The sequence below is a fragment of the Ranitomeya variabilis genome, chromosome 1, assembly GCF_051348905.1.
Source record: "Ranitomeya variabilis isolate aRanVar5 chromosome 1, aRanVar5.hap1, whole genome shotgun sequence".
Lineage (NCBI taxonomy): Eukaryota > Metazoa > Chordata > Amphibia > Anura > Dendrobatidae > Ranitomeya > Ranitomeya variabilis.
This window is the reverse complement of record NC_135232.1, coordinates 554009389-554297746: the sequence shown is the minus strand read 5'-3', so window position 1 is coordinate 554297746 and position 288358 is coordinate 554009389. Positions and strand designations below refer to the sequence as shown.

Sequence of the window (288358 nt, the reverse complement as noted above, 5' to 3'; positions counted from 1 at the left end):
TACTCCTCCACTGACCACAATGCTGCCTGCCTGTGTATCCATGTAACCGATTTAAAACTGCCATGCCTGCCTATTGTTTGTTATTTTAGGCCTTTGTTAGCCTGTCTGCCGCCCCTACTTTCAATACTCCTCCACTGACCACAATGCTGCCTGCCTGTGTATCCATGTAACCGATTTAAAACTGCCATGCCTGCCTATTGTTTGTTATTTAAGGCCTTTGATAGCCTGTCTGCGGCCACTACTTGCAATACTCCTCCACTGACCACAATGCTGCCTGCCTGTGTATCCATGTAATCGATTTAAAACTGCCATGCCTGCCTATTGTTTGTTATTTTAGGCCTTTGTTAGCCTGTCTGCGGCCCCTACTTTCAATACTCCTCCACTGACCACAATGCTGCCTGGAGTGCCTGCCTGTGTATCCATGTAACCGATTTAAAACTGCCATGCCTGCCTATTGTTTGTTATTTTAGGCCTTTGTTAGCCTGCCTGCGGCCCCTACTTTCAATACTCCTCCACTGACCACAGTGCTGCCTGGAGTCCCTGCCTGTGTATCCATGTAACGATTTAAAACTGCCATGCCTGCCTATTGTTTGTTATTTTAGGCCTTTGATAGCCTGTCTGCGGCCCCTACTTGCAATACTCCTCCACTGACCACAATGCTGCCTGCCTGTGTATCCATGTAACCGATTTAAAACTGCCATGCCTGCCTATTGTTTGTTATTTTAGGCCTTTGATAGCCTGTCTGCGGCCCCTACTTGCAATACTCCTCCACTGACCACAATGCTGCCTGCCTGTGTATCCATGTAACCGATTTAAAACTGCCATGCCTGCCTATTGTTTGTTATTTAAGGCCTTTGATAGCCTGTCTGTGGCCCCTACTTGCAATACTCCTCCACTGACCACAATGCTGCCTGCCTGTGTATCCATGTAACCGATTTAAAACTGCCATGCCTGCCTATTGTTTGTTATTTTAGGCCTTTGTTAGCCTGTCTGCCGCCCCTACTTTCAATACTCCTCCACTGACCACAATGCTGCCTGCCTGTGTATCCATGTAACCGATTTAAAACTGCCATGCCTGCCTATTGTTTGTCATTTAAGGCCTTTGAAAGCCTGTCTGCGGCCACTACTTGCAATACTCCTCCACTGACCACAATGCTGCCTGCCTGTGTATCCATGTAACCGATTTAAAACTGCCATGCCTGCCTATTGTTTGTTATTTTAGGCCTTTGTTAGCCTGTCTGCGGTCCCTACTTTCAATACTCCTCCACTGACCACAATGCTGCCTGGAGTGCCTGCCTGTGTATCCATGTAACCGATTTAAAACTGCCATGCCTGCCTATTGTTTGTTATTTTAGGCCTTTGTTAGCCTGCCTGCGGCCCCTACTTTCAATACTCCTCCACTGACCACAATGCTGCCTGGAGTCCCTGCCTGTGTATCCATGTAACGATTTAAAACTGCCATGCCTGCCTATTGTTTGTTATTTGGGGCCTTTGATAGCCTGTCTGCGGCCCCTACCTGCAATACTCCTCCACTGACCACAATGCTGCCTGCCTGTGTATCCATGTAACCGATTTAAAACTGCCATGCCTGCCTATTGTTTGTTATTTAAGGCCTTTGATAGCCTGTCTGTGGCCCCTACTTGCAATACTCCTCCACTGACCACAATGCTGCCTGACTGTGTATCCATGTAACCGATTTAAAACTGCCATGCCTGCCTATTGTTTGTTATTTAAGGACTTTGATAGCCTGTCTGCGGCCCCTACTTGCAATACTCCTCCACTGACCACAATGCTGCCTGCCTGTGTATCCATGTAACCGATTTAAAACTGCCATGCCTGCCTATTATTTGTTATTTTAGGCCTTTGATAGCCTGTCTGCGGCCCCTACTTGCAATACTCCTCCACTGACCACAATGCTGCCTGCCTGTGTATCCATGTAACCGATTTAAAACTGCCATGCCTGCCTATTATTTGTTATTTTAGGCCTTTGATAGCCTGTCTGCGGCCCCTACTTGCAATACTCCTCCACTGACCACAATGCTGCCTGGAGTGCCTGCCTGTGTATCCATGTAACCGATTTAAAACTGCCATGCCTGCCTATTGTTTGTTATTTAAGGCCTTTGATAGCCTGTCTGCGGCCCCTACTTGCAATACTCCTCCACTGACCACAATGCTGCCTGCCTGTGTATCCATGTAACCGATTTAAAACTGCCATGCCTGCCTATTGTTTGTTATTTTAGGCCTTTGATAGCCTGTCTGCGGCCCCTACTTGCAATACTCCTCCACTGACCACAATGCTGCCTGGAGTGCCTGCCTGTGTATCCATGTAACCGATTTAAAACTGCCATGCCTGCCTATTGTTTGTTATTTAAGGCCTTTGATAGCCTGTCTGCGGCCCCTACTTGCAATACTCCTCCACTGACCACAATGCTGCCTGCCTGTGTATCCATGTAACCGATTTAAAACTGCCATGCCTGCCTATTGTTTGTTATTTAAGGCCTTTGATAGCCTGTCTGCGGCCCCTACTTGCAATACTCCTCCACTGACCACAATGCTGCCTGCCTGTGTATCCATGTAACCGATTTAAAACTGCCATGCCTGCCTATTGTTTGTTATTTTAGGCCTTTGTTAGCCTGTCTGCGGTCCCTACTTTCAATACTCCTCCACTGACCACAATGCTGCCTGCCTGTGTATCCATGTAACCGATTTAAAACTGCCATGCCTGCCTATTGTTTGTTATTTTAGGCCTTTGATAGCCTGTCTGCGGCCTCTACCTCAATACTCCTCCACTGACCACAATGCTGCCTGCCTGTGTATCCATGTAACCGATTTAAAACTGCCATGCCTGCCTATTGTTTGTTATTTTAGGCCTTTGATAGCCTGTCTGCGGCCCCTACTTTCAATACTCCTCCACTGACCACAAAGCTGCCTGCCTGTGTATCCATGTAACCAATTTAAAACTGCCATGACTGCCTATTGTTTGTTATTTTAGGCCTTTGATAGCCTGTCTGCGGCCCCTACTTGCAATACTCCTCCACTGACCACAATGCTGCCTGCCTGTGTATCCATGTAACCGATTTAAAACTGCCATGCCTGCCTATTGTTTGTTATTTTAGGCCTTTGTTAGCCTGTCTGCGGCCCCTACTTTCAATACTCCTCCACTGACCACAATGCTGCCTGGAGTCCCTGCCTGTGTGTCCATGTAACCGATTTAAAACTGCCATGCCTGCCTATTGTTTGTTATTTTAGGCCTTTGATAGCCTGTCTGCGGCCCCTACTTTCAATACTCTCCACTGACCACAATGCTGCCTGGAGTGCCTCCCTGTGTATCCATGTAACCGATTTAAAACTGCCATGCCTGCCTATTGTTTGTTATTTTAGGCCTTTGTTAGCCTGTCTGCGGCCCCTACTTTCAATACTCCTCCACTGACCACAATGCTTGCTGGAGTGCCTGCCTGTGTATCCATGTAACCGATTTAAAACTGCCATGCCTGCCTATTGTTTGTTATTTTAGGCCTTTGATAGCCTGCCTGCGGCCCCTACTTGCAATACTCCTCCACTGACCACAATGCTGCCTGCCTGTGTATCCATGTAACCGATTTAAAACTGCCATGCCTGCCTATTGTTTGTTATTTTAGGCCTTTGATAGCCTGTCTGCGGCCCCTACTTGCAATACTCCTCCACTGACCACAATGCTGCCTGCCTGTGTATCCATGTAACCGATTTAAAACTGCCATGCCTGCCTATTGTTTGTTATTTAAGGCCTTTGATAGCCTGTCTGTGGCCCCTACTTGCAATACTCCTCCACTGACCACAATGCTGCCTGCCTGTGTATCCATGTAACCGATTTAAAACTGCCATGCCTGCCTATTGTTTGTTATTTTAGGCCTTTGTTAGCCTGTCTGCATCCCCTACTTTCAATACTCCTCCACTGACCACAATGCTGCCTGCCTGTGTATCCATGTAACCGATTTAAAACTGCCATGCCTGCCTATTGTTTGTTATTTAAGGCCTTTGATAGCCTGTCTGCGGCCACTACTTGCAATACTCCTCCACTGACCACAATGCTGCCTGCCTGTGTATCCATGTAACCGATTTAAAACTGCCATGCCTGCCTATTGTTTGTTATTTTAGGCCTTTGTTAGCCTGTCTGCGGCCCCTACTTTCAATACTCCTCCACTGACCACAATGCTGCCTGGAGTGCCTGCCTGTGTATCCATGTAACCGATTTAAAACTGCCATGCCTGCCTATTGTTTGTTATTTTAGGCCTTTGTTAGCCTGCCTGCGGCCCCTACTTTCAATACTCCTCCACTGACCACAATGCTGCCTGGAGTCCCTGCCTGTGTATCCATGTAACGATTTAAAACTGCCATGCCTGCCTATTGTTTGTTATTTGGGGCCTTTGATAGCCTGTCTGCGGCCCCTACCTGCAATACTCCTCCACTGACCACAATGCTGCCTGCCTGTGTATCCATGTAACCGATTTAAAACTGCCATGCCTGCCTATTGTTTGTTATTTAAGGCCTTTGATAGCCTGTCTGTGGCCCCTACTTGCAATACTCCTCCACTGACCACAATGCTGCCTGACTGTGTATCCATGTAACCGATTTAAAACTGCCATGCCTGCCTATTGTTTGTTATTTAAGGACTTTGATAGCCTGTCTGCGGCCCCTACTTGCAATACTCCTCCACTGACCACAATGCTGCCTGCCTGTGTATCCATGTAACCGATTTAAAACTGCCATGCCTGCCTATTATTTGTTATTTTAGGCCTTTGATAGCCTGTCTGCGGCCCCTACTTGCAATACTCCTCCACTGACCACAATGCTGCCTGCCTGTGTATCCATGTAACCGATTTAAAACTGCCATGCCTGCCTATTATTTGTTATTTTAGGCCTTTGATAGCCTGTCTGCGGCCCCTACTTGCAATACTCCTCCACTGACCACAATGCTGCCTGCCTGTGTATCCATGTAACCGATTTAAAACTGCCATGCCTGCCTATTGTTTGTTATTTTAGGCCTTTGATAGCCTGTCTGCGGCCCCTACTTGCAATACTCCTCCACTGACCACAATGCTGCCTGCCTGTGTATCCATGTAACCGATTTAAAACTGCCATGCCTGCCTATTGTTTGTTATTTTAGGCCTTTGTTAGCCTGTCTGCGGTCCCTACTTTCAATACTCCTCCACTGACCACAATGCTGCCTGCCTGTGTATCCATGTAACCGATTTAAAACTGCCATGCCTGCCTATTGTTTGTTATTTTAGGCCTTTGATAGCCTGTCTGCGGCCTCTACCTCAATACTCCTCCACTGACCACAATGCTGCCTGCCTGTGTATCCATGTAACCGATTTAAAACTGCCATGCCTGCCTATTGTTTGTTATTTTAGGCCTTTGATAGCCTGTCTGCGGCCCCTACTTTCAATACTCCTCCACTGACCACAAAGCTGCCTGCCTGTGTATCCATGTAACCAATTTAAAACTGCCATGACTGCCTATTGTTTGTTATTTTAGGCCTTTGATAGCCTGTCTGCGGCCCCTACTTGCAATACTCCTCCACTGACCACAATGCTGCCTGCCTGTGTATCCATGTAACCGATTTAAAACTGCCATGCCTGCCTATTGTTTGTTATTTTAGGCCTTTGTTAGCCTGTCTGCGGCCCCTACTTTCAATACTCCTCCACTGACCACAATGCTGCCTGGAGTCCCTGCCTGTGTGTCCATGTAACCGATTTAAAACTGCCATGCCTGCCTATTGTTTGTTATTTTAGGCCTTTGATAGCCTGTCTGCGGCCCCTACTTGCAATACTTCTCCACTGACCACAATGCTGCCTGCCTGTGTATCCATGTAACCGATTTAAAACTGCCATGCCTGCCTATTGTTTGTTATTTTAGGCCTTTGATAGCCTGTCTGTGGCCCCAACTTGCAATACTCCTCCACTGACCACAATGCTGCCTGCCTGTGTATCCATGTAACCGATTTAAAACTGCCATGCCTGCCTATTGTTTGTTATTTTAGGCCTTTATTAGCCTGTCTGCCGCCCCTACTTTCAATACTCCTCCACTGACCACAATGATGCCTGCCTGTGTATCCATGTAACCGATTTAAAACTGCCATGCCTGCCTATTGTTTGTTATTTAAGGCCTTTGATAGCCTGTCTGCGGCCACTACTTGCAATACTCCTCCACTGACCACAATGCTGCCTGCCTGTGTATCCATGTAACCGATTTAAAACTGCCATGCCTGCCTATTGTTTGTTATTTTAGGCCTTTGATAGCCTGTCTGCGGCCTCTACCTGCAATACTCCTCCACTGACCACAATGCTGCCTGCCTGTGTATCCATGTAACCGATTTAAAACTGCCATGCCTGCCTATTGTTTGTTATTTTAGGCCTTTGATAGCCTGTCTGCGGCCCCTACTTGCAATACACCTCCACTGACCACAATGCTGCCTGCCTGTGTATCCATGTAACCGATTTAAAACTGCCATGCCTGCCTATTGTTTGTTATTTAAGGCCTTTGATAGCCTGTCTGTGGCCCCTACTTGCAATACTCCTCCACTGACCACAATGCTGCCTGCCTGTGTATCCATGTAACCGATTTAAAACTGCCATGCCTGCCTATTGTTTGTTATTTTAGGCCTTTGTTAGCCTGACTGCGGCCCCTACTTTCAATACTCCTCCACTGACCACAATGCTGCCTGCCTGTGTATCCATGTAACCGATTTAAAACTGCCATGCCTGCCTATTGTTTGTTATTTTTGGCCTTTGTTAGCCTGTCTGCGGACCCTACTTTCAATACTCTCCACTGACCACAATGCTGCCTGGAGTGCCTCCCTGTGTATCCATGTAACCGATTTAAAACTGCCATGCCTGCCTATTGTTTGTTATTTTAGGCCTTTGTTAGCCTGTCTGCGGCCCCTACTTTCAATACTCCTCCACTGACCACAATGCTTGCTGGAGTGCCTGCCTGTGTATCCATGTAACCGATTTAAAACTGCCATGCCTGCCTATTGTTTGTTATTTTAGGCCTTTGATAGCCTGCCTGCGGCCCCTACTTGCAATACTCCTCCACTGACCACAATGCTGCCTGCCTGTGTATCCATGTAACCGATTTAAAACTGCCATGCCTGCCTATTGTTTGTTATTTTAGGCCTTTGATAGCCTGTCTGCGGCCCCTACTTGCAATACTCCTCCACTGACCACAATGCTGCCTGCCTGTGTATCCATGTAACCGATTTAAAACTGCCATGCCTGCCTATTGTTTGTTATTTAAGGCCTTTGATAGCCTGTCTGTGGCCCCTACTTGCAATACTCCTCCACTGACCACAATGCTGCCTGCCTGTGTATCCATGTAACCGATTTAAAACTGCCATGCCTGCCTATTGTTTGTTATTTTAGGCCTTTGTTAGCCTGTCTGCCGCCCCTACTTTCAATACTCCTCCACTGACCACAATGCTGCCTGCCTGTGTATCCATGTAACCGATTTAAAACTGCCATGCCTGCCTATTGTTTGTTATTTAAGGCCTTTGATAGCCTGTCTGCGGCCACTACTTGCAATACTCCTCCACTGACCACAATGCTGCCTGCCTGTGTATCCATGTAACCGATTTAAAACTGCCATGCCTGCCTATTGTTTGTTATTTTAGGCCTTTGTTAGCCTGTCTGCGGCCCCTAATTTCAATACTCCTCCACTGACCACAATGCTGCCTGGAGTGCCTGCCTGTGTATCCATGTAACCGATTTAAAACTGCCATGCCTGCCTATTGTTTGTTATTTTAGGCCTTTGTTAGCCTGCCTGCGGCCCCTACTTTCAATACTCCTCCACTGACCACAATGCTGCCTGGAGTCCCTGCCTGTGTATCCATGTAACGATTTAAAACTGCCATGCCTGCCTATTGTTTGTTATTTGGGGCCTTTGATAGCCTGTCTGTGGCCCCTACTTGCAATACTCCTCCACTGACCACAATGCTGCCTGCCTGTGTATCCATGTAACCGATTTAAAACTGCCATGCCTGCCTATTGTTTGTTATTTAAGGCCTTTGATAGCCTGTCTGTGGCCCCTACTTGCAATACTCCTCCACTGACCACAATGCTGCCTGACTGTGTATCCATGTAACCGATTTAAAACTGCCATGCCTGCCTATTGTTTGTTATTTAAGGACTTTGATAGCCTGTCTGCGGCCCCTACTTGCAATACTCCTCCACTGACCACAATGCTGCCTGCCTGTGTATCCATGTAACCGATTTAAAACTGCCATGCCTGCCTATTGTTTGTTATTTTAGGCCTTTGATAGCCTGTCTGCGGCCCCTACTTGCAATACTCCTCCACTGACCACAATGCTGCCTGGAGTGCCTGCCTGTGTATCCATGTAACCGATTTAAAACTGCCATGCCTGCCTATTGTTTGTTATTTAAGGCCTTTGATAGCCTGTCTGCGGCCCCTACTTGCAATACTCCTCCACTGACCACAATGCTGCCTGCCTAGGTATCCATGTAACCGATTTAAAACTGCCATGCCTGCCTATTGTTTGTTATTTTAGGCCTTTGATAGCCTGTCTGCGGCCCCTACTTGCAATACTCCTCCACTGACCACAATGCTGCCTGGAGTGCCTGCCTGTGTATCCATGTAACCGATTTAAAACTGCCATGCCTGCCTATTGTTTGTTATTTAAGGCCTTTGATAGCCTGTCTGCGGCCCCTACTTGCAATACTCCTCCACTGACCACAATGCTGCCTGCCTGTGTATCCATGTAACCGATTTAAAACTGCCATGCCTGCCTATTGTTTGTTATTTAAGGCCTTTGATAGCCTGTCTGCGGCCCCTACTTGCAATACTCCTCCACTGACCACAATGCTGCCTGCCTGTGTATCCATGTAACCGATTTAAAACTGCCATGTCTGCCTATTGTTTGTTATTTTAGGCCTTTGATAGCCTGTCTGCGGCCCCTACTTGCAATACTCCTCCACTGACCACAATGCTGCCTGCCTGTGTATCCATGTAACCGATTTAAAACTGCCATGCCTGCCTATTGTTTGTTATTTTAGGCCTTTGTTAGCCTGTCTGCGGTCCCTACTTTCAATACTCCTCCACTGACCACAATGCTGCCTGCCTGTGTATCCATGTAACCGATTTAAAACTGCCATGCCTGCCTATTGTTTGTTATTTTAGGCCTTTGATAGCCTGTCTGCGGCCTCTACCTCAATACTCCTCCACTGACCACAATGCTGCCTGCCTGTGTATCCATGTAACCGATTTAAAACTGCCATGCCTGCCTATTGTTTGTTATTTTAGGCCTTTGATAGCCTGTCTGCGGCCCCTACTTTCAATACTCCTCCACTGACCACAAAGCTGCCTGCCTGTGTATCCATGTAACCAATTTAAAACTGCCATGACTGCCTATTGTTTGTTATTTTAGGCCTTTGATAGCCTGTCTGCGGCCCCTACTTGCAATACTCCTCCACTGACCACAATGCTGCCTGCCTGTGTATCCATGTAACCGATTTAAAACTGCCATGCCTGCCTATTGTTTGTTATTTTAGGCCTTTGTTAGCCTGTCTGCGGCCCCTACTTTCAATACTCCTCCACTGACCACAATGCTGCCTGGAGTCCCTGCCTGTGTGTCCATGTAACCGATTTAAAACTGCCATGCCTGCCTATTGTTTGTTATTTAAGGCCTTTGATAGCCTGTCTGCGGCCCCTACTTGCAATACTCCTCCACTGACCACAATGCTGCCTGCCTGTGTATCCATGTAACCGATTTAAAACTGCCATGCCTGCCTATTGTTTGTTATTTTAGGCCTTTGATAGCCTGTCTGCGGCCCCTACTTGCAATACTCCTCCACTGACCACAATGCTGCCTGCCTGTGTATCCATGTAACCGATTTAAAACTGCCATGTCTGCCTATTGTTTGTTATTTTAGGCCTTTGATAGCCTGTCTGCGGCCCCTACTTGCAATACTCCTCCACTGACCACAATGCTGCCTGCCTGTGTATCCATGTAACCGATTTAAAACTGCCATGCCTGCCTATTGTTTGTTATTTTAGGCCTTTGTTAGCCTGTCTGCGGTCCCTACTTTCAATACTCCTCCACTGACCACAATGCTGCCTGCCTGTGTATCCATGTAACCGATTTAAAACTGCCATGCCTGCCTATTGTTTGTTATTTTAGGCCTTTGATAGCCTGTCTGCGGCCTCTACCTCAATACTCCTCCACTGACCACAATGCTGCCTGCCTGTGTATCCATGTAACCGATTTAAAACTGCCATGCCTGCCTATTGTTTGTTATTTTAGGCCTTTGATAGCCTGTCTGCGGCCCCTACTTTCAATACTCCTCCACTGACCACAAAGCTGCCTGCCTGTGTATCCATGTAACCAATTTAAAACTGCCATGACTGCCTATTGTTTGTTATTTTAGGCCTTTGATAGCCTGTCTGCGGCCCCTACTTGCAATACTCCTCCACTGACCACAATGCTGCCTGCCTGTGTATCCATGTAACCGATTTAAAACTGCCATGCCTGCCTATTGTTTGTTATTTTAGGCCTTTGTTAGCCTGTCTGCGGCCCCTACTTTCAATACTCCTCCACTGACCACAATGCTGCCTGGAGTCCCTGCCTGTGTGTCCATGTAACCGATTTAAAACTGCCATGCCTGCCTATTGTTTGTTATTTTAGGCCTTTGATAGCCTGTCTGCGGCCCCTACTTGCAATACTCCTCCACTGACCACAATGCTGCCTGCCTGTGTATCCATGTAACCGATTTAAAACTGCCATGCCTGCCTATTGTTTGTTATTTAAGGCCTTTGATAGCCTGTCTGTGGCCCCTACTTGCAATACTCCTCCACTGACCACAATGCTGCCTGACTGTGTATCCATGTAACCGATTTAAAACTGCCATGCCTGCCTATTGTTTGTTATTTAAGGACTTTGATAGCCTGTCTGCGGCCCCTACTTGCAATACTCCTCCACTGACCACAATGCTGCCTGCCTGTGTATCCATGTAACCGATTTAAAACTGCCATGCCTGCCTATTGTTTGTTATTTTAGGCCTTTGATAGCCTGTCTGCGGCCCCTACTTGCAATACTCCTCCACTGACCACAATGCTGCCTGGAGTGCCTGCCTGTGTATCCATGTAACCGATTTAAAACTGCCATGCCTGCCTATTGTTTGTTATTTAAGGCCTTTGATAGCCTGTCTGCGGCCCCTACTTGCAATACTCCTCCACTGACCACAATGCTGCCTGCCTAGGTATCCATGTAACCGATTTAAAACTGCCATGCCTGCCTATTGTTTGTTATTTTAGGCCTTTGATAGCCTGTCTGCGGCCCCTACTTGCAATACTCCTCCACTGACCACAATGCTGCCTGGAGTGCCTGCCTGTGTATCCATGTAACCGATTTAAAACTGCCATGCCTGCCTATTGTTTGTTATTTAAGGCCTTTGATAGCCTGTCTGCGGCCCCTACTTGCAATACTCCTCCACTGACCACAATGCTGCCTGCCTGTGTATCCATGTAACCGATTTAAAACTGCCATGCCTGCCTATTGTTTGTTATTTAAGGCCTTTGATAGCCTGTCTGCGGCCCCTACTTGCAATACTCCTCCACTGACCACAATGCTGCCTGCCTGTGTATCCATGTAACCGATTTAAAACTGCCATGTCTGCCTATTGTTTGTTATTTTAGGCCTTTGATAGCCTGTCTGCGGCCCCTACTTGCAATACTCCTCCACTGACCACAATGCTGCCTGCCTGTGTATCCATGTAACCGATTTAAAACTGCCATGCCTGCCTATTGTTTGTTATTTTAGGCCTTTGTTAGCCTGTCTGCGGTCCCTACTTTCAATACTCCTCCACTGACCACAATGCTGCCTGCCTGTGTATCCATGTAACCGATTTAAAACTGCCATGCCTGCCTATTGTTTGTTATTTTAGGCCTTTGATAGCCTGTCTGCGGCCTCTACCTCAATACTCCTCCACTGACCACAATGCTGCCTGCCTGTGTATCCATGTAACCGATTTAAAACTGCCATGCCTGCCTATTGTTTGTTATTTTAGGCCTTTGATAGCCTGTCTGCGGCCCCTACTTTCAATACTCCTCCACTGACCACAAAGCTGCCTGCCTGTGTATCCATGTAACCAATTTAAAACTGCCATGACTGCCTATTGTTTGTTATTTTAGGCCTTTGATAGCCTGTCTGCGGCCCCTACTTGCAATACTCCTCCACTGACCACAATGCTGCCTGCCTGTGTATCCATGTAACCGATTTAAAACTGCCATGCCTGCCTATTGTTTGTTATTTTAGGCCTTTGTTAGCCTGTCTGCGGCCCCTACTTTCAATACTCCTCCACTGACCACAATGCTGCCTGGAGTCCCTGCCTGTGTGTCCATGTAACCGATTTAAAACTGCCATGCCTGCCTATTGTTTGTTATTTTAGGCCTTTGATAGCCTGTCTGCGGCCCCTACTTGCAATACTCCTCCACTGACCACAATGCTGCCTGCCTGTGTATCCATGTAACCGATTTAAAACTGCCATGCCTGCCTATTGTTTGTTATTTTAGGCCTTTGATAGCCTGTCTGCGGCCCCTACTTGCAATACTCCTCCACTGACCACAATGCTGCCTGCCTGTGTATCCATGTAACCGATTTAAAACTGCCATGTCTGCCTATTGTTTGTTATTTTAGGCCTTTGATAGCCTGTCTGCGGCCCCTACTTGCAATACTCCTCCACTGACCACAATGCTGCCTGCCTGTGTATCCATGTAACCGATTTAAAACTGCCATGCCTGCCTATTGTTTGTTATTTTAGGCCTTTGTTAGCCTGTCTGCGGTCCCTACTTTCAATACTCCTCCACTGACCACAATGCTGCCTGCCTGTGTATCCATGTAACCGATTTAAAACTGCCATGCCTGCCTATTGTTTGTTATTTTAGGCCTTTGATAGCCTGTCTGCGGCCTCTACCTCAATACTCCTCCACTGACCACAATGCTGCCTGCCTGTGTATCCATGTAACCGATTTAAAACTGCCATGCCTGCCTATTGTTTGTTATTTTAGGCCTTTGATAGCCTGTCTGCGGCCCCTACTTTCAATACTCCTCCACTGACCACAAAGCTGCCTGCCTGTGTATCCATGTAACCAATTTAAAACTGCCATGACTGCCTATTGTTTGTTATTTTAGGCCTTTGATAGCCTGTCTGCGGCCCCTACTTGCAATACTCCTCCACTGACCACAATGCTGCCTGCCTGTGTATCCATGTAACCGATTTAAAACTGCCATGCCTGCCTATTGTTTGTTATTTTAGGCCTTTGTTAGCCTGTCTGCGGCCCCTACTTTCAATACTCCTCCACTGACCACAATGCTGCCTGGAGTCCCTGCCTGTGTGTCCATGTAACCGATTTAAAACTGCCATGCCTGCCTATTGTTTGTTATTTTAGGCCTTTGATAGCCTGTCTGCGGCCCCTACTTGCAATACTCCTCCACTGACCACAATGCTGCCTGCCTGTGTATCCATGTAACCGATTTAAAACTGCCATGCCTGCCTATTGTTTGTTATTTTAGGCCTTTGATAGCCTGTCTGTGGCCCCAACTTGCAATACTCCTCCACTGACCACAATGCTGCCTGCCTGTGTATCCATGTAGCCGATTTAAAACTGCCATGCCTGCCTATTGTTTGTTATTTTAGGCCTTTATTAGCCTGTCTGCCGCCCCTACTTTCAATACTCCTCCACTGACCACAATGATGCCTGCCTGTGTATCCATGTAACCGATTTAAAACTGCCATGCCTGCCTATTGTTTGTTATTTAAGGCCTTTGATAGCCTGTCTGCGGCCACTACTTGCAATACTCCTCCACTGACCACAATGCTGCCTGCCTGTGTATCCATGTAACCGATTTAAAACTGCCATGCCTGCCTATTGTTTGTTATTTTAGGCCTTTGATAGCCTGTCTGCGGCCTCTACCTGCAATACTCCTCCACTGACCACAATGCTGCCTGCCTGTGTATCCATGTAACCGATTTAAAACTGCCATGCCTGCCTATTGTTTGTTATTTTAGGCCTTTGATAGCCTGTCTGCGGCCCCTACTTGCAATACACCTCCACTGACCACAATGCTGCCTGCCTGTGTATCCATGTAACCGATTTAAAACTGCCATGCCTGCCTATTGTTTGTTATTTAAGGCCTTTGATAGCCTGTCTGTGGCCCCTACTTGCAATACTCCTCCACTGACCACAATGCTGCCTGCCTGTGTATCCATGTAACCGATTTAAAACTGCCATGCCTGCCTATTGTTTGTTATTTTAGGCCTTTGTTAGCCTGTCTGCGGCCCCTACTTTCAATACTCCTCCACTGACCACAATGCTGCCTGCCTGTGTATCCATGTAACCGATTTAAAACTGCCATGCCTGCCTATTGTTTGTTATTTTTGGCCTTTGTTAGCCTGTCTGCGGACCCTACTTTCAATACTCTCCACTGACCACAATGCTGCCTGGAGTGCCTCCCTGTGTATCCATGTAACCGATTTAAAACTGCCATGCCTGCCTATTGTTTGTTATTTTAGGCCTTTGTTAGCCTGTCTGCGGCCCCTACTTTCAATACTCCTCCACTGACCACAATGCTTGCTGGAGTGCCTGCCTGTGTATCCATGTAACCGATTTAAAACTGCCATGCCTGCCTATTGTTTGTTATTTTAGGCCTTTGATAGCCTGCCTGCGGCCCCTACTTGCAATACTCCTCCACTGACCACAATGCTGCCTGCCTGTGTATCCATGTAACCGATTTAAAACTGCCATGCCTGCCTATTGTTTGTTATTTAAGGCCTTTGATAGCCTGTCTGTGGCCCCTACTTGCAATACTCCTCCACTGACCACAATGCTGCCGGCCTGTGTATCCATGTAACCGATTTAAAACTGCCATGCCTGCCTATTGTTTGTTATTTTAGGCCTTTGTTAGCCTGTCTGCCGCCCCTACTTTCAATACTCCTCCACTGACCACAATGCTGCCTACCTGTGTATCCATGTAACCGATTTAAAACTGCCATGCCTGCCTATTGTTTGTTATTTAAGGCCTTTGATAGCCTGCCTGCGGCCACTACTTGCAATACTCCTCCACTGACCACAATGCTGCCTGCCTGTGTATCCATGTAACGGATTTAAAACTGCCATGCCTGCCTATTGTTTGTTATTTTAGGCCTTTGTTAGCCTGTCTGCGGCCCCTACTTTCAATCCTCCTCCACTGACCACAATGCTGCCTGGAGTGCCTGCCTGTGTATCCATGTAACCGATTTAAAACTGCCATGCCTGCCTATTGTTTGTTATTTTAGGCCTTTGTTAGCCTGCCTGCAGCCCCTACTTTCAATACTCCTCCACTGACCACAATGCTGCCTGGAGTCCCTGCCTGTGTATCCATGTAACGATTTAAAACTGCCATGCCTGCCTATTGTTTGTTATTTTAGGCCTTTGATAGCCTGTCTGCGGCCCCTACCTGCAATACTCCTCCACTGACCACAATGCTGCCTGCCTGTGTATCCATGTAACCGATTTAAAACTGCCATGCCTGCCTATTGTTTGTTATTTTAGGCCTTTGATAGCCTGTCTGCGGCCCCTACTTGCAATACACCTCCACTGACCACAATGCTGCCTGCCTGTGTATCCATGTAACCAATTGAAAACTGCCATGCCTGCCTATTGTTTGTTATTTAAGGCCTTTGATAGCCTGTCTGTGGCCCCTACTTGCAATTCTCCTCCACTGACCACAATCCTGCATGCCTGTGTATCCATGTAACCGATTTAAAACTGCCATGCCTTCCTATTGTTTGTTATTTTAGGCCTTTGTTAGCCTGTTTGCGGCCCCTACTTTCAATACTCCTCCACTGACCACAATGCTGCCTGCCTGTGAATCCATGTAACCGATTTAAAACTGCCATGCCTGCCTATTGTTTGTTATTTTAGGCCTTTGATAGCCTGTCTGCGGCCCCTACCTGCAATACTCCTCCACTGACCACAATGCTGCCTGCCTGTGTATCCATGTAACCGATTTAAAACTGCCATGCCTGCCTATTATTTGTTATTTTAGGCCTTTGATAGCCTGTCTGCGGCCCCTACTTGCAATACTCCTCCACTGACCACAATGCTGCCTGGAGTGCCTGCCTGTGTATCCATGTAACCGATTTAAAACTGCCATGCCTGCCTATTGTTTGTTATTTAAGGCCTTTGATAGCCTGTCTGCGGCCCCTACTTGCAATACTCCTCCACTGACCACAATGCTGCCTGCCTGTGTATCCATGTAACCGATTTAAAACTGCCATGCCTGCCTATTGTTTGTTATTTAAGGCCTTTGATAGCCTGTCTGCGGCCCCTACTTTCAATACTCCTCCACTGACCACAATGCTGCCTGGAGTGCCTCCCTGTGTATCCATGTAACCGATTTAAAACTGCCATGCCTGCCTATTGTTTGTTATTTTAGGCCTTTGTTAGCCTGTCTGCGGCCCCTACTTTCAATACTCCTCCACTGACCACAATGCTGCCTGGAGTGCCTGCCTGTGTATCCATGTAACCGAATTAAAACTGCCATGCCTGCCTATTGTTTGTTATTTTAGGCCTTTGATAGCCTGCCTGCGGCCCCTACTTGCAATACTCCTCCACTGACCACAATGCTGCATGCCTGTGTATCCATGCAACCGATTTAAAACTGCCATGCCTGCCTATTGTTTGTTATTTTAGGCCTTTGTTAGCCTGTCTGCGGCCCCTACTTTCAATACTCCTCCACTGACCACAATGCTGCCTGCCTGTGTATCCATGTAACCGATTTAAAACTGACATGCCTGCCTATTGTTTGTTATTTAAGGACTTTGATAGCCTGTCTGCGGCCCCTACTTGCAATACTCCTCCACTGACCACAATGCTGCATGCCTGTGTATCCATGCAACCGATTTAAAACTGCCATGCCTGCCTATTGTTTGTTATTTTAGGCCTTTGTTAGCCTGTCTGCGGCCCCTACTTTCAATACTCCTCCACTGACCACAATGCTGCCTGCCTGTGTATCCATGTAACCGATTTAAAACTGACATGCCTGCCTATTGTTTGTTATTTAAGGACTTTGATAGCCTGTCTGCGGCCCCTACTTGCAATACTCCTCCACTGACCACAATGCTGCCTGCCTGTGTATCCATGTAACCGATTTAAAACTGCCATGCCTGCCTATTGTTTGTTATTTTTGGCCTTTGTTAGCCTGTCTGCGGCCCCTACTTTCAATACTCCTCCACTGACCACAATGCTGCCTGGAGTGCCTCCCTGTGTATCCATGTAACCGATTTAAAACTGCCATGCCTGCCTATTGTTTGTTATTTTAGGCCTTTGTTAGCCTGTCTGCGGCCCCTACTTTCAATACTCCTCCACTGACCACAATGCTGCCTGGAGTGCCTGCCTGTGTATCCATGTAACCGAATTAAAACTGCCATGCCTGCCTATTGTTTGTTATTTTAGGCCTTTGATAGCCTGTCTGCGGCCCCTACTTGCAATACTCCTCCACTGACCACAATGCTGCCTGCCTGTGTATCCATGTAACCGATTTAAAACTGCCATGCCTGCCTATTGTTTGTTATTTAAGGCCTTTGATAGCCTGTCTGCGGCCCCTACTTGCAATACTCCTCCACTGACCACAATGCTGCCTGCCTGTGTATCCATGTAACCGATTTAAAACTGCCATGTCTGCCTATTGTTTGTTATTTTAGGCCTTTGATAGCCTGTCTGCGGCCCCTACTTGCAATACTCCTCCACTGACCACAATGCTGCCTGCCTGTGTATCCATGTAACCGATTTAAAACTGCCATGCCTGCCTATTGTTTGTTATTTTAGGCCTTTGTTAGCCTGTCTGCGGTCCCTACTTTCAATACTCCTCCACTGACCACAATGCTGCCTGCCTGTGTATCCATGTAACCGATTTAAAACTGCCATGCCTGCCTATTGTTTGTTATTTTAGGCCTTTGATAGCCTGTCTGCGGCCCCTACTTGCAATACACCTCCACTGACCACAATGCTGCCTGCCTGTGTATCCATGTAACCAATTTAAAACTGCCATGCCTGCCTATTGTTTGTTATTTAAGGCCTTTGATAGCCTGTCTGTGGCCCCTACTTGCAATTCTCCTCCACTGACCACAATCCTGCATGCCTGTGTATCCATGTAACCGATTTAAAACTGCCATGCCTTCCTATTGTTTGTTATTTTAGGCCTTTGTTAGCCTGTCTGCGGCCCCTACTTTCAATACTCCTCCACTGACCACAATGCTGCCTGCCTGTGTATCCATGTAACCGATTTAAAACTGCCATGCCTGCCTATTGTTTGTTATTTAAGGACTTTGATAGCCTGTCTGCGGCCCCTACTTGCAATACTCCTCCACTGACCAGAATGCTGCCTGCCTGTGTATCCATGTAACCGATTTAAAACTGCCATGCCTGCCTATTGTTTGTTATTTTTGGCCTTTGTTAGCCTGTCTGCGGCCCCTACTTTCAATACTCCTCCACTGACCACAATGCTGCCTCCCTGTGTATCCATGTAACCGATTTAAAACTGCCATGCCTGCCTATTGTTTGTTATTTTAGGCCTTTGATAGCCTGTCTGCGGCCCCTACCTGCAATACTCCTCCACTGACCACAATGCTGCCTGCCTGTGTATCCATGTAACCGATTTAAAACTGCCATGCCTGCCTATTATTTGTTATTTTAGGCCTTTGATAGCCTGTCTGCGGCCCCTACTTGCAATACTCCTCCACTGACCACAATGCTGCCTGGAGTGCCTGCCTGTGTATCCATGTAACCGATTTAAAACTGCCATGCCTGCCTATTGTTTGTTATTTAAGGCCTTTGATAGCCTGTCTGCGGCCCCTACTTGCAATACTCCTCCACTGACCACAATGCTGCCTGCCTGTGTATCCATGTAACCGATTTAAAACTGCCATGCCTGCCTATTGTTTGTTATTTAAGGCCTTTGATAGCCTGTCTGCGGCCCCTACTTGCAATTCTCCTCCACTGACCACAATGCTGCCTGCCTGTGTATCCATGTAACCGATTTAAAACTGCCATGTCTGCCTATTGTTTGTTATTTTAGGCCTTTGATAGCCTGTCTGCGGCCCCTACTTGCAATACTCCTCCACTGACCACAATGCTGCCTGCCTGTGTATCCATGTAACCGATTTAAAACTGCCATGCCTGCCTATTGTTTGTTATTTTGGGCCTTTGATAGCCTGTCTGCGGCCTCTACCTCAATACTCCTCCACTGACCACAATGCTGCCTGCCTGTGTATCCATGTAACCGATTTAAAACTGCCATGCCTGCCTATTGTTTGTTATTTTAGGCCTTTGATAGCCTGTCTGCGGCCCCTACTTTCAATACTCCTCCACTGACCACAATGCTGCCTGCCTGTGTATCCATGTAACCGATTTAAAACTGCCATGACTGCCTATTGTTTGTTATTTAAGGCCTTTGATAGCCTGCCTGCGGCCCCTACTTGCAATACTCCTCCACTGACCACAATGCTGCATGCCTGTGTATCCATGCAACCGATTTAAAACTGCCATGCCTGCCTATTGTTTGTTATTTTAGGCCTTTGTTAGCCTGTCTGCGGCCCCTACTTTCAATACTCCTCCACTGACCACAATGCTGCCTGCCTGTGTATCCATGTAACCGATTTAAAACTGACATGCCTGCCTATTGTTTGTTATTTAAGGACTTTGATAGCCTGTCTGCGGCCCCTACTTGCAATACTCCTCCACTGACCACAATGCTGCCTGCCTGTGTATCCATGTAACCGATTTAAAACTGCCATGCCTGCCTATTGTTTGTTATTTTTGGCCTTTGTTAGCCTGTCTGCGGCCCCTACTTTCAATACTCCTCCACTGACCACAATGCTGCCTGGAGTGCCTCCCTGTGTATCCATGTAACCGATTTAAAACTGCCATGCCTGCCTATTGTTTGTTATTTTAGGCCTTTGTTAGCCTGTCTGCGGCCCCTACTTTCAATACTCCTCCACTGACCACAATGCTGCCTGGAGTGCCTGCCTGTGTATCCATGTAACCGAATTAAAACTGCCATGCCTGCCTATTGTTTGTTATTTTAGGCCTTTGATAGCCTGTCTGCGGCCCCTACTTGCAATACTCCTCCACTGACCACAATGCTGCCTGCCTGTGTATCCATGTAACCGATTTAAAACTGCCATGCCTGCCTATTGTTTGTTATTTAAGGCCTTTGATAGCCTGTCTGCGGCCCCTACTTGCAATACTCCTCCACTGACCACAATGCTGCCTGCCTGTGTATCCATGTAACCGATTTAAAACTGCCATGTCTGCCTATTGTTTGTTATTTTAGGCCTTTGATAGCCTGTCTGCGGCCCCTACTTGCAATACTCCTCCACTGACCACAATGCTGCCTGCCTGTGTATCCATGTAACCGATTTAAAACTGCCATGCCTGCCTATTGTTTGTTATTTTAGGCCTTTGTTAGCCTGTCTGCGGTCCCTACTTTCAATACTCCTCCACTGACCACAATGCTGCCTGCCTGTGTATCCATGTAACCGATTTAAAACTGCCATGCCTGCCTATTGTTTGTTATTTTAGGCCTTTGATAGCCTGTCTGCGGCCCCTACTTGCAATACACCTCCACTGACCACAATGCTGCCTGCCTGTGTATCCATGTAACCAATTTAAAACTGCCATGCCTGCCTATTATTTGTTATTTAAGGCCTTTGATAGCCTGTCTGTGGCCCCTACTTGCAATTCTCCTCCACTGACCACAATCCTGCATGCCTGTGTATCCATGTAACCGATTTAAAACTGCCATGCCTTCCTATTGTTTGTTATTTTAGGCCTTTGTTAGCCTGTCTGCGGCCCCTACTTTCAATACTCCTCCACTGACCACAATGCTGCCTGCCTGTGTATCCATGTAACCGATTTAAAACTGCCATGCCTGCCTATTGTTTGTTATTTAAGGACTTTGATAGCCTGTCTGCGGCCCCTACTTGCAATACTCCTCCACTGACCAGAATGCTGCCTGCCTGTGTATCCATGTAACCGATTTAAAACTGCCATGCCTGCCTATTGTTTGTTATTTTTGGCCTTTGTTAGCCTGTCTGCGGCCCCTACTTTCAATACTCCTCCACTGACCACAATGCTGCCTCCCTGTGTATCCATGTAACCGATTTAAAACTGCCATGCCTGCCTATTGTTTGTTATTTTAGGCCTTTGATAGCCTGTCTGCGGCCCCTACCTGCAATACTCCTCCACTGACCACAATGCTGCCTGCCTGTGTATCCATGTAACCGATTTAAAACTGCCATGCCTGCCTATTATTTGTTATTTTAGGCCTTTGATAGCCTGTCTGCGGCCCCTACTTGCAATACTCCTCCACTGACCACAATGCTGCCTGGAGTGCCTGCCTGTGTATCCATGTAACCGATTTAAAACTGCCATGCCTGCCTATTGTTTGTTATTTAAGGCCTTTGATAGCCTGTCTGCGGCCCCTACTTGCAATACTCCTCCACTGACCACAATGCTGCCTGCCTGTGTATCCATGTAACCGATTTAAAACTGCCATGCCTGCCTATTGTTTGTTATTTAAGGCCTTTGATAGCCTGTCTGCGGCCCCTACTTGCAATTCTCCTCCACTGACCACAATGCTGCCTGCCTGTGTATCCATGTAACCGATTTAAAACTGCCATGTCTGCCTATTGTTTGTTATTTTAGGCCTTTGATAGCCTGTCTGCGGCCCCTACTTGCAATACTCCTCCACTGACCACAATGCTGCCTGCCTGTGTATCCATGTAACCGATTTAAAACTGCCATGCCTGCCTATTGTTTGTTATTTTGGGCCTTTGATAGCCTGTCTGCGGCCTCTACCTCAATACTCCTCCACTGACCACAATGCTGCCTGCCTGTGTATCCATGTAACCGATTTAAAACTGCCATGCCTGCCTATTGTTTGTTATTTTAGGCCTTTGATAGCCTGTCTGCGGCCCCTACTTTCAATACTCCTCCACTGACCACAATGCTGCCTGCCTGTGTATCCATGTAACCGATTTAAAACTGCCATGACTGCCTATTGTTTGTTATTTAAGGCCTTTGATAGCCTGCCTGCGGCCCCTACTTGCAATACTCCTCCACTGACCACAATGCTGCATGCCTGTGTATCCATGCAACCGATTTAAAACTGCCATGCCTGCCTATTGTTTGTTATTTTAGGCCTTTGTTAGCCTGTCTGCGGCCCCTACTTTCAATACTCCTCCACTGACCACAATGCTGCCTGCCTGTGTATCCATGTAACCGATTTAAAACTGACATGCCTGCCTATTGTTTGTTATTTAAGGACTTTGATAGCCTGTCTGCGGCCCCTACTTGCAATACTCCTCCACTGACCACAATGCTGCCTGCCTGTGTATCCATGTAACCGATTTAAAACTGCCATGCCTGCCTATTGTTTGTTATTTTTGGCCTTTGTTAGCCTGTCTGCGGCCCCTACTTTCAATACTCCTCCACTGACCACAATGCTGCCTGGAGTGCCTCCCTGTGTATCCATGTAACCGATTTAAAACTGCCATGCCTGCCTATTGTTTGTTATTTTAGGCCTTTGTTAGCCTGTCTGCGGCCCCTACTTTCAATACTCCTCCACTGACCACAATGCTGCCTGGAGTGCCTGCCTGTGTATCCATGTAACCGAATTAAAACTGCCATGCCTGCCTATTGTTTGTTATTTTAGGCCTTTGATAGCCTGTCTGCGGCCCCTACTTGCAATACTCCTCCACTGACCACAATGCTGCCTGCCTGTGTATCCATGTAACCGATTTAAAACTGCCATGCCTGCCTATTGTTTGTTATTTAAGGCCTTTGATAGCCTGTCTGCGGCCCCTACTTGCAATACTCCTCCACTGACCACAATGCTGCCTGCCTGTGTATCCATGTAACCGATTTAAAACTGCCATGTCTGCCTATTGTTTGTTATTTTAGGCCTTTGATAGCCTGTCTGCGGCCCCTACTTGCAATACTCCTCCACTGACCACAATGCTGCCTGCCTGTGTATCCATGTAACCGATTTAAAACTGCCATGCCTGCCTATTGTTTGTTATTTTAGGCCTTTGTTAGCCTGTCTGCGGTCCCTACTTTCAATACTCCTCCACTGACCACAATGCTGCCTGCCTGTGTATCCATGTAACCGATTTAAAACTGCCATGCCTGCCTATTGTTTGTTATTTTGGGCCTTTGATAGCCTGTCTGCGGCCTCTACCTCAATACTCCTCCACTGACCACAATGCTGCCTGCCTGTGTATCCATGTAACCGATTTAAAACTGCCATGCCTGCCTATTGTTTGTTATTTTAGGCCTTTGATAGCCTGTCTGCGGCCCCTACTTTCAATACTCCTCCACTGACCACAATGCTGCCTGCCTGTGTATCCATGTAACCGATTTAAAACTGCCATGACTGCCTATTGTTTGTTATTTAAGGCCTTTGATAGCCTGCCTGCGGCCCCTACTTGCAATACTCCTCCACTGACCACAATGCTGCATGCCTGTGTATCCATGCAACCGATTTAAAACTGCCATGCCTGCCTATTGTTTGTTATTTTAGGCCTTTGTTAGCCTGTCTGCGGCCCCTACTTTCAATACTCCTCCACTGACCACAATGCTGCCTGCCTGTGTATCCATGTAACCGATTTAAAACTGCCATGCCTGCCTATTGTTTGTTATTTAAGGACTTTGATAGCCTGTCTGCGGCCCCTACTTGCAATACTCCTCCACTGACCACAATGCTGCCTGCCTGTGTATCCATGTAACCGATTTAAAACTGCCATGCCTGCCTATTGTTTGTTATTTTTGGCCTTTGTTAGCCTGTCTGCGGCCCCTACTTTCAATACTCCTCCACTGACCACAATGCTGCCTGGAGTGCCTCCCTGTGTATCCATGTAACCGATTTAAAACTGCCATGCCTGCCTATTGTTTGTTATTTTAGGCCTTTGTTAGCCTGTCTGCGGCCCCTACTTTCAATACTCCTCCACTGACCACAATGCTGCCTGGAGTGCCTGCCTGTGTATCCATGTAACCGAATTAAAACTGCCATGCCTGCCTATTGTTTGTTATTTTAGGCCTTTGATAGCCTGTCTGCGGCCCCTACTTGCAATACTCCTCCACTGACCACAATGCTGCCTGCCTGTGTATCCATGTAACCGATTTAAAACTGCCATGCCTGCCTATTGTTTGTTCTTTTAGGCCTTTGATAGCCTGTCTGCGGCCCCTACTTGCAATACTCCTCCACTGACCACAATGCTGCCTGGAGTGCCTGCCTGTGTATCCATGTAACCGATTTAAAACTTCCATGCCTGACTATTGTTTGTTATTTTAGGCCTTTGTTAGCCTGTCTGCGGCCCCTACTTGCAATACTCCTCCACTGACCACAATGCTGCCTGCCTGTGTATCCATGTAACCGATTTAAAACTGCCATGCCTGCCTATTGTTTGTTATTTTAGGCCTTTGAGAGCCTGTCTGCGGCCCCTACTTGCAATACTCCTCCACTGACCACAATGCTGCCTGGAGTGCCTGCCTGTGTATCCATGTAACCGATTTAAAACTGCCATGCCTGCCTATTGTTTGTTATTTTAGGCCTTTGTTAGCCTGTCTGCGGCCCCTACTTTCAATACTCCTCCACTGACCACAATGCTGCCTGCCTGTGTATCCATGTAACCAATTTAAAACTGCCATGCCTGCCTATTGTTTGTTATTTAAGGCCTTTGATAGCCTGTCTGCGGCCCCTACTTGCAATACTCCTCCACTGACCACAATGCTGCCTGCCTGTGTATCCATGTAACCGATTTAAATCTGCCATGCCTGACTATTGTTTGTTATTTTAGGCCTTTGTTAGCCTGTCTGCAGCCCCTACTTGCAATACTCCTCCACTGACCACAATGCTGCCTGCCTGTGTATCCATGTAACCGATTTAAAACTGCCATGCCTGCCTATTGTTTGTTATTTTAGGCCTTTGATAGCCTGTCTGCGGCCCCTACTTGCAATACTCCTCCACTGACCACAATGCTGCCTGGAGTGCCTGCCTGTGTATCCATGTAACCGATTTAAAACTGCCATGCCTGCCTATTGTTTGTTATTTTAGGCCTTTGAAAGCCTGTCTGCGGCCCCTACCTGCAATACTCCTCCACTGACCACAATGCTGCCTGCCTGTGTATCCATGTAACCGATTTAAAACTGCCATGCCTGCCTATTGTTTGTTATTTTAGGCCTTTGATAGCCTGTCTGCGGCCCCTACTTGCAATACTCCTCCACTGACCACAATGCTGCCTGCCTGTGTATCCATGTAACCGATTTAAAACTGCCATGCCTGCCTATTGTTTGTTATTTAAGGCCTTTGATAGCCTGTCTGCGGCCCCTACTTGCAATACTCCTCCACTGACCACAATGCTGCCTGCCTGTGTATCCATGTAACCGATTTAAAACTGCCATGCCTGCCTATTGTTTGTTATTTTAGGCCTTTGATAGCCTGTCTGCGGCCCCTACTTTCAATACTCCTCCACTGACCACAATGCTGCCTGCCTGTGTATCCATGTAACCGATTTAAAACTGCCATGACTGCCTATTGTTTGTTATTTAAGGCCTTTGATAGCCTGTCTGCGGCCCCTACTTGCAATACTCCTCCACTGACCACAATGCTGCCTGCCTGTGTATCCATGTAACCGATTTAAAACTGCCATGCCTGCCTATTGTTTGTTATTTTGGGCCTTTGTTAGCCTGTCTGCGGCCCCTACTTTCAATACTCCTCCACTGACCACAATGCTGCCTGGAGTCCCTGCCTGTGTGTCCATGTAACCGATTTAAAACTGCCATGCCTGCCTATTGTTTGTTATTTTAGGCCTTTGATAGCCTGTCTGCGGCCCCTACTTGCAATACTCCTCCACTGACCACAATGCTGCCTGCCTGTGTATCCATGTAACCGATTTAAAACTGCCATGCCTGCCTATTGTTTGTTATTTTAGGCCTTTGATAGCCTGTCTGCGGCCCCTACTTGCAATACTCCTCCACTGACCACAATGCTGCCTGCCTGTGTATCCATGTAACCGATTTAAAACTGCCATGCCTGCCTATTGTTTGCTATTTAAGGCCTTTGATAGCCTGTCTGTGGCCCCTACTTGCAATACTCCTCCACTGACCACAATGCTGCCTGCCTGTGTATCCATGTAACCGATTTAAAACTGCCATGCCTGCCTATTGTATGTTATTTTAGGCCTTTGTTAGCCTGTCTGCCGCCCCTACTTTCAATACTCCTCCACTGACTACAATGCTGCCTGCCTGTGTATCCATGTAACCGATTTAAAACTGCCATGCCTGCCTATTGTTTGTTATTTAAGGCCTTTGATAGCCTGTCTGCGGCCACTACTTGCAATACTCCTCCACTGACCACAATGCTGCCTGCCTGTGTATCCATGTAACCGATTTAAAACTGCCATGCCTGCCTATTGTTTGTTATTTTAGGCCTTTGATAGCCTGTCTGCGGCCCCTACCTGCAATACTCCTCCACTGACCACAATGCTGCCTGCCTGTGTATCCATGTAACCGATTTAACCCCTTAACGACCGCCGATACGCCTTTTAACGGCGGCCGCTAAGGGTACTTAAACCACAGCGCCGTTAATTAACGGCGCTGTGGAAAAAGTGAATAGCGCCCCCCAGAGTCGGATTTTCTCTGGGGTCTCGGTTGCCGAGGGTAGCCGAGACCCCAGAGAACATGATTCGGGGGGTTTTTACCGACCCCCGAGTTGCGATCGCCGGTAATTAACCGTTTACCGGCGGTCGCAACAAAAAAAAAAAAAACGCGATTTGCCGTTTAATTTCTCTGTCCTCCGATGTGATCGCACATCGGAGGACAGAGAAATGTGGTCCCCGATGGCCCCCAATAGCCCCCCGATACTTACCTACCTCCCCCGGTGCTCCTCGTGTCTCCCCATGGGCGCCGCCATCTTTTTTCCGGGAAAAAATGGCGGGCGCACGCGCAGTGCGCCCGCCGCCCGGCACCCGGATGTTCTTTGGGGTCTCGGCTGCCGGGGGTAGCCGAGACCCCAAAGAACATGATCGGGGTCGATTTGCACCGACCCCTGCTTTGCGATCGCCGGTAATTAACAGTTTACCGGCGACCGCAAAAAAAAAAAAAAAAAAAAGCGATCAGTTATTTCTCTGTCCTCTGATGTGATCGCACATCAGAGGACAGAGAAATAGGGGGATTCGGGGACCCTAACATACTCACCCGGTGTCCCTGGGTCCTCTTCTGTCTTCTCCTGCCAGCCGGCTTTTTCATCATGGCGGGCGCATGCGCAGTGCGCCCGCCATCTGCTGCCATCTGCCGGCCGGCAGGAGAAGACAAGTTGGGGCTAAAATTAGGGTTAGGGTTAGGGTTAGGGTTAGAGTTAGGGTTAGGGTTAGAGTTAGGGTTAGGGTTGGGGCTAAATTTAGGGTTAGGGTTAGGGCTAGGGTTAGGGTTAGGCTACTTTCACACTAGCGTTTTTTGGCTTCCGTCGCAATGCGTCAATGGAGAAAAAACGCATCCTGCAAAAGTGCTTGCAGGATGCGTTTTTTCTCCATTGGCTTGCATTAGCGACGCATTGCGACGGATTGCCACATGTCGCATCCGTCGTGCGACGGATGCGTCGTGCTTCGGCGGACCGTCGACACAAAAAAAACTACATGTAACTTTTTTGTGCGACGTGTCCCACATATTTCAGTGCCACGTGCCACGTATTTAAGTGACACGTGCCACGTATCAAAGTGCCACGTGCCACATATTTCAGTGCCACGTATCAAAGTGCCACGTGCCACGTATCAAAGTGCCACGTGCCACGTATCAAAGTGCCACGTGCCACGTATCAAAGTGCCACGTGCCACATATTTCAGTGCCACGTATCAAAGTGCCACGTGCCACGTATCAAAGTGCCACGTGCCACGTATCAAAGTGCCACGTGCCACGTATCAAAGTGCCACGTGCCACATATTTCAGTGCCACGTGCCACGTGCCACGTATCAAAGTGCCATGTGCCACGTATCAAAGTGCCACGTGCCACGTATCAGAGTGCCACGTGCCACGTATCAAAGTGCCACGTGCCACATATTTCAGTGCCACGTATCAAAGTGCCACGTGCCACGTATCAAAGTGCCACGTGCCACATCTTTCAGTGCCACGTGCCACGTATTTAAGAGACACGTGCCACGTATCAAAGTGCCACGTGCCACATATTTCAGTGCCACGTGCCACGTATTTAAGTGACACGTGCCACGTATCAAAGTGCCACGTATCACGTATTTCAGTGCCACGTATTTAAGTGACACGTATCACGTATAAGTGCCACGTGTCACGTATTTAATTGCCACATATTTAAGTGCCACGTATCAAGATTTTCCATGGAGAACAGACACATCCAGAGATATGTCTGCTCTCCACGGCTGCAGCAACACACTGACAGGAGCCATAGTTCCTGTCGGTGTGTCACTGCGCATGCGCGAGCGAGTTTACCGGCGGTCATTGACCCCGGCACTCTCGCTTAACGGCAGTGCTGCGTGGGAAAGTTCAACGCAGCTGTACTGCTGTTAACCGAGACGCCGGAGTCATTGAACTCCGGAACAGTACGCGATACACTGCTAGGAGCTTCGCTCCTGGCAGTGTATCGCCGGAGAGCAGCCGATCGGCGTGGGACACTCGTTTTATGGATTCTGCGGACAGGGAGTATGAATTTGGTTTATTATTTTTGGATTTTTTCCTGGAGGATCGAGGGCTTCGCCTACAAGTGTGCTGTTGGTGAGTATATACTCTGTGTTATATGTTGTATGTACTGTGTGTCATGTATGTGTATTGTGTGTAGGTGTTTTGTGTAACTTTACAATTGTGCTAAGTCGCCGGACACAGGGACAACTCTCCCATCCTAATACCGGATGGGAGTAGTAGTCCCATACGGCGACTTAGCACAATGGTGGCACTAGCGTCGCATGGGGACACACACACGCACACACACGCACACACGCACACACACACACACAGAAGGACTCCATGCTGCTTCACTGGGGGGCGGGGGCTTCCCTCTTCCTGTCCGACGTCACGTCCGGTCCTGGGTGTCAACCCCTCCGTACAAAGACGCCGACACCCAGGACAAAGGCGCTGTGTGTGGAATGGTACTCCCTCCCTTCTGAGCTCTGCCGTGCGCCCAAACAGTGGTTTACCCCCACATATGGGGCATCAGCGTACTCGGGATAAATTGGACAACAACTTTTGGGGTCCAATTTCTCCTGTTACCCTTGTGAAAATAAAAACTTGGGGGCTAAAAATCTTTTTTGTTGGAAAAAAATATATTTTTTTATTTTCACTACTCTGCATTATAAATTTCTGTGAAGCACTTGAGCTTTCAAAGTTCTCACCACATATCTAGATAAGTTCCTTGGGGGGTCTATTTTCCAAAATGGGGTCACTTGTTGGGGGTTTCTACTGTTTAGGTACATTAGGGGTCTGCAAAGGCAACATAACGCCCGCAGACAATTCTATCAAAGTCTGCATTCCAAAATGGCACTCCTTCCCTTCCGAGCTCTGCCATGCGCCCAAACAGTGGTTTACCCCCACATATGGGGTACCAGCATACTCAGGACAAATTGGACAACAACTTTTGGGGTCCAATTTCTCTTGTTACCCTTGTGAAAATAAAAATTTGGGGGCTAAAAAAATCTTTTTTGTGGGAAAAAAAATATTTTTTATTTTCACTACTCTGCATTATAAACTTCTGTGAAGCACTTGGGCATTCAAAGTTCTCACCACATATCTAGATAAGTTCCTTGGGGGGTCTATTTTCCAAAATGGGGTCACTTGTTGGGGGTTTCTACTGTTTAGGTACATTAGGGGTCTGCAAAGGCAACATAACGCCCGCAGACAATTCTATCAAAGTCTGCATTCCAAAATGGCACTCCTTCCCTTCCGAGCTCTGCCATGCGCCCAAACAGTGGTTTACCCCCACATATGGGGTACCAGCATACTCAGGACAAATTGGACAACAACTTTTGGGGTCCAATTTCTCTTGTTACCCTTGTGAAAATAAAAATTTGGGGGCTAAAAAAATCTTTTTTGTGGGAAAAAAAATATTTTTTATTTTCACTACTCTGCATTATAAACTTCTGTGAAGCACTTGGGCATTCAAAGTTCTCACCACATATCTAGATAAGTTCCTTGGGGGGTCTATTTTCCAAAATGGGGTCACTTGTTGGGGGTTTCTACTGTTTAGGTACATTAGGGGTCTGCAAAGGCAACATAACGCCCGCAGACAATTCTATCAAAGTCTGCATTCCAAAATGGCACTCCTTCCCTTCCGAGCTCTGCCATGCGCCCAAACAGTGGTTTACCCCCACATATGGGGTACCAGCATACTCAGGACAAATTGGACAACAACTTTTGGGGTCCAATTTCTCTTGTTACCCTTGTGAAAATAAAAACTTGGGGGCTAAAAAATCTTTATTGTTAAAAAATATATATTTTTTATTTTCACGACTCTGCATTATAAACTTCTGTGATGCACTTGGGCATTCAAAGTTCTCACTACACATCTAGATAAGTTCCATGGGGGGTCTAGTTTCCAAAATGGGGTCACTTTTGGGGGGTTTCTGCTGTTTAGGCACATCAGGGGCTCTCCAAACGCGACATGGCGTCCGATCTCAATTCCAGTCAATTTTGCATTGAAAAGTCAAATGGCGCTCCTTTGCTTCCGAGCTCAGCCATGCGCCCAAACAGTGGTTTACCCCCACATATGGGGTGTCGGCGTACTCAAGACAAATTGTACAACAGCTTCTGGGGTCCATTTTCTCCTGTTACCCTTGGTAAAATAAAAATTTGGAGGCAAAAAGATCATTTTTGTAGAAAAAATGCGATTTTTTTATTTTCACGGCTCTACGTTATAAACTTCTGTGAAGCACCTGGGGGTTTAAAGTGCTCACCACACATCTAGATAAGTTCCTTAAGGGGTCTAGTTTCCAAAATGGTGTCATATGTGGGGGGTCTCTACTGTTTAGGCACATCAGCGGCTCTCCAAACGTGACATGGCGTCCGATCTCAATTCCAGCCAATTCTACATTGAAAAAGTAAAACGACACTCCTTCTCTTCCAAGCTCTGCGGTGCGCCCAAACAGTGGTTTACCCCCATATATGGGGTATCGACGTACTCAGGAGAAATTGCACAACAACTTTTGTGGTCTAATTTCTCCTGTTACCCTTGTGAAAATAAAAATTTGGGGGCAAAAAGATCATTTTTGTAGAAAAAATGAGATTTTTTATTTTCACGGCTCTACGTTATAAACTTCTGTGAAGCACTTGGGGGTTCAAAGTGCTCACCACACATCTAGATAAGTTCCTTGGGGGGTCTAGTTTCCAAAATGGTATCACTTGTGGGGGGTTTCCACTGTTTAGGCACATCAGGGACTCTCCAAACGCGACATGGCATCCGATCTCAATTCCAGCCAATTCTGCATTGAAAAAGTCAAACGGTGCTCCTTCACTTCCAAGCTCTGCGGTGCGCCCAAACAGTGGTTTACCTCCACATATGGGGTATCGACGTACTCAGGAGAAATTGCACAACAACTTTTGTGGTCTAATTTCTCCTGTTACCCTTGTGAAAATAAAAATTTGGGGGCAAAAAGATCATTTTTGTAGAAAAAATGAGATTTTTTATTTTCACGGCTCTACGTTATAAACTTCTGTGAAGCACTTGGGGGTTCAAAGTGCTCACCACACATCTAGATAAGTTCCTTGGGGGGTCTAGTTTCCAAAATGGTATCACTTGTGGGGGGTTTCCACTGTTTAGGCACATCAGGGACTCTCCAAACGCGACATGGCATCCGATCTCAATTCCAGCCAATTCTGCATTGAAAAAGTCAAACGGTGCTCCTTCACTTCCAAGCTCTGCGGTGCGCCCAAACAGTGGTTTACCTCCACATATGGGGTATCGACGTACTCAGGAGAAATTGCACAACAACTTTTGTGGTCTAATTTCTCCTGTTACCCTTGTGAAAATAAGAATTTGTGGGCGAAAAAATCATTTTTGTGAAAACAAATGCGATTTTTTATTTTCACGGCTCTACGTTATAAACTTCTGTGAAGCACTTGGGGGTTCAAAGTGCTCACCACACATCTAGATAAGTTCCTTGGGGGGTCTAGTTTCCAAAATGGTGTCACTTGTGGGGGGTTTCCACTGTTTAGGCACATTAGGGGCTCTCCAAACGCGACATGGCGTCCGATCTCAATTCCAGCCAATTCTGCATTGAAACAGTCAAACGGTGCTCCTTCACTTCCAAGCTCTGCGGTGCGCCCAAACAGTGGTTTACCTCCACATATGGGGTATCGGCGTACTCAGGAAAAATTGCACAACAAAATTTGTGGTTAAATTTCTGTTTTTACACTTGTGAAAATTAAAAAAAATGGTTCTGAAGTAAAATGTTTGCAAAAAAAAGTAAAATGTTAATTTTTTTCTTCCACATTGTTTTAGTTCCTGTGAAGTACGTAAAGGGTTAATAAACTTCTTGAATGTGGTTTTGAGCAGCTTGAGGGGTGCAGTTTTTAGAATGGTGTCACACTTGGTTATTTTCTATCATATAGACCCCTCAAAATCACTTCAAAGGTGATGTGGTCCCTAAAAAAAACATGGTGTTGTAAAAATGAGAAATTGCTGGTCAACTTTTAACCCTTATAACTCCCTAACAAAAAAAAAAATTGTTTCCAAAATTGTGCTGATGTAAAGTAGACATGTGAGAAATGTTATTTATTAACTATTTTTTGTGACATATCTCTCTGATTTAAGGGCATAAAAATACAAAGTTTGAAAATTGCAAAATTTTAAAAATTTTCGCCATATTTCCATTTTTTTCATAAATAATCGCAAGTAATATCGAAGAAATGTTACCACTAACTTGAAGTACAACATGTCACGAAAAAACAATCTCAGAATCAGCGGGATCCGATAAAGCGTTCCAGAGTTATAACCTCATAAAGTGACACTGGTCAGAATTGTAAAAATTGGCTCGGTCATTAAGTACCAAATTGGCTCTGTCACTAAGGGGTTAAAACTGCCATGCCTGCCTATTGTTTGTTATTTTAGGCCTTTGATAGCCTGTCTGCGGCCCCTACTTGCAATACACCTCCACTGACCACAATGCTGCCTGCCTGTGTATCCATGTAACCGATTTAAAACTGCCATGCCTGCCTATTGTTTGTTATTTAAGGCCTTTGATAGCCTGTCTGTGGCCCCTACTTGCAATACTCCTCCACTGACCACAATGCTGCCTGCCTGTGTATCCATGTAACCGATTTAAAACTGCCATGCCTGCCTATTGTTTGTTATTTTAGGCCTTTGTTAGCCTGTCTGCGGCCCCTACTTTCAATACTCCTCCACTGACCACAATGCTGCCTGCCTGTGTATCCATGTAACCGATTTAAAACTGCCATGCCTGTCTATTGTTTGTTATTTTTGGCCTTTGTTAGCCTGTCTGCGGCCCCTACTTTCAATACTCTCCACTGACCAAAATGCTGCCTGGAGTGCCTGCCTGTGTATCCATGTAACCGATTTAAAACTGCCATGCCTGCCTATTGTTTGTTATTTTAGGCCTTTGATAGCCTGTCTGCGGCCCCTACCTGCAATACTCCTCCACTGACCACAATGCTGCCTGCCTGTGTATCCATGTAACCGATTTAAAACTGCCATGCCTGCCTATTGTTTGTTATTTTAGGCCTTTGATAGCCTGTCTGCGGCCCCTACTTGCAATACTCCTCCACTGACCACAATGCTGCCTGCCTGTGTATCCATGTAACCGATTTAAAACTGCCATGCCTGCCTATTGTTTGTTATTTAAGGCCTTTGATAGCCTGTCTGCGGCCCCTACTTGCAATACTCCTCCACTGACCACAATGCTGCCTGACTGTGTATCCATGTAACCGATTTAAATCTGCCATGCCTGCCTATTGTTTGTTATTTTAGGCCTTTGATAGCCTGTCTGCGGCCCCTACTTGCAATACTCCTCCACTGACCACAATGCTGCCTGGAGTGCCTGCCTGTGTATCCATGTAACCGATTTAAAACTGCCATGCCTGCCTATTGTTTGTTATTTTAGGCCTTTGATAGCCTGTCTGCGGCCCCTACCTGCAATACTCCTCCACTGACCACAATGCTGCCTGCCTGTGTATCCATGTAACCGATTTAAAACTGCCATGCCTGCCTATTGTTTGTTATTTTAGGCCTTTGATAGCCTGTCTGCGGCCCCTACTTGCAATACTCCTCCACTGACCACAATGCTGCCTGCCTGTGTATCCATGTAACCGATTTAAAACTGCCATGCCTGCCTATTGTTTGTTATTTAAGGCCTTTGATAGCCTGTCTGCGGCCCCTACTTGCAATACTCCTCCACTGACCACAATGCTGCCTGCCTGTGTATCCATGTAACCGATTTAAAACTGCCATGTCTGCCTATTGTTTGTTATTTTAGGCCTTTGATAGCCTGTCTGCGGCCCGTACTTGCAATACTCCTCCACTGACCACAATGCTGCCTGCCTGTGTATCCATGTAACCGATTTAAAACTGCCATGCCTGCCTATTGTTTGTTATTTTAGGCCTTTGATAGCCTGCCTGCGGCCCCTACTTGCAATACTCCTCCACTGACCACAATGCTGCCTGCCTGTGTATCCATGTAACCGATTTAAAACTGCCATGCCTGCCTATTGTTTGTTATTTTAGGCCTTTGATAGCCTGTCTGCGGCCCCTACTTGCAATACTCCTCCACTGACCACAATGCTGCCTGCCTGTGTATCCATGTAACCAATTTAAAACTGCCATGCCTGCCTATTGTTTGTTATTTAAGGCCTTTGATAGCCTATCTGCCGCCCATACTTTCAATACTCCTCCACTGACCACAATGCTGCCTGCCTGTGTATCCATGTAACCGATTTAAAACTGCCATGCCTGCCTATTGTTTGTTATTTTAGGCCTTTGATAGCCTGTCTGCGGCCCCTACATGCAATACTCCTCCACTGACCACAATGCTGCCTGCCTGTGTATCCAAGTAACCGATTTAAAACTGCCATGCCTGCCTATTGTTTGTTATTTTAGGCCTTTGATAGCCTGTCTGCGGCCCCTACTTGCAATACACCTCCACTGACCACAATGCTGCCTGCCTTTGTATCCATGTAACCGATTTAAAACTGCCATGCCTGCCTATTGTTTGTTATTTAAGGCCTTTGATAGCCTGTCTGCCGCCCATACTTTCAATACTCCTCCACTGACCACAATGCTGCCTGCCTGTGTATCCATGTAACCGATTTAAAACTGCCATGCCTGCCTATTGTTTGTTATTTTAGGCCTTTGATAGCCTGTCTGCGGCCCCTACTTGCAATACTCCTCCACTGACCACAATGCTGCCTGCCTGTGTATCCATGTAACCAATTTAAAACTGCCATGCCTGCCTATTGTTTGTTATTTAAGGCCTTTGATAGCCTGTCTGCCGCCCATACTTTCAATACTCCTCCACTGACCACAATGCTGCCTGCCTGTGTATCCATGTAACCGATTTAAAACTGCCATGCCTGCCTATTGTTTGTTATTTTAGGCCTTTGATAGCCTGTCTGCGGCCCCTACTTGCAATACTCCTCCACTGACCACAATGCTGCCTGCCTGTGTATCCATGTAACCGATTTAAAACTGCCATGCCTGCCTATTGTTTGTTATTTAAGGCCTTTGATAGCCTGTCTGCGGCCCCTACTTGCAATACTCCTCCACTGACCACAATGCTGCCTGACTGTGTATCCATGTAACCGATTTAAATCTGCCATGCCTGCCTATTGTTTGTTATTTTAGGCCTTTGATAGCCTGTCTGCGGCCCCTACTTGCAATACTCCTCCACTGACCACAATGCTGCCTGGAGTGCCTGCCTGTGTATCCATGTAACCGATTTAAAACTGCCATGCCTGCCTATTGTTTGTTATTTTAGGCCTTTGATAGCCTGTCTGCGGCCCCTACCTGCAATACTCCTCCACTGACCACAATGCTGCCTGCCTGTGTATCCATGTAACCGATTTAAAACTGCCATGCCTGCCTATTGTTTGTTATTTTAGGCCTTTGATAGCCTGTCTGCGGCCCCTACTTGCAATACTCCTCCACTGACCACAATGCTGCCTGCCTGTGTATCCATGTAACCGATTTAAAACTGCCATGCCTGCCTATTGTTTGTTATTTAAGGCCTTTGATAGCCTGTCTGCGGCCCCTACTTGCAATACTCCTCCACTGACCACAATGCTGCCTGCCTGTGTATCCATGTAACCGATTTAAAACTGCCATGTCTGCCTATTGTTTGTTATTTTAGGCCTTTGATAGCCTGTCTGCGGCCCGTACTTGCAATACTCCTCCACTGACCACAATGCTGCCTGCCTGTGTATCCATGTAACCGATTTAAAACTGCCATGCCTGCCTATTGTTTGTTATTTTAGGCCTTTGATAGCCTGCCTGCGGCCCCTACTTGCAATACTCCTCCACTGACCACAATGCTGCCTGCCTGTGTATCCATGTAACCGATTTAAAACTGCCATGCCTGCCTATTGTTTGTTATTTTAGGCCTTTGATAGCCTGTCTGCGGCCCCTACTTGCAATACTCCTCCACTGACCACAATGCTGCCTGCCTGTGTATCCATGTAACCAATTTAAAACTGCCATGCCTGCCTATTGTTTGTTATTTAAGGCCTTTGATAGCCTGTCTGCCGCCCATACTTTCAATACTCCTCCACTGACCACAATGCTGCCTGCCTGTGTATCCATGTAACCGATTTAAAACTGCCATGCCTGCCTATTGTTTGTTATTTTAGGCCTTTGATAGCCTGTCTGCGGCCCCTACATGCAATACTCCTCCACTGACCACAATGCTGCCTGCCTGTGTATCCAAGTAACCGATTTAAAACTGCCATGCCTGCCTATTGTTTGTTATTTTAGGCCTTTGATAGCCTGTCTGCGGCCCCTACTTGCAATACACCTCCACTGACCACAATGCTGCCTGCCTTTGTATCCATGTAACCGATTTAAAACTGCCATGCCTGCCTATTGTTTGTTATTTAAGGCCTTTGATAGCCTGTCTGTGGCCCCTACTTGCAATACTCCTCCACTGACCACAATGCTGCCTGCCTGTGTATCCATGTAACCGATTTAAAACTGTCATGCCTGCCTATTGTTTGTTATTTTAGGCCTTTGTTAGCCTGTCTGCGGCCCCTACTTTCAATACTCCTCCACTGACCACAATGCTGCCTGCCTGTGTATCCATGTAACCGATTTAAAACTGCCATGCCTGCCTATTGTTTGTTATTTTTGGCCTTTGTTAGCCTGTCTGCGGCCCCTACTTTCAATACTCCTCCACTGACCACAATGCTTGCTGGAGTGCCTGCCTGTGTATCCATGTAACCGATTTAAAACTGCCATGCCTGCCTATTGTTTGTTATTTTAGGCCTTTGTTAGCCTGTCTGCGGCCCCTACTTTCAATACTCCTCCACTGACCACAATGCTTGCTGGAGTGCCTGCCTGTGTATCCATGTAACCGATTTAAAACTGCCATGCCTGCCTATTGTTTGTTATTTTAGGCCTTTGATAGCCTGTCTGCGGCCCCTACTTGCAATACTCCTCCACTGACCACAATGCTGCCTGCCTGTGTATCCATGTAACCGATTTAAAACTGCCATGCCTGCCTATTGTTTGTTATTTAAGGCCTTTGATAGCCTGTCTGTGGCCCCTACTTGCAATACTCCTCCACTGACCACAATGCTGCCTGCCTGTGTATCCATGTAACCGATTTAAAACTGCCATGCCTGCCTATTGTTTGTTATTTTAGGCCTTTGTTAGCCTGTCTGCCGCCCCTACTTTCAATACTCCTCCACTGACCACAATGCTGCCTGCCTGTGTATCCATGTAACCGATTTAAAACTGCCATGCCTGCCTATTGTTTGTTATTTAAGGCCTTTGATAGCCTGTCTGCGGCCACTACTTGCAATACTCCTCCACTGACCACAATGCTGCCTGCCTGTGTATCCATGTAACCGATTTAAAACTGCCATGCCTGCCTATTGTTTGTTATTTTAGGCCTTTGTTAGCCTGTCTGCGGCCCCTACTTTCAATCCTCCTCCACTGACCACAATGCTGCCTGGAGTGCCTGCCTGTGTATCCATGTAACCGATTTAAAACTGCCATGCCTGCCTATTGTTTGTTATTTTAGGCCTTTGTTAGCCTGCCTGCGGCCCCTACTTTCAATGCTCCTCCACTGACCACAATGCTGCCTGGAGTCCCTGCCTGTGTATCCATGTAACGATTTAAAACTGCCATGCCTGCCTATTGTTTGATATTTTAGGCCTTTGATAGCCTGTCTGCGGCCCCTACCTGCAATACTCCTCCACTGACCACAATGCTGCCTGCCTGTGTATCCATGTAACCGATTTAAAACTGCCATGCCTGCCTATTGTTTGTTATTTTAGGCCTTTGATAGCCTGTCTGTGGCCCCTACTTGCAATACTCCTCCACTGACCACAATGCTGCCTGCCTGTGTATCCATGTAACCAATTTAAAACTGCCATGCCTGCCTATTGTTTGTTATTTAAGGCCTTTGATAGCCTGTCTGTGGCCCCTACTTGCAATACTCCTCCACTGACCACAATGCTGCATGCCTGTGTATCCATGTAACCGATTTAAAACTGCCATGCCTGCCTATTGTTTGTTATTTTAGGCCTTTGTTAGCCTGTCTGCGGCCCCTACTTTCAATACTTCTCCACTGACCACAATGCTGCCTGCCTGTGTATCCATGTAACCGATTTAAAACTGCCATGCCTGCCTATTGTTTGTTATTTAAGGACTTTGATAGCCTGTCTGTGGCCCCTACTTGCAATACTCCTCCACTGACCACAATGCTGCCTGGAGTGCCTGCCTGTGTATCCATATAACCGATTTAAAACTGCCATGCCTGCCTATTGTTTGTTATTTTTGGCCTTTGTTAGCCTGTCTCCGGCCCCTACTTTCAATACTCCTCCACTGACCACAATGCTGCCTGGAGTGCCTCCCTGTGTATCCATGTAACCGATTTCAAACTGCCATGCCTGCCTATTGTTTGTTATTTTAGGCCTTTGTTAGCCTGTCTGCGGCCCCTACTTTCAATACTCCTCCACTGACCACAATGTTGCCTGGAGTGCCTGCCTGTGTATCCATGTAACCGAATTAAAACTGCCATGCCTGCCTATTGTTTGTTATTTTAGGCCTTTGATAGCCTGTCTGCGGCCCCTACTTGCAATACTCCTCCACTGACCACAATGCTGCCTGCCTGTGTATCCATGTAACCGATTTAAAACTGCCATGCCTGCCTATTGTTTGTTATTTTAGGCCTTTGATAGCCTGTCTGCGGCCCCTACTTGCAATACTCCTCCACTGACCACAATGCTGCCTGGAGTGCCTGCCTGTGTATCCATGTAACCGATTTAAAACTTCCATGCCTGACTATTGTTTGTTATTTTAGGCCTTTGTTAGCCTGTCTGCGGCCCCTACTTGCAATACTCCTCCACTGACCACAATGCTGCCTGCCTGTGTATCCATGTAACCGATTTAAAACTGCCATGCCTGCCTATTGTTTGTTATTTTAGGCCTTTGATAGCCTGTCTGCGGCCCCTACTTGCAATACTCCTCCACTGACCACAATGCTGCCTGGAGTGCCTGCCTGTGTATCCATGTAACCGATTTAAAACTGCCATGCCTGCCTATTGTTTGTTATTTTAGGCCTTTGTTAGCCTGTCTGCGGCCCCTACTTTCAATACTCCTCCACTGACCACAATGCTGCCTGCCTGTGTATCCATGTAACCAATTTAAAACTGCCATGCCTGCCTATTGTTTGTTATTTAAGGCCTTTGATAGCCTGTCTGCGGCCCCTACTTGCAATACTCCTCCACTGACCACAATGCTGCCTGCCTGTGTATCCATGTAACCGATTTAAATCTGCCATGCCTGACTATTGTTTGTTATTTTAGGCCTTTGTTAGCCTGTCTGCGGCCCCTACTTGCAATACTCCTCCACTGACCACAATGCTGCCTGCCTGTGTATCCATGTAACCGATTTAAAACTGCCATGCCTGCCTATTGTTTGTTATTTTAGGCCTTTGATAGCCTGTCTGCGGCCCCTACTTGCAATACTCCTCCACTGACCACAATGCTGCCTGGAGTGCCTGCCTGTGTATCCATGTAACCGATTTAAAACTGCCATGCCTGCCTATTGTTTGTTATTTTAGGTTTTTGATAGCCTGTCTGCGGCCCCTACCTGCAATACTCCTCCACTGACCACAATGCTGCCTGCCTGTGTATCCATGTAACCGATTTAAAACTGCCATGCCTGCCTATTGTTTGTTATTTTAGGCCTTTGATAGCCTGTCTGCGGCCCCTACTTGCAATACTCCTCCACTGACCACAATGCTGCCTGCCTGTGTATCCATGTAACCGTTTTAAAACTGCCATGCCTGCCTATTGTTTGTTATTTAAGGCCTTTGATAGCCTGTCTGCGGCCCCTACTTGCAATACTCCTCCACTGACCACAATGCTGCCTGCCTGTGTATCCATGTAACCGATTTAAAACTGCCATGTCTGCCTATTGTTTGTTATTTTAGGCCTTTGATAGCCTGTCTGCGGCCCGTACTTGCAATACTCCTCCACTGACCACAATGCTGCCTGCCTGTGTATCCATGTAACCGATTTAAAACTGCCATGCCTGCCTATTGTTTGTTATTTTAGGCCTTTGATAGCCTGTCTGCGGCCCTTACTTTCAATACTCCTCCACTGACCACAATGCTGCCTGCCTGTGTATCCATGTAACCGATTTAAAACTGCCATGACTGCCTATTGTTTGTTATTTAAGGCCTTTGATAGCCTGTCTGCGGCCCCTACTTGCAATACTCCTCCACTGACCACAATGCTGCCTGCCTGTGTATCCATGTAACCGATTTAAAACTGCCATGCCTGCCTATTGTTTGTTATTTTGGGCCTTTGTTAGCCTGTCTGCGGCCCCTACTTTCAATACTCCTCCACTGACCACAATGCTGCCTGGAGTCCCTGCCTGTGTGTCCATGTAACCGATTTAAAACTGCCATGCCTGCCTATTGTTTGTTATTTTAGGCCTTTGATAGCCTGTCTGCGGCCCCTACTTGCAATACTCCTCCACTGACCACAATGCTGCCTGCCTGTGTATCCATGTAACCGATTTAAAACTGCCATGCCTGCCTATTGTTTGTTATTTTAGGCCTTTGATAGCCTGTCTGCGGCCCCTACTTGCAATACTCCTCCACTGACCACAATGCTGCCTGCCTGTGTATCCATGTAACCGATTTAAAACTGCCATGCCTGCCTATTGTTTGTTATTTAAGGCCTTTGATAGCCTGTCTGTGGCCCCTACTTGCAATACTCCTCCACTGACCACAATGCTGCCTGCCTGTGTATCCATGTAACCGATTTAAAACTGCCATGCCTGCCTATTGTTTGTTATTTTAGGCCTTTGTTAGCCTGTCTGCCGCCCCTACTTTCAATACTCCTCCACTGACCACAATGCTGCCTGCCTGTGTATCCATGTAACCGATTTAAAACTGCCATGCCTGCCTATTGTTTGTTATTTAAGGCCTTTGATAGCCTGTCTGCGGCCACTACTTGCAATACTCCTCCACTGACCACAATGCTGCCTGCCTGTGTATCCATGTAACCGATTTAAAACTGCCATGCCTGCCTATTGTTTGTTATTTTGGGCCTTTGTTAGCCTGTCTGCGGCCCCTACTTTCAATACTCCTCCACTGACCACAATGCTGCCTGGAGTCCCTGCCTGTGTGTCCATGTAACCGATTTAAAACTGCCATGCCTGCCTATTGTTTGTTATTTTAGGCCTTTGATAGCCTGTCTGCGGCCCCTACTTGCAATACTCCTCCACTGACCACAATGCTGCCTGCCTGTGTATCCATGTAACCGATTTAAAACTGCCATGCCTGCCTATTGTTTGTTATTTTAGGCCTTTGATAGCCTGTCTGCGGCCCCTACTTGCAATACTCCTCCACTGACCACAATGCTGCCTGCCTGTGTATCCATGTAACCGATTTAAAACTGCCATGCCTGCCTATTGTTTGTTATTTTAGGCCTTTGATAGCCTGTCTGCGGCCCCTACTTGCAATACTCCTCCACTGACCACAATGCTGCCTGCCTGTGTATCCATGTAACCGATTTAAAACTGCCATGCCTGCCTATTGTTTGTTATTTTAGGCCTTTGTTAGCCTGTCTGCGGACCCTACTTTCAATACTCTCCACTGACCACAATGCTGCCTGGAGTGCCTCCCTGTGTATCCATGTAACCGATTTAAAACTGCCATGCCTGCCTATTGTTTGTTATTTTAGGCCTTTGTTAGCCTGTCTGCGGCCCCTACTTTCAATACTCCTCCACTGACCACAATGCTTGCTGGAGTGCCTGCCTGTGTATCCATGTAACCGATTTAAAACTGCCATGCCTGCCTATTGTTTGTTATTTTAGGCCTTTGATAGCCTGTCTGCGGCCCCTACTTGCAATACTCCTCCACTGACCACAATGCTGCCTGCCTGTGTATCCATGTAACCGATTTAAAACTGCCATGCCTGCCTATTGTTTGTTATTTAAGGCCTTTGATAGCCTGTCTGTGGCCCCTACTTGCAATACTCCTCCACTGACCACAATGCTGCCTGCCTGTGTATCCATGTAACCGATTTAAAACTGCCATGCCTGCCTATTGTTTGTTATTTTAGGCCTTTGTTAGCCTGTCTGCCGCCCCTACTTTCAATACTCCTCCACTGACCACAATGCTGCCTGCCTGTGTATCCATGTAACCGATTTAAAACTGCCATGCCTGCCTATTGTTTGTTATTTAAGGCCTTTGATAGCCTGTCTGCGGCCACTACTTGCAATACTCCTCCACTGACCACAATGCTGCCTGCCTGTGTATCCATGTAACCGATTTAAAACTGCCATGCCTGCCTATTGTTTGTTATTTTAGGCCTTTGTTAGCCTGTCTGCGGCCCCTACTTTCAATCCTCCTCCACTGACCACAATGCTGCCTGGAGTGCCTGCCTGTGTATCCATGTAACCGATTTAAAACTGCCATGCCTGCCTATTGTTTGTTATTTTAGGCCTTTGTTAGCCTGCCTGCGGCCCCTACTTTCAATGCTCCTCCACTGACCACAATGCTGCCTGGAGTCCCTGCCTGTGTATCCATGTAACGATTTAAAACTGCCATGCCTGCCTATTGTTTGATATTTTAGGCCTTTGATAGCCTGTCTGCGGCCCCTACCTGCAATACTCCTCCACTGACCACAATGCTGCCTGCCTGTGTATCCATGTAACCGATTTAAAACTGCCATGCCTGCCTATTGTTTGTTATTTTAGGCCTTTGATAGCCTGTCTGTGGCCCCTACTTGCAATACTCCTCCACTGACCACAATGCTGCCTGCCTGTGTATCCATGTAACCAATTTAAAACTGCCATGCCTGCCTATTGTTTGTTATTTAAGGCCTTTGATAGCCTGTCTGTGGCCCCTACTTGCAATACTCCTCCACTGACCACAATGCTGCATGCCTGTGTATCCATGTAACCGATTTAAAACTGCCATGCCTGCCTATTGTTTGTTATTTTAGGCCTTTGTTAGCCTGTCTGCGGCCCCTACTTTCAATACTCCTCCACTGACCACAATGCTGCCTGCCTGTGTATCCATGTAACCGATTTAAAACTGCCATGCCTGCCTATTGTTTGTTATTTAAGGACTTTGATAGCCTGTCTGCGGCCCCTACTTGCAATACTCCTCCACTGACCACAATGCTGCCTGCCTGTGTATCCATATAACCGATTTAAAACTGCCATGCCTGCCTATTGTTTGTTATTTTTGGCCTTTGTTAGCCTGTCTCCGGCCCCTACTTTCAATACTCCTCCACTGACCACAATGCTGCCTGGAGTGCCTCCCTGTGTATCCATGTAACCGATTTCAAACTGCCATGCCTGCCTATTGTTTGTTATTTTAGGCCTTTGTTAGCCTGTCTGCGGCCCCTACTTTCAATACTCCTCCACTGACCACAATGTTGCCTGGAGTGCCTGCCTGTGTATCCATGTAACCGAATTAAAACTGCCATGCCTGCCTATTGTTTGTTATTTTAGGCCTTTGATAGCCTGTCTGCGGCCCCTACTTGCAATACTCCTCCACTGACCACAATGCTGCCTGCCTGTGTATCCATGTAACCGATTTAAAACTGCCATGCCTGCCTATTGTTTGTTATTTTAGGCCTTTGATAGCCTGTCTGCGGCCCCTACTTGCAATACTCCTCCACTGACCACAATGCTGCCTGGAGTGCCTGCCTGTGTATCCATGTAACCGATTTAAAACTTCCATGCCTGACTATTGTTTGTTATTTTAGGCCTTTGTTAGCCTGTCTGCGGCCCCTACTTGCAATACTCCTCCACTGACCACAATGCTGCCTGCCTGTGTATCCATGTAACCGATTTAAAACTGCCATGCCTGCCTATTGTTTGTTATTTTAGGCCTTTGATAGCCTGTCTGCGGCCCCTACTTGCAATACTCCTCCACTGACCACAATGCTGCCTGGAGTGCCTGCCTGTGTATCCATGTAACCGATTTAAAACTGCCATGCCTGCCTATTGTTTGTTATTTTAGGCCTTTGTTAGCCTGTCTGCGGCCCCTACTTTCAATACTCCTCCACTGACCACAATGCTGCCTGCCTGTGTATCCATGTAACCAATTTAAAACTGCCATGCCTGCCTATTGTTTGTTATTTAAGGCCTTTGATAGCCTGTCTGCGGCCCCTACTTGCAATACTCCTCCACTGACCACAATGCTGCCTGCCTGTGTATCCATGTAACCGATTTAAATCTGCCATGCCTGACTATTGTTTGTTATTTTAGGCCTTTGTTAGCCTGTCTGCGGCCCCTACTTGCAATACTCCTCCACTGACCACAATGCTGCCTGCCTGTGTATCCATGTAACCGATTTAAAACTGCCATGCCTGCCTATTGTTTGTTATTTTAGGCCTTTGATAGCCTGTCTGCGGCCCCTACTTGCAATACTCCTCCACTGACCACAATGCTGCCTGGAGTGCCTGCCTGTGTATCCATGTAACCGATTTAAAACTGCCATGCCTGCCTATTGTTTGTTATTTTAGGTTTTTGATAGCCTGTCTGCGGCCCCTACCTGCAATACTCCTCCACTGACCACAATGCTGCCTGCCTGTGTATCCATGTAACCGATTTAAAACTGCCATGCCTGCCTATTGTTTGTTATTTTAGGCCTTTGATAGCCTGTCTGCGGCCCCTACTTGCAATACTCCTCCACTGACCACAATGCTGCCTGCCTGTGTATCCATGTAACCGTTTTAAAACTGCCATGCCTGCCTATTGTTTGTTATTTAAGGCCTTTGATAGCCTGTCTGCGGCCCCTACTTGCAATACTCCTCCACTGACCACAATGCTGCCTGCCTGTGTATCCATGTAACCGATTTAAAACTGCCATGTCTGCCTATTGTTTGTTATTTTAGGCCTTTGATAGCCTGTCTGCGGCCCGTACTTGCAATACTCCTCCACTGACCACAATGCTGCCTGCCTGTGTATCCATGTAACCGATTTAAAACTGCCATGCCTGCCTATTGTTTGTTATTTTAGGCCTTTGATAGCCTGTCTGCGGCCCTTACTTTCAATACTCCTCCACTGACCACAATGCTGCCTGCCTGTGTATCCATGTAACCGATTTAAAACTGCCATGACTGCCTATTGTTTGTTATTTAAGGCCTTTGATAGCCTGTCTGCGGCCCCTACTTGCAATACTCCTCCACTGACCACAATGCTGCCTGCCTGTGTATCCATGTAACCGATTTAAAACTGCCATGCCTGCCTATTGTTTGTTATTTTGGGCCTTTGTTAGCCTGTCTGCGGCCCCTACTTTCAATACTCCTCCACTGACCACAATGCTGCCTGGAGTCCCTGCCTGTGTGTCCATGTAACCGATTTAAAACTGCCATGCCTGCCTATTGTTTGTTATTTTAGGCCTTTGATAGCCTGTCTGCGGCCCCTACTTGCAATACTCCTCCACTGACCACAATGCTGCCTGCCTGTGTATCCATGTAACCGATTTAAAACTGCCATGCCTGCCTATTGTTTGTTATTTTAGGCCTTTGATAGCCTGTCTGCGGCCCCTACTTGCAATACTCCTCCACTGACCACAATGCTGCCTGCCTGTGTATCCATGTAACCGATTTAAAACTGCCATGCCTGCCTATTGTTTGTTATTTAAGGCCTTTGATAGCCTGTCTGTGGCCCCTACTTGCAATACTCCTCCACTGACCACAATGCTGCCTGCCTGTGTATCCATGTAACCGATTTAAAACTGCCATGCCTGCCTATTGTTTGTTATTTTAGGCCTTTGTTAGCCTGTCTGCCGCCCCTACTTTCAATACTCCTCCACTGACCACAATGCTGCCTGCCTGTGTATCCATGTAACCGATTTAAAACTGCCATGCCTGCCTATTGTTTGTTATTTAAGGCCTTTGATAGCCTGTCTGCGGCCACTACTTGCAATACTCCTCCACTGACCACAATGCTGCCTGCCTGTGTATCCATGTAACCGATTTAAAACTGCCATGCCTGCCTATTGTTTGTTATTTTGGGCCTTTGTTAGCCTGTCTGCGGCCCCTACTTTCAATACTCCTCCACTGACCACAATGCTGCCTGGAGTCCCTGCCTGTGTGTCCATGTAACCGATTTAAAACTGCCATGCCTGCCTATTGTTTGTTATTTTAGGCCTTTGATAGCCTGTCTGCGGCCCCTACTTGCAATACTCCTCCACTGACCACAATGCTGCCTGCCTGTGTATCCATGTAACCGATTTAAAACTGCCATGCCTGCCTATTGTTTGTTATTTTAGGCCTTTGATAGCCTGTCTGCGGCCCCTACTTGCAATACTCCTCCACTGACCACAATGCTGCCTGCCTGTGTATCCATGTAACCGATTTAAAACTGCCATGCCTGCCTATTGTTTGTTATTTTAGGCCTTTGATAGCCTGTCTGCGGCCCCTACTTGCAATACTCCTCCACTGACCACAATGCTGCCTGCCTGTGTATCCATGTAACCGATTTAAAACTGCCATGCCTGCCTATTGTTTGTTATTTTAGGCCTTTGTTAGCCTGTCTGCGGACCCTACTTTCAATACTCTCCACTGACCACAATGCTGCCTGGAGTGCCTCCCTGTGTATCCATGTAACCGATTTAAAACTGCCATGCCTGCCTATTGTTTGTTATTTTAGGCCTTTGTTAGCCTGTCTGCGGCCCCTACTTTCAATACTCCTCCACTGACCACAATGCTTGCTGGAGTGCCTGCCTGTGTATCCATGTAACCGATTTAAAACTGCCATGCCTGCCTATTGTTTGTTATTTTAGGCCTTTGATAGCCTGTCTGCGGCCCCTACTTGCAATACTCCTCCACTGACCACAATGCTGCCTGCCTGTGTATCCATGTAACCGATTTAAAACTGCCATGCCTGCCTATTGTTTGTTATTTAAGGCCTTTGATAGCCTGTCTGTGGCCCCTACTTGCAATACTCCTCCACTGACCACAATGCTGCCTGCCTGTGTATCCATGTAACCGATTTAAAACTGCCATGCCTGCCTATTGTTTGTTATTTTAGGCCTTTGTTAGCCTGTCTGCCGCCCCTACTTTCAATACTCCTCCACTGACCACAATGCTGCCTGCCTGTGTATCCATGTAACCGATTTAAAACTGCCATGCCTGCCTATTGTTTGTTATTTAAGGCCTTTGATAGCCTGTCTGCGGCCACTACTTGCAATACTCCTCCACTGACCACAATGCTGCCTGCCTGTGTATCCATGTAACCGATTTAAAACTGCCATGCCTGCCTATTGTTTGTTATTTTAGGCCTTTGTTAGCCTGTCTGCGGCCCCTACTTTCAATCCTCCTCCACTGACCACAATGCTGCCTGGAGTGCCTGCCTGTGTATCCATGTAACCGATTTAAAACTGCCATGCCTGCCTATTGTTTGTTATTTTAGGCCTTTGTTAGCCTGCCTGCGGCCCCTACTTTCAATGCTCCTCCACTGACCACAATGCTGCCTGGAGTCCCTGCCTGTGTATCCATGTAACGATTTAAAACTGCCATGCCTGCCTATTGTTTGATATTTTAGGCCTTTGATAGCCTGTCTGCGGCCCCTACCTGCAATACTCCTCCACTGACCACAATGCTGCCTGCCTGTGTATCCATGTAACCGATTTAAAACTGCCATGCCTGCCTATTGTTTGTTATTTTAGGCCTTTGATAGCCTGTCTGTGGCCCCTACTTGCAATACTCCTCCACTGACCACAATGCTGCCTGCCTGTGTATCCATGTAACCAATTTAAAACTGCCATGCCTGCCTATTGTTTGTTATTTAAGGCCTTTGATAGCCTGTCTGTGGCCCCTACTTGCAATACTCCTCCACTGACCACAATGCTGCATGCCTGTGTATCCATGTAACCGATTTAAAACTGCCATGCCTGCCTATTGTTTGTTATTTTAGGCCTTTGTTAGCCTGTCTGCGGCCCCTACTTTCAATACTCCTCCACTGACCACAATGCTGCCTGCCTGTGTATCCATGTAACCGATTTAAAACTGCCATGCCTGCCTATTGTTTGTTATTTAAGGACTTTGATAGCCTGTCTGCGGCCCCTACTTGCAATACTCCTCCACTGACCACAATGCTGCCTGCCTGTGTATCCATATAACCGATTTAAAACTGCCATGCCTGCCTATTGTTTGTTATTTTTGGCCTTTGTTAGCCTGTCTCCGGCCCCTACTTTCAATACTCCTCCACTGACCACAATGCTGCCTGGAGTGCCTCCCTGTGTATCCATGTAACCGATTTCAAACTGCCATGCCTGCCTATTGTTTGTTATTTTAGGCCTTTGTTAGCCTGTCTGCGGCCCCTACTTTCAATACTCCTCCACTGACCACAATGTTGCCTGGAGTGCCTGCCTGTGTATCCATGTAACCGAATTAAAACTGCCATGCCTGCCTATTGTTTGTTATTTTAGGCCTTTGATAGCCTGTCTGCGGCCCCTACTTGCAATACTCCTCCACTGACCACAATGCTGCCTGCCTGTGTATCCATGTAACCGATTTAAAACTGCCATGCCTGCCTATTGTTTGTTATTTTAGGCCTTTGATAGCCTGTCTGCGGCCCCTACTTGCAATACTCCTCCACTGACCACAATGCTGCCTGGAGTGCCTGCCTGTGTATCCATGTAACCGATTTAAAACTTCCATGCCTGACTATTGTTTGTTATTTTAGGCCTTTGTTAGCCTGTCTGCGGCCCCTACTTGCAATACTCCTCCACTGACCACAATGCTGCCTGCCTGTGTATCCATGTAACCGATTTAAAACTGCCATGCCTGCCTATTGTTTGTTATTTTAGGCCTTTGATAGCCTGTCTGCGGCCCCTACTTGCAATACTCCTCCACTGACCACAATGCTGCCTGGAGTGCCTGCCTGTGTATCCATGTAACCGATTTAAAACTGCCATGCCTGCCTATTGTTTGTTATTTTAGGCCTTTGTTAGCCTGTCTGCGGCCCCTACTTTCAATACTCCTCCACTGACCACAATGCTGCCTGCCTGTGTATCCATGTAACCAATTTAAAACTGCCATGCCTGCCTATTGTTTGTTATTTAAGGCCTTTGATAGCCTGTCTGCGGCCCCTACTTGCAATACTCCTCCACTGACCACAATGCTGCCTGCCTGTGTATCCATGTAACCGATTTAAATCTGCCATGCCTGACTATTGTTTGTTATTTTAGGCCTTTGTTAGCCTGTCTGCGGCCCCTACTTGCAATACTCCTCCACTGACCACAATGCTGCCTGCCTGTGTATCCATGTAACCGATTTAAAACTGCCATGCCTGCCTATTGTTTGTTATTTTAGGCCTTTGATAGCCTGTCTGCGGCCCCTACTTGCAATACTCCTCCACTGACCACAATGCTGCCTGGAGTGCCTGCCTGTGTATCCATGTAACCGATTTAAAACTGCCATGCCTGCCTATTGTTTGTTATTTTAGGTTTTTGATAGCCTGTCTGCGGCCCCTACCTGCAATACTCCTCCACTGACCACAATGCTGCCTGCCTGTGTATCCATGTAACCGATTTAAAACTGCCATGCCTGCCTATTGTTTGTTATTTTAGGCCTTTGATAGCCTGTCTGCGGCCCCTACTTGCAATACTCCTCCACTGACCACAATGCTGCCTGCCTGTGTATCCATGTAACCGTTTTAAAACTGCCATGCCTGCCTATTGTTTGTTATTTAAGGCCTTTGATAGCCTGTCTGCGGCCCCTACTTGCAATACTCCTCCACTGACCACAATGCTGCCTGCCTGTGTATCCATGTAACCGATTTAAAACTGCCATGTCTGCCTATTGTTTGTTATTTTAGGCCTTTGATAGCCTGTCTGCGGCCCGTACTTGCAATACTCCTCCACTGACCACAATGCTGCCTGCCTGTGTATCCATGTAACCGATTTAAAACTGCCATGCCTGCCTATTGTTTGTTATTTTAGGCCTTTGATAGCCTGTCTGCGGCCCTTACTTTCAATACTCCTCCACTGACCACAATGCTGCCTGCCTGTGTATCCATGTAACCGATTTAAAACTGCCATGACTGCCTATTGTTTGTTATTTAAGGCCTTTGATAGCCTGTCTGCGGCCCCTACTTGCAATACTCCTCCACTGACCACAATGCTGCCTGCCTGTGTATCCATGTAACCGATTTAAAACTGCCATGCCTGCCTATTGTTCGTTATTTTGGGCCTTTGTTAGCCTGTCTGCGGCCCCTACTTTCAATACTCCTCCACTGACCACAATGCTGCCTGGAGTCCCTGCCTGTGTGTCCATGTAACCGATTTAAAACTGCCATGCCTGCCTATTGTTTGTTATTTTAGGCCTTTGATAGCCTGTCTGCGGCCCCTACTTGCAATACTCCTCCACTGACCACAATGCTGCCTGCCTGTGTATCCATGTAACCGATTTAAAACTGCCATGCCTGCCTATTGTTTGTTATTTTAGGCCTTTGATAGCCTGTCTGCGGCCCCTACTTGCAATACTCCTCCACTGACCACAATGCTGCCTGCCTGTGTATCCATGTAACCGATTTAAAACTGCCATGCCTGCCTATTGTTTGTTATTTAAGGCCTTTGATAGCCTGTCTGTGGCCCCTACTTGCAATACTCCTCCACTGACCACAATGCTGCCTGCCTGTGTATCCATGTAACCGATTTAAAACTGCCATGCCTGCCTATTGTTTGTTATTTTAGGCCTTTGTTAGCCTGTCTGCCGCCCCTACTTTCAATACTCCTCCACTGACCACAATGCTGCCTGCCTGTGTATCCATGTAACCGATTTAAAACTGCCATGCCTGCCTATTGTTTGTTATTTAAGGCCTTTGATAGCCTGTCTGCGGCCACTACTTGCAATACTCCTCCACTGACCACAATGCTGCCTGCCTGTGTATCCATGTAACCGATTTAAAACTGCCATGCCTGCCTATTGTTTGTTATTTTGGGCCTTTGTTAGCCTGTCTGCGGCCCCTACTTTCAATACTCCTCCACTGACCACAATGCTGCCTGGAGTCCCTGCCTGTGTGTCCATGTAACCGATTTAAAACTGCCATGCCTGCCTATTGTTTGTTATTTTAGGCCTTTGATAGCCTGTCTGCGGCCCCTACTTGCAATACTCCTCCACTGACCACAATGCTGCCTGCCTGTGTATCCATGTAACCGATTTAAAACTGCCATGCCTGCCTATTGTTTGTTATTTTAGGCCTTTGATAGCCTGTCTGCGGCCCCTACTTGCAATACTCCTCCACTGACCACAATGCTGCCTGGAGTGCCTGCCTGTGTATCCATGTAACCGATTTAAAACTGCCATGCCTGCCTATTGTTTGTTATTTAAGGCCTTTGATAGCCTGTCTGTGGCCCCTACTTGCAATACTCCTCCACTGACCACAATGCTGCCTGCCTGTGTATCCATGTAACCGATTTAAAACTGCCATGCCTGCCTATTGTTTGTTATTTTAGGCCTTTGTTAGCCTGTCTGCCGCCCCTACTTTCAATACTCCTCCACTGACCACAATGCTGCCTGCCTGTGTATCCATGTAACCGATTTAAAACTGCCATGCCTGCCTATTGTTTGTTATTTAAGGCCTTTGATAGCCTGTCTGCGGCCACTACTTGCAATACTCCTCCACTGACCACAATGCTGCCTGCCTGTGTATCCATGTAACCGATTTAAAACTGCCATGCCTGCCTATTGTTTGTTATTTTAGGCCTTTGATAGCCTGTCTGCGGCCCCTACCTGCAATACTCCTCCACTGACCACAATGCTGCCTGCCTGTGTATCCATGTAACCGATTTAAAACTGCCATGCCTGCCTATTGTTTGTTATTTTAGGCCTTTGATAGCCTGTCTGCGGCCCCTACCTGCAATACTCCTCCACTGACCACAATGCTGCCTGCCTGTGTATCCATGTAACCGATTTAAAACTGCCATGCCTGCCTATTGTTTGTTATTTTAGGCCTTTGATAGCCTGTCTGCGGCCCCTACTTGCAATACACCTCCACTGACCACAATGCTGCCTGCCTGTGTATCCATGTAACCGATTTAAAACTGCCATGCCTGCCTATTGTTTGTTATTTTAGGCCTTTGATAGCCTGTCTGCGGCCCCTACTTGCAATACTCCTCCACTGACCACAATGCTGCCTGCCTGTGTATCCATGTAACCGATTTAAAACTGCCATGTCTGCCTATTGTTTGTTATTTTAGGCCTTTGATAGCTTGTCTGCGGCCCGTACTTGCAATACTCCTCCACTGACCACAATGCTGCCTGCCTGTGTATCCATGTAACCGATTTAAAACTGCCATGCCTGCCTATTGTTTGTTATTTTAGGCCTTTGATAGCCTGTCTGCGGCCCCTACTTTCAATACTCCTCCACTGACCACAATGCTGCTTGCCTGTGTATCCATGTAACCGATTTAAAACTGCCATGCCTGCCTATTGTTTGTTATTTAAGGCCTTTGATAGCCTGTCTGCGGCCACTACTTGCAATACTCCTCCACTGACCACAATGCTGCCTGCCTGTGTATCCATGTAACCGATTTAAAACTGCCATGCCTGCCTATTGTTTGTTATTTTAGGCCTTTGATAGCCTGTCTGCGGCCCCTACCTGCAATACTCCTCCACTGACCACAATGCTGCCTGCCTGTGTATCCATGTAACCGATTTAAAACTGCCATGCCTGCCTATTGTTTGTTATTTTAGGCCTTTGATAGCCTGTCTGCGGCCCGTACTTGCAATACTCCACCACTGACCACAATGCTGCCTGCCTGTGTATCCATGTAACCGATTTAAAACTGCCATGCCTGCCTATTGTTTGTTATTTTAGGCCTTTGATAGCCTGTCTGCGGCCCCTACTTTCAATACTCCTCCACTGACCACAATGCTGCTTGCCTGTGTATCCATGTAACCGATTTAAAACTGCCATGACTGCCTATTGTTTGTTATTTAAGGCCTTTGATAGCCTGTCTGCGGCCCCTACTTGCAATACTCCTCCACTGACCACAATTCTGCCTGGAGTCCCTACCTGTGTGTCCATGTAACCGATTTAAAACTGCCATGCCTGCCTATTGTTTGTTATTTTAGGCCTTTGTTAGCCTGTCTGCGGCCCCTACTTTCAATACTCCTCCACTGACCACAATGCTGCCTGCCTGTGTATCCATGTAACCGATTTAAAACTGCCATGCCTGCCTATTGTTTGTTATTTTTGGCCTTTGTTAGCCTGTCTGCGGCCCCTACTTTCAATACTCTCCACTGACCAAAATGCTGCCTGGAGTGCCTCCCTGTGTATCCATGTAACCGACTTAAAACTGCCATGCCTGCCTATTGTTTGTTATTTTAGGCCTTTGTTAGCCTGTCTGCGGCCCCTACTTTCAATACTCCTCCACTGACCACAATGCTTGCTGGAGTGCCTGCCTGTGTATCCATGTAACCGATTTAAAACTGCCATGCCTGCCTATTGTTTGTTATTTTAGGCCTTTGATAGCCTGTCTGCGGCCCCTACTTGCAATACTCCTCCACTGACCACAATGCTGCCTGCCTGTGTATCCATGTAACCGATTTAAAACTGCCATGCCTGCCTATTGTTTGTTATTTAAGGCCTTTGATAGCCTGTCTGTGGCCCCTACTTGCAATACTCCTCCACTGACCACAATGCTGCCTGCCTGTGTATCCATGTAACCGATATAAAACTGCCATGTCTGCCTATTGTTTGTTATTTTAGGCCTTTGTTAGCCTGTCTGCCGCCCCTACTTTCAATACTCCTCCACTGACCACAATGCTGCCTGCCTGTGTATCCATGTAACCGATTTAAAACTGCCATGCCTGCCTATTGTTTATTTAAGGCCTTTGATAGCCTGTCTGCGGCCCCTACTTGCAATACTCCTCCACTGACCACAATGCTGCCTGCCTGTGTATCCATGTAACCGATTTAAATCTGCCATGCCTGCCTATTGTTTGTTATTTTAGGCCTTTGATAGCCTGTCTGCGGCCCCTACTTGCAATACTCCTCCACTGACCACAATGCTGCCTGGAGTGCCTGCCTGTGTATCCATGTAACCAATTTAAAACTGCCATGCCTGCCTATTGTTTGTTATTTTAGGCCTTTGATAGCCTGTCTGCGGCCCCTACTTGCAATACTCCTCCACTGACCACAATGCTGCCTGCCTGTGTATCCATGTAACCGATTTAAAACTGCCATGCCTGCCTATTGTTTGTTATTTAAGGCCTTTGATAGCCTGTCTGCGGCCCCTACTTGCAATACTCCTCCACTGACCACAATGCTGCCTGCCTGTGTATCCATGTAACCGATTTAAAACTGCCATGTCTGCCTATTGTTTGTTATTTTAGGCCTTTGATAGCCTGTCTGCGGCCCGTACATGCAATACTCCTCCACTGACCACAATGCTGCCTGCCTGTGTATCCATGTAACTGATTTAAAACTGCCATGCCTGACTATTGTTTGTTATTTTAGGCCTTTGATAGCCTGTCTGCGGCCCCTACTTTCAATACTCCTCCACTGACCACAATGCTGCCTGCCTGTGTATCCATGTAACCGATTTAAAACTGCCATGACTGCCTATTGTTTGTTATTTAAGGCCTTTGATAGCCTTTCTGCGGCCCCTACTTGCAATACTCCTCCACTGACCACAATGCTGCCTGCCTGTGTATCCATGTAACCGATTTAAAACTGCCATGCCTGCCTATTGTTTGTTATTTTAGGCCTTTGTTAGCCTGTCTGTGGCCCCTACTTTCAATACTCCTCCACTGACCACAATGCTGCCTGGAGTCCCTGCCTGTGTGTCCATGTAACCGATTTAAAACTGCCATGACTGCCTATTGTTTGTTATTTAAGGCCTTTGATAGCCTGTCTGCGGCCCCTACTTGCAATACTCCTCCACTGACCACAATGCTGCCTGCCTGTGTATCCATGTAACCGATTTAAATCTGCCATGCCTGCCTATTGTTTGTTATTTTAGGCCTTTGATAGCCTGTCTGCGGCCCCTACTTGCAATACTCCTCCACTGACCACAATGCTGCCTGGAGTGCCTGCCTGTGTATCCATGTAACCAATTTAAAACTGCCATGCCTGCCTATTGTTTGTTATTTTAGGCCTTTGATAGCCTGTCTGCGGCCCCTACTTGCAATACTCCTCCACTGACCACAATGCTGCCTGCCTGTGTATCCATGTAACCGATTTAAAACTGCCATGCCTGCCTATTGTTTGTTATTTAAGGCCTTTGATAGCCTGTCTGCGGCCCCTACTTGCAATACTCCTCCACTGACCACAATGCTGCCTGCCTGTGTATCCATGTAACCGATTTAAAACTGCCATGTCTGCCTATTGTTTGTTATTTTAGGCCTTTGATAGCCTGTCTGCGGCCCGTACATGCAATACTCCTCCACTGACCACAATGCTGCCTGCCTGTGTATCCATGTAACTGATTTAAAACTGCCATGCCTGACTATTGTTTGTTATTTTAGGCCTTTGATAGCCTGTCTGCGGCCCCTACTTTCAATACTCCTCCACTGACCACAATGCTGCCTGCCTGTGTATCCATGTAACCGATTTAAAACTGCCATGACTGCCTATTGTTTGTTATTTAAGGCCTTTGATAGCCTGTCTGCGGCCCCTACTTGCAATACTCCTCCACTGACCACAATGCTGCCTGCCTGTGTATCCATGTAACCGATTTAAAACTGCCATGCCTGCCTATTGTTTGTTATTTTAGGCCTTTGTTAGCCTGTCTGTGGCCCCTACTTTCAATACTCCTCCACTGACCACAATGCTGCCTGGAGTCCCTGCCTGTGTGTCCATGTAACCGATTTAAAACTGCCATGACTGCCTATTGTTTGTTATTTAAGGCCTTTGATAGCCTGTCTGCGGCCCCTACTTGCAATACTCCTCCACTGACCACAATGCTGCCTGCCTGTGTATCCATGTAACCGATTTAAAACTGCCATGCCTGCCTATTGTTTGTTATTTTAGGCCTTTGATAGCCTGTCTGCGGCCCCTACCTGCAATACTCCTCCACTGACCACAATGCTGCCTGCCTGTGTATCCATGTAACCGATTTAAAACTGCCATGCCTGCCTATTGTTTGTTATTTTAGGCCTTTGATAGCCTGTCTGCGGCCCTTACTTTCAATACTCCTCCACTGACCACAATGCTGCCTGCCTGTGTATCCATGTAACCGATTTAAAACTGCCATGACTGCCTATTGTTTGTTATTTAAGGCCTTTGATAGCCTGTCTGCGGCCCCTACTTGCAATACTCCTCCACTGACCACAATGCTGCCTGCCTGTGTATCCATGTAACCGATTTAAAACTGCCATGCCTGCCTATTGTTTGTTATTTTGGGCCTTTGTTAGCCTGTCTGCGGCCCCTACTTTCAATACTCCTCCACTGACCACAATGCTGCCTGGAGTCCCTGCCTGTGTGTCCATGTAACCGATTTAAAACTGCCATGCCTGCCTATTGTTTGTTATTTTAGGCCTTTGATAGCCTGTCTGCGGCCCCTACTTGCAATACTCCTCCACTGACCACAATGCTGCCTGCCTGTGTATCCATGTAACCGATTTAAAACTGCCATGCCTGCCTATTGTTTGTTATTTTAGGCCTTTGATAGCCTGTCTGCGGCCCCTACTTGCAATACTCCTCCACTGACCACAATGCTGCCTGCCTGTGTATCCATGTAACCGATTTAAAACTGCCATGCCTGCCTATTGTTTGTTATTTAAGGCCTTTGATAGCCTGTCTGTGGCCCCTACTTGCAATACTCCTCCACTGACCACAATGCTGCCTGCCTGTGTATCCATGTAACCGATTTAAAACTGCCATGCCTGCCTATTGTTTGTTATTTTAGGCCTTTGTTAGCCTGTCTGCCGCCCCTACTTTCAATACTCCTCCACTGACCACAATGCTGCCTGCCTGTGTATCCATGTAACCGATTTAAAACTGCCATGCCTGCCTATTGTTTGTTATTTAAGGCCTTTGATAGCCTGTCTGCGGCCACTACTTGCAATACTCCTCCACTGACCACAATGCTGCCTGCCTGTGTATCCATGTAACCGATTTAAAACTGCCATGCCTGCCTATTGTTTGTTATTTTGGGCCTTTGTTAGCCTGTCTGCGGCCCCTACTTTCAATACTCCTCCACTGACCACAATGCTGCCTGGAGTCCCTGCCTGTGTGTCCATGTAACCGATTTAAAACTGCCATGCCTGCCTATTGTTTGTTATTTTAGGCCTTTGATAGCCTGTCTGCGGCCCCTACTTGCAATACTCCTCCACTGACCACAATGCTGCCTGCCTGTGTATCCATGTAACCGATTTAAAACTGCCATGCCTGCCTATTGTTTGTTATTTTAGGCCTTTGATAGCCTGTCTGCGGCCCCTACTTGCAATACTCCTCCACTGACCACAATGCTGCCTGGAGTGCCTGCCTGTGTATCCATGTAACCGATTTAAAACTGCCATGCCTGCCTATTGTTTGTTATTTAAGGCCTTTGATAGCCTGTCTGTGGCCCCTACTTGCAATACTCCTCCACTGACCACAATGCTGCCTGCCTGTGTATCCATGTAACCGATTTAAAACTGCCATGCCTGCCTATTGTTTGTTATTTTAGGCCTTTGTTAGCCTGTCTGCCGCCCCTACTTTCAATACTCCTCCACTGACCACAATGCTGCCTGCCTGTGTATCCATGTAACCGATTTAAAACTGCCATGCCTGCCTATTGTTTGTTATTTAAGGCCTTTGATAGCCTGTCTGCGGCCACTACTTGCAATACTCCTCCACTGACCACAATGCTGCCTGCCTGTGTATCCATGTAACCGATTTAAAACTGCCATGCCTGCCTATTGTTTGTTATTTTAGGCCTTTGATAGCCTGTCTGCGGCCCCTACCTGCAATACTCCTCCACTGACCACAATGCTGCCTGCCTGTGTATCCATGTAACCGATTTAAAACTGCCATGCCTGCCTATTGTTTGTTATTTTAGGCCTTTGATAGCCTGTCTGCGGCCCCTACCTGCAATACTCCTCCACTGACCACAATGCTGCCTGCCTGTGTATCCATGTAACCGATTTAAAACTGCCATGCCTGCCTATTGTTTGTTATTTTAGGCCTTTGATAGCCTGTCTGCGGCCCCTACTTGCAATACACCTCCACTGACCACAATGCTGCCTGCCTGTGTATCCATGTAACCGATTTAAAACTGCCATGCCTGCCTATTGTTTGTTATTTTAGGCCTTTGATAGCCTGTCTGCGGCCCCTACTTGCAATACTCCTCCACTGACCACAATGCTGCCTGCCTGTGTATCCATGTAACCGATTTAAAACTGCCATGTCTGCCTATTGTTTGTTATTTTAGGCCTTTGATAGCTTGTCTGCGGCCCGTACTTGCAATACTCCTCCACTGACCACAATGCTGCCTGCCTGTGTATCCATTTAACCGATTTAAAACTGCCATGCCTGCCTATTGTTTGTTATTTTAGGCCTTTGATAGCCTGTCTGCGGCCCCTACTTTCAATACTCCTCCACTGACCACAATGCTGCTTGCCTGTGTATCCATGTAACCGATTTAAAACTGCCATGCCTGCCTATTGTTTGTTATTTAAGGCCTTTGATAGCCTGTCTGCGGCCACTACTTGCAATACTCCTCCACTGACCACAATGCTGCCTGCCTGTGTATCCATGTAACCGATTTAAAACTGCCATGCCTGCCTATTGTTTGTTATTTTAGGCCTTTGATAGCCTGTCTGCGGCCCCTACCTGCAATACTCCTCCACTGACCACAATGCTGCCTGCCTGTGTATCCATGTAACCGATTTAAAACTGCCATGCCTGCCTATTGTTTGTTATTTTAGGCCTTTGATAGCCTGTCTGCGGCCCGTACTTGCAATACTCCACCACTGACCACAATGCTGCCTGCCTGTGTATCCATGTAACCGATTTAAAACTGCCATGCCTGCCTATTGTTTGTTATTTTAGGCCTTTGATAGCCTGTCTGCGGCCCCTACTTTCAATACTCCTCCACTGACCACAATGCTGCTTGCCTGTGTATCCATGTAACCGATTTAAAACTGCCATGACTGCCTATTGTTTGTTATTTAAGGCCTTTGATAGCCTGTCTGCGGCCCCTACTTGCAATACTCCTCCACTGACCACAATTCTGCCTGGAGTCCCTACCTGTGTGTCCATGTAACCGATTTAAAACTGCCATGCCTGCCTATTGTTTGTTATTTTAGGCCTTTGTTAGCCTGTCTGCGGCCCCTACTTTCAATACTCCTCCACTGACCACAATGCTGCCTGCCTGTGTATCCATGTAACCGATTTAAAACTGCCATGCCTGCCTATTGTTTGTTATTTTTGGCCTTTGTTAGCCTGTCTGCGGCCCCTACTTTCAATACTCTCCACTGACCAAAATGCTGCCTGGAGTGCCTCCCTGTGTATCCATGTAACCGACTTAAAACTGCCATGCCTGCCTATTGTTTGTTATTTTAGGCCTTTGTTAGCCTGTCTGCGGCCCCTACTTTCAATACTCCTCCACTGACCACAATGCTTGCTGGAGTGCCTGCCTGTGTATCCATGTAACCGATTTAAAACTGCCATGCCTGCCTATTGTTTGTTATTTTAGGCCTTTGATAGCCTGTCTGCGGCCCCTACTTGCAATACTCCTCCACTGACCACAATGCTGCCTGCCTGTGTATCCATGTAACCGATTTAAAACTGCCATGCCTGCCTATTGTTTGTTATTTAAGGCCTTTGATAGCCTGTCTGTGGCCCCTACTTGCAATACTCCTCCACTGACCACAATGCTGCCTGCCTGTGTATCCATGTAACCGATATAAAACTGCCATGTCTGCCTATTGTTTGTTATTTTAGGCCTTTGTTAGCCTGTCTGCCGCCCCTACTTTCAATACTCCTCCACTGACCACAATGCTGCCTGCCTGTGTATCCATGTAACCGATTTAAAACTGCCATGCCTGCCTATTGTTTATTTAAGGCCTTTGATAGCCTGTCTGCGGCCCCTACTTGCAATACTCCTCCACTGACCACAATGCTGCCTGCCTGTGTATCCATGTAACCGATTTAAATCTGCCATGCCTGCCTATTGTTTGTTATTTTAGGCCTTTGATAGCCTGTCTGCGGCCCCTACTTGCAATACTCCTCCACTGACCACAATGCTGCCTGGAGTGCCTGCCTGTGTATCCATGTAACCAATTTAAAACTGCCATGCCTGCCTATTGTTTGTTATTTTAGGCCTTTGATAGCCTGTCTGCGGCCCCTACTTGCAATACTCCTCCACTGACCACAATGCTGCCTGCCTGTGTATCCATGTAACCGATTTAAAACTGCCATGCCTGCCTATTGTTTGTTATTTAAGGCCTTTGATAGCCTGTCTGCGGCCCCTACTTGCAATACTCCTCCACTGACCACAATGCTGCCTGCCTGTGTATCCATGTAACCGATTTAAAACTGCCATGTCTGCCTATTGTTTGTTATTTTAGGCCTTTGAAAGCCTGTCTGCGGCCCGTACATGCAATACTCCTCCACTGACCACAATGCTGCCTGCCTGTGTATCCATGTAACTGATTTAAAACTGCCATGCCTGACTATTGTTTGTTATTTTAGGCCTTTGATAGCCTGTCTGCGGCTCCTACTTTCAATACTCCTCCACTGACCACAATGCTGCCTGCCTGTGTATCCATGTAACCGATTTAAAACTGCCATGACTGCCTATTGTTTGTTATTTAAGGCCTTTGATAGCCTGTCTGCGGCCCCTACTTGCAATACTCCTCCACTGACCACAATGCTGCCTGCCTGTGTATCCATGTAACCGATTTAAAACTGCCATGCCTGCCTATTGTTTGTTATTTTAGGCCTTTGTTAGCCTGTCTGTGGCCCCTACTTTCAATACTCCTCCACTGACCACAATGCTGCCTGGAGTCCCTGCCTGTGTGTCCATGTAACCGATTTAAAACTGCCATGACTGCCTATTGTTTGTTATTTAAGGCCTTTGATAGCCTGTCTGCGGCCCCTACTTGCAATACTCCTCCACTGACCACAATGCTGCCTGCCTGTGTATCCATGTAACCGATTTAAAACTGCCATGCCTGCCTATTGTTTGTTATTTTAGGCCTTTGATAGCCTGTCTGCGGCCCCTACTTGCAATACTCCTCCACTGACCACAATGCTGCCTGCCTGTGTATCCATGTAACCGATTTAAAACTGCCATGCCTGCCTATTGTTTGTTATTTAAGGCCTTTGATAGCCTGTCTGTGGCCCCTACTTGCAATACTCCTCCACTGACCACAATGCTGCCTGCCTGTGTATCCATGTAACCGATTTAAAACTGCCATGCCTGCCTATTGTTTGTTATTTTAGGCCTTTGTTAGCCTGTCTGCCGCCCCTACTTTCAATACTCCTCCACTGACCACAATGCTGCCTGCCTGTGTATCCATGTAACCGATTTAAAACTGCCATGCCTGCCTATTGTTTGTTATTTAAGGCCTTTGATAGCCTGTCTGCGGCCACTACTTGCAATACTCCTCCACTGACCACAATGCTGCCTGCCTGTGTATCCATGTAACCGATTTAAAACTGCCATGCCTGCCTATTGTTTGTTATTTTAGGCCTTTGTTAGCCTGTCTGCGGCCCCTACTTTCAATCCTCCTCCACTGACCACAATGCTGCCTGGAGTGCCTGCCTGTGTATCCATGTAACCGATTTAAAACTGCCATGCCTGCCTATTGTTTGTTATTTTAGGCCTTTGTTAGCCTGCCTGCGGCCCCTTCTTTCAATACTCCTCCACTGACCACAATGCTGCCTGGAGTCCCTGCCTGTGTATCCATGTAACGATTTAAAACTGCCATGCCTGCCTATTGTTTGTTATTTTAGGCCTTTGATAGCCTGTCTGCGGCCCCTACCTGCAATACTCCTCCACTGACCACAATGCTGCCTGCCTGTGTATCCATGTAACCGATTTAAAACTGCCATGCCTGCCTATTGTTTGTTATTTTAGGCCTTTGATAGCCTGTCTGTGGCCCCTACTTGCAATACTCCTCCACTGACCACAATGCTGCCTGCCTGTGTATCCATGTAACCAATTTAAAACTGCCATGCCTGCCTATTGTTTGTTATTTAAGGCCTTTGATAGCCTGTCTGTGGCCCCTACTTGCAATACTCCTCCACTGACCACAATGCTGCATGCCTGTGTATCCATGTAACCGATTTAAAACTGCCATGCCTGCCTATTGTTTGTTATTTTAGGCCTTTGTTAGCCTGTCTGCGGCCCCTACTTTCAATACTCCTCCACTGACCACAATGCTGCCTGCCTGTGTATCCATGTAACCGATTTAAAACTGCCATGCCTGCCTATTGTTTGTTATTTAAGGCCTTTGATAGCCTGTCTGCGGCCCCTACTTGCAATACTCCTCCACTGACCACAATGCTGCCTGCCTGTGTATCCATGTAACCGATTTAAAACTGCCATGTCTGCCTATTGTTTGTTATTTTAGGCCTTTGATAGCCTGTCTGCGGCCCGTACATGCAATACTCCTCCACTGACCACAATGCTGCCTGCCTGTGTATCCATGTAACTGATTTAAAACTGCCATGCCTGACTATTGTTTGTTATTTTAGGCCTTTGATAGCCTGTCTGCGGCCCCTACTTTCAATACTCCTCCACTGACCACAATGCTGCCTGCCTGTGTATCCATGTAACCGATTTAAAACTGCCATGACTGCCTATTGTTTGTTATTTAAGGCCTTTGATAGCCTGTCTGCGGCCCCTACTTGCAATACTCCTCCACTGACCACAATGCTGCCTGCCTGTGTATCCATGTAACCGATTTAAAACTGCCATGCCTGCCTATTGTTTGTTATTTTAGGCCTTTGTTAGCCTGTCTGTGGCCCCTACTTTCAATACTCCTCCACTGACCACAATGCTGCCTGGAGTCCCTGCCTGTGTGTCCATGTAACCGATTTAAAACTGCCATGACTGCCTATTGTTTGTTATTTAAGGCCTTTGATAGCCTGTCTGCGGCCCCTACTTGCAATACTCCTCCACTGACCACAATGCTGCCTGCCTGTGTATCCATGTAACCGATTTAAAACTGCCATGCCTGCCTATTGTTTGTTATTTTAGGCCTTTGATAGCCTGTCTGCGGCCCCTACTTGCAATACTCCTAAACTGACCACAATGCTGCCTGCCTGTGTATCCATGTAACCGATTTAAAACTGCCATGCCTGCCTATTGTTTGTTATTTAAGGCCTTTGATAGCCTGTCTGTGGCCCCTACTTGCAATACTCCTCCACTGACCACAATGCTGCCTGCCTGTGTATCCATGTAACCGATTTAAAACTGCCATGCCTGCCTATTGTTTGTTATTTTAGGCCTTTGTTAGCCTGTCTGCCGCCCCTACTTTCAATACTCCTCCACTGACCACAATGCTGCCTGCCTGTGTATCCATGTAACCGATTTAAAACTGCCATGCCTGCCTATTGTTTGTTATTTAAGGCCTTTGATAGCCTGTCTGCGGCCACTACTTGCAATACTCCTCCACTGACCACAATGCTGCCTGCCTGTGTATCCATGTAACCGATTTAAAACTGCCATGCCTGCCTATTGTTTGTTATTTTTGGCCTTTGTTAGCCTGTCTGCGGCCCCTACTTTCAATACTCTCCACTGACCAAAATGCTGCCTGGAGTGCCTCCCTGTGTATCCATGTAACCGACTTAAAACTGCCATGCCTGCCTATTGTTTGTTATTTTAGGCCTTTGTTAGCCTGTCTGCGGCCCCTACTTTCAATACTCCTCCACTGACCACAATGCTTGCTGGAGTGCCTGCCTGTGTATCCATGTAACCGATTTAAAACTGCCATGCCTGCCTATTGTTTGTTATTTTAGGCCTTTGATAGCCTGTCTGCGGCCCCTACTTGCAATACTCCTCCACTGACCACAATGCTGCCTGCCTGTGTATCCATGTAACCGATTTAAAACTGCCATGCCTGCCTATTGTTTGTTATTTAAGGCCTTTGATAGCCTGTCTGTGGCCCCTACTTGCAATACTCCTCCACTGACCACAATGCTGCCTGCCTGTGTATCCATGTAACCGATATAAAACTGCCATGTCTGCCTATTGTTTGTTATTTTAGGCCTTTGTTAGCCTGTCTGCCGCCCCTACTTTCAATACTCCTCCACTGACCACAATGCTGCCTGCCTGTGTATCCATGTAACCGATTTAAAACTGCCATGCCTGCCTATTGTTTATTTAAGGCCTTTGATAGCCTGTCTGCGGCCCCTACTTGCAATACTCCTCCACTGACCACAATGCTGCCTGCCTGTGTATCCATGTAACCGATTTAAATCTGCCATGCCTGCCTATTGTTTGTTATTTTAGGCCTTTGATAGCCTGTCTGCGGCCCCTACTTGCAATACTCCTCCACTGACCACAATGCTGCCTGGAGTGCCTGCCTGTGTATCCATGTAACCAATTTAAAACTGCCATGCCTGCCTATTGTTTGTTATTTTAGGCCTTTGATAGCCTGTCTGCGGCCCCTACTTGCAATACTCCTCCACTGACCACAATGCTGCCTGCCTGTGTATCCATGTAACCGATTTAAAACTGCCATGCCTGCCTATTGTTTGTTATTTAAGGCCTTTGATAGCCTGTCTGCGGCCCCTACTTGCAATACTCCTCCACTGACCACAATGCTGCCTGCCTGTGTATCCATGTAACCGATTTAAAACTGCCATGTCTGCCTATTGTTTGTTATTTTAGGCCTTTGATAGCCTGTCTGCGGCCCGTACATGCAATACTCCTCCACTGACCACAATGCTGCCTGCCTGTGTATCCATGTAACTGATTTAAAACTGCCATGCCTGACTATTGTTTGTTATTTTAGGCCTTTGATAGCCTGTCTGCGGCCCCTACTTTCAATACTCCTCCACTGACCACAATGCTGCCTGCCTGTGTATCCATGTAACCGATTTAAAACTGCCATGACTGCCTATTGTTTGTTATTTAAGGCCTTTGATAGCCTGTCTGCGGCCCCTACTTGCAATACTCCTCCACTGACCACAATGCTGCCTGCCTGTGTATCCATGTAACCGATTTAAAACTGCCATGCCTGCCTATTGTTTGTTATTTTAGGCCTTTGTTAGCCTGTCTGTGGCCCCTACTTTCAATACTCCTCCACTGACCACAATGCTGCCTGGAGTCCCTGCCTGTGTGTCCATGTAACCGATTTAAAACTGCCATGACTGCCTATTGTTTGTTATTTAAGGCCTTTGATAGCCTGTCTGCGGCCCCTACTTGCAATACTCCTCCACTGACCACAATGCTGCCTGCCTGTGTATCCATGTAACCGATTTAAAACTGCCATGCCTGCCTATTGTTTGTTATTTTAGGCCTTTGATAGCCTGTCTGCGGCCCCTACTTGCAATACTCCTCCACTGACCACAATGCTGCCTGCCTGTGTATCCATGTAACCGATTTAAAACTGCCATGCCTGCCTATTGTTTGTTATTTAAGGCCTTTGATAGCCTGTCTGTGGCCCCTACTTGCAATACTCCTCCACTGACCACAATGCTGCCTGCCTGTGTATCCATGTAACCGATTTAAAACTGCCATGCCTGCCTATTGTTTGTTATTTTAGGCCTTTGTTAGCCTGTCTGCCGCCCCTACTTTCAATACTCCTCCACTGACCACAATGCTGCCTGCCTGTGTATCCATGTAACCGATTTAAAACTGCCATGCCTGCCTATTGTTTGTTATTTAAGGCCTTTGATAGCCTGTCTGCGGCCACTACTTGCAATACTCCTCCACTGACCACAATGCTGCCTGCCTGTGTATCCATGTAACCGATTTAAAACTGCCATGCCTGCCTATTGTTTGTTATTTTAGGCCTTTGTTAGCCTGTCTGCGGCCCCTACTTTCAATCCTCCTCCACTGACCACAATGCTGCCTGGAGTCCCTGCCTGTGTATCCATGTAACGATTTAAAACTGCCATGCCTGCCTATTGTTTGTTATTTTAGGCCTTTGATAGCCTGTCTGCGGCCCCTACCTGCAATACTCCTCCACTGACCACAATGCTGCCTGCCTGTGTATCCATGTAACCGATTTAAAACTGCCATGCCTGCCTATTGTTTGTTATTTTAGGCCTTTGATAGCCTGTCTGTGGCCCCTACTTGCAATACTCCTCCACTGACCACAATGCTGCCTGCCTGTGTATCCATGTAACCAATTTAAAACTGCCATGCCTGCCTATTGTTTGTTATTTAAGGCCTTTGATAGCCTGTCTGTGGCCCCTACTTGCAATACTCCTCCACTGACCACAATGCTGCATGCCTGTGTATCCATGTAACCGATTTAAAACTGCCATGCCTGCCTATTGTTTGTTATTTTAGGCCTTTGTTAGCCTGTCTGCGGCCCCTACTTTCAATACTCCTCCACTGACCACAATGCTGCCTGCCTGTGTATCCATGTAACCGATTTAAAACTGCCATGCCTGCCTATTGTTTGTTATTTAAGGCCTTTGATAGCCTGTCTGCGGCCCCTACTTGCAATACTCCTCCACTGACCACAATGCTGCCTGCCTGTGTATCCATGTAACCGATTTAAAACTGCCATGTCTGCCTATTGTTTGTTATTTTAGGCCTTTGATAGCCTGTCTGCGGCCCGTACATGCAATACTCCTCCACTGACCACAATGCTGCCTGCCTGTGTATCCATGTAACTGATTTAAAACTGCCATGCCTGACTATTGTTTGTTATTTTAGGCCTTTGATAGCCTGTCTGCGGCCCCTACTTTCAATACTCCTCCACTGACCACAATGCTGCCTGCCTGTGTATCCATGTAACCGATTTAAAACTGCCATGACTGCCTATTGTTTGTTATTTAAGGCCTTTGATAGCCTGTCTGCGGCCCCTACTTGCAATACTCCTCCACTGACCACAATGCTGCCTGCCTGTGTATCCATGTAACCGATTTAAAACTGCCATGCCTGCCTATTGTTTGTTATTTTAGGCCTTTGTTAGCCTGTCTGTGGCCCCTACTTTCAATACTCCTCCACTGACCACAATGCTGCCTGGAGTCCCTGCCTGTGTGTCCATGTAACCGATTTAAAACTGCCATGACTGCCTATTGTTTGTTATTTAAGGCCTTTGATAGCCTGTCTGCGGCCCCTACTTGCAATACTCCTCCACTGACCACAATGCTGCCTGCCTGTGTATCCATGTAACCGATTTAAAACTGCCATGCCTGCCTATTGTTTGTTATTTTAGGCCTTTGATAGCCTGTCTGCGGCCCCTACTTGCAATACTCCTCCACTGACCACAATGCTGCCTGCCTGTGTATCCATGTAACCGATTTAAAACTGCCATGCCTGCCTATTGTTTGTTATTTAAGGCCTTTGATAGCCTGTCTGTGGCCCCTACTTGCAATACTCCTCCACTGACCACAATGCTGCCTGCCTGTGTATCCATGTAACCGATTTAAAACTGCCATGCCTGCCTATTGTTTGTTATTTTAGGCCTTTGTTAGCCTGTCTGCCGCCCCTACTTTCAATACTCCTCCACTGACCACAATGCTGCCTGCCTGTGTATCCATGTAACCGATTTAAAACTGCCATGCCTGCCTATTGTTTGTTATTTAAGGCCTTTGATAGCCTGTCTGCGGCCACTACTTGCAATACTCCTCCACTGACCACAATGCTGCCTGCCTGTGTATCCATGTAACCGATTTAAAACTGCCATGCCTGCCTATTGTTTGTTATTTTAGGCCTTTGTTAGCCTGTCTGCGGCCCCTACTTTCAATCCTCCTCCACTGACCACAATGCTGCCTGGAGTGCCTGCCTGTGTATCCATGTAACCGATTTAAAACTGCCATGCCTGCCTATTGTTTGTTATTTTAGGCCTTTGTTAGCCTGCCTGCGGCCCCTACTTTCAATACTCCTCCACTGACCACAATGCTGCCTGGAGTCCCTGCCTGTGTATCCATGTAACGATTTAAAACTGCCATGCCTGCCTATTGTTTGTTATTTTAGGCCTTTGATAGCCTGTCTGCGGCCCCTACCTGCAATACTCCTCCACTGACCACAATGCTGCCTGCCTGTGTATCCATGTAACCGATTTAAAACTGCCATGCCTGCCTATTGTTTGTTATTTTAGGCCTTTGATAGCCTGTCTGTGGCCCCTACTTGCAATACTCCTCCACTGACCACAATGCTGCCTGCCTGTGTATCCATGTAACCAATTTAAAACTGCCATGCCTGCCTATTGTTTGTTATTTAAGGCCTTTGATAGCCTGTCTGTGGCCCCTACTTGCAATACTCCTCCACTGACCACAATGCTGCATGCCTGTGTATCCATGTAACCGATTTAAAACTGCCATGCCTGCCTATTGTTTGTTATTTTAGGCCTTTGTTAGCCTGTCTGCGGCCCCTACTTTCAATACTCCTCCACTGACCACAATGCTGCCTGCCTGTGTATCCATGTAACCGATTTAAAACTGCCATGCCTGCCTATTGTTTGTTATTTAAGGACTTTGATAGCCTGTCTGCGGCCCCTACTTGCAATACTCCTCCACTGACCACAATGCTGCCTGCCTGTGTATCCATATAACCGATTTAAAACTGCCATGCCTGCCTATTGTTTGTTATTTTTGGCCTTTGTTAGCCTGTCTCCGGCCCCTACTTTCAATACTCCTCCACTGACCACAATGCTGCCTGGAGTGCCTCCCTGTGTATCCATGTAACCGATTTCAAACTGCCATGCCTGCCTATTGTTTGTTATTTTAGGCCTTTGTTAGCCTGTCTGTGGCCCCTACTTTCAATACTCCTCCACTGACCACAATGCTGCCTGGAGTCCCTGCCTGTGTGTCCATGTAACCGATTTAAAACTGCCATGACTGCCTATTGTTTGTTATTTAAGGCCTTTGATAGCCTGTCTGCGGCCCCTACTTGCAATACTCCTCCACTGACCACAATGCTGCCTGCCTGTGTATCCATGTAACCGATTTAAAACTGCCATGCCTGCCTATTGTTTGTTATTTTAGGCCTTTGATAGCCTGTCTGCGGCCCCTACTTGCAATACTCCTCCACTGACCACAATGCTGCCTGCCTGTGTATCCATGTAACCGATTTAAAACTGCCATGCCTGCCTATTGTTTGTTATTTAAGGCCTTTGATAGCCTGTCTGTGGCCCCTACTTGCAATACTCCTCCACTGACCACAATGCTGCCTGCCTGTGTATCCATGTAACCGAATTAAAACTGCCATGCCTGCCTATTGTTTGTTATTTTAGGCCTTTGTTAGCCTGTCTGCCGCCCCTCCTTTCAATACTCCTCCACTGACCACAATGCTGCCTGCCTGTGTATCCATGTAACCGATTTAAAACTGCCATGCCTGCCTATTGTTTGTTATTTAAGGCCTTTGATAGCCTGTCTGCGGCCACTACTTGCAATACTCCTCCACTGACCACAATGCTGCCTGCCTGTGTATCCATGTAACCGATTTAAAACTGCCATGCCTGCCTATTGTTTGTTATTTTAGGCCTTTGTTAGCCTGTCTGCGGCCCCTACTTTCAATCCTCCTCCACTGACCACAATGCTGCCTGGAGTGCCTGCCTGTGTATCCATGTAACCGATTTAAAACTGCCATGCCTGCCTATTGTTTGTTATTTTAGGCCTTTGTTAGCCTGCCTGCGGCCCCTACTTTCAATACTCCTCCACTGACCACAATGCTGCCTGGAGTCCCTGCCTGTGTATCCATGTAACGATTTAAAACTGCCATGCCTGCCTATTGTTTGTTATTTTAGGCCTTTGATAGCCTGTCTGCGGCCCCTACCTGCAATACTCCTCCACTGACCACAATGCTGCCTGCCTGTGTATCCATGTAACCGATTTAAAACTGCCATGCCTGCCTATTGTTTGTTATTTTAGGCCTTTGATAGCCTGTCTGTGGCCCCTACTTGCAATACTCCTCCACTGACCACAATGCTGCCTGCCTGTGTATCCATGTAACCAATTTAAAACTGCCATGCCTGCCTATTGTTTGTTATTTAAGGCCTTTGATAGCCTGTCTGTGGCCCCTACTTGCAATACTCCTCCACTGACCACAATGCTGCATGCCTGTGTATCCATGTAACCGATTTAAAACTGCCATGCCTGCCTATTGTTTGTTATTTTAGGCCTTTGTTAGCCTGTCTGCGGCCCCTACTTTCAATACTCCTCCACTGACCACAATGCTGCCTGCCTGTGTATCCATGTAACCGATTTAAAACTGCCATGCCTGCCTATTGTTTGTTATTTAAGGACTTTGATAGCCTGTCTGCGGCCCCTACTTGCAATACTCCTCCACTGACCACAATGCTGCCTGCCTGTGTATCCATATAACCGATTTAAAACTGCCATGCCTGCCTATTGTTTGTTATTTTTGGCCTTTGTTAGCCTGTCTCCGGCCCCTACTTTCAATACTCCTCCACTGACCACAATGCTGCCTGGAGTGCCTCCCTGTGTATCCATGTAACCGATTTCAAACTGCCATGCCTGCCTATTGTTTGTTATTTTAGGCCTTTGTTAGCCTGTCTGCGGCCCCTACTTTCAATACTCCTCCACTGACCACAATGTTGCCTGGAGTGCCTGCCTGTGTATCCATGTAACCGAATTAAAACTGCCATGCCTGCCTATTGTTTGTTATTTTAGGCCTTTGATAGCCTGTCTGCGGCCCCTACTTGCAATACTCCTCCACTGACCACAATGCTGCCTGCCTGTGTATCCATGTAACCGATTTAAAACTGCCATGCCTGCCTATTGTTTGTTATTTTAGGCCTTTGATAGCCTGTCTGCGGCCCCTACTTGCAATACTCCTCCACTGACCACAATGCTGCCTGGAGTGCCTGCCTGTGTATCCATGTAACCGATTTAAAACTTCCATGCCTGACTATTGTTTGTTATTTTAGGCCTTTGTTAGCCTGTCTGCGGCCCCTACTTGCAATACTCCTCCACTGACCACAATGCTGCCTGCCTGTGTATCCATGTAACCGATTTAACCCTTGTCAGGCTGCATAATTTTACAACCTTAACAGGCTGCATAGGTACAATTGTACCTTCACATATACCTCCACTGTGGGAAGACTTTACTTGGTTTCAGAAACTAAAGTTCATTCAGCTACAAATGTTATGCTGATATCTATTGTTCAGTGTTGTTACTGGTCACTTATGTTGCTGTCAATTAAGTTAATTCAAACTGGGAGTGGCTTCTACTTGTCTTCCTGCCTCCCTCCTCTCATTAGCCATTTTGCTGTTCATCTCATTGCTGTGAGCACACATTTCTAGGCTTGTGAAGTCTTCAATTTCTTGGAAACGAAGGTAGGAAAGTCTCACAGCATCTAACAGCCAGTTATACCTTTATTCTCATTATGTGGGGACAGAACAGTCAAATTGTCTTTCAGCCTGGACTTGGCTTACATATATTTTGTATGAAACTTATCACTATAGGTATAATTTTTATACGAAAAATGGATAATAATTAGTATCTACATATTGTTTTACGATGTTTTATTTATATTCAGCACAAAATACGAAGCCAAAATTCATCTAGCAAGTCATCATGAGTGATAGTAATGCTGGATCTAGTTTCCGCCATAATCCAAGAAAACGTGTTTGCAGGTTAGTATAATTTTGTGAAAAGCCAATAATGTAGTATTTCGGAAAATTATTTATTTTACATTTTTTCATATTTACAGATTTACGTCTGATGAAATAATGCGAATGCTAGAAGAATCTGATTCTGAGCATGAGGATGAACCATATGTTGCATCTGATGATGAAAACTATGTACCACAAGTGGATGTTACTGAAGAAGATTCAGACATTGAACAAGAAATGGTCATAGAGCATGAAAATGAATACGAATCAGACGAAAGTGTTGAGGATGATTCTGTGCCTCAAAGTGCAGGCGACATTTGGACTGCTAAGGATGAAACTCAATGGTGCAGTAATCCACTGCCAAATGCACAAACAAAATCTCGTAATGTCCTACGACAAAGAGGTGGCCCTGCAGCAATCAGCAACCTATATACAGCAAAAGAGCTATTCAAGTCCATCATGACTCCCGAGATGTGTGACATCATATTACGGGAAACGAATCGAAAGGCCAAGAGAGTTTGTGATGCTTACAACAACGAACTGGTACAACGTTTTCCTGATTCTTCCAAACGGCCACCACAAAAAACATTCAAGCAATTTACTGAAACTGAACTTCATGCATTTTTGGGCATACTGATTGCTGCTGGTGTGCACAGAGCCAACAAAGAGAATCTGGAGGAAATGTGGAATGTTGCTGCTCTGCCTCTTATACGTGCAGCCATGTCTCGTGACCGCTTCAAGATGATACTCAGATTTATCAGGTTTGACAACGAAAATACACGTGCAGAACGTGTGCAAACAGATAAAGCTGCACCAATACGGGACATCTGGACAATGCTGAACAGTAATCTGGAGAGAGCCTACAAGCCATATCATTGTATCACCGTCGACGAGCAATTATTTCCATTTAGAGGTCATACTAAATTTACCCAGTATATACCTTCAAAACCAGCTAAATATGGCATAAAGATTTTCTGGGCTTGTGACTCATCAAATGCCTACCCTTTACAAGGTCAGCTCTACACTGGGAAACCAACTGATGGTCCTCGACAAGTAAACATTGGAGAACGAACAGTATTGGACCTAGTGAGCTCGTATAAAGGCTCTGGAAGAAATGTCACCACCGATAACTTCTTTACAACCATGGAACTAGCTAAGGTATTGAACTCCTGGAACATGACACTAGTTGGTACAGTGAGAAAAAACAAAAGGTTCCTACCTAACAACATGCAGCCTGCCAAAGAAAGGCCTGTAAACTCGACAAATTTTGCCTACAATCATGATGCAACAGTCTGTTCATATGTACCAAAGAAGAACAAATCAGTCGTGCTTCTATCATCTATGCACATGACGGGAGAAGTTGAAGAGACACTAGCAGCCAAGCCAGAGATAATAAAATACTACAACATAACAAAAGGTGGCGTTGATGTTATGGATAAAATGTTGGGAGAGTACACTGTGAAACGACGAACATCACGTTGGACTTTGGCATTTTTCTACAATATGATTGATGTCAGTGGGTTAGCATCCTACATCATCTACAGAGAACACAATCCAAGCTTCAGGGCAAAGGATCAACGAAGAAAGTTCCTGAAAGATCTCGCAAATCAGCTGTGTATGATTGCAATTGAAGATCGTAGTACAAACAAAATGATAATGAGAAACCATTTTCTTCGAGGTGCAGTAGAAATGGTGCTTGGACGATGCATTGTGGTAGCATCGCAGCCAGCAGCTGGCCCCAACATACCTCATGGTAGTCGTGGACCCTCCCCTGTTGTTGGTAGTTGCTATGTCTGCAGAGACCTGAGGCGAAAACAACGCAAGACTAGAAAGTCTTGTGTGGTTTGTGTGAAACCCATTTGCGATGAACACTCTGTAGCAAAGCCAACATGCATTACTTGCAAAGAAAATCAATAAAAAAAAGTTTCTTACATTTTCTTTTATAATGTAAATGAACAGTTTTTTACTTGTTTATAATAGTTAAATAGCATTATCATTAAAAAAAAATTTATGCTTTTTCCCTTGCATTATCTTCATTCAAAATATATGAGGTACATTTGTACCTATGCAGCTTGTTATGGATGCAAAAAGATCTCGACCCCTTATCTCGGAAGCGGGTGGAGATATTTTATTGAAATTTGGCCAATATATTCTGGACCAAAAATGTAGAGATGTCACGAAATTTCAGCCCTCTACGTCTTTTCAAAAAAAAGTTATTGCAATTTTAAAACGGAATAGTTACAATTGTACCTATTCAGCCGGATAAGGGTTAAAACTGCCATGCCTGCCTATTGTTTGTTATTTTAGGCCTTTGATAGCCTGTCTGCGGCCCCTACTTGCAATACTCCTCCACTGACCACAATGCTGCCTGGAGTGCCTGCCTGTGTATCCATGTAACCGATTTAAAACTGCCATGCCTGCCTATTGTTTGTTATTTTAGGCCTTTGTTAGCCTGTCTGCGGCCCCTACTTTCAATACTCCTCCACTGACCACAATGCTGCCTGCCTGTGTATCCATGTAACCAATTTAAAACTGCCATGCCTGCCTATTGTTTGTTATTTAAGGCCTTTGATAGCCTGTCTGCGGCCCCTACTTGCAATACTCCTCCACTGACCACAATGCTGCCTGCCTGTGTATCCATGTAACCGATTTAAATCTGCCATGCCTGACTATTGTTTGTTATTTTAGGCCTTTGTTAGCCTGTCTGCGGCCCCTACTTGCAATACTCCTCCACTGACCACAATGCTGCCTGCCTGTGTATCCATGTAACCGATTTAAAACTGCCATGCCTGCCTATTGTTTGTTATTTTAGGCCTTTGATAGCCTGTCTGCGGCCCCTACTTGCAATACTCCTCCACTGACCACAATGCTGCCTGGAGTGCCTGCCTGTGTATCCATGTAACTGATTTAAAACTGCCATGCCTGCCTATTGTTTGTTATTTTAGGCCTTTGATAGCCTGTCTGCGGCCCCTACCTGCAATACTCCTCCACTGACCACAATGCTGCCTGCCTGTGTATCCATGTAACCGATTTAAAACTGCCATGCCTGCCTATTGTTTGTTATTTTAGGCCTTTGATAGCCTGTCTGCGGCCCCTACTTGCAATACTCCTCCACTGACCACAATGCTGCCTGCCTGTGTATCCATGTAACCGTTTTAAAACTGCCATGCCTGCCTATTGTTTGTTATTTAAGGCCTTTGATAGCCTGTCTGCGGCCCCTACTTGCAATACTCCTCCACTGACCACAATGCTGCCTGCCTGTGTATCCATGTAACCGATTTAAAACTGCCATGTCTGTTATGACCCCAATGGCGAGGGTCTCAGAGGAACGTGGAAGTCTGCAGAATACAAAAATCCAGCTCATAGGGCAGTGGTAGCTGGGTTGACCATATATCTACTCCTAACGCCAACACTAGAAGTAGCCGGGGATCATTCCTACGTTGATTCTAGATGACACGCTCCAGCCGGAGAATCTAGCTACCCCTAGTAGAGGAAAACAAAAGACCTTTCTTGCCTCCAGAGAAGGGGACCCCAAAGCTGGATAGAAGCCCCCCACAAATAATAACGGTGAGGTAAGAGGAAATGACAAACACAGAAATGAACCAGGTTTAGCACAGAGAGGCCCACTTACTGATAGCAGAATAAAGAAAGGTAACTTATATGGTCAACAAAAACCCTATCAAAATCCACACTGGAAATTCAAGAACCCCCGAACCGTCTAACGGTCCGGGGGAAGAACACCAGCCCCCTAGAGCTTCCAGCAAAGGTCAGGATATATATTTGGAACAAGCTGGACAAAAATACAAAACCAAAACAAAATAGCAAAAAGCAAAAAGCGGACTTAGCTGATATAACTGGAACCAGGATCAGTAGACAAGAGCACAGCAGACTAGCTCTGATAACTACGTTGCCAGGCATTGAACTGAAGGTCCAGGGAGCTTAAATAGCAACACCCTTAACTAACGACCCAGGTGCGGATAAAAGGAATGACAGAAAAACCAGAGTCAAAAAACTAGTAACCACTAGAGGGAGCAAAAAGTAAATTCACAACAGTACCCCCCCCTTAGTGAGGGGTCACCGAACCCTCACCACGACCACCAGGGCGATCAGGATGAGCGGCATGAAAGGCACGAACTAAATCGGCCGCATGAACATCAGAGGCGACCACCCAGGAATTATCCTCCTGACCATAGCCCTTCCACTTGACCAGGTACTGAAGCCTCCGCCTGGAGAGGCGAGAATCCAAGATCTTCTCCACCACGTACTCCAACTCGCCCTCAACCAACACCGGAGCAGGAGGCTCAGCAGAAGGAACTATAGGCACAATGTACCGCCGCAACAAGGACCTATGAAATACATTGTGAATAGCAAACGACACAGGAAGATCCAGACGAAAAGATACAGGATTAAGGATTTCCAATATCTTGTAAGGCCCAATAAAACGAGGTTTAAATTTGGGAGAGGAGACCTTCATAGGAACAAAGCGGGAAGAAAGCCATACCAAATCCCCAACGCGTAGTCGGGGACCCACACCGCGGCGGCGGTTGGCAAAGCGCTGAGCCCTCTCCTGTGACAACTTCAAGTTGTCCACCACATGATTCCAGATCCGCTGCAACCTATCCACCACAGAATCCACCCCAGGACAGTCAGAAGGCTCCACATGACCCGAAGAAAAGCGAGGATGGAAACCAGAGTTGCAGAAAAAAGGCGAAACCAAGGTGGTGGAACTAGCCCGATTATTAAGGGCAAACTCAGCCAACGGCAAGAATGTCACCCAATCGTCCTGATCAGCAGAGACAAAACACCTCAAATAAGCCTCCAAAGTCTGATTGGTTCGCTCCGTCTGTCCATTAGTCTGAGGATGGAAAGCAGACGAAAACGACAAATCAATGCCCATCCTACTACAAAAGGATCGCCAGAATCTGGAAACGAACTGGGATCCTCTGTCTGACACAATATTCTCAGGGATGCCGTGCAAACGAACCACGTTCTGGAAAAACACAGGAACCAGATCGGAAGAGGAAGGCAGCTTAGGCAAAGGAACCAAATGGACCATCTTTGAGAAGCGATCACATATCACCCAGATAACGGACATGCCCTGGGATAGCGGAAGATCAGAAATGAAATCCATGGAGATATGTGTCCAAGGTCTCTTCGGGACAGGCAAGGGCAAGAGCAAACCGCTGGCACGAGAACAGCAAGGCTTAGCTCGAGCACAAGTCCCACAGGACTGCACAAATGACCGCACATCCCTTGACAAGGAAGGCCACCAAAAGGACCTGGCCACCAGATCTCTGGTGCCAAAAATTCCCGGGTGACCTGCCAACACCGAGGAATGAACCTCGGAAATGACTCTGCTGGTCCACTTATCCGGGACAAACAGTCTGTCAGGTGGACAAGACTCAGGCCTATCAGCCTGAAATCTCTGCAACACACGTCGCAGATCCGGAGAAATAGCTGACAAGATAACTCCATCTTTAAGAATACCAACAGGATCAGCGACTCCAGGAGCATCAGGCACAAAGCTCCTAGAAAGAGCATCGGCCTTCACATTCTTTGAACCTGGTAAATACGAGACAACAAAATCAAAGCGGGAGAAAAACAATGACCAGCGGGCCTGTCTCGGATTAAGGCGTTTAGCAGACTCGAGATACATCAGATTTTTGTGATCAGTCAAGACCACCACACGATGCTTAGCACCCTCGAGCCAATGACGCCACTCCTCAAATGCCCATTTCATGGCCAACAACTCCCGATTGCCCACATCATAATTTCGCTCGGCAGGCGAAAACTTCCTAGAGAAAAAGGCACAAGGTTTCATAACAGAGCAACCAGGGCCTCTCTGCGACAAAACGGCCCCTGCTCCAATCTCTGAAGCATCCACCTCAACCTGAAAGGGAAGTGAGACATCGGGCTGGCACAAAACAGGCGCCGAAGTAAACCGGCGTTTCAACTCCTGGAAAGCCTCCACGGCAGCAGGAGCCCAGTTAGCTACATCGGAGCCCTTCTTGGTCATATCCGTCAAAGGTTTCACAATGCTAGAAAAATTAGCGATAAAACGACGGTAGAAGTTAGCGAAACCCAAGAACTTCTGTAGACTCTTAACTGACGAGGGCTGAGTCCAATCAAGAATAGCTCGGACCTTGACTGGGTCCATCTCCACAACAGAAGGGGAAAAAATGAACCCCAAAAAGGGAACCTTCTGTACACCAAAGAGACACTTTGAGCCCTTGACAAACAAAGAATTTTCACGCAAAATTTTAAAGACCAACCTGACCTGCTCCACATGCGAATCCCAATTATCAGAAAAAACCAAAATATCATCCAGATAAACAATCAAAAATTTATCCAGATACTTCCGGAAAATGTCATGCATAAAGGACTGAAAAACTGAAGGCGCATTGGAGAGCCCAAAAGGCATCACCAAGTACTCAAAATGACCTTCGGGCGTATTGAATGCGGTTTTCCATTCATCACCTTGCTTAATGCGCACAAGGTTGTACGCACCACGAAGATCTATCTTGGTGAACCACTTGGCACCTTTAATCCGGGCAAACAAGTCAGACAACAGCGGTAAAGGATACTGAAATTTGACAGTGATCTTATTTAAAAGCCGATAATCAATACAAGGTCTCAAAGATCCGTCCTTTTTTGCCACAAAAAAGAATCCCGCACCAAGAGGGGAAGAAGACGGACGAATATGTCCTTTCTCTAGAGACTCCTTGATATATGAACGCATAGCGGTATGTTCAGGTACCGACAGATTAAACAGTCTTCCCTTAGGAAATTTACTGCCTGGGATCAAATCTATAGCACAGTCACAGTCCCTATGAGGAGGCAGTGCACTGGACTCAGACTCACTGAAGACATCCTGATAATCAGACAAATACTCCGGAACTTCCGAAGGCGTAGAAGAAGCAATAGACACAGGCAGGGAATCCCCATGAATACCACGACAGCCCCAACTTGAGACTGACATAGCCTTCCAGTCCAGGACTGGATTATGGGTCTGTAACCATGGCAGCCCTAAAACAACCAAATCATGCATTTTATGTAAAACCAGGAAACGTATCACCTCGCGGTGTTCAGGAGTCATGCACATGGTAACCTGTGTCCAATACTGCGGTTTATTTGCTGCCAATGGCGTAGCATCAATACCCCTAAGAGGAATAGGATTTTCCAATGGTTCAAGAGTAAATCCACAGCGCTTAGCAAATGACAGATCCATAAGACTCAGGGCAGCACCTGAATCTACAAACGCCATGACAGGAAAAGACGACAGTGAGCAAATTAAAGTTACAGACAGAATAAATTTAGGTTGCAAATTACCAACGGTGACAGGACTAACAACCTTAGCTATACGTTTAGAGCATGCTGAGATAATATGTGTAGAATCACCACAGTAGTAGCACAAGCCATTCCGGCGTCTATGAATTTTCCGCTCATTTCTAGTCAGGATTCTATCACATTGCATTAAATCAGGTGTCCGTTCAGACAACACCATGAGGGAATTTGCGATTTTTCTATCACATTGCACCGAATTAGGTGTCTGTTCAGACAACACCATGAGGGAATTTGCGGTTTTGCGCTCCCGCAACCGCCGGTCAATTTGAATAGCCAGTGCCATAGTATCATTCAGACCTGTGGGAATGGGAAAACCCACCATAACATTCTTAATGGCTTCAGAAAGGCCATTTCTAAAATTAGCGGCCAGTGCACACTCGTTCCAATGTGTCAGCACGGACCATTTCCGAAATTTTTGGCAGTACACTTCAGCCTCGTCCTGCCCCTGAGACATAGCCAGCAAGGCCTTTTCTGCCTGAATCTCAAGATTGGGTTCCTCATAAAGTAAACCGAGCGCCAGAAAAAACGCATCAAGATCAGCCAATGCCGGATCTCCTGGCGCCAGCGAAAAAGCCCAATCCTGAGGGTCGCCCCGTAAGAACGAAATAACAATTTTTACTTGCTGAGCAGAGTCTCCAGATGAACAGGGTCTCAGGGACAAAAACAATTTACAATTATTCACGAAATTCCTAAACTTAAACCTGTCTCCGGAAAACAGTTCAGGAATCGGTATTTTAGGTTCTGACCTAGGATTTCTGATAACATAGTCTTGTATGCCCTGCACACGAGTAGCCAGCTGGTCCACACTTGTAATCAAGGTCTGGACATTCATGTCTGCAGCAAGCATAGCCACTCTGAGGTAAAGGGGAAGAAGAAAAAAAAAAAAAAAAAAAAAACTCAGAATCTTCTTTCTTATAATCCCTCTTCTGCAATGCATTAAACATTTAATACTGGCCTGGCAAACTGTTATGACCCCAATGGCGAGGGTCTCAGAGGAACGTGGAAGTCTGCAGAATACAAAAATCCAGCTCATAGGGCAGTGGTAGCTGGGTTGACCATATATCTACTCCTAACGCCAACACTAGAAGTAGCCGGGGATCATTCCTACGTTGATTCTAGATGACACGCTCCAGCCGGAGAATCTAGCTACCCCTAGTAGAGGAAAACAAAAGACCTTTCTTGCCTCCAGAGAAGGGGACCCCAAAGCTGGATAGAAGCCCCCCACAAATAATAACGGTGAGGTAAGAGGAAATGACAAACACAGAAATGAACCAGGTTTAGCACAGAGAGGCCCACTTACTGATAGCAGAATAAAGAAAGGTAACTTATATGGTCAACAAAAACCCTATCAAAATCCACACTGGAAATTCAAGAACCCCCGAACCGTCTAACGGTCCGGGGGAAGAACACCAGCCCCCTAGAGCTTCCAGCAAAGGTCAGGATATATATTTGGAACAAGCTGGACAAAAATACAAAACCAAAACAAAATAGCAAAAAGCAAAAAGCGGACTTAGCTGATATAACTGGAACCAGGATCAGTAGACAAGAGCACAGCAGACTAGCTCTGATAACTACGTTGCCAGGCATTGAACTGAAGGTCCAGGGAGCTTAAATAGCAACACCCTTAACTAACGACCCAGGTGCGGATAAAAGGAATGACAGAAAAACCAGAGTCAAAAAACTAGTAACCACTAGAGGGAGCAAAAAGTAAATTCACAACACATGTCTGCCTATTGTTTGTTATTTTAGGCCTTTGATAGCCTGTCTGCGGCCCGTACTTGCAATACTCCTCCACTGACCACAATGCTGCCTGCCTGTGTATCCATGTAACCGATTTAAAACTGCCATGCCTGCCTATTGTTTGTTATTTTAGGCCTTTGATAGCCTGTCTGCGGCCCCTACTTTCAATACTCCTCCACTGACCACAATGCTGCCTGCCTGTGTATCCATGTAACCGATTTAAAACTGCCATGACTGCCTATTGTTTGTTATTTAAGGCCTTTGATAGCCTGTCTGCGGCCCCTACTTGCAATACTCCTCCACTGACCACAATGCTGCCTGCCTGTGTATCCATGTAACCGATTTAAAACTGCCATGCCTGCCTATTGTTTGTTATTTTGGGCCTTTGTTAGCCTGTCTGCGGCCCCTACTTTCAATACTCCTCCACTGACCACAATGCTGCCTGGAGTCCCTGCCTGTGTGTCTATGTAACCGATTTAAAACTGCCATGCCTGCCTATTGTTTGTTATTTAAGGCCTTTGATAGCCTGTCTGTGGCCCCTACTTGCAATACTCCTCCACTGACCACAATGCTGCCTGCCTGTGTATCCATGTAACCGATTTAAAACTGCCATGCCTGCCTATTGTTTGTTATTTTAGGCCTTTGTTAGCCTGTCTGCCGCCCCTACTTTCAATACTCCTCCACTGACCACAATGCTGCCTGCCTGTGTATCCATGTAACCGATTTAAAACTGCCATGCCTGCCTATTGTTTGTTATTTAAGGCCTTTGATAGCCTGTCTGCGGCCACTACTTGCAATACTCCTCCACTGACCACAATGCTGCCTGCCTGTGTATCCATGTAACCGATTTAAAACTGCCATGCCTGCCTATTGTTTGTTATTTTAGGCCTTTGATAGCCTGTCTGCGGCCCCTACTTGCAATACACCTCCACTGACCACAATGCTGCCTGCCTGTGTATCCATGTAACCGATTTAAAACTGCCATGCCTGCCTATTGTTTGTTATTTTTGGCCTTTGTTAGCCTGTCTGCGGCCCCTACTTTCAATACTCCTCCACTGACCACAATGCTGCTTGCCTGTGTATCCATGTAACCGATTTAAAACTGCCATGACTGCCTATTGTTTGTTATTTAAGGCCTTTGATAGCCTGTCTGCGGCCCCTACTTGCAATACTCCTCCACTGACCACAATTCTGCCTGGAGTCCCTACCTGTGTGTCCATGTAACCGATTTAAAACTGCCATGCCTGCCTATTGTTTGTTATTTTAGGCCTTTGTTAGCCTGTCTGCGGCCCCTACTTTCAATACTCCTCCACTGACCACAATGCTGCCTGCCTGTGTATCCATGTAACCGATTTAAAACTGCCATGCCTGCCTATTGTTTGTTATTTTTGGCCTTTGTTAGCCTGTCTGCGGCCCCTACTTTCAATACTCTCCACTGACCAAAATGCTGCCTGGAGTGCCTCCCTGTGTATCCATGTAACCGATTTAAAACTGCCATGCCTGCCTATTGTTTGTTATTTTAGGCCTGTGATAGGCTGTCTGCGGCCCCTACTTGCAATACTCCTCCACTGACCACAATGCTGCCTGCCTGTGTATCCATGTAACCGATTTAAAACTGCCATGCCTGCCTATTGTTTGTTATTTTAGGCCTTTGATAGCCTGTCTGCGGCCCCTACTTGCAATACTCCTCCACTGACCACAATGCTGCCTGCCTGTGTATCCATGTAACCGATTTAAAACTGCCATGCCTGCCTATTGTTTGTTATTTAAGGCCTTTGATAGCCTGTCTGTGGCCCCTACTTGCAATACTCCTCCACTGACCACAATGCTGCCTGCCTGTGTATCCATGTAACCGATATAAAACTGCCATGTCTGCCTATTGTTTGTTATTTTAGGCCTTTGTTAGCCTGTCTGCCGCCCCTACTTTCAATACTCCTCCACTGACCACAATGCTGCCTGCCTGTGTATCCATGTAACCGATTTAAAACTGCCATGCCTGCCTATTGTTTATTTAAGGCCTTTGATAGCCTGTCTGCGGCCCCTACTTGCAATACTCCTCCACTGACCACAATGCTGCCTGCCTGTGTATCCATGTAACCGATTTAAATCTGCCATGCCTGCCTATTGTTTGTTATTTTAGGCCTTTGTTAGCCTGTCTGCGGCCCCTACTTGCAATACTCCTCCACTGACCACAATGCTGCCTGGAGTGCGTGCCTGTGTATCCATGTAACCAATTTAAAACTGCCATGCCTGCCTATTGTTTGTTATTTTAGGCCTTTGATAGCCTGTCTGCGGCCCCTACTTGCAATACTCCTCCACTGACCACAATGCTGCCTGCCTGTGTATCCATGTAACCGATTTAAAACTGCCATGCCTGCCTATTGTTTGTTATTTAAGGCCTTTGATAGCCTGTCTGCGGCCCCTACTTGCAATACTCCTCCACTGACCACAATGCTGCCTGCCTGTGTATCCATGTAACCGATTTAAAACTGCCATGTCTGCCTATTGTTTGTTATTTTAGGCCTTTGATAGCCTGTCTGCGGCCCGTACATGCAATACTCCTCCACTGACCACAATGCTGCCTGCCTGTGTATCCATGTAACTGATTTAAAACTGCCATGCCTGCCTATTGTTTGTTATTTTAGGCCTTTGATAGCCTGTCTGCGGCCCCTACTTTCAATACTTCTCCACTGACCACAATGCTGCCTGCCTGTGTATCCATGTAACCGATTTAAAACTGCCATGACTGCCTATTGTTTGTTATTTAAGGCCTTTGATAGCCTGTCTGCGGCCCCTACTTGCAATACTCCTCCACTGACCACAATGCTGCCTGCCTGTGTATCCATGTAACCGATTTAAAACTGCCATGCCTGCCTATTGTTTGTTATTTTAGGCCTTTGTTAGCCTGTCTGTGGCCCCTACTTTCAATACTCCTCCACTGACCACAATGCTGCCTGGAGTCCCTGCCTGTGTGTCCATGTAACCGATTTAAAACTGCCATGACTGCCTATTGTTTGTTATTTAAGGCCTTTGATAGCCTGTCTGCGGCCCCTACTTGCAATACTCCTCCACTGACCACAATGCTGCCTGCCTGTGTATCCATGTAACCGATTTAAAACTGCCATGCCTGCCTATTGTTTGTTATTTTAGGCCTTTGATAGCCTGTCTGCGGCCCCTACTTGCAATACTCCTCCACTGACCACAATGCTGCCTGCCTGTGTATCCATGTAACCGATTTAAAACTGCCATGCCTGCCTATTGTTTGTTATTTAAGGCCTTTGATAGCCTGTCTGTGGCCCCTACTTGCAATACTCCTCCACTGACCACAATGCTGCCTGCCTGTGTATCCATGTAACCGATTTAAAACTGCCATGCCTGCCTATTGTTTGTTATTTTAGGCCTTTGTTATCCTGTCTGCCGCCCCTACTTTCAATACTCCTCCACTGACCACAATGCTGCCTGCCTGTGTATCCATGTAACCGATTTAAAACTGCCATGCCTGCCTATTGTTTGTTATTTAAGGCCTTTGATAGCCTGTCTGCGGCCACTACATGCAATACTCCTCCACTGACCACAATGCTGCCTGCCTGTGTATCCACGTAACCGATTTAAAACTGCCATGCCTGCCTATTGTTTGTTATTTTAGGCCTTTGATAGCCTGTCTGCGGCCCCTACCTGCAATACTCCTCCACTGACCACAATGCTGCCTGCCTGTGTATCCATGTAACCGATTTAAAACTGCCATGCCTGCCTATTGTTTGTTATTTTAGGCCTTTGATAGCCTGTCTGCGGCCCCTACTTGCAATACACCTCCACTGACCACAATGCTGCCTGCCTGTGTATCCATGTAACCGATTTAAAACTGCCATGCCTGCCTATTGTTTGTTATTTAAGGCCTTTGATAGCCTGTCTGTGGCCCCTACTTGCAATACTCCTCCACTGACCACAATGCTGCCTGCCTGTGTATCCATGTAACCGATTTAAAACTGCCATGCCTGCCTATTGTTTGTTATTTTAGGCCTTTGTTAGCCTGTCTGCGGCCCCTACTTGCAATACTCCTCCACTGACCACAATGCTTGCTGGAGTGCCTGCCTGTGTATCCATGTAACCGATTTAAAACTGCCATGCCTGCCTATTGTTTGTTATTTTAGGCCTTTGATAGGCTGTCTGCGGCCCCTACTTGCAATACTCCTCCACTGACCACAATGCTGCCTGCCTGTGTATCCATGTAACCGATTTAAAACTGCCATGCCTGCCTATTGTTTGTTTTTTTAGGCCTTTGATAGCCTGTCTGCGGCCCCTACTTGCAATACTCCTCCACTGACCACAATGCTGCCTGCCTGTGTATCCATGTAACCGATTTAAAACTGCCATGCCTGCCTATTGTTTGTTATTTAAGGCCTTTGATAGCCTGTCTGTGGCCCCTACTTGCAATACTCCTCCACTGACCACAATGCTGCCTGCCTGTGTATCCATGTAACCGATATAAAACTGCCATGCCTGCCTATTGTTTGTTATTTTAGGCCTTTGTTAGCCTGTCTGCCGCCCCTACTTTCAATACTCCTCCACTGACCACAATGCTGCCTGCCTGTGTATCCATGTAACCGATTTAAAACTGCCATGCCTGCCTATTGTTTGTTATTTAAGGCCTTTGATAGCCTGTCTGCGGCCCCTACTTGCAATACTCCTCCACTGACCACAATGCTGCCTGCCTGTGTATCCATGTAACCGATTTAAATCTGCCATGCCTGCCTATTGTTTGTTATTTTAGGCCTTTGATAGCCTGTCTGCGGCCCCTACTTGCAATACTCCTCCACTGACCACAATGCTGCCTGGAGTGCCTGCCTGTGTATCCATGTAACCGATTTAAAACTGCCATGCCTGCCTATTGTTTGTTATTTTAGGCCTTTGATAGCCTGTCTGCGGCCCCTACCTGCAATACTCCTCCACTGACCACAATGCTGCCTGCCTGTGTATCCATGTAACCGATTTAAAACTGCCATGCCTGCCTATTGTTTGTTATTTTAGGCCTTTGATAGCCTGTCTGCGGCCCCTACTTGCAATACTCCTCCACTGACCACAATGCTGCCTGCCTGTGTATCCATGTAACCGATTTAAAACTGCCATGCCTGCCTATTGTTTGTTATTTAAGGCCTTTGATAGCCTGTCTGCGGCCCCTACTTGCAATACTCCTCCACTGACCACAATGCTGCCTGCCTGTGTATCCATGTAACCGATTTAAAACTGCCATGCCTGCCTATTGTTTGTTATTTAAGGCCTTTGATAGCCTGTCTGTGGCCCCTACTTGCAATACTCCTCCACTGACCACAATGCTGCCTGCCTGTGTATCCATGTAACCGATTTAAAACTGCCATGCCTGCCTATTGTTTGTTATTTTAGGCCTTTGTTATCCTGTCTGCCGCCCCTACTTTCAATACTCCTCCACTGACCACAATGCTGCCTGCCTGTGTATCCATGTAACCGATTTAAAACTGCCATGCCTGCCTATTGTTTGTTATTTAAGGCCTTTGATAGCCTGTCTGCGGCCACTACTTGCAATACTCCTCCACTGACCACAATGCTGCCTGCCTGTGTATCCATGTAACCGATTTAAAACTGCCATGCCTGCCTATTGTTTGTTATTTAAGGCCTTTGATAGCCTGTCTGCGGCCACTACTTGCAATACTCCTCCACTGACCACAATGCTGCCTGCCTGTGTATCCATGTAACCGATTTAAAACTGCCATGCCTGCCTATTGTTTGTTATTTTAGGCCTTTGTTAGCCTGTCTGCGGCCCCTACTTTCAATCCTCCTCCACTGACCACAATGCTGCCTGGAGTGCCTGCCTGTGTATCCATGTAACCGATTTAAAACTGCCATGCCTGCCTATTGTTTGTTATTTTAGGCCTTTGTTAGCCTGCCTGCGGCCCCTACTTTCAATACTCCTCCACTGACCACAATGCTGCCTGGAGTCCCTGCCTGTGTATCCATGTAACGATTTAAAACTGCCATGCCTGCCTATTGTTTGTTATTTTAGGCCTTTGATAGCCTGTCTGCGGCCCCTACCTGCAATACTCCTCCACTGACCACAATGCTGCCTGCCTGTGTATCCATGTAACCGATTTAAAACTGCCATGCCTGCCTATTGTTTGTTATTTTAGGCCTTTGATAGCCTGTCTGTGGCCCCTACTTGCAATACTCCTCCACTGACCACAATGCTGCCTGCCTGTGTATCCATGTAACCAATTTAAAACTGCCATGCCTGCCTATTGTTTGTTATTTAAGGCCTTTGATAGCCTGTCTGTGGCCCCTACTTGCAATACTCCTCCACTGACCACAATGCTGCATGCCTGTGTATCCATGTAACCGATTTAAAACTGCCATGCCTGCCTATTGTTTGTTATTTTAGGCCTTTGTTAGCCTGTCTGCGGCCCCTACTTTCAATACTCCTCCACTGACCACAATGCTGCCTGCCTGTGTATCCATGTAACCGATTTAAAACTGCCATGCCTGCCTATTGTTTGTTATTTAAGGACTTTGATAGCCTGTCTGCGGCCCCTACTTGCAATACTCCTCCACTGACCACAATGCTGCCTGCCTGTGTATCCATATAACCGATTTAAAACTGCCATGCCTGCCTATTGTTTGTTATTTTTGGCCTTTGTTAGCCTGTCTCCGGCCCCTACTTTCAATACTCCTCCACTGACCACAATGCTGCCTGGAGTGCCTCCCTGTGTATCCATGTAACCGATTTCAAACTGCCATGCCTGCCTATTGTTTGTTATTTTAGGCCTTTGTTAGCCTGTCTGCGGCCCCTACTTTCAATACTCCTCCACTGACCACAATGTTGCCTGGAGTGCCTGCCTGTGTATCCATGTAACCGAATTAAAACTGCCATGCCTGCCTATTGTTTGTTATTTTAGGCCTTTGATAGCCTGTCTGCGGCCCCTACTTGCAATACTCCTCCACTGACCACAATGCTGCCTGCCTGTGTATCCATGTAACCGATTTAAAACTGCCATGCCTGCCTATTGTTTGTTATTTTAGGCCTTTGATAGCCTGTCTGCGGCCCCTACTTGCAATACTCCTCCACTGACCACAATGCTGCCTGGAGTGCCTGCCTGTGTATCCATGTAACCGATTTAAAACTTCCATGCCTGACTATTGTTTGTTATTTTAGGCCTTTGTTAGCCTGTCTGCGGCCCCTACTTGCAATACTCCTCCACTGACCACAATGCTGCCTGCCTGTGTATCCATGTAACCGATTTAACCCTTGTCAGGCTGCATAATTTTACAACCTTAACAGGCTGCATAGGTACAATTGTACCTTCACATATACCTCCACTGTGGGAAGACTTTACTTGGTTTCAGAAACTAAAGTTCATTCAGCTACAAATGTTATGCTGATATCTATTGTTCAGTGTTGTTACTGGTCACTTATGTTGCTGTCAATTAAGTTAATTCAAACTGGGAGTGGCTTCTACTTGTCTTCCTGCCTCCCTCCTCTCATTAGCCATTTTGCTGTTCATCTCATTGCTGTGAGCACACATTTCTAGGCTTGTGAAGTCTTCAATTTCTTGGAAACGAAGGTAGGAAAGTCTCACAGCATCTAACAGCCAGTTATACCTTTATTCTCATTATGTGGGGACAGAACAGTCAAATTGTCTTTCAGCCTGGACTTGGCTTACATATATTTTGTATGAAACTTATCACTATAGGTATAATTTTTATACGAAAAATGGATAATAATTAGTATCTACATATTGTTTTACGATGTTTTATTTATATTCAGCACAAAATACGAAGCCAAAATTCATCTAGCAAGTCATCATGAGTGATAGTAATGCTGGATCTAGTTTCCGCCATAATCCAAGAAAACGTGTTTGCAGGTTAGTATAATTTTGTGAAAAGCCAATAATGTAGTATTTCGGAAAATTATTTATTTTACATTTTTTCATATTTACAGATTTACGTCTGATGAAATAATGCGAATGCTAGAAGAATCTGATTCTGAGCATGAGGATGAACCATATGTTGCATCTGATGATGAAAACTATGTACCACAAGTGGATGTTACTGAAGAAGATTCAGACATTGAACAAGAAATGGTCATAGAGCATGAAAATGAATACGAATCAGACGAAAGTGTTGAGGATGATTCTGTGCCTCAAAGTGCAGGCGACATTTGGACTGCTAAGGATGAAACTCAATGGTGCAGTAATCCACTGCCAAATGCACAAACAAAATCTCGTAATGTCCTACGACAAAGAGGTGGCCCTGCAGCAATCAGCAACCTATATACAGCAAAAGAGCTATTCAAGTCCATCATGACTCCCGAGATGTGTGACATCATATTACGGGAAACGAATCGAAAGGCCAAGAGAGTTTGTGATGCTTACAACAACGAACTGGTACAACGTTTTCCTGATTCTTCCAAACGGCCACCACAAAAAACATTCAAGCAATTTACTGAAACTGAACTTCATGCATTTTTGGGCATACTGATTGCTGCTGGTGTGCACAGAGCCAACAAAGAGAATCTGGAGGAAATGTGGAATGTTGCTGCTCTGCCTCTTATACGTGCAGCCATGTCTCGTGACCGCTTCAAGATGATACTCAGATTTATCAGGTTTGACAACGAAAATACACGTGCAGAACGTGTGCAAACAGATAAAGCTGCACCAATACGGGACATCTGGACAATGCTGAACAGTAATCTGGAGAGAGCCTACAAGCCATATCATTGTATCACCGTCGACGAGCAATTATTTCCATTTAGAGGTCATACTAAATTTACCCAGTATATACCTTCAAAACCAGCTAAATATGGCATAAAGATTTTCTGGGCTTGTGACTCATCAAATGCCTACCCTTTACAAGGTCAGCTCTACACTGGGAAACCAACTGATGGTCCTCGACAAGTAAACATTGGAGAACGAACAGTATTGGACCTAGTGAGCTCGTATAAAGGCTCTGGAAGAAATGTCACCACCGATAACTTCTTTACAACCATGGAACTAGCTAAGGTATTGAACTCCTGGAACATGACACTAGTTGGTACAGTGAGAAAAAACAAAAGGTTCCTACCTAACAACATGCAGCCTGCCAAAGAAAGGCCTGTAAACTCGACAAATTTTGCCTACAATCATGATGCAACAGTCTGTTCATATGTACCAAAGAAGAACAAATCAGTCGTGCTTCTATCATCTATGCACATGACGGGAGAAGTTGAAGAGACACTAGCAGCCAAGCCAGAGATAATAAAATACTACAACATAACAAAAGGTGGCGTTGATGTTATGGATAAAATGTTGGGAGAGTACACTGTGAAACGACGAACATCACGTTGGACTTTGGCATTTTTCTACAATATGATTGATGTCAGTGGGTTAGCATCCTACATCATCTACAGAGAACACAATCCAAGCTTCAGGGCAAAGGATCAACGAAGAAAGTTCCTGAAAGATCTCGCAAATCAGCTGTGTATGATTGCAATTGAAGATCGTAGTACAAACAAAATGATAATGAGAAACCATTTTCTTCGAGGTGCAGTAGAAATGGTGCTTGGACGATGCATTGTGGTAGCATCGCAGCCAGCAGCTGGCCCCAACATACCTCATGGTAGTCGTGGACCCTCCCCTGTTGTTGGTAGTTGCTATGTCTGCAGAGACCTGAGGCGAAAACAACGCAAGACTAGAAAGTCTTGTGTGGTTTGTGTGAAACCCATTTGCGATGAACACTCTGTAGCAAAGCCAACATGCATTACTTGCAAAGAAAATCAATAAAAAAAAGTTTCTTACATTTTCTTTTATAATGTAAATGAACAGTTTTTTACTTGTTTATAATAGTTAAATAGCATTATCATTAAAAAAAAATTTATGCTTTTTCCCTTGCATTATCTTCATTCAAAATATATGAGGTACATTTGTACCTATGCAGCTTGTTATGGATGCAAAAAGATCTCAACCCCTTATCTCGGAAGCGGGTGGAGATATTTTATTGAAATTTGGCCAATATATTCTGGACCAAAAATGTAGAGATGTCACGAAATTTCAGCCCTCTACGTCTTTTCAAAAAAAAGTTATTGCAATTTTAAAACGGAATAGTTACAATTGTACCTATTCAGCCGGATAAGGGTTAAAACTGCCATGCCTGCCTATTGTTTGTTATTTTAGGCCTTTGATAGCCTGTCTGCGGCCCCTACTTGCAATACTCCTCCACTGACCACAATGCTGCCTGGAGTGCCTGCCTGTGTATCCATGTAACCGATTTAAAACTGCCATGCCTGCCTATTGTTTGTTATTTTAGGCCTTTGTTAGCCTGTCTGCGGCCCCTACTTTCAATACTCCTCCACTGACCACAATGCTGCCTGCCTGTGTATCCATGTAACCAATTTAAAACTGCCATGCCTGCCTATTGTTTGTTATTTAAGGCCTTTGATAGCCTGTCTGCGGCCCCTACTTGCAATACTCCTCCACTGACCACAATGCTGCCTGCCTGTGTATCCATGTAACCGATTTAAATCTGCCATGCCTGACTATTGTTTGTTATTTTAGGCCTTTGTTAGCCTGTCTGCGGCCCCTACTTGCAATACTCCTCCACTGACCACAATGCTGCCTGCCTGTGTATCCATGTAACCGATTTAAAACTGCCATGCCTGCCTATTGTTTGTTATTTTAGGCCTTTGATAGCCTGTCTGCGGCCCCTACTTGCAATACTCCTCCACTGACCACAATGCTGCCTGGAGTGCCTGCCTGTGTATCCATGTAACTGATTTAAAACTGCCATGCCTGCCTATTGTTTGTTATTTTAGGCCTTTGATAGCCTGTCTGCGGCCCCTACCTGCAATACTCCTCCACTGACCACAATGCTGCCTGCCTGTGTATCCATGTAACCGATTTAAAACTGCCATGCCTGCCTATTGTTTGTTATTTTAGGCCTTTGATAGCCTGTCTGCGGCCCCTACTTGCAATACTCCTCCACTGACCACAATGCTGCCTGCCTGTGTATCCATGTAACCGTTTTAAAACTGCCATGCCTGCCTATTGTTTGTTATTTAAGGCCTTTGATAGCCTGTCTGCGGCCCCTACTTGCAATACTCCTCCACTGACCACAATGCTGCCTGCCTGTGTATCCATGTAACCGATTTAAAACTGCCATGTCTGTTATGACCCCAATGGCGAGGGTCTCAGAGGAACGTGGAAGTCTGCAGAATACAAAAATCCAGCTCATAGGGCAGTGGTAGCTGGGTTGACCATATATCTACTCCTAACGCCAACACTAGAAGTAGCCGGGGATCATTCCTACGTTGATTCTAGATGACACGCTCCAGCCGGAGAATCTAGCTACCCCTAGTAGAGGAAAACAAAAGACCTTTCTTGCCTCCAGAGAAGGGGACCCCAAAGCTGGATAGAAGCCCCCCACAAATAATAACGGTGAGGTAAGAGGAAATGACAAACACAGAAATGAACCAGGTTTAGCACAGAGAGGCCCACTTACTGATAGCAGAATAAAGAAAGGTAACTTATATGGTCAACAAAAACCCTATCAAAATCCACACTGGAAATTCAAGAACCCCCGAACCGTCTAACGGTCCGGGGGAAGAACACCAGCCCCCTAGAGCTTCCAGCAAAGGTCAGGATATATATTTGGAACAAGCTGGACAAAAATACAAAACCAAAACAAAATAGCAAAAAGCAAAAAGCGGACTTAGCTGATATAACTGGAACCAGGATCAGTAGACAAGAGCACAGCAGACTAGCTCTGATAACTACGTTGCCAGGCATTGAACTGAAGGTCCAGGGAGCTTAAATAGCAACACCCTTAACTAACGACCCAGGTGCGGATAAAAGGAATGACAGAAAAACCAGAGTCAAAAAACTAGTAACCACTAGAGGGAGCAAAAAGTAAATTCACAACAGTACCCCCCCCTTAGTGAGGGGTCACCGAACCCTCACCACGACCACCAGGGCGATCAGGATGAGCGGCATGAAAGGCACGAACTAAATCGGCCGCATGAACATCAGAGGCGACCACCCAGGAATTATCCTCCTGACCATAGCCCTTCCACTTGACCAGGTACTGAAGCCTCCGCCTGGAGAGGCGAGAATCCAAGATCTTCTCCACCACGTACTCCAACTCGCCCTCAACCAACACCGGAGCAGGAGGCTCAGCAGAAGGAACTATAGGCACAATGTACCGCCGCAACAAGGACCTATGAAATACATTGTGAATAGCAAACGACACAGGAAGATCCAGACGAAAAGATACAGGATTAAGGATTTCCAATATCTTGTAAGGCCCAATAAAACGAGGTTTAAATTTGGGAGAGGAGACCTTCATAGGAACAAAGCGGGAAGAAAGCCATACCAAATCCCCAACGCGTAGTCGGGGACCCACACCGCGGCGGCGGTTGGCAAAGCGCTGAGCCCTCTCCTGTGACAACTTCAAGTTGTCCACCACATGATTCCAGATCCGCTGCAACCTATCCACCACAGAATCCACCCCAGGACAGTCAGAAGGCTCCACATGACCCGAAGAAAAGCGAGGATGGAAACCAGAGTTGCAGAAAAAAGGCGAAACCAAGGTGGTGGAACTAGCCCGATTATTAAGGGCAAACTCAGCCAACGGCAAGAATGTCACCCAATCGTCCTGATCAGCAGAGACAAAACACCTCAAATAAGCCTCCAAAGTCTGATTGGTTCGCTCCGTCTGTCCATTAGTCTGAGGATGGAAAGCAGACGAAAACGACAAATCAATGCCCATCCTACTACAAAAGGATCGCCAGAATCTGGAAACGAACTGGGATCCTCTGTCTGACACAATATTCTCAGGGATGCCGTGCAAACGAACCACGTTCTGGAAAAACACAGGAACCAGATCGGAAGAGGAAGGCAGCTTAGGCAAAGGAACCAAATGGACCATCTTTGAGAAGCGATCACATATCACCCAGATAACGGACATGCCCTGGGATAGCGGAAGATCAGAAATGAAATCCATGGAGATATGTGTCCAAGGTCTCTTCGGGACAGGCAAGGGCAAGAGCAAACCGCTGGCACGAGAACAGCAAGGCTTAGCTCGAGCACAAGTCCCACAGGACTGCACAAATGACCGCACATCCCTTGACAAGGAAGGCCACCAAAAGGACCTGGCCACCAGATCTCTGGTGCCAAAAATTCCCGGGTGACCTGCCAACACCGAGGAATGAACCTCGGAAATGACTCTGCTGGTCCACTTATCCGGGACAAACAGTCTGTCAGGTGGACAAGACTCAGGCCTATCAGCCTGAAATCTCTGCAACACACGTCGCAGATCCGGAGAAATAGCTGACAAGATAACTCCATCTTTAAGAATACCAACAGGATCAGCGACTCCAGGAGCATCAGGCACAAAGCTCCTAGAAAGAGCATCGGCCTTCACATTCTTTGAACCTGGTAAATACGAGACAACAAAATCAAAGCGGGAGAAAAACAATGACCAGCGGGCCTGTCTCGGATTAAGGCGTTTAGCAGACTCGAGATACATCAGATTTTTGTGATCAGTCAAGACCACCACACGATGCTTAGCACCCTCGAGCCAATGACGCCACTCCTCAAATGCCCATTTCATGGCCAACAACTCCCGATTGCCCACATCATAATTTCGCTCGGCAGGCGAAAACTTCCTAGAGAAAAAGGCACAAGGTTTCATAACAGAGCAACCAGGGCCTCTCTGCGACAAAACGGCCCCTGCTCCAATCTCTGAAGCATCCACCTCAACCTGAAAGGGAAGTGAGACATCGGGCTGGCACAAAACAGGCGCCGAAGTAAACCGGCGTTTCAACTCCTGGAAAGCCTCCACGGCAGCAGGAGCCCAGTTAGCTACATCGGAGCCCTTCTTGGTCATATCCGTCAAAGGTTTCACAATGCTAGAAAAATTAGCGATAAAACGACGGTAGAAGTTAGCGAAACCCAAGAACTTCTGTAGACTCTTAACTGACGAGGGCTGAGTCCAATCAAGAATAGCTCGGACCTTGACTGGGTCCATCTCCACAACAGAAGGGGAAAAAATGAACCCCAAAAAGGGAACCTTCTGTACACCAAAGAGACACTTTGAGCCCTTGACAAACAAAGAATTTTCACGCAAAATTTTAAAGACCAACCTGACCTGCTCCACATGCGAATCCCAATTATCAGAAAAAACCAAAATATCATCCAGATAAACAATCAAAAATTTATCCAGATACTTCCGGAAAATGTCATGCATAAAGGACTGAAAAACTGAAGGCGCATTGGAGAGCCCAAAAGGCATCACCAAGTACTCAAAATGACCTTCGGGCGTATTGAATGCGGTTTTCCATTCATCACCTTGCTTAATGCGCACAAGGTTGTACGCACCACGAAGATCTATCTTGGTGAACCACTTGGCACCTTTAATCCGGGCAAACAAGTCAGACAACAGCGGTAAAGGATACTGAAATTTGACAGTGATCTTATTTAAAAGCCGATAATCAATACAAGGTCTCAAAGATCCGTCCTTTTTTGCCACAAAAAAGAATCCCGCACCAAGAGGGGAAGAAGACGGACGAATATGTCCTTTCTCTAGAGACTCCTTGATATATGAACGCATAGCGGTATGTTCAGGTACCGACAGATTAAACAGTCTTCCCTTAGGAAATTTACTGCCTGGGATCAAATCTATAGCACAGTCACAGTCCCTATGAGGAGGCAGTGCACTGGACTCAGACTCACTGAAGACATCCTGATAATCAGACAAATACTCCGGAACTTCCGAAGGCGTAGAAGAAGCAATAGACACAGGCAGGGAATCCCCATGAATACCACGACAGCCCCAACTTGAGACTGACATAGCCTTCCAGTCCAGGACTGGATTATGGGTCTGTAACCATGGCAGCCCTAAAACAACCAAATCATGCATTTTATGTAAAACCAGGAAACGTATCACCTCGCGGTGTTCAGGAGTCATGCACATGGTAACCTGTGTCCAATACTGCGGTTTATTTGCTGCCAATGGCGTAGCATCAATACCCCTAAGAGGAATAGGATTTTCCAATGGTTCAAGAGTAAATCCACAGCGCTTAGCAAATGACAGATCCATAAGACTCAGGGCAGCACCTGAATCTACAAACGCCATGACAGGAAAAGACGACAGTGAGCAAATTAAAGTTACAGACAGAATAAATTTAGGTTGCAAATTACCAACGGTGACAGGACTAACAACCTTAGCTATACGTTTAGAGCATGCTGAGATAATATGTGTAGAATCACCACAGTAGTAGCACAAGCCATTCCGGCGTCTATGAATTTTCCGCTCATTTCTAGTCAGGATTCTATCACATTGCATTAAATCAGGTGTCCGTTCAGACAACACCATGAGGGAATTTGCGATTTTTCTATCACATTGCACCGAATTAGGTGTCTGTTCAGACAACACCATGAGGGAATTTGCGGTTTTGCGCTCCCGCAACCGCCGGTCAATTTGAATAGCCAGTGCCATAGTATCATTCAGACCTGTGGGAATGGGAAAACCCACCATAACATTCTTAATGGCTTCAGAAAGGCCATTTCTAAAATTAGCGGCCAGTGCACACTCGTTCCAATGTGTCAGCACGGACCATTTCCGAAATTTTTGGCAGTACACTTCAGCCTCGTCCTGCCCCTGAGACATAGCCAGCAAGGCCTTTTCTGCCTGAATCTCAAGATTGGGTTCCTCATAAAGTAAACCGAGCGCCAGAAAAAACGCATCAAGATCAGCCAATGCCGGATCTCCTGGCGCCAGCGAAAAAGCCCAATCCTGAGGGTCGCCCCGTAAGAACGAAATAACAATTTTTACTTGCTGAGCAGAGTCTCCAGATGAACAGGGTCTCAGGGACAAAAACAATTTACAATTATTCACGAAATTCCTAAACTTAAACCTGTCTCCGGAAAACAGTTCAGGAATCGGTATTTTAGGTTCTGACCTAGGATTTCTGATAACATAGTCTTGTATGCCCTGCACACGAGTAGCCAGCTGGTCCACACTTGTAATCAAGGTCTGGACATTCATGTCTGCAGCAAGCATAGCCACTCTGAGGTAAAGGGGAAGAAGAAAAAAAAAAAAAAAAAAAAAACTCAGAATCTTCTTTCTTATAATCCCTCTTCTGCAATGCATTAAACATTTAATACTGGCCTGGCAAACTGTTATGACCCCAATGGCGAGGGTCTCAGAGGAACGTGGAAGTCTGCAGAATACAAAAATCCAGCTCATAGGGCAGTGGTAGCTGGGTTGACCATATATCTACTCCTAACGCCAACACTAGAAGTAGCCGGGGATCATTCCTACGTTGATTCTAGATGACACGCTCCAGCCGGAGAATCTAGCTACCCCTAGTAGAGGAAAACAAAAGACCTTTCTTGCCTCCAGAGAAGGGGACCCCAAAGCTGGATAGAAGCCCCCCACAAATAATAACGGTGAGGTAAGAGGAAATGACAAACACAGAAATGAACCAGGTTTAGCACAGAGAGGCCCACTTACTGATAGCAGAATAAAGAAAGGTAACTTATATGGTCAACAAAAACCCTATCAAAATCCACACTGGAAATTCAAGAACCCCCGAACCGTCTAACGGTCCGGGGGAAGAACACCAGCCCCCTAGAGCTTCCAGCAAAGGTCAGGATATATATTTGGAACAAGCTGGACAAAAATACAAAACCAAAACAAAATAGCAAAAAGCAAAAAGCGGACTTAGCTGATATAACTGGAACCAGGATCAGTAGACAAGAGCACAGCAGACTAGCTCTGATAACTACGTTGCCAGGCATTGAACTGAAGGTCCAGGGAGCTTAAATAGCAACACCCTTAACTAACGACCCAGGTGCGGATAAAAGGAATGACAGAAAAACCAGAGTCAAAAAACTAGTAACCACTAGAGGGAGCAAAAAGTAAATTCACAACACATGTCTGCCTATTGTTTGTTATTTTAGGCCTTTGATAGCCTGTCTGCGGCCCGTACTTGCAATACTCCTCCACTGACCACAATGCTGCCTGCCTGTGTATCCATGTAACCGATTTAAAACTGCCATGCCTGCCTATTGTTTGTTATTTTAGGCCTTTGATAGCCTGTCTGCGGCCCCTACTTTCAATACTCCTCCACTGACCACAATGCTGCCTGCCTGTGTATCCATGTAACCGATTTAAAACTGCCATGACTGCCTATTGTTTGTTATTTAAGGCCTTTGATAGCCTGTCTGCGGCCCCTACTTGCAATACTCCTCCACTGACCACAATGCTGCCTGCCTGTGTATCCATGTAACCGATTTAAAACTGCCATGCCTGCCTATTGTTTGTTATTTTGGGCCTTTGTTAGCCTGTCTGCGGCCCCTACTTTCAATACTCCTCCACTGACCACAATGCTGCCTGGAGTCCCTGCCTGTGTGTCTATGTAACCGATTTAAAACTGCCATGCCTGCCTATTGTTTGTTATTTAAGGCCTTTGATAGCCTGTCTGTGGCCCCTACTTGCAATACTCCTCCACTGACCACAATGCTGCCTGCCTGTGTATCCATGTAACCGATTTAAAACTGCCATGCCTGCCTATTGTTTGTTATTTTAGGCCTTTGTTAGCCTGTCTGCCGCCCCTACTTTCAATACTCCTCCACTGACCACAATGCTGCCTGCCTGTGTATCCATGTAACCGATTTAAAACTGCCATGCCTGCCTATTGTTTGTTATTTAAGGCCTTTGATAGCCTGTCTGCGGCCACTACTTGCAATACTCCTCCACTGACCACAATGCTGCCTGCCTGTGTATCCATGTAACCGATTTAAAACTGCCATGCCTGCCTATTGTTTGTTATTTTAGGCCTTTGATAGCCTGTCTGCGGCCCCTACTTGCAATACACCTCCACTGACCACAATGCTGCCTGCCTGTGTATCCATGTAACCGATTTAAAACTGCCATGCCTGCCTATTGTTTGTTATTTTTGGCCTTTGTTAGCCTGTCTGCGGCCCCTACTTTCAATACTCCTCCACTGACCACAATGCTGCTTGCCTGTGTATCCATGTAACCGATTTAAAACTGCCATGACTGCCTATTGTTTGTTATTTAAGGCCTTTGATAGCCTGTCTGCGGCCCCTACTTGCAATACTCCTCCACTGACCACAATTCTGCCTGGAGTCCCTACCTGTGTGTCCATGTAACCGATTTAAAACTGCCATGCCTGCCTATTGTTTGTTATTTTAGGCCTTTGTTAGCCTGTCTGCGGCCCCTACTTTCAATACTCCTCCACTGACCACAATGCTGCCTGCCTGTGTATCCATGTAACCGATTTAAAACTGCCATGCCTGCCTATTGTTTGTTATTTTTGGCCTTTGTTAGCCTGTCTGCGGCCCCTACTTTCAATACTCTCCACTGACCAAAATGCTGCCTGGAGTGCCTCCCTGTGTATCCATGTAACCGATTTAAAACTGCCATGCCTGCCTATTGTTTGTTATTTTAGGCCTGTGATAGGCTGTCTGCGGCCCCTACTTGCAATACTCCTCCACTGACCACAATGCTGCCTGCCTGTGTATCCATGTAACCGATTTAAAACTGCCATGCCTGCCTATTGTTTGTTATTTTAGGCCTTTGATAGCCTGTCTGCGGCCCCTACTTGCAATACTCCTCCACTGACCACAATGCTGCCTGCCTGTGTATCCATGTAACCGATTTAAAACTGCCATGCCTGCCTATTGTTTGTTATTTAAGGCCTTTGATAGCCTGTCTGTGGCCCCTACTTGCAATACTCCTCCACTGACCACAATGCTGCCTGCCTGTGTATCCATGTAACCGATATAAAACTGCCATGTCTGCCTATTGTTTGTTATTTTAGGCCTTTGTTAGCCTGTCTGCCGCCCCTACTTTCAATACTCCTCCACTGACCACAATGCTGCCTGCCTGTGTATCCATGTAACCGATTTAAAACTGCCATGCCTGCCTATTGTTTATTTAAGGCCTTTGATAGCCTGTCTGCGGCCCCTACTTGCAATACTCCTCCACTGACCACAATGCTGCCTGCCTGTGTATCCATGTAACCGATTTAAATCTGCCATGCCTGCCTATTGTTTGTTATTTTAGGCCTTTGTTAGCCTGTCTGCGGCCCCTACTTGCAATACTCCTCCACTGACCACAATGCTGCCTGGAGTGCGTGCCTGTGTATCCATGTAACCAATTTAAAACTGCCATGCCTGCCTATTGTTTGTTATTTTAGGCCTTTGATAGCCTGTCTGCGGCCCCTACTTGCAATACTCCTCCACTGACCACAATGCTGCCTGCCTGTGTATCCATGTAACCGATTTAAAACTGCCATGCCTGCCTATTGTTTGTTATTTAAGGCCTTTGATAGCCTGTCTGCGGCCCCTACTTGCAATACTCCTCCACTGACCACAATGCTGCCTGCCTGTGTATCCATGTAACCGATTTAAAACTGCCATGTCTGCCTATTGTTTGTTATTTTAGGCCTTTGATAGCCTGTCTGCGGCCCGTACATGCAATACTCCTCCACTGACCACAATGCTGCCTGCCTGTGTATCCATGTAACTGATTTAAAACTGCCATGCCTGCCTATTGTTTGTTATTTTAGGCCTTTGATAGCCTGTCTGCGGCCCCTACTTTCAATACTTCTCCACTGACCACAATGCTGCCTGCCTGTGTATCCATGTAACCGATTTAAAACTGCCATGACTGCCTATTGTTTGTTATTTAAGGCCTTTGATAGCCTGTCTGCGGCCCCTACTTGCAATACTCCTCCACTGACCACAATGCTGCCTGCCTGTGTATCCATGTAACCGATTTAAAACTGCCATGCCTGCCTATTGTTTGTTATTTTAGGCCTTTGTTAGCCTGTCTGTGGCCCCTACTTTCAATACTCCTCCACTGACCACAATGCTGCCTGGAGTCCCTGCCTGTGTGTCCATGTAACCGATTTAAAACTGCCATGACTGCCTATTGTTTGTTATTTAAGGCCTTTGATAGCCTGTCTGCGGCCCCTACTTGCAATACTCCTCCACTGACCACAATGCTGCCTGCCTGTGTATCCATGTAACCGATTTAAAACTGCCATGCCTGCCTATTGTTTGTTATTTTAGGCCTTTGATAGCCTGTCTGCGGCCCCTACTTGCAATACTCCTCCACTGACCACAATGCTGCCTGCCTGTGTATCCATGTAACCGATTTAAAACTGCCATGCCTGCCTATTGTTTGTTATTTAAGGCCTTTGATAGCCTGTCTGTGGCCCCTACTTGCAATACTCCTCCACTGACCACAATGCTGCCTGCCTGTGTATCCATGTAACCGATTTAAAACTGCCATGCCTGCCTATTGTTTGTTATTTTAGGCCTTTGTTATCCTGTCTGCCGCCCCTACTTTCAATACTCCTCCACTGACCACAATGCTGCCTGCCTGTGTATCCATGTAACCGATTTAAAACTGCCATGCCTGCCTATTGTTTGTTATTTAAGGCCTTTGATAGCCTGTCTGCGGCCACTACATGCAATACTCCTCCACTGACCACAATGCTGCCTGCCTGTGTATCCACGTAACCGATTTAAAACTGCCATGCCTGCCTATTGTTTGTTATTTTAGGCCTTTGATAGCCTGTCTGCGGCCCCTACCTGCAATACTCCTCCACTGACCACAATGCTGCCTGCCTGTGTATCCATGTAACCGATTTAAAACTGCCATGCCTGCCTATTGTTTGTTATTTTAGGCCTTTGATAGCCTGTCTGCGGCCCCTACTTGCAATACACCTCCACTGACCACAATGCTGCCTGCCTGTGTATCCATGTAACCGATTTAAAACTGCCATGCCTGCCTATTGTTTGTTATTTAAGGCCTTTGATAGCCTGTCTGTGGCCCCTACTTGCAATACTCCTCCACTGACCACAATGCTGCCTGCCTGTGTATCCATGTAACCGATTTAAAACTGCCATGCCTGCCTATTGTTTGTTATTTTAGGCCTTTGTTAGCCTGTCTGCGGCCCCTACTTGCAATACTCCTCCACTGACCACAATGCTTGCTGGAGTGCCTGCCTGTGTATCCATGTAACCGATTTAAAACTGCCATGCCTGCCTATTGTTTGTTATTTTAGGCCTTTGATAGGCTGTCTGCGGCCCCTACTTGCAATACTCCTCCACTGACCACAATGCTGCCTGCCTGTGTATCCATGTAACCGATTTAAAACTGCCATGCCTGCCTATTGTTTGTTTTTTTAGGCCTTTGATAGCCTGTCTGCGGCCCCTACTTGCAATACTCCTCCACTGACCACAATGCTGCCTGCCTGTGTATCCATGTAACCGATTTAAAACTGCCATGCCTGCCTATTGTTTGTTATTTAAGGCCTTTGATAGCCTGTCTGTGGCCCCTACTTGCAATACTCCTCCACTGACCACAATGCTGCCTGCCTGTGTATCCATGTAACCGATATAAAACTGCCATGCCTGCCTATTGTTTGTTATTTTAGGCCTTTGTTAGCCTGTCTGCCGCCCCTACTTTCAATACTCCTCCACTGACCACAATGCTGCCTGCCTGTGTATCCATGTAACCGATTTAAAACTGCCATGCCTGCCTATTGTTTGTTATTTAAGGCCTTTGATAGCCTGTCTGCGGCCCCTACTTGCAATACTCCTCCACTGACCACAATGCTGCCTGCCTGTGTATCCATGTAACCGATTTAAATCTGCCATGCCTGCCTATTGTTTGTTATTTTAGGCCTTTGATAGCCTGTCTGCGGCCCCTACTTGCAATACTCCTCCACTGACCACAATGCTGCCTGGAGTGCCTGCCTGTGTATCCATGTAACCGATTTAAAACTGCCATGCCTGCCTATTGTTTGTTATTTTAGGCCTTTGATAGCCTGTCTGCGGCCCCTACCTGCAATACTCCTCCACTGACCACAATGCTGCCTGCCTGTGTATCCATGTAACCGATTTAAAACTGCCATGCCTGCCTATTGTTTGTTATTTTAGGCCTTTGATAGCCTGTCTGCGGCCCCTACTTGCAATACTCCTCCACTGACCACAATGCTGCCTGCCTGTGTATCCATGTAACCGATTTAAAACTGCCATGCCTGCCTATTGTTTGTTATTTAAGGCCTTTGATAGCCTGTCTGCGGCCCCTACTTGCAATACTCCTCCACTGACCACAATGCTGCCTGCCTGTGTATCCATGTAACCGATTTAAAACTGCCATGCCTGCCTATTGTTTGTTATTTAAGGCCTTTGATAGCCTGTCTGTGGCCCCTACTTGCAATACTCCTCCACTGACCACAATGCTGCCTGCCTGTGTATCCATGTAACCGATTTAAAACTGCCATGCCTGCCTATTGTTTGTTATTTTAGGCCTTTGTTATCCTGTCTGCCGCCCCTACTTTCAATACTCCTCCACTGACCACAATGCTGCCTGCCTGTGTATCCATGTAACCGATTTAAAACTGCCATGCCTGCCTATTGTTTGTTATTTAAGGCCTTTGATAGCCTGTCTGCGGCCACTACTTGCAATACTCCTCCACTGACCACAATGCTGCCTGCCTGTGTATCCATGTAACCGATTTAAAACTGCCATGCCTGCCTATTGTTTGTTATTTTAGGCCTTTGATAGCCTGTCTGCGGCCCCTACCTGCAATACTCCTCCACTGACCACAATGCTGCCTGCCTGTGTATCCATGTAACCGATTTAAAACTGCCATGCCTGCCTATTGTTTGTTATTTTAGGCCTTTGATAGCCTGTCTGCGGCCCCTACTTGCAATACACCTCCACTGACCACAATGCTGCCTGCCTGTGTATCCATGTAACCGATTTAAAACTGCCATGCCTGCCTATTGTTTGTTATTTAAGGCCTTTGATAGCCTGTCTGTGGCCCCTACTTGCAATACTCCTCCACTGACCACAATGCTGCCTGCCTGTGTATCCATGTAACCGATTTAAAACTGCCATGCCTGCCTATTGTTTGTTATTTTAGGCCTTTGTTAGCCTGTCTGCGGCCCCTACTTTCAATACTCCTCCACTGACCACAATGCTGCCTGCCTGTGTATCCATGTAACCGATTTAAAACTGCCATGCCTGTCTATTGTTTGTTATTTTTGGCCTTTGTTAGCCTGTCTGCGGCCCCTACTTTCAATACTCTCCACTGACCAAAATGCTGCCTGGAGTGCCTCCCTGTGTATCCATGTAACCGACTTAAAACTGCCATGCCTGCCTATTGTTTGTTATTTTAGGCCTTTGTTAGCCTGTCTGCGGCCCCTACTTGCAATACTCCTCCACTGACCACAATGCTTGCTGGAGTGCCTGCCTGTGTATCCATGTAACCGATTTAAAACTGCCATGCCTGCCTATTGTTTGTTATTTTAGGCCTTTGATAGGCTGTCTGCGGCCCCTACTTGCAATACTCCTCCACTGACCACAATGCTGCCTGCCTGTGTATCCATGTAACCGATTTAAAACTGCCATGCCTGCCTATTGTTTGTTTTTTTAGGCCTTTGATAGCCTGTCTGCGGCCCCTACTTGCAATACTCCTCCACTGACCACAATGCTGCCTGCCTGTGTATCCATGTAACCGATTTAAAACTGCCATGCCTGCCTATTGTTTGTTATTTAAGGCCTTTGATAGCCTGTCTGTGGCCCCTACTTGCAATACTCCTCCACTGACCACAATGCTGCCTGCCTGTGTATCCATGTAACCGATATAAAACTGCCATGCCTGCCTATTGTTTGTTATTTTAGGCCTTTGTTAGCCTGTCTGCCGCCCCTACTTTCAATACTCCTCCACTGACCACAATGCTGCCTGCCTGTGTATCCATGTAACCGATTTAAAACTGCCATGCCTGCCTATTGTTTGTTATTTAAGGCCTTTGATAGCCTGTCTGCGGCCCCTACTTGCAATACTCCTCCACTGACCACAATGCTGCCTGCCTGTGTATCCATGTAACCGATTTAAATCTGCCATGCCTGCCTATTGTTTGTTATTTTAGGCCTTTGATAGCCTGTCTGCGGCCCCTACTTGCAATACTCCTCCACTGACCACAATGCTGCCTGGAGTGCCTGCCTGTGTATCCATGTAACCGATTTAAAACTGCCATGCCTGCCTATTGTTTGTTATTTTAGGCCTTTGATAGCCTGTCTGCGGCCCCTACCTGCAATACTCCTCCACTGACCACAATGCTGCCTGCCTGTGTATCCATGTAACCGATTTAAAACTGCCATGCCTGCCTATTGTTTGTTATTTTAGGCCTTTGATAGCCTGTCTGCGGCCCCTACTTGCAATACTCCTCCACTGACCACAATGCTGCCTGCCTGTGTATCCATGTAACCGATTTAAAACTGCCATGCCTGCCTATTGTTTGTTATTTAAGGCCTTTGATAGCCTGTCTGCGGCCCCTACTTGCAATACTCCTCCACTGACCACAATGCTGCCTGCCTGTGTATCCATGTAACCGATTTAAAACTGCCATGACTGCCTATTGTTTGTTATTTAAGGCCTTTGATAGCCTGTCTGCCGCCCCTACTTTCAATACTCCTCCACTGACCACAATGCTGCCTGCCTGTGTATCCATGTAACCGATTTAAAACTGCCATGCCTGCCTATTGTTTGTTATTTTTGGCCTTTGTTAGCCTGTCTGCGGCCCCTACTTTCAATACTCTCCACTGACCAAAATGCTGCCTGGAGTGCCTCCCTGTGTATCCATGTAACCGACTTAAAACTGCCATGCCTGCCTATTGTTTGTTATTTTAGGCCTTTGTTAGCCTGTCTGCGGCCCCTACTTGCAATACTCCTCCACTGACCACAATGCTTGCTGGAGTGCCTGCCTGTGTATCCATGTAACCGATTTAAAACTGCCATGCCTGCCTATTGTTTGTTATTTTAGGCCTTTGATAGGCTGTCTGCGGCCCCTACTTGCAATACTCCTCCACTGACCACAATGCTGCCTGCCTGTGTATCCATGTAACCGATTTAAAACTGCCATGCCTGCCTATTGTTTGTTTTTTTAGGCCTTTGATAGCCTGTCTGCGGCCCCTACTTGCAATACTCCTCCACTGACCACAATGCTGCCTGCCTGTGTATCCATGTAACCGATTTAAAACTGCCATGCCTGCCTATTGTTTGTTATTTAAGGCCTTTGATAGCCTGTCTGTGGCCCCTACTTGCAATACTCCTCCACTGACCACAATGCTGCCTGCCTGTGTATCCATGTAACCGATATAAAACTGCCATGCCTGCCTATTGTTTGTTATTTTAGGCCTTTGTTAGCCTGTCTGCCGCCCCTACTTTCAATACTCCTCCACTGACCACAATGCTGCCTGCCTGTGTATCCATGTAACCGATTTAAAACTGCCATGCCTGCCTATTGTTTGTTATTTAAGGCCTTTGATAGCCTGTCTGCGGCCCCTACTTGCAATACTCCTCCACTGACCACAATGCTGCCTGCCTGTGTATCCATGTAACCGATTTAAATCTGCCATGCCTGCCTATTGTTTGTTATTTTAGGCCTTTGATAGCCTGTCTGCGGCCCCTACTTGCAATACTCCTCCACTGACCACAATGCTGCCTGGAGTGCCTGCCTGTGTATCCATGTAACCGATTTAAAACTGCCATGCCTGCCTATTGTTTGTTATTTTAGGCCTTTGATAGCCTGTCTGCGGCCCCTACCTGCAATACTCCTCCACTGACCACAATGCTGCCTGCCTGTGTATCCATGTAACCGATTTAAAACTGCCATGCCTGCCTATTGTTTGTTATTTTAGGCCTTTGATAGCCTGTCTGCGGCCCCTACTTGCAATACTCCTCCACTGACCACAATGCTGCCTGCCTGTGTATCCATGTAACCGATTTAAAACTGCCATGCCTGCCTATTGTTTGTTATTTAAGGCCTTTGATAGCCTGTCTGCGGCCCCTACTTGCAATACTCCTCCACTGACCACAATGCTGCCTGCCTGTGTATCCATGTAACCGATTTAAAACTGCCATGACTGCCTATTGTTTGTTATTTAAGGCCTTTGATAGCCTGTCTGCCGCCCCTACTTTCAATACTCCTCCACTGACCACAATGCTGCCTGCCTGTGTATCCATGTAACCGATTTAAAACTGCCATGCCTGCCTATTGTTTGTTATTTTTGGCCTTTGTTAGCCTGTCTGCGGCCCCTACTTTCAATACTCTCCACTGACCAAAATGCTGCCTGGAGTGCCTCCCTGTGTATCCATGTAACCGACTTAAAACTGCCATGCCTGCCTATTGTTTGTTATTTTAGGCCTTTGTTAGCCTGTCTGCGGCCCCTACTTTCAATACTCCTCCACTGACCACAATGCTTGCTGGAGTGCCTGCCTGTGTATCCATGTAACCGATTTAAAACTGCCATGCCTGCCTATTGTTTGTTATTTTAGGCCTTTGATAGGCTGTCTGCGGCCCTTACTTGCAATACTCCTCCACTGACCACAATGCTGCCTGCCTGTGTATCCATGTAACCGATTTAAAACTGCCATGCCTGCCTATTGTTTGTTATTTTAGGCCTTTGATAGCCTGTCTGCGGCCTCTACTTGCAATACTCCTCCACTGACCACAATGCTGCCTGCCTGTGTATCCATGTAACCGATTTAAAACTGCCATGCCTGCCTATTGTTTGTTATTTAAGGCCTTTGATAGCCTGTCTGTGGCCCCTACTTGCAATACTCCTCCACTGACCACAATGCTGCCTGCCTGTGTATCCATGTAACCGATATAAAACTGCCATGTCTGCCTATTGTTTGTTATTTTAGGCCTTTGTTAGCCTGTCTGCCGCCCCTACTTTCAATACTCCTCCACTGACCACAATGCTGCCTGCCTGTGTATCCATGTAACCGATTTAAAACTGCCATGCCTGCCTATTGTTTATTTAAGGCCTTTGATAGCCTGTCTGCGGCCCCTACTTGCAATACTCCTCCACTGACCACAATGCTGCCTGCCTGTGTATCCATGTAACCGATTTAAATCTGCCATGCCTGCCTATTGTTTGTTATTTTAGGCCTTTGATAGCCTGTCTGCGGCCCCTACTTGCAATACTCCTCCACTGACCACAATGCTGCCTGGAGTGCCTGCCTGTGTATCCATGTAACCAATTTAAAACTGCCATGCCTGCCTATTGTTTGTTATTTTAGGCCTTTAATAGCCTGTCTGCGGCCCCTACTTGCAATACTCCTCCACTGACCACAATGCTGCCTGCCTGTGTATCCATGTAACCGATTTAAAACTGCCATGCCTGCCTATTGTTTGTTATTTAAGGCCTTTGATAGCCTGTCTGCGGCCCCTACTTGCAATACTCCTCCACTGACCACAATGCTGCCTGCCTGTGTATCCATGTAACCGATTTAAAGCTGCCATGTCTGCCTATTGTTTGTTATTTTAGGCCTTTGATAGCCTGTCTGCGGCCCGTACTTGCAATACTCCACCACTGACCACAATGCTGCCTGCCTGTGTATCCATGTAACCGATTTAAAACTGCCATGCCTGCCTATTGTTTGTTATTTTAGGCCTTTGATAGCATGTCTGCGGCCCCTACTTTCAATACTCCTCCACTGACCACAATGCTGCCTGCCTGTGTATCCATGTAACCGATTTAAAACTGCCATGACTGCCTATTGTTTGTTATTTAAGGCCTTTGATAGCCTGTCTGCGGCCCCTACTTGCAATACTCCTCCACTGACCACAATGCTGCCTGCCTGTGTATCCATGTAACCGATTTAAAACTGCCATGCCTGCCTATTGTTTGTTATTTTAGGCCTTTGTTAGCCTGTCTGTGGCCCCTACTTTCAATACTCCTCCACTGACCACAATGCTGCCTGGAGTCCCTGCCTGTGTGTCCATGTAACCGATTTAAAACTGCCATGACTGCATATTGTTTGTTATTTAAGGCCTTTGATAGCCTGTCTGCGGCCCCTACTTGCAATACTCCTCCACTGACCACAATGCTGCCTGCCTGTGTATCCATGTAACCGATTTAAAACTGCCATGCCTGCCTATTGTTTGTTATTTTAGGCCTTTGATAGCCTGTCTGCGGCCCCTACTTGCAATACTCCTCCACTGACCACAATGCTGCCTGCCTGTGTATCCATGTAACCGATTTAAAACTGCCATGCCTGCCTATTGTTTGTTATTTTAGGCCTTTGATAGGCTGTCTGCGGCCCCTACTTGCAATACTCCTCCACTGACCACAATGCTGCCTGCCTGTGTATCCATGTAACCGATTTAAAACTGCCATGCCTGCCTATTGTTTGTTTTTTTAGGCCTTTGATAGCCTGTCTGCGGCCCCTACTTGCAATACTCCTCCACTGACCACAATGCTGCCTGCCTGTGTATCCATGTAACCGATTTAAAACTGCCATGCCTGCCTATTGTTTGTTATTTAAGGCCTTTGATAGCCTGTCTGTGGCCCCTACTTGCAATACTCCTCCACTGACCACAATGCTGCCTGCCTGTGTATCCATGTAACCGATATAAAACTGCCATGCCTGCCTATTGTTTGTTATTTTAGGCCTTTGTTAGCCTGTCTGCCGCCCCTACTTTCAATACTCCTCCACTGACCACAATGCTGCCTGCCTGTGTATCCATGTAACCGATTTAAAACTGCCATGCCTGCCTATTGTTTGTTATTTAAGGCCTTTGATAGCCTGTCTGCGGCCCCTACTTGCAATACTCCTCCACTGACCACAATGCTGCCTGCCTGTGTATCCATGTAACCGATTTAAATCTGCCATGCCTGCCTATTGTTTGTTATTTTAGGCCTTTGATAGCCTGTCTGCGGCCCCTACTTGCAATACTCCTCCACTGACCACAATGCTGCCTGGAGTGCCTGCCTGTGTATCCATGTAACCGATTTAAAACTGCCATGCCTGCCTATTGTTTGTTATTTTAGGCCTTTGATAGCCTGTCTGCGGCCCCTACCTGCAATACTCCTCCACTGACCACAATGCTGCCTGCCTGTGTATCCATGTAACCGATTTAAAACTGCCATGCCTGCCTATTGTTTGTTATTTTAGGCCTTTGATAGCCTGTCTGCGGCCCCTACTTGCAATACTCCTCCACTGACCACAATGCTGCCTGCCTGTGTATCCATGTAACCGATTTAAAACTGCCATGCCTGCCTATTGTTTGTTATTTAAGGCCTTTGATAGCCTGTCTGCGGCCCCTACTTGCAATACTCCTCCACTGACCACAATGCTGCCTGCCTGTGTATCCATGTAACCGATTTAAAACTGCCATGCCTGCCTATTGTTTGTTATTTAAGGCCTTTGATAGCCTGTCTGTGGCCCCTACTTGCAATACTCCTCCACTGACCACAATGCTGCCTGCCTGTGTATCCATGTAACCGATTTAAAACTGCCATGCCTGCCTATTGTTTGTTATTTTAGGCCTTTGTTATCCTGTCTGCCGCCCCTACTTTCAATACTCCTCCACTGACCACAATGCTGCCTGCCTGTGTATCCATGTAACCGATTTAAAACTGCCATGCCTGCCTATTGTTTGTTATTTAAGGCCTTTGATAGCCTGTCTGCGGCCACTACTTGCAATACTCCTCCACTGACCACAATGCTGCCTGCCTGTGTATCCATGTAACCGATTTAAAACTGCCATGCCTGCCTATTGTTTGTTATTTTAGGCCTTTGATAGCCTGTCTGCGGCCCCTACCTGCAATACTCCTCCACTGACCACAATGCTGCCTGCCTGTGTATCCATGTAACCGATTTAAAACTGCCATGCCTGCCTATTGTTTGTTATTTTAGGCCTTTGATAGCCTGTCTGCGGCCCCTACTTGCAATACACCTCCACTGACCACAATGCTGCCTGCCTGTGTATCCATGTAACCGATTTAAAACTGCCATGCCTGCCTATTGTTTGTTATTTAAGGCCTTTGATAGCCTGTCTGTGGCCCCTACTTGCAATACTCCTCCACTGACCACAATGCTGCCTGCCTGTGTATCCATGTAACCGATTTAAAACTGCCATGCCTGCCTATTGTTTGTTATTTTAGGCCTTTGTTAGCCTGTCTGCGGCCCCTACTTTCAATACTCCTCCACTGACCACAATGCTGCCTGCCTGTGTATCCATGTAACCGATTTAAAACTGCCATGCCTGTCTATTGTTTGTTATTTTTGGCCTTTGTTAGCCTGTCTGCGGCCCCTACTTTCAATACTCTCCACTGACCAAAATGCTGCCTGGAGTGCCTCCCTGTGTATCCATGTAACCGACTTAAAACTGCCATGCCTGCCTATTGTTTGTTATTTTAGGCCTTTGTTAGCCTGTCTGCGGCCCCTACTTGCAATACTCCTCCACTGACCACAATGCTTGCTGGAGTGCCTGCCTGTGTATCCATGTAACCGATTTAAAACTGCCATGCCTGCCTATTGTTTGTTATTTTAGGCCTTTGATAGGCTGTCTGCGGCCCCTACTTGCAATACTCCTCCACTGACCACAATGCTGCCTGCCTGTGTATCCATGTAACCGATTTAAAACTGCCATGCCTGCCTATTGTTTGTTTTTTTAGGCCTTTGATAGCCTGTCTGCGGCCCCTACTTGCAATACTCCTCCACTGACCACAATGCTGCCTGCCTGTGTATCCATGTAACCGATTTAAAACTGCCATGCCTGCCTATTGTTTGTTATTTAAGGCCTTTGATAGCCTGTCTGTGGCCCCTACTTGCAATACTCCTCCACTGACCACAATGCTGCCTGCCTGTGTATCCATGTAACCGATATAAAACTGCCATGCCTGCCTATTGTTTGTTATTTTAGGCCTTTGTTAGCCTGTCTGCCGCCCCTACTTTCAATACTCCTCCACTGACCACAATGCTGCCTGCCTGTGTATCCATGTAACCGATTTAAAACTGCCATGCCTGCCTATTGTTTGTTATTTAAGGCCTTTGATAGCCTGTCTGCGGCCCCTACTTGCAATACTCCTCCACTGACCACAATGCTGCCTGCCTGTGTATCCATGTAACCGATTTAAATCTGCCATGCCTGCCTATTGTTTGTTATTTTAGGCCTTTGATAGCCTGTCTGCGGCCCCTACTTGCAATACTCCTCCACTGACCACAATGCTGCCTGGAGTGCCTGCCTGTGTATCCATGTAACCGATTTAAAACTGCCATGCCTGCCTATTGTTTGTTATTTTAGGCCTTTGATAGCCTGTCTGCGGCCCCTACCTGCAATACTCCTCCACTGACCACAATGCTGCCTTCCTGTGTATCCATGTAACCGATTTAAAACTGCCATGCCTGCCTATTGTTTGTTATTTTAGGCCTTTGATAGCCTGTCTGCGGCCCCTACTTGCAATACTCCTCCACTGACCACAATGCTGCCTGCCTGTGTATCCATGTAACCGATTTAAAACTGCCATGCCTGCCTATTGTTTGTTATTTAAGGCCTTTGATAGCCTGTCTGCGGCCCCTACTTGCAATACTCCTCCACTGACCACAATGCTGCCTGCCTGTGTATCCATGTAACCGATTTAAAACTGCCATGACTGCCTATTGTTTGTTATTTAAGGCCTTTGATAGCCTGTCTGCCGCCCCTACTTTCAATACTCCTCCACTGACCACAATGCTGCCTGCCTGTGTATCCATGTAACCGATTTAAAACTGCCATGCCTGCCTATTGTTTGTTATTTTTGGCCTTTGTTAGCCTGTCTGCGGCCCCTACTTTCAATACTCTCCACTGACCAAAATGCTGCCTGGAGTGCCTCCCTGTGTATCCATGTAACCGACTTAAAACTGCCATGCCTGCCTATTGTTTGTTATTTTAGGCCTTTGTTAGCCTGTCTGCGGCCCCTACTTGCAATACTCCTCCACTGACCACAATGCTTGCTGGAGTGCCTGCCTGTGTATCCATGTAACCGATTTAAAACTGCCATGCCTGCCTATTGTTTGTTATTTTAGGCCTTTGATAGGCTGTCTGCGGCCCCTACTTGCAATACTCCTCCACTGACCACAATGCTGCCTGCCTGTGTATCCATGTAACCGATTTAAAACTGCCATGCCTGCCTATTGTTTGTTTTTTTAGGCCTTTGATAGCCTGTCTGCGGCCCCTACTTGCAATACTCCTCCACTGACCACAATGCTGCCTGCCTGTGTATCCATGTAACCGATTTAAAACTGCCATGCCTGCCTATTGTTTGTTATTTAAGGCCTTTGATAGCCTGTCTGTGGCCCCTACTTGCAATACTCCTCCACTGACCACAATGCTGCCTGCCTGTGTATCCATGTAACCGATATAAAACTGCCATGCCTGCCTATTGTTTGTTATTTTAGGCCTTTGTTAGCCTGTCTGCCGCCCCTACTTTCAATACTCCTCCACTGACCACAATGCTGCCTGCCTGTGTATCCATGTAACCGATTTAAAACTGCCATGCCTGCCTATTGTTTGTTATTTAAGGCCTTTGATAGCCTGTCTGCGGCCCCTACTTGCAATACTCCTCCACTGACCACAATGCTGCCTGCCTGTGTATCCATGTAACCGATTTAAATCTGCCATGCCTGCCTATTGTTTGTTATTTTAGGCCTTTGATAGCCTGTCTGCGGCCCCTACTTGCAATACTCCTCCACTGACCACAATGCTGCCTGGAGTGCCTGCCTGTGTATCCATGTAACCGATTTAAAACTGCCATGCCTGCCTATTGTTTGTTATTTTAGGCCTTTGATAGCCTGTCTGCGGCCCCTACCTGCAATACTCCTCCACTGACCACAATGCTGCCTGCCTGTGTATCCATGTAACCGATTTAAAACTGCCATGCCTGCCTATTGTTTGTTATTTTAGGCCTTTGATAGCCTGTCTGCGGCCCCTACTTGCAATACTCCTCCACTGACCACAATGCTGCCTGCCTGTGTATCCATGTAACCGATTTAAAACTGCCATGCCTGCCTATTGTTTGTTATTTAAGGCCTTTGATAGCCTGTCTGCGGCCCCTACTTGCAATACTCCTCCACTGACCACAATGCTGCCTGCCTGTGTATCCATGTAACCGATTTAAAACTGCCATGACTGCCTATTGTTTGTTATTTAAGGCCTTTGATAGCCTGTCTGCCGCCCCTACTTTCAATACTCCTCCACTGACCACAATGCTGCCTGCCTGTGTATCCATGTAACCGATTTAAAACTGCCATGCCTGCCTATTGTTTGTTATTTTTGGCCTTTGTTAGCCTGTCTGCGGCCCCTACTTTCAATACTCTCCACTGACCAAAATGCTGCCTGGAGTGCCTCCCTGTGTATCCATGTAACCGACTTAAAACTGCCATGCCTGCCTATTGTTTGTTATTTTAGGCCTTTGTTAGCCTGTCTGCGGCCCCTACTTTCAATACTCCTCCACTGACCACAATGCTTGCTGGAGTGCCTGCCTGTGTATCCATGTAACCGATTTAAAACTGCCATGCCTGCCTATTGTTTGTTATTTTAGGCCTTTGATAGGCTGTCTGCGGCCCTTACTTGCAATACTCCTCCACTGACCACAATGCTGCCTGCCTGTGTATCCATGTAACCGATTTAAAACTGCCATGCCTGCCTATTGTTTGTTATTTTAGGCCTTTGATAGCCTGTCTGCGGCCTCTACTTGCAATACTCCTCCACTGACCACAATGCTGCCTGCCTGTGTATCCATGTAACCGATTTAAAACTGCCATGCCTGCCTATTGTTTGTTATTTAAGGCCTTTGATAGCCTGTCTGTGGCCCCTACTTGCAATACTCCTCCACTGACCACAATGCTGCCTGCCTGTGTATCCATGTAACCGATATAAAACTGCCATGTCTGCCTATTGTTTGTTATTTTAGGCCTTTGTTAGCCTGTCTGCCGCCCCTACTTTCAATACTCCTCCACTGACCACAATGCTGCCTGCCTGTGTATCCATGTAACCGATTTAAAACTGCCATGCCTGCCTATTGTTTATTTAAGGCCTTTGATAGCCTGTCTGCGGCCCCTACTTGCAATACTCCTCCACTGACCACAATGCTGCCTGCCTGTGTATCCATGTAACCGATTTAAATCTGCCATGCCTGCCTATTGTTTGTTATTTTAGGCCTTTGATAGCCTGTCTGCGGCCCCTACTTGCAATACTCCTCCACTGACCACAATGCTGCCTGGAGTGCCTGCCTGTGTATCCATGTAACCAATTTAAAACTGCCATGCCTGCCTATTGTTTGTTATTTTAGGCCTTTAATAGCCTGTCTGCGGCCCCTACTTGCAATACTCCTCCACTGACCACAATGCTGCCTGCCTGTGTATCCATGTAACCGATTTAAAACTGCCATGCCTGCCTATTGTTTGTTATTTAAGGCCTTTGATAGCCTGTCTGCGGCCCCTACTTGCAATACTCCTCCACTGACCACAATGCTGCCTGCCTGTGTATCCATGTAACCGATTTAAAACTGCCATGTCTGCCTATTGTTTGTTATTTTAGGCCTTTGATAGCCTGTCTGCGGCCCGTACTTGCAATACTCCACCACTGACCACAATGCTGCCTGCCTGTGTATCCATGTAACCGATTTAAAACTGCCATGCCTGCCTATTGTTTGTTATTTTAGGCCTTTGATAGCATGTCTGCGGCCCCTACTTTCAATACTCCTCCACTGACCACAATGCTGCCTGCCTGTGTATCCATGTAACCGATTTAAAACTGCCATGACTGCCTATTGTTTGTTATTTAAGGCCTTTGATAGCCTGTCTGCGGCCCCTACTTGCAATACTCCTCCACTGACCACAATGCTGCCTGCCTGTGTATCCATGTAACCGATTTAAAACTGCCATGCCTGCCTATTGTTTGTTATTTTAGGCCTTTGTTAGCCTGTCTGTGGCCCCTACTTTCAATACTCCTCCACTGACCACAATGCTGCCTGGAGTCCCTGCCTGTGTGTCCATGTAACCGATTTAAAACTGCCATGACTGCATATTGTTTGTTATTTAAGGCCTTTGATAGCCTGTCTGCGGCCCCTACTTGCAATACTCCTCCACTGACCACAATGCTGCCTGCCTGTGTATCCATGTAACCGATTTAAAACTGCCATGCCTGCCTATTGTTTGTTATTTTAGGCCTTTGATAGCCTGTCTGCGGCCCCTACTTGCAATACTCCTCCACTGACCACAATGCTGCCTGCCTGTGTATCCATGTAACCGATTTAAAACTGCCATGCCTGCCTATTGTTTGTTATTTAAGGCCTTTGATAGCCTGTCTGTGGCCCCTACTTGCAATACTCCTCCACTGACCACAATGCTGCCTGCCTGTGTATCCATGTAACCGATTTAAAACTGCCATGCCTGCCTATTGTTTGTTATTTTAGGCCTTTGTTAGCCTGTCTGCCGCCCCTACTTTCAATACTCCTCCACTGACCACAATGCTGCCTGCCTGTGTATCCATGTAACCGATTTAAAACTGCCATGCCTGCCTATTGTTTGTTATTTAAGGCCTTTGATAGCCTGTCTGCGGCCACTACTTGCAATACTCCTCCACTGACCACAATGCTGCCTGCCTGTGTATCCATGTAACCGATTTAAAACTGCCATGCCTGCCTATTGTTTGTTATTTTAGGCCTTTGATAGCCTGTCTGCGGCCCCTACCTGCAATACTCCTCCACTGACCACAATGCTGCCTGCCTGTGTATCCATGTAACCGATTTAAAACTGCCATGCCTGCCTATTGTTTGTTATTTTAGGCCTTTGATAGCCTGTCTGCGGCCCCTACTTGCAATACACCTCCACTGACCACAATGCTGCCTGCCTGTGTATCCATGTAACCGATTTAAAACTGCCATGCCTGCCTATTGTTTGTTATTTAAGGCCTTTGATAGCCTGTCTGTGGCCCCTACTTGCAATACTCCTCCACTGACCACAATGCTGCCTGCCTGTGTATCCATGTAACCGATTTAAAACTGCCATGCCTGCCTATTGTTTGTTATTTTAGGCCTTTGTTAGCCTGTCTGCGGCCCCTACTTTCAATACTCCTCCACTGACCACAATGCTGCCTCCCTGTGTATCCATGTAACCGACTTAAAACTGCCATGCCTGCCTATTGTTTGTTATTTTAGGCCTTTGTTAGCCTGTCTGTGGCCCCTACTTGCAATACTCCTCCACTGACCACAATGCTTGCTGGAGTGCCTGCCTGTGTATCCATGTAACCGATTTAAAACTGCCATGCCTGCCTATTGTTTGTTATTTTAGGCCTTTGATAGGCTGTCTGCGGCCCCTACTTGCAATACTCCTCCACTGACCACAATGCTGCCTGCCTGTGTATCCATGTAACCGATTTAAAACTGCCATGCCTGCCTATTGTTTGTTATTTTAGGCCTTTGATAGCCTGTCTGCGGCCCCTACTTGCAATACTCCTCCACTGACCACAATGCTGCCTGCCTGTGTATCCAGGTAACCGATTTAAAACTGCCATGCCTGCCTATTGTTTGTTATTTAAGGCCTTTGATAGCCTGTCTGTGGCCCCTACTTGCAATACTCCTCCACTGACCACAATGCTGCCTGCCTGTGTATCCATGTAACCGATATAAAACTGCCATGCCTGCCTATTGTTTGTTATTTTAGGCCTTTGTTAGCCTGTCTGCCGCCCCTACTTTCAATACTCCTCCACTGACCACAATGCTGCCTGCCTGTGTATCCATGTAACCGATTTAAAACTGCCATGCCTGCCTATTGTTTGTTATTTAAGGCCTTTGATAGCCTGTCTGCGGCCCCTACTTGCAATACTCCTCCACTGACCACAATGCTGCCTGCCTGTGTATCCATGTAACCGATTTAAATCTGCCATGCCTGCCTATTGTTTGTTATTTTAGGCCTTTGATAGCCTGTCTGCGGCCCCTACTTGCAATACTCCTCCACTGACCACAATGCTGCCTGGAGTGCCTGCCTGTGTATCCATGTAACCGATTTAAAACTGCCATGCCTGCCTATTGTTTGTTATTTTAGGCCTTTGATAGCCTGTCTGCGGCCCCTACCTGCAATACTCCTCCACTGACCACAATGCTGCCTGCCTGTGTATCCATGTAACCGATTTAAAACTGCCATGCCTGCCTATTGTTTGTTATTTTAGGCCTTTGATAGCCTGTCTGCGGCCCCTACTTGCAATACTCCTCCACTGACCACAATGCTGCCTGCCTGTGTATCCATGTAACCGATTTAAAACTGCCATGCCTGCCTATTGTTTGTTATTTAAGGCCTTTGATAGCCTGTCTGCGGCCCCTACTTGCAATACTCCTCCACTGACCACAATGCTGCCTGCCTGTGTATCCATGTAACCGATTTAAAACTGCCATGTCTGCCTATTGTTTGTTATTTTAGGCCTTTGATAGCCTGTCTGCGGCCCGTACTTGCAATACTCCTCCACTGACCACAATGCTGCCTGCCTGTGTATCCATGTAACCGATTTAAAACTGCCATGCCTGCCTATTGTTTGTTATTTTAGGCCTTTGATAGCCTGTCTGCGGCCCCTACTTTCAATACTCCTCCACTGACCACAATGCTGCCTGCCTGTGTATCCATGTAACCGATTTAAAACTGCCATGACTGCCTATTGTTTGTTATTTAAGGCCTTTGATAGCCTGTCTGCGGCCCCTACTTGCAATACTCCTCCACTGACCACAATGCTGCCTGCCTGTGTATCCATGTAACCGATTTAAAACTGCCATGCCTGCCTATTGTTTGTTATTTTAGGCCTTTGTTAGCCTGTCTGTGGCCCCTACTTTCAATACTCCTCCACTGACCACAATGCTGCCTGGAGTCCCTGCCTGTGTGTCCATGTAACCGATTTAAAACTGCCATGACTGCCTATTGTTTGTTATTTAAGGCCTTTGATAGCCTGTCTGCGGCCCCTACTTGCAATACTCCTCCACTGACCACAATGCTGCCTGCCTGTGTATCCATGTAACCGATTTAAAACTGCCATGCCTGCCTATTGTTTGTTATTTTAGGCCTTTGATAGCCTGTCTGCGGCCCCTACTTGCAATACTCCTCCACTGACCACAATGCTGCCTGCCTGTGTATCCATGTAACCGATTTAAAACTGCCATGCCTGCCTATTGTTTGTTATTTAAGGCCTTTGATAGCCTGTCTGTGGCCCCTACTTGCAATACTCCTCCACTGACCACAATGCTGCCTGCCTGTGTATCCATGTAACCGATTTAAAACTGCCATGACTGCCTATTGTTTGTTATTTTAGGCCTTTGTTAGCCTGTCTGCCGCCCCTACTTTCAATACTCCTCCACTGACCACAATGCTGCCTGCCTGTGTATCCATGTAACCGATTTAAAACTGCCATGCCTGCCTATTGTTTGTTATTTAAGGCCTTTGATAGCCTGTCTGCGGCCACTACTTGCAATACTCCTCCACTGACCACAATGCTGCCTGCCTGTGTATCCATGTAACCGATTTAAAACTGCCATGCCTGCCTATTGTTTGTTATTTTAGGCCTTTGATAGCCTGTCTGCGGCCCCTACCTGCAATACTCCTCCACTGACCACAATGCTGCCTGCCTGTGTATCCATGTAACCGATTTAAAACTGCCATGCCTGCCTATTGTTTGTTATTTTAGGCCTTTGATAGCCTGTCTGCGGCCCCTACTTGCAATACACCTCCACTGACCACAATGCTGCCTGCCTGTGTATCCATGTAACCGATTTAAAACTGCCATGCCTGCCTATTGTTTGTTATTTAAGGCCTTTGATAGCCTGTCTGTGGCCCCTACTTGCAATACTCCTCCACTGACCACAATGCTGCCTGCCTGTGTATCCATGTAACCGATTTAAAACTGCCATGCCTGCCTATTGTTTGTTATTTTAGGCCTTTGTTAGCCTGTCTGCGGCCCCTACTTTCAATACTCCTCCACTGACCACAATGCTGCCTCCCTGTGTATCCATGTAACCGACTTAAAACTGCCATGCCTGCCTATTGTTTGTTATTTTAGGCCTTTGTTAGCCTGTCTGCGGCCCCTACTTGCAATACTCCTCCACTGACCACAATGCTTGCTGGAGTGCCTACCTGTGTATCCATGTAACCGATTTAAAACTGCCATGCCTGCCTATTGTTTGTTATTTTAGGCCTTTGATAGGCTGTCTGCGGCCCCTACTTGCAATACTCCTCCACTGACCACAATGCTGCCTGCCTGTGTATCCATGTAACCGATTTAAAACTGCCATGCCTGCCTATTGTTTGTTATTTTAGGCCTTTGATAGCCTGTCTGCGGCCCCTACTTGCAATACTCCTCCACTGACCACAATGCTGCCTGCCTGTGTATCCATGTAACCGATTTAAAACTGCCATGCCTGCCTATTGTTTGTTATTTAAGGCCTTTGATAGCCTGTCTGTGGCCCCTACTTGCAATACTCCTCCACTGACCACAATGCTGCCTGCCTGTGTATCCATGTAACCGATATAAAACTGCCATGCCTGCCTATTGTTTGTTATTTTAGGCCTTTGTTAGCCTGTCTGCCGCCCCTACTTTCAATACTCCTCCACTGACCACAATGCTGCCTGCCTGTGTATCCATGTAACCGATTTAAAACTGCCATGCCTGCCTATTGTTTGTTATTTAAGGCCTTTGATAGCCTGTCTGCGGCCCCTACTTGCAATACTCCTCCACTGACCACAATGCTGCCTGCCTGTGTATCCATGTAACCGATTTAAATCTGCCATGCCTGCCTATTGTTTGTTATTTTAGGCCTTTGATAGCCTGTCTGCGGCCCCTACTTGCAATACTCCTCCACTGACCACAATGCTGCCTGGAGTGCCTGCCTGTGTATCCATGTAACCGATTTAAAACTGCCATGCCTGCCTATTGTTTGTTATTTTAGGCCTTTGATAGCCTGTCTGCGGCCCCTACCTGCAATACTCCTCCACTGACCACAATGCTGCCTGCCTGTGTATCCATGTAACCGATTTAAAACTGCCATGCCTGCCTATTGTTTGTTATTTTAGGCCTTTGATAGCCTGTCTGCGGCCCCTACTTGCAATACTCCTCCACTGACCACAATGCTGCCTGCCTGTGTATCCATGTAACCGATTTAAAACTGCCATGCCTGCCTATTGTTTGTTATTTAAGGCCTTTGATAGCCTGTCTGCGGCCCCTACTTGCAATACTCCTCCACTGACCACAATGCTGCCTGCCTGTGTATCCATGTAACCGATTTAAAACTGCCATGTCTGCCTATTGTTTGTTATTTTAGGCCTTTGATAGCCTGTCTGCGGCCCGTACTTGCAATACTCCTCCACTGACCACAATGCTGCCTGCCTGTGTATCCATGTAACCGATTTAAAACTGCCATGCCTGCCTATTGTTTGTTATTTTAGGCCTTTGATAGCCTGTCTGCGGACCCTACTTTCAATACTCCTCCACTGACCACAATGCTGCCTGCCTGTGTATCCATGTAACCGATTTAAAACTGCCATGACTGCCTATTGTTTGTTATTTAAGGCCTTTGATAGCCTGTCTGCGGCCCCTACTTGCAATACTCCTCCACTGACCACAATGCTGCCTGCCTGTGTATCCATGTAACCAATTTAAAACTGCCATGCCTGCCTATTGTTTGTTATTTAAGGCCTTTGATAGCCTGTCTGCCGCCCCTACTTTCAATACTCCTCCACTGACCACAATGCTGCCTGCCTGTGTATCCATGTAACCGATTTAAAACTGCCATGCCTGCCTATTGTTTGTTATTTTAGGCCTTTGATAGCCTGTCTGCGGCCCCTACTTGCAATACTCCTCCACTGACCACAATGCTGCCTGCCTGTGTATCCATGTAACCGATTTAAAACTGCCATGCCTGCCTATTGTTTGTTATTTAAGGCCTTTGATAGCCTGTCTGTGGCCCCTACTTGCAATACTCCTCCACTGACCACAATGCTGCCTGCCTGTGTATCCATGTAACCGATATAAAACTGCCATGCCTGCCTATTGTTTGTTATTTTAGGCCTTTGTTAGCCTGTCTGCCGCCCCTACTTTCAATACTCCTCCACTGACCACAATGCTGCCTGCCTGTGTATCCATGTAACCGATTTAAAACTGCCATGCCTGCCTATTGTTTGTTATTTAAGGCCTTTGATAGCCTGTCTGCGGCCCCTACTTGCAATACTCCTCCACTGACCACAATGCTGCCTGCCTGTGTATCCATGTAACCGATTTAAATCTGCCATGCCTGCCTATTGTTTGTTATTTTAGGCCTTTGATAGCCTGTCTGCGGCCCCTACTTGCAATACTCCTCCACTGACCACAATGCTGCCTGCCTGTGTATCCATGTAACCGATTTAAAACTGCCATGTCTGCCTATTGTTTGTTATTTTAGGCCTTTGATAGCCTGTCTGCGGCCCGTACTTGCAATACTCCTCCACTGACCACAATGCTGCCTGCCTGTGTATCCATGTAACCGATTTAAAACTGCCATGCCTGCCTATTGTTTGTTATTTTAGGCCTTTGATAGCCTGTCTGCGGCCCCTACTTGCAATACTCCTCCACTGACCACAATGCTGCCTGCCTGTGTATCCATGTAACCGATTTAAAACTGCCATGCCTGCCTATTGTTTGTTATTTAAGGCCTTTGATAGCCTGTCTGTGGCCCCTACTTGCAATACTCCTCCACTGACCACAATGCTGCCTGCCTGTGTATCCATGTAACCGATATAAAACTGCCATGCCTGCCTATTGTTTGTTATTTTAGGCCTTTGTTAGCCTGTCTGCCGCCCCTACTTTCAATACTCCTCCACTGACCACAATGCTGCCTGCCTGTGTATCCATGTAACCGATTTAAAACTGCCATGCCTGCCTATTGTTTGTTATTTAAGGCCTTTGATAGCCTGTCTGCGGCCCCTACTTGCAATACTCCTCCACTGACCACAATGCTGCCTGCCTGTGTATCCATGTAACCGATTTAAATCTGCCATGCCTGCCTATTGTTTGTTTTTTTAGGCCTTTGATAGCCTGTCTGCGGCCCCTACTTGCAATACTCCTCCACTGACCACAATGCTGCCTGCCTGTGTATCCATGTAACCGATTTAAAACTGCCATGTCTGCCTATTGTTTGTTATTTTAGGCCTTTGATAGCCTGTCTGCGGCCCGTACTTGCAATACTCCTCCACTGACCACAATGCTGCCTGCCTGTGTATCCATGTAACCGATTTAAAACTGCCATGCCTGCCTATTGTTTGTTATTTTAGGCCTTTGATAGCCTGTCTGCGGACCCTACTTTCAATACTCCTCCACTGACCACAATGCTGCCTGCCTGTGTATCCATGTAACCGATTTAAAACTGCCATGACTGCCTATTGTTTGTTATTTAAGGCCTTTGATAGCCTGTCTGCGGCCCCTACTTGCAATACTCCTCCACTGACCACAATGCTGCCTGCCTGTGTATCCATGTAACCAATTTAAAACTGCCATGCCTGCCTATTGTTTGTTATTTAAGGCCTTTGATAGCCTGTCTGCCGCCCCTACTTTCAATACTCCTCCACTGACCACAATGCTGCCTGCCTGTGTATCCATGTAACCGATTTAAAACTGCCATGCCTGCCTATTGTTTGTTATTTTAGGCCTTTGATAGCCTGTCTGCGGCCCCTACCTGCAATACTCCTCCACTGACCACAATGCTGCCTGCCTGTGTATCCATGTAACCGATTTAAAACTGCCATGCCTGCCTATTGTTTGTTATTTTAGGCCTTTGATAGCCTGTCTGCGGCCCCTACTTGCAATACACCTCCACTGACCACAATGCTGCCTGCCTGTGTATCCATGTAACCGATTTAAAACTGCCATGCCTGCCTATTGTTTGTTATTTAAGGCCTTTGATAGCCTGTCTGTGGCCCCTACTTGCAATACTCCTCCGCTGATCACAATGCTGCCTGCCTGTGTATCCATGTAACCGATTTAAAACTGCCATGCCTGCCTATTGTTTGTTATTTAAGGCCTTTGATAGCCTGTCTGTGGCCCCTACTTGCAATACTCCTCCACTGACCACAATGCTGCCTGCCTGTGTATCCATGTAACCGATTTAAAACTGTCATGCCTGCCTATTGTTTGTTATTTTAGGCCTTTGTTAGCCTGTCTGCGGCCCCTACTTTCAATACTCCTCCACTGACCACAATGCTGCCTGCCTGTGTATCCATGTAACCGATTTAAAACTGCCATGCCTGCCTATTGTTTGTTATTTTTGGCCTTTGTTAGCCTGTCTGCGGACCCTACTTTCAATACTCTCCACTGACCACAATGCTGCCTGGAGTGCCTCCCTGTGTATCCATGTAACCGATTTAAAACTGCCATGCCTGCCTATTGTTTGTTATTTTAGGCCTTTGTTAGCCTGTCTGCGGCCCCTACTTTCAATACTCCTCCACTGACCACAATGCTTGCTGGAGTGCCTGCCTGTGTATCCATGTAACCGATTTAAAACTGCCATGCCTGCCTATTGTTTGTTATTTTAGGCCTTTGATAGCCTGTCTGCGGCCCCTACTTGCAATACTCCTCCACTGACCACAATGCTGCCTGCCTGTGTATCCATGTAACCGATTTAAAACTGCCATGCCTGCCTATTGTTTGTTATTTAAGGCCTTTGATAGCCTGTCTGTGGCCCCTACTTGCAATACTCCTCCACTGACCACAATGCTGCCTGCCTGTGTATCCATGTAACCGATTTAAAACTGCCATGCCTGCCTATTGTTTGTTATTTTAGGCCTTTGTTAGCCTGTCTGCGGACCCTACTTTCAATACTCCTCCACTGACCACAATGCTGCCTGCCTGTGTATCCATGTAACCGATTTAAAACTGCCATGCCTGCCTATTGTTTGTTATTTTAGGCCTTTGTTAGCCTGTCTGCCGCCCCTACTTTCAATACTCCTCCACTGACCACAATGCTGCCTGCCTGTGTATCCATGTAACCGATTTAAAACTGCCATGCCTGCCTATTGTTTGTTATTTAAGGCCTTTGATAGCCTGTCTGCGGCCACTACTTGCAATACTCCTCCACTGACCACAATGCTGCCTGCCTGTGTATCCATGTAACCGATTTAAAACTGCCATGCCTGCCTATTGTTTGTTATTTTAGGCCTTTGTTAGCCTGTCTGCGGCCCCTACTTTCAATCCTCCTCCACTGACCACAATGCTGCCTGGAGTGCCTGCCTGTGTATCCATGTAACCGATTTAAAACTGCCATGCCTGCCTATTGTTTGTTATTTTAGGCCTTTGTTAGCCTGCCTGCGGCCCCTACTTTCAATACTCCTCCACTGACCACAATGCTGCCTGGAGTCCCTGCCTGTGTATCCATGTAACGATTTAAAACTGACATGCCTGCCTATTGTTTGTTATTTTAGGCCTTTGATAGCCTGTCTGCGGCCCCTACCTGCAATACTCCTCCACTGACCACAATGCTGCCTGCCTGTGTATCCATGTAACCGATTTAAAACTGCCATGCCTGCCTATTGTTTGTTATTTTAGGCCTTTGATAGCCTGTCTGCGGCCCCTACTTGCAATACACCTCCACTGACCACAATGCTGCCTGCCTGTGTATCCATGTAACCAATTTAAAACTGCCATGCCTGCCTATTGTTTGTTATTTAAGGCCTTTGATAGCCTGTCTGTGGCCCCTACTTGCAATACTCCTCCACTGACCACAATGCTGCATGCCTGTGTATCCATGTAACCGATTTAAAACTGCCATGCCTGCCTATTGTTTGTTATTTTAGGCCTTTGTTAGCCTGTCTGCGGCCCCTACTTTCAATACTCCTCCACTGACCACAATGCTGCCTGCCTGTGTATCCATGTAACCGATTTAAAACTGCCATGCCTGCCTATTGTTTGTTATTTAAGGACTTTGATAGCCTGTCTGCGGCCCCTACTTGCAATACTCCTCCACTGACCACAATGCTGCCTGCCTGTGTATCCATATAACCGATTTAAAACTGCCATGCCTGCCTATTGTTTGTTATTTTTGGCCTTTGTTAGCCTGTCTGCGGCCCCTACTTTCAATACTCCTCCACTGACCACAATGCTGCCTGGAGTGCCTCCCTGTGTATCCATGTAACTGATTTAAAACTGCCATGCCTGACTATTGTTTGTTATTTTAGGCCTTTGATAGCCTGTCTGCGGCCCCTACTTGCAATACTCCTCCACTGACCACAATGCTGCCTGCCTGTGTATCCATGTAACCGATTTAAAACTGCCATGCCTGACTATTGTTTGTTATTTTAGGCCTTTGATAGCCTGTCTGCGGCCCCTACTTGCAATACTCCTCCACTGACCACAATGCTGCCTGGAGTGCCTGCCTGTGTATCCATGTAACCGATTTAAAACTTCCATGCCTGACTATTGTTTGTTATTTTAGGCCTTTGTTAGCCTGTCTGCGGCCCCTACTTGCAATACTCCTCCACTGACCACAATGCTGCCTGCCTGTGTATCCATGTAACCGATTTAAAACTGCCATGCCTGCCTATTGTTTGTTATTTTAGGCCTTTGATAGCCTGTCTGCGGCCCCTACTTGCAATACTCCTCCACTGACCACAATGCTGCCTGGAGTGCCTGCCTGTGTATCCATGTAACCGATTTAAAACTGCCATGCCTGCCTATTGTTTGTTATTTTAGGCCTTTGTTAGCCTGTCTGCGGCCCCTACTTTCAATACTCCTCCACTGACCACAATGCTGCCTGCCTGTGTATCCATGTAACCAATTTAAAACTGCCATGCCTGCCTATTGTTTGTTATTTAAGGCCTTTGATAGCCTGTCTGCGGCCCCTACTTGCAATACTCCTCCACTGACCACAATGCTGCCTGCCTGTGTATCCATGTAACCGATTTAAATCTGCCATGCCTGACTATTGTTTGTTATTTTAGGCCTTTGTTAGCCTGTCTGCGGCCCCTACTTGCAATACTCCTCCACTGACCACAATGCTGCCTGCCTGTGTATCCATGTAACCGATTTAAAACTGCCATGCCTGCCTATTGTTTGTTATTTTAGGCCTTTGATAGCCTGTCTGCGGCCCCTACTTGCAATACTCCTCCACTGACCACAATACTGCCTGGAGTGCCTGCCTGTGTATCCATGTAACCGATTTAAAACTGCCATGCCTGCCTATTGTTTGTTATTTTAGGTTTTTGATAGCCTGTCTGCGGCCCCTACCTGCAATACTCCTCCACTGACCACAATGCTGCCTGCCTGTGTATCCATGTAACCGATTTAAAACTGCCATGCCTGCCTATTGTTTGTTATTTTAGGCCTTTGATAGCCTGTCTGCGGCCCCTACTTGCAATACTCCTCCACTGACCACAATGCTGCCTGCCTGTGTATCCATGTAACCGATTTAAAACTGCCATGCCTGCCTATTGTTTGTTATTTAAGGCCTTTGATAGCCTGTCTGCGGCCCCTACTTGCAATACTCCTCCACTGACCACAATGCTGCCTGCCTGTGTATCCATGTAACCGATTTAAAACTGCCATGTCTGCCTATTGTTTGTTATTTTAGGCCTTTGATAGCCTGTCTGCGGCCCCTACTTGCAATACTCCTCCACTGACCACAATGCTGCCTGCCTGTGTATCCATGTAACCGATTTAAAACTGCCATGCCTGCCTATTGTTTGTTATTTTAGGCCTTTGATAGCCTGTCTGCGGCCCCTACCTGCAATACTCCTCCACTGACCACAATGCTGCCTGCCTGTGTATCCATGTAACCGATTTAAAACTGCCATGACTGCCTATTGTTTGTTATTTAAGGCCTTTGATAGCCTGTCTGCGGCCCCTACTTGCAATACTCCTCCACTGACCACAATGCTGCCTGCCTGTGTATCCATGTAACCGATTTAAAACTGCCATGCCTGCCTATTGTTTGTTATTTTGGGCCTTTGTTAGCCTGTCTGCGGCCCCTACTTTCAATACTCCTCCACTGACCACAATGCTGCCTGGAGTCCCTGCCTGTGTGTCCATGTAACCGATTTAAAACTGCCATGACTGCCTATTGTTTGTTATTTTAGGCCTTTGATAGCCTGTCTGCGGCCCCTACTTGCAATACTCCTCCACTGACCACAATGCTGCCTGCCTGTGTATCCATGTAACCGATTTAAAACTGCCATGCCTGCCTATTGTTTGTTATTTTAGGCCTTTGATAGCCTGTCTGCGGCCCCTACTTTCAATACTCCTCCACTGACCACAATGCTGCCTGCCTGTGTATCCATGTAACCGATTTAAAACTGCCATGACTGCCTATTGTTTGTTATTTAAGGCCTTTGATAGCCTGTCTGCGGCCCCTACTTGCAATACTCCTCCACTGACCACAATGCTGCCTGCCTGTGTATCCATGTAACCGATTTAAAACTGCCATGCCTGCCTATTGTTTGTTATTTTGGGCCTTTGTTAGCCTGTCTGCGGCCCCTACTTTCAATACTCCTCCACTGACCACAATGCTGCCTGGAGTCCCTGCCTGTGTGTCCATGTAACCGATTTAAAACTGCCATGACTGCCTATTGTTTGTTATTTTTGGCCTTTGATAGCCTGTCTGCGGCCCCTACTTGCAATACTCCTCCACTGACCACAATGCTGCCTGCCTGTGTATCCATGTAACCGATTTAAAACTGCCATGCCTGCCTATTGTTTGTTATTTTAGGCCTTTGATAGCCTGTCTGCGGCCCCTACTTGCAATACTCCTCCACTGACCACAATGCTGCCTGCCTGTGTATCCATGTAACCGATTTAAAACTGCCATGCCTGCCTATTGTTTGTTATTTTAGGCCTTTGTTAGCCTGTCTGCCGCCCCTACTTTCAATACTCCTCCACTGACCACAATGCTGCCTGCCTGTGTATCCATGTAACCGATTTAAAACTGCCATGCCTGCCTATTGTTTGTTATTTAAGGCCTTTGATTGCCTGTCTGCGGCCACTACTTGCAATACTCCTACACTGACCACAATGCTGCCTGCCTGTGTATCCATGTAACCGATTTAAAACTGCCATGTCTGCCTATTGTTTGTTATTTTAGGCCTTTGATAGCCTGTCTGTGGCCCGTACTTGCAATACTCCTCCACTGACCACAATGCTGCCTGCCTGTGTATCCATGTAACCGATTTAAAACTGCCATGCCTGCCTATTGTTTGTTATTTTAGGCCTTTGATAGCCTGTCTGCGGCCCCTACTTTCAATACTCCTCCACTGACCACAATGCTGCCTGCCTGTGTATCCATGTAACCGATTTAAAACTGCCATGCCTGCCTATTGTTTGTTATTTTGGGCCTTTGTTAGCCTGTCTGCGGCCCCTACTTTCAATACTCCTCCACTGACCACAATTCTGCCTGGAGTCCCTGCCTGTGTGTCCATGTAACCGATTTAAAACTGCCATGCCTGCCTATTGTTTGTTATTTTAGGCCTTTGTTAGCCTGTCTGTGGCCCCTACTTTCAATACTCCTCCACTGACCACAATGCTGCCTGCCTGTGTATCCATGTAACCGATTTAAAACTGCCATGCCTGCCTATTGTTTGTTATTTTTGGCCTTTGTTAGCCTGTCTGCGGCCCCTACTTTCAATACTCTCCACTGACCAAAATGCTGCCTGGAGTCCCTGCCTGTGTATCCATGTAACCGACTTAAAACTGCCATGCCTGCCTATTGTTTGTTATTTTAGGCCTTTGTTAGCCTGTCTGCGGCCCCTACTTTCAATACTCCTCCACTGACCACAATGCTGCCTGGAGTCCCTGCCTGTGTGTCCATGTAACCGATTTAAAACTGCCATGCCTGCCTATTGTTTGTTATTTTAGGCCTTTGATAGCCTGTCTGCGGCCCCTACTTGCAATACTCCTCCACTGACCACAATGCTGCCTGCCTGTGTATCCATGTAACCGATTTAAAACTGCCATGCCTGCCTATTGTTTGTTATTTTAGACCTTTGATAGCCTGTCTGCGGCCCCTACTTGCAATACTCCTCCACTGACCACAATGCTGCCTGCCTGTGTATCCATGTAACCAATTTAAAACTGCCATGCCTGCCTATTGTTTGTTATTTAAGGCCTTTGATAGCCTGTCTGTGGCCCCTACTTGCAATACTCCTCCACTGACCACAATGCTGCCTGCCTGTGTATCCATGTAACCGATTTAAAACTGCCATGCCTGCCTATTGTTTGTTATTTTAGGCCTTTGTTAGCCTGTCTGCCGCCCCTACTTTCAATACTCCTCCACTGACCACAATGCTGCCTGCCTGTGTATCCATGTAACCGATTTAAAACTGCCATGCCTGCCTATTGTTTGTTATTTAAGGCCTTTGATAGCCTGTCTGCGGCCACTACTTGCAATACTCCTCCACTGACCACAATGCTGCCTGCCTGTGTATCCATGTAACCGATTTAAAACTGCCATGCCTGCCTATTGTTTGTTATTTTAGGCCTTTGATAGCCTGTCTGCGGCCCCTACCTGCAATACTCCTCCACTGACCACAATGCTGCCTGCCTGTGTATCCATGTAACCGATTTAAAACTGCCATGCCTGCCTATTGTTTGTTATTTAAGGCCTTTGATTGCCTGTCTGCGGCCACTACTTGCAATACTCCTCCACTGACCACAATGCTGCCTGCCTGTGTATCCATGTAACCGATTTAAAACTGCCATGCCTGCCTATTGTTTGTTATTTTAGGCCTTTGATAGCCTGTCTGCGGCCCCTACTTTCAATACTCCTCCACTGACCACAATGCTGCCTGCCTGTGTATCCATGTAACCGATTTAAAACTGCCATGCCTGCCTATTGTTTGTTATTTTGGGCCTTTGTTAGCCTGTCTGCGGCCCCTACTTTCAATACTCCTCCACTGACCACAATTCTGCCTGGAGTCCCTGCCTGTGTGTCCATGTAACCGATTTAAAACTGCCATGCCTGCCTATTGTTTGTTATTTTAGGCCTTTGTTAGCCTGTCTGTGGCCCCTACTTTCAATACTCCTCCACTGACCACAATGCTGCCTGCCTGTGTATCCATGTAACCGATTTAAAACTGCCATGCCTGCCTATTGTTTGTTATTTTTGGCCTTTGTTAGCCTGTCTGCGGCCCCTACTTTCAATACTCTCCACTGACCAAAATGCTGCCTGGAGTGCCTCCATGTGTATCCATGTAACCGACTTAAAACTGCCATGCCTGCCTATTGTTTGTTATTTTAGGCCTTTGTTAGCCTGTCTGCGGCCCCTACTTTCAATACTCCTCCACTGACCACAATGCTGCCTGGAGTCCCTGCCTGTGTGTCCATGTAACCGATTTAAAACTGCCATGCCTGCCTATTGTTTGTTATTTTAGGCCTTTGATAGCCTGTCTGCGGCCCCTACTTGCAATACTCCTCCACTGACCACAATGCTGCCTGCCTGTGTATCCATGTAACCGATTTAAAACTGCCATGCCTGCCTATTGTTTGTTATTTTAGACCTTTGATAGCCTGTCTGCGGCCCCTACTTGCAATACTCCTCCACTGACCACAATGCTGCCTGCCTGTGTATCCATGTAACCAATTTAAAACTGCCATGCCTGCCTATTGTTTGTTATTTAAGGCCTTTGATAGCCTGTCTGTGGCCCCTACTTGCAATACTCCTCCACTGACCACAATGCTGCCTGCCTGTGTATCCATGTAACCGATTTAAAACTGCCATGCCTGCCTATTGTTTGTTATTTTAGGCCTTTGTTAGCCTGTCTGCCGCCCCTACTTTCAATACTCCTCCACTGACCACAATGCTGCCTGCCTGTGTATCCATGTAACCGATTTAAAACTGCCATGCCTGCCTATTGTTTGTTATTTAAGGCCTTTGATAGCCTGTCTGCGGCCACTACTTGCAATACTCCTCCACTGACCACAATGCTGCCTGCCTGTGTATCCATGTAACCGATTTAAAACTGCCATGCCTGCCTATTGTTTGTTATTTTAGGCCTTTGATAGCCTGTCTGCGGCCCCTACCTGCAATACTCCTCCACTGACCACAATGCTGCCTGCCTGTGTATCCATGTAACCGATTTAAAACTGCCATGCCTGCCTATTGTTTGTTATTTAAGGCCTTTGATTGCCTGTCTGCGGCCACTACTTGCAATACTCCTCCACTGACCACAATGCTGCCTGCCTGTGTATCCATGTAACCGATTTAAAACTGCCATGCCTGCCTATTGTTTGTTATTTTAGGCCTTTGATAGCCTGTCTGCGGCCCCTACCTGCAATACTCCTCCACTGACCACAATGCTGCCTGCCTGTGTATCCATGTAACCGATTTAAAACTGCCATGCCTGATAATTGTTTGTTATTTTAGGCCTTTGATAGCCTGTCTGCAGCCCCTACTTGCAATACACCTCCACTGACCACAATGCTGCCTGCCTGTGTATCCATGTAACCGATTTAAAACTGCCATGCCTGCCTATTGTTTGTTATTTTAGGCCTTTGATAGCCTGTCTGCGGCCCCTACTTGCAATACTCCTCCACTGACCACAATGCTGCCTGCCTGTGTATCCATGTAACCGATTTAAAACTGCCATGCCTGCCTATTGTTTGTTATTTAAGGCCTTTGATAGCCTGTCTGCGGCCCCTACTTGCAATACTCCTCCACTGACCACAATGCTGCCTGCCTGTGTATCCATGTAACCGATTTAAAACTGCCATGTCTGCCTATTGTTTGTTATTTTAGGCCTTTGATAGCCTGTCTGCGGCCCGTACTTGCAATACTCCTCCACTGACCACAATGCTGCCTGCCTGTGTATCCATGTAACCGATTTAAAACTGCCATGCCTGCCTATTGTTTGTTATTTTAGGCCTTTGATAGCCTGTCTGCGGCCCCTACTTTCAATACTCCTCCACTGACCACAATGCTGCCTGCCTGTGTATCCATGTAACCGATTTAAAACTGCCATGCCTGCCTATTGTTTGTTATTTTGGGCCTTTGTTAGCCTGTCTGCGGCCCCTACTTTCAATACTCCTCCACTGACCACAATGCTGCCTGCCTGTGTATCCATGTAACCGATTTAAAACTGCCATGCCTGCCTATTGTTTGTTATTTTAGGCCTTTGATAGCCTGTCTGCGGCCCCTACTTGCAATACTCCTCCACTGACCACAATGCTGCCTGCCTGTGTATCCATGTAACCGATTTAAAACTGCCATGTCTGCCTATTGTTTGTTATTTTAGGCCTTTGATAGCCTGTCTGCGGCCCGTACTTGCAATACTCCTCCACTGACCACAATGCTGCCTGCCTGTGTATCCATGTAACCGATTTAAAACTGCCATGCCTGCCTATTGTTTGTTATTTTAGGCCTTTGATAGCCTGTCTGCGGCCCCTACTTTCAATACTCCTCCACTGACCACAATGCTGCCTGCCTGTGTATCCATGTAACCGATTTAAAACTGCCATGCCTGCCTATTGTTTGTTATTTTAGGCCTTTGTTAGCCTGTCTGCGGCCCCTACTTTCAATACTCCTCCACTGACCACAATGCTGCCTGCCTGTGTATCCATGTAACCGATTTAAAACTGCCATGCCTGCCTATTGTTTGTTATTTTTGGCCTTTGTTAGCCTGTCTGCGGCCCCTACTTTCAATACTCTCCACTGACCAAAATGCTGCCTGGAGTGCCTCCCTGTGTATCCATGTAACCGACTTAAAACTGCCATGCCTGCCTATTGTTTGTTATTTTAGGCCTTTGTTAGCCTGTCTGCGGCCCCTACTTTCAATACTCCTCCACTGACCACAATTCTGCCTGGAGTCCCTGCCTGTGTGTCCATGTAACCGATTTAAAACTGCCATGCCTGCCTATTGTTTGTTATTTTAGGCCTTTGTTAGCCTGTCTGCGGCCCCTACTTTCAATACTCCTCCACTGACCACAATGCTGCCTGCCTGTGTATCCATGTAACCGATTTAAAACTGCCATGCCTGCCTATTGTTTGTTATTTTTGGCCTTTGTTAGCCTGTCTGCTGCCCCTACTTTCAATACTCTCCACTGACCAAAATGCTGCCTGGAGTGCCTCCCTGTGTATCCATGTAACCGACTTAAAACTGCCATGCCTGCCTATTGTTTGTTATTTTAGGCCTTTGTTAGCCTGTCTGCGGCCCCTACTTTCAATACTCCTCCACTGACCACAATGCTGCCTGGAGTCCCTGCCTGTGTGTCCATGTAACCGATTTAAAACTGCCATGCCTGCCTATTGTTTGTTATTTTAGGCCTTTGATAGCCTGTCTGCGGCCCCTACTTGCAATACTCCTCCACTGACCACAATGCTGCCTGCCTGTGTATCCATGTAACCAATTTAAAACTGCCATGCCTGCCTATTGTTTGTTATTTAAGGCCTTTGATAGCCTGTCTGTGGCCCCTACTTGCAATACTCCTCCACTGACCACAATGCTGCCTGCCTGTGTATCCATGTAACCGATTTAAAACTGCCATGCCTGCCTATTGTTTGTTATTTTAGGCCTTTGATAGCCTGTCTGCGGCCCCTACCTGCAATACTCCTCCACTGACCACAATGCTGCCTGCCTGTGTATCCATGTAACCGATTTAAAACTGCCATGCCTTCCTATTGTTTGTTATTTTAGGCCTTTGATAGCCTGTCTGCGGCCCCCACTTTCAATACTCCTCCACTGACCACAATGCTGCCTGCCTGTGTATCCATGTAACCGATTTAAAACTGCCATGCCTGCCTATTGTTTGTTATTTTGGGCCTTTGTTAGCCTGTCTGCGGCCCCTACTTTCAATACTCCTCCACTGACCACAATTCTGCCTGGAGTCCCTGCCTGTGTGTCCATGTAACCGATTTAAAACTGCCATGCCTGCCTATTGTTTGTTATTTTAGGCCTTTGTTAGCCTGTCTGCGGCCCCTACTTTCAATACTCCTCCACTGACCACAATGCTGCCTGCCTGTGTATCCATGTAACCGATTTAAAACTGCCATGCCTGCCTATTGTTTGTTATTTTTGGCCTTTGTTAGCCTGTCTGCGGCCCCTACTTTCAATACTCTCCACTGACCAAAATGCTGCCTGGAGTGCGTCCCTGTGTATCCATGTAACCGACTTAAAACTGCCATGCCTGCCTATTGTTTGTTATTTTAGGCCTTTGTTAGCCTGTCTGCGGCCCCTACTTTCAATACTCCTCCACTAACCACAATGCTTGCTGGAGTGCCTGCCTGTGTATCCATGTAACCGATTTAAAACTGCCATGCCTGCCTATTGTTTGTTATTTTAGGCCTTTGATAGGCTGTCTGCGGCCCCTACTTGCAATACTCCTCCACTGACCACAATGCTGCCTGCCTGTGTATCCATGTAACCGATTTAAAACTGCCATGCCTGCCTATTGTTTGTTATTTTAGGCCTTTGATAGCCTGTCTGCGGCCCCTACTTGCAATACTCCTCCACTGACCACAATGCTGCCTGCCTGTGTATCCATGTAACCGATTTAAAACTGCCATGCCTGCCTATTGTTTGTTATTTAAGGCCTTTGATAGCCTGTCTGTGGCCCCTACTTGCAATACTCCTCCACTGACCACAATGCTGCCTGCCTGTGTATCCATGTAACCGATATAAAACTGCCATGCCTGCCTATTGTTTGTTATTTTAGGCCTTTGTTAGCCTGTCTGCCGCCCCTACTTTCAATACTCCTCCACTGACCACAATGCTGCCTGCCTGTGTATCCATGTAACCGATTTAAAACTGCCATGCCTGCCTATTGTTTGTTATTTTAGGCCTTTGATAGCCTGTCTGCGGCCCCTACTTGCAATACTCCTCCACTGACCACAATGCTGCCTGCCTGTGTATCCATGTAACCGATTTAAATCTGCCATGCCTGCCTATTGTTTGTTATTTTAGGCCTTTGATAGCTTGTCTGCGGCCCCTACTTGCAATACTCCTCCACTGACCACAATGCTGCCTGGAGTGCCTGCCTGTGTATCCATGTAACCGATTTAAAACTGCCATGCCTGCCTACTGTTTGTTATTTTAGGCCTTTGATAGCCTGTCTGTGGCCCCTACTTGCAATACTCCTCCACTGACCACAATGCTGCCTGCCTGTGTATCCATGTAACCGATTTAAAACTGCCATGCCTGCCTATTGTTTGTTATTTAAGGCCTTTGATAGCCTGTCTGCGGCCCCTACTTGCAATACTCCTCCACTGACCACAATGCTGCCTGCCTGTGTATCCATGTAACCGATTTAAAACTGCCATGTCTGCCTATTGTTTGTTATTTTAGGCCTTTGATAGCCTGTCTGCGGCCCGTACTTGCAATACTCCTCCACTGACCACAATGCTGCCTGCCTGAGTATCCATGTAACCGATTTAAAACTGCCATGCCTGCCTATTGTTTGTTATTTTAGGCCTTTGATAGCCTGTCTGCGGCCCCTACTTTCAATACTCCTCCACTGACCACAATGCTGCCTGCCTGTGTATCCATGTAACCGATTTAAAACTGCCATGACTGCCTATTGTTTGTTATTTAAGGCCTTTGATAGCCTGTCTGCGGCCCCTACTTGCAATACTCCTCCACTGACCACAATGCTGCCTGCCTGTGTATCCATGTAACCGATTTAAAACTGCCATGCCTGCCTATTGTTTGTTATTTTAGGCCTTTGTTAGCCTGTCTGTGGCCCTTACTTTCAATACTCCTCCACTGACCACAATGCTGCCTGGAGTCCCTGCCTGTGTGTCCATGTAACCGATTTAAAACTGCCATGCCTGCCTATTGTTTGTTATTTTAGGCCTTTGATAGCCTGTCTGCGGCCCCTACTTGCAATACTCCTCCACTGACCACAATGCTGCCTGCCTGTGTATCCATGTAACCGATTTAAAACTGCCATGCCTGCCTATTGTTTGTTATTTTAGACCTTTGATAGCCTGTCTGCGGCCCCTACTTGCAATACTCCTCCACTGACCACAATGCTGCCTGCCTGTGTATCCATGTAACCGATTTAAAACTGCCATGCCTGCCTATTGTTTGTTATTTTAGACCTTTGATAGCCTGTCTGTGGCCCCTACTTGCAATACTCCTCCACTGACCACAATGCTGCCAGCCTGTGTATCCATGTAACCGATTAAAAACTGCCATGCCTGCCTATTGTTTGTTATTTTAGGCCTTTGTTAGCCTGTCTGCCGCCCCTACTTTCAATACTCCTCCACTGACCACAATGCTGCCTGCCTGTGTATCCATGTAACCGATTTAAAACTGCCATGCCTGCCTATTGTTTGTTATTTAAGGCCTTTGATAGCCTGTCTGCGGCCCCTACCTGTAATACTCCTCCACTGACCACAATGCTGCCTGCCTGTGTATCTATGTAACCGATTTAAAACTGCCATGCCTGCCTATTGTTTGTTATTTTAGGCCTTTGATAGCCTGTCTGCGGCCCCTACCTGTAATACTCCTCCACTGACCACAATGCTGCCTGCCTGTGTATCCATGTAACCGATTTAAAACTGCCATGCCTGCCTATTGTTTGTTATTTTAGGCCTTTGATAGCCTGTTTGCGGCCCCTACTTGCAATACACCTCCACTGACCACAATGCTGCCTGCCTGTGTATCCATGTAACCGATTTAAAACTGCCATGCCTGCCTATTGTTTGTTATTTAAGGCCTTTGATAGCCTGCCTGTGGCCCCTACTTGCAATACTCCTCCACTGACCACAATGCTGCCTGCCTGTGTATCCATGTAACCGATTTAAAACTGCCATGCCTGCCGATTGTTTGTTATTTTAGGCCTTTGTTAGCCTGTCTGCGGCCCCTACTTTCAATACTCCTCCACTGACCACAATGCTGCCTGCCTGTGTATCCATGTAACCGATTTAAAACTGCCATGCCTGCCTATTGTTTGTTATTTAAGGCCTTTGATAGCCTGTCTGTGGCCCCTACTTGCAATACTCCTCCACTGACCACAATGCTGCCTGCCTGTGTATCCATGTAACCGATTTAAAACTGCCATGCCTGCCTATTGTTTGTTATTTTAGGCCTTTGTTAGCCTGTCTGCCGCCCCTACTTTCAATACTCCTCCACTGACCACAATGCTGCCTGCCTGTGTATCCATGTAACCGATTTAAAACTGCCATGCCTGCCTATTGTTTGTTATTTAAGGCCTTTGATAGCCTGTCTGCGGCCACTACTTGCAATACTCCTCCACTGACCACAATGCTGCCTGCCTGTGTATCCATGTAACCGATTTAAAACTGCCATGCCTGCCTATTGTTTGTTATTTTAGGCCTTTGTTAGCCTGTCTGCGGCCCCTACTTTCAATCCTCCTCCACTGACCACAATGCTGCCTGGAGTGCCTGCCTGTGTATCCATGCAACCGATTTAAAACTGCCATGCCTGCCTATTGTTTGTTATTTTAGGCCTTTGTTAGCCTGCCTGCGGCCCCTACTTTCAATACTCCTCCACTGACCACAATGCTGCCTGGAGTCCCTGCCTGTGTATCCATGTAACGATTTAAAACTGCCATGCCTGCCTATTGTTTGTTATTTTAGGCCTTTGTTAGCCTGTCTGCGGCCCCTACTTTCAATACTCCTCCACTGACCACAATGCTGCCTGCCTGTGTATCCATGTAACCGATTTAAAACTGCCATGCCTGCCTATTGTTTGTTATTTAAGGACTTTGATAGCCTGTCTGCGGCCCCTACTTGCAATACTCCTCCACTGACCACAATGCTGCCTGCCTGTGTATCCATGTAACCGATTTAAAACTGCCATGCCTGCCTATTGTTTGTTATTTAAGCCTTTGATAGCCTGTCTGCGGCCCCTACTTGCAATACTCCTCCACTGACCACAATGCTGCCTGGAGTGCCTGCCTGTGTATCCATGTAACCGATTTAAAACTTCCATGCCTGACTATTGTTTGTTATTTTAGGCCTTTGTTAGCCTGTCTGCGGCCCCAACTTGCAATACTCCTCCACTGACCACAATGCTGCCTGCCTGTGTATCCATGTAACCGATTTAAAACTGCCATGCCTGCCTATTGTTTGTTATTTTAGGCCTTTGATAGCCTGTCTGCGGCCCCTACTTGCAATACTCCTCCACTGACCACAATGCTGCCTGGAGTGCCTGCCTGTGTATCCATGTAACCGATTTAAAACTGCCATGCCTGCCTATTGTTTGTTATTTTAGGCCTTTGTTAGCCTGTCTGCGGCCCCTACTTTCAATACTCCTCCACTGACCACAATGCTGCCTGCCTATTGTTTGTTATTTAAGGCCTTTGATAGCCTGTCTGCGGCCCCTACTTGCAATACTCCTCCACTGACCACAATGCTGCCTGCCTGTGTATCCATGTAACCGATTTAAATCTGCCATGCCTGACTATTGTTTGTTATTTTAGGCCTTTGTTAGCCTGTCTGCGGCCCCTACTTGCAATACTCCTCCACTGACCACAATGCTGCCTGGAGTGCCTGCCTGTGTATCCATGTAACCGATTTAAAACTGCCATGCCTGCCTATTGTTTGTTATTTTAGGCCTTTGATAGCCTGTCTGCGGCCCCTACTTGCAATACTCCTCCACTGACCACAATGCTGCCTGGAGTGCCTGCCTGTGTATCCATGTAACCGATTTAAAACTGCCATGCCTGCCTATTGTTTGTTATTTTAGGTTTTTGATAGCCTGTCTGCGGCCCCTACCTGCAATACTCCTCCACTGACCACAATGCTGCCTGCCTGTGTATCCATGTAACCGATTTAAAACTGCCATGCCTGCCTATTGTTTGTTATTTTAGGCCTTTGATAGCCTGTCTGCGGCCCGTACTTGCAATACTCCTCCACTGACCACAATGCTGCCTGCCTGTGTATCCATGTAACCGATTTAAAACTGCCATGCCTGCCTATTGTTTGTTATTTTAGGCCTTTGATAGCCTGTCTGCGGCCCCTACTTGCAATACTCCTCCACTGACCACAATGCTGCCTGCCTGTGTATCCATGTAACCGATTTAAAACTGCCATGCCTGCCTATTGTTTGTTATTTTGGGCCTTTGTTAGCCTGTCTGCGGCCCCTACTTTCAATACTCCTCCACTGACCACAATGCTGCCTGGAGTCCCTGCCTGTGTGTCCATGTAACCGATTTAAAACTGCCATGACTGCCTATTGTTTGTTATTTTAGGCCTTTGATAGCCTGTCTGCGGCCCCTACTTGCAATACTCCTCCACTGACCACAATGCTGCCTGCCTGTGTATCCATGTAACCGATTTAAAACTGCCATGCCTGCCTATTGTTTGTTATTTTAGGCCTTTGATAGCCTGTCTGAGGCCCCTACTTGCAATACTCCTCCACTGACCACAATGCTGCCTGCCTGTGTATCCATGTAACCGATTTAAAACTGCCATGCCTGCCTATTGTTTGTTATTTAAGGCCTTTGATAGCCTGTCTGTGGCCCCTACTTGCAATACTCCTCCACTGACCACAATGCTGCCTGCCTGTGTATCCATGTAACCGATTTAAAACTGCCATGCCTGCCTATTGTTTGTTATTTTAGGCCTTTGTTAGCCTGTCTGCCGCCCCTACTTTCAATACTCCTCCACTGACCACAATGCTGCCTGCCTGTGTATCCATGTAACCGATTTAAAACTGCCATGCCTGCCTATTGTTTGTTATTTAAGGCCTTTGATTGCCTGTCTGCGGCCACTACTTGCAATACTCCTCCACTGACCACAATGCTGCCTGCCTGTGTATCCATGTAACCGATTTAAAACTGCCATGCCTGCCTATTGTTTGTTATTTTAAGCCTTTGATAGCCTGTCTGCGGCCCCTACCTGCAATACTCCTCCACTGACCACAATGCTGCCTGCCTGTGTATCCATGTAACCGATTTAAAACTGCCATGCCTGCCTATTGTTTGTTATTTTAGGCCTTTGATGGCCTGTCTGCGGCCCCTACTTGCAATACTCCTCCACTGACCACAATGCTGCCTGCCTGTGTATCCATGTAACCGATTTAAAACTGCCATGTCTGCCTATTGTTTGTTATTTTAGGCCTTTGATAGCCTGTCTGCGGCCCGTACTTGCAATACTCCTCCACTGACCACAATGCTGCCTGCCTGTGTATCCATGTAACCGATTTAAAACTGCCATGCCTGCCTATTGTTTGTTATTTTAGGCCTTTGATAGCCTGTCTGCGGCCCCTACTTTCAATACTCCTCCACTGACCACAATGCTGCCTGCCTGTGTATCCATGTAACCGATTTAAAACTGCCATGCCTGCCTATTGTTTGTTATTTTGGGCCTTTGTTAGCCTGTCTGCGGCCCCTACTTTCAATACTCCTCCACTGACCACAATTCTGCCTGGAGTCCCTGCCTGTGTGTCCATGTAACCGATTTAAAACTGCCATGCCTGCCTATTGTTTGTTATTTTAGGCCTTTGTTAGCCTGTCTGCGGCCCCTACTTTCAATACTCCTCCACTGACCACAATGCTGCCTGCCTGTGTATCCATGTAACCGATTTAAAACTGCCATGCCTGCCTATTGTTTGTTATTTTTGGCCTTTGTTAGCCTGTCTGCGGCCCCTACTTTCAATACTCTCCACTGACCAAAATGCTGCCTGGAGTGCCTCCCTGTGTATCCATGTAACCGACTTAAAACTGCCATGCCTGCCTATTGTTTGTTATTTTAGGCCTTTGTTAGCCTGTCTGCGGCCCCTACTTTCAATACTCCTCCACTGACCACAATGCTGCCTGGAGTCCCTGCCTGTGTGTCCATGTAACCGATTTAAAACTGCCATGCCTGCCTATTGTTTGTTATTTTAGGCCTTTGTTAGCCTGTCTGCGGCCCCTACTTTCAATACTCCTCCACTGAACACAATGCTGCCTGGAGTCCCTACCTGTGTATCCATGTAACCGATTTAAAACTGCCATGCCTGCCTATTGTTTGTTATTTTAGACCTTTGATAGCCTGTCTGCGGCCCCTACTTGCAATACTCCTCCACTGACCACAATGCTGCCTGCCTGTGTATCCATGTAACCAATTTAAAACTGCCATGCCTGCCTATTGTTTGTTATTTAAGGCCTTTGATAGCCTGTCTGTGGCCCCTACTTGCAATACTCCTCCACTGACCACAATGCTGCCTGCCTGTGTATCCATGTAACCGATTTAAAACTGCCATGCCTGCCTATTGTTTGTTATTTTAGGCCTTTGTTAGCCTGTCTGCCGCCCCTACTTTCAATACTCCTCCACTGACCACAATGCTGCCTGCCTGTGTATCCATGTAACCGATTTAAAACTGCCATGCCTGCCTATTGTTTGTTATTTAAGGCCTTTGATAGCCTGTCTGCGGCCACTACTTGCAATACTCCTCCACTGACCACAATGCTGCCTGCCTGTGTATCCATGTAACCGATTTAAAACTGCCATGCCTGCCTATTGTTTGTTATTTTAGGCCTTTGATAGCCTGTCTGCGGCCCCTACCTGCAATACTCCTCCACTGACCACAATGCTGCCTGCCTGTGTATCCATGTAACCGATTTAAAACTGCCATGCCTGCCTATTGTTTGTTATTTTAGGCCTTTGATAGCCTGTCTGCGGCCCCTAGTTTCAATACTCCTCCACTGACCACAATGCTGCCTGCCTGTGTATCCATGTAACCGATTTAAAACTGCCATGCCTGCCTATTGTTTGTTATTTTAGGCCTTTGTTAGCCTGTCTGCCGCCCCTACTTTCAATACTCCTCCACTGACCACAATGCTGCCTGCCTGTGTATCCATGTAACCGATTTAAAACTGCCATGCCTGCCTATTGTTTGTTATTTAAGGCCTTTGATTGCCTGTCTGCGGCCACTACTTGCAATACTCCTCCACTGACCACAATGCTGCCTGCCTGTGTATCCATGTAACCGATTTAAAACTGCCATGCCTGCCTATTGTTTGTTATTTTAGGCCTTTGATAGCCTGTCTGCGGCCCCTACCTGCAATACTCCTCCACTGACCACAATGCTGCCTGCCTGTGTATCCATGTAACCGATTTAAAACTGCCATGCCTGCCTATTGTTTGTTATTTTAGGCCTTTGATAGCCTGTCTGCGGCCCCTACTTGCAATACACCTCCACTGACCACAATGCTGCCTGCCTGTGTATCCATGTAACCGATTTAAAACTGCCATGCCTGCCTATTGTTTGTTATTTTAGGCCTTTGATAGCCTGTCTGTGGCCCCTACTTTCAATACTCCTCCACTGACCACAATGCTGCCTGCCTGTGTATCCATGTAACCGATTTAAAACTGCCATGCCTGCCTATTGTTTGTTATTTTAGGCCTTTGATAGCCTGTCTGCGGCCCCTACTTTCAATACTCCTCCACTGACCACAATGCTGCCTGCCTGTGTATCCATGTAACCGATTTAAAACTGCCATGCCTGCCTATTGTTTGTTATTTTGGGCCTTTGTTAGCCTGTCTGCGGCCCCTACTTTCAATACTCCTCCACTGACCACAATTCTGCCTGGAGTCCCTGCCTGTGTGTCCATGTAACCGATTTAAAACTGCCATGCCTGCCTATTGTTTGTTATTTTAGGCCTTTGTTAGCCTGTCTGCGGCCCCTACTTTCAATACTCCTCCACTGACCACAATGCTGCCTTCCTGTGAATCCATGTAACCGATTTAAAACTGCCATGCCTGCCTATTGTTTGTTATTTTTGGCCTTTGTTAGCCTGTCTGCGGCCCCTACTTTCAATACTCTCCACTGACCAAAATGCTGCCTGGAGTGCCTCCCTGTGTATCCATGTAACCGACTTAAAACTGCCATGCCTGCCTATTGTTTGTTATTTTAGGCCTTTGTTAGCCTGTCTGTGGCCCCTACTTTCAATACTCCTCCACTGACCACAATGCTGCCTGGAGTCCCTGCCTGTGTGTCCATGTAACCGATTTAAAACTGCCATGCCTGCCTATTGTTTGTTATTTTAGGCCTTTGATAGCCTGTCTGCGGGCCCTACTTGCAATACTCCTCCACTGACCACAATACTGCCTACCTGTGTATCCATGTAACCGATTTAAAACTGCCATGCCTGCCTATTGTTTGTTATTTTAGACCTTTGATAGCCTGTCTGCGGCCCCTACTTGCAATACTCCTCCACTGACCACAATGCTGCCTGCCTGTGTATCCATGTAACCAATTTAAAACTGCCATGCCTGCCTATTGTTTGTTATTTAAGGCCTTTGATAGCCTGTCTGTGGCCCCTACTTGCAATACTCCTCCACTGACCACAATGCTGCCTGCCTGTGTATCCATGTAACCGATTTAAAACTGCCATGCCTGCCTATTGTTTGTTATTTAAGGCCTTTGATAGCCTGTCTGCGGCCCCTACCTGCAATACTCCTCCACTGACCACAATGCTGCCTGCCTGTGTATCCATGTAACCGATTTAAAACTGCCATGCCTGCCTATTGTTTGTTATTTTAGGCCTTTGTTAGCCTGTCTGCCGCCCCTACTTTCAATACTCCTCCACTGACCACAATGCTGCCTGCCTGTGTATCCATGTAACCGATTGAAAACTGCCATGCCTGCCTATTGTTTGTTATTTAAGGCCTTTGATAGCCTGTCTGCGGCCACTACTTGCAATACTCCTCCACTGACCACAATGCTGCCTGCCTGTGTATCCATGTAACCGATTTAAAACTGCCATGCCTGCCTATTGTTTGTTATTTTAGGCCTTTGATAGCCTGTCTGCGGCCCCTACCTGCAATACTCCTCCACTGACCACAATGCTGCCTGCCTGTGTATCCATGTAACCGATTTAAAACTGCCATGCCTGCCTATTGTTTGTTATTTTAGGCCTTTGATAGCCTGTCTGCGGCCCCTACTTTCAATACTCCTCCACTGACCACAATGCTGCCTGCCTGTGTATCCATGTAACCGATTTAAAACTGCCATGCCTGCCTATTGTTTGTTATTTTGGGCCTTTGTTAGCCTGTCTGCGGCCCCTACTTTCAATACTCCTCCACTGACCACAATTCTGCCTGGAGTCCCTGCCTGTGTGTCCATGTAACCGATTTAAAACTGCCATGCCTGCCTATTGTTTGTTATTTTAGGCCTTTGTTAGCCTGTCTGCGGCCCCTACTTTCAATACTCCTCCACTGACCACAATGCTGCCTGCCTGTGTATCCATGTAACCGATTTAAAACTGCCATGCCTGCCTATTGTTTGTTATTTTTGGCCTTTGTTAGCCTGTCTGCGGCCCCTACTTTCAATACTCTCCACTGACCAAAATGCTGCCTGGAGTGCCTCCCTGTGTATCCATGTAACCGACTTAAAACTGCCATGCCTGCCTATTGTTTGTTATTTTAGGCCTTTGTTAGCCTGTCTGCGGCCCCTACTTTCAATACTCTCCACTGACCAAAATGCTGCCTGGAGTGCCTCCCTGTGTATCCATGTAACCGACTTAAAACTGCCATGCCTGCCTATTGTTTGTTATTTTAGGCCTTTGATAGGCTGTCTGCGGCCCCTACTTGCAATACTCCTCCACTGACCACAATGCTGCCTGCCTGTGTATCCATGTAACCAATTTAAAACTGCCATGCCTGCCTATTGTTTGTTATTTTAGGCCTTTGATAGCCTGTCTGCGGCCCTTACTTGCAATACTCCTCCCCTGACCACAATGCTGCCTGCCTGTGTATCCATGTAACCGATTTAAAACTGCCATGCCTGCCTATTGTTTGTTATTTAAGGCCTTTGATAGCCTGTCTGTGGCCCCTACTTGCAATACTCCTCCACTGACCACAATGCTGCCTGCCTGTGTATCCATGTAACCGATATAAAACTGCCATGCCTGCCTATTGTTTGTTATTTTAGGCCTTTGTTAGCCTGTCTGCCGCCCCTACTTTCAATACTCCTCCACTGACCACAATGCTGCCTGCCTGTGTATCCATGTAACCGATTTAAAACTGCCATGCCTGCCTATTGTTTGTTATTTTAGGCCTTTGATAGCCTGTCTGCGGCCCCTACTTGCAATACTCCTCCACTGACCACAATGCTGCCTGCCTGTGTATCCATGTAACCGATTTAAATCTGCCATGCCTGCCTATTGTTTGTTATTTTAGGCCTTTGATAGCCTGTCTGCGGCCCCTACTTGCAATACTCCTCCACTGACCACAATGCTGCCTGGAGTGCCTGCCTGTGTATCCATGTAACCGATTTAAAACTGCCATGCCTGCCTATTGTTTGTTATTTTAGGCCTTTGATAGCCTGTCTGCGGCCCCTACTTGCAATACTCCTCCACTGACCACAATGCTGCCTGCCTGTGTATCCATGTAACCGATTTAAAACTGCCATGCCTGCCTATTGTTTGTTATTTAAGGCCTTTGATAGCCTGTCTGCGGCCCCTACTTGCAATACTCCTCCACTGACCACAATGCTGCCTGCCTGTGTATCCATGTAACCGATTTAAAACTGCCATGTCTGCCTATTGTTTGTTATTTTAGGCCTTTGATAGCCTGTCTGCGGCCCGTACTTGCAATACTCCTCCACTGACCACAATGCTGCCTGCCTGTGTATCCATGTAACCGATTTAAAACTGCCATGACTGCCTATTGTTTGTTATTTAAGGCCTTTGATAGCCTGTCTGCGGCCCCTACTTGCAATACTCCTCCACTGACCACAATGCTACCTGCCTGTGTATCCATGTAACCGATTTAAAACTGCCATGCCTGCCTATTGTTTGTTATTTTAGGCCTTTGTTAGCCTGTCTGTGGCCCCTACTTTCAATACTCCTCCACTGACCACAATGCTGCCTGGAGTCCCTGCCTGTGTGTCCATGTAACCGATTTAAAACTGCCATGCCTGCCTATTGTTTGTTATTTTAGGCCTTTGATAGCCTGTCTGCGGCCCCTACTTGCAATACTCCTCCACTGACCACAATGCTGCCTGCCTGTGTATCCATGTAACCGATTTAAAACTGCCATGCCTGCCTATTGTTTGTTATTTTAGACCTTTGATAGCCTGTCTGCGGCCCCTACTTGCAATACTCCTCCACTGACCACAATGCTGCCTGCCTGTGTATCCATGTAACCAATTTAAAACTGCCATGCCTGCCTATTGTTTGTTATTTAAGGCCTTTGATAGCCTGTCTGTGGCCCCTACTTGCAATACTCCTCCACTGACCACAATGCTGCCTTCCTGTGTATCCATGTAACCGATTTAAAACTGCCATGCCTGCCTATTGTTTGTTATTTTAGGCCTTTGTTAGCCTGTCTGCCGCCCCTACTTTCAATACTCCTCCACTGACCACAATGCTGCCTGCCTGTGTATCCATGTAACCGATTTAAAACTGCCATGCCTGCCTATTGTTTGTTATTTAAGGCCTTTGATAGCCTGTCTGCGGCCACTACTTGCAATACTCCTCCACTGACCACAATGCTGCCTGCCTGTGTATCCATGTAACCGATTTAAAACTGCCATGCCTGCCTATTGTTTGTTATTTTAGGCCTTTGATAGCCTGTCTGCGGCCCCTACCTGCAATACTCCTCCACTGACCACAATGCTGCCTGCCTGTGTATCCATGTAACCGATTTAAAACTGCCATGCCTGCCTATTGTTTGTTATTTTAGGCCTTTGATAGCCTGTCTGCGGCCCCTACTTGCAATACACCTCCACTGACCACAATGCTGCCTGCCTGTGTATCCATGTAACCGATTTAAAACTGCCATGCCTGCCTATTGTTTGTTATTTAAGGCCTTTGATAGCCTGTCTGTGGCCCCTACTTGCAATACTCCTCCACTGACCACAATGCTGCCTGCCTGTGTATCCATGTAACCGATTTAAAACTGCCATGCCTGCCTATTGTTTGTTATTTTAGGCCTTTGTTAGCCTGTCTGCGGCCCCTGCTTTCAATACTCCTCCACTGACCACAATGCTGCCTGCCTGTGTATCCATGTAACCGATTTAAAACTGCCATGCCTGCCTATTGTTTGTTATTTTTGGCCTTTGTTAGCCTGTCTGCGGCCCCTACTTTCAATACTCTCCACTGACCAAAATGCTGCCTGGAGTGCCTCCCTGTGTATCCATGTAACCGACTTAAAACTGCCATGCCCGCCTATTGTTTGTTATTTTAGGCCTTTGTTAGCCTGTCTGCGGCCCCTACTTTCAATACTCCTCCACTGACCACAATGCTTGCTGGAGTGCCTGCCTGTGTATCCATGTAACCGATTTAAAACTGCCATGCCTGCCTATTGTTTGTTATTTTAGGCCTTTGATAGCCTGTCTGCGGCCTCTACCTGCAATACTCCTCCACTGACCACAATGCTGCCTGCCTGTGTATCCATGTAACCGATTTAAAACTGCCATGCCTGCCTATTGTTTGTTATTTTAGGCCTTTGATAGCCTGTCTGCGGCCCCTACTTGCAATACTCCTCCACTGACCACAATGCTGCCTGCCTGTGTATCCATGTAACCGATTTAAAACTGCCATGCCTGCCTATTGTTTGTTATTTAAGGCCTTTGATAGCCTGTCTGTGGCCCCTACTTGCAATACTCCTCCACTGACCACAATGCTGCCTGCCTGTGTATCCATGTAACCGATATAAAACTGCCATGCCTGCCTATTGTTTGTTATTTTAGGCCTTTGTTAGCCTGTCTGCCGCCCCTACTTTCAATACTCCTCCACTGACCACAATGCTGCCTGCCTGTGTATCCATGTAACCGATTTAAAACTGCCATGCCTGCCTATTGTTTGTTATTTAAGGCCTTTGATAGCCTGTCTGCGGCCCCTACTTGCAATACTCCTCCACTGACCACAATGCTGCCTGCCTGTGTATCCATGTAACCGATTTAAATCTGCCATGCCTGCCTGTTGTTTGTTATTTTAGGCCTTTGATAGCCTGTCTGCGGCCCCTACTTGCAATACTCCTCCACTGACCACAATGCTGCCTGGAGTGCCTGCCTGTGTATCCATGTAACCGATTTAAAACTGCCATGCCTGCCTATTGTTTGTTATTTAAGGCCTTTGATAGCCTGTCTGCGGCCCCTACTTGCAATACTCCTCCACTGACCACAATGCTGCCTGCCTGTGTATCCATGTAACCGATTTAAAACTGCCATGTCTGCCTATTGTTTGTTATTTTAGGCCTTTGAGAGCCTGTCTGCGGCCCGTACTTGCAATACTCCTCCACTGACCACAATGCTGCCTGCCTGTATATCCATGTAACCGATTTAAAACTGCCATGCCTGCCTATTGTTTGTTATTTTAGGCCTTTGATAGCCTGTCTGCGGCCCCTACTTTCAATACTCCTCCACTGACCACAATGCTGCCTGCCTGTGTATCCATGTAACCGATTTAAAACTGCCATGACTGCCTATTGTTTGTTATTTTAGGCCTTTGATAGCCTGTCTGCGGCCCCTACTTGCAATACTCCTCCACTGACCACAATGCTGCCTGCCTGTGTATCCATGTAACCGATTTAAAACTGCCATGCCTGCCTATTGTTTGTTATTTTAGGCCTTTGTTAGCCTGTCTGCGGCCCCTACTTTCAATACTCCTCCACTGACCACAATGCTGCCTGGAGTCCCTGCCTGTGTGTCCATGTAACCGATTTAAAACTGCCATGCCTGCCTATTGTTTGTTATTTTAGGCCTTTGATAGCCTGTCTGCGGCCCCTACTTGCAATACTCCTCCACTGACCACAATGCTGCCTGCCTGTGTATCCATGTAACCGATTTAAAACTGCCATGACTGCCTATTGTTTGTTATTTTAGGCCTTTGATAGCCTGTCTGCGGCCCCTACTTTCAATACTCCTCCACTGACCACAATGCTGCCTGCCTGTGTATCCATGTAACCGATTTAAAACTGCCATGCCTGCCTATTGTTTGTTATTTAAGGCCTTTGATAGCCTGTCTGCGGCCACTACTTGCAATACTCCTCCACTGACCACAATGCTGCCTGCCTGTGTATCCATGTAACCGATTTAAAACTGCCATGCCTGCCTATTGTTTGTTATTTTAGGCCTTTGTTAGTCTGTCTGCGGCCCCTACTTTCAATACTCCTCCACTGACCACAATGCTGCCTGGAGTCCATGCCTGTGTATCCATGTAACGATTTAAAACTGCCATGCCTGCCTATTGTTTGTTATTTTAGGCCTTTGATAGCCTGTCTGCCGCCCCTACTTTCAATACTCCTCCACTGACCACAATGCTGCCTGCCTGTGTATCCATGTAACCGATTTAAAACTGCCATGCCTGCCTATTGTTTGTTATTTTAGGCCTTTGTTAGCCTGTCTGCCGCCCCTACTTTCAATACTCCTCCACTGACAACAATGCTGCCTGCCTGTGTATCCATGTAACCGATTTAAAACTGCCATGCCTGCCTATTGTTTGTTATTTAAGGCCTTTGATAGCCTGTCTGCGGCCCCTACCTGCAATACTCCTCCACTGACCACAATGCTGCCTGCCTGTGTATCCATGTAACCGATTTAAAACTGCCATGCCTGCCTATTGTTTGTTATTTTAGGCCTTTGATAGCCTGTCTGCGGCCCCTACTTGCAATACACCTCCACTGACCACAATGCTGCCTGCCTGTGTATCCATGTAACCGATTTAAAACTGCCATGCCTGCCTATTGTTTGTTATTTAAGGCCTTTGATAGCCTGTCTGTGGCCCCTACTTGCAATACTCCTCCACTGACCACAATGCTGCCTGCCTGTGTATCCATGTAACCGATTTAAAACTGCCATGCCTGCCTATTGTTTGTTATTTAAGGACTTTGATAGCCTGTCTGCGGCCCCTACTTGCAATACTCCTCCACTGACCACAATGCTGCCTGCCTGTGTATCCATATAACCGATTTAAAACTGCCATGCCTGCCTATTGTTTGTTATTTTTGGCCTTTGTTAGCCTGTCTGCGGCCCCTACTTTCAATACTCCTCCACTGACCACAATGCTGCCTGGAGTGCCTCCCTGTGTATCCATGTAACCGATTTAAAACTGCCATGCCTGACTATTGTTTATTATTTTAGGCCTTTGATAGCCTGTCTGCGGCCCCTACTTGCAATACTCCTCCACTGACCACAATGCTGCCTGCCTGTGTATCCATGTAACCGATTTAAAACTGCCATGCCTGCCTATTGTTTGTTATTTAAGCCTTTGATAGCCTGTCTGCGGCCCCTACTTGCAATACTCCTCCACTGACCACAATGCTGCCTGGAGTGCTTGCCTGTGTATCCATGTAACCGATTTAAAACTTCCATGCCTGACTATTGTTTGTTATTTTAGGCCTTTGTTAGCCTGTCTGCGGCCCCTACTTGCAATACTCCTCCACTGACCACAATGCTGCCTGCCTGTGTATCCATGTAACCGATTTAAAACTGCCATGACTGCCTATTGTTTGTTATTTTAGGCCTTTGATAGCCTGTCTGCGGCCCCTACTTGCAATACTCCTCCACTGACCACAATGCTGCCTAGAGTGCCTGCCTGTGTATCCATGTAACCGATTTAAAACTGCCATGCCTGCCTATTGTTTGTTATTTTAGGCCTTTGTTAGCCTGTCTGCGGCCCCTACTTTCAATACTCCTCCACTGACCACAATGCTGCCTGCCTGTGTATCCATGTAACCAATTTAAAACTGCCATGCCTGCCTATTGTTTGTTATTTTAGGCCTTTGATAGCCTGTCTGTGGCCCCTACTTGCAATACTCCTCCACTGACCACAATGCTGCCTGCCTGTGTATCCATGTAACCGATATAAAACTGCCATGCCTGCCTATTGTTTGTTATTTTAGGCCTTTGTTAGCCTGTCTGCCGCCCCTACTTTCAATACTCCTCCACTGACCACAATGCTGCCTGCCTGTGTATCCATGTAACCGATTTAAAACTGCCATGCCTGCCTATTGTTTGTTATTTTAGGCCTTTGATAGCCTGTCTGCGGCCCCTACTTGCAATACTCCTCCACTGACCACAATGCTGCCTGCCTGTGTATCCATGTAACCGATTTAAATCTGCCATGCCTGCCTATTGTTTGTTATTTTAGGCCTTTGATAGCCTGTCTGCGGCCCCTACTTGCAATACTCCTCCACTGACCACAATGCTGCCTGGAGTGCCTGCCTGTGTATCCATGTAACCGATTTAAAACTGCCATGCCTGCCTATTGTTTGTTATTTTAGGCCTTTGATAGCCTGTCTGCGGCCTCTACTTGCAATACTCCTCCACTGACCACAATGCTGCCTGCCTGTGTATCCATGTAACCGATTTAAAACTGCCATGCCTGCCTATTGTTTGTTATTTAAGGCCTTTGATAGCCTGTCTGCGGCCCCTACTTGCAATACTCCTCCACTGACCACAATGCTGCCTGCCTGTGTATCCATGTAACCGATTTAAAACTGCCATGTCTGCCTATTGTTTGTTATTTTAGGCCTTTGATAGCCTGTCTGCGGCCCGTACTTGCAATACTCCTCCACTGACCACAATGCTGCCTGCCTGAGTATCCATGTAACCGATTTAAAACTGCCATGCCTGCCTATTGTTTGTTATTTTAGGCCTTTGATAGCCTGTCTGTGGCCCCTACTTGCAATACTCCTCCACTGACCACAATGCTGCCTGCCTGTGTATCCATGTAACCGATATAAAACTGCCATGCCTGCCTATTGTTTGTTATTTTAGGCCTTTGTTAGCCTGTCTGCCGCCCCTACTTTCAATACTCCTCCACTGACCACAATGCTGCCTGCCTGTGTATCCATGTAACCGATTTAAAACTGCCATGCCTGCCTATTGTTTGTTATTTTAGGCCTTTGATAGCCTGTCTGCGGCCCCTACTTGCAATACTCCTCCACTGACCACAATGCTGCCTGCCTGTGTATCCATGTAACCGATTTAAATCTGCCATGCCTGCCTATTGTTTGTTATTTTAGGCCTTTGATAGCCTGTCTGCGGCCCCTACTTGCAATACTCCTCCACTGACCACAATGCTGCCTGGAGTGCCTGCCTGTGTATCCATGTAACCGATTTAAAACTGCCATGCCTGCCTATTGTTTGTTATTTTAGGCCTTTGATAGCCTGTCTGCGGCCTCTACTTGCAATACTCCTCCACTGACCACAATGCTGCCTGCCTGTGTATCCATGTAACCGATTTAAAACTGCCATGCCTGCCTATTGTTTGTTATTTAAGGCCTTTGATAGCCTGTCTGCGGCCCCTACTTGCAATACTCCTCCACTGACCACAATGCTGCCTGCCTGTGTATCCATGTAACCGATTTAAAACTGCCATGTCTGCCTATTGTTTGTTATTTTAGGCCTTTGATAGCCTGTCTGCGGCCCGTACTTGCAATACTCCTCCACTGACCACAATGCTGCCTGCCTGAGTATCCATGTAACCGATTTAAAACTGCCATGCCTGCCTATTGTTTGTTATTTTAGGCCTTTGATAGCCTGTCTGCGGCCCCTACTTTCAATACTCCTCCACTGACCACAATGCTGCCTGCCTGTGTATCCATGTAACCGATTTAAAACTGCCATGACTGCCTATTGTTTGTTATTTAAGGCCTTTGATAGCCTGTCTGCGGCCCCTACTTGCAATACTCCTCCACTGACCACAATGCTGCCTGCCTGTGTATCCATGTAACCGATTTAAAACTGCCATGCCTGCCTATTGTTTGTTATTTTAGGCCTTTGTTAGCCTGTCTGTGGCCCCTACTTTCAATACTCCTCCACTGACCACAATGCTGCCTGGAGTCCCTGCCTGTGTGTCCATGTAACCGATTTAAAACTGCCATGCCTGCCTATTGTTTGTTATTTTAGGCCTTTGATAGCCTGTCTGCGGCCCCTACTTGCAATACTCCTCCACTGACCACAATGCTGCCTGCCTGTGTATCTATGTAACCGATTTAAAACTGCCATGCCTGCCTATTGTTTGTTATTTAAGGCCTTTGATAGCCTGTCTGTGGCCCCTACTTGCAATACTCCTCCACTGACCACAATGCTGCCTGCCTGTGTATCCATGTAACCGATTTAAAACTGCCATGCCTGCCTATTGTTTGTTATTTAAGGCCTTTGATAGCCTGTCTGTGGCCCCTACTTGCAATACTCCTCCACTGAATACAATGCTGCCTGCCTGTGTATCCATTTAACCGATTTAAAACTGCCATGCCTGCCTATTGTTTGTTATTTTAGGCCTTTGTTAGCCTGTCTGCCGCCCCTACTTTCAATACTCCTCCACTGACCACAATGCTGCCTGCCTGTGTATCCATGTAACCGATTTAAAACTGCCATGCCTGCCTATTGTTTGTTATTTAAGGCCTTTGATAGCCTGTCTGCGGCCACTACTTGCAATACTCCTCCACTGACCACAATGCTGCCTGCCTGTGTATCCTTGTAACCGATTTAAAACTGCCATGCCTGCCTATTGTTTGTTATTTTAGGCCTTTGTTAGCCTGTCTGCGGCCCCTACTTTCAATACTCCTCCACTGACCACAATGCTGCCTGGAGTGCCTGCCTGTGTATCCATGTAACCGATTTAAAACTGCCATGCCTGCCTATTGTTTGTTATTTTAGGCCTTTGTTAGCCTGCCTGCGGCCCCTACTTTCAATACTCCTCCACTGACCACAATGCTGCCTGGAGTCCATGCCTGTGTATCCATGTAACGATTTAAAACTGCCATGCCTGCCTATTGTTTGTTATTTTAGGCCTTTGATAGCCTGTCTGCGGCCCCTACCTGCAATACTCCTCCACTGACCACAATGCTGCCTGCCTGTGTATCCATGTAACCAATTTAAAACTGCCATGCCTGCCTATTGTTTGTTATTTTAGGCCTTTGATAGCCTGTCTGCGGCCCCTACTTGCAATACACCTCCACTGACCACAATGCTGCCTGCCTGTGTATCCATGTAACCAATATAAAACTGCCATGCCTGCCTATTGTTTGTTATTTAAGGCCTTTGATAGCCTGTCTGTGGCCCCTACTTGCAATACTCCTCCACTGACCACAATGCTGCCTGCCTGTGTATCCATGTAACCGATTTAAAACTGCCATGCCTGCCTATTGTTTGTTATTTTATGCCTTTGTTAGCCTGTCTGCGGCCCCTACTTTCAATACTCCTCCACTGACCACAATGCTGCCTGCCTGTGTATCCATGTAACCGATTTAAAACTGCCATGCCTGCCTATTGTTTGTTATTTAAGGACTTTGATAGCCTGTCTGCGGCCCCTACTTTCAATACTCCTCCACTGACCACAATGCTGCCTGCCTGTGTATCCATGTAACCGATTTAAAACTGCCATGCCTGCCTATTGTTTGTTATTTAAGGACTTTGATAGCCTGTCTGCGGCCCCTACTTGCAATACTCCTCCACTGACCACAATGCTGCCTGCCTGTGTATCCATGTAACCGATTTAAAACTGCCATGCCTGCCTATTGTTTGTTATTTTAGGCCTTTGTTAGCCTGTCTGCGGCCCCTACTTTCAATACTCCTCCACTGACCACAATGCTGCCTGGAGTGCCTGCCTGTGTATTCATGTAACCGATTTAAAACTGCCATGCCTGCCTATTGTTTGTTATTTTAGGCCTTTGATAGCCTGTCTGCGGCCCCTACTTGCAATACTCCTCCACTGACCACAATGCTGCCTGCCTGTGTATCCATGTAACCGATTTAAAACTGCCATGCCTGCCTATTGTTTGTTATTTTAGGCCTTTGATAGCCTGTCTGCGGCCCCTACTTGCAATACTCCTCCACTGACCACAATGCTGCCTGGAGTGCCTGCCTGTGTATCCATGTAACCGATTTAACACTGCCATGCCTGACTATTGTTTGTTATTTTAGGCCTTTGTTAGCCTGTCTGCGGCCCCTACTTGCAATACTCCTCCACTGACCACAATGCTGCCTGCCTGTGTATCCATGTAACCGATTTAAAACTGCCATGCCTGCCTATTGTTTGTTATTTTAGGCCTTTGATAGCCTGTCTGCGGCCCCTACTTGCAATACTCCTCCACTGACCACAATGCTGCCTGGAGTGCCTGCCTGTGTATCCATGTAACCGATTTAAAACAGCCATGCCTGCCTATTGTTTTTTATTTTAGGCCTTTGTTAGCCTGTCTGCGGCCCCTACTTTCAATACTCCTCCACTGACCACAATGCTGCCTGGAGTCCCTGCCTGTGTATCCATGTAACCGATTTAAAACTGCCGTGCCTGCCTATTGTTTGTTATTTTAGGCCTTTGATAGCCTGTCTGCGGCCCCTACTTGCAATACGCCTCCACTGACCACAATGCTGCCTGCCTGTGTATCCATGTAACCGATTTAAAACTGCCATGCCTGCCTATTGTTTGTTATTTTAGGCCTTTGATAGCCTGTCTGCGGCCCCTACTTGCAATACTCCTCCACTGACCACAATGCTGCCTGCCTGTGTATCCATGTAACCGATTTAAAACTGCCATGCCTGCCTATTGTTTGTTATTTAAGGCCTTTGATAGCCTGTCTGTGGCCCCTACTTGCAATACTCCTCCACTGACCACAATGCTGCCTGCCTGTGTATCCATGTAACCGATTTAAAACTGCCATGCCTGCCTATTGTTTGTTATTTTAGGCCTTTGTTAGCCTGTCTGCCGCCCCTACTTTCAATACTCCTCCACTGACCACAATGCTGCCTGCCTGTGTATCCATGTAACCGATTGAAAACTGCCATGCCTGCCTATTGTTTGTTATTTAAGGCCTTTGATAGCCTGTCTGCGGCCACTACTTGCAATACTCCTCCACTGACCACAATGCTGCCTGCCTGTGTATCCATGTAACCGATTTAAAACTGCCATGCCTGCCTATTGTTTGTTATTTTAGGCCTTTGATAGCCTGTCTGCGGCCCCTACTTGCAATACTCCTCCATTGACCACAATGCTGCCTGCCTGTGTATCCATGTAACCGATTTAAAACTGCCATGCCTGCCTATTGTTTGTTATTTAAGGCCTTTGATAGCCTGTCTGTGGCCCCTACTTGCAATACTCCTCCATTGACCACAATGCTGCCTGCCTGTGTATCCATGTAACCGATTTAAAACTGCCATGCCTGCCTATTGTTTGTTATTTTAGGCCTTTGATAGCCTGTCTGCGGCCCATACTTTCAATACTCCTCCACTGACCACAATGCTGCCTGCCTGTGTATCCATGTAACCGATTTAAAACTGCCATGCCTGCCTATTGTTTGTTATTTAAGGCCTTTGTTAGCCTGTCTGCGGCCCCTAATTTCAATACTCTCCACTGACCACAATGCTGCCTGGAGTGCCTCCCTGTGTATCCATGTAACCGATTTAAAACTGCCATGCCTGCCTATTGTTTGTTATTTTAGGCCTTTGTTAGCCTGTCTGCGGCCCCTACTTTCAATACTCCTCCACTGACCACAATGCTTGCTGGAGTGCCTGCCTGTGTATCCATGTAACCGATTTAAAACTGCCATGCCTGCCTATTGTTTGTTATTTTAGGCCTTTGATAGCCTGTCTGCGGCCCCTACTTGCAATACTCCTCCACTGACCACAATGCTGCCTGCCTGTGTATCCATGTAACCGATTTAAAACTGCCATGCCTGCCTATTGTTTGTTATTTAATGCCTTTGATAGCCTGTCTGTGGCCCCTACTTGCAATACTCCTCCACTGACCACAATGCTGCCTGCCTGTGTATCTATGTAACCGATTTAAAACTGCCATGCCTGCCTATTGTTTGTTATTTTAGGCCTTTGATAGCCTGTCTGCCGCCCCTACTTTTAATACTCCTCCACTGACCACAATGCTGCCTGCCTGTGTATCCATGTAACCGATTTAAAACTGCCATGCCTGCCTATTGTTTGTTATTTTAGGCCTTTGATAGCCTGTCTGCGGCCCCTACTTGCAATACTCCTCCACTGACCACAATGCTGCCTGCCTGTGTATCCATGTAACCGATTTAAAACTGCCATGCCTGCCTATTGTTTGTTATTTTAGGCCTTTGTTAGCCTGTCTGCGGCCCCTACTTTCAATACTCCTCCACTGACCACAATGCTGCCTGGAGTGCCTGCCTGTGTATCCATGTAACCGATTTAAAACTGCCATGCCTGCCTATTGCTTGTTATTTTAGGCCTTTGTTAGCCTGCCTGCGGCCCCTACTTTCAATACTCCTCCACTGACCACAATGCTGCCTGGAGTCCCTGCCTGTGTATCCATGTAACCGATTTAAAACTGCCATGCCTGCCTATTGTTTGTTATTTTAGGCCTTTGATAGCCTGTCTGCGGCCCCTACCTGCAATACTCCTCCACTGACCACAATGCTGCCTGCCTGTGTATCCATGTAACCGATTTAAAACTGCCATGCCTGCCTATTGTTTGTTATTTTAGGCCTTTGATAGCCTGTCTGCGGCCCCTACTTGCAATACACCTCCACTGACCACAATGCTGCCTGCCTGTGTATCCATGTAACCAATTTAAAACTGCCATGCCTGCCTATTGTTTGTTATTTAAGGCCTTTGATAGCCTGTCTGTGGCCCCTACTTGCAATACTCCTCCACTGACCACAATGCTGCATGCCTGTGTATCCATGTAACCGATTTAAAACTGCCATGCCTGCCTATTGTTTGTTATTTTAGGCCTTTGATAGCCTGTCTGCGGCCCCTACTTTCAATACTCCTCCACTGACCACAATGCTGCCTGGAGTGCCTCCCTGTGTATCCATGTAACCGATTTAAAACTGCCATGCCTGCCTATTGTTTGTTATTTTAGGCCTTTGTTAGCCTGTCTGCGGCCCCTACTTTCAATACTCCTCCACTGACCACAATGCTGCCTGGAGTGCCTGCCTGTGTATCCATGTAACCGATTTAAAACTGCCATGCCTGCCTATTGTTTGTTATTTTAGGCCTTTGTTAGCCTCTCTGCGGCCCCTACTTGCAATACTCCTCCACTGACCACAATGCTGCCTGCCTGTGTATCCATGTAACCGATTTAAAACTGCCATGCCTGCCTATTGTTTGTTATTTTAGGCCTTTGATAGCCTGTCTGCGGCCCCTACTTGCAATACTCCTCCACTGACCACAATGCTGCCTGGAGTGCCTGCCTGTGTATCCATGTAACCAATTTAAAACTGCCATGCCTGACTATTGTTTGTGATTTTAGGCCTTTGTTAGCCTGTCTGCGGCCCCTACTTGCAATACTCCTCCACTGACCACAATGATGCCTGCCTGTGTATCCATGTAACCGATTTAAAACTGCCATGCCTGCCTATTGTTTGTTATTTTAGGCCTTTGATAGCCTGTCTGCGGCCCCTACTTGCAATACTCCTCCACTGACCACAATGCTGCCTGGAGTGCCTGCCTGTGTATCCATGTAACCGATTTAAAACTGTCATGCCTGACTATTGTTTGTTATTTTAGGCCTTTGATAACCTGTCTGCGGCCCCTACCTGCAATACTCCTCCACTGACCACAATGCTGCCTGCCTGTGTATCCATGTAACCGATTTAAAACTGCCATGCCTGCCTATTGTTTGTTATTTTAGGCCTTTGATAGCCTGTCTGCGGCCCCTACTTGCAATACTCCTCCACTGACCACAATTCTGGCTGCCTGTGTATCCATGTAACCGATTTAAAACTGCCATGCCTGCCTATTGTTTGTTATTTAAGGCCTTTGATAGCCTGTCTGCGGCCTCTACTTGCAATACTCCTCCACTGACCACAATGCTGCCTGCCTGTGTATCCATGTAACCGATTTAAAACTGCCATGCCTGCCTATTGTTTGTTATTTAAGGCCTTTGATAGCCTGTCTGCGGCCCCTACTTGCAATACTCCTCCACTGACCACAATGCTGCCTGCCTGTGTATCCATGTAACCGATTTAAAACTGCCATGCCTGCCTATTGTTTATTATTTTAGGCCTTTGTTAGCCTGTCTGCGGCCCCTACTTTCAATACTCCTCCACTGACCACAATGCTGCCTGGAGTGCCTGCCTGTGTATCCATGTAACCGATTTAAAACTGCCATGCCTGCCTATTGTTTGTTATTTTAGGCCTTTGTTAGCCTGTCTGCGGCCCATACTTTCAATACTCCTCCACTGACCACAATGCTGCCTGGAGTGCCTGCCTGTGTATCCATGTAACCGATTTAAAACTGCCATGCCTGCCTATTGTTTGTTATTTTAGGCCTTTGATAGCCAGTCTGCGGCCCCTACTTGCAATACTCCTCCACTGACCACAATGCTGCCTGCCTGTGTATCCATGTAACCAATTTAAAACTGCCATGCCTGCCTATTGTTTGTTATTTTAGGCCTTTGATAGCCTGTCTGCGGCCCCTACTTGCAATACTGTTATGACCCCAATGGCGAGGGTCTCAGAGGAACGTGGAAGTCTGCAGAATACAAAAATCCAGCTCATAGGGCAGTGGTAACTGGGTTGACCATATATCTACTCCTAACGCCAACACTAGAAGTAGCCGGGGATCATTCCTACGTTGATTCTAGATGACACGCGCCAGCCGGAGAATCTAGCTACCCCTAGTAGAGGAAAACAAAAGACCTTTCTTGCCTCCAGAGAAGGGGACCCCAAAGCTGGATAGAAGCCCCCCACAAATAATGACGGTGAGGTAAGAGGAAATGACAAACACAGAAATGAACCAGGTTTAGCACAGAGAGGCCCGCTTACTGATAGCAGAATAAAGAAAGGTAACTTATATGGTCAACAAAAACCCTATCAAAATCCACACTGGAAATTCAAGAACCCCCGAACCGTCTAACGGTCCGGGGGGAGAACACCAGCCCCCTAGAGCTTCCAGCAAAGGTCAGGATATAGATTTGGAACAAGCTGGACAAAAATACAAAACCAAAACAAATAGCAAAAAGCAAAAGGCAGACTTAGCTGATATAACTGGAACCAGGATCAGTAGACAAGAGCACAGCAGACTAGCTCTGATAACTACGTTGCCAGGCATAGAACTGAAGGTCCAGGGAGCTTATATAGCAACACCCCTAACTAACGACCCAGGTGCGGATAAAAGTAATGACAGAAAAACCAGAGTCAAAAAACTAGTAACCACTAGAGGGAGCAAAAAGCAAATTCACAACAGTACCCCCCCCTTAGTGAGGGGTCACCGAACCCTCACCACGACCACCAGGGCGATCAGGATGAGTGGCATGAAAGGCACGAACTAAATCGGCCGCATGAACATCAGAGGCGACCACCCAGGAATTATCCTCCTGACCATAGCCCTTCCACTTGACCAGGTACTGAAGTCTCCGCCTGGAGAGGCGAGAATCCAAGATCTTCTCCACCACGTACTCCAACTCGCCCTCAACCAACACCGGAGCAGGAGGCTCAGCAGAAGGAACTACAGGCACAATGTACCGCCGCAACAAGGACCTATGAAATACATTGTGAATAGCAAACGACACAGGAAGATCCAGACGAAAAGATACAGGATTAAGGATTTCCAATATCTTGTAAGGCCCAATAAAACGAGGTTTAAATTTGGGAGAGGAGACCTTCATAGGAACAAAGCGGGAAGAAAGCCATACCAAATCCCCAACGCGTAGTCGGGGACCCACACCGCGGCGGCGGTTGGCAAAGCGCTGAGCCTTCTCCTGTGACAACTTCAAGTTGTCCACCACATGATTCCAGATCTGCTGCAACCTATCCACCACAGAATCCACCCCAGGACAGTCAGAAGGCTCCACATGACCCGAAGAAAAGCGAGGATGGAAACCAGAGTTGCAGAAAAAAGGCGAAACCAAGGTGGCGGAACTAGCCCGATTATTAAGGGCAAACTCAGCCAACGGCAAGAATGTCACCCAATCGTCCTGATCAGCAGAGACAAAACACCTCAAATAAGCCTCCAAAGTCTGATTGGTTCGCTCCGTCTGTCCATTAGTCTGAGGATGGAAAGCAGACGAAAACGACAAATCAATGCCCATCCTACCACAAAAGGATCGCCAGAACCTGGAAACGAACTGGGATCCTCTGTCTGACACAATATTCTCAGGGATGCCGTGCAAACGAACCACGTTCTGGAAAAACACAGGAACCAGATCGGAAGAGGAAGGCAGCTTAGGCAAAGGAACCAAATGGACCATCTTGGAGAAGCGATCACAAATCACCCAGATAACGGACATGCCCTGAGATAGCGGAAGATCAGAAATGAAATCCATGGAGATATGTGTCCAAGGTCTCTTCGGGACAGGCAAGGGCAAGAGCAAACCGCTGGCACGAGAACAGCAAGGCTTAGCTCGAGCACAAGTCCCACAGGACTGCACAAATGACCGCACATCCCTTGACAAGGAAGGCCACCAAAAGGACCTGGCCACCAGATCTCTGGTGCCAAAAATTCCCGGGTGACCTGCCAACACCGAGGAATGAACCTCGGAAATGACTCTGCTGGTCCACTTATCCGGGACAAACAGTCTGTCAGGTGGACAAGACTCAGGCCTATCAGCCTGAAATCTCTGCAACACACGTCGCAGATCCGGAGAAATAGCTGACAAGATAACTCCATCTTTAAGAATACCAACAGGATCAGCGACTCCAGGAGCATCAGGCACAAAGCTCCTAGAAAGAGCATCGGCCTTCACATTCTTTGAACCTGGTAAATACGAGACAACAAAATCAAAGCGGGAGAAAAACAATGACCAGCGGGCCTGTCTCGGATTAAGGCGTTTAGCAGACTCGAGATACATCAGATTTTTGTGATCAGTCAAGACCACCACACGATGCTTAGCACCCTCGAGCCAATGACGCCACTCCTCAAATGCCCATTTCATGGCCAACAACTCCCGATTGCCCACATCATAATTTCGCTCGGCAGGCGAAAACTTCCTAGAGAAAAAGGCACAAGGTTTCATAACAGAGCAACCAGGGCCTCTCTGCGACAAAACGGCCCCTGCCCCAATCTCCGAAGCATCCACCTCAACCTGAAAGGGAAGTGAGACGTCAGGCTGGCACAAAACAGGCGCCGAAGTAAACCGGCGTTTCAACTCCTGGAAAGCCTCCACGGCAGCAGGAGCCCAGTTAGCTACATCGGAGCCCTTCTTGGTCATATCCGTCAAAGGTTTCACAATGCTAGAAAAATTAGCGATAAAACGACGGTAGAAGTTAGCGAAGCCCAAGAACTTCTGAAGACTCTTAACTGACGAGGGCTGAGTCCAATCAAGAATAGCTCGGACCTTGACTGGGTCCATCTCCACAGCAGAAGGGGAAAAAATGAACCCCAAAAAGGGAACCTTCTGCACACCAAAGAGACACTTTGAGCCCTTGACAAACAAAGAAATTTCACGCAAAATTTTAAAGACCAACCTGACCTGCTCCACATGCGAATCCCAATTATCAGAAAAAACCAAAATATCATCCAGATAAACAATCAAAAATTTATCCAGATACTTCCGGAAAATGTCATGCATAAAGGACTGAAAAACTGAAGGCGCATTGGAGAGCCCAAAAGGCATCACCAAGTACTCAAAATGACCTTCGGGCGTATTGAATGCGGTTTTCCATTCATCACCTTGCTTAATGCGCACAAGGTTGTACGCACCACGAAGGTCTATCTTGGTGAACCACTTGGCACCCTTAATCCGGGCAAACAAGTCAGACAACAGCGGTAAAGGATACTGAAATTTGACAGTGATCTTATTTAAAAGCCGATAATCAATACAAGGTCTCAAAGATCCGTCCTTTTTTGCCACAAAAAAGAATCCCGCACCAAGAGGGGAAGAAGACGGACGAATATGTCCTTTCTCCAGAGACTCCTTGATATATGAACGCATAGCGGTATGTTCAGGTACCGACAGATTAAACAGTCTTCCCTTAGGAAATGTACTGCCTGGGATCAAATCTATAGCACAGTCACAGTCCCTATGAGGAGGCAGTGCACTGGACTCAGACTCACTGAAGACATCCTGATAATCAGACAAATACTCCGGAACTTCCGAAGGCGTAGAAGAAGCAATAGACACAGGCAGGGAATCCCCATGAATACCACGACAGCCCCAACTTGAGACTGACATAGCCTTCCAGTCCAGGACTGGATTATGGGTCTGTAACCATGGCAGCCCTAAAACGACCAAATCATGCATTTTATGTAAAACCAGGAAACGTATCACCTCGCGGTGTTCAGGAGTCATGCACATGGTAACCTGTGTCCAATACTGCGGTTTATTTGCTGCCAATGGTGTAGCATCAATACCCCTAAGAGGAATAGGATTTTCTAATGGTTCAAGAGTAAAACCACAGCGCTTAGCAAATGAGAGATCCATGAGACTCAGGGCAGCACCTGAATCTACAAACGCCATGACAGGATAAGATGACAGTGAGCAAATCAAAGTTACAGACAGAATAAATTTAGGTTGCAAATTACCAACGGTGACAGGACTAACAACCTTAGCTATACGTTTAGAGCATGCTGAGATAACATGTGTAGAATCACCACAGTAGTAGCACAAGCCATTCCGGCGTCTATGAATTTTCCGCTCATTTCTAGTCAGGATTCTATCACATTGCATTAAATCAGGTGTCTGTTCAGACAACACCATGAGGGAATTTGCGGTTTTTCTATCACATTGCACCGAATTAGGTGTCTGTTCAGACAACACCATGAGGGAATTTGCGGTTTTGCGCTCCCGCAACCGCCGGTCAATTTGAATAGCCAGTGCCATAGTATCATTCAGACCTGTGGGAATGGGAAAACCCACCATAACATTCTTAATGGCTTCAGAAAGGCCATTTCTAAAATTAGCGGCCAGTGCACACTCGTTCCAATGTGTCAGCACGGACCATTTCCGAAATTTTTGGCAATACACTTCAGCCTCGTCCTGCCCCTGAGACATAGCCAGCAAGGCCTTTTCTGCCTGAATCTCAAGATTGGGTTCCTCATAAAGTAAACCGAGCGCCAGAAAAAACGCATCAAGATCAGCCAATGCCGGATCTCCTGGCGCCAGCGAAAAAGCCCAATCCTGAGGGTCGCCCCGTAAGAACGAAATAACAATTTTTACTTGCTGAGCAGAATCTCCAGATGAACAGGTTCTCAGGGACAGAAACAATTTACAATTATTCACGAAATTCCTAAACTTAAACCTGTCTCCGGAAAACAGTTCAGGAATCGGTATTTTAGGTTCTGACCTAGGATTTCTGATAACATAGTCTTGTATGCCCTGCACACGAGTAGCCAGCTGGTCCACACTTGTAATCAAGGTCTGGACATTCATGTCTGCAGCAAGCATAGCCACTCTGAGGTAAAGGGGAAGAAGAAAAAAAAAACTCAGAATCTTCTTTCTTATAATCCCTCTTCTGCAATGCATTAAACATTTAATACTGGCCTGGCAAACTGTTATGACCCCAATGGCGAGGGTCTCAGAGGAACGTGGAAGTCTGCAGAATACAAAAATCCAGCTCATAGGGCAGTGGTAACTGGGTTGACCATATATCTACTCCTAACGCCAACACTAGAAGTAGCCGGGGATCATTCCTACGTTGATTCTAGATGACACGCGCCAGCCGGAGAATCTAGCTACCCCTAGTAGAGGAAAACAAAAGACCTTTCTTGCCTCCAGAGAAGGGGACCCCAAAGCTGGATAGAAGCCCCCCACAAATAATGACGGTGAGGTAAGAGGAAATGACAAACACAGAAATGAACCAGGTTTAGCACAGAGAGGCCCGCTTACTGATAGCAGAATAAAGAAAGGTAACTTATATGGTCAACAAAAACCCTATCAAAATCCACACTGGAAATTCAAGAACCCCTGAACCGTCTAACGGTCCGGGGGGAGAACACCAGCCCCCTAGAGCTTCCAGCAAAGGTCAGTATATAGATTTGGAACAAGCTGGACAAAAATACAAAACCAAAACAAATAGCAAAAAGCAAAAGGCAGACTTAGCTGATATAACTGGAACCAGGATCAGTAGACAAGAGCACAGCAGACTAGCTCTGATAACTACGTTGCCAGGCATAGAACTGAAGGTCCAGGGAGCTTATATAGCAACACCCCTAACTAACGACCCAGGTGCGGATAAAAGGAATGACAGAAAAACCAGAGTCAAAAAACTAGTAACCACTAGAGGGAGCAAAAAGCAAATTCACAACAAATACTCCTCCACTGACCACAATGCTGCCTGCCTGTGTATCCATGTAACCGATTTAAAACTGCCATGCCTGCCTATTGTTTGTTATTTTAGGCCTTTGATAGCCTGTCTGCGGCCCCTACTTGCAATACTCCTCCACTGACCACAATGCTGCCTGTAGTGCCTGCCTGTGTATCCATGTAACCGATTTAAAACTGCCATGCCTGCCTATTGTTTGTTATTTTAGGCCTTTGATAGCCTGTCTGCGGCCCCTACCTGCAATACTCCTCCACTGACCACAATGCTGCCTGCCTGTGTATCCATGTAACCGATTTAAAACTGCCATGCCTGCCTATTGTTTGTTATTTTAGGCCTTTGATAGCCTGTCTGCGGCCCCTACTTGCAATACTCCTCCACTGACCACAATGCTGCCTGCCTGTGTATCCATGTAACCGATTTAAAACTGCCATGCCTGCCTATTGTTTGTTATTTAAGGCCTTTGATAGCCTGTCTGCGGCCCCTACTTGCAATACTCCTCCACTGACCACAATGCTGCCTGCCTGTGTATCCATGTAACCGATTTAAAACTGCCATGCCTGCCTATTGTTTGCTATTTTAGGCCTTTGATAGCCTGTCTGCGGCCCCTACTTGCAATACTCCTCCACTGACCACAATGCTGCCTGCCTGTGTATCCATGAAGCCGATTTAAAACTGCCATGCCTGCCTATTGTTTGCTATTTTAGGCCTTTGATAGCCTGTCTGCGGCCCCTACTTGCAATACTCCTCCACTGACCACAATGCTGCCTGCCTGTGTATCCATGTAACCGATTTAAAACTGCCATGCCTGCCTATTGTTTGTTATTTTAGGCCTTTGATAGCCTGTCTGCGGACCCTACTTTCAATACTCCTCCACTGACCACAATGCTGCCTGCCTGTGTATCCATGTAACCGATTTAAAACTGCCATGCCTGCCTATTGTTTGTTATTTTAGGCCTTTGATAGCCTGTCTGCGCCCCCTACCTGCAATACTCCTCCACTGACCACAATGCTGCCTGCCTGTGTATCCATGTAACCGAGTTTAAACTGCCATGCCTGCATATTGTTTGTTATTTAAGGCCTTTGATAGCCTGTCTGCGGCCCCTACTTGCAATACTCCTCCACTGACCACAATGCTGCCTGCCTGTGTATCCATGTAACCGATTTAAAACTGCCATGCCTGCCTATTGTTTGTTATTTAAGGCCTTTGATAGCCTGTCTGCGGCCCCTACTTGCAATACTCCTCCACTGACCACAATGCTGCCTGCCTGTGTATCCATGTAACCGATTTGAAACTGCCATGCCTGCCTATTGTTTGTTATTTAAGGACTTTGATAGCCTGTCTGCGGCCCCTACTTGCAATACTCCTCCACTGACCACAATGCTGCCTGCCTGTGTATCCATGTAACCGATTTAAAACTGCCATGCCTGCCTATTGTTTGTTATTTTAGGCCTTTGATAGCCTGTCTGCGGCCCCTACTTGCAATACTCCTCCACTGACCACAATGCTGCCTGCCTGTGTATCCATGTAACCGATTTAAAACTGCCATGCCTGCTTATTGTTTGTTATTTTAGGCCTTTGATAGCTTGTCTGCGACCCCTACTTGCAATACTCCTCCACTGACCACAATGCTGCCTGGAGTGCCTGTGTATCCATGTAACCGATTTAAAACTGCCATGCCTGCCTATTGTTTGTTATTTAAGGACTTTGATAGCCTGTCTGCGGCCCCTACTTGCAATACTCCTCCACTGACCACAATGCTGCCTGCCTGTGTATCCATGTAACCGATTTAAAACTGCCATGCCTGCCTATTGTTTGTTATTTTAGGCCTTTGATAGCCTGTCTGCGGCCCCTACTTTCAATACTCCTCCACTGACCACAATGCTGCCTGCCTGTGTATCCATGTAACCGATTTAAAACTGCCATGCCTGCTTATTGTTTGTTATTTTAGGCCTTTGATAGCCTGTCTGCGGCCCCTACTTGCAATACTCCTCCACTGACCACAATGGTGCCTGGAGTGCCTGCCTGTGTATCCATGTAACCGATTTAAAACTGTCATGCCTGACTATTGTTTGTTATTTTAGGCCTTTGATAGCCTGTCTGAGGCCCCTACCTGCAATACTCCTCCACTGACCACAATGCTGCCTGCCTGTGTATCCATGTAACCGATTTAAAACTGCCATGCCTGCCTATTGTTTGTTATTTTAGGCCTTTGAGAGCCTGTCTGCGGCCCCTACTTGCAATACTCCTCCACTGACCACAATGCTGCCTGGAGTGCCTGCCTGTGTATCCATGTAACCGATTTAAAACTGCCATGCCTGCCTATTGTTTGTTATTTTAGGCCTTTGAGAGCCTGTCTGCGGCCCCTACTTGCAATACTCCTCCACTGACCACAATGCTGCCTGGAGTGCCTGCCTGTGTATCCATGTAACCGATTTAAATCTGCCATGCCTGCCTATTGTTTGTTATTTTAGGCCTTTGATAGCCTGTCTGCGGCCCCTACCTGCAATACTCCTCCACTGACCACAATGCTGCCTGCCTGTGTATCCATGTAACCAATTTAAAACTGCCATGCCTGCCTATTGTTTGTTATTTTAGGCCTTTGATAGCCTGTCTGCGGCCCCTACTTGCAATACTCCTCCACTGACCACAATGCTGCCTGCCTGTGTATCCATGTAACCGATTTAAAACTGCCATGCCTGCCTATTGTTTGTTATTTTAGGCCTTTGTTAGCCTGTCTGCGGCCCCTACTTTTAATACTCCTCCACTGACCACAATGCTGCCTGGAGTGCCTCCCTGTGTATCCATGTAACCGATTTAAAACTGCCATGCCTGCCTATTGTTTGTTATTTTAGGCCTTTGTTAGCCTGTCTGCGGCCCCTACTTTCAATACTCCTCCACTGACCACAATGCTGCCTGGAGTGCCTGCCTGTGTATCCATGTAACTAATTTAAAACTGCCATGCCTGACTATTGTTTGTTATTTTAGGCCTTTTGTTAGCCTGTCTGCGGCCCCTACTTGCAATACTCTTCCACTGACCACAATGCTGCCTGCCTGTGTATCCATGTAACCGATTTAAAACTGCCATGCCTGCCTATTGTTTGTTATTTTAGGCCTTTGATAGCCTGTCTGCGGCCCCTACCTGAAATACTCCTCCACTGACCACAATGCTGGCTGCCTGTGTATCCATGTGACCGATTTAAAACTGCCATGCCTGCCTATTGTTTGTTATTTTAGGCCTTTGATAGCCTGTCTGCGGCCCCTACTTGCAATACTCCTCCACTGACCACAATGCTGCCTGCCTGTGTATCCATGTAACCGATTTAAAACTGCCATGCCTGCCTATTGTTTGTTATTTAAGGACTTTGATAGCCTGTCTGCGGCCCCTACTTGCAATACTCCTCCACTGACCACAATGCTGCCTGCCTGTGTATCCATGTAACCGATTTAAAACTGCCATGCCTGCCTATTGTTTGTTATTTAAGGACTTTGATAGCCTGTCTGCGGCCCCTACTTGCAATACTCCTCCACTGACCACAATGCTGCCTGCCTGTGTATCCATGTAACCGATTTAAAACTGCCATGCCTGCCTATTGTTTGTTATTTTAGGCCTTTGATAGCCTGTCTGCGGCCCCTACTTGCAATACTCCTCCACTGACCACAATGCTGCCTGCCTGTGTATCCATGTAACCGATTTAAAACTGCCATGCCTGCCTATTGTTTGTTATTTAAGGACTTTGATAGCCTGTCTGCGGCCCCTACTTGCAATACTCCTCCACTGACCACAATGCTGCCTGCCTGTGTATCCATGTAACCGATTTAAAACTGCCATGCCTGCCTATTGTTTGTTATTTTAGGCCTTTGATAGCCTGTCTGCGGCCCCTACTTGCAATACTCCTCCACAGACCACAATGCTGCCTGCCTGTGTATCCATGTAACCGATTTAAAACTGCCATGCCTGCTTATTGTTTGTTATTTTAGGCCTTTGATAGCCTGTCTGCGGCCCCTACTTGCAATACTCCTCCACTGACCACAATGGTGCCTGGAGTGCCTGCCTGTGTATCCATGTAACCGATTTAAAACTGTCATGCCTGACTATTGTTTGTTATTTTAGGCCTTTGATAGCCTGTCTGCGGCCCCTACCTGCAATACTCCTCCACTGACCACAATGCTGCCTGCCTGTGTATCCATGTAACCGATTTAAAACTGCCATGCCTGCCTATTGTTTGTTATTTTAGGCCTTTGAGAGCCTGTCTGCGGCCCCTACTTGCAATACTCCTCCACTGACCACAATGCTGCCTGGAGTGCCTGCCTGTGTATCCATGTAACCGATTTAAAACTGCCATGCCTGCCTATTGTTTGTTATTTTAGGCCTTTGAGAGCCTGTCTGCGGCCCCTACTTGCAATACTCCTCCACTGACCACAATGCTGCCTGGAGTGCCTGCCTGTGTATCCATGTAACCGATTTAAATCTGCCATGCCTGCCTATTGTTTGTTATTTTAGGCCTTTGATAGCCTGTCTGCGGCCCCTACCTGCAATACTCCTCCACTGACCACAATGCTGCCTGCCTGTGTATCCATGTAACCAATTTAAAACTGCCATGCCTGCCTATTGTTTGTTATTTTAGGCCTTTGATAGCCTGTCTGCGGCCCCTACTTGCAATACTCCTCCACTGACCACAATGCTGCCTGCCTGTGTATCCATGTAACCGATTTAAAACTGCCATGCCTGCCTATTGTTTGTTATTTTAGGCCTTTGTTAGCCTGTCTGCGGCCCCTACTTTTAATACTCCTCCACTGACCACAATGCTGCCTGGAGTGCCTCCCTGTGTATCCATGTAACCGATTTAAAACTGCCATGCCTGCCTATTGTTTGTTATTTTAGGCCTTTGTTAGCCTGTCTGCGGCCCCTACTTTCAATACTCCTCCACTGACCACAATGCTGCCTGGAGTGCCTGCCTGTGTATCCATGTAACTAATTTAAAACTGCCATGCCTGACTATTGTTTGTTATTTTAGGCCTTTTGTTAGCCTGTCTGCGGCCCCTACTTGCAATACTCTTCCACTGACCACAATGCTGCCTGCCTGTGTATCCATGTAACCGATTTAAAACTGCCATGCCTGCCTATTGTTTGTTATTTTAGGCCTTTGATAGCCTGTCTGCGGCCCCTACCTGAAATACTCCTCCACTGACCACAATGCTGGCTGCCTGTGTATCCATGTGACCGATTTAAAACTGCCATGCCTGCCTATTGTTTGTTATTTTAGGCCTTTGATAGCCTGTCTGCGGCCCCTACTTGCAATACTCCTCCACTGACCACAATGCTGCCTGCCTGTGTATCCATGTAACCGATTTAAAACTGCCATGCCTGCCTATTGTTTGTTATTTAAGGACTTTGATAGCCTGTCTGCGGCCCCTACTTGCAATACTCCTCCACTGACCACAATGCTGCCTGCCTGTGTATCCATGTAACCGATTTAAAACTGCCATGCCTGCCTATTGTTTGTTATTTAAGGACTTTGATAGCCTGTCTGCGGCCCCTACTTGCAATACTCCTCCACTGACCACAATGCTGCCTGCCTGTGTATCCATGTAACCGATTTAAAACTGCCATGCCTGCCTATTGTTTGTTATTTTAGGCCTTTGATAGCCTGTCTGCGGCCCCTACTTGCAATACTCCTCCACTGACCACAATGCTGCCTGCCTGTGTATCCATGTAACCGATTTAAAACTGCCATGCCTGCCTATTGTTTGTTATTTAAGGACTTTGATAGCCTGTCTGCGGCCCCTACTTGCAATACTCCTCCACTGACCACAATGCTGCCTGCCTGTGTATCCATGTAACCGATTTAAAACTGCCATGCCTGCCTATTGTTTGTTATTTTAGGCCTTTGATAGCCTGTCTGCGGCCCCTACTTGCAATACTCCTCCACAGACCACAATGCTGCCTGCCTGTGTATCCATGTAACCGATTTAAAACTGCCATGCCTGCTTATTGTTTGTTATTTTAGGCCTTTGATAGCCTGTCTGCGGCCCCTACTTGCAATACTCCTCCACTGACCACAATGGTGCCTGGAGTGCCTGCCTGTGTATCCATGTAACCGATTTAAAACTGTCATGCCTGACTATTGTTTGTTATTTTAGGCCTTTGATAGCCTGTCTGCGGCCCCTACCTGCAATACTCCTCCACTGACCACAATGCTGCCTGCCTGTGTATCCATGTAACCGATTTAAAACTGCCATGCCTGCCTATTGTTTGTTATTTTAGGCCTTTGAGAGCCTGTCTGCGGCCCCTACTTGCAATACTCCTCCACTGACCACAATGCTGCCTGGAGTGCCTGCCTGTGTATCCATGTAACCGATTTAAAACTGCCATGCCTGCCTATTGTTTGTTATTTTAGGCCTTTGAGAGCCTGTCTGCGGCCCCTACTTGCAATACTCCTCCACTGACCACAATGCTGCCTGGAGTGCCTGCCTGTGTATCCATGTAACCGATTTAAATCTGCCATGCCTGCCTATTGTTTGTTATTTTAGGCCTTTGATAGCCTGTCTGCGGCCCCTACCTGCAATACTCCTCCACTGACCACAATGCTGCCTGCCTGTGTATCCATGTAATCAATTTAAAACTGCCATGCCTGCCTATTGTTTGTTATTTTAGGCCTTTGATAGCCTGTCTGCGGCCCCTACTTGCAATACTCCTCCACTGACCACAATGCTGCCTGCCTGTGTATCCATGTAACCGATTTAAAACTGCCATGCCTGCCTATTGTTTGTTATTTTAGGCCTTTGTTAGCCTGTCTGCGGCCCCTACTTTTAATACTCCTCCACTGACCACAATGCTGCCTGGAGTGCCTCCCTGTGTATCCATGTAACCGATTTAAAACTGCCATGCCTGCCTATTGTTTGTTATTTTAGGCCTTTGTTAGCCTGTCTGCGGCCCCTACTTGCAATACTCTTCCACTGACCACAATGCTGCCTGCCTGTGTATCCATGTAACCGATTTAAAACTGCCATGCCTGCCTATTGTTTGTTATTTTAGGCCTTTGATAGCCTGTCTGCGGCCCCTACCTGAAATACTCCTCCACTGACCACAATGCTGGCTGCCTGTGTATCCATGTGACCGATTTAAAACTGCCATGCCTGCCTATTGTTTATTATTTTAGGCCTTTGATAGCCTGTCTGCGGCCCCTACTTGCAATACTCCTCCACTGACCACAATGCTGCCTGCCTGTGTATCCATGTAACCGATTTAAAACTGCCATGCCTGCCTATTGTTTGTTATTTAAGGCCTTTGATAGCCTGTCTGCGGCCCCTACTTGCAATACTCCTCCACTGACCACAATGCTGCCTGCCTGTGTATCCATGTAACCGATTTAAAACTGCCATGCCTGCCTATTGTTTGTTATTTTAGGCCTTTGATAGCCTGTCTGCGGCCCCTACTTGCAATACTCCTCCACTGACCACAATGCTGCCTGCCTGTGTATCCATGTAACCGATTTAAAACTGCCATGCCTGCCTATTGTTTGTTATTTAAGGCCTTTGATAGCCTGTCTGCGGCCCCTACTTGCAATACTCCTCCACTGACCACAATGTTGGCTGCCTGTGTATCCATGTGACCGATTTAAAACTGCCATGCCTGCCTATTGTTTGTTATTTTAGGCCTTTGATAGCCTGTCTGCGGCCCCTACTTGCAATACTCCTCCACTGACCACAATGCTGCCTGCCTGTGTATCCATGTAACCGATTTAAAACTGCCATGCCTGCCTATTGTTTGTTATTTAAGGCCTTTGATAGCCTGTCTGCGGCCCCTACTTGCAATACTCCTCCACTGACCACAATGCTGCCTGGCTGTGTATCCATGTAACCAAATTAAAACTGCAATGCCTGCCTATTGTTTGTTATTTTAGGCCTTTGTTAGCCTGTCTGCGGCCCCTACTTTCAATACTCCTCCACTGACCACAATGCTGCCTGGAGTGCCTGCCTGTGTATCCATGTAACGGATTTAAAACTGCCATGCCTGCCTATTGTTTGTTATTTTAGGCCTTTGATAGCCTGTCTGCAGCCCCTACTTGCAAAACTCCTCCACTGACCACAATGCTGCCTGGAGTGCCTGCCTGTGTATCCATGTAACCGATTTAAAACTGCCATGCCTGCCTATTGTTTGTTATTTTAGGCCTTTGATAGCCTGTCTGCGGCCCCTCCCTGCAATACTCCTCCACTGACCACAATGCTGCCTGCCTGTGTATCCATGTAACCGATTTAAAACTGCCATGCCTGCCTATTGTTTGTTATTTTAGGCCTTTGATAGCCTGTCTGCGGCCCCTACCTGAAATACTCCTCCACTGACCACAATGCTGGCTGCCTGTGTATCCATGTGACCGATTTAAAACTGCCATGCCTGCCTATTGTTTGTTATTTTAGGCCTTTGATAGCCTGTCTGCGGCCCCTACTTGCAATACTCCTCCACTGACCACAATGCTGCCTGCCTGTGTATCCATGTAACCGATTTAAAACTGCCATGCCTGCCTATTGTTTGTTATTTAAGGCCTTTGATAGCCTGTCTGCGGCCCCTACTTGCAATACTCCTCCACTGACCACAATGCTGCCTGCCTGTGTATCCATGTAACCGATTTAAAACTGCCATGCCTGCCTATTGTTTGTTATTTTAGGCCTTTGATAGCCTGTCTGCGGCCCCTACCTGAAATACTCCTCCACTGACCACAATGTTGGCTGCCTGTGTATCCATGTGACCGATTTAAAACTGCCATGCCTGCCTATTGTTTGTTATTTTAGGCCTTTGATAGCTTGTCTGCGGCCCCTACTTGCAATACTCCTCCACTGACCACAATGGTGCCTGGAGTGCCTGCCTGTGTATCCATGTAACCGATTTAAAACTGCCATGCCTGCTTATTGTTTGTTATTTTAGGCCTTTGATAGCTTGTCTGCGGCCCCTACTTGCAATACTCCTCCACTGACCACAATGCTGCCTGGAGTGCCTGTGTATCCATGTAACCGATTTAAAACTGCCATGCCTGCCTATTGTTTGTTATTTAAGGACTTTGATAGCCTGTCTGCGGCCCCTACTTGCAATACTCCTCCACTGACCACAATGCTGCCTGCCTGTGTATCCATGTAACCGATTTAAAACTGCCATGCCTGCCTATTGTTTGTTATTTTAGGCCTTTGATAGCCTGTCTGCGGCCCCTACTTGCAATACTCCTCCACTGACCACAATGCTGCCTGCCTGTGTATCCATGTAACCGATTTAAAACTGCCATGCCTGCTTATTGTTTGTTATTTTAGGCCTTTGATAGCCTGTCTGCGGCCCCTACTTGCAATACTCCTCCACTGACCACAATGGTGCCTGGAGTGCCTGCCTGTGTATCCATGTAACCGATTTAAAACTGTCATGCCTGACTATTGTTTGTTATTTTAGGCCTTTGATAGCCTGTCTGCGGCCCCTACCTGCAATACTCCTCCACTGACCACAATGCTGCCTGCCTGTGTATCCATGTAACCGATTTAAAACTGCCATGCCTGCCTATTGTTTGTTATTTTAGGCCTTTGAGAGCCTGTCTGCGGCCCCTACTTGCAATACTCCTCCACTGACCACAATGCTGCCTGGAGTGCCTGCCTGTGTATCCATGTAACCGATTTAAAACTGCCATGCCTGCCTATTGTTTGTTATTTTAGGCCTTTGAGAGCCTGTCTGCGGCCCCTACTTGCAATACTCCTCCACTGACCACAATGCTGCCTGGAGTGCCTGCCTGTGTATCCATGTAACCGATTTAAATCTGCCATGCCTGCCTATTGTTTGTTATTTTAGGCCTTTGATAGCCTGTCTGCGGCCCCTACCTGCAATACTCCTCCACTGACCACAATGCTGCCTGCCTGTGTATCCATGTAACCAATTTAAAACTGCCATGCCTGCCTATTGTTTGTTATTTTAGGCCTTTGATAGCCTGTCTGCGGCCCCTACTTGCAATACTCCTCCACTGACCACAATGCTGCCTGCCTGTGTATCCATGTAACCGATTTAAAACTGCCATGCCTGCCTATTGTTTGTTATTTTAGGCCTTTGTTAGCCTGTCTGCGGCCCCTACTTTTAATACTCCTCCACTGACCACAATGCTGCCTGGAGTGCCTCCCTGTGTATCCATGTAACCGATTTAAAACTGCCATGCCTGCCTATTGTTTGTTATTTTAGGCCTTTGTTAGCCTGTCTGCGGCCCCTACTTTCAATACTCCTCCACTGACCACAATGCTGCCTGGAGTGCCTGCCTGTGTATCCATGTAACCAATTTAAAACTGCCATGCCTGACTATTGTTTGTTATTTTAGGCCTTTTGTTAGCCTGTCTGCGGCCCCTACTTGCAATACTCTTCCACTGACCACAATGCTGCCTGCCTGTGTATCCATGTAACCGATTTAAAACTGCCATGCCTGCCTATTGTTTGTTATTTTAGGCCTTTGATAGCCTGTCTGCGGCCCCTACCTGAAATACTCCTCCACTGACCACAATGCTGGCTGCCTGTGTATCCATGTGACCGATTTAAAACTGCCATGCCTGCCTATTGTTTGTTATTTTAGGCCTTTGATAGCCTGTCTGCGGCCCCTACTTGCAATACTCCTCCACTGACCACAATGCTGCCTGCCTGTGTATCCATGTAACCGATTTAAAACTGCCATGCCTGCCTATTGTTTGTTATTTAAGGCCTTTGATAGCCTGTCTGCGGCCCCTACTTGCAATACTCCTCCACTGACCACAATGCTGCCTGCCTGTGTATCCATGTAACCGATTTAAAACTGCCATGCCTGCCTATTGTTTGTTATTTTAGGCCTTTGATAGCCTGTCTGCGGCCCCTACCTGAAATACTCCTCCACTGACCACAATGTTGGCTGCCTGTGTATCCATGTGACCGATTTAAAACTGCCATGCCTGCCTATTGTTTGTTATTTTAGGCCTTTGATAGCCTGTCTGCGGCCCCTACTTGCAATACTCCTCCACTGACCACAATGCTGCCTGCCTGTGTATCCATGTAACCGATTTAAAACTGCCATGCCTGCCTATTGTTTGTTATTTAAGGCCTTTGATAGCCTGTCTGCGGCCCCTACTTGCAATACTCCTCCACTGACCACAATGCTGCCTGGCTGTGTATCCATGTAACCAAATTAAAACTGCAATGCCTGCCTATTGTTAGTTATTTTAGGCCTTTGTTAGCCTGTCTGCGGCCCCTACTTTCAATACTCCTCCACTGACCACAATGCTGCCTGGAGTGCCTGCCTGTGTATCCATGTAACTGATTTAAAACTGCCATGCCTGCCTATTGTTTGTTATTTTAGGCCTTTGTTAGCCTGTCTGCGGCCCCTACTTTCAATAATCCTGCACTGACCACAATGCTGCCTGCCTGTGTATCCATGTAACCGATTTAAAACTGCCATGCCTGCCTATTGTTTGTTATTTTAGGCCTTTGATAGCCTGTCTGCGGCCCCTACCTGCAATACTCCTCCACTGACCACAATGCTGCCTGCCTGTGTATCCATGTAACCGATTTAAAACTGCCATGCCTGCCTATTGTTTGTTATTTAAGGACTTTGATAGCCTGTCTGCGGCCCCTACTTGCAATACTCCTCCACTGACCACAATGCTGCCTGCCTGTGTATCCATGTAACCGATTTAAAACTGCCATGCCTGCCTATTGTTTGTTATTTTAGGCCTTTGATAGCCTGTCTGCGGCCCCTACTTGCAATACTCCTCCACTGACCACAATGCTGCCTGCCTGTGTATCCATGTAACCGATTTAAAACTGCCATGCCTGCTTATTGTTTGTTATTTTAGGCCTTTGATAGCCTGTCTGCGGCCCCTACTTGCAATACTCCTCCACTGACCACAATGCTGCCTGGAGTGCCTGTGTTTCCATGTAACCGATTTAAAACTGCCATGCCTGCCTATTGTTTGTTATTTTAGGCCTTTGAGAGCCTGTCTGCGGCCCCTACTTGCAATACTCCTCCACTGACCACAATGCTGCCTGGAGTGCCTGCCTGTGTATCCATGTAACCGATTTAAAACTGTAAAACTGTCATGCCTGACTATTGTTTGTTATTTTAGGCCTTTGATAGCCTGTCTGCGGCCCCTACTTTCAATACTCCTCCACTGACCACAATGCTGCCTGCCTGTGTATCCATGTAACCGATTTAAAACTGCCATGCCTGCCTATTGTTTGTTATTTTAGGCCTTTGAGAGCCTGTCTGCGGCCCCTACTTGCAATACTCCTCCACTGACCACAATGCTGCCTGGAGTGCCTGCCTGTGTATCCATGTAACCGATTTAAAACTGCCATGCCTGCCTATTGTTTGTTATTTTAGGCCTTTGATAGCCTGTCTGCGGCCCCTACCTGCAATACTCCTCCACTGACCACAATGCTGCCTGCCTGTGTATCCATGTAACCAATTTAAAACTGCCATGCCTGCCTATTGTTTGTTATTTTAGGCCTTTGATAGCCTGTCTGCGGCCCCTACTTGCAATACTCCTCCACTGACCACAATGCTGCCTGCCTGTGTATCCATGTAACCGATTTAAAACTGCCATGCCTGCCTATTGTTTGTTATTTTAGGCCTTTGATAGCCTGTCTGCGGCCCCTACTTGCAATACTCCTCCACTGACCACAATGCTGCCTGGAGTGCCTCCCTGTGTATCCATGTAACCGATTTAAAACTGCCATGCCTGCCTATTGTTTGTTATTTTAGGCCTTTGTTAGCCTGTCTGCGGCCCCTACTTTCAATACTCCTCCACTGACCACAATGCTGCCTGGAGTGCCTGCCTGTGTATCCATGTAACCAATTTAAAACTGCCATGCCTGACTATTGTTTGTTATTTTAGGCCTTTTGTTAGCCTGTCTGCGGCCCCTACTTGCAATACTCTTCCACTGACCACAATGCTGCCTGCCTGTGTATCCATGTAACCGATTTAAAACTGCCATGCCTGCCTATTGTTTGTTATTTTAGGCCTTTGATAGCCTGTCTGCAGCCCCTACTTGCAATACTCCTCCACTGACCACAATGCTGCCTGGAGTGCCTGCCTGTGTATCCATGTAACCGATTTAAAACTGCCATGCCTGCCTATTGTTTGTTATTTAAGGACTTTGATAGCCTGTCTGCGGCCCCTACTTGCAATACTCCTCCACTGACCACAATGCTGCCTGCCTGTGTATCCATGTAACCGATTTAAAACTGCCATGCCTGCTTATTGTTTGTTATTTTAGGCCTTTGATAGCCTGTCTGCGGCCCCTACTTGCAATACTCCTCCACTGACCACAATGCTGCCTGGAGTGCCTGTGTATCCATGTAACCGATTTAAAACTGCCATGCCTGCCTATTGTTTGTTATTTTAGGCCTTTGATAGCCTGTCTGTGGCCCCTACCTGCAATACTCCTCCACTGACCACAATGCTGCCTGCCTGTGTATCCATGTAACCGATTTAAAACTGTAAAACTGTCATGCCTGACTATTGTTTGTTATTTTAGGCCTTTGATAGCCTGTCTGCGGCCCCTACTTGCAATACTCCTCCACTGACCACAATGCTGCCTGCCTGTGTATCCATGTAACCGATTTAAAACTGCCATGCCTGCCTATTGTTTGTTATTTTAGGCCTTTGAGAGCCTGTCTGCGGCCCCTACTTGCAATACTCCTCCACTGACCACAATGCTGCCTGGAGTGCCTGCCTGTGTATCCATGTAACCGATTTAAAACTGCCATGCCTGCCTATTGTTTGTTATTTTAGGCCTTTGATAGCCTGTCTGCGGCCCCTACCTGCAATACTCCTCCACTGACCACAATGCTGCCTGCCTGTGTATCCATGTAACCAATTTAAAACTGCCATGCCTGCCTATTGTTTGTTATTTTAGGCCTTTGATAGCCTGTCTGCGGCCCCTACTTGCAATACTCCTCCACTGACCACAATGCTGCCTGCCTGTGTATCCATGTAACCGATTTAAAACTGCCATGCCTGCCTATTGTTTGTTATTTTAGGCCTTTGTTAGCCTGTCTGCGGCCCCTACTTTTAATACTCCTCCACTGACCACAATGCTGCCTGGAGTGCCTCCCTGTGTATCCATGTAACCGATTTAAAACTGCCATGCCTGCCTATTGTTTGTTATTTTAGGCCTTTGTTAGCCTGTCTGCGGCCCCTACTTTCAATACTCCTCCACTGACCACAATGCTGCCTGGAGTGCCTGCCTGTGTATCCATGTAACCAATTTAAAACTGCCATGCCTGACTATTGTTTGTTATTTTAGGCCTTTTGTTAGCCTGTCTGTGGCCCCTACTTGCAATACTCTTCCACTGACCACAATGCTGCCTGCCTGTGTATCCATGTAACCGATTTAAAACTGCCATGCCTGCCTATTGTTTGTTATTTTAGGCCTTTGATAGCCTGTCTGCAGCCCCTACTTGCAATACTCCTCCACTGACCACAATGCTGCCTGGAGTGCCTGCCTGTGTATCCATGTAACCGATTTAAAACTGCCATGCCTGCCTATTGTTTGTTATTTTAGGCCTTTGATAGCCTGTCTGCGGCCCCTACTTGCAATACTCCTCCACTGACCACAATGCTGCCTGCCTGTGTATCCATGTAACCGATTTAAAACTGCCATGCCTGCCTATTGTTTGTTATTTTAGGCCTTTGTTAGCCTGTCTGCGGCCCCTACTTGCAATACTCCTCCACTGACCACACCAATGCTGCCCGTGTACCCCTGGAACCTATTTAAAAGTTCATAGAGCCTAGTTATATATTTTATTTACTATTAATAAGGCCATGATGGACTACGCTGTACCACGCTACAAGCTAACCAGTCAACACTTCTTTTGCGAGAAAAGCCATCCCAACCCTCCACCAGCATGTAAAAGACCGCATTGTCCATGCACTCTGGCAATCTGTGAGTACAAAGGTGCACCTGACAACAGACGCATGGACCTGTAGGCATGGCCACGGAAGATTACGTGTCCATTACGGTGCAATCGGTTAATGTGGTGGATGCATGGTCCACAGGGGACAGCCTACTAAGTCTGTCTGCAGTCCCTAATTCAAATTGTCCTCCACTGTCTAAATCGGAGCTTCCACCTTCTGGCTTTCGGCCTATAGTATCAGAAATTAAACTGCATTTGGCCTTCAACTTTGGTTGCGGCCTACTAACGGTGTCTGCCCCTGCCTGGTGTTTGTCCTCAACTGAATAAAGCTGAGCTTCAACCTTCTGGCTCTCATTAAGTGCTGTGTTTTTAAAAATTGGTGGTTAGGGCCTACTAACGGTGTCTGCCCCTCCCTGGTGTTTGCCCTCAACTGAATAAAGCTGAGCTTCCACCTTCTGGCTTTCGGCCTATAGTATCAGATATTAAACTGCATTTGGCCTTCAACTTTGGTTACGGCCTACTAACGGTGTCTGCCCCTGCCTGGTGTTTGTCCTCAGCTGAATAAAGCTGAGCTTCAACCTTCTGGCTCTCATTAAGTGCTGTGTTTTTAAAAATTGGTGGTTAGGGCCTACTAACGGTGTCTGCCCCTCCCTGGTGTTTGCCCTCAACTGAATAAAGCTGAGCTTCCACCTTCTGGCTTTTGGCCTATAGTTTCAGATATTAAACTGCATTTGGCCTTCAACTTTGGTTACGGCCTACTAACGGTGTCTGCCCCTGCCTGGTGTTTGCCCTCAACTGAATAAAGCTGAGCTTCCACCTTCTGGCTTTCGGCCTATAGTATCAGATATTAAACTGCATTTGGCCTTCAACTTTGGTTACGGCCTACTAACGGTGTCTGCCCCTGCCTGGTGTTTGTCCTCAACTGAATAAAGCTGAGCTTCAACCTTCTGGCTCTCATTAAGTGCTGTGTTTTTAAAAATTGGTGGTTAGGGCCTACTAACGGTGTCTGCCCCTCCCTGGTGTTTGCCCTCAACTGAATAAAGCTGAGCTTCCACCTTCTGGCTTTCGGCCTATAGTATCAGATATTAAACTGCATTTGGCCTTCAACTTTGTTTACGGCCTACTAACGGTGTCTGCCCCTCCCTGGTGTTTGTCCTCAACTGAATAAAGCTGAGCTTCAACCTTCTGGCTCTCATTAAGTGCTGTGTTTTTAAAAATTGGTGGTTAGGGCCTACTAACGGTGTCTGCCCCTCCCTGGTGTTTGCCCTCAACTGAATAAAGCTGAGCTTCCACCTTCTGGCTTTCGGCCTATAGTATCAGATATTAAACTGCATTTGGCCTTCAACTTTGGTTACGGCCTACTAACGGTGTCTGCCCCTGCCTGGTGTTTGTCCTCAACTGAATAAAGCTGAGCTTCAACCTTCTGGCTCTCATTAAGTGCTGTGTTTTTAAAAATTGGTGGTTAGGGCCTACTAACAGTGTCTGCCCCTCCCTGGTGTTTGCCCTCAACTGAATAAAGCTGAGCTTCAGTCTTAGGCTTTTGGCCTAAAGTATCAGATATTAATCTGCATTTGGCCTATTAGTGTGTTTGGGCCCTTAAAACAGTGTCTGCTGCTCCTGGGTTTGCTACTCCACTGAACAAAGCAATGCCGCCTGTTTAGTCCTGTTACCAATTTTGAACTGCATTTAGCCTACTTTATTCTTTGGCCCTATATCTGTTTCCTCCTCATCCTGCCCATTGCCCAGCCACTGCTAGATGAGTCTGCTGGTACATTGACCTAGACCACTACATTCCCCTTGCACTCTACACAGCCAGAATCTGACCCTGCTGAAAGTAAGGTTCCCCTTCCCGCATGTTATACCACCTTACACAGGGACAAAGAGGAAGGTGCAGATGAAAGTGCAGGTTCCTTAATCAGGTGGGGGGGGGGGGCATACTCGTTGGCGACGTCACTGGCACAGGGCCCCTCAGAGTACGCAAAAGTGTCGCTGCTGGTGGGAGGCGCCCCCGCCGTGCAAACACACTGCTGTACTTTGAGGGGCCCTGTGCCAGTGCCAATGCGAACGAGTGTGCCCCCCTGCTTGCTCAGGATCACAGCCCTTGCAACGTTGAAATACTTACCTCTCCCTGCTCCACCGCCGTGACGTAGTCCACGATTCCTGGGCCCACTAAAACCTTGAACCAGCCCTACCCCCCACAACTTTTGCCAAATGACCCCCAAGTTCCATTGAACAACTATTATTATAAAGTTAATTAAGATTGACAAGCTTCAGAAACAAGAATGGATGTTTTTGGCATTAAAATGGGCACTGTAGGTGTTTTCCTGGCCTCCACTCACTGCCGACTATGCTTCCCCATTGACTTGCATTGGGTTTCGTATTTCGGTCGATCCCCGACTTTTAGCGATAATCGGCCGACTGCACTCGACTCGACTCTGGACAAAGTCGGGTTTCACAAAACCCGACTCGATCTTTAAAAAATGAAAGTCGCTCAACCCTAGTGGCCAGTAGTGATGAGCGAGTGTACTCGTTGCTCTGGTTTTCCCGAGCACGCTCGGGTGATCTCCGAGTGTTTATGAGTGCTCGGAGATTAAGTTTTCATCGCCTCAGCAGCATGATTTACAGCTATTAGCCAGCTTGATTACATGTGGGGATTAACTAGCAACGAGGCAACCCCCACATGTACTCAGCCTGGCTAATAGCTGTAAATCATTCAGCTGCCGTGATGAAAACTAAATCTCCGAACATTAACAAATACTCGGAGGTCTCCCGAGCGTGCTCGAGAAAACCCGAGCAACGAGTACACTCGCTCATCACTTGTGACCAGGCCTGTTGGAGCTCTGCTGCAGTGGAAGAGGGGCTTGCTTTGGATTTTCTAACCAACAAACAGGGTCGGACTGGTCCACCGGAGAACCGGAGAGGTGGGCCCAGGCCCTGACACCTGCTGACATACAGTGCCAGCAGTGCCTAGGGCCCCTGCTGCTCCAGGGGCCCTCAGCAAGTGGGGTGTCGCTAATAGCGGCACACCATGCAGCTGCTATGGGGCCCCCAGTACCAGCGGAGAATCAGCGGGTGACAGGAAGCCTAAGCCTGTCCCCACTGCTAAAGTGAAATGAATATTCATGCTTCCCCACGCCCCCATTTCACTATAATAGCTGGCAGCGTTAGCCGCAAATTGCGGCTAAACACTGCCCGCTATCAGAGCCTGCAGACCAGGGCCCCCCGCCACTCCATCAGGGGCCCCGAGCTCACACGGCCGCTATGGGGCCGTAAGCCAGGGGTCCCGGCGCCAATGCCGCCCCCCAGCGCTCGTTAATGGGGAGAGAGCATCAGATGACGCTCCCTCTCCCATGATTCCCCTCGTCGCTGACACACAGCAGGTGCGCGATGACGTCACTTCATCGCGCACCTGCTGTGTGTGAGGCCGACAGCAGCGCAGCTCCTGACATCAGAGCAGAGCCGCTGCTGGAGTCAGCATGGGAGCGAGGAGGAGAGGTGAGTATTGTGCTTTTTTTTGTGTTTTTCTTATTATTGAGTCCTGGTTGGTTGTATGGGGGGGTGAGCTGCAAGATGCCCTATGGGGCAAGGAGGGGGTGTGAGCTGCATGATGCCCTATGGGGCAAGGGGGGTGAGCTGCATGATGCCCTATGGGGCAAGGAGGGGGTGTGAGCTGCATGATGCCCCATGGGGCAAGGGGGGGGAAGTGAGCTGCATGATGCCCTATGGGGCAAGGGGGGTGAGCTGCATGATGCCCTATGGGGCAGGGGGTGTGAGCTGCATGAATCCCCATGGGGCAAGGGGGGAGTGAGCTGCATAATGCCCTATGAGGCAAGGGGGGTGAGCTGCATGATGCCCTATGGGGCAAGGAGGGGGTGTGAGCTGCATGATGCCCTATGAGGCAAGGGGAGGTGAGCTGCATGATGCCCTATGGGGCAAGGAGGGGGTGTGAGCTGCATGATGCCCTATGGGGCAAGAGGGGGTGAGCTGCATGATGCCCTATGGGGCAAGGGGGGTGAGCTGCATGATGCCCTATGGGGCAAGGGGGTGAGCTGCATTATGCCCTATGGCGCAAGGGGGGGGTGATGTTATGACACCAATGGCAGAGGGTCTCAGGAATCAATACCAAGTCTGCAAACACAAAAAACCAGCTCATAGGGCAGTGGTAACTGGGCTGACCATATATCTAATCCTAGCACCACAAATAGAAGTAGCCGGGGAACGTGCCTACGTTGGTTCTAGATGTCTCGCGCCAGCGGGAGAACTAACTAACCCTAGAAGGGAAAAGAAAGACCTTTCTTGCCTCCAGAGAAAAGACCCCAAAAGTTGGATACAAGCCCCCAACAAATAATAACGGTGAGGTAAGAGGAAAAGACAAACATAAGAATGAGCTAGGTATTTAGCAAAGAGAGGCCCACTAGCTAATAGCAGAATATAGTAAGATGACTTATATGGTCAGCAAAAACCCTATTAAAATATCCACACTGGATATTCAAGAACCCCCGAACCGTCTAACGGCCGGGGGGAGAACACCAGCCCCCTAGAGCTTCCAGCAAGGTCAGAAATCACATTTAGTACAAGCTGGACAAAAATAGTAGCAAGCAAGTAACTCAAAAAACAAAGAAGCAAGACTTAGCTTAATTTAGCAAGAGCCAGGACCAGCAGACAGGAGCAACAGAAGGATCTGATTACAACGATGCCATGCACTGGACTAAGGATCCAGGAAGTTAATATAGCGACACCCCTGGACTAACGACCCAGGTGAGTGCCAAACAGAAAAAAGACAATCCCAGAGTCATACCACTAGTGACCACAAGAGGGAGCCAAAAAGTCTAATTCACAACAGTACCCCCCCTTAAGGAGGGGTCACCGAACCCTCACCAAGACCACCAGGGCGATCAGGATGAGCAGCGTGAAAGGCACTAACTAAATCGGCCGCATGCACATCAGAGGCAACCACCCAGGAATTATCCTCCTGACCATAGCCCTTCCACTTGACCAGATACTGAAGCCTCCGCCTGGAGAGACGAGAATCCAAGATCTTCTCCACCACGTACTCCAACTCGCCCTCAACCAACACCGGAGCAGGAGGCTCAACAGAAGGAACCACAGGTACAATGTACCGCCGCAACAAAGACCTATGGAACACGTTGTGAATGGCAAACGACACAGGAAGATCCAAGCGAAAGGACACAGGATTAAGGATTTCCAATATCTTGTAAGGACCGATGAAGCGAGGCTTAAATTTAGGAGAGGAGACCTTCATAGGAACAAATCGAGAAGACAGCCATACCAAATCCCCAACACGAAGTCGGGGACCCACACCGCGGCGGCGGTTGGCAAAACGCTGAGCCTTCTCTTGTGACAACTTTAAGTTGTCCACCACATGATTCCAGATCTGCTGCAACCTATCCACCACAGAATCTACCCCAGGACAGTCAGAAGGCTCCACATGTCCCGAGGAAAAACGAGGATGGAAACCAGAGTTGCAGAAAAATGGCGAAACCAATGTAGCGGAACTAGCCCGATTATTAAGGGCAAACTCAGCCAACGGCAAGAAGGTCACCCAATCATCCTGATCCGCAGAAACAAAACACCTCAAATAAGCCTCCAGAGTCTGATTAGTTCGCTCCGTTTGTCCATTAGTCTGAGGATGAAAGGCAGACGAAAACGACAACTCAATGCCCATCCTAGCACAAAAGGATCGCCAGAACCTGGAAACAAACTGGGATCCTCTGTCAGACACAATATTCTCAGGAATGCCATGTAAACGAACCACATTCTGAAAGAACACAGGAACCAGATCGGAAGAGGAAGGCAGCTTAGGCAAAGGTACCAAATGGACCATCTTAGAAAAGCGATCACATACCACCCAGATGACAGACATGCCCTGAGACACCGGGAGATCTGAAATGAAATCCATGGAAATGTGTGTCCAAGGCCTCTTCGGGACAGGCAAGGGCAAGAGCAACCCGCTGGCACGCGAACAGCAAGGCTTAGCTCGAGCACAAGTCCCACAGGACTGCACAAACGACCGCACATCCCGTGACAAGGAAGGCCACCAAAAGGACCTAGCCACCAGATCTCTGGTGCCAAAAATTCCCGGATGCCCTGCCAACACCGAGGAATGAACCTCGGAAATGACTCTGCTGGTCCACTTATCAGGAACAAACAGTCTGTCAGGTGGACAAGAGTCAGGTCTACCAGCCTGAAATCTCTGCAACACACGTCGCAAATCCGGAGAAATGGCTGACAAGATAACTCCCTCTTTAAGAATACCAACTGGTTCTGCGACTCCCGGAGAGTCAGGCACAAAGCTCCTTGAAAGAGCATCCGCCTTCACATTCTTTGAACCTGGTAAATACGAGACCACAAAGTCAAAACGGGAGAAAAACAATGACCAGCGGGCCTGTCTAGGATTCAGGCGTTTAGCAGACTCGAGATACATCAAATTTTTGTGATCAGTCAAGACCACCACACGATGCTTAGCACCCTCGAGCCAATGACGCCACTCCTCAAATGCCCACTTCATGGCCAACAACTCCCGATTGCCAACATCATAATTCCGCTCAGAAGGCAAAAACTTCCTCGAGAAAAAGGCACAAGGTCTCATCACAGAGCAACCAGGGCCTCTCTGCGACAAAACGGCCCCTGCCCCAATCTCAGAAGCATCCACTTCAACCTGAAAGGGAAGTGAGACATCAGGCTGGCACAAAACAGGCGCCGAAGTAAACCGGCGCTTCAACTCCTGGAAAGCCTCCACGGCTGCAGGAGCCCAGTTAGCAACATCAGAACCTTTCTTGGTCATATCCGTCAAAGGTTTAGCAATGCTAGAAAAATTAGCAATAAAACGACGGTAGAAGTTAGCAAAACCCAAGAACTTCTGAAGACTCTTAACTGACGTGGGTTGAGTCCAATCATGAATAGCACGGACCTCGACTGGGTCCATCTCCACCGAAAAAGGGGAAAAAATAAACCCCAAAAAGGGAACCTTCTGTACTCCAAAGAGACACTTTGAGCCCTTAACAAATAAAGCATTCTCACGCAAAACCTGAAACACCATCCTGACCTGCTCTACATGCGAGTCCCAGTCATCAGAAAAAAACAGAATATCATCCAGATAAACGATCATAAATTTATCCAGATACTTCCGGAAAATATCATGCATAAAGGACTGAAACACTGAAGGAGCATTAGAGAGCCCAAAAGGCATCACCAAGTACTCAAAATGACCTTCAGGCGTATTAAACGCGGTTTTCCATTCATCTCCTCGCTTAATGCGCACAAGGTTGTACGCACCACGAAGATCTATCTTGGTGAACCACTTGGCACCTTTAATTCGGGCAAACAAGTCTGACAACAGAGGCAAAGGATACTGAAATTTAACAGTGATTCTATTCAAAAGCCGATAGTCAATACAAGGTCTCAAAGATCCGTCCTTCTTGGCCACAAAAAAGAATCCCGCACCAAGAGGGGAAGAGGAAGGTCGGATATGCCCCTTCTCCAGAGTTTCCTTGATATACGAACGCATTGCGGTATGCTCAGGTACAGACAGATTAAATAGTCTTCTCTTAGGAAATTTGCTACCTGGAATCAAATCTATGGCACAGTCACAGTCCCTATGAGGAGGCAGAACACTGGACCTGGACTCGCTGAACACATCCTGATAATCAGACAAATACTCAGGAACTTCCGAAGGAGTAGAGGAAGCAATAGACACCGGAGGGGAATCACCATGAATACCCTGACAGCCCCAACTTGACACAGACATTGCCTTCCAATCCAAGACTGGATTATGAGTCTGTAACCATGGCAAACCCAAAACGACCAAATCATGCATTTTATGCAGAACAAGAAAACGAATCACCTCCCGATGTTCAGGAGTCATGCACATGGTTACCTGTGTCCAAAACTGCGGTTTATTTTCCGCCAATGGCGTAGCATCAATACCCCTCAGAGGGATAGGATTAACCAACGGCTCAAGAACAAAACCACAGCGCTTGGCAAATGACAGATCCATAAGACTCAGGGCAGCACCTGAATCCACAAACGCCATAACAGGGTAAGAGGACAATGAGCAAATTAAAGTCACAGACAAAATAAATTTAGGTTGCAAATTACCAATGGCGACAGGACTAACAACCCTTGTTAGGCGTTTAGAGCATGCTGATATAACATGTGTAGAATCACCACAGTAAAAACACAACCCATTCTGACGTCTATGATTTTTCCGCTCATTTCTGGTCTGAATTCTATCACATTGCATCAAATCAGGTGCTTGTTCAGACAACACCACCAGAGGATTAGCGGTTTTACGCTCCCGCAAACGTCGGTCAATTTGAATAGCCAGCGCCATGGAATCATTCAGACTTGTAGGAATGGAGAAACCCACCATCACATTCTTAATGGCTTCAGAAAGGCCATTTCTGAAATTTGCGGCCAGAGCACACTCATTCCACTGAGTAAGCACGGACCATTTCCGAAATTTTTGGCAATACACTTCAGCTTCATCCTGGCCCTGAGAAATAGCCAGCAAGGCTTTTTCTGCCTGAACCTCAAGATTGGGTTCCTCGTAAAGCAATCCGAGCGCCAGAAAAAACGCATCAATATTTGCCAATGCCGGATCTCCTGGCGCTAGTGAGAAAGCCCAATCCTGGGGGTCGCCCTGTAAAAAAGAGATAACAATTTTAACTTGCTGAGCTGAGTCTCCAGATGAACGGGGTCTCAGAGATAGAAACAATTTACAATTATCCCTGAAATTCCTAAACTTAAATCGGTCTCCAGAAAACAGTTCAGGAATAGGTATTTTAGGTTCAGACATAGAACTACTGGTAACAAAATCTTGTATGCTTTGCACACGAGCAGCAAGCTGGTCCACACTTGTAATCAAGGTCTGGACATTCATGTCTGCAGCAAGCTCAAGCCACTCAGAGGTAAAGGGGAGGAAGAGAGGAAAAAAAAAAAAAAACTCAGAATTTCCTTTCTTATTATCCCACTTCTGCAATGCATTAAACATTCAATGTAGGCCTGGCATACTGTTATGACCCCAATGGCAGAGGGTCTCAGGAATCAATACCAAGTCTGCAAACACAAAAAACCAGCTCATAGGGCAGTGGTAACTGGGCTGACCATATATCTAATCCTAGCACCACAAATAGAAGTAGCCGGGGAACGTGCCTACGTTTTTTCTAGATGTCTCGCGCCAGCCGGAGAACTAACTAACCCTAGAAGGGAAAAGAAAGACCTTTCTTGCCTCCAGAGAAAAGACCCCAAAAGTTGGATACAAGCCCCCAACAAATAATAACGGTGAGGTAAGAGGAAAAGACAAACATAAGAATGAGCTAGGTATTTAGCAAAGAGAGGCCCACTAGCTAATAGCAGAATATAGTAAGATGACTTATATGGTCAGCAAAAACCCTATTAAAATATCCACACTGGATATTCAAGAACCCCCGAACCGTCTAACGGCCGGGGGGAGAACACCAGCCCCCTAGAGCTTCCAGCAAGGTCAGAAATCACATTTAGTACAAGCTGGACAAAAATAGTAGCAAGCAAGTAACTCAAAAAACAAAGAAGCAAGACTTAGCTTAATTTAGCAAGAGCCAGGACCAGCAGACAGGAGCAACAGAAGGATCTGATTACAACGATGCCATGCACTGGACTAAGGATCCAGGAAGTTAATATAGCGACACCCCTGGACTAACGACCCAGGTGAGTGCCAAACAGAAAAAAGACAATCCCAGAGTCATACCACTAATGACCACAAGAGGGAGCCAAAAAGTCTAATTCACAACAGGGTGAGCTGCATGATGCCCTATGGGGCAAGGGGGGTGAGCTGCATGATACCCTATGGGGAGGGTGAGCTGCATGATACCCTATGGGGGGAATGAGCTGCATGATGCCCTATGGGGGGAGTGAGCTGCATGATTCCCTATGGGGGAATGAGCTGCATGATGCCCTATGGGGGGAGTGAGCTGTATGATGCCCTATGGGGAGGGTGAGCTGCCTGATACCCTATGGGGAGGGTGAGCTGCATGATGCCCTATGGGGGGAATGAGCTGCATGATGCTCTATGGGGGGATTGAGCTGCTTGATGCCCTATGGGGGGAGTAAGCTGCTTGATGCCCTATGAGGGAGTGAGCTGCATGATGCCCTATGGGGGAATGAGCAGCGTGATGCCCTATGGGGGGAGTGAGCTGCCTGATATCCTATGGGGAGGGTGAGCTGCCTGATACCCTATGGGGAGGGTGAGCTGCATGATGCCCTATGGGGAGGGTGAGCTGCCTGATACCTTATGGGGGGGAATGAACTGCATGATGCCCTATGGGGGGAATGAGCTGCATGACGCCCTATGGGGGTAGTGAGCTGCATGATGCCCTATGGGGGGAGTGAGCTGCATGATGCCCTATGGGGAGGGTGAGCTGTCTGATACTCTATGGGGAGGGTGAGCTGCATGATACCATATGGGGAGCGTGAGCTGCATGATATTCTATGGGGGAATGAGCTGCATGATACCTGTTGTGAATTAGACTTTTTTGGCTCCCTCTTGTGGTCACTAGTGATATGACTCTGGGATTGTCTTTCCTCAGTTTGGCACCCACCTGGGTCGTTAGTCCAGAGGTGTTGCTATATAAACTTCCTGAATTCTCAGTCTGGTGCCTGGCATCGTTGTAATCAGTTCCTTTCTGTTTTCTCCTGTCTGCTGGTCCTGGATCTTGCAAAATTAAGCTAAGTCCTGCTTCTTTGTTTTTTGGTTTTTGCTTTGCTCTTATTTTTTGTCCAGCTTGTACTAAATGTGATTCCTGATTTTGCTGGAAGCTCTAGGGGGCTGGTATTCTCCCCCCGGGCCGTTAGTCGGTTCGGGGGTTCTTGAATATCCAGTGTGGAAATTTTGATAGGGTTTTTGCTGACCGTATAAGTCATCTTACTATATTCTGCTATTAGTCAGTGGGCCTCTCTTTGCTAAATATCTAGTTCATTCTTACGTTTGTCTTTTCTTCTTACCTCACCGTTATTATTTGTTGGGGGCTTGTATCCAACTTTTGGGGTCTTTTCTCTGGAGGCAAGAAAGGTCTATCTTTCCCTTCTAGGGTTAGTTCGTTCTCCGGCTGGCGCGAGACGTCTAGAACCAACATAGGCACGTTCCCCGGCTGCTGCTATTTGTGGTGCTAGGATTAGATATATGGTCAGCCCAGTTACCACTGCCCTATGAGCTGGGTTTTTGTGTTTTTTACTGTGGTGATTCTACACATGTTATATCAGCATGCTCTAAACGCCTAACAAGGGTTGTTAGTCCTGTCGCCATTGGTAATTTGCAACCTAAATTTGTTTTGTCTGTGACTTTAATTTGTTCATTGTCCTCCTACCCTGTTATGGCATTTGTGGATTCAGGTGCTGCCCTGAGTCTTATGGATCTGTCATTTGCCAAGCGCTGTGGTTTTGTTCTTGAGCCGTTGGTAAATCCTATCCCTCTTAGAGGTATCGATGCTACGCCATTGGCGGAAAATAAACCGCAGTTTTGGACACAGGTAACCATGTGCATGACTCCTGAACATCGGGAGGTGATTCGTTTTCTTGTTCTGCATAAAATGCATGATTTGGTCGTTTTGGGTCTGCCATGGTTACAGACCCATAATCCAGTCTTGGATTGGAAGGCAATGTCTGTGTCAAGTTGGGGCTGTCAGGGAATTCATGGTGATTCCCCGCCGGTGTCTATTGCTTCCTCTACTCCTTCGGAAGTTCCTGAGTATTTGTCTGATTATCAGGATGTATTCAGCGAGTCCAGGTCCAGTGCTCTGCCTCCTCATAGGGACTGTGACTGCGCTATAGATTTGATTCCAGGTAGTAAATTTCCTAAGGGAAGATTATTTAATCTGTCTGTACCTGAGCATACCGCAATGCGTTCGTATATCAAGGAATCTCTGGAGAAGGGGCATATCCGTCCATCCTCTTCCCCTCTTGGTGCGGGATTCTTTTTTGTGGCCAAGAAGGACGGATCTTTGAGACCTTGTATTGACTATCGGCTTCTGAATAAAATCACTGTTAAATTTCAGTATCCTTTGCCTCTGTTGTCGGACTTGTTTGCCCGGATTAAAGGTGCCAAGTGGTTCACCAAGATAGATCTTCGTGGTGCGTACAATCTTGTGCGCATTAATCAAGGAGATGAATGGAAAACTGCATTTAATACGCCCGAAGGTCATTTTGAGTACTTGGTGATGCCTTTTGGGCTCTCTAATGCTCCTTCAGTGTTTCAGTCCTTTATGCATGATATTTTCCGGAAGTATCTGGATAAATTTATGATCGTTTATCTGGATGATATTCTGTTTTTTTCTGATGATTGGGACTTGCAAGTGGAGCAGGTCAGGATGGTGTTTCAGGTTTTGCGTGAGAATGCTTTGTTTGTTAAGGGCTCAAAGTGTCTCTTTGGAGTACAGAAGGTTCCCTTTTTGGGTTTTATTTTTTCCCCTTCTGCGGTGGAGATGGACCCAGTCAAGGTCCGAGCTATTCATGATTGGACTCAACCCACGTCAGTTAAGAGTCTTCAGAAGTTCTTGGGTTTTGCTAACTTCTACCATCGTTTTATCGCTAACTTTTCTAGCGTTGTTAAACCTTTGACGGATATGACCAAGAAAGGTTCAGATGTTTCTAACTGGGCTCCTGCAGCCGTGGAAGCTTTCCAAGAGTTGAAGCGCCGGTTTACTTCGGCGCCTGTTTTGTGCCAGCCTGATGTCTCACTTCCCTTTCAGGTTGAAGTGGATGCTTCTGAGATTGGGGCAGGGGCCGTTTTGTCGCAGAGAGGCCCTGGTTGCTCTGTAATGAGACCATGTGCTTTTTTCTCTAGGAAGTTTTCGCCTGCTGAGCGGAATTATGATGTTGGCAATCGGGAGTTGTTGGCCATGAAGTGGGCATTTGAGGAGTGGCGTCATTGGCTCGAGGGTACTAAGCATCGTCTGGTGGTCTTGACTGATCACAAAAATCTGATGTATCTCGAGTCTGCTAAACGCCTGAATCCTAGACAGGCCCGTTGGTCATTGTTTTTCTCCCGTTTTGACTTTGTGGTCTCGTATTTACCAGGTTCAAAGAATGTGAAGGCTGATGCTCTTTCAAGGAGCTTTGTGCCTGACTCTCCTGGAGTCGCAGAACCAGTTGGTATTCTTAAAGAGGGAGTTATTTTGTCAGCCATTTCTCCGGATTTGCGACGTGTGTTGCAGAGATTTCAGGCTGGTAGACCTGACTCTTGTCCACCTGACAGACTGTTTGTTCCTGATAAGTGGACCAGCAGAGTCATTTCCGAGGTTCATTCCTCGGTGTTGGCAGGGCATCCGGGAATTTTTGGCACCAGAGATTTGGTGGCTAGGTCCTTTTGGTGGCCTTCCTTGTCACGGGATGTGCGGTCTTTTGTGCAGTCCTGTGGGACTTGTGCTCGAGCTAAGCCTTGCTGTTCTCGTGCCAGCGGGTTGCTCTTGCCCTTGCCTGTCCCGAAGAGGCCTTGGACACACATTTCCATGGATTTCATTTCAGATCTTCCGGTGTCTCAGGGCATGTCTGTCATCTGGGTGGTATGTGATCGCTTTTCCAAGATGGTCCATTTGGTATCTTTGCCTAAGCTGCCTTCCTCTTCCGATCTGGTTCCTTTGTTCTTTCAGAATGTGGTTCGTTTACATGGCATTCCTGAGAATATTGTGTCTGACAGAGGATCCCAGTTTGTTTCCAGGTTCTGGCGATCCTTTTGTGCTAAGATGGGCATTGATTTGTCGTTTTCGTCTGCCTTTCATCCTCAGACTAATGGACAAACGGAGCAAACTAATCAGACTCTGGAGGCTTATTTGAGGTGTTTTGTTTCTGCTGATCAGGATGATTGGGTGACCTTCTTGCCGTTGGCTGAGTTTGCCCTTAATAATCGGGCTAGTTCCGCTACTTTGGTTTCGCCATTTTTCTGCAACTCTGGTTTCCATCCTCGTTTTTCCTCGGGACATTTGGAGCCTTCTGACTCTCCTGGGGTAGATTCCGTGGTGGATAGGTTGCAGCAGATTTGGAATCATGTGGTGGACAACTTAAAGTTGTCACAGGAGAAGGCTCAGCGTTTTGCCAACCGCCACCGCGGTGTGGGTCCCCGACTTCGTGTTGGGGATTTGGTATGGCTGTCTTCTCGATTTGTTCCTATGAAGGTCTCCTCTCCTAAATTTAAGCCTCGCTTCATCGGTCCTTACAAGATATTGGAAATCCTTAATCCTGTGTCCTTTCGCTTGGATCTTCCGGTGTCATTTGCCATTCACAACGTGTTCCATAGGTCTTTGTTGCGGCGGTACGTTGTACCTGTGGTTCCTTCTGTTGAGCCTCCTGCTCCGGTCTTGGTTGAGGGTGAGTTGGAGTATGTGGTGGAGAAGATCTTGGATTCTCGTCTCTCCAGGCGGAGGCTTCAGTATCTGGTCAAGTGGAAGGGCTATGGTCAGGAGGATAATTCCTGGGTGGTTGCCTCTGATGTGCATGCGGCCGATTTAGTTCGTGCCTTTCACGCTGCTCATCCTGATCGCCCTGGTGGTCTTGGTGAGGGTTCGGTGACCCCTCCTTAAAGGGGGGGTACTGTGGTGAATTAGACTTTTTTGGCTCCCTCTTGTGGTCACTAGTGATATGACTCTGGGATTGTCTTTCCTCAGTTTGGCACCCACCTGGGTCGTTAGTCCAGGGGTGTTGCTATATAAACTTCCTGAATTCTCAGTCTGGTGCCTGGCATCGTTGTAATCAGTTCCTTTCTGTTTGCTCCTGTCTGCTGGTCCTGGATCTTGCAAAATTAAGCTAAGTCCTGCTTCTTTGTTTTTTGGTTTTTGCTTTGCTCTTATTTTTTGTCCAGCTTGTACTAAATGTGATTCCTGATTTTGCTGGAAGCTCTAGGGGGCTGGTATTCTCCCCCCCGGGCCGTTAGTCAGTTCGGGGGTTCTTGAATATCCAGCGTGGAAATTTTGATAGGGTTTTTGCTGACCGTATAAGTCATCTTACTATATTCTGCAACGTATGATTTTGGGATGTGCGGTTCATGCTCTTTTTTTTTTTTTTCTTTTTGCACATAGCATGTACTTGTCTCTTTTTTTGGACCAGCACTCCTCCCATTTGGCTCAGGTGATTTTAATTAGCAGGAGACTGCAAAGTAAGGGGTCTAGCCCATTTTGGCTCTCACTGAAGAGCTGGAGGAAGGTGAGTTTAAATGCTCCCTTCATTTTGGTGCTGGTGCTGTGTGGCGGCCATTGTTGCTGTGGCTTTGTGCTGGTGGGGCAGCGCGGTCTGGAGTCTTGGGGACTCAGTCTCGCAGCATGGGTGCTGTGGGGCAACAGACCGTCCGCCCTGCTGATGCATGGCCGCTGCGGCAGTGGTCGCCACACGGCTCCGCTCCGTTAGGGCGTTAGGACCCACTACGAGGTTTGCCGTGAAGGGGCAGTGGGCTTCATACAGTCTGATCAGAATGTTAAACTGAAAACCTCATGTTCAGTATTTAAATTTTTGCCTAGCGGCTTTAGATCAACGTATGATTTTGGGATGTGCGGTTCATGCTCTTTTTTTTTTTTTCTTTTTGCACATAGCATGTACTTGTCTCTTTTTTTGGACCAGCACTCCTCCCATTTGGCTCAGGTGATTTTAATTAGCAGGAGACTGCAAAGTAAGGGGTCTAGCCCATTTTGGCTCTCACTGAAGAGCTGGAGGAAGGTGAGTTTAAATGCTCCCTTCATTTTGGTGCTGGTGCTGTGTGGCGGCCATTGTTGCTGTGGCTTTGTGCTGGTGGGGCGGCGCGGTCTGGAGTCTTGGGGACTCAGTCTCGCAGCATGGGTGCTGTGGGGCAACAGACCGTCCACCCTGCTGATGCGTGGCCGCTGCGGCGGTGGTCGCCGCACGGCTCCGCTCCTTTAGGGCGTTAGGACCCACTACGAGGTTTGCCGTGAAGGGGCAGTGGGCTTCATACAGTCTGATCAGAATGTTAAACTGAAAACCTCATGTTCAGTATTTAAATTTTTGCCTAGCGGCTTTAGATCAACGTATGATTTTGGGATGTGCGGTTCATGCTCTTTTTTTTTTTTTCTTTTTGCACATAGCATGTACTTGTCTCTTTTTTTGGACCAGCACTCCTCCCATTTGGCTCAGGTGATTTTAATTAGCAGGAGACTGCAAAGTAAGGGGTCTAGCCCATTTTGGCTCTCACTGAAGAGCTGGAGGAAGGTGAGTTTAAATGCTCCCTTCATTTTGGTGCTGGTGCTGTGTGGCGGCCATTGTTGCTGTGGCTTTGTGCTGGTGGGGCAGCGCGGTCTGGAGTCTTGGGGACTCAGTCTCGCAGCATGGGTGCTGTGGGGCAACAGACCGTCCGCCCTGCTGATGCATGGCCGCTGCGGCGGTGGTCGCCACACGGCTCCGCTCCGTTAGGGCGTTAGGACCCACTACGAGGTTTGCCGTGAAGGGGCAGTGGGCTTCATACAGTCTGATCAGAATGTTAAACTGAAAACCTCATGTTCAGTATTTAAATTTTTGCCTAGCGGCTTTAGATCAACGTATGATTTTGGGATGTGCGGTTCATGCTCTTTTTTTTTTTTTCTTTTTGCACATAGCATGTACTTGTCTCTTTTTTTGGACCAGCACTCCTCCCATTTGGCTCAGGTGATTTTAATTAGCAGGAGACTGCAAAGTAAGGGGTCTAGCCCATTTTGGCTCTCACTGAAGAGCTGGAGGAAGGTGAGTTTAAATGCTCCCTTCATTTTGGTGCTGGTGCTGTGTGGCGGCCATTGTTGCTGTGGCTTTGTGCTGGTGGGGCGGCGCGGTCTGGAGTCTTGGGGACTCAGTCTCGCAGCATGGGTGCTGTGGGGCAACAGACCGTCCACCCTGCTGATGCGTGGCCGCTGCGGCGGTGGTCGCCGCACGGCTCCGCTCTTTTAGGGCATTAGGACCCACTACGAGGTTTGCCGTGAAGGGGCAGTGGGCTTCATACAGTCTGATCAGAATGTTAAACTGAAAACCTCATGGTCACTATTTAAATTTTTGCCTAGCGGCTTTAGATCAACGTATGATTTTGGGATGTGCGGTTCATGCTCTTTTTTTTTTTTTTTTTTTTCTTTTTGCACATAGTTCTTTCTTACGTTTGTCTTTTCTTCTTACCTCACCGTTATTATTTGTTGGGGGCTTGTATCCAACTTTTGGGGTCTTTTCTCTGGAGGCAAGAAAGGTCTATCTTTTCCCTTCTAGGGTTAGTTAGTTCTCCGGCTGGCGCGAGACGTCTAGAACCAACATAGGCACGTTCCCCGGCTGCTGCTATTTGTGGTGCTAGGATTAGATATATGGTCAGCCCAGTTACCACTGCCCTATGAGCTGGGTTTTTGTGTTTGCAGACTTGGTATTTACTTTTGAGACCCTCTGCCATTGGGGTCATAACAGATACCCTATGGGGGGAATGAGCTGCATGATGCCCTATGGGGGGAGTAAACTGCACGATGCCCTATGGGGGAGTGAGCTGCCTGATACCCTATGGGGAGGGTGAGCTGCCTGATACCCTATGGGGAGGGTGAGCTGCCTGATACCCTATGGGGAGCGTGAGCTGCATGATGCCCTATGGGGAGGGTGAGCTGCCTGATACCCTATGGAGAGAGTGAGCTGCATGATACCCTATGGGGGGAATGAGCTGCATGATGCCCTATGGGGGGAGTGAGCTGCATGATGCCCTATGGGGGGAGTAAGCTGCATGATTCCCTATGGGGAGGGTGAGCTGTCTGATACTCTATGGGGAGGGTGTTATGATCTGGTGACCTTGGAGCCGCATGAAACTTTCTCTGGGGTCGGTGGAATCTGTACTGACCGCAAATCCTGAACTAACACCGCAACTAGAAGTAGCCGTGGGGTGTGCCTAACATACCCTAGACACCTCGACACAGCCGGAGGACTAAATACCCCTATAGATGGAAATAGGAATGCTACCTTGCCTCAGAGCAGACCCCCAAAGGATAGGCAGCCCCCCACGAATAATGACTGTGAGTAGGAGAAGAATAGACACACGCAGGTAGAAAACAGGATTTAGCAAAAGAGGCCACTCTAGCTAAATAGGAAAGGATAGGAGAGATTACTAGGCGGTCAGTATTAAAACCCTTCCAAAAATATCCACAGCAGATAATACAAAAAGTTCCACAATCTAACTAAAGACATGGAATGTATATCTGCCACTCCAGAGAATCCAGCAAGACTGAGAAAATACTGACACAATCTAAGCTGGACCAGAAAACACAAAGAATAGCACTGAATTGTGAAGCACACAACATGTGTGCCACAGGAAAAAAACAAACAGACACTTATCTTTGCTGATTTGGCAGAAAGGCAGGAGGAACCAGGCAGAGGTCCTACACCTCCCAACAACAATTGACAACTGGCAAGGACTAATGAATCTTGCACGCCTAAATACCCCAGTCAGAACTGCAATCAGCAGATACACCTGACCAGGACTGCAACTCAGGGGCAACTGCATTACCACCTACAACCACCGGAGGGAGCCCAAAAGCAGAATTCACAACAGTACCCCCCCCTTGAGGAGGGGTCACCGAACCCTCACCAGAGCCCCCAGGCCGATCAGGACGAGCCAGATGAAAAGCATGAACCAAATCAGCAGCATGGACATCAGAAGCAAAAACCCAAGAATTATCCTCCTGGCCATAACCCTTCCATTTGACAAGGTACTGAAACCTCCGCCTCGAAAAACGAGAATCCAAAATCTTCTCAACCACATACTCCAACTCCCCATCAACCAAAACAGGGGCCGGAGGATCAATTGAGGGAGCAACGGGCACCACATATTTCCGCAATAAAGATCTATGGAAGACATTATGGATAGCAAAAGAGGCCGGAAGCGCCAATCGAAAAGACACCGGATTAATAATCTCAGAAATCCTATAAGGACCAATAAACCGAGGCTTAAACTTAGGGGAAGAGACTTTCATAGGAACATGACGGGAAGACAACCAAACCAAATCCCCAACCCGAAGCCGGGAACCAACACACCGACGACGGTTAGCAAAACGTTGAGCCTCCTCCTGAGACAACACCAAATTGTCCACCACATGAGCCCAAATCTGCTGCAACCTGTCAACCGCAGAATCCACACCAGGACAGTCAGAAGGCTCAACCTGCCCAGAAGAAAAACGAGGATGAAAACCAAAATTACAAAAAAAAAGGCGAAACCAAAGTAGCCGAACTAGCCCGATTATTAAGGGCAAACTCGGCCAATGGCAAAAAGGCCACCCAATCATCCTGATCGGCAGACACAAAGCATCTCAAATAAGTCTCCAAAGTCTGATTAGTTCGCTTGGTCTGGCCATTTGTCTGAGGATGAAATGCAGAAGAAAAAGACAAATCAATGCCCAGCCTAGCACAAAAGGCCCCCCAAAACCTAGAAACAAACTGGGAACCTCTGTCGGACACAATATTCTCCGGAATACCATGCAAACGAACCACATGCTGAAAAAACAACGGAACCATCTCTGAAGAGGAAGGCAATTTAGGCAAAGGCGCCAAATGAACAATCTTAGAAAACCGGTCACAAACAACCCAGATAACCGACATCCTCTGGGAAACCGGAAGATCAGAAATAAAATTCATAGAAATATGCGTCCAGGGCCCGGCAATGGCAAAAGTAACCCACTAGCACGGGAACAACAAGGCTTGGCCCGCGCACAAGTCCCACAGGACTGCACAAAAGAACGCACATCACGTGACAACGAAGGCCACCAAAAGGACCTACCAACCAAATCTCTGGTACCAAAAATACCAGGATGACCAGCCAACACAGAACAGTGAACCTCAGAAATTACTCTACTAGTCCATCTGTCAGGAACAAACAATTTCCCCACAGGACAGCGGTCAGGTCTATCAGCCTGAAATTCCTGAAGAACCCGCCGTAAATCAGGGGAAATGGCAGAAAGGACCACCCCTTCTTTCAGAATGCCGACCGGTTCAAGGGCCTCAGGAGAATCAGGCAAAAAACTCCTAGAAAGGGCATCAGCCTTAATATTCTTAGAACCCGGAAGATACGAAACCACGAAATCAAAACAGGAAAAAAACAAGGACCATCGAGCCTGTGTAGGACTCAGCCGTTTGGCAGACTCGAGGTAAATCAAATTCTTATGATCAGTCAGGACCACAATACGGAGCTTAGCTCCCTCAAGCCAATGTCGCCACTCCTCAAATGCCCACTTCATAGCCAACAACTCCCGATTGCCGACATCATAATTGCATTCAGCAGGCGAAAACTTGCGGGAGAAGAAGGCACACGGTTTCATCAAAGAACCAACAGAATCCCTCTGAGACAAAACGGCCCCTGCTCCAATCTCAGAAGCATCAATCTCAACCTGAAACGGAAGAGAAACATCTGGTTGGCGCAACACTGGAGCAGAAGTAAATCGGCGGCGTTTAAGCTCCTGAAAGGCAGAGACAGCCGCAGAGGACCAATTCGCCACATCAGCGTCTTTTTTCGTCAAATCAGTCGAGGGTTTAACCACGCTGGAGAAGTTAGCAATGAAACGGCGATAAAAATTTGCAAAACCCAAAAATTTATGAAGGCTCTTCACGGATGTGGGTTGAATCCAACCATGAATGGCCTGAACCTTAACCGGATCCATCTCCATAGATGAGGGAGAAAAAATAAAGCCCCAAAAAGAAACCTTCTGCACCCCAAAGAGACACTTAGACCCCTTCACAAACAAAGCATTGTCACGAAGGATCTGAAATACCATCCAGACCTGTTCCACATGAGACTTCCAATCATCGGAAAAAATCAAAATATCGTCCAAATATACAATCAAAAATTTATCAATATAAGTCCGGAAGATATCATGCATGAAGGATTGAAAAACAGATGGAGCGTTAGTGAGCCCGAATGGCATCACAAGGTATTCAAAATGGCCTTCGGGCGTATTAAACGCAGTTTTCCATTCATCACCCTGTTTAATACGAACAAGATTATATGCCCCCCGAAGGTCAATCTTTGTAAACCAACTAGCCCCCTTAATCCTAGCAAACAAATCGGAAAGCAAAGGTAAAGGGTATTGAAACTTGACCGTGATCTTATTCAAGAGGCGATAATCAATACAAGGTCTCAAGGAGCCATCCTTCTTAGCAACAAAAAAAAAAACCTGCTCCCAACGGTGAAGAAGATGGCCGAATATGCCCTTTCTCCAAAGACTCCTTAACATAACTCCGCATGGCGGTATGTTCAGGCACAGACAGGTTGAAAAGTCGACCCTTAGGAAACTTACTGCCTGGAATCAAGTCAATCGCACAATCACAGTCCCTGTGCGGTGGAAGGGAACTGGACTTGGGCTCATCGAATACATCCTGAAAATCAGACAAAAACTCTGGAATTTCAGAAGAGGAAGGAGACTGACATCAAAGGAACATCATTATGAACCCCCTGACAACCCCAACTAGTCACAGACATAGATTTCCAATCCAACACAGGATTATGTACCTGCAACCACAGGAAACCCAGCACGATAACATCATGCAAATTATGCAACACCAGAAATCGACAATCTTCCTGATGGGCTGGCGCCATGTGCATGGTCACCTGTGTCCAAAACTGAGGCTTATTTTTAGCCAAAGGTGTAGCATCAATCCCCCTTAAAGGAATAGGGTTCTGCAAAGGCTGCAAGGGAAAACCACAACGCCTGGCAAACTCAAAATCCATTAAGTTCAAGGCGGCGCCTGAATCCACAAACGCCATGACAGAAAATGATGACAATGAGCAGATCAAGGACACCGATAACAGAAATTTAGGTTGTACAGTACTGATGGTAAATGAACTAGCGATCCTCTTTGTCCGCTTAGGGCAGACTGAAATGACATGAGAAGCGTCGCCACAATAATAACACAACCTATTCTGACGTCTGAATCCTTGTCGTTCCGTTCTAGACAAAATCCTATCACACTGCATTGGCTCAGGAATTGGCTCTGAGGACGACGCCACAGCGTGCACAGTTCTACGCTCCCGCAAGCGCCGATCAATCTGAATGGCCAGAGACATAGAATCACTCAGACCGGAAGGCGTGGGAAACCCCACCATAACATCTTTAACGGATTCAGAAAGACCCTTTCTGAAAATTGCCGCCAAAGCATCATCATTCCATTTAGTCAACACAGACCATTTTCTAAATTTCTGACAAAACAATTCTGCCGCCTCTTGACCCTGAGACAGGGCCAACAAGGTTTTTCCGCTTGATCCACAGAATTAGGTTCATCATATAATAATCCTAAAGCCTGAAAAAAGGAATCTACATTAAGCAAGGCCGGATTCCCAGATTCCAGGGAAAATGCCCAATCCTGTGGATCGCCACGCAGCAGGGAGATGACAATTTTAACCTGCTGAATGGAATCACCGGAGGATCGCGGTCTCAGAGCAAAAAACAGTTTACAATTATTTTTAAACCCCCAAAATTTGGACCTATCACCAAAAAACAAATCAGGAGTAGGAATCTTCGGCTCTAAAGCTGGAGTCTGAACAATATAATCAGAAATACCCTGTACCCTAGCAGCAAGCTGGTCTACACGAGAAGCTAATTCCTGAACATCCATGCTGGCACAAGACTCCTCAGCCACCCATAAATAAAGAGGGAAAAAAAGACAAAACAGACTGCAGAAAAAAAAATGGCTCAACACCTTTCTTCCCTTCTTCTGAGATGCATTTAACTCATTATGGGCCAGTTGTACTGTTATGATCTGGTGACCTTGGAGCTGCATGAAACTTTCTCTGGAGTCGGTGGAACCTGTACTGACCGCAAATCCTGAACTAACACCGCAACTAGAAGTAGCCGTGGGGTGTGCCTAACATACCCTAGACACCTCGACACAGCCGGAGGACTGAATACCCCTATAGATGGAAATAGGAATGCTACCTTGCCTCAGAGCAGACCCCCAAAGGATAGGCAGCCCCCCACGAATAATGACTGTGAGTAGGAGAAGAATAGACACACGCAGGTAGAAAACAGGATTTAGCAAAAGAGGCCACTCTAGCTAAATAGGAAAGGATAGGACAGATTACTAGGCGGTCACTATTAAAACCCTTCCAAAAATATCCACAGCAGATAATACAGAAAGTTCCACAATCTAACTAAAGACATGGAATGTATATCTGCCACTCCAGAGAATCCAGCAAGACTGAGAAAATACTGACACAATCTAAGCTGGACAAGAAAACACAAAAAATATCACTGAATTGTGAGGCACACAGCATGTGTGCCACAGGAAAAAAACAACCAGACACTTATCTTTGCTGATTTGGCAGAAAGGCAGGAGGAACCAGGCAGAGGTCCTACACCTCCCAACAACAATTGACAACTGGCAAGGACTAATGAATCCTGCACGCCTAAATACCCCAGTCAGAACTGCAATCAGCAGATACACCTGACCAGGACTGCAACTCAGGGGCAACTGCATTACCACCTACAACCACCGGAGGGAGCCCAAAAGCAGAATTCACAACAGGAGGGTGAGCTGCATGATACCCTATGGGGAGGGTGAGCTGCATGATACCCTATGGGGGAATGAGCTGCATGATACCCTATGGGGGGAATGAGCTGCATGATGCCCTATGGGGGAGTGAGCTGCATGATGCGCTATAGGGAGGGTGAGCTGCCTGATACCCTATGGGGAGGGTGAGCTGAATGATGCCCTATGGGGGGAGTGAGCTGCATGATGCCCTATGGGGGGAGTTAGCTGCATGATGCCCTATGGGGGTAGCTGTATGATGCCCTATGAGGGTGAGCTGCATGATACCCTATGAGAGGGGGCAGCGTGATACCCTATGAGAGGGCTACATTATATTCCATGAAGGGGCTGCATTATACCTTATGAGGGGGGTTGCACTATACTCTAAGGGGGCTACATTATACCCTATGGGGACTGCTGTTGTGAATTTGCTTTTTGCTCCCTCTAGTGGTTACTAGTTTTTTGACTCTGGTTTTTCTGTCATTCCTTTTATCCGCACCTGGGTCGTTACTTAGGGGTGTTGCTATATAAGCTCCCTGGACCTTCAGTTCAATGCCTGGCAACGTAGTTATCAGAGCTAGTCTGCTGTGCTCTTGTCTACTGATCCTGGTTCCAGTTATATCAGCTAAGTCTGCCTTTTGCTTTTTGCTATTTGTTTTGGTTTTGTATTTTTGTCCAGCTTGTTCCTAATCTATATCCTGACCTTTGCTGGAAGCTCTAGGGGGGCTGGTGTTCTCCCCCCGGACCGTTAGACGGTTCGGGGGTTCTTGAATTTCCAGTGTGGATTTTAATAGGGTTTTTGTTGACCATATAAGTTACCTTTCTTTATTCTGCTATCAGTAAGCGGGCCTCTCTGTGCTAAACCTGGTTCATTTCTGTGTTTGTCATTTCCTCTTACCTCACCGTCATTATTTGTGGGGGGCTTCTATCCAGCTTTGGGGTCCCCTTCTCTGGAGGCAAGAAAGGTCTTTGTTTTCCTCTACTAGGGGTAGCTAGATTCTCCGGCTGGCGCGTGTCATCTAGAATCAACGTAGGAATGATCCCCGGCTACTTCTAGTGTTGGCGTTAGGAGTAGATATATGGTCAACCCAGTTACCACTGCCCTATGAGCTGGATTTTTGTATTCTGCAGATTTCCACGTTCCTCTGAGACCCTCGCCATTGGGGTCATAACAGTTTGCCAGGCCAGTATTAAATGTTTAATGCATTGCAGAAGAGGGATTATAAGAAAGAAGATTCTGAGTTTTTTTTTTTTTTCTTCTTCCCCTTTACCTCAGAGTGGCTATGCTTGCTGCAGACATGAATGTCCAGACCTTGATTACAAGTGTGGACCAGCTGGCTACTCGTGTGCAGGGCATACAAGACTATGTTATCAGAAATCCTAGGTCAGAACCTAAAATACCGATTCCTGAACTGTTTTCCGGAGACAGGTTTAAGTTTAGGAATTTCGTGAATAATTGTAAATTGTTTTTGTCCCTGAGACCCTGTTCATCTGGAGATTCTGCTCAGCAAGTAAAAATTGTGATTTCGTTCTTACGGGGCGACCCTCAGGATTGGGCTTTTTCGCTGGCGCCAGGAGATCCGGCATTGGCTGATCTTGATGCGTTTTTTCTGGCGCTCGGTTTACTTTATGAGGAACCCAATCTTGAGATTCAGGCAGAAAAGGCCTTGCTGGCTATGTCTCAGGGGCAGGACGAGGCTGAAGTGTATTGCCAAAAATTTCGGAAATGGTCCGTGCTGACACATTGGAACGAGTGTGCACTGGCAGCTAATTTTAGAAATGGCCTTTCTGAAGCCATTAAGAATGTTATGGTGGGTTTTCCCATTCCCACAGGTCTGAATGACACTATGGCACTGGCTATTCAAATTGACCGGCGGTTGCGGGAGCGCAAAACCGCAAATTCCCTCATGGTGTTGTCTGAACAGACACCTAATTCGGTGCAATGTGATAGAAAAACCGCAAATTCCCTCATGGTGTTGTCTGAACAGACACCTGATTTAATGCAATGTGATAGAATCCTGACTAGAAATGAGCGGAAAATTCATAGACGCCGGAATGGCTTGTGCTACTACTGTGGTGATTCTACACATGTTATCTCAGCATGCTCTAAACGTATAGCTAAGGTTGTTAGTCCTGTCACCGTTGGTAATTTGCAACCTAAATTTATTCTGTCTGTAACTTTGATTTGCTCACTGTCATCTTATCCTGTCATGGCGTTTGTAGATTCAGGTGCTGCCCTGAGTCTCATGGATCTCTCATTTGCTAAGCGCTGTGGTTTTACTCTTGAACCATTAGAAAATCCTATTCCTCTTAGGGGTATTGATGCTACACCATTGGCAGCAAATAAACCGCAGTATTGGACACAGGTTACCATGTGCATGACTCCTGAACACCGCGAGGTGATACGTTTCCTGGTTTTACATAAAATGCATGATTTGGTTGTTTTAGGGCTGCCATGGTTACAGACCCATAATCCAGTCCTGGACTGGAAGGCTATGTCAGTCTCAAGTTGGGGCTGTCGTGGTATTCATGGGGATTCCCTGCCTGTGTCTATTGCTTCTTCTACGCCTTCGGAAGTTCCGGAGTATTTGTCTGATTATCAGGATGTCTTCAGTGAGTCTGAGTCCAGTGCACTGCCTCCTCATAGGGACTGTGACTGTGCTATAGATTTGATCCCAGGCAGTAAATTTCCTAAGGGAAGACTGTTTAATCTGTCGGTACCTGAACATACCGCTATGCGTTCATATATCAAGGAGTCTCTGGAGAAAGGACATATTCGTCCGTCTTCTTCCCCTCTTGGTGCGGGATTCTTTTTTGTGGCAAAAAAGGACGGATCTTTGAGACCTTGTATTGATTTTCGGCTTTTAAATAAGATCACTGTCAAATTTCAGTATCCTTTACCGCTGTTGTCTGACTTGTTTGCCCGGATTAAGGGTGCCAAGTGGTTCACCAAGATAGACCTTCGTGGTGCGTACAACCTTGTGCGCATTAAGCAAGGTGATGAATGGAAAACCGCATTCAATACGCCCGAAGGTCATTTTGAGTACTTGGTGATGCCTTTTGGGCTCTCCAATGCGCCTTCAGTTTTTCAGTCCTTTATGCATGACATTTTCCGGAAGTATCTGGATAAATTTTTGATTGTTTATCTGGATGATATTTTGGTTTTTTCTGATAATTGGGATTCGCATGTGGAGCAGGTCAGGTTGGTCTTTAAAATTTTGCGTGAAAATTCTTTGTTTGTCAAGGGCTCAAATTGTCTCTTTGGTGTACAGAAAGTTCCCTTTTTGGGGTTCATTTTTTCCCCTTCTGCTGTGGAGATGGACCCAGTCAAGGTCCGAGCTATTCTTGATTGGACTCAGCCCTCGTCAGTTAAGAGTCTTCAGAAGTTCTTGGGCTTCGCTAACTTCTACCGTCGTTTTATCGCTAATTTTTCTAGCATTGTGAAACCTTTGACGGATATGACCAAGAAGGGCTCCGATGTAGCTAACTGGGCTCCTGCTGCCGTGGAGGCTTTCCAGGAGTTGAAACGCCGGTTTACTTCGGCGCCTGTTTTGTGCCAGCCTGACGTCTCACTTCCCTTTCAGGTTGAGGTGGATGCTTCGGAGATTGGGGCAGGGGCCGTTTTGTCGCAGAGAGGCCCTGGTTGCTCTGTTATGAAACCTTGTGCCTTTTTCTCTAGGAAGTTTTCGCCTGCCGAGCGAAATTATGATGTGGGCAATCGGGAGTTGTTGGCCATGAAATGGGCATTTGAGGAGTGGCGTCATTGGCTCGAGGGTGCTAAGCATCGTGTGGTGGTCTTGACTGATCACAAAAATCTGATGTATCTCGAGTCTGCTAAACGCCTTAATCCGAGACAGGCCCGCTGGTCATTGTTTTTCTCCCGCTTTGATTTTGTTGTCTCGTATTTACCAGGTTCAAAGAATGTGAAGGCCGATGCTCTTTCTAGGAGCTTTGTGCCTGATGCTCCTGGAGTCGCTGATCCTGTTGGTATTCTTAAAGATGGAGTTATCTTGTCAGCTATTTCTCCGGATCTGCGACGTGTGTTGCAGAGATTTCAGGCTGATAGGCCTGAGTCTTGTCCACCTGACAGACTGTTTGTCACGGATAAGTGGACCAGCAGAGTCATTTCCGAGGTTCATTCCTCGGTGTTGGCAGGTCACCCGGGAATTTTTGGCACCAGAGATCTGGTGGCCAGGTCCTTTTGGTGGCCTTCCTTGTCAAGGGATGTGCGGTCATTTGTGCAGTCCTGTGGGACTTGTGCTCGAGCTAAGCCTTGCTGTTCTCGTGCCAGCGGTTTGCTCTTGCCCTTGCCTGTCCCGAAGAGACCTTGGACACATATCTCCATGGATTTCATTTCTGATCTTCCGCTATCTCAGGGCATGTCTGTTATCTGGGTGATATGTGATCGCTTCTCCAAGATGGTCCATTTGGTTCCTTTGCCTAAGCTGCCTTCCTCTTCCGATCTGGTTCCTGTGTTTTTCCAGAACGTGGTTCGTTTGCACGGCATCCCTGAGAATATTGTGTCAGACAGAGGATCCCAGTTCGTTTCCAGGTTCTGGCGATCCTTTTGTAGTAGGATGGGCATTGATTTGTCGTTTTCGTCTGCTTTCCATCCTCAGACTAATGGACAGACGGAGCGAACCAATCAGACTTTGGAGGCTTATTTGAGGTGTTTTGTCTCTGCTGATCAGGACGATTGGGTGACATTCTTGCCGTTGGCTGAGTTTGCCCTTAATAATCGGGCTAGTTCCGCCACCTTGGTTTCGCCTTTTTTCTGCAACTCTGGTTTCCATCCTCGCTTTTCTTCGGGTCATGTGGAGCCTTCTGACTGTCCTGGGGTGGATTCTGTGGTGGATAGGTTGCAGCAGATCTGGAATCATGTGGTGGACAACTTGAAGTTGTCACAGGAGAAGGCTCAGCGCTTTGCCAACCGCCGCCGCGGTGTGGGTCCCCGACTACGCGTTGGGGATTTGGTATGGCTTTCTTCCCGCTTTGTTCCTATGAAGGTCTCCTCTCCCAAATTTAAACCTCATTTTATTGGGCCTTACAAGATATTGGAAATCCTTAATCCTGTATCTTTTCGTCTGGATCTTCCTGTGTCGTTTGCTATTCACAATGTATTTCATAGGTCCTTTTTGCCGCGGTACATTGTGCCTGTAGTTCCTTCTGCTGAGCCTCCTGCTCCGGTGTTGGTTGAGGGCGAGTTGGAGTACGTGGTGGAGAAGATCTTGGATTCTCGCCTCTCCAGGCGGAGGCTTCAGTACCTGGTCAAGTGGAAGGGCTATGGTCAGGAGGATAATTCCTGGGTGGTCGCCTCTGATGTTCATGTGGCCGATTTAGTTCGTGCCTTTCATGCCGCTCATCCTGATCGCCCTGGTGGTCGTGGTGAGGGTTCGGTGACCCCTCACTAAGGGGGGGGTACTGTTGTGAATTTGCTTTTTGCTCCCTCTAGTGGTTACTAGTTTTTTGACTCTGGTTTTTCTGTCATTCCTTTTATCCGCACCTGGGTCGTTACTTAGGGGTGTTGCTATATAAGCTCCCTGGACCTTCAGTTCAATGCCTGGCAACGTAGTTATCAGAGCTAGTCTGCTGTGCTCTTGTCTACTGATCCTGGTTCCAGTTATATCAGCTAAGTCTGCCTTTTGCTTTTTGCTATTTGTTTTGGTTTTGTATTTTTGTCCAGCTTGTTCCTAATCTATATCCTGACCTTTGCTGGAAGCTCTAGGGGGGCTGGTGTTCTCCCCCCGGACCGTTAGACGGTTCGGGGGTTCTTGAATTTCCAGTGTGGATTTTAATAGGGTTTTTGTTGACCATATAAGTTACCTTTCTTTATTCTGCTATCAGTAAGCGGGCCTCTCTGTGCTAAACCTGGTTCATTTCTGTGTTTGTCATTTCCTCTTACCTCACCGTCATTATTTGTGGGGGGCTTCTATCCAGCTTTGGGGTCCCCTTCTCTGGAGGCAAGAAAGGTCTTTGTTTTCCTCTACTAGGGGTAGCTAGATTCTCCGGCTGGCGCGTGTCATCTAGAATCAACGTAGGAATGATCCCCGGCTACTTCTAGTGTTGGCGTTAGGAGTAGATATATGGTCAACCCAGTTACCACTGCCCTATGAGCTGGATTTTTGTATTCTGCAGATTTCCACGTTCCTCTGAGACCCTCGCCATTGGGGTCATAACAGACTGCATTATACTCTGAGGCTGGTTGCATTATATTCTATGGGGGGGCTACATTATATTTTATAGGGGGCTGCATTATATTCTGTGAGGGGGATACATTGTACCCTATGAGGGGGCTACTTTATTTTCTTTGAGGCTACCCCAACCCCTGCTACATAATTAAGACGTGTACTACCTTATATTATACCCTGATATTAGCGTGTTTTACCGCACAATTGGTGGTCTTGTATTTATTTCTATGCAGCTACATAGTGGGACCCAAATGAATAACAACTTATAAGACTAAACACCATGGTAACTCATAATATGACAAAAATCTGTACCATAGGTGAAAAAGGACCAACAAGACCTATCATCAAGATAAGCACATGACACAAGAGGGAAACGATGAAAAATGGTCACACACAATAAATAGAAATGCTATAACCTTTATTAATACCAAACCACAATATTAAAACCAGGTGAGCGGAGGGAAGGTAGTAAAGCACAGAAAACACTGTTATGAAGTTAACAGGAAGGGCGCCACCAGAGATAACAGTCCTACAGGCTTATACATTATCAGAGTAAACAAATAAGCAAAAATAGGAAACAAATAGTAAAAACTAAATAAACCAAAATAATAACTTGATCCTACTGCAGTCAGGGATACCAAGCCAAGTACCAACTGTTTCACATATAAGATAGGTGAGTGCAAGAACCGCTATAATGCTATCCTAATTGAAATCCCATACCTATCAAACCGACACAGTAGATATTAGTAAAGCAAGGTACCCACCGCACAGAGGACTGTAGTACTGGAGGCGCGCTTCCACCCCAACGCGCGTTTCGGCGATCACACCTTCATCAGGGGGCCCCTGATGAAGGTGTGATCGCCGAAACGCGCGTTGGGGTGGAAGCGCGCCTCCAGTACTACAGTCCTCTGTGCGGTGGGTACCTTGCTTTACTAATATCTACTGTGTCGGTTTGATAGGTATGGGATTTCAATTAGGATAGCATTATAGCGGTTCTTGCACTCACCTATCTTATATGTGAAACAGTTGGTACTTGGCTTGGTATCCCTGACTGCAGTAGGATCAAGTTATTATTTTGGTTTATTTAGTTTTTACTATTTGTTTCCTATTTTTGCTTATTTGTTTACTCTGATAATGTATAAGCCTGTAGGACTGTTATCTCTGGTGGCGCCCTTCCTGTTAACTTCATAACAGTGTTTTCTGTGCTTTACTACCTTCCCTCCGCTCACCTGGTTTTAATATTGTGGTTTGGTATTAATAAAGGTTATAGCATTTCTATTTATTGTGTGTGACCATTTTTCATCGTTTCCCTCTTGTGTCATAGTGGGACCCAAGAATGATTTTCTCTGGTGGGCCCAAGGTACTCCAGTCTGACGCTGCCAACAAACGTTCCTCCTGAGCAGTTGTCTTGCTGGGTCTGCCGGACCTGGGCTTGTCAAACACATCCCCAGTCTCTTCAAATCTTTTTTTAATTCTTTGTTCTTAACGCTGAGACACATTACAGGTGCCAGCCACCTCTGCAGTGGATCTGGTCTTCAGCCTCTTGATAATCCAGGCTTTGGATGCAGGGTGGATTTTTGGCATGTTATCAGAGCTCAAGTTGCAGTTCAAGTGAAGGTCTGGGGTGATGGGTTTCTTTTTATACACACACACTAATTAACCGATGATTTACTGAGCACAGGTGAGGATGTAAACTAGGATTGTGTGCATTATATGACCAGGCAACAAAACTTTTGTCTTGCCAAAATCTGACCATTCTGTGTCCATTAAATGATCAATATTTCTGCATTGATGCCAATTTATTTTCTTAACCTAAACCACATTTCAGAGGGTTTCAGCTTTCAAAAGAATAATTTATATAACCAAAGGATGAATTTAACATCAGGTAATAAACTTTTATTTACATAACATGGATAAGCGACATAACTTCTGTCAGGGAGTGTACCTGATAACCATTTTTCTGAAAATGCCAAGGGTAATACTGATGATGCTGATGATGAAAATATGCATGCATTACCTGTTAACCATTTATGTCCTGGAAATGATGTGTTCACAGGTGCAGGAGTGCTCAGCCAGGTCACTCCGCAGGGTGGGATGGCTGGGGAACCCCTAACAGGAGCAAGCGATGGTGCTCAGGGAAATGGGAAGATGCATGGGAACTGTGAGGAAGGTGATGCTGTGCAACTGACCAGTGCCACGGAGAACTGCCCCATATATAGCACTGCTCCTGAGATGTTGGGGGTGTATGGGGAGGTAGTACCCATAGCAGTGCCGGCTGATGGGTCTGTGGAAATCCCCAGGGAGACAGCCTACATAGCTGCTGTCACCTGCAGTCAAAGTGCCCGGAACACAGATAATGTTCTGCCTTCTGGATCCTCCTCAGTCACAGGCATGACTGAACCAGAGATGGACCCAGAGCAGGTCCCAGAGGGTTCCCGTGGGGAAGGGACCCTGACGTCGCTTCTGACCCTAGTCAAGAGTTCCAGGCCGCTCTGCACTCAGATGCGAGCCTGGAGAATTTGAGGCACCTTGCCGAGACACCCACCTCCATGACTGATAAGAAGAGGGTTTTCTGGGAATGAGGGAGGTTGTACCGGGAGACAGTACCCAGAAAATACCAAAAGGAGTGGTTGATGGAAAGACAGCTGGTCATCCCGTACCAATTCAGGGGTGAGTTGTTGCGGATTGCCCATGAGATGCCACTCGCTGGACACTTGGGGATCAGCAAAACTAAGGCCCGGCTGTCTCCACACTTCTATTGGCCCAAGATGGGGACAGATGTGACAAATTACTGCCACACCTGTATCACCTGTCAAAGAGTGGTGAAGGCGGGGCCTGTTCTTAAGGCTCCCCTGATCCCTTTGCCAGTGATAGAAGAGCCTTTCCAGAGGATTGCAGTGGACATTGTGGTCCCAAGCAGCTCTGGAAAGCAATACATCCTCACTGTGGTAGACTACGCTACCCAGTACCCAGAGGCAGTGGCTTTGTCCTCAACTAGGGCAGATAAGGTGGCGGATGCACTGTTGGCCATCTTTACAAGGGGTAGGATTTCCCAGGGAGATGCTTACTGATCAAGGGACCCAATTCATGTCTCGCCTAATGGAGGCTCTCTGTAAGGGAATGCAGGTGAAGCGTCTGGTATTGAGTGGGTATCACCCACAGACCAATGGCTTGTGTGAGCGCTTCAACAGTTCCCTCTAGGGTTGAGCGAAACGGATCGGTCAATTTCATAAATCGCCGACTTTCAGCAAAGTCGGGTTTCGTGAAACCCGAGCCGATCCCAGTGTGGGATCGGCCATGCGGTCGGCGATCTTTGCGCCAAAGTCGCGTTTCATATGACGCGTTCAGCGCCATTTCTCAGCCAATGAAGGTGGACGCAGAGTGTGGGCAGCGTGATGACATAGGTCTCGGTCCCCACCATCTTAGAGAAGGGCATTACAGGGATTGGCTTGCTTTCAGCGGCGTCACAGGGGCTATAAAGGGGCGTGCACGCCGACCGCCATCTTACTTCTGCCGATTGTAGCATAGGAAGAGGTTGCTGCAGCTTCGTCAGAAGCAGGGATATTGTTAGGGAGGAAATATAAACCCCCAAACCGTGCTGTAGCGATTTCCACTGTCCAACACCACCTTTTCTTTGCAGGGACAGTGGAGGCTAGATTTCTGTGCATCAGCTCTGTAGCTTATAAGGCTCCCTGATAGCTGCATTGCTGTTTGTATGCCGCTGTGCAAACCAACTGCTTTTTTCAAAGCAAAAATCCTGTTGCTTCTTTCTGCACAGTTCTCTTGTTTCTTTGTTTGTCCACACTTTTGTGTGCAGCAGTCCTTTTTACTGCTGGCTGCCATACTTGTCCTGAGATCATTGTAGGGAGATTGTTATTGTAGCACAGTCCCTTTTTTTATATATATATCTGCTAGCCACTGTCTGCCACTGAAGCTGTGTAGTGTAATACAGTGGGCCTGATTTTCCCAGCAGTCTCCCACACCTATAAAGGGAAATTTCTATTGCCACTAAGTGCATCTGCGTCAGTCCTGTTTGTGGCATATCTGTCAGCCATTTTCTGACACTGAAACTGTGTAGTGTAATACAGTGGGCCTGATTTTCCCAGCAGTCTCCCACACCTATAAAGGGAAATTTCTATTGCCACTAAGGGCATCTGCGTCAGTCCTGTTTGTGGCATATCTGTCAGCCACTTTCTGACACTGATACTGTGTACTGTAATACAGTGGGCCTGATTTTCCCAGCAGTCTCCCACACCTATAAAGGGAAATTTCTATTGCCACTAAGGGCATCTGTGTCAGTCCTGTTTGTGGCATATCTGTCAGCCACTTTCTGACACTGATACTGTGTACTGTAATACAGTGGGCCTGACTTTCCCAGCAGTCTCCCACACCTATAAAGGGAAATTTCTATTGCCACTAAGGGCATCTGCGTCAGTCCTGTTTGTGGCATATCTGACAGCCACTTTCTGACACTGAAACTGTGTAGTTAGTGTAATACAGTGGGCCTGATTTTCCCAGCAGTCTCCCACACCTATAAAGGGAAATTTCTATTGCCACTAAGTGCATCTGCATCAGTCCTGTTTGTGGCATATCTGTCAGCCACTTTCTGACACTGAAACTGTGTAGTGTAATACAGTGGGCCTGATTTTCCCAGAAGTCTCCCACACCTATAAAGGGAAATTTCTATTGCCACTAAGTGCATCTGTGTCAGTCCTGTTTGTGGCATATCTGTCAGCCACTTTCTGACACTGAAACTGTGTAGTGTAATACAGTGGGCCTGATTTTCCCAGCAGTCTCCCACACCTATAAAGGGTGATTTAAATTCACAACAAGTTTACGTACACCTTCTACCTGGTTTTACAGTACCATATAACGGTTGTTAGTTTGGTTACATTTTGCCAAGAATGAGGAAGTCTGGTGGAAGAGGTCGTGGCTGTGGGCGGTCATTGCCAGCTGGTAATGATGGTAGTGGTGGTGGAGCATCAGGTGGTCGTGGGAAAAGCAAAATAGCACCTAAGTTTCGAGTTGTTGAGCCAGTGTCATTGTCTGGCTACACAAGGCCTCGAACGCTCCCTTTTCTGGGAGTAGGAAAACCGCTTTTAAAGCTGGAGCAGCAGGAAAAAGTTTTGGCTTTTCTTGCTGACTCTGCCTCTAGCTCTTTCGCCTCCTCTTCGGAAAGTGCAAAATTTAAAAGCAGCGCGTCGTCAGTGGATGCTCCCGGTCAGGAACAAGTCGCTTCCTTGTGTCCTTCACCCAGAACAACAGTGAAGGATGCGTCAGGTGACACAACAGGTTACTCCATGGAGCTCTTTACACATACCGTGCCTGGGATAGAAAGGGAAATTGTTAACAGGCCATGCCCATTACAAGATGAATCGGACATGGAGTGCACAGATGCACAGCCACAGCTGGATTATTATGCTGTTCGATTGACTCAGATCACAACATTGCGCTCGCAGTGTACTGAGCCACAATCTGACCCTGATGAGACTATGAGAACGCTATAGCACCGGCTTACACGGTGACACAGAGGAAGGTGCACAGGACATAGAAGAGGAGGTGATAGATGACCCAGCTGTTGACCCAGATTGGCAGCCATTGGGGGAACAGGGTGCCGCTGGCAGTAACTCTAAAGCGGAGGAGGAGGAGCCGCAGCAGGCATCAACATTGCAACAGCTTTCATCTGGCAGGCCCGTATCTGGCCAAAAACGTGTGTCAAAACCAAAAACAGTTGTAGGACAGCGTGGCCATCCTGTTAAAGTAGCACAGGGTGCAATGCCTGAAAAGGTATTCGATAGTAGGAAGAGTGCAGTCTGGCAATTTTTTAACCAAGATCCGAATGATCAGTGCAAAGTGATCTGTAAGAAATGCTCAAGGACCTTTAGCAGAGGTCAGAATGTCAAAAATTTAAATACAACTTGCATGCGTAGACATTTAACCACCATGCACTTGCAAGCCTGGACTAACTACCAATTGTCCCATAACGTTGTTGCACCCGCTCACAATGAAGCTAGTCAGCAACGCTACATTCCTTCCCTCACTGTAAGCCCACTGTTTACGACACCACCTGCAGCAAATGTGGAGGTATCGTCGCAAGGCCAAAGCAGTCAGGGAATCACCAGGTTCTTGGTAGGAAACACTGTATGTAGGCCAACAGCAAGAATACCATCACCAACCCTCTCTCAGTCTGACATGTCCACCACCACCCCCGCTAGTTCCACCATATGCAGCTCTCCAGTCCAGCTCACCCTACAAGAGACTCTCGTTAGGAAAAGGAAGTGCTCGTCCTCTCATCCGCGTACACAGGGTTTGAACGCCCACATTGCTAGACTAATTTTGTTAGAGATGATGCCCTACCGGTTGGTTGAAAGCGAAGCTTTCAAAGCCCTGATGGCCTGCGCAGTACCACGCTATGACCTATCCAGTTGACACTTCTTTGTGAGAAAAACCATCCCAGCCCTCCACCAGCATGTCAAAGACCACATTGTCCATGCACTCAGGCAATCTGTCAGTAGAAAGGTGCACCTCACAACAGATGCATGGACCAGTAGGCAAGGCCAGGGACGTTACGTGTCCATCATGGCACACTGGGTTAATGTGTTGGATGCAGGGTCCACAGGGGACAGCCATATTGGGACAGTTCTGCCTAGCCCACGGTCTAGGAAACATTTGGCTGTAGGAGTTCGCCACACCTTCTCCTCCTCGTCCTCCAGCAGAAGCGAGAGCTCGTCCACAGACCGCAGTCGCACGACCACTCCATCCGCAGCTGCCAGTGTTGCACACGAGGTGTCCCATTATGGAACAGCTAGTGGTAAGCGTCAGCAGGCTGTGTTGGAAATGAAGTGTTTGGGCGACAACAGACACACCGCGGAAGTTCTGTCCGAGTTCTTGCAGCAAGAAACTCAGTCATGGCTGGGCAGTGTACATCTTGAGGCAGACAAGGTAGTCAGTGATAACGGAAGGCATTTTATGGCTGCCATAGCCCTTTCACAACTGAAACACATTCCTTGCCTGGCTCACACCTTGAACCTGGTGGTGCAGAGCTTCCTGAAAAGTTATCCGGGGTTACCCGCCCTGCTCCTGAAGGTGCGAAGACTTTGCTCGCACATCCGCCGTTTGCCCGTACTTTCCAGCCGTATGCAGAACCATCAGCGAACTTTGCAGCTTCCCCAGCACCGCCTAATAATCGACGTTGCAACAAGGTGGAACTCCACACTGCACATGCTTCAGAGGCTGTGCGAACAGAGGCGTGCTGTTATGTATTTGTGGGAGGATACACATACACGGCCAGGTGTAGCGCCCCCACTGCCGCAGGGCCGAGGGGTACCCGGTACTGGGCCTCTGAGTCTCTGCTCTGGGGTTGTCACGGTGGCTAGACCCGGTCCGTGACCCTGTTGAGGGGCGTACAGTAATAGATGTGGATGGTGGTGGTGGTGCGGTGCGGTAAATAACGAGGACACCAGGTTGCAGTCTCTTTACCTCTTTACTGAAGGCTACTGGGTCCTCAGTCCGGAATACGGTTAGCCGGGCTGCGCAAGTCCGGCCGGTCCGATGGCACCTCCTGAGTTCCCTTCGCAGGTGGAAATCTGTGCTTTCCTTCTAGCGCTTATGTGTTGTGGTCCTCCCCTGCTGTGCTTACGGGATAGTCCCCACAACTGTTGTGTCTGTTTCTCGTGTTCCCTCACAACTCGATTCTGTTGTTCTTCTTCTTCTTCTCGCCCCCCAGATCTTATGGTAGGACGCACCCGTATGACGGGAAGGATCGGAGCTCTTCTGGGACCCTAGAGTCGCCCCTCTCCAAAGGTTGCCCCCTATGTCTGCGTAGGTGATGTAGGTGAGACAGCCAGCCTATAGCTCTCTGTCCTGCCGTTGGTTTGAAGTAATGCTTAGAGCTCTGTACTTCCTCGGCGTTCCGGCCACCGGTTATTTACGCCTCAGTAGGATGTTGCCTCGGTCTAACAGCACAACTCCTACTGGTATTCTCCCTGTTGCGTTGATCTCGTTTCTCACTCAGCACAATAAATCTTGCTTCTTGTCCTTTCTTAGGGCACTATGAAGTGCAGGCGCGGTCCCGTAGCTTTCTCTCTGATTGCCAGGCCTCTGTCAGGATCCCACCCCTGACAGGGACCCTACTGAATCTTCCCCTACAACACCCTCTGCCACAAGGTGTTGCCTGGTTCCAACCCAGTCAGCGTTCTCTCTAACTTCCTGCCTAACCCCCAGTTTTACCAGACTGTGAGGAGTGGCCTAATGAATAGTCCCCTTAGCTCCCCCTGGAGGCCAGACTGTAAAATGTATTGGTGTCTGTGATACCTGGTCAGATGAACTCCTTCAGTGCCATCAGACGTACCATAGCCCCCTTGTTGTGAATTTGGATTCTGGGCTCCCCCGGTGGCCGCTTGTGGAATTGGACTTGTCATCCTCTTTCCTGTTTCACCTGGTTCCATCAGTAGTGGGTGTCGCTATTTAAGCTCATTTCTCTGGTGGTTTCTTGCCGGTCAACAATGTTATCTGATGCCTCTCAGTGCTTGTTCCTGCTTCTAGACAACTACTAGATAAGTTGGACTTTTGTCCATGTTTGTTTTGCCTATTTGTTCCAGTTCACAGCTGAAGTTTTGTTACTGTGTCTGGAAAGCTCTCGTTGATCAGGGATTGCTACTCTGGCGTTATGAGTTAATGCCAGAGTTTAAGGTAATCTCTGGATGGTGTTTTGTTAGTGTTTTTCTGCTGACCATGAAAGTATACTATCTGTCTTCTGCTATCTAGTAAGCGGACCTCAAATTTGCTAAGACTATTTTCCTGCTGCGTTTGTTGTTTCATCTGAACTCACCGTCATTATATGTGGGGGGCTACTGTCTTCTTTGGAATATTTCTCTAGAGGTGAGCCAGGTCTTATATTTCCCTCTGCTAGCTATTTAGGTCTTAGGCCAGAGCTGGGCATCTAGCGATAAATAGGAAATGCTACCTGGCTATTTCTAGTTGCGCGGCAGGCTTAGTTCTTGGTCAGTATAGTTCCATCTTCCGAGAGCTTGTCCCTCTATAGGCTTGCTATGATCTCTGCCTGCAGAGATCATGACAGTTTGACCGGCCAGTAAAGTGTTAAAGACCCAGGTTGAGAAAGGAGAGTTATAAGAAGTCTGCTGGAATTTTTTTTTTTTTTTTTTTCCTCCAGTCTGCCTTGCTGCAGTCTTTTTTCTCTCTCTCCTCCTAATCTCTGTATGGCTCTGTGTGCACCTGACAATAATGGATCTCCAGAGTGTAACTGCGGGTTTGAATAATCTCATCACGAAAGTACAAAATTTACAAGATTTTGTGGTACATGCTCCGGTATCTGAGCCGAGAATTCCTTTGCCGGAGTTCTTCACAGGGAATAGAGCTAGCTTCCAGAATTTCCGAAATAATTGTAAGCTTTATTTGTCTGTTGTGAATTTGGATTCTGGGCTCCCCCGGTGGCCGCTTGTGGAATTGGACTTGTCATCCTCTTTCCTGTTTCACCTGGTTCCATCAGTAGTGGGTGTCGCTATTTAGGCTCATTTCTCTGGTGGTTTCTTGCCGGTCGGCAATGTTATCTGATGCCTCTCAGTGCTTGTTCCTGCTTCTAGACTACTACTAGATAAGTTGGACTTTTGTCCATGTTTTGTTTTGCCTATTTGTTCCAGTTCACAGCTGAAGTTTTGTTACTGTGTCTGGAAAGCTCTCGTTGATCAGGGATTGCTACTCTGGCGTTATGAGTTAATGCCAGAGTTTAAGGTAATCTCTGGATGGTGTTTTGTTAGTGTTTTTCTGCTGACCATGAAAGTATACTATCTGTCTTCTGCTATCTAGTAAGCGGACCTCAAATTTGCTAAGACTATTTTCCTGCTGCGTTTGTTGTTTCATCTGAACTCACCGTCATTATCTGTGGGGGGCTACTGTCTTCTTTGGAATATTTCTCTAGAGGTGAGCCAGGTCTTATATTTCCCTCTGCTAGCTATTTAGGTCTTAGGCCAGAGCTGGGCATCTAGCTATAAATAGGAAATGCTACCTGGCTATTTCTAGTTGCGCGGCAGGCTTAGTTCATGGTCAGTATAGTTCCTTCTTCCGAGAGCTTGTCCCTCTATAGGCTTGCTATGATCTATGCCTGCAGAGATCATGACAGTTTGACCGGCCAATAAAGTGTTAAAGACCCAGGTTGAGAAAGGAGAGTTATAAGAAGTCTGCTGGAATTTTTTTTTTTTTTTTTCCAGTCTGCCTTGCTGCAGTCTTTTTTCTCTCTCTCCTCCTAATCTCTGTATGGCTCTGTGTGCACCTGACAATAATGGATCTCCAGAGTGTAACTGCGGGTTTGAATAATCTCATCACGAAAGTACAAAATTTACAAGATTTTGTGGTACATGCTCCGGTATCTGAGCCGAGAATTCCTTTGCCGGAGTTCTTCACAGGGCATAGAGCTAGCTTCCAGAATTTCCGAAATAATTGTAAGCTTTATTTGTCCCTGAAGTCTCGTTCAGCTGGAGACCCTGCTCAGCAGGTTAGGATTGTGATTTCCTTGCTCAGGGGTGACCCTCAAGATTGGGCCTTCTCATTGCCAGCAGGGGATCCTGCGTTACGCGATGTGGATGCGTTTTTTCTGGCCTTGGGCTTGCTTTATGAGGAACCTCATTTGGAACTTCAGGCAGAAAAAACTTTGATGGCACTATCTCAGGGGCAAGACGAAGCTGAAGTTTTCTGCCAAAAATTCCGTAAATGGTCTGTGCTTACTCAGTGGAATGAGTGCGCCTTGGCGGCAACTTTCAGAGAAGGTCTCTCTGATGCCGTTAAGGATGTTATGGTGGGGTTCCCTGTGCCTGCAGGTCTGAATGAGTCCATGACAATGGCTATTCAGATTGATAGGCGTCTGCGGGAGCGCAAACCGGTGCACCATCTGGCGGTGTCTATGGAAAAGACGCCAGAAAGTATGCAGTGTGATAGAATTCTGTCCAGGAGCGAGCGACAGAATTTTAGACGGAAGAATGGATTGTGTTTCTATTGTGGGGATTCTACTCATGTTATATCAGCATGCTCTAGGCGTACAAAGAAGCTTGATAAGTCTGTTTCCATTGGCACCATTCAGTCTAAGTTTATTTTGTCTGTAACCCTGATTTGCTCTTTGTCATCCATTGCCACGGACGCCTATGTTGACTCTGGCGCCGCTCTGAGTCTTATGGATTGGTCCTTTGCCAATCGTTGTGGTTTTGATTTAGAGCCTTTGGAGACTCTTATTCCTCTGAAGGGGATTGACTCCACCCCATTGGCTAATAATAAACCACAATACTGGACACAAGTAACCATGCGTATCAATCCGGATCACCAGGAGATTATTCGTTTCCTGGTGCTGTATAATTTACATGACGATTTGGTACTGGGATTGCCATGGTTGCAGTCTCACAACCCAGTCTTGGACTGGAGAGCAATGTCTGTGTTGAGCTGGGGATGTAAGGGTATTCATGGGGACTTACCTTTGGTTTCTATTTCGTCGTCCATTCCCTCTGAAGTCCCTGAGTTCCTCTCTGATTATCAAGACGTCTTTGACGAACCCAAGCTTGGGTCGTTACCTCCGCACCGTGAGTGCGATTGTGCCATAGATTTGATACCGGGTTGTAAATATCCCAAGGGTCGTTTGTTTAATCTGTCTGTGCCGGAACATGCTGCTATGCGGGAATATATAAAGGAGTCTTTGGAAAAGGGACATATTCGTCCATCTTCTTCTCCCTTGGGAGCTGGGTTTTTCTTTGTCTCAAAAAAAGACGGCTCTTTGAGACCATGTATTGATTATCGGCTTCTGAATAAGATCACTGTTAAGTATCAATACCCATTGCCATTGCTTACTGATTTGTTTGCTCGTATAGAGGGTGCTAAGTGGTTCTCTAAAATTGATCTTCGTGGGGCGTATAATTTGGTGCGGATCAGGCAGGGGGATGAGTGGAAGACCGCATTTAATACGCCCGAGGGCCACTTTGAGTATTTGGTCATGCCTTTTGGTCTTTCTAATGCCCCTTCAGTTTTCCAGTCTTTTATGCATGATATTTTCCGCGATTTTCTGGATAAATTTATGATAATATATCTGGATGATATTCTGATTTTTTCTGATGACTGGGACTCTCATGTCCAGCAGGTCAGGAGAGTTTTTCAGGTTCTGCGGTCTAATTCTTTATGTGTGAAGGGGTCTAAGTGCGTTTTTGGGGTCCAGAAAATTTCCTTTTTGGGGTATATTTTTTCTCCCTCTTCCATTGAGATGGATCCCGTCAAGGTGCAAGCTATTTGTGACTGGACTCAGCCCTCCTCTCTTAAGGGTCTTCAGAGATTTTTGGGCTTTGCCAACTTTTACCGCCGATTTATTGCTGGTTTTTCGGATGTCGTTAAACCACTGACTGATTTGACCAGACAAGGCGCTGATGTTGCTAATTGGTCCCCTCATGCTGTAGAGGCCTTTCAGGAGCTTAAGCGCCGTTTTGCCTCTGCCCCTGTGTTGCGTCAGCCTGATGTGAATCTGCCTTTTCAGGTTGAGGTTGACGCTTCGGAGATCGGAGCTGGGGCAGTGTTGTCGCAGAAAGGTTCCGACTGCTCCGTCATTAGGCCTTGTGCCTTCTTTTCTCGCAAATTTTCGCCCGCAGAGCGGAATTATGATGTTGGGAATCGGGAGCTTTTGGCCATGAAGTGGGCGTTTGAGGAGTGGCGCCATTGGCTCGAGGGGGCTAGGCATCAGGTGGTGGTATTGACTGACCACAAAAATTTGATTTATCTTGAGACTGCCAGACGCCTGAATCCTAGACAGGCGCGCTGGTCTTTATTTTTTTCTTGCTTTAATTTTGTGGTGTCATACCTACCGGGTTCTAAGAATGTTAAGGCAGATGCCCTTTCTAGGAGTTTTGACCCGGACTCTCCTGGTAATTCTGAACCCACAGGTATCCTTAGGGAGGGAGTAATTTTGTCGGCCGTTTCTCCTGATCTGCGGCGGTCCTTGCAAGAGTTTCAGGCGGATAGACCGGATCGTTGTCCGCCTGATAGACTGTTTGTTCCGGATGATTGGACCAGCAGAGTCATCTCTGAGGTACATTCTTCTGCATTGGCAGGTCATCCCGGAATTTTTGGTACCAGGGATTTGGTGGCAAGATCCTTCTGGTGGCCTTCCCTGTCACGAGATGTGCGAGTCTTTGTGCAGTCATGTGACGTTTGTGCTCGGGCCAAGTCTTGTAGTTCTCGGGCTAGCGGACTGCTGTTGCCCTTGCCTATTCCTAAGAGGCCTTGGACACACATCTCGATGGATTTTATTTCAGATCTGCCTGTTTCCCAGAAGATGTCTGTCATCTGGGTGGTCTGTGACCGTTTCTCTAAAATGGTCCATTTGGTTCCTCTGCCCAAGTTGCCTTCTTCTTCTGAGTTGGTTCCTCTGTTTTTTCAGAATGTTGTGCGATTGCACGGTATTCCTGAGAATATTGTTTCTGACAGAGGTACCCAATTTGTGTCTAGATTTTGGCGGGCATTCTGTGCTAGGATGGGCATAGATTTGTCTTTTTCATCTGCTTTTCACCCTCAGACTAATGGCCAGACCGAGCGGACTAATCAGACCCTGGAGACATATCTGAGGTGTTTTGTCTCTGCTGACCAGGATGATTGGGTTGCTTTTTTGCCATTGGCAGAGTTCGCCCTCAATAATCGGGCCAGCTCTTCCACCTTGGTGTCCCCGTTTTTCTGTAATTCGGGGTTTCACCCTCGATTTTCCTCCGGTCAGGTGGAATCCTCGGATTGTCCTGGAGTGGATGCGGTGGTGGAGAGATTGCATCACATCTGGGGGCAGGTTATGGACAATTTGAAGTTGTCCCAGGAGAAGACTCAGCGTTTTGCCAACCGTCATCGTCGTGTTGGTTCTCGGCTTTGTGTTGGAGATTTGGTGTGGTTGTCTTCTCGTTTTGTCCCTATGAGGGTCTCTTCTCCTAAGTTTAAACCTCGGTTCATCGGCCCTTATAGAATATTGGAGATTCTTAATCCTGTTTCTTTCCGTTTGGACCTCCCTGCGTCCTTTTCCATTCATAACGTTTTTCATCGGTCGTTATTGCGCAGGTATGAGGTACCTGTGGTACCTTCAGTTGAGCCTCCTGCTCCGGTGTTGGTTGAGGGTGAGTTGGAGTACGTTGTGGAGAAAATTTTGGACTCTCGTGTTTCCAGACGGAGACTCCAGTATCTGGTCAACTGGAAGGGTTACGGCCAGGAGGATAATTCTTGGGTCAATGCATCTGATGTTCATGCTTCTGATCTTGTTCGTGCCTTCCATAGGGCTCATCCTGGTCGCCCTGGTGGATCTGGTGAGGGTTCGGTGCCCCCTCCTTGAGGGGGGGGTACTGTTGTGAATTTGGATTCTGGGCTCCCCCGGTGGCCGCTTGTGGAATTGGACTTGTCATCCTCTTTCCTGTTTCACCTGGTTCCATCAGTAGTGGGTGTCGCTATTTAGGCTCATTTCTCTGGTGGTTTCTTGCCGGTCGGCAATGTTATCTGATGCCTCTCAGTGCTTGTTCCTGCTTCTAGACTACTACTAGATAAGTTGGACTTTTGTCCATGTTTTGTTTTGCCTATTTGTTCCAGTTCACAGCTGAAGTTTTGTTACTGTGTCTGGAAAGCTCTCGTTGATCAGGGATTGCTACTCTGGCGTTATGAGTTAATGCCAGAGTTTAAGGTAATCTCTGGATGGTGTTTTGTTAGTGTTTTTCTGCTGACCATGAAAGTATACTATCTGTCTTCTGCTATCTAGTAAGCGGACCTCAAATTTGCTAAGACTATTTTCCTGCTGCGTTTGTTGTTTCATCTGAACTCACCGTCATTATCTGTGGGGGGCTACTGTCTTCTTTGGAATATTTCTCTAGAGGTGAGCCAGGTCTTATATTTCCCTCTGCTAGCTATTTAGGTCTTAGGCCAGAGCTGGGCATCTAGCTATAAATAGGAAATGCTACCTGGCTATTTCTAGTTGCGCGGCAGGCTTAGTTCATGGTCAGTATAGTTCCTTCTTCCGAGAGCTTGTCCCTCTATAGGCTTGCTATGATCTATGCCTGCAGAGATCATGACATTTGTCCCTGAAGTCTCGTTCAGCTGGAGACCCTGCTCAGCAGGTTAGGATTGTGATTTCCTTGCTCAGGGGTGACCCTCAAGATTGGGCCTTCTCATTGCCAGCAGGGGATCCTGCGTTACGCGATGTGGATGCGTTTTTTCTGGCCTTGGGCTTGCTTTATGAGGAACCTCATTTGGAAATTCAGGCAGAAAAAACTTTGATGGCACTATCTCAGGGGCAAGACGAAGCTGAAGTTTTCTGCCAAAAATTCCGTAAATGGTCTGTGCTTACTCAGTGGAATGAGTGCGCCTTGGCGGCAACTTTCAGAGAAGGTCTCTCTGATGCCGTTAAGGATGTTATGGTGGGGTTCCCTGTGCCTGCAGGTCTGAATGAGTCCATGACAATGGCTATTCAGATTGATAGGCGTCTGCGGGAGCGCAAACCGGTGCACCATCTGGCGGTGTCTATGGAAAAGACGTCAGAAAGTATGCAGTGTGATAGAATTCTGTCCAGGAGCGAGCGACAGAATTTTAGACGGAAGAATGGATTGTGTTTCTATTGTGGGGATTCTGCTCATGTTATATCAGCATGCTCTAGGTGTACAAAGAAGCTTGATAAGTCTGTTTCCATTGGCACCATTCAGTCTAAGTTTATTTTGTCTGTAACCCTGATTTGCTCTTTGTCATCCATTGCCACGGACGCCTATGTTGACTCTGGCGCCGCTCTGAGTCTTATGGATTGGTCCTTTGCCAATCGTTGTGGTTTTGATTTAGAGCCTTTGGAGACTCTTATTCCTCTGAAGGGGATTGACTCCACCCCATTGGCTAATAATAAGCCACAATACTGGACACAAGTAACCATGCGTATCAATCCGGATCACCAGGAGATTATTCGTTTCCTGGTGCTGTATAATTTACATGACGATTTGGTACTGGGATTGCCATGGTTGCAGTCTCACAACCCAGTCTTGGACTGGAGAGCAATGTCTGTGTTGAGCTGGGGATGTAAGGGTATTCATGGGGACTTACCTTTGGTTTCTATTTCGTCGTCCATTCCCTCTGAAGTCCCTGAGTTCCTCTCTGATTATCAAGACGTCTTTGACGAACCCAAGCTTGGGTCGTTACCTCCGCACCGTGAGTGCGATTGTGCCATAGATTTGATACCGGGTTGTAAATATCCAAAGGGTCGTTTGTTTAATCTGTCTGTGCCGGAACATGCTGCTATGCGGGAATATATAAAGGAGTCTTTGGAAAAGGGACATATTCGTCCATCTTCTTCTCCCTTGGGAGCTGGGTTTTTTTTTGTCTCAAAAAAAGACGGCTCTTTGAGACCATGTATTGATTATCGGCTTCTGAATAAGATCACTGTTAAGTATCAATACCCATTGCCATTGCTTACTGATTTGTTTGCTCGTATAGAGGGTGCTAAGTGGTTCTCTAAAATTGATCTTCGTGGGGCGTATAATTTGGTGCGGATCAGGCAGGGGGATGAGTGGAAGACCGCATTTAATACGCCCGAGGGCCACTTTGAGTATTTGGTCATGCCTTTTGGTCTTTCTAATGCCCCTTCAGTTTTCCAGTCTTTTATGCATGATATTTTCCGCGATTTTCTGGATAAATTTATGATAATATATCTGGATGATATTCTGATTTTTTCTGATGACTGGGACTCTCATGTCCAGCAGGTCAGGAGAGTTTTTCAGGTTTTGCGGTCTAATTCTTTATGTGTGAAGGGGTCTAAGTGCGTTTTTGGGGTCCAGAAAATTTCCTTTTTGGGGTATATTTTTTCTCCCTCTTCCATTGAGATGGATCCCGTCAAGGTGCAAGCTATTTGTGACTGGACTCAGCCCTCCTCTCTTAAGGGTCTTCAGAGATTTTTGGGCTTTGCCAACTTTTACCGCCGATTTATTGCTGGTTTTTCGGATGTCGTTAAACCACTGACTGATTTGACCAGACAGGGCGCTGATGTTGCTAATTGGTCCCCTCATGCTGTGGAGGCCTTTCAGGAGCTTAAGCGCCGTTTTGCCTCTGCCCCTGTGTTGCGTCAGCCTGATGTGAATCTGCCTTTTCAGGTTGAGGTTGACGCTTCGGAGATCGGAGCTGGGGCAGTGTTGTCGCAGAAAGGTTCCGACTGCTCCGTCATTAGGCCTTGTGCCTTCTTTTCTCGCAAATTTTCGCCCGCAGAGCGGAATTATGATGTTGGGAATCGGGAGCTTTTGGCCATGAAGTGGGCGTTTGAGGAGTGGCGCCATTGGCTCGAGGGGGCTAGGCATCAGGTGGTGGTATTGACTGACCACAAAAATTTGATTTATCTTGAGACTGCCAGACGCCTGAATCCTAGACAGGCGCGCTGGTCTTTATTTTTTTCTCGCTTTAATTTTGTGGTGTCATACCTACCGGGTTCTAAGAATGTTAAGGCAGATGCCCTTTCTAGGAGTTTTGACCCGGACTCTCCTGGTAATTCTGAACCCACAGGTATCCTTAGGGAGGGAGTAATTTTGTCGGCCGTTTCTCCTGATCTGCGGCGGTCCTTGCAAGAGTTTCAGGCGGATAGACCGGATCGTTGTCCGTCTGATAGACTGTTTGTTCCGGATGATTGGACCAGCAGAGTCATCTCTGAGGTACATTCTTCTGCATTGGCAGGTCATCCCGGAATTTTTGGTACCAGGGATTTGGTGGCAAGATCCTTCTGGTGGCCTTCCCTGTCACGAGATGTGCGAGTCTTTGTGCAGTCATGTGACGTTTGTGCTCGGGCCAAGTCTTGTAGTTCTCGGGCTAGTGGACTGCTGTTGCCCTTGCCTATTCCTAAGAGGCCTTGGACACACATCTCGATGGATTTTATTTCAGATCTGCCTGTTTCCCAGAAGATGTCTGTCATCTGGGTGGTCTGTGACCGTTTCTCTAAAATGGTCCATTTGGTTCCTCTGCCCAAGTTGCCTTCTTCTTCTGAGTTGGTTCCTCTGTTTTTTCAGAATGTTGTCCGATTGCACGGTATTCCTGAGAATATTGTTTCTGACAGAGGTACCCAATTTGTGTCTAGATTTTGGCGGGCATTCTGTGCTAGGATGGGCATAGATTTGTCTTTTTCATCTGCTTTTCACCCTCAGACTAATGGCCAGACCGAGCGGACTAATCAGACCCTGGAGACATATCTGAGGTGTTTTGTCTCTGCTGACCAGGATGATTGGGTTGCTTTTTTGCCGTTGGCAGAGTTCGCCCTCAATAATCGGGCCAGCTCTTCCACCTTGGTGTCCCCGTTTTTCTGTAATTCGGGGTTTCACCCTCGATTTTCCTCCGGTCAGGTGGAATCCTCGGATTGTCCTGGAGTGGATGCGGTGGTGGAGAGATTGCATCACATCTGGGGGCAGGTTATGGACAATTTGAAGTTGTCCCAGGAGAAGACTCAGCGTTTTGCCAACCGTCATCGTCGTGTTGGTTCTCGGCTTTGTGTTGGAGATTTGGTGTGGTTGTCTTCTCGTTTTGTCCCTATGAGGGTCTCTTCTCCTAAGTTTAAACCTCGGTTCATCGGCCCTTATAGAATATTGGAGATTCTTAATCCTGTTTCTTTCCGTTTGGACCTCCCTGCGTCCTTTTCCATTCATAACGTTTTTCATCGGTCGTTATTGCGCAGGTATGAGGTACCTGTTGTACCTTCAGTTGAGCCTCCTGCTCCGGTGTTGGTTGAGGGTGAGTTGGAGTACGTTGTGGAGAAAATTTTGGACTCTCGTGTTTCCAGACGGAGACTCCAGTATCTGGTCAACTGGAAGGGTTACGGCCAGGAGGATAATTCTTGGGTCAATGCATCTGATGTTCATGCTTCTGATCTTGTTCGTGCCTTCCATAGGGCTCATCCTGGTCGCCCTGGTGGATCTGGTGAGGGTTCGGTGCCCCCTCCTTGAGGGGGGGGTACTGTTGTGAATTTGGATTCTGGGCTCCCCCGGTGGCCGCTTGTGGAATTGGACTTGTCATCCTCTTTCCTGTTTCACCTGGTTCCATCAGTAGTGGGTGTCGCTATTTAAGCTCATTTCTCTGGTGGTTTCTTGCCGGTCAACAATGTTATCTGATGCCTCTCAGTGCTTGTTCCTGCTTCTAGACAACTACTAGATAAGTTGGACTTTTGTCCATGTTTGTTTTGCCTATTTGTTCCAGTTCACAGCTGAAGTTTTGTTACTGTGTCTGGAAAGCTCTCGTTGATCAGGGATTGCTACTCTGGCGTTATGAGTTAATGCCAGAGTTTAAGGTAATCTCTGGATGGTGTTTTGTTAGTGTTTTTCTGCTGACCATGAAAGTATACTATCTGTCTTCTGCTATCTAGTAAGCGGACCTCAAATTTGCTAAGACTATTTTCCTGCTGCGTTTGTTGTTTCATCTGAACTCACCGTCATTATATGTGGGGGGCTACTGTCTTCTTTGGAATATTTCTCTAGAGGTGAGCCAGGTCTTATATTTCCCTCTGCTAGCTATTTAGGTCTTAGGCCAGAGCTGGGCATCTAGCGATAAATAGGAAATGCTACCTGGCTATTTCTAGTTGCGCGGCAGGCTTAGTTCTTGGTCAGTATAGTTCCATCTTCCGAGAGCTTGTCCCTCTATAGGCTTGCTATGATCTCTGCCTGCAGAGATCATGACACCCCCTTTAGCGGCGGAGCCACAGTAATGCAACGACCAGGACTCTGGGGCGCTGCACTGGCAGTTGGATGGCAGACATGGAGTTGCCAGGTGTGCAGTGGTCGAAGCTACAAGACCTGTGTCAAGTCCTTCAGTGTTTTGAGGAATGCACACGCCTGGTTAGTGCAGACGACGCCATCATAAGCATGAGCATCCCCCTAATGCGTCTGCTGATGCAAAGTTTGACGCTCATAAAGGAGCAGGTGTCTGCAGCTGAGGACGAAGCCTTGATGACAGTCAGCCATTTTCTGCTCAGGGAAGTCTCCTGGACGAGGTGGCGGATGAAGAGAAGGAGGACGAGGAGGATGACGGGGATGAATATTTATGGGAGGAGGAAGCTTCTCAGGGGGCAATAGAAACTGGTGGCGTTGCAAGGTCAGGTACAGGGTTTTTGAGGGAGACAAGTTATGTTGATTTACCAGAAAGTGCTCCTCAACCCACCACAAGCAGTGAATTGACACCTGGAACATTGTCCCACATGGCTGCTTATGGCTTGCGTATCCTAAAAAGGGACCCCCGCATTATCAAAATGATGACCGATGACGATTACTGGTTGGCCTGCCTCCTGGATCCATGCTATAAAGGGAAATTGCAAAATATCATGCCACATGAGAACCTGGAGCAAATATTGGCTACCAAACAAGCAACTCTTGTAGACCGTTTGGTTCAGGCATTCCCAGCACACAGCGGCGGTGATGGTTCTCACACGAGCTGCAGGGGGTAACATGGCAGAGGTGTTAGAGGTGCACAAATCAGAAGTGGCATTGGACAGAGGGGTTTTATGACCAGGTTGTGGAGTGATTTCGCAATGACCGCAGACACGTCAGGTACTGCAGCATCAATTCAAAGTGACAGGAGACAACATTTGTCCAGTATGATTCCAAAATATTTTTCCTCCCTTATCGATGTTCTCCCTCACACGTCATTCCCATTTGATTACTGGGCATCCAAAATAGACACCTGGCCTGAATTGGCAGAATATGCATTACAGGAGCTTGCTTGCCCAGCTGCTAGTGTGCTATCAGAAAGAGTATTCAGTGCTGCTGGTTCAATACTGACCGAAAAAAGGACTCGTCTGGCTACCCAAAATGTTGATGATCTAACCTTCATTAAAATGAACCAATCATGGATTTCTAATTATTTTGACCCACCTTTCCCTGCTGACACCTAGCTTTCCTGTAAAAAGGTCTTGCTTTTGGACTCGTCTTACTGACTGCTCCAATTCCTCCATTTGCAGCTGCTGAATGTCCACCATAGGCCATTTTTACAGCTCCCTAAATGGGCTAACTCCCCCCACAGGGCCGTATTCACCACTTGGCGCAAGCACCCGTGCGAGTGCCGTTTGGCTGAACAGGTGGGTGTGCTGTTATGACCCCAATGGCAGAGGGTCTCAAAAGTAAATACCAAGTCTGCAAACACAAAAAACCAGCTCATAGGGCAGTGGTAACTGGGCTGACCGTATATCTAATCCTAGCACCACAAATAGCAGCAGCCGGGGAACGTGCCTACGTTGGTTCTAGACGTCTCGCGCCAGCCGGAGAACTAACTAATCCTAGAAGGGAAAAGATAGACCTTTCTTGCCTCCAGAGAAAAGACCCCAAAAGTTGGATACAAGCCCCCAACAAATAATAACGGTGAGGTAAGAAGAAAAGACAAACGTAAGAATGAACTAGATATTTAGCAAAGAGAGGCCCACTGACTAATAGCAGAATATATTAAGATGACTTATACGGTCAGCAAAAACCCTATCAAAATTTCCACGCTGGATATTCAAGAACCCCCGAACCGTCTAACGGCCCGGGGGGAGAATACCAGCCCCCTAGAGCTTCCAGCAGAATCAGGAATCACATTTAGTACAAGCTGGACAAAAAATAAGAGCAATGCAAATAACCAAAAAACCAAGAAGCAGGACTTAGCTTAATTTTGCAAGATCCAGGACCAGCAGACAGGAGCAAACAGAAAGGAACTGATTACAACGATGCCAGGCACCAGACTGAGAATTCAGGAAGTTTATATAGCAACACCCCTGGACTAACAACCCAGGTGGGTGCCAAACTGAGGAAAGACAATCCCAGAGTCATATCACTAGTGACCACAAGAGGGAGCCAAAAAAGTCTAATTCACAACAGTACCCCCCCTTTAAGGAGGGGTCACCGAACCCTCACCAAGATCACCAGGGCGATCAGGATGAGCAGCGTGAAAGGCACGAACTAAATCGGCCGCATGCACATCAGAGGCAACCACCCAGGAATTATCCTCCTGACCATAGCCCTTCCACTTGACCAGATACTGAAGCCTCCGCCTGGAGAGAGGAGAATCCAAGATCTTCTCCACCACATACTCCAACTCGCCCTCAACCAACACCGGAGCAGGAGGCTCAACAGAAGGAACCACAGGCACAACGTACCGCCGCAACAAAGACCTATGGAACACGTTGTGAATGGCAAACGACACCGGAAGATCCAAGCGAAAGGACACAGGATTAAGGATTTCCAATATCTTGTAAGGACCGATGAAGCGAGGCTTAAATTTAGGAGAGGAGACCTTCATAGGAACAAATCGAGAAGACAGCCATACCAAATCCCCAACACGAAGTCGGGGACCCACACCGCGGCGGCGGTTGGCAAAACGCTGAGCCTTCTCCTGTGACAACTTTAAGTTGTCCACCACATGATTCCAAATCTGCTGCAACCTATCCACCATGGAATCTACCCCAGGACAGTCAGAAGGCTCCACATGTCCCGAGGAAAAACAAGGATGGAAACCAGAGTTGCAGAAAAATGGCGAAACCAAAGTAGCGGAACTAGCCCGATTATTAAGGGCAAACTCAGCCAACGGCAAGAAGGTCACCCAATCATCCTGATCAGCAGAAACAAAACACCTCAAATAAGCCTCCAGAGTCTGATTTGTTCGCTCCGTTTGTCCATTAGTCTGAGGATGAAAGGCAGACGAAAACGACAAATCAATGCCCATCTTAGCACAAAAGGATCGCCAGAACCTGGAAACAAACTGGGATCCTCTGTCAGACACAATATTCCCAGGAATGCCGTGTAAACGAACCACATTCTGAAAGAACAAAGGAACCAGATCGGAAGAGGAAGGCAGCTTAGGCAAAGATACCAAATGGACCATCTTGGAAAAGCGATCACATACCACCCAGATGACAGACATGCCCTGAGACACCGGAAGATCTGAAATGAAATCCATGGAAATGTGTGTCCAAGGCCTCTTCGGGACAGGCAAGGGCAAGAGCAACCCGCTGGCACGAGAACAGCAAGGCTTAGCTCGAGCACAAGTCCCACAGGACTGCACAAAAGACCGCACATCCCGCGACAAGGAAGGCCACCAAAAGGACCTAGCCACCAAATCTCTGGTGCCAAAAATTCCCGGATGCCCTGCCAACACCGAGGAATGAACCTCGGAAATGACTCTGCTGGTCCACTTATCAGGAACAAACAGTCTGTCAGGTGGACAAGAGTCAGGTCTACCAGCCTGAAATCTCTGCAACACACGTCGCAAATCCGGAGAAATGGCTGACAAAATAACTCCCTCTTTAAGAATACCAACTGGTTCTGCGACTCCAGGAGAGTCAGGCACAAAGCTCCTTGAAAGAGCATCAGCCTTCACATTCTTTGAACCTGGTAAATACGAGACCACAAAGTCAAAACGGGAGAAAAACAATGACCAACGGGCCTGTCTAGGATTCAGGCGTTTAGCAGACTCGAGATACATCAGATTTTTGTGATCAGTCAAGACCACCAGACGATGCTTAGCACCCTCGAGCCAATGACGCCACTCCTCAAATGCCCACTTCATGGCCAACAACTCCCGATTGCCAACATCATAATTCCGCTCAGCAGGCAAAAACTTCCTAGAGAAAAAAAGCACATGGTCTCATTACAGAGCAACCAGGGCCTCTCTGCGACAAAACGGCCCCTGCCCCAATCTCAGAAGCATCCACTTCAACCTGAAAGAGAAGTGAGACATCAGGCTGGCACAAAACAGGCGCCGAAGTAAACCGGTGCTTCAACTCTTGGAAAGCTTCCACGGCTGCAGGAGCCCAGTTAGAAACATCTGAACCTTTCTTGGTCATATCCGTCAAAGGTTTAACAACGCTAGAAAAGTTAGCGATAAAACGACGGTAGAAGTTAGCAAAACCCAAGAACTTCTGAAGACTCTTAACTGACGTGGGTTGAGTCCAATCATGAATAGCTCGGACCTTGACTGGGTCCATCTCCACCGCAGAAGGGGAAAAAATAAAACCCAAAAAGGGAACCTTCTGTACTCCAAAGAGACACTTTGAGCCCTTAACAAACAAAGCATTCTCACGCAAAACCTGAAACACCATCCTGACCTGCTCTACATGCGAGTCCCCATCATCAGAAAAAAACAGAATATCATCCAGATAAACAATCATAAATTTATCCAGATACTTCCGGAAAATATCATGCATAAAGGACTGAAACACTGAAGGAGCATTAGAGAGCCCAAAAGGCATCACCAAGTACTCAAAATGACCTTCGGGCGTATTAAATGCAGTTTTCCATTCATCTCCTTGCTTAATGCGCACAAGGTTGTACGCACCACGAAGATCTATCTTGGTGAACCACTTGGCACCTTTAATCCGGGGAAACAAGTCCGACAACAGAGGCAAAGGATACTGAAATTTAACAGTGATTTTATTCAGAAGCCGATAGTCAATACAAGGTCTCAAAGATCCGTCCTTCTTGGCCACAAAAAAGAATCCCGCACCAAGAGGGGAAGAGGATGGACGGATATGCCCCTTCTCCAGAGATTCCTTGATATACGAACGCATTGCGGTATGCTCAGGTACAGACAGATTAAATAATCTTCCCTTAGGAAATTTACTACCTGGAATCAAATCTATAGCGCAGTCACAGTCCCTATGAGGAGGCAGAGCACTGGACCTGGACTCGCTGAATACATCCTGATAATCAGACAAATACTCAGGAACTTCCGAAGGAGTAGAGGAAGCAATAGACACCGGCGGGGAATCACCATGAATTCCCTGACAGCCCCAACTTGACACAGACATTGCCTTCCAATCCAAGACTGGATTATGGGTCTGTAACCATGGCAGACCCAAAACGACCAAATCATGCATTTTATGCAGAACAAGAAAACGAATCACCTCCCGATGTTCAGGAGTCATGCACATGGTTACCTGTGTCCAAAACTGCGGTTTATTTTCCGCCAATGGCGTAGCATCAATACCTCTAAGAGGGATAGGATTTACCAACGGCTCAAGAACAAAACCACAGCGCTTGGGAAATGACAGATCCATAAGACTCAGGGCAGCACCTGAATCCACAAACGCCATAACAGGGTAGGAGGACAATGAGCAAATTAAAGTCACAGACAAAATAAATTTAGGTTGCAAATTACCAATGGCGACAGGACTAACAACCCTTATTAGGCGTTTAGAGCATGCTGATATAACATGTGTAGAATCACCACAGTAAAAACACAACCCATTCTGACGTCTATGATTTTTCCATTCATTTCTAGTCTGAATTCTACCACATTGCATTAAATCAGGTGTTTGTTCAGACAACACCACCAGAGGATTAGCGGCTTTGCGCTCCCGCAAACGCCGGTCAATTTGAATAGCCAGCGCCATGGAATCATTCAGACTTGTAGGAATGGGGAAACCCACCATCACATTCTTAATGGCTTCAGAAAGGCCATTTCTGAAATTTGCGGCCAGAGCACACTCATTCCACTGAGTAAGCACGGACCATTTCCGAAATTTTTGGCAATACACTTCAGCTTCATCCTGGCCCTGAGAAATAGCCAGCAAGGCTTTTTCTGCCTGAATTTCAAGATTGGGTTCCTCGTAAAGCAATCCGAGCGCCAGAAAAAACGCATCAATATTTGCCAATGCCAGATCTCCTGGCGCAAGCGAGAAAGCCCAATCCTGAGGGTCGCCCCGTAAGAAAGAGATAACAATTTTAACTTGCTGAGCTGAGTCTCCAGATGAACGGGGTCTCAGAGATAGAAACAATTTACAATTATTCCTGAAATTCCTAAACTTAAATCGGTCTCCAGAGAACAGTTCAGGAATAGGTATTTTAGGTTCAGACATTGGACTACTGGTAACAAAATCTTGTATGCCCTGCACACGAGCAGCAAGCTGATCTACACTTGTAATCAAGGTCTGGACATTCATGTCTGCAGCAAGCTCAAGCCACTCAGAGGTAAAGGGGAGGAAGAAAGAGAAGAAAAAAAAAAACCTCAGAATTTCCTTTCTTATTATCCCACTTCTGCAATGCATTAAACATTCAACTTTGGCCTGGCATACTGTTATGACCCCAATGGCAGAGGGTCTCAAAAGTAAATACCAAGTCTGCAAACACAAAAAAACAGCTCATAGGGCAGTGGTAACTGGGCTGACCGTATATCTAATCCTAGCACCACAAATAGCAGCAGCCGGGGAACGTGCCTACGTTGGTTCTAGACGTCTCGCGCCAGCCGGAGAACTAACTAACCCTAGAAGGGAAAAGATAGACCTTTCTTGCCTCCAGAGAAAAGACCCCAAAAGTTGGATACAAGCCCCCAACAAATAATAACGGTGAGGTAAGAAGAAAAGACAAATGTAAGAATGAACTAGATATTTAGCAAAGAGAGGCCCACTGACTAATAGCAGAATATAGTAAGATGACTTAAACGGTCAGCAAAAACCCTATCAAAATTTCCACGCTGGATATTCAAGAACCCCCGAACCGTCTAACGGCCCGGGGGGAGAATACCAGCCCCCTAGAGCTTCCAGCAAAATCAGGAATCACATTTAGTACAAGCTGGACAAAAAATAAGAGCAATGCAAATAACCAAAAAACCAAGAAGCAGGACTTAGCTTAATTTTGCAAGATCCAGGACCAGCAGACAGGAGCAAACAGAAAGGAACTGATTACAACGATGCCAGGCACCAGACTGAGAATTCAGGAAGTTTATATAGCAACACCCCTGGACTAACGACCCAGGTGGGTGCCAAACTGAGGAAAGACAATCCCAGAATCATATCACTAGTGACCACAAGAGGGAGCCAAAAAAGTCTAATTCACAACAGTGTACCCACTTTTGGGCAACGGCACTGGCACAGGGTCCCTCATAGTACAATGAAGTGTCTCGGGCGGTGGTGGTGCACACCCAACATCAGACACACCGTCGTAACATGAGGGGCCCTGGGCCAGTACCGCCGCCCACGAGAGAGTGTTCCCCCCAGCTCAAACAGTGCTCTACCACTTGCAAAATTACCTCTCACTGCTCCACCACTGTTTAGTCTGTGCTGTTAAATCCTTCAATGGCACTGCCAATACCAATTTGTTGACATGATTGATGCTAATAAAAATATTCAGGGGCCCTGTCCTACATTTACACCAGTTAATACTTTGCGCCAACTACCACTGTCTGCAAGTCAGCAGAGGAGCCCACCCCTGTACCTAGGTATGCCACCTGTTTATTTGTGAAAAAAAATTTTTGCCAGACATTAACCTCACGTTATTATTTTGGCCTACTAACTGTGTCAGACACTCCTTACAGTTGTCCTCCACTGAACACAGCTAGGCCGCCTGCGTACTCCTGTAACCTATTTTTAACTGCATTTTGCCTATTACTTTTTTGGCCCTACTAACTGTGTCTGCCCCTCTTTGCAATCGTCCTCTGCTGAACACACCAATGCTGCCTGTGTACCCCTGTAACCTATTTTAAACTGCATAGAGCCAACTTTTTTATTTTAGACCTAGTAAGTCTGTCTGCGGTCCCTCCTTGCAATCGTCCGCCGCTGACCAAACCAATGCTGCCTGTGTACCCCTGTAACCTATTTTAAACTGCATAGAGCCAACTTTTTTATTTTAGGCCTAGTAAGTCTGTCTGCGGTCCCTCCTTGCAATCGTCCCCCGCTGACTAAACCAATGCTGCCTGTGTACCCCTGTAACCTATTTAAAACTGCATAGAGCCTACTTTTTTATTTTAGGCCTAGTAAGTCTGCGCTACTCCTTCCAATTGTCCTCCGCTGACCACACCAATGCTGCCTGTGTACCCCTGTAACCTATTTTAAACTGCATAGACCCAACTTTTTTATTTTAGGCCTAGTAAGTCTGTCTGCGATCCCTCCTTGCAATCGTCCTCTGCTGACCAAACCAATGCTGCCTGTGTACCCCTGTAACCTATTTAAAACTGCATAGAGCCTACTTTTTTATTTTAGGCCTAGTAAGTCTGAGCCACTCCTTCCAATTGTCCTCCGCTGACCACACCAATGCTGCCTCTGTACCCCTGTAACCTTTTTGAAACTGCATTGAGCCAACGTTTTTGGTTAAGGCCTACTACCTGTGTCTGTCTGCGCCACTCAATACAGCTGTCCTCCTCTGAAAAAAGCTGAGCTTCAATTGTCAGGTTTTCAGCCTATAGGAATTTGAAAACTGCATTGGGGCTACGAGTTTGGTTGGGCCTACTAACGGTGTCTGCCGCTCGTTGGTGTTCTCCTGGTTTTTTATCCTGAGCTTCTATCTTCAGGCTTTCGGCCTGTATTTAGAATATTAAACTGCATTTAGGCTACTAGTTTGGTTGGGCCTACTAACAGTGTCTGCCGCTCCTTGGTGTTGTCCTCCAAGGAAAAAAGCTGAGCTTCAATCTTCAGGTTTTCAGCCTATATCAGATATTAAACTGCATTTGGCCTACTAGATTGGTTGGGGCCTACTAACGGTGTCTGCCGCTCCTTGGTGTTCTCCTCCACTGAACAAAGCTGAGCTTCAATCTTCAGGCTTTCGGCTTATATTTTTAATATGAAACTGCATTTGGCCTACTAGTTTGGTTGGGCCTTACTAATGGTGTCTGCCGCTCCTTGGTGTTCTCCTCCACTGAACAAAGCTGAGCTTCAACCTTCAGGCTTTCGGCCTATATTTACAAATTTTAAACTGCATTTGGCCTACTAGTTTGGTTGGGCCCTACTAACGGTGTCTGCCGCTCCTTGGTGTTCTCCTCCACTGAACAAAGCTGAGCTTCAATCTTCAGGCTTTTGGCCTATATTTACAAATTTTAAACTGCATTTGTCCTACTAGTTTGGTTGGGCTCTACTAACGGTGTCTGCCGCTCCTTGGTGTTCTCCTCCACTGAACAAAGCTGAGCTTCAATCTTCAGGCTTTCGGCTTATATTTTTAATATGAAACTGTATTTGGCCTACTAGTTTGGTTGGGCCCTACTAACGGTGTCTGCCGCTCCTTGGTGTTCTCCTCCACTGAACAAAGCTGAGCTTCAATTTTCAGGCTTTCGGCCTATATTTACAAATTTTAAACTGCATTTGGCCTACTAGTTTGGTTGGGCCCTACTAACGGTGTCTGCCGCTCCTTGGTGTTCTCCTCCACTGAACAAAGCTGAGCTTCAATCTTCAGGTTTTCGGCTTATATTTTTAATATGAAACTGCATTTGGCCTACTAGTTTGGTTGGACCCTACTAACGGTGTCTGCCGCTCCTTGGTGTTCTCCACTGAACAAAGCTGAGCTTCAATCTTCAGGCTTTCGGCCTATATTTACAAATTTTAAACTGCATTTGGCCTACTAGTTTGGTTGGGCCCTAGTATCGGTGTATGCCGCTGCTTGGTGTTCTCCTCCACTGAACAAAGCTGAGCTTCAATCTTCAGGCTTTCGGCTTATATTTTTAATATGAAACTGCATTTGGCCTACTAGTTTGGTTGGGCCCTACTAACGGTGTCTGCCGCTCCTTGGTGTTCTCCTCCACTGAACAAAGCTGAGCTTCAATCTTCAGGCATTCGGCCTATATTTACAAATTTTAAACTGCATTTGGCCTACTAGTTTGGTTGGGCCCTTCTAACGGTGTCTGTCGCTGCTTGGTGTTGTCCTCCACGGAAAAAAGCTGAGCTTCAATCTTCAGGCTTTTGGCCAATATTTACAAATTTTAAACTGCATTTGGCCTGCTAGTTTGGTTGGGCCCTACTAACGGTGTCTGCCGCTACTTGGTGTTCTCCTCCACTGAACAAAGCTGAGCTTCAATCTTCAGGCTTTCGGCTTATATTTTTAATATGAAACTGCATTTGGCCGACTAGTTTGGTTGGGCCTTACTAACGGTGTCTGCCGCTCTTTGGTGTTCTCCTCCACTGAACAAAGCAGTGCCGCCTGTTTACTCCTGTTACCAATTTTGAACTTTATTTGGCCCACTTTATTATTTGGGCCTACTAACTGTGTCTGCCTCTCATTACAGTTGTCCTCCACTGAACAAAGCAATGCCGCCTGGTTAGTCCTGTTACCAATTTTGAACTGCATTTAGCCCACTTTATTATTTGGGCCTATATCTGTGTTTCCTCCTCATCCTGCCCATTGCCCAGCCACTGCTAGTTGAGTCTGCTGGTACATTGACCCAGACCACTACATTCCCCTTGCACTCTACACAGCCAGAATCTGACCCTGCTGAAAGTCAGGTTCCCCTTCCCGCATACTATACCACCTTACACGGGGACAAAGAGGAAGGCGCAGATGAAAGTGCAGGTTCCATCATAAGGTGGGGAGGGCATACTCGTTGATGACGTCACTGTCACAGAGCCCCTCATAGTACGCAAAAGTGTCTCTGCCGGTGGGAGGCGCCCCCGCCGTCAAACACAACGCCGTACTTTGAGTGGCCCTGTGCCAGTGCCAATGCAAATGAGTGGGCCCCCCCTGCTTGCTCAGGATCACAGCACTTGCAAAGTTGAAATACTGACCTCTCCCTGCTCCACTGCCGTGACGTAGTTCGCGTTTCCTGGGCCCACGAGAAACTTGAGCCAGCCCTACCCCCCCCCACAACTTTAGCCAAATGACCCCCAATTTTCAATGCCTAACTATTATTATAAGGTAAATTAAGATTCACAAGCTTAAGTGACACGAATTGCTGTTTTTGGCATTAAAATGGGCACTGTAGGTGTTTTCCTGTCCTCCACTCACTGCCGACTTTGCTTCCCCATTGACTTATATTGGGTTTCGTGTTTCGGTCGATCCCCGACTTTGCGCGATAATCGGACGATTTCACTCGACTCGACTTTTGACAAAGTCGGGTTTCGCGAAACCCGACTTGATCCTAAAAAAGTAAAAGTCGCTCAACCCTAGTTCCCTCAAATAGATGCCATGCTGGAACCTTTCCGGGCCATGTTCTCCAACCGACTTGGAAGGACTGAGTTAGCAGTCCACGAGGTGGACACCGGGAATCATGCTCCACTATGGAAAACACCCTATCGAATCTCCGACAAGGTCCAGCAGGTTATGTGCCAGGAGATCGATCAGATGTTACAGCTGGGGGTGATTCAATGGTCAAAGAGTGCGTGGGCCTCACCTACTCACCTATAGTTCTCGTGTCAAAGAAGGTTCGGACCACCCGGGTCTGCGTGGACTTCATGGGGCTCAACGCCATCACAGCCTCTGACGTGCACCCAATGCCGAGCAGCGAGAAGATGCTTGAGCGGTTAGCTGGCGCAGAATATCTGATCATAATGGATTTGAGTCGAGGATACTGGCAGATTCCCCTGAGCCCCGATGCGCAGAAGAAGTCAGCTTTTATCACATCCTTTGGACTGTATGAATCCACGGTCATGCTCTTCGGGATGAAGAATGCCCCTGCCACTTTCCAGCGGATGGTCATCTACCTGTTTCAGGGACTGGAGAAGTACGTGGTGGAATACTTGGGTGACATTGCCATCTACAGTTCCTCCTGGGACGAACATGTGCAGCATCTTCAGGAGGTGATAAGGTGAATTCACTAAGCCGGTCTGACCATCAAGCCGGTAAAGTGCCAGATGGGCATGAGAGAGGTCCACTACCTGGGGCACCGGGTAGGCGGGAACTCAATAAGGCCAGAGCCTGGGAAAGTGGATCATGTCCTGGCCCACCCCCAGGACCAAGAAGCAGGTGATGTCCTTTCTGGGCACTGCATGGTACTATAGGCCATTCGTACAGAACTATAGTAGCCTGGCAAAACCCTTGACAGACCTCACCAAGAAGAAGCTACCCCAAATAGTCGACCGGACCGACGACTATGAGGGGGCTTTCAAGGCTTTGAAAACAGCCCTGTTCATCTCTCCCGTGTTAAAAGCAGTCAACAGCAGTCAGTTTGGCCTCGGTGCTGTGCTCAGCCAGGTCGAATCGGGGAACCAAGAGCACCCTGTGTTGTACCTGAGCCGGAAGCTTCTGCCGAGGGAAGTGGCCTACTCCACCATCGAGAAGGAGTGCCTGGCCATGGTCTGGGCCCAGCAACGTTTGCAGCCCTACCTGTACGGTCGACCCTTCACTGTGCTGACAGACCACAACCCTCTGTGCTGGCTACAAGCCATGTGTGGAATCAACGGAAGGTTGCTACGCTGGAGCCGTGCCCTCCAACAGTACGACTTCACTGTGAAACACAAAAAGGGCAGCGAGCATGGCATGCAGATGGGTTGCCCTGCCGGTGCGAACCTGCCGAGGTGCGCATGGAGGAGTACCATGAAGTTCTGCCTTTGTAGCGCAGTCCAAAAGGGGGAGGTGTCAGGAAATAGGAATAAGTTCTGACTACTTCAATTACACATACAGAGCTCTCAGCTGCAGTTTCCTGTGCCTGCGTGTGTAATCCTAAACCCCTCATTTCCCCCTCCTTCAGCAATGTTTATGGCTTTGTGTTGTGAAAGCCAGACTCTGTGTAAAAGCCCTCATCCCCCCTCCCACCTGATACTGGCTAAAACTGGTACAGCAAGCAAGGGATTCTATTGTTTGTTTAAGGTTATGTAGCATGGTGGCTTAGTGGTTAGCACTGCAGCCTTGCAGAGTTGGAGTCCTGGGTTCAATTCCCACCAAGGACAACATCTGCAAAGAGTTTGTATCATCTCGCTGTGTTTGCGTGGGTTTCCTCCGGGCACTCCGGTTTCCTCCCACATTCCAAAGACATACTAATAGGGAATTTAGATTGTGAGCCACATTGGGGACAGCGATGATAATGTCTGTAAAGCGCTGTGGAATATGTTAGCGCTATATAAAAATAAAGATTATTTATTATTATGTATATTGATACCAATCCAGGCTAGAGATATAAGGATTATATAATCAGGATGTAAGCGGGTCGTGTAACTATATCGTGTGGTGAATCCCCCTGATGTAGTGCACCTCCTGATCATTGTGTCGTTCGTATAGGAGGTTCATACAGCGAGCTATGTATAAAAATGCTTTGTCATAACACTAAGAAAGGGAAGGATTCAGCCTCTTAGTGAGGTCACACAGGGGGAATGCCTTGGTTTTAAGCTGGGAGATAACTGAGTGGGACATCAGTCTTCCAGTGTCTTTTGTCCAGGGTATAGCTGCTATTCAGAAGTGTGATATGTATCTAGATGTGTCACCCATCCCCGAGAGCACACGGTCAGCCATGAGATTAAATGATCTGAACGCAATGTAAGTGTTCTCTTCAACTTTAATCCCATTTTATTTGTATTTGTACTGTACCTGCGATACTTTTCTTCTTTTTAATATATTTGTATACTTCTGTAAACACTGCCTACCTTTTTTGGAGTAAAATATAAAATTACTAGCTTTGTCTCTCCTTGCTCTATAACGTACCATCGCGTCCTCTGAGGTGAATTACGCTACTAATCTGGGTTGGCTCTGGACCCGTTAATAATTAAGAAGTCGGAGCTGGTGGCAGCAGGATTTGTCCTGTGCATTTGGGAGGCTTTGTAGTGACTGGCGGCGTTGATAATTATTGTTCCCGCCTGAGTGGGAGTAGTTGCCCTCGCTGCAGCGTGCCCAGTAGACAATACATAGCAGGCAGCTTATCTGGCGACTAATTATCCTAAGTGCAGCACCCTGTCTGACCTGATGGTAAGGGGGGCGCCAGAGAGCTGCAAGTTTCAAACTGGAACTGGGAAGTGTTATATAGATAAATCCACTTCAGAAAGAACCAGGGGCAACCAAACAACCCCAGTTCATGACAAATTGGTGTGAGTGGTGAAGATGATAAAGGTATCCTCCCCATGAACCGTGACATGCCATATTCTGAGTTTACTTCCAGAAGGTTCCATGGCTTTCCAGACACATGCTGTGGGCTCTCTGACCGCCCCTCTCCAGCTGCATAGGAAACTCTGCTTCTCACTACAAACTCTGTGCAAGTTGATACCAGCGTGCAGCAACCCCACTGAGTAGTTTATGGCTTTAAGCTGGCTAAAGGCAGCTGTGGTAACATGTCCTCTTTTGTTCATGTACAAACTTAATAGTATGGCATAACTTGACCCCAATTAGTGACAGAGATATGGAAGTTACATATTTGGGATGTGCAACAATAGGGCTACACACAAGTTTTCTAAGCGCAGCGCCTAGCAGAAATGAAGAAATGGATTACTACTTAACCGGGTCACCCAGCTACCCCATGTGTAGACTTAAATGGAAGCTAACCTCGTGAGTAGTGTTGAGCGATACCTTCCGATACTCAAAGGTATCGGTATCGGATGGTATCAGCCGATATCCAAAAAGTATCGGATATCACCGATACCGATACCCGATACCAATGCAAGTCAATGGGACACAAATATCGGAAGTATCCTGGATGGTTCCCAGGGTCTGAAGGAGAGGAAACTCTCCTTCAGGCCCTGGGATCCATATTCATGTAAAAAAATAAAGAATTAAAATAAAAAATATGGATATACTCACCCTCGGACGAGCCCTGGACCTTACCGATGTAACCGGCAGCCTCCGTTCCTAAGAATGAGGAGTTTAGGACCTTCGATGACATCGCGGCTTGTGATTGGTAGCGTGACCGCTCATGTGACCGCTCACGCGACCAATCACAAGCCGCGATATCATCACAGGTCCTAAACTCCTCATTCTTAGGAACGGAGGCTGCCAGTTACATCGGTAAGGTCCAGGGGCCGCCGGAGGGGTGAGTATATCCATATTTTTTATTTTAATTCTTTATTTTTTACATGAATATGGATCCCAGGGCCTGAAGGAGAGTCTCCTCTCCTCCAGACCCTGGGAACCATACACTGGGAACTTCCGATTCCGATATCCGATATCACAAAAATATCGGAACTCGGTATCGGAATTCCGATACAGCAAGTATCGGCCGATACCCTATACTTGCGGTATTGGAATGCTCAACACTACTCGTGAGAAGACATGCAATATGTTTGTCATCACTCTACGAGGTTCCCAGCGCACGCTAGGATAAATACGAGTCTTTCCCTAGGAAGCTAGCTGAGAGACGCTCTGTAATGCATCTTGATGTATCGCCCCTCCCCCGCACTGCATGGTCTGCTATGACATGATATGAAAGAACTGTAAGTCTATTTACTTCCTTTAATCCCCTTTTATTTTGTAATCGTCTGTATATACATAATTGTCTCATTTTATCATATCTTTTATACTTTTGTAAACACTGTCTAACGTTTGGAGTAAAATATATATAATTACTAGCTTCGTTTCTCCTTGCCCTATAACGTACTTTCACATTCTCTGAAGTAAATTATGCTACTAATTGGGTTGGCTCCTGACCCATTATTGATTAAGGAATATGAGCTGGTGGCAGCGGACCGTATTGAGCTTGTTCGGTGAAGCTGGCAGAGACGGAACGGGGTTTATAAGTGTATTGCTCTGCTGCGGCTGGGAATAATTATATCATGACGTCAGCTTTTTTAGTGATTTGTTTGTCCACCAACAAAACTCCCCTCACAATATTAACATAATCTAGCTCTGTGGGTCCTATCTAAATATCACTAAAATAAAATTAAAATTTATTAATTAATTCTGGACCATCCACATAGGTGACACTAATAAGCAATACATAAAGTGCGCGTGCTCAACAGTGCTCAAATAAAAAATTGGTTTGGTCTCCCAAAGTCTCGTTGTCCCATATCGAATCCATCATGAACAGGAGCAAAAATATGTACCTTTTTAAATTTGATAACGGGGGAGGATGTCTATTCTTCCCTGTCGTGCCCCTGCGTTGCTCCCATCCTGGCAAGGACAGTCCCCAGGTATATGCTATTTGGGACACCCACCACTACTCAAAATATATATGTGTATTTTCCCTACACGTTTCCTCCCCAATAAGGGGGATTCATCAGGGGAATCTAATGATAAATATCAAAGAGTGGACTCTTTGCTATTTTAATTATAATTAATTTTAATGTTAATCAATAAAGGCTATATTTTAGTGATATTTAGATAGGACCCTCAGGAATAATTATATCAACCTTGTTGCAGTGTGTGCCCCACAGCCAGTACATAGCAGGCAGCCTTTCTGGTGACTAATTATCCTAGGCGCAGTCCCCTGGCTTACCTGAGCGTAAAGGGGGGTGCCAGAGAGCTGCAAGTTCCAAACCGGAACTGGAAAGTGGGATATAGATAAATCCCCTTCAGAAAAGAACCAGGGCTGGCCAAACAACCCCGGTTCATGACAGATCCCCTACCAACCATTAAGAGTTCTACAGATCAGTTAGATGCTCCTAATCAACTTGTTACCTTCATGAAAGACAGGGTGTCTTACATAGTCACCTTTATAAAAGACTTCTGTCCACAGACTCAATCAGCCAGACTTTAACCTTTACAACATGGGCAAGACCAAAGAGCTTTAAAAGGATGTCAGGGACAAGATCATAGACCTGCACTGTAACACCCCAGGTAACTGGTTGTTACAGTGATGTTGCCTTCCTTTCGAGAAGGGCAATATCATGCTTGGATGCAAGGAGGATTTCCTTTACCAGGTAAGCACCTACATGCAACACATTCTGAATTCAGGCCAGAAGGGGGAGCTCTGAACCCGGATTCAGGGGAGCTTCCCCCAGACATATGTATTCTGGTCTGGAGGAGGAGTCAGTTAGTTCAGAGGAGTGAGAGCAGAGAGTGGGGCCGTGTAGCCACGTGTGAGCTGCAGCTCCAGGAACAGAAGATAACTTGAAGGGTTGGAATGTTAGTGAGCATTTGAGGAAAGGAGCAAAGGAGAAGGAAAGGGCTTAGAGGGGAACTGTGACCGGGCACCCTCTGAGCCGAAGTGCAGAAACCGGGCACCGGGAGCCTGAGGTTGTGTTGAACTCTAGGTCGTACAGCAGAACCAGAGGGCAAAGGACTTTATGTAATTTGCCGGCACCCACACCTGAAGGTGCAGCAGTACACGAAGAGCCTGGGTTGTGATAGAGACCCTATAAAAAGGCTTGCACTGCCCACCATACGGGTAACTGTCCCAGGACAGGAGAGAGAGGACTTTGTCAGGGATCCAAAGGCAGCAAGGACCTCACATACGAGCGCAAGCAGGAAGGCTTATGGACCTCACCTGGGAGAGGGATCCACCATTGCCTCCAGGCCGGCCAGATCACATCACCACCTGTTGCTGATACCCTGGACTGTGGCCTGATTCAGCCAGTAAACCAGGTAAAGAGACTGTAATCCTGTGTCCTCTGTTTATCCTGGCACCACACCACTCTAGCCAAACACACTGGGAACCCTGGGGCCCCCGCTTCACCTATGGGAAGCAACACCATCTTTGCTGCAGCACCACTGCCCTCAGAGGACCCCTTTAAGCAGCATCAGTCACCTCTGACCGAGAACCACAGGTGGCGTCATGAACTTTTATTATTTTTCACAACTCCATTAAACACCGTTCCTTTTACTTGGGCGCCCAACGCCATGGACCAGGTTGCTGCCACCGTGACCTCCCCTTTAATAAGGACCAGACCCGGTACCGAGTATCCCCACTGCCCTGGCGGGCGACTCACACAAAGCTGGAATTGGCTACAAAACCATAAGTAAGATGCTGGGTAAATTGGAGACAACTGTTGGTGCAATTACTGTGGGGTAGCCTTGATCACGAGGAAGATGAGAGATCAGCCTAAAACTACACTGGGTGAACTTGTTCATGATCTCAAGGCAGCTGGGACCACAGTCACCAAGAAAACCATTGGTGATGCATTACGCCGTTAAGGTTTAAAATCATGCAGTGCCCGCAAGGTCCCCCTGCTAAAGAAGGCAGATGTGCAGGCCCGTCTGAAGTTTGAAAATGAACACCTAGATGATTCTGTCAGTGATTGGGAGAAGGTGCTGTGGTCAGATGAGACAAAAATTGAGCTCTTTGGCATTAACTCAAATCGCCGTGTGTGGAGGAAGAGAAATGTTGCCTATGACCCAAAGAACACTGTCCCCAATGTCAAGCATGGAGGTGGAAGCATTATGTTTTGGGGGTGTTTCTCTGGTAAGGGCACAGGACTACCTCACCGCATCAATGGGAGAATGGATGGAGCCATGTACCGTAAAATCCTGAGTGACAACCTACTTCCCTTCGCCAGGACATTAAAAATGGGTCGTGACTGGGTCTTCCAGCAAGACAATGACCCAAAACATACAGCCAAGGCAACAAAGTATTGGGTCAAAAAGAAGCACATTAACCGCTTTCTGCCAGCTGACGGAATAGTACGTCAGCTGGCAGAACCCCCGCTTTGAGGTGGGCTCCGGCGGTGAGCCCACCTCAAAGCCGCGACATGTCAGCTGTTTTGTACAGCTGACATGTGCGCGCAATGAGCGCGAGCGGAATCGCGATCCGCCCGCACCCATTAACTAGTTAAATGCTGCTGTCAAACGCTGACAGCGGCATTTAACTAGCGCTCCCGGCCGTGCGGCTGGAAGTGCTGGCACCACTGACCCCCGTCACATGATCGGTGGTCATCGGTGCATTGCCATAACAACCAGAGGTCTCCTTGAGACCTCTATGGTTGTTGATGGCCGATTGGTTTGAGCGCCACCCTGTGGTCGGTGTTCACAGCAACCCTGCATTTCTGCTACATAGAGGTGATCTGCGCTTCACAGGGCAGGATGGGAGACACAGGGAAGAATAGAGACACGGAACAAGAAAGGAGACACAGGGGGCACAAATGGAGATATGGGGAAGAATATAGACATGGGGGCAAGAATGGAGACACAGGGAGCAAGAATGAAGACACAGGGCAAGAATGGAGACACAGGGCAAGAATGGAGACACGGGGCAAGAATGGAGACACGGGGGCAAGAATGGAGACACGGGGTCAAGAATGGAGACACAGGGGGCAAGAATGGAGACACAGGGGGCAAGAATGGAGACATAGGGGCAAGAATGGAGACACGGGGCAAGAATGGAGACACAGGGGGCACAAATGGAGATATGGGGAAGAATATAGACACGGGGGCAAGAATGGAGACACAGGGAGCAAGAATGGAGACACAGGGCAAGAATGGAGACACAGGGGGCAAGAATGGAGACACAGGGGGCAAGAATGGAGACATAGGGGCAAGAATGGAGACACAGGGGGCAAGAATGGAGACACAGGGCAAGAATGGAGACACAGGGCAAGAATGGAGACACGGGGCAAGAATGGAGACACGGTGCAAGAATGGAGACACTGGGGGCAAGAATGGAGACACAGGGGGCTAGAATGGAGACATGGGAGCAAGAATGGAGATACAAGGGGCAAGAATGGATACACTGGGGGCAAGAATGGAGACACAGGGGGCAAGAATGGAGACACGGGGCAAAAATGGAGACACGGGGCAAGAATAGAGACACAGGGGCAAGAATGGAGACATGGGGCAGGATGGATACAAGGGGAAGGATGGAGACACAGGGATCAGGATTATGGGGCAGGATGGAGACAGATGGGGCAGGATGGAGATATGGGGCAGGATCATGGGCCAGGATGGAGACAGATGGGGCAGGATGGAGCCAGATAGGGCAGGATAATGGGGCAGTATGGAGACACATGGTGCAGGATCATGGGGTAGGATGGAGATACATAGTGCGGGATGGATACAATGGAGACAGATAGAGCAGGATCACAGGGCAAATGGGGCAGGATCACGGGACATCACATGGGGGTAGAATGGATACTGAAGAGGGCAGGATGGGAGAACATATGGGGCCAGAATGGGAGAACTTATGGCCGGAGCTAGTAATGAGACACACCCAGGATGGGGATATTATTACCATAAGGGCTAATTAAGGGATATTTTTACTGCAGTCATGTATTTATTTTTTGAGAATACTGTTTTTAATGTTGGGGGGGGGGGCAGTCCTGTTACTGTGCAGAGTGACACTATGTTGCCTTTTTTTCTTTATCTGGTGTAGTGTAGAAGTTGGGGAAAAATTAAGTAATGTGTTCTACAAGCTGTGCTCTAGATGACTGTGTTATTTCCTGCTGAGATGAGCCCTTGCTGGAAGAAGTGACGTCACTGAGTCAGTGTGTTACCTGTACACTGACATTATACACTGTATACTATATACAGTGGTCCTGTGTACAATGTCACCAGTGATCACTGTATTACCTTTACAGTATACACTATATACAGAGCTCCTGTGTATATTGTCTTTGATCACTGTATAACCTGTACAATATATACAGCGATCATGTGTATAATGTCACTGGTGATCTCTGTATTGCCTGTACACTATATACTATATACATAGCTCGTGTATATAATGTCACTGGTGATCATAGTATTACCTGTACACTATATACAGAGCTCCTGTGTATAATATCACCCATAATCACTGTATTACCTGTACACAGACACTGCATACTAAGTACAGATCTCCTGTGTATAATGACACTTAGGATGATATTAGTATTGTTTTTTTATTAATGATCAGTATTGTAGTATTCAGTCACTATGTGGTGGTAATGTGTTGTCCAGCCATGGTGTGGCAGTATTTGTTCATTTGTATGTGCTGTTATTTGGTCACAATGTGGTGGTAATATGTGGTCTGGACATTGTATGGTGGTATTTGTTCCTTGTATGTGATATTATTCGGTCACTGTGGTGGTAATATGTGGTCTGGACATGGTGTTACGGTATTTGTTCCTTGTATGTGGTGGTAATATGGTGACTGGTCATCTGATAATATTGGTCATTTTAAAAATTGAAAAATAAATACAAATCTACCCAAATTGTATTGGATATTTTAACAAATGATTAATAGGATAGAGTAAAGTAGTGGTCGGCCAAAAGAGTTTACCTTGCCGTGGTAGCGGCTTAAAAAATCTTTTGGCCAAAACAAAAGCTGCTGGCTATAAGTGTGATCTGGTGATGGGAAATATTAATGTGTGATTGGTGAGAAGTAGAATGTTTCCAAGAGAGAGCGGTGGGGCTGTGGACAGTTCAAAGGGTGGAGCCTGGATGGAGTCTCAAGTGGGCCCCCAAAATTTTGTCAGTATGGGGCCCCGAAATTCTTTGTGTAGCTCTGACCATTGACCTCTTTGCTTCTCTAATGAGTGCTTTTCTTGCTTGGGATGTCAGGTTAGGAGGTCCCCCATGTCTTGGTAGGTTTGCAATTGTGCCATGCTCCTTCCTTTTTGTATGATGGCTTGAACAGTGCTCTGTGAGATGTTCAGAGCTTGGGCTATTTACTATATGCTAGCACTGCTTTCCTCTTCTCCACACCTTTATCCCTGACCTGTCTGGTGGGCTCCTTGGTTTTCATGATGCGGTTTGATCCCTAATGTTCTCACACAAACCTCTGAGGCCTTTACAGAACAGCTGTAGTTTACTGAGGAGAAATCACACTCAGGTGGACTCAGTGTACTAATTATGTGACTTCTGGTTGTAATTGGTCACTCATGATTTTATTTAGAGACATCAAATTACAGGGGCCTGAATACTAATGCACCTCTCAAATCTCAGATATATATATATATATATATATATATATATATATATATTTATTTTTTTTTTAAATGTTAAAAAATATATACACTGGCGCTATAACCACAATTGTACGCTGCACAAGTGCTGCCAATATCACAACCGGATTATGTGCCCAATCCGATAATAGGAGAAACCAGTATAAAACAAACAAAGAAAGATATGGCGCTACGAGTGGCTGCAAACTGACCATGTTAGCGGTACGGTTAAAAATATATATAAAAATATATGCACACAACTCCCTTACAGGCGTGTTACACCTAGTGCTGGCTGCGTCAGCCCAGCCTCAGTAAATTAGCACAGTGATAAACAATAGCTGATGCTAATGACAAAAGATCGCCTGCTGTGTGTATATCCTTGCCGGCTAGACTACTTGCTTAGAGACTTAGGTGTCCGGTACTCACGCATAGATGTGCGTTCCGGTTCAGAGCAGTTCCCGTCCACACGGGAGGTAGGTGTATAGATGTCAGCGTTAGCCCAGGTCAGTGGCTACGGGTGCTGGCGGTGAAGATCGCAAGTGCTACGTGTAGTGCCAGAGACGTCCCGGCCGGTGGCGTCCCTGGATACACGTGGAAAAAAAGGCCGGCACTGCAGAACAGTGAGTGACGTCACTGGCCTATGGGGGCCTGTATGGGCCAATTCTAACCTACGCGTTTCAAAGTGACACGCACTTCTTCATCAGGGTTACCGCTCGCTGTCTTCACCCGCATATATAGGCACCTTGCACCCCGCTGTGTGTTTCCACTCACGTGAGACTAAATGCCTCTGACTGTTACCTGTCATCCATATAGACATAGCGATCATGGGTTACCCCTCAGCATATGGACACCCAATTTTTCGCTATGTGTCAGGTGTTCCCAGAAAATTATTCGCTGCGATATTGGATTAGCCTATTCCTGTGTACATATTATGTATCACCAGTTGCAGTTCTATATAGAGAATATTACTAAAAGGGGGCTTATCCTACCAAGATTAAAACATAACTTTTATTAAGACCGTAAACATATAAAAACATACAAAAATATACAAAAAAATCCATAAAAAATTGTATTGTAGTTAAAAACCGATAAAAATATAAATATGTGCTTATACCATTATAGTGCCTTGCACTTTAGGTTAATAATATACAGGGAAAAAAATTTTCTGTCACCAGAGGGAAGGCTATAAAACTGTACCCATACTGCAGGCTACCCCTGTCACTAAAGTGCGGCAATACGGCAATAAAATCAGGTGGACTAAAAATGTGTGGTAATTATCCCTACATGTCCAATATACTTGGGGATTACATAACGTATAAAGGGCCATAAAACTCCCACTGTAGGTCGATTCCTGTTCCCAAAGTGTGGCAATAGGCTCGGATGAGCTATAAAACTAATAATTATCCCAGAATATCCAATACACTTTAGGATTAAAAGGCAAATATTTCCAATTCAGAATTTAAGCCCTTCGGTCTTAGACTGTCCAGTGTGTAAATCCACTGGGATTCTATTCTGGACATGGTTTTGATAAAATCGCCCCCTCTTTTATTTGGGCGTACAACCTGGATGCCATAAAATATAATGCCTTTCAAGGATTGCCCATGTTTCTCCTTAAAATGTCGTGATAGGGGATGCCCTAGGAAACCTTTCTTAATATTTTTAAAATGTTCCTGTATACGTATCTTTAATTGCCTTTTAGTACGCCCCACATACATCTTGTTGCAAGGGCATTGAATTACATAAATCACCCCAGTAGTATGGCAGGACATGTTGTCTTTAATGGAGAATTCTTTCATACCATCCATATCTTTATGAGTCATGATCCCACAAGCTACTTTGTCAGGAAACTAGACATCTTGGCCCAAAAGGGTAAATTTAAAGGAATTCTGGATAAAAAAGAGTACGCATATATTGTAAATAAAAACCCAAGTAGAGCAATTTTTTATCATATACCGAAACTCCACAAGGATCTAACCAATCCCCCAGGTTGACCGATCATATCTGGAATCAACAGCCTAACAGCCAACTTATCCAGATATGTTGATGTGCACCTGCAGAAATGCATGAAAGTGTATTGGATATTCTGGGATAATTATTAGTTTTATAGCTCATCCGAGCCTATTGCCACACTTTGGGAACAGGAATCGACCTACAGTGGGAGTTTTATGGCCCTTTATACGTTATGTAATCCCCAAGTATATTGGACATGTAGGGATAATTACCACACATTTTTAGTCCACCTGATTTTATTGCCGTATTGCCGCACTTTAGTGACAGGGGTAGCCTGCAGTATGGGTACAGTTTTATAGCCTTCCCTCTGGTGACAGAAATTTTTTTTCCCTGTATATTATTAACCTAAAGTGCAAGGCACTATAATGGTATAAGCACATATTTATATTTTTATCGGTTTTTAACTACAATACAATTTTTTATGGATTTTTTTGTATATTTTTGTATGTTTTTATATGTTTACGGTCTTAATAAAAGTTATGTTTTAATCTTGGTAGGATAAGCCCCCTTTTAGTAATATTCTCTATATAGAACTGCAACTGGTGATACATAATATGTACACAGGAATAGGCTAATCCAATATCGCAGCGAATAATTGCCTGGCAACACCTGACACATAGCGAAAAATTGGGTGTCCATATGCTGAGGGGTAACCCATGATCGCTATGTCTATATGGATGACAGGTAACAGTCAGAGGCATTTAGTCTCACGTGAGTGGAAACACACAGCGGGGTGCGAGGTGCCTATATATGCGGGTGAAGACAGCGAGCGGTAACCCTGATGAAGAAGTGCATGTCACTTTGAAACGCGTAGGTTAGAATTGGCCATACAGGCCCCCATAGGCCAGTGACGTCACTCACTGTTCTGCAGTGCCGGCCTTTTTTTCCACGTGTATCCAGGGACGCCACCGGCCGGGACGTCTCTGGCACTACACGTAGCACTTGCGATCTTCACCGCCACCACCCATAGCCACTGACCTGGGCTAACGCTGACATCTATACACCTACCTCCCGTGTGGACGGGAACTGCTCTGAACCGGAACGCACATCTATGCGTGAGTACCGGACACCTAAGTCTCTAAGCAAGTAGTCTAGCCGGCAAGGTTATACACACAGCAGGCGATCTTTTGTCATTAGCATCAGCTATTGTTTATCACTGTGCTAATTTACTGAGGCTGGGCTGACGCAGCCAGCACTAGGTGTAACACGCCTGTAAGGGAGTTGTGTGCATATATTTTTATATATATTTTTAACCGTACCGCTAACATGGTCAGTTTGCAGCCACTCGTAGCGCCATATCTTTCTTTGTTTGTTATATATTTTTTTTTAGTTATTATCGTATGATTTCTGTTAAAGTTCACAAATACTTGCTATTTTGTGCTGGTGTCACACGAAATCTCAATCATACAGTAATGTGAAAAAATGTTGAAAAGTTCATGGGGTTTGAATACTTTTTGAAGGCAGCAGCAGTGACAGTAGCAGCTGTGATATTCAAGTTAATGACCCAAGCAGCTTACAATCACCCGATATCAGCACCCTCTGCTGTCAGCGCATAATGGTGGTGATAGTTGTGTGGTCTTGCTCATTTCTGCATTATCCTACACAAGGACAGTCGGTGGCCGCCTGCATTTCGAGGGTGTAACCTTATGTCAGAGATACCGGCCCGGTGCTAGTGTGTGTGCTCACGTAACCCTGTACACATGTATTCAGTCACATGAAGTTTATTGCACAGCGCTGACAACCTGCACGACAACAATTGGACTTTGACCTTCCAAATCACAACACTTTGCCTGCAGTCTGATGTCAGGAAGAACCTGTGTTCAGGTTCTACACCGAGCTGAAAAGGAGAGGTCCACACCGGATACTATGTAATGCTGTGCTGGCAAGTCAATACTCTGAGGCATCTGTACCCCATGTCCCATCGCATTTGCATGCTGTGTCCCACTGAGCACAGACCCCACATTCTGCTCTGTCCTGACCCCGTATCCCACCGCATCTGCATGCTGTGTCCCACCGAGTACAGACCCCACATCCTGCCGTTCGCACCCCGTGTCCCACTGCATCTGCACGCTGTGTCCCACCGAGTACATGCCACACATCCTGCCAGATCCACACCGCATGCCGTGCCACAACCACACTCTGTGTCCTGCACCTCATCCCCACATCTTCTGTCCTGATGCATCCATACTCAAAGTTCTGCCACATCTGCACCCTACATCCTGCTACATCTGTACCCCGTGTCCTGCCGTATGTGTGGACACTGGACAAGGTGTAGATGCGGCAGTACACAGAGTGTGTATATGGCAGGACATGGGATGCCGATGTGGTAGTACGCAGGGTGCAGATGCATCAGGACGAGATATGGGGAAGAGGTGTTGATGCGGTAGTACACAGAGTGCGAATATGGCAGGAAATGGAGTGCGGATTCAGCAGGACACGGGGTGCTGATGTGAAAGGACATGTGGAGCGGATGTTACAGGAAGCAGGAAGCAGGAAGCCGTTGTGGCAGGAAAAAGAGTGTGGATGCGCAGAGCCGTATCTAGGGGAGCAGCCGGGGCATGTGCCCCTAGCGCAGCAGGCAGGGGGGAACAGTCAGGCCAGGGTGGTCCACAGTGTCTCCCCCAGTGACTGCATTCTGCCGCCCCCGGACTGAGAGCCAGATTGCCCTCATGCGCAGTGGGCAGGGAGTGATCCCTGCAGCTCCGCTGCCTACAAGAGAGAATACCAGCGGAGCGGCAGGGATCCGTCCTGCTTCCTGCCTGCGCTTCCTCTCACACAGACAGCAGCGCCGCTGGATGATGTAATCAGTCAGCGGCTGGCTGTGTCAGAGAGGACGCTGCCGATGGTGATGCTGCAGCAGAGAAGTGTCTGCGTGTGTTTAGGGGGAGGAGAGGGCAAAGATGGGGCAGAAGGGGAGAGGGCAATGATGGCGGAGGAGGAAATGATGGAAGTGGTGGAATGGGCAATGATGGGGAAAAAGCAATGATGGAGGTGGTGGAAAGAACAATGATGGGGTGGTGTGCGAGAATGCAATGATGGAGATGGTGGAAAGGGCAATAACGGGGGTGGGGGATAATGGAGGTGGTGGAATGGGCAATGATGGGAGTGGTGGGGGAAAAGACAATGGTGGCGGACGAGGAAATGATGGAGGTAGTGGATTGGGCAATTATATGGGGTGGTGGGGGAGAAAGCAATGATGGAGGTGGTGAAGAGGGCAATGATGGGGTGGGGGAGAGGACAATAATGGGATGCGGGGGGAGAAAGACAAGGGGGGGATGTGGGGGATTGGGATGGGAGGAAGGGGGACTTATAATGGACTTAGGAACAGGGGGAGATGGAGGAAGACATTATTATCGCTTATTACGTCTAACACAGTCCCTTAGTATAGGGTGTACGTACTTATTATGTATAACGCCACCCTTAGTTACATAGTTTCCTCTTTTATTATGTATTACACCATCCCTTATTACATACCATCCTCTCTAGTTATATATGGTGCCATCCTTTATTATATAGCTTCCTCTGCTGTTACTGTATGTACAGTACTGTCTCTTAAATAGTGCATTCTTGTTATTTTTGTTACTCACAGTGCCCTCTTTTATTACATAGTCCCCTCTCTTTTTAAAAATTCAAAAAAGCAGGCAGCACTCCATGTCATCTGAAAAATCTGTGCAGGATTTATTGAACCCATATGTCTGGGCAACGTTTCGGGTCCAAATGAGCTTTTCTCAAGCCTTTTAGATATTTTTAGATATAAAATGACTGCTGATGGGGGAGTCAGTGACAGACGACCAGTCCAACAGTTTCTCCATTAGAAAAGAAGCCTTCATTGCATTATACAGCTAACAAGATAGGACGGTATGTAATAAAAAACATGGCTCTATATAATCTAATATGTAACAGACGGTGCTGTACATAAAAAGATAGGGCACTGAGTAATAAGGGACGGCAATATAGATAATAAAGGACACTATGTAATATATATACATGTATATGTGTGTGTGGCTATATATATAGCTTTGTCGCCATAAAAGGACACATTTCTTGCACAGGGGCCCCAAGCTGTCAGTGCCCGCCCCTGCTCTGACTGCCGGGTCAGAGCGACGCCAGCAGCGTGATCAGGTCATGTGATCATGTTGCTAACGTCACTCGCCTGCGCTGCAGAGGCCAACACTGGTGGTAAGTAGTGATGAGTGAGTGTACTCATTGCTCGAGTTTTCCTGAGCACGCTCGGGTGATCTCTGAGTATTTGTTAATGTTCGGAGATTAAGTTTTCATCGCCTCAGCTGAATGATTTACAGCTACTACCCAGCCTGCGTACATGTGGGGGTTGCCTGGTTGCTAGGGAATCCTCACATGTAATCAAGCTGTCTAGTAGCTGTAAATCATTCAGCTGCGGCGATGAAAACTTAATCCCCGAACACTAACAAATACTCGGAGATCACACGAGCGTGCTCGGGAAAACCCAAGCAACGAGTACACTCGCTCATCAGTAGTGATAAGTAGGGTTGAGCGAAACGGGTCGATCATTTTCAAAAGTCGCCGACTTTTGGCTAAGTCGGCGTCTCATGAAACCCGATCCGACCCCTGTGCTTGTCGGCCATGCGGTACGCGACTTTCGCGCCAAAGTCGCGTTTCAATGACGCGAAAAGCGCCATTTCTCAGCCAATGAAGGTGAACGCAGAGTGTGGGCAGCGTGATGACATAGATCCTGGTCCCCACCATCTTAGAGAAGGGCATTGCAGTGATTGGCTTGCTGTCTGCGGCGTCACAGGGGCTATAAAGGGGCGTTCCCGCCGACCGCCATCTTACTGCTGCTGATCTGAGCTTAGGGAGAGGTTGCTGCCGCTTCGTCAGAAGCAGGGAGAGCGTTAGGCAGGGTCCACTAACCACCAAACCGCTTGTGCTGTAGCGATTTCCACTGTCCAACACCACCTTCGGTGTGCAGGAACAGTGGAAGCTATTTTTTTTTTTTTTTTCCTCAGCGCTGTAGCTCATTGGGCTGCCCTAGAAGGCTCCGTGATAGCTGTATTGCTGTGTGTACGCCACTGTGGAAACCAACTGCTTTTTTCAAAGCACATATCCTCTTGTTCCTTTCTGCACAGCTATCTTTTTTGTTTGTCCACACTTTTTATTTACCGTATTTTCCGGCGTATAAGACGACTTTTTAACCCCCGAAAATCTTCTTAAAAGTCGGGGGTCGTCTTATACGCCGGGAATCGACTTGTACGCCGGTGTATATGGTGGGTGGGGAGGGGGAGTGATCCTGATGACGAGGGGGCGTCTCACAGGAAAGTGAGTAATCCCCATTACCTTATCCTAGCGGTGCAGCGTGGGGGTGTCAGTGCTGGGAGCGGCGGCGGCTGCTGTGTTCTGGTGCGGCGGCTCCTCTTCTGTGTGGGGCCTCTGTGCTGTGAGGTGGCGGCGGCAGCGGCGTATCTTTATCCAGTTGGGGCTCCTCCGGCATCTCCTTAGCCCTGGAGGCCCCGCCGCAACTCCATCGGTGCAATGTGGTGGCCTCCGGGAAAATGGCCGCTGCTCAGATTCAGATCTCGTGTCCCGAGATTTCGGGACGAGATCTGAATCTGAGCAGCGGCCATTTTCCCGGAGGCCACCGCATCGCACCTATTGAGCTGCCTCCGGGAAAATGGCCGCTGCATTGCACTCATGGAGTTGCGGCGGGGCCTCCAGGGCTAAGGAGATGCCGGAGGAGCCCCAACTGGATAAAGATATGCCGCCGCCACCGCCACCGCACAGCACAGAGGCCCCACACAGAAGAGGAGCCGCCGCACCAGAGCACAGCAGCCGCCGCACCAGAGCACAGCAGCCGCCGCACCAGAGCACAGCAGCCGCCGCCGCCACTCCCAGCACTGAGACCCCCACGCTGCACCGCTACGATAAGGTAATGGGGGATACTCACCTTCCTGTGAGACGCCCCCTCGTCATCAGGATCACTCCCCCCCCCCCCCAAAAGGCACATATTCACCGGCCCTATAAGACGACATAGGGTGTATAAGAAGACCCCCGACTTTTAAGAAGATTTTATATTTTAACTGGTAAAGTTGGGGGGTCGTCTTATACGCCCAGTCGTCTTATACGCCGGAAAATACGGTAATTTGTGCATCAGTCCACTCCTATTGCTGCCTGCCATACCTGGCTTAGATTACTGCAGGGAGATAGTAATTGTAGGACAGTCCCTGTTTTGTTTTTTTTTTGTGGGAGATTAAGATTGGCATTTCTGCTACAGTGCCATCCCTGTGTGTGCCACCTCTCACTGAGTGGGCCATAGAAAGCCTATTTATTTTTTCCGTGATTTGTGTTCTAAATTCTACCTCAACACAAAAACACTACATCAATCAGTGGTAGAAAAATATTGGCCTCAGTCAGGGCTTGTGTGCCACTGCTGTGTGTGCTATCTCTTATTCAGTGGGCTATAGAAAGCCTATTTATTTATTTATTTATTTTCTTATTATTTGGTTTCTAAAGTCTCCCTGAAAAAAAAAACAAAAAAAAAAAAAAACAGTGGGAGAGTAATATTGCCCTTTCAGCTTGTGTGCCAGTCTTGACTCCTGGGTGTGCCACCTCTCTCTCATTCAGTGGGCCATAGAAAGCCTATTTATTTTTTTTTTTAAATATTATTGGGTTTCTAAAGTCTCCCTTAAAAAACAAAAAATACATAAAAAAACAGTGGGAGAGTAATATTGCCCTTTCAGCTTGTGTGCCAGTCTTGACTCCTGGGTGTGCCACCTCTCTCCCTCTCATTCAGTGGGCCATAGAAAGCCTATTTTTTTTTTTTTTTAAATATTATTGGGTTTCTAAAGTCTCCCTTAAAAAACAAAAAATACATAAAAAAACAGTGGGAGAGTAATATTGCCCTTTCAGCTTGTGTGCCAGTCTTGACTCCTGGGTGTGCCACCTCTCTCTCTCATTCAGTGGGCCATAGAAAGGCTATTTATTTTTTTGGTTTTTTTAATATTATTTGGTTTCTAAAGTCTCCCTGAAAAAAAAAAAAAAACATAAAAAACAGTGGGAGAGTAATATTGCCCTTTTCAGCTTGTGTGCCAGTCTTGACTCCTGGGTGTGCCACCTCTCTCTCATTCAGTGGGCCATAGAAAGGCTATTTATTTTTTTTGGTTTTTTTAATATTATTTGGTTTCTAAAGTCTCCCTGAAAAAAAAAAAAAGAACATAAAAAAACAGTGGGAGAGTAATATTGCCCTTTCAGCTTGTGTGCCAGTCTTGACTCCTGGGTGTGCCACCTCACTCTCTCATTCAGTGGGCCATAGAAAGGCTATTTATTTTTTTGGTTTTTTTAATATTATTTGGTTTCTAAAGTCTCCCTGAAAAAAAAAAAAAAACATAAAAAACAGTGGGAGAGTAATATTGCCCTTTCAGCTTGTGTGCCAGTCTTGACTCCTGGGTGTGCCACCTCTCTCTCATTCAGTGGGCCATAGAAAGGCTATTTATTTTTTTGGTTTTTTTAATATTATTTGGTTTCTAAAGTCTCCCTGAAAAAAAAAAAAACATAAAAAAACAGTGGGAGAGTAATATTGCCCTTTCAGCTTGTGTGCCAGTCTTGACTCCTGGGTGTGCCACCTCTCTCTCTCATTCAGTGGGCCATAGAAAGGCTATTTATTTTTTTTGGTTTTTTTAATATTATTTGGTTTCTAAAGTCTCCCTGAAAAAAAAAAAAAAACATAAAAAAACAGTGGGAGAGTAATATTGCCCTTTCAGCTTGTGTGCCAGTCTTGACTCCTGGGTGTGCCACCTCTCTCCCTCTCATTCAGTGGGCCATAGAAAGCCTATTTATTTTTTTTTTTAAATATTATTGGGTTTCTAAAGTCTCCCTTAAAAAACAAAAAATACATAAAAAAACAGTGGGAGAGTAATATTGCCCTTTCAGCTTGTGTGCCAGTCTTGACTCCTGGGTGTGCCACCTCTCTCTCTCATTCAGTGGGCCATAGAAAGGCTATTTATTTTTTTGGTTTTTTTAATATTATTTGGTTTCTAAAGTCTCCCTGAAAAAAAAAAAAAAACATAAAAAACAGTGGGAGAGTAATATTGCCCTTTCAGCTTGTGTGCCAGTCTTGACTCCTGGGTGTGCCACCTCTCTCTCATTCAGTGGGCCATAGAAAGGCTATTTATTTTTTTTGGTTTTTTTAATATTATTTGGTTTCTAAAGTCTCCCTGAAAAAAAAAAAAACATAAAAAAACAGTGGGAGAGTAATATTGCCCTTTCAGCTTGTGTGCCAGTCTTGACTCCTGGGTGTGCCACCTCTCTCTCTCATTCAGTGGGCCATAGAAAGGCTATTTATTTTTTTGGTTTTTTTAATATTATTTGGTTTCTAAAGTCTCCCTGAAAAAAAAAAAAAAACATAAAAAACAGTGGGAGAGTAATATTGCCCTTTCAGCTTGTGTGCCAGTCTTGACTCCTGGGTGTGCCACCTCTCTCTCATTCAGTGGGCCATAGAAAAGCTATTTATTTTTTTTGGTTTTTTTAATATTATTTGGTTTCTAAAGTCTCCCTGAAAAAAAAAAAAAACATAAAAAAACAGTGGGAGAGTAATATTGCCCTTTCAGCTTGTGTGCCAGTCTTGACTCCTGGGTGTGCCACCTCTCTCTCTCATTCAGTGGGCCATAGAAAGGCTATTTATTTTTTTGGTTTTTTTAATATTATTTGGTTTCTAAAGTCTCCCTGAAAAAAAAAAAAACATAAAAAAACAGTGGGAGAGTAATATTGTCCTTTCAGCTTGTGTGCCAGTCTTGACTCCTGGGTGTGCCACCTCTCTCCCTCTCATTCAGTGGGCCATAGAAAGGCTATTTATTTTTTTGGTTTTTTTAATATTATTTGGTTTCTAAAGTCTCCCTGAAAAAAAAAAAAAAACATAAAAAAACAGTGGGAGAGTAATATTGCCCTTTCAGCTTGTGTGCCAGTCTTGACTCCTGGGTGTGCCACCTCTCTCTCATTCAGTGGGCCATAGAAAGCCTATTTATTTTTTTTTTAAAATATTATTGGGTTTCTAAAGTCTCCCTTAAAAAACAAAAAATACATAACAAAACAGTGGGAGAGTAATATTGCCCTTTCAGCTTGTGTGCCAGTCTTGACTCCTGGGTGTGCCACCTCTCTCTCTCATTCAGTGGGCCATAGAAAGGCTATTTATTTTTTTGGTTTTTTTAATATTATTTGGTTTCTAAAGTCTCCCTGAAAATAAAAAAAAAAAACTTAAAAAAACAGTGGGAGAGTAATATTGCCCTTTCAGCTTGTGCGCCAGTCTTGACTCCTGGGTGTGCCACCTCTCTCTCTCTAATTGTGGGCCATAGAAAGCCTTTTTTTTTTTGTTTTTTTTTAAATATTATTTGGTTTCTAAAGTCTCCCTGAGAAAAAAAAATAAATAAATTAGGTGGGAGATTAATATTGACATTAGTGCTTGAGTGACAGTCCTGCGTGTGTGTCATCTCTGTGATTTTGTGCCACAGAAAACAGAGTGTGTAACATTGTGCCTGATTTTCCTTGTGGTCTCACCAACCTGTTAAGGGATATTGAAATCATACTGAAGTTATAGCTCACCGTGTAAGTTGTTTGACAGCAACAAATAAAGTTACTTTGGTTAAGATTTTAAAACAATGAGGAAGTCTGGTGCAAGAGGTCGTCGTGGGCGTTCATTGTCAGCTGGTAATGATGGTAGTGGTAGTGGAGCATCAGGTGGTCGTGGGGATAAAAATATTCCACCTAAGTCTGGAGCTGTGGAGCCAGTTTCGTCGTCAGGCTACACAAGGCCTCGAACGCTCTCTTTTCTGGGAGTAGGAAAACCGCTTTTAAAGGCGGAGCAGCAACAGCAAGTTTTGGCTTACATTGCAGACTCAGCCTCTAGCTCTTTTGCCTCCTCTTCCGAAACTGGTAAATGTAAAAGCAGCGCGTCGCTTGTGGATGTTCACGGTCAGGGACAAGTCGCTTCCTTGTCCTCCTCAGCAAAAACTACAACAAGAGAGAAGGATGCAGCAGGCGACACAACGGGTCACTCCATGGAGCTCTTTACACATACCGTCCCTGGCTTAGAAAGTGAAACATTTAACAGGCCATGCCCATTACAAGTAGATTCTGACATGGAGTGCACTGATGCACAGCCACAGCCAGAGTACTATGCTGCTCCTTTGACTCAGACCACCACATTGCCCTCTCAGGGTACAGATCCACAATCAGACCCTGATGAGACTATGTTGCCCCGCCACGAACGCTATACCACCGACCGACACAGTGACACAGACGAAGTTGCACACGAGCTCGAAGAGGAGGTAATAGATGACCCAGTTATTGACCCCGATTGGCAGCCATTGGGGGAACAGGGTGCAGGCGGCAGTAGTTCAGAAGCGGAGGTGGAGGAGGGGCCGCAGCAGGCATCAACATCGCAACAGGTTCCATCTGCCGGGCCCGTATCTGGCCCAAAACGCGTGTCAAAGCCAAAACCTGTTGGAGGACAGCGTGGCCATCCGGTTAAAGCTCAGTCTGCAATCCCTGAAAAGGGATCCGAGTCTAGGAAGAGTGCAGTCTGGCATTTTTTTAAACAACATCCAACTGATCAGCGCAAAGTCATCTGTCAAAAATGTTCAACTAGCTTAAGCAGAGGTCAGAATCTGAAAAGTCTAAATACTAGTTGCATGCATAGACACTTAACCACCATGCATTTTCAAGCCTGGACTAACTACCAAACGTCCCTTAAGGTTGTAGCACCCTCGGCCAATGAAGCTAGTCAGCAACGCAACATCCCTTCCGTCACTGTAAGGCCACCATTTTCCGCACCACCGGCAGTATCTGTGCAGGTTTCTTTGCCAGCCAAAAGCAGTCAGGGTCAGGGAATCACCAGTTTTGTAGGAGGAAATATTGCATCTAGGGCACCGGCGGAAACAATACCGTCTCCAACCGTCTCTCAGTCTGCCATGTACACCGGCACACCCGAAAGTTCCACGATCTCCAGCTCTCCAGTCCAGCTCACCCTACATGAGACTCTGGTTAGAAAAAGGAAGTACTTATCCTCGCATCCGCGTACACAGGGTTTGAACGCCCACATAGCTAGACTAATCTCGTTAGAGATGATGCCCTAAGCGAAGCTTTCAAAGCCCTGATGGAGTACGCTGAACCACGATACGAGCTACCCAGTCGACACTTTTTTTCCAGAAAAGCCATCCCAGCCCTGCACCAGCATGTTAAACAGCGCATCGTCCATGCACTCAGGCAATCTGTGAGTACAAAGGTGCACCTGACTACAGATGCATGGACCAGTAGGCATGGCCAGGGACGTTATGTGTCCATCACGGCACACTGGGTGAATGTGGTGGATGCAGGGTCCACAGGCGACATCAATTTAGGGACAGTTGTGCCTAGCCCACGGTCTAGGAAACAGTTGGCTGTAGGCGTTCGCACCCCCTCCTCCTCCTCCTCCTCGTCCTCCTGCAGAAGCTACAGCTCTTCCACAGAACGCAGTCTGCCAACCACTCCATCGGCAGATGACACTGTTGCACACCAGTTGTCCCATTATGGGCCAGCTACTGCCAAGCGTCAGCAGGCTGTATTGGCTATGAAGTGTTTGGGCGACAACAGACACACCGCGGAAGTTCTGTCCGAGTTCTTGCAACAAGAAACGCAGTCGTGGCTGGGCACAGTAGATCTTGAGGCAGGCAAGGTAGTGAGTGATAACGGAAGGAATTTCATGGCTGCCATCTCCCTTTCCCAACTGAAACACATTCCTTGCCTGGCTCACACCTTAAACCTGGTGGTGCAGTGCTTATTGAAAAATTATCCTGGGTTCTCCGACCTGCTCCTCAAAGTGCGTGCACTTTGCTCACATATCCGACGTTCGCCTGTACACGCCAGCCGTATGCAGACCTATCAGCGGTCTTTGAACCTTCCCCAGCATCGGCTAATCATAGACGTTGCAACAAGGTGGAACTCAACACTGCACATGCTTCAGAGACTGTGCGAACAGAGGCGTGCTGTTATTTATTTGTGGGAGGATACACGGGCAGGCAGTAGGATGGCAGACATGGAGTTGTCAGGTGTGCAGTGGTCTAAGATACAAGACATGTGTCAAGTCCTTCAGTGTTTTGAGGAATGCACACGGCTGGTTAGTGCAGACAACGCCGTAATAAGCATGAGCATCCCCCTAATGCGTCTGCTGATGCAAAGTTTGACACACATAAAGGAGCAGGCGTCTGCACCAGAGGAAGAGGAAAGCCTTGATGACAGTCAGCCATTGTCTGGTCAGGGCAGTGTACAGGACGAGGTAGCGGGCGAAGAGGAGGTGGAGGACGAGGAGGATGATGGGGATGAGTATATTTTTAATGCCGAACCTTTCCCGGGGGCACAGGAAATTGGTTGCGTTTGGTTTTTTGAGGGACACAAGTGACGTAGATTTGCCTGCAACTGCCCCTCAACCAATCACAACCGGAGATTTGACAACTGGAACTTTGGCCCACATGGCGGATTATGCCTTACGTATCCTAAAAAGGGACACACGCATTACGAAAATGATGAACGATGACGATTACTGGTTGGCCTGCCTCCTTGATCCACGCTATAAAGGCAAATTGCAAAATATTATGCCACATGAGAACTTGGAACTAATATTAGCAACCAAACAATCAACTCTTGTTGACCGTTTGCTTCAGGCATTCCCAGCACACAGCGCACGTGATCGTTCTCACACGAGCTCCAGGGGGCAGCAGACTAGGAGTGTTAGGGGTGCACACATCAGAAGTGGCGTTGGACAGAGGGGTTTTCTGACCAGGTTGTGGAGTGATTTTGCTATGACCGCAGACAGGACAGGTACTGCTGCATCAATTGAAAGTGACAGGAGACAACATTTGTCCAGTATGGTTACTAACTATTTTTCATCCCTTATCGATGTTCTCCCTCAACCGTCATTCCCATTTGATTACTGGGCCTCCAAATTAGACACCTGGCCAGAATTGGCAGAATATGCATTGCAGGAGCTTGCTTGCCCGGCAGCAAGTGTCCTATCAGAAAGAGTATTCAGTGCTGCAGGTTCAATATTAACCGAAAAAAGGACTCGTCTGGCTACCCAAAATGTTGACGATCTAACATTCATTAAAATGAACCACAACTGGATTTCGAAATCTTTTGCCCCACCTTGCCCGGCCGACACCTAGCTTTCCTATGAAAAGCTCTTGCCTGTGAATTACTTTTCTAATGTCTAATTTGCTGCAGCTGATTGTACAGCATACGACATGTTTACACCTCCCTAAATGGCCAAACTCCCCACACGGGGCCGTGGTATCGCGACTTGGCGCAAGCACCCGTGAGACTGCTGTTTGTCTGAAGAGGTGGGTGTGCTCGCTTTTGGTTGACGGCATTGCTACTGGGTCCCTCATAGTACAATGTAGTGTCTCTGGCGGTGGTGGTGCGCACCCAACGTCAGACACACCGTTGTAACATGAGGGGCCCTGGGGCGGTCCCGCCGGCCTCAAGAGAGTTCCCCCCTACCCCAGCTCAAAATGTGCTCTACCACGTGCAAAATTATGTCGCACAGCTCCACCAATCTTTAGTCTATTCGCTGACATCATTCAATGTCTGGCACTGACAATACAAATTTGTAGACATCTATGATGCAACTTAAAGTAGTCTGTGTCTGTGTCCTATATTGGCACCATTAAATAGTTACTGCCAAATTACTATGTCAGAAACTCAGTAGATGAGCCCACCCCTGTACCTAAGTATGCCACCTTTTTTTTTGTTTTGGTTGTTTTGCGAGACATTAACATCTATTTATATTTTGGGAGTACTGGGACAGACACTCCTTGCACTACTCCTCCACTCACCACCAAGCTGCCTGCCCGTGTATCCATGTAACCGCTGTAAAACTGCCATGAGCCTATTGTTTGTTATTTTAGGCCTTTGATAGCCTGTCTGCAGTCCCTACTTTAAATACTCCTCCACTCACCACCAAGCTGCCTGCCCGTGTATCCATGTAACCGCTGTAAAACTGCCATGAGCCTATTGTTTGTTATTTTAGGCCTTTGATAGCCTGTCTGCGGTCCCTACTTTAAATACTCCTCCACTCACCACCAAGCTGCCTGCCCGTGTATCCATGTAACCGCTGTAAAACTGCCATGAGCCTATTGTTTGTTATTTTAGGCCTTCGAAGCCTGTCTGCGGTCCCTCCTTCCACTAGGCCTCCACTGACCAGACCACTGCTGCCCGTGTACCCCTGGAACCAATTTTAAAGTGCCTACAGCCAGCCCATTTTATTGTGTTAGGCCTTCGAAGCCTGTCTGCGGTCCCTCCTTCCACTAGGCCTCCACTGACCAGACCACTGCTGCCCATGTACCCCTGGAACCAATTTTAAAGTGCCTACAGCCAGCCCATTTTATTGTGTTAGGCCTTCGAAGCCTGTCTGCGGTCCCTCCTTCCACTAGGCCTCCACTGACCAGACCACTGCTGCCCGTGTACCCCTGGAACCAATTTTAAAGTGCCTACAGCCAGCCCATTTTATTGTGTTAGGCCTTCGAAGCCTGTCTGCGGTCCCTCCTTCCACTAGGCCTCTACTGACCAGACCACTGCTGCCCGTGTACCCCTGGAACCAATTTTAAAGTGCCTACAGCCAGCCCATTTTATTGTGTTAGGCCTTCGAAGCCTGTCTGCGGTCCCTCCTTCCACTAGGCCTCCACTGACCAGACCACTGCTGCCCGTGTACCCCTGGAACCAATTTTAAAGTGCCTACAGCCAGCCCATTTTATTGTGTTAGGCCTTCGAAGCCTGTCTGCGGTCCCTCCTTCCACTAGGCCTCCACTGACCAGACCACTGCTGCCCGTGTACCCCTGGAACCAATTTTAAAGTGCCTACAGCCAGCCCATTTTATTGTGTTAGGCCTTCGAAGCCTGTCTGCGGTCCCTCCTTCCACTAGGCCTCTACTGACCAGACCACTGCTGCCCGTGTACCCCTGGAACCAATTTTAAAGTGCCTACAGCCAGCCCATTTTATTGTGTTAGGCCTTCGAAGCCTGTCTGCGGTCCCTCCTTCCACTAGGCCTCCACTGACCAGACCACTGCTGCCCGTGTACCCCTGGAACCAATTTTAAAGTGCCTACAGCCAGCCCATTTTATTGTGTTAGGCCTTCGAAGCCTGTCTGCTGTCCCTCCTTCCACTAGGCCTCCACTGACCAGACCACTGCTGCCCGTGTACCCCTGGAACCAATTTTAAAGTGCCTACAGCCAGCCCATTTTATTGTGTTAGGCCTTCGAAGCCTGTCTGCGGTCCCTCCTTCCAATAGGCCTACACTGACAAAGTTACACCTGACAACAGACACATGGACCTGTAGGCATGGCCACGGAAGGTTACGTGTCCTTTGTGGCTCAATGGGTTAATGTATTGGATGCATGGTCCACACAGGGGACAGCCTGCTAAGTCTGTCTGCAGTCCCTAATTCAAGTTGTCCTCAACTGAATAAAGCTGAGCTTCTACCTTCCGGCTCTGATTAACTGCTGTTTTTAAACACATTGGTGGTTCCGGCCTACTAACGGTGTCTGCCCCTGCCTGGTGTTGCCCTCAACTGAATAAAGCTGAGCTTCAACCTTCTGGCTCTCATTAAGTGTTTTTTAAAAAACAAAATGGTGGTTAGGGCCTACTAACGGCTTCTGCCCCTCCCTGGTGTTGCCCTCAACTGAATAAAGCTGAGCTTGTACCTTCCGGCTCTGATTAACTGCTGTTTTTAAACACATTGGTGGTTCCGGCCTACTAACGGTGTCTGCCCCTGCCTGGTGTTGCCCTCAACTGAATAAAGCTGAGCTTCAACCTTCTGGCTCTCATTAAGTGTTTTTTAAAAAACAAAATGGTGGTTAGGGCCTACTAACAGCTTCTGCCCCTCCCTGGTGTTGCCCTCAACTGAATAAAGCTGAGCTTCTACCTTCCGGCTCTGATTAACTGCTGTTTTTAAACACATTGGTGGTTCCGGCCTACTAACGGTGTCTGCCCCTGCCTGGTGTTGCCCTCAACTGAATAAAGCTGAGCTTCAACCTTCTGGCTCTCATTAAGTGTTTTTTAAAAAACAAAATGGTGGTTAGGGCCTACTAACGGCTTCTGCCCCTCCCTGTTGTTGCCCTCAACTGAATAAAGCTGAGCTTCTACCTTCCGGCTCTGATTAACTGCTGTTTTTAAACACATTGGTGGTTCCGGCCTACTAACGGTGTCTGCCCCTGCCTGGTGTTGCCCTCAACTGAATAAAGCTGAGCTTCAACCTTCTGGCACTCATTAAGTGTTTTTTAAAAAACAAAATGGTGGTTAGGGCCTACTAACGGCTTCTGCCCCTCCCTGGTGTTGCCCTCAACTGAATAAAGCTGAGCTTCAACCTTCTGGCTCTCATTAAGTGTTTTTTAAAAAACAAAATGGTGGTTAGGGCCTACTAACGGTGTCTGCCCCTCCCTGGTGTTGTCCTCAACTGAACAAAGCTGAGCTTCCACATTCTGGCTTTCGGCCTATACTATCAGATATTAAACTGCATTTGGCCTACTAGTGTGGTTAGGCCCTTGAAACAGTGTCTGCTGCTCTTGGGTTTGCTACTCCACTGAACAAAGCAATGCCGCCTGTTTAGTCCTGTTACCAATTTTGATCTGCATTTAGCCTACTTTATTCTTTGGCCCTATATCTGTTTCCTCATCATCCTGCCCATTGCCCAGCCACTGCTAGATGAGTCTGCTGGTACATTGACCTAGACCACTACATTCCCCTTGTACTCTACACAGCCAGAATCTGACCCTGCTGAAAGTAAGGTTCCCCTTCCCGCATATTATACCACCTTACACAGGGACAAAGAGGAAGGTGCAGATGAAAGTGCAGGTTCCTTCATCAGGTGGGGGGGCATACTCGTTGGCGACGTCACTGGCACAGGGCCACTCAGAGTACGCAAAAGTGTCGCTGCTGGTGGGAGGCGCCCCCGCCATGCAAACACACCGCCGTACTTTGAGGGGCCCTGTGCCAGTGCCAATGCGAACGAGTGGGCCCCCCCTGCTTGCTCAGGATCACAGCACTTGCAACGTTGAAATACTTACCTCTCCCTGCTCCACCGCCATGACGTAGTCCATGTTTCCTGGGCCCACTAAAACCTTGAACCAGCCCTACCCCCACAACTTTTGCCAAATGACCCCCAATTTCCAGTGCCCAACTATTATTATAAAGTTAATTAAGATTGACAAGCTTCAGAAAACAAGAATGGATGTTTTTGGCAGTAAAATGTGCACTGTAGGTGTTTTCCTGGCCTCCACTCACTGCCGGCTATGCTTCCCCATTGACTTGCATTGGGTTTCGTGTTTCGGTCGATCCCCGACTTTTAGCGATAATCGGCCGACTTCACTCGACTCGACTCTGGACTAAATCGGGTTTCACAAAACCAGACTCGATCTTAAAAAAATGAAAGTCGCTCAACCCTAGTGATAAGTGCTCCAGTGGAGCTTAAGACACCGAAGATTAAGTTGCAGGGGGGCTTTATTATGTGTGGGAAGAATTGGTGTGAGGATGGGGGTGTTTAATGTGTGTGGGGGGAATTGGAGTGGTGATGGGGGATTTATAATGCATGGGGAAAATTGGAGTGGTGATGGGGGATTTATTGTGTGGGGGGAGAATTGGAGTGGGGATGGGGGATTTATTATGTGTGGAGAGAATTGGAGTGGTGATGGGGGATTTATTGTGTGGGGGTAGAATTGGAGTGGGGATGGGGGATTTATTATGCGTGGGGAAAACTGGAGTGGTGATGGGGGATTTATTGTGTGGGGGGAGAATTGGAGTGGGGATGGGGGGATTTTTATGTGTGGGGAGAATTGGAGTGGCGATGGGGGATTTATTGTGTGGGGGGAGAATTGGAGTGGGGATGGGTGGCTTTATTATGTGTGGGGAGAATTGGAGTGGGGATGGGGGGCTTTATTATGCGTGGGGAGAATTTGAGTGGGGATGGGGGGCTTTATTATGTGTGGGGATAATTTGAGTGGGATGGATTTATTATGTGTGGGGTGAATTGGAATGGGGATGGGGGGTGTTATGGACCTGGTGGTTAGGAGCACCCGGAATGACCTGATGAGTAAACTAGTAATCGGAACAAGCTCTGGGAAAGTGGGAACTCTGCTGACCGCAAACCCTACTCCTATCACACACACTAGAAATAGCCATGGAGCGTACCTAACTCTCCCTAGACGCCTCTTCACAGCCTAAGAGCTAACTACCCCTAAAGATAGAAATAGAAGCCTACTCTTGCCTCAGAGAAATTCCCCAAAGGTAAAGGCAGCCCCCCACATATATTGACTGTGAGTTAAGAGGAAAGTCACAAACACAGGAATGAAACAGGTTTTAGCCAGACTTCACTAAATAGTCAGAGGATAGAAAAGGAAACTATGCGGTCAGCACAAAAAACTACAAAAACCACACAGAGTATGCAAAAAGACCCCCACACCGACTCACGGTGTGGAGGTGCAACACTGCACCCCCAGAGCTTCCAGCTAGCAAGGAAATATCATGATAGCAAGCTGGACTAGAAATTAGCAGTACTAAGAAATATATTCAGGCAGCAGTAACAACAAATGAACTAGCAGGGACTTAGCTTCTGCTGGAGTAGACAGGTCCTCAGAGAAGTCCAATAGAGATCTGAACCAATACTGGAACATTGACAGCTGGCATGAAGTAACGATCTGAGTAGAGTTAAATAGGGAAGCCAGCATAACAATAAACGAGGGCAGCTGAGAAAGCAAACCTCAGAGACCAGCAGTTCCGCTCAAAGCCACCAGAGGGAGTCCAAGAGCAGAACTAACCAAAGTACCATTCATGACCACAGGAGGGAGTCTGAGAAATGGAATTCATAACAGGGGGGATTTATTATGTGTGGGGATAATTGGAGTGGGGATGGGGGTTGTTTAATGTGTGTGGGAGAATTGGAGTGGGGATGGGTAGTGTTGAGCATTCCGATACCGCAAGTATCGGAATTCCGATACCGAGTTCCGACACTTTCAGTATATTGGATACCGGAATCGGAAGTTCCCATAATTCAAAGAGCTAGAATTCAGCCAATGAGGAATCATTAGAAGTGTGGGCACATCCTGTTCTGCATGTTAGGCATGTAACTACTGGCATGGCTGTGATTGGCTGCTGAAATGATGTCATGATGCACTATAAAAGTCGCCGCTGCCATTTTGGGTTCACTCTGCTGTGAATTAAGTTAGGGACAGGACGCTGTGTTCTAACTGAGGGCCAGTTTTGAGATAGTGATTTGCTTCTTTGTGCTTTACCCAGGCTAATTTAGCAACCGCTGTGTGAGAACCTTTTTTTTGCCTTGCAGCGCTGTTCACGGCTGTCTGCAAGGTGTCTGTATGAGTGCAGCTCACTCTGTAGTCTGGTCTGCAGCCACCGCTGGTTGTAGTCAGCTCAGGGTGCGTCACTGCCTCATACCGTTCCACTGTCCTTTTTTCAATTAGTGCAGCCTGCTGCACATTTTTTCAAATTTATCCTATTAGTGGCTTTCGATCCGTATCCAGCTAAATTGTGGAAAAACACTACATAGGATTACATAGAGGAGCTTTTTTTGGCCTTGCAGCGCCATTCACGGCTGTCTGCACGGTCTCTGTGTGAGTGCAGCTCACTCTGTAGTCTGTTCTGCGAAAAAAACAAAAACTTTATAAAGTTCACCAAACACTCCACTTTACAGTTGTGTAGGTCACATTAGCTCATATTAAAATCTAGTCCACACTTAATAAAATTAGTGTTTCTTATACCTGTTAGCAGCTGTTCAGGAATAAGCACACTAAGCCCTTAGTACTTTTCTGCCTATCTTTATCAGTCTACCAAGATGAAGAAGGTAGGGAGTAAGGCACGTGGGCGTGGAGTTTCTGCAGGGAGAGGACATGGGGATTCTGTGCCTGCTGCAGGCACCGGTGACTCATCATCCCCCAGTTTTAGCAGGGAACAGTCCTTCATGCGCAGCTTTGTTGGAGCTCGCCGTACCCCGCTGCTGTGGGACGAACAAATTGAAGCCGTTGTCAGATGGATGTATCAACTTCAATTAGTGCCACATCCTCTCAGGCACAAAGCACTGAAGAGCACCCATCTGTGTCTTCACCACCTGCCAAATTGCCCAGGCAGTCAGAGAGCCCAAGACAGGAGCCATCTCTACTTCTGTTCTCTGAATCTCTTGGCTTGGAAAGAGGGGGCCAGCCAAGCAGCATTCGAGAAATGGAAAAAGAGCCAGTATGCAGTGATGCCCAACTGCTTTGTCTTTCTGAATCTGAAGAGGCGGGTGGGCCAGTGCCTCCGGTCAGCACACCTCAGTACGCATCTGATGGTGAGACTCAGGTGCCACTTTCTGGTGCATACTGTGCTGCCGAGACTACCCAGGAGAAGCAGTTGGTGGAAGAGGGTAGTGTAGATGAAGAGGTCCATGACCCATCATGGCGTGAGATACAGGAAGGTGGTGGGAGCAGCTCTGAGGAAGAGATTCCCCGAACGGCCCAAAGAGGGAGGGGGAAGACTGCGTTGCCTGTAGCCTCCACTTCGGCACCCATTAGGAGCATGCCTCTTCCAAAAGCCAAAACGGGCGCTCCCAAGACTTGCAGTGCATGGTCCTTTTTTGACACAATTGCAGATGACATTTGTTTAGTCAAATGCAAGGTGTGTCATCAGAAAGTCAAAAGAGGGAAAAGTGCCAACAACCTCAATACCACAAATATGTGGAAACATGTGCGGACCAAGCACGCGGTGGAGTTACAAAAACACACTGAAAACCTAAGCCAACCTACAGCGGCACCTACCACCTCTTCAGCTCGTGTTGTAGCCTCTTCCTCCAGCTCACACACAGCTGGTTCGGCTTCCTCACAGGATCGCCATGGAAGAACCTCTGGCACTGTTGTCCAGAGACCCAGTGTAATTCCACCCACAGCACCACGTTTCCAGTCATCCTCACACTCCCAGCCCAGTCTACAGCCATCGGTAGCACAGGCATGGGAGAAAAGGTGGCCATTCTCGGCAAACCACCCCCGAGCACAGGCTCTGAATGCTGGCATTGCAAAACTACTGTCCCTTGAAATGCTGTCTTTCAGGCTGGTGGAGACTGAAAGCTTCCGTAACTTGATGGCATTGGCAGTCCCACAATACAACGTGCCCAGCCGCTTTTATTTCAGCAGGCAAGCCATCCCTGCCCTGCAAAAGCATGTGGAGGGAAACATTAAACATGCGCTACTAAACGCCATCAGTAGCAAGGTCCACCTCACCACCGATGCGTGGACCAGTCACCATGGACAGGGACGATAAATTTCCCTCACTGCCCATGGGGTAAATGTTGTAGACTCGGGTACAGAATGTGAGAGTGGCGCTGTACGTGTTCTGCCAACTCCAAGGATTGCAGGAATCCAGTCTGTACACATTGACTCCTCCTCATACTCAAGTTCCTCTGAATCAGCGCTGCAGGAGCCGTCACAGTCCACCTCCACATGGACCCGTGAACGCTTACCTGTTACAACCGATATGAGCATAGCCATGGCCAAACGTCAACAGGCCATATTGAAATTAATTTCTTTGGGGAATCGAAGCCACACAGCACAGGAGCTCTGGAATGCCATTAAGCAGGAGAGCAACATGTGGTTTTTGCTAGCGAATCTCTAGCCAGGCATGGTAGTGTGTGACAATGGCTGAAATATGGTGGCAGCTCTGGCCCCAGGCAATCTCATTAACATCCCATGTCTGTCACATGTGCTCAACTTGGTCGTGGAGTTTTTTGAGGGACTATCCGGATCTTGATGCACTGCTGCACAAGGTCCGCCTAGAGTGTGCTCACTTGCGGCATTCCAGCATGGCAAGATCGTGCATTGCAGCACTGCAGCACCGTTTCCACCTTCTGGAACATCGCATCATATGTGACCTACCCACCAGGTGGAATTCTACGTTACATATGTTGGAGCGGTTGTGTGAGCAGCAGCCAGCAGTAATGGAGTACCAGCTGCATCAGGCGCAAAGAAGTCGCACTGTGCGCCGTTCAGACTTCACAACCACTGAGTGGGCCACTATGAAGGACATCTGCCAGGTTTTGTGTGCCTTTGATGATTCCACGCGGATGGCGAGTGCAGATGATGCACTAGTCAGCATAACTATCCCCCTCATCTGCCTGCTTGAAAGAACACTGCAAGCGCTAAGGGATGAGATTGTGGAAGAGGTGGAGGTTGAGGAGTCACAAACGCCATCTGCTTCTGGACAGTCTGCGCAACGTGGTTCCTCACAAAGGCCTAGGCAGGGGACATTTTGTGAGGAGGATGAGGAGGAGTCAAAGGAGGAGGAAGACATCTGTCCACAGGAGGGACTTGCACAAATCTCCAGTAGTCAGTATGTAGAGCGAAGGTGGGGTGATGCAGAGCAGGTGTGAGAATCAGACTGCACTCAGATGTCATCCGAGTGCAGTCCTATTGTGAGATCTTTTGGAATACCTGGGGTGGACCCGCAGATCCACGACAACGAACCTCCCAAGGGTGAGCTGTCCAGGTAAACCACCCCCTATACAGGGAGCGTTAGGGGCAGACCCAAGGGAGACTATTGCCGCAGAAGCTGGAATCCGGAGACAGGTAGTAGGAGGTAAGAGCTGGGTACAGGTGAGACCAAAGGAGCACTGAGAAGGGGAAGACACAAACGAAGCAGGACAGGACAGAGACACCAGACTAACAGAGTACGGAGAGGACACTGGGAGGACTGGACAAGGAGACAAGGAAGCCTGGGAGAGACAGAGAAGCTGAACTGGCTGGACAGAGTGGAGACTCAAAACAGGCAGTACAAAGACAAAGGTGGACCTGAGTCACAGAAGCACAAATGACAGACAGGCAAGGAGCAGAGGAAGGAAACGCCTTATATACATGGAGTGCTGGAGGACTTCCGGGTCACGGTCCTCCAGGATCACAGAGAGGAGATACAGAGTGCCTGTAAATCAGAAAGAGGAAGTGCTGGAGTGGGCGGTGTGCACGTGCACCCGACGAGAACCAGGGAGCGGAGAAGAATGAAGGAGAGGACGCGCGCCTGTAGGAGGAGCGCGCCGCAGCGGGTAAGAATGAGCGGAAGGAGTGGCCGTGATGGTACCCCTCCCCTTAAGGTACCTTCACACGAAACGACTTTACAACGAGAACGACAACGATCCGTGACGTTGCAGCGTCCTGGATAGCAATATCGTTGTGTTTGACACGCAGCAGCGATCTGGATCCTGCTGTGATATCGCTGGTCGTTGAATAAAGTTCAGAACTTTATTTGGTCGTCAGACAGGCGTGTATCGTCAGGTTTGACACCAAAAGCAACGATACCAGCGATGTTTTACGCTGGTAACCAGGGTAAATATCGGGTTACTAAGTGCAGGGCCTCGAGACTTTTTCATGGCAAGAATGTCCTTAACCTCAAAGACATCTGGGTCTGAGACAGGTAAAGGAGTTTGAGCAGGAGAAACATGGAACTGATTGAAAACGACAGGTTTTAGAAGGGAGACATGAAAAGAGTTGGGGATGCGAAGTGAAGTGGGCAATTTCAATTTGTAGACAACATCATTGATAGGAGACAAAACTTCTAAAGGACCTACGTAGCGTGGACCCAATTTATACGAGGGGATTTTAAGATGAATAAACTTGGAAGACAACCACACCTTAAAACCAGGCTGAAATAACTGAGGATCCAGGCGTCTCTTATCAGCATATCTCTTAGTCCTGGCCTGTGCCTGTTCTAACGCAATTTTGGTCTCCCGCCAGACCCTGGAGAACTCCTCGGACAGAAGATCGGCCGCCGGTACACCCGAGACAGGAAGTACCGGCAGAGGAATACCAGGATGTTGCCCGTAGACGATAAAGAAGGGAGACTTGGAAGAAGAAACATTGATATGGTTATTGTATGCGAACTCGGCCCATGGAAGCAAATCAGACCAGTCATTTTGATGACCGTTGGAAAAATGACGAAGATAAGTCATTAGAATTTGGTTTGTGTGCTCTGCTTGTCCATTGGTCTGTGGATGGTAAGCTGTAGATAAATCTAGAGTAACGTTCATTAGTTTGCAAAGAGCCCGCTAGAATCAAGAGGTGAACTGGACTCCTCTATCAGAGACAATGTGTAGCGGGAAACCGTGAATCCGGAAGATATGAGTAATGAAGATTCTTGCCAATTCTGGAGCAGAAGGTAAGCCTGGCAAAGGAACGAAATGAGCCATCTTGGAGAATCGCTCTACGACCACAAATATGACTGTATGACCAGAAGAACGAGGTAAATCGGTAATGAAATCCTTTGCGATATGTTGCCATGGAGCCGAAGAAACTGGAAGCGGATGCAGGAGACCGGAGGGCAGACGTCTAGGAACCTCGTTCCTTGCACACGAAAGACATGCAGTGACAAAACCTTGGACATCCGGAAGAAGAGATAGCCACCAATAGTGGCGCGAAATGAGAGCAAGTGTCTTCTTATATCCCACATGGCCTGCCAGTTTAGAGGCATGACCCCAACGAAGAACTTGAGTCCTCTCGTTCTCCTGGACAAAGGTCTTACCAGGAGGCAAAGAAGACAAGCTAACTGGAGCCACAAGAATGATTTTGCTTGGATCCATGATATGTGAAGGCTCCTCTTCCGCATCGGATGCGAGAAAAGATCTGGATAAAGCATCAGCCTTGAGATTCTTGTCGCCGGGACGGAAATGTAATTCAAAGTCAAAGCGGGCAAAGAATAATGACCATCTGGCTTGTCGTGGGTTAAGTCTTTGCGCTGAGCGGATATACTCCAGATTCTTGTGGTCAGTATAGATCTTGAAAGGATGAACAGCTCCTTCTAGCATATACCGCAACCTCCAACGCCAACTTAATGGCCAATAGTTCCTTGTCGCCAATGGTGTAATTTCTTTCAGAGACGGAGAAGATCTTGGAAAAGAAACCACAGGTAGCCAGTTGTCCGGAAGAAGATCTCTGGGAAAGTACTGCGCCAGCGCCGATGGCAGAGGCATCTACTTCTAAAATGGAGGGCTTATTGATCTCAGGTCGACGGAGTACAGGAGCCGAGGCAAAGGCTTGTTTTAGAGAGCGAAAATCATCTTCAGCCTCCGAAGACCAAATGTGAGGGTTAGATCCTTTACGAGTCAAGGCTGAAATTGAGGCGACCAGAGAGGAAAAGTGTGGGATAAACTGCCGATAATAATTTGCAAATCCGAGAAAGCGTTGAATTGCCTTTACTCCCTGCGGACGCGGCCAGTTAAGCACAGCAGACACTTTATCCGGGTCCATCCGCAAACCAGAATCAGAAATTACATAGCAAAGAAACGGTAGCAAAGTTTGTTCAAAAACGTACTTTTCGAGTTTGGCGTAAAGATGGTTTTCTCTTAGTCGAGACAGAACTTGGTGGACGTGTCTTCTGTGGGAAGCTAGATCTGAAGAAAACACAAGAATGTCGTCCAGATTTACCACTACACTGGAGTAGAGTAAGTCCCGGAAAACATCATTCACAAACTCCTGAAACACCGCTGGAGCATTACACAGGCCGAAAGGCATGACTAAATATTCATAGTGGCCATCTCGGGTGATGAAGGCGGTTTTCCATTCGTCATCAGAGCGAATATGGATGAGGTTGTAGGCTCCACGAAGATCCAGTTTCGTAAAAATACGTGCTCCCCTAAGACGATCAAACAACTCAGGAATGAGTGGAAGTGGATACTTGTTCTTGATCGTGAGGTTGTTGAGACCACGGTAGTCTATACAAGGATGGAGGGTTCCATCCTTCTTCTTAACGAAGAAAAAACCTGCGCCTGCTGGAGAGGAAGATTTGCGGATAAAGCCTTTAGCTAGATTCTCCTGAACATATTCAGACATGGCTTGTGTCTCGGTAGGAGACAACGGATAGATTCGACCTCGAGGCGGAGTAGAACCTGGTACAAGATCAATTGGGCAGTCGTATAGTCGATGCGGAGGCAAGGTCTCTGCTACTCTCTTATTAAAGACATCCAAAAAAGCCTGATACGAGGAAGGTAAATTTGAGGACTCAGAAATAAGACGAGAAGGTTTTCTTGGCTGAACCGGAAGAAGACAGTTCTTCTGACAGAAGAGACCCCAACGCAGGATTTCACCTGACCGCCAGTCAAGAGTAGGCTCATGAATCCTCAACCAAGGAAGACCAAGCAAAATAGTATGAGACAAGGAAGGCAGCACATACAAGGCGATCTTCTCCCGGTGCAAAATTCCAATTTGAAGCTCCAGTTCTTCGGTAACCAAGGTAACAGACTCACGCAAAGGTTGACCGTCGACCGACGCAATCTGTCGAGGAGTCTACAGGGATCTGACCGGAATCCGCAATCTCCTAACAGCCTCGAGATGGATGAAAATCCCAGCAGCCCCAGAATCTATATAGGCAAAATCAGAATAACGCTTAGCACCCAAATGCTAAAAGAACAGAAAGAGTAAGGGGTTGAGAGGGTTCAGAGATACCTAGGGAGACCTCTCTTACCTGCCCTAGGTGGAGGTGTTTCCCAGCCTGACTGGACAAGAAGGCAAAAGATGTGATACACTGCCGCAATAGAAGCAAAGACCTTGGGTTAGCCTTTTCTTCCGACGCTGGTCTACAGGTTTTAGGCGATCCACCTGCATAGGTTCTGGAGCAGTACTAGCAGAAGTCAAATCTGAATGAGGACGGGAAGAACTAGGAATAGCCGGAAGAAGACGAGGAGGTGGGTGAGGGACCGAAGCTGGGGGGAAAAACGGGAGTGGAAGGTTGAAGAGCACGAAGGCGATCATCCACTGAAGCCATAAAATTAAGTATATGGGCTTGAGTATCTCGCTGTTGAGCTAGCTCCCGTTGAAAAGTAGCCAGCTGCGTAGCACTACCGGGATCAGAAGCCTGTATCATGGAGAGACGAGACTCCATGGACTTCAAAAGGGACATAATTCTGGACTGGTTTTCCCATAGGAACAATAACTCCTTCAGAGTTGGAGTTGAGGTCCCAGCGGGGTCCATGGCCTGTCTGTACTGTGAGAATCAGACTGCACTCAGATGTCATCCTATAGGAGCCTGCGCTGTTATGTTCAACCTTGGGCATGCGCAGTTAGCGCTGCCCGTCTTCTGACATCATTTGGTGTCAGGCTGACTGTGCCTGTGCGGCCGCGCTGCCCTAGATCGTGCCCCGCAGTCTTCTGATTTATTCACACTGCGGAGCTGGGATTCCTGGGCATGCGCAGTGCATATCTTGGCCTCTCACTCATCTCCTTCCAGCTTCTTCAGACTGTGCGCCGTCAGCTGATCCCTATCGCATGCCACGGCCGTGATGCCGCACAGTCTGAAGAAGGCGGAAGGAGATGAGTGAGAGGTGAAGATATGCACTGCGCATGCCCATGAATCCCATCCCAGTGTGAATAAATCAGGAGACACTGCGGTGCGCGATCTCGGGCAGCGCGGCCGCACAGGCGCAGTCAGCCTGACACCAAATGATGTCAGAAGACGGGCAGCGCTAACTGCGCATGCCGAAGGTTTAACATAACAGCACAGGCTCCGGGACAGATTCAAACAACGCAGAGGAGGCGGCGCTCGTCGACAAGGGGGTATGAATGACAGCTGTGCTGCGTCTCATTACAAAGGAAAGTCCCTCCTCCGGGACGGTTTCACGGTATGAGGGGACACATTTTATAAGTGTTTAGTTCTGCGTGTGCAAGGAGCATAACTAAAACAGCCACCTTTTCCTATTGCAGCATTAGTGATGCACAAGGTGGCTTTTTCAGTTACAAACGCCTGGGGGGTTAAAGATTCCCTTTCAAATTGCTCCAATTAGGCCTGAGCCTACACTCTGCTTCTCCTTTATTCCCTGGGCTCCAACACTGCCAGTTGCTGTTTGGAAGTGCCGTCTGCACAGTCAACACTTGCTGCCACATTATTGGGTTTCAGTAACGTCAGCTGATCCCCAGCTGTGTATCTGGAAATTTGGCCTGCTACCTCCATGCTCACACTACTTCAGATATTAAACTGCCTTGAGTGCAGGCCTCAGCCTCCACCCTGATTGACCCTGGGCTCCAACACCGCCAGTTGCTGCTCAGAAGTGCCGTCTGCACAGTCAACACTTGCTGCCATGTTATTGGGTTTCAGTAACGTCAGCTGATCCTCAGCTGTGTATCCGGAAATTGCTCCTGCTACCTCCACACTCACACTACTACAGAAATTAAAGGGAACTTGTCCCCCCTCCCAGGCATTTGTAACTGAAGGAGCCACCTTGTGCAGCACTAATGCTGCACAAGAAAAAGGATAGGACGAAGGAAAGTCCTACCTCCGGGACGGTTTCACGGTATGAGGGGACACATTTTATAAGTGTTTAGTTCTGCGTGTGCAAGGAGCATAACTAAAAGAGCCGCAAGTTCACCACTCAGTTTCTTGCATTGACCCTGGGCTCCAACACCGCCAGTTGCTGCCCGGAAGTGCTGTCTGCACAGTCAACAGTTGCTCCTCTGTTATTGGGGTTCAGTAACGCCAGGTGATCCCCTGCTGTGTATCCGGCAATACCTCCACTCTGCTCCTCCTGCATTCCCTGGGCTCCAACACCACCAGTTGCTGCCCGGAAGTGCTGTCTGCACAGTCAACACCCGCTCCCGTGTTACTGGGGTTCAGTAACGCCAGCTGATCCCCTGCTGTTTGTGCCGCAAGTTCACCACTCAGTTTCTTGCATTGCCCCTGGGCTCCTATGCCACCAGTTGCTGCCCAGAAGTGCTGCCTGCACAGTCAACAGTTGATTCTCTGTTATTGGGGTCCAGTAACGCCAGCTGATCCCCTGCTGTGTGTGCCGCAAGTTCACCACTCAGTTTCTTGCATTGCCCCTGGGCTCCTATGCCACCAGTTGCTGCCCGGAAGTGCTGCCTGCACAGTCAACAGTTGCTTCTCTGTTATTGGGGTCCAGTAACGCCAGCTGATCCCCTGCTGTGTATCCGGAAATACCTCCACTCTGCTCCTCCTGCATTCCCTGGGCTCCAACACCGCCAGTTGCTGCCCGGAAGTGCTGTCTGCACAGTCAACAGTTGCTCCACTGTTATTGGGGTTCAGTAACGCCAGCTGATCCACTGCTGTGTGTGCGGCAAGTTCTCCACTCAGTTTCTTGCATTGACCCTGGGCTCCAACACCACCAGTTGCTGCCCGGTACTGCTGTCTGCATAGTCAACAATTGCTCCTCTGTTATTGGGGTTCAGTAACGCCAGCTGATCCCCTGCTGTGTGTGCCACAAGTTCACCACTCAGTTTCTTGCATTGACACTGGGCTCCAACACCGCCAGTTGCTGCCCGGAAGTGCTGTCTGCACAGTCAACAGTTGCTCCTCTGTTATTGGGGTTCAGTAACGCCAGCTGATCCCCTGCTGAGTATCCGGCAATACCTCCGCTCTGCTCCTCCTGCATTCCCTGGGCTTCAACACTGCCAGTTGCTGCCCGGAAGTGCTGTCTGCACAGTCAACACCTGCTCCAGTGTTATTGGGGTTCAGTAACGCCAGCTGATCCCCTGCTGTGTATCTGGAAATACCTCCATTCTGCTCCTCCTGCATTCCCTGGGCTCCAACACCACCAGTTGCTGCCCGGAAGTGCTGTCTGCACAGTCAACACCTGCTCCAGTGTAATTGGGGTTCAGTAACGCCAGCTGATCCCCTGCTGTGTGTGCGGCAAGTTCTCCACTCAGTTTCTTGCATTGACCCTTGGCTCCAACATCGCCAGTTGCTGCCCGAAATTGCTGTCTGCATAGTCAACAGTTGCTCATCTGTCATTAGGGTTCAGTAACACCAGCTAATCCCCTGCTGTGTGTGCTGCAAGTTCACCACTCAGTTTCTTATATTGACCCTGGGCTCCAACATCGCGAGTTGTTGCCCGGAAGTGCCGTCTGCACAGTCAACAGTTGCTCCTCTGTAATTGGGGTTCAGCTGATCCCCTGCTGTGTGTGCAGCAAGTTCACCACTCAGTTTCTTGCATTGACCCTGGGCTCCAACACCGCCAGTTGCTGCCCAGAAGTGATGTCTGCACAGTCAACAGTTGCTCCTCTGTTATTGGGGTTCAGTAATGCCAGCTAATCCCGTGCTGTGTATCCGGCAATACCTCCACTCTGCTCCTCCTGCATTCCCTGGGCTCCAACACCGCCAGTTGCTGCCCGGAAGTGCTGTCTGCACACTCAACAGTTGCTCCTCTGTTATTGGGGTTCAGTAACATCAGCTGATCCCCTGCTGTGTGTGCCGCAAGTTCACCACTCAGTTTCTTGCATTGACCTTGGGCTCCAACACTGCCAGTTGCTGCCCGGAAGTGCTGTCTGCCCTGTCAACAGTTGCTCCTCTGTTATTAGGGTTCAGAAACGCCAGCTGATTCCCTGCTGAGTGTGTGGCAAGTTCACCACTCAGTTTCTTACATTGACCCTGGGTTCCAACACCGCCAGTTGCTGCCCGGAAGTGCTGTCTGCACAGTCAACAGTTGCTCCTCTGTTATTGGGGTTCAGTAACGCCAGCTGATCCCCTGCTGTGTATCCGGCAATACCTCCGCTCTGCTCCTCCTGCATTCCCTGGGCTCCAACACTGCCAGTTGCTGCCCGGAAGTGCTATCTGCACAGTCAACACCTGCTCCAGTGTTATTGGGGTTCAGTAACGCCAGCTGATCCCCTGCTGTGTATCTGGAAATACCTCCGTTCTGCTCCTCCTGCATTCCCTGGGCTCCAACACCACCAGTTGCTGCCCGGAAGTGCTGTCTGCACAGTCAACACCTGCTCCAGTGTAATTGGGGTTCAGTAACGCCAGCTGATCCCCTGCTGTGTGTGCGGCAAGTTCTCCACTCAGTTTCTTGCATTGACCCTTGGCTCCAACATCGCCAGTTGCTGACCGAAATTGCTGTCTGCATAGTCAACAGTTGCTCATCTGTTATTGGGGTTCAGTAACACCAGCTGATCCCCTGCTGTGTGTGCTGCAAGTTCACCACTCAGTTTCTTATATTGACCCTGGGCTCCAACATCGCTAGTTGTTGCCCGGAAGTGCCGTCTGCACAGTCAACAGTTGCTCCTCTGTAATTGGGGTTCAGCTGATCCCCTGCTGTGTGTGCGGCAAGTTCACCACTCAGTTTCTTGCATTGACCCTGGGCTCCAACACCGCCAGTTGCTGCCCAGAAGTGATGTCTGCACAGTCAACAGTTGCTCCTCTGTTATTGGGGTTCAGTAATGCCAGCTAATCCCCTGCTGTGTATCCGGCAATACCTCCACTCTGCTCCTCCTGCATTCCCTGGGCTCCAACACCGCCAGTTGCTGCCCAGAAGTGCTGTCTGCACATTCAACAGTTGCTCCTCTGTTATTGGGGTTCAGTAACATCAGCTGATCCCCTGCTGTGTGTGCCGCAAGTTCACCACTCAGTTTCTTGCATTGACCTTGGGCTCCAACACTGCCAGTTGCTGCCCGGAAGTGCTGTCTGCCCTGTCAACAGTTGCTCCTCTGTTATTGGGGTTCAGAAACGCCAGCTGATTCCCTGCTGAGTGTGTGGCAAGTTCACCACTCAGTTTCTTACATTGACCCTGGGTTCCAACACCGCCAGTTGCTGCCCGGAAGTGCTGTCTGCACAGTCAACAGTTGCTCCTCTGTTATTGGGGTTCAGTAACACCAGCTGATCCCCTGCTGTGTATCCGGCAATACCTCCACTTTGCTCCTCCTGCATTCCCTTGGCTCCAACACCGCCAGTTGCTGCCCGGAAGTGCTGTCTGCACAGTCAACACCTGCTCCAGTGTTATTGTGGTTCAGTAACGCCAGCTGATCCCCTTCTATGTATCCGGAAATACCTCCACTCTGCTCCTCCTGCATTCCCTGGGCTCCAACACCGTCAGTTGCTGCCCGGAAGTGCTGTCTGCACAGTCAACACCTGCTCCCATGTTATTGGGGTTCAGTAACGCCAGCTGATCCCCTGCTGTGTGTGCGGCAAGTTCTCCAATCAGTTTCTTGCATTGACCCTGGACTCCAACACCGCCAGTTGCTGCCCGGAAGTGCTGTCTGCACAGTCAACAGTTGCTCCTCTGTTATTGGGGTTCAGTAACGCCAGCTGATCCCCTGCTGTGTATCCGGAAATACCTCCACTCTGCTCCTCCTGCATTCCCTGGGCTCCAACACCGCCAGTTGCTGCCCGGAAGTGCTGTCTGCACAGTCAACAGTTGCTCCTCTATTATTGGGGGTCAGTAACGCCAGCTGATCCCCTGCTGTGTGTGCCGCAAGTTCACCACTCAGTTTCTTGCATTGACCCTGGGCTCCAACACCGCCAATTGCTGCCCGCAAGTGCTGTCTGCACAGCCAACAGTTGCTCCTCTGTTATTGGGGTTCAGTAACACCAGCTTATCACCTGCTGTGTATCCGGCAATGCCTCCACTCTGCTCCTCCTGCATTCCCTGGGCTCCAACACCGCCAGTTGCTGCCCGGAAGTGCTGTCTGCACAGTCAACACCCACTCCCATGTTATTGGGGTTCAGTAACGCCAGCTGATCCCCTGCTTTGTGTGCGGCAAGTTCTCCACTCAGTTTCTTGCATTGACCGTGGGCTCCAACACCGCCAGTTGCTGCCCGGAAGTGCTGTCTGCACTGTCAACAGTTGCTCCTCTGTTATTGGGGTTCAGTAACGCCAGCTGATTCCCTGCTGTGTGTGCGGCAAGTTCACCACTCAGTTTCTTGCATTGACCGTGGGCTCCAACACCGCCAGTTGCTGCCCGGAAGTGCTGTCTGCACAGTCAACAGTTGCTCCTCTGTTATTGGGGTTCAGTAACGCCAGCTGATCCCCTGCTGTGTATCTGGCAATACCTCCACTCTGCTCCTCCTGCATTCCCTTGGCTCCAACACCACCAGTTGCTGCCCGGAAGTGCTGTCTGCACAGTCAACACCTGCTCCAGTGCTATTGGGGTTCAGTAACGGGAGCTGATCCCCTGCTGTATGTGCGGCAAGTTCTCCACTCAGTTTCTTGCATTGACCGTGGGCTCCAACACCGCCAGTTGCTGCCCGCAAGTGCTGCCTGCACAGTCAACAGTTGCTTCTCTGTTATTGGGGTTCAGTAACGCCAGCTGACATCCTGCTGTATATCCGGAAATACATCGACTCTGCTCCTCCTGCATTCCCTGGGCTCCAACACCGCCAGTTGCTGCCAGGAAGTGCTGTCTGCACAGTCAACACCTGCTCCAGTGTTATTGGGGATCAGTAACGCCAGCTGATGCCCTGCTGTGTATCCGGAAATACCTCTACTCTGCTCCTCCTGCATACCCTGGGCTCCAACACTGCCAGTTGCTGCCCGGAAGTGCTGTCTGCACAGTCAACACCTGCTAAAGTGTTACTGGGGTTCAGTAATGCCAGCTAATCCCCTGCTGTGTGTGAGGCAAGTTCTCCACTCAGTTTCTTGCATTGACCCTGGGCTCCAACACCACCAGTTGCTGCCCGGAAGTGCTGTCTGCATAGTCAACAGTTGCTCCTCTGTTATTGGGGTCCAGTAACGCCAGCTGATCCCCTGCTGTGTGTGCCGCAAGTTCACCACTCAGTTCTTTGCATTGACCCTGGGCTCCAACACAGCCAGTTGCCGCCTGGAAGTGCTGTCTGCACAGTCAACAGTTGCTACTCTGTTTTTGGGATTCAGTAACACCAGCTGATCCCCTGCTGTGTATCCGGCAATACCTCCACTCTGCTCCTCCTGCATTCCCTGGTCTCCAACACCACCAGTTGCTGCCCGGAAGTGCTGTCTGCACAGTCAACACCTGCTCCAGTGTTATTGGGTTTCAGTAACGCCAGCTGATCCCCTGTTGTGTGTGCGGCAAGTTCTCCACTCAGTTTCTTGCATTGACCCTGGGCTCCAACACTGCCAGTTGCTGCCTGGAATTGCTGTCTGCACAGTCAACAGTTGCTACTCTGTTTTTGGGATTCAGTAACACCAGCTGATCCCCTGCTGTGTATCCGGCAATACCTCCACTCTGCTCCTCCTGCATTCCCTGGTCTCCAACACCACCAGTTGCTGCCCGGAAGTGCTGTCTGCACAGTCATCACCTGCTCCAGTGTTA

The 288358-nt window shown here is 47.3% G+C and overlaps 2 protein-coding genes across 2 annotated transcripts; both read left to right on the top strand.

Moving 5' to 3' along the window:
* Positions 1–72324: 72324 nt before the first annotated feature.
* Positions 72325–73206, top strand: LOC143796920 (uncharacterized). The gene is made up of 3 exons (XM_077281052.1): positions 72325–72421; positions 72499–73161; positions 73203–73206. The coding sequence occupies exons 1-3, from the start codon at positions 72363–72365 to the stop codon at positions 73204–73206; spliced, it is 726 nt and encodes a 241-aa protein (XP_077137167.1). The 5' UTR covers positions 72325–72362.
* A 16070-nt stretch (positions 73207–89276) lies between these two features.
* Positions 89277–213537, top strand: LOC143796904 (uncharacterized). The gene is made up of 3 exons (XM_077281051.1): positions 89277–89373; positions 89451–90113; positions 213429–213537. The coding sequence occupies exons 1-3, from the start codon at positions 89315–89317 to the stop codon at positions 213535–213537; spliced, it is 831 nt and encodes a 276-aa protein (XP_077137166.1). The 5' UTR covers positions 89277–89314.
* Positions 213538–288358: the final 74821 nt, after the last annotated feature.

Excerpts from the sequence above, each read along its gene's own strand:
- LOC143796904 (XM_077281051.1), top strand. The coding sequence starts at position 89,315 with ATGAGTGATAGTAATGCTGGATCTAGTTTCCGCCATAATCCAAGAAAA. Across the intron at positions 89,374-89,450 it reads CCAAGAAAACGTGTTTGCAG|ATTTACGTCTGATGAAATAA; the intron begins GTTAGTATAATT and ends TCATATTTACAG. Across the intron at positions 90,114-213,428 it reads ATGATACTCAGATTTATCAG|TCAAGAGTTCCAGGCCGCTC; the intron begins GTTTGACAACGA and ends TTCTGACCCTAG.
- LOC143796920 (XM_077281052.1), top strand. The coding sequence starts at position 72,363 with ATGAGTGATAGTAATGCTGGATCTAGTTTCCGCCATAATCCAAGAAAA. Across the intron at positions 72,422-72,498 it reads CCAAGAAAACGTGTTTGCAG|ATTTACGTCTGATGAAATAA; the intron begins GTTAGTATAATT and ends TCATATTTACAG.